We start from the raw sequence: 264,034 nt of genomic DNA, 5'->3' as shown, positions 1-264,034 counted from the left end.
ACTTGTCTTGATGCTAACTGGTACCAATAAGAACGTTCTCACTCCAAAATGATAACTAGTAAAGTGAATTTCCTCTTTATCAAATTTTGAGCATTTGTATTCTACAAACGAACCACTTGGGTGTTGACTAATTTGGCCTTTGAGGCATCCTGATTTGTTTAGATTATACAAATCTTCAATTCTTTATCACAATATTGACCACCCGCAAGTTTATTAATATCAATTTCACAATTTGGCTAGTAAGACATCTCGATTCATTTTGATTGTGGGAATCTTCAATACGAGATCGCAATTTACGTTACCCATGAGTTGATCAAGGCAAGTATTCAATATGGAGAACATCCCTAGCATCTCTTTAAGCATGCGTTGTTGCCAAAATCTAACACAAACTTTTGAAGTCCAAAGAAAAACACATATTTTGTAAATTTAGACTTGGAATGTCAATTCAAAGACAACTTCTGAACCCTGAAAGCTAGCAATAAATTTAATAGTAATTAACTGTCAAAAGAGAACACTCAGAAGCTAAAAAACAAAGCCAACACAACTTAATAGTTACATCCAGTCCCACGAGTATCTTCACCTACGAGTACGACCCATAATTTTGAAGCCTGCATTGCATTCTCTGCTTTTTCTCTCATTTGCGTGCGGGTGTTTTCATTCAAGTCCTTACGCAGAACTTTTTCATTCAGAGAGAGACACAGAAGTTGCTCTTGCTCTTCTACTTAGACATTTATACTAGTTTCTCTCACCCATGTACGTTACTTTCACTATGCTTTTTTATGTTATATACATATGGACATGTAGGTATGATCATAAAGTGGACTAACAAACTTTGTACCACCATATGAAGATACTGTTAGTTTCGTATTTACAGACTTTTGGCTTATAGATATATAAAAATTCGACACAAGCAAATATAAAGATATAATTAATATTGAGTAGTTATACATTCAGTTTGTTTATTTTAATATTGGGTAAAATATTATTGGGTAGATATATAAAATATTATTTTGGTTCCTAAACTTTACCAAAAGTTTGTTTTTTATTCTTAAACTTTAAGAAGTTCATATTTTGTTCCTAAATTATTGAAAAGTTCATATTTCGTCCCTAAACTATTAAAAAGTTCATATTTCGTCTCCAAACTATTGAACATGTTTTATTTATGTCCTTAAACTTTACTAAAAGCTTGTTTTTTATCCCTAAACTATTGAAAAAGTTCTTTTTTTTTTATCATTATTTTAGTCTTTATCCTATTTCATTGGGAAATTTAGACTCCGGTTGATAAAATTAACAAGTTTTAAACCCAAGTTATTAATTAGATTTATTGTGAATAAACCTTGTTAAAACAAACTAACATCAATATCATGTCAAAATTATGCACAGCGAAAAAGTAAATAAGACAAGATATGATGATCCAGGAAAACCAATGAAACAAACTAGTTTCACAGTAAAAAACCTAGGGGGAAATCTTCCCGAAAAGCAATTCACTATAGTAAAGAGAAGTTTCAGATCTAGTACAAAACCTTGGTTCCTAGACTCTACAATCCCCGTAGATGAACTTACAGGAGAAACTTCTACCGCTTTAGAACCTTTGAACTCTTCAATATATGAATGCCACTCTTTTGCACGAATCTTAGTACGTGACTAACCAATGATGCACGGCTCCCAGTACGTGACTAACTCCAGCAACTTGAAGATGTTGTTGGCTGCAAAGTTCTTCACTTCATCAACAATGAAGATCAAGAAGCACTTGGTTACAAAACCCTAAGGTACAAAGACGCAGTAGCTTCTTTCAGAGAGAATAAGGCACTAGATCACTTTTTGCATGTGTTCTCCATGTATAATCACTCAATAAATATGTGACAGCTTTTAAAATAAGCCTTATATATGTCTAGGGTTGTAAGAAAAAGAAACCCTACACATACACATTAGCTTGGCCTGAAAATCAGATTTAGAAATTTTAATTTCGTAAATCTTGACAGATTTGCTGTTGAGCTATCTGTCGAGCTTTCTTCATTAAACCTCGATAAATATTATATGTTGAGCTATCTGTCAACGTTGTTGGCTGCAAAGTTCTTCACTTCATCAACAATGAAAATCAAGAAGCACTTGGTTACAAAACCCTAAGGTACAAAGACGCAGTAGTTTCTTTCAGAGAAAATAACGCACTAGGTCACTTTTTGCATGTGTTCTCCATGTATAGTCACTCAATAAATATGTGATGGCCTTTAAAATAAGCCTTATATATGTCTAGGGTCGTGAGAAAAGAAACCCTACACATACACATTAGCTTGGGCCGAAAATTAGATCTAGAAATTCTAATTTCGTAGATCTTGACAGATTTTCTGTCGAGCTATCTATCGAGCTTTCCTCATTAAACCTCAATAGATATTATCTATCGAGCTATCTGTTGAGTTTTAATGAACAATACTTCTTCACTTGTTTCTTGGATAGATTTGCATGGTTTCAATACTAGACTTGAACTCTTGTTCCTTAAAGTACTAAACCCATCCTAGATCTACCTAGTTACAAGTAAAGTGCGTTTTGCCAAAGGATTAGCCAATTTATATAACATATGTTCTAACAAGTTCCACATATGTCCTAACATATTCAAACAACTCTTTACAAAGTTTAGGGATGAAAAAAGAACTTTTTAAAGTTTAGGGACGAAAAACAAATTTTTAGTAAAGTTTAGGGACCAAAATAGTATTTTACCCAAACCCGACTTGAAACTTTAACCCATGGATACTCGGATTCTATTACCCAATAAGTTTTCATACCCGATTATTACACATATTTATCCATGGATGCCAGACCCGATAAGAATACTATTTTTTTTTTCTTTTTTAAAAAAAATGTTGAAGACGTGTTTTTCCATTGAAACCTTTTTTTAAACTAAAAATCAATCTTTCTTAATGTATGTATGAAAAGTAGATTTTTTTCACCATGGAATGTGAATGCTTGCTTGACCATGAAATCAATGCTTAACTCCATGTCAAATGCGAGCATTCATAGTAAAGTTCTTAAAAGCTTAAAAAAAATAAAAAATAAAAAATAAAACTATTTTTAGCAACTCATTCCACAAAAACATACTATAACAATTGTGCTATTCTTAAAAATTTTGGCAAATGAGTTACAGTAAACTGCCATCTATAGTAGTCTACTGTAGCTCAAAACTTATAAAAAATAATATTTTTATATTTCTTACTTCTTTTTTCAATTAAAATAACCTTATAAAAAATAATATTTTTATATTTCATACTTCTTTTTTCAATTAAAATAACCTTTCTCTCTCTCCCTCACTATTTTCTCTCTTTTCTTCTTTCTTTCTCCGGTTCTCTCTCTTTCTTCCTTTGTATTTTCTTTCTTCTCACCAGTCCTTTCTCTTTCTTCCTCTCTCCCCTTTCTACCTTGAGTAGTGTGGTTAATTAAATAGTGAAATCACACATTAGATATTAATGAAAAGAATGAGTGGTTAATATATTATAGTTAAGCTCATACTTATAGGGTTTAAGCCTTTTGAGTTAAGTGATGTCTCTATATATTATTTAACTATTTAAGGAGTCTTCTTAAGATGTTTCTCTCCACAACAAGTGGTATCAAAACTCATGGTTTAAGGGCAAGTGTTCGTTAGTGGGTCCCATTAATCGAAGTGTCACAAATGATTTGTTGGAGTATAGTTAATTAATATAGCACAGTTTGTTGCCATATGGACAAGCATTCCTTATTGAAACAACCCAAAGAATTTTGAACCCTGAGAATTTACTTGCCATGGCAGGCAAATTATTTGACTTTCACCAAAGTAACAAGGAGAAGCACTATAATGAGTCCAAATCTTCTGTCCCACTTTTCCTGCTCCACTATACTCTACCAATAAAAACTTGCCACTCTATACTCCACTCTAAACCCTAAGTGTTTAGAGCAGCAAATGGAGAAACATTCCTTATAACCCTAAAAAGTAAGCCTATCCTTATCAGAATCTTTCCAACCCTAACTATTAAACACCAAGTTCTTGGGACCCCTCTTATAGGCAGGGACCTTTTCATAGGATTTGACCTCCTTCATCAAATACCAAGCCTTAGATGGTCTTCAAAAGGACTCATGCACAAACAACATCTTCTCACTTGGACCCAAGTACCCCATCTATTTACTGTTGACCCTTTGATCCTTTGAAATTCTAGATTATCAAAGACTGTTGTGCAAACAAGCATTCTGAATTCCTCCTTAAAAACCCAAATCCTTTGTGGAAAAATCCAAAATTTTTCATATACCTCCCATTCAAGAAAAATGAAGATGTCAACCCCACAAAAGCCAGTCATAGAGGAATGAACCCAGAACATTTAGCCCTGGCCACTCGAGAATTATCTACTCTCCTTTCCGAAGGCCTCATTGAACCTACAACTTCTCCCTGGGCATGTGAAGCTTTCTATGTCAATAAGCATGATGAGCAAGTTTGAGGCAAACTCAGATTGGTAATCAATTACCAGGATCTTAATCACTTTCTTGCAGATGACAAGTTTCCTTTGCCAAACAAGAATGCTCTTTTCCAACATCTTTCAAATGCAAAAGTATTTTCAAAGTTTGACCTTAAAGCAGGATTTTGGCAATTAGGAATCCATCCAGAAGAAATATACAAGACGGCTTTTTGCATCCCAGAACACCACTACCAATGGACGGTCATGCCTTTTGGTCTCAAAAATGCTCCATCCCAATTCCAAAAAGCAATGGTAATGTTGTCCCAGCCACTTTTGGCCAATGCATTAATCTATGTGGATGATATCCTTTTGTTCTCAAAAGATGAAGAATCCCATGCCAACTTGCTTACTGAATTTTATAATTTAGTAAAATCTCAAGGAATAATGCTTTCAAAAAAGAAAATGGTCATAGGACAGTTTTCTATAGACTTTTTGGGAGAAAATATCTCAGATGGAAAGTATACCTTGCAGCCTCACATAGCTACTTCTTTGAGTGAATTTCCAGACAAGCTCACAAGTGCCAAGCAGATACAACAGTTCTTTGGAATTGTAAATTACATGTCAGACTTCATTCCAAAAGTCTCCAAATACAGGAATTGTTTGGCCTAGTTGTTGAAGAAATCTCCTCCAGAATGGAACTCTGCTCACACAGAAGCGGTCCAACAATTGAAAAGGTTATCAGAAAAGCTTCCTCCTTTACAGATTCCAGGACCAGGTAAACGGATATTACAGACAGATGCAAGTGATGAATATTGGGCAGCAGCTCTTTTTGAAGAGATTGATGGCAAAAGGAGTATTTGTGGCTATAAAAGTGGTGCATTCAAGCCTTCAGAACTTCACTACCACTCTACTTTCAAAGAAATTCTTGTAGTCAAACATGGAATTGAAAAATTTCAGTTCCATCTCCTTGAACATAATTTTTTGGTAGAAATGGACATGTCTTCCTTTCCTAAGATGCTCCAGTTCAAAAGGAAAATGCTCCCACATCCCCAGTCACTTAGATGGTCAAATTGGTTTTCACAATGGTCTTTTCAAGTCAAGCACATTAAAGGTAAAGATAACCTTATCACTGATTACCTTTCTAGGAACCTCCAGTCCTTAATATCACTATTATTCCTCCACCCTTGTGTGTATGTCCTATTACAGATCCATCCTCGTCCTCAGGCTCCTCCTCTGCAAATCTTGATGATATCCTTAGCCTGATACAGAATCTTCCCTTAGAAATAAAAGACCAAATCAAGACCTTGACCCTTGAAGCCAGATCCAAAAGAATCATTAAAATCCTCCATGATTACCTTAAAAAGCACCAGTCCCATTTCCTTGCTATTTTCCCTGATATAGACTAACCATGGAAAACCCCTTTTGCATTCTGGATAACCAATTGGACGGTTGCACATTATCTCTATATGTGGTATTTACTCAATGATTACTACCTGTGTCTCCATTTTGAACCAGAGTTTTACAAATATATTTTCCCTCAGGGAAATAAATATTTTTATAAATTCTAGTTTGAAATTTTGAAAAATGATGCTCATGATGGTGAATGGATAAAGTATCCCAAAACAGAACACCCCAAATTTGGCCACAAAATCACTTCAGCCTATTTAGTTGCCAAGCTTAATTCCAAGAATAATATTCAAGCACAAGGAATTTTCCATCTTGCTGAGATGTATTGGGTTACTAATTCAGATGGTTCTCTCCATACACATTTGGATGTTTTTTGGGTATCCTGTTATCATGCTCTTACAATGGCAGAATCCCTTAATAAGGGTATTTTTCCTGAAATAATACCAACTGGTCCAGATGTTTGTAGGCAACAATGGCCACATGAAGAGCATTGGGAAATGCCAAATCCCCTTATGGGATATGATGACCCACACTATCATAATCATGATCCTGATGATGACGTTGATGAAGAATGGTTCCAAGGAAGAGATGGATGGGACTAGACATCTTTAAAAAAAAAAAAAAAAAAAAAAGGAGTTAAAAGTCCTAGAAGCGTCTTCAGACGTACCGCTCCCAACAGTGCCATATCTCCTCCCTGTCAGAAAAATGCCTGAATAAGCTCATCAATGCATATATGTCCCCCACCTTGCCTGACACCTGTTTGCCAGCCCCAGCATCCAAGATCTCTATTATTGATCTTATCCTACCACCCATTGCAAACTTATCCGGAAGGAGATGAATATCCAGCCACGCCACTATGCTTTGGACACTTGTAAATCCATAAAGCCGGCCCCTACTTTCCTTGATATGTATATTGTACATTATCTTCAAGCTCTGAGGTCTATAAATAGAGTTCTTGTAATTCTAAAGTGGCAAGAGAGAGTGAAGTAAGAGAAAGAAAGCCCTTGTTGTAAAATGTCTCTCAGTGTTGCTTATGTCTAATGTAAAAAAGTTGTTGAATCTAATAATATCCTTTAGCTTATTGTATCTTGTGTTGTGTTCTATTCCATATGTCCATATTGTCTTTTATATGTTCCTAGTAATATACGTAATTAACCAGTTTTCATAATCTTCTTACACCCTCCATTTCTGTTATCTTTATCCTTACTCCTGATTAGTTGCTCCCCCTCTCTACATTAGTGGACAAAAGTACACATGGGTGTCATTCCCGGATCAACTTGAATTAGCAACGCATCATTGGATTGGGCTATGTTTGGAACCGCCATGTCAAAAGCATTATTCTGAAGTCTATAAGCCAGCTGGTAGTGAAGTGTGGCAGCAAATGTATCCTGCACTTGAGAAGCTCCTGTAATTTGGACTTGTACTATAAGAGCATCACAAAGATGAGGGTCCTTAAGGGACATATTGAAGTTAGGAAAAAGGATAACAAAAATTGTTCCCACATTTAAAGTGGTCTGGACCGTTCCTATGACAGCATTTTGATATTCCAAAAATCTGGAATCAAGAAGTGAAATTCTAGAGACTACAGGGAGCCCCTTTCTTCCATGGAATGTTAGCGCCAACCTTACTGCTCTTGAAGGTGTGTGTATCCCTGTTTCTGCCATGGGATTACAAATTCTCTAGGAAGGGCAAGGGTAATGAAATTTTCTGTTTCACTTGCTGGAATATTATACTGGTCAAACTTAGAGGCTTGGACATACTCCTTTACAGTAGAAGACTGAGAGGGACCTACAAATTTTTTTATGGATTTTTTGAAAGAAACTTGAGGTTTATTAAACACAATATAAGGATTTACTATAGGAAAATCAGTAATAGGGATTTTACTATCTTCAGGTACATGGGAAATTTCATACAAGTAGTCTAGCCTATTTGCAGTAGACTTTCGAAGAGAAAGGTCAAAAACAGATTTAGTGGTATCAATTACTTCCAAAGATGGACTTACCATGATAGTTTCTGATAGTAAGAACTATTTACCAAAGACCTATCAGGACTAAAACACCAACTCCAGGCTTAGACGTCCACAAGGAGACTATGGCAAATAAGACTCTCTAAGGACTTTTGAGAGCAAACTCCTTAGTGTTCTACTTGATTATCAAATCCAGTATTCTAATATGATTAATACAGAGGATCCACGTAATGTGGCAACAAAAACCACAGAGCATACTAATCAGGACAATAATCAAAGTATACTAATCAAAGGAGAGAGAAACTAATCACAGGGCTCTGATACCAACTAATGTAGGGAGGGGGAGCAACTAATCAGGAGTAAGGGTAAAGATAACAGAAATGGAGGGTGTAAGAAGATTATAGAAACTGGTTAATTACGTATATTACTAGGAACATATAAAAGACAATATGGACATGTGGAATATAGAGTAGAGTAGGAAAAATGGGACAGAAGATTTGGACTCCACTATATATGGTTGGTGGTGTACTAGTATTACAAAAAGGACTCTTAAAACCTCTTGAAACAACGCTTCTGGATACAGCTCTAACGAATAGAACAACTTCTCAAATATGATTCCAACCTTTTCTTTTATCCCCACTACTCCGACTAGTTATTCTTTAATGCATTTACTCTTGACTTTGCTTTTTTGGTTTTCTTCTTTAACGTGTCACACGGGATGAACTTACTTAGTGGCTTAGTGCTATATGCAAATAATTTACTCCTCTGTTATGAAAATAGAAGAGAAGAAAGTGTAAATTCATGGTAACCAGTATAAAGTTTTGTTTTTCACATTATTTAGCTATTTTTAGACCTTCTTTACTTTTTTTTTTTTTTTTTGAGAGTCAAAACTAGGTAATATTATTAAGTTGTTGGAAAATCAGAAATAACAAAGTGACTAATGTCTGGTGGAACATGCTTCATCTAGACTAGTAAAGGAAAAGAAAAAATTGCTTTCTTGGCCAAAACATGGGCTGCACAATTGTCCTACCGCCTAGTATGAGAGAAAGAAAATGTTCTAAGCGAACCTACAATAGACACCATGTCTTTGACAATCTCACCAATGGAGGAGTGACCCCAATTCGCAGCCCTCAAAGCCTTGCACACCACCTCGGAATGACCTTCTAGTTCAAAATAAGATAAGCCCAACTCCATGACAAATTTTGCTGCTCTTCTTGCAACTAAGGCCTCCAGCACTTCCACTGCTCTTCTTTACTTGTTTTAGAGGAAATTTTTTATTTTTTTTGGGATAAGTACATTAGTGGAATTTTTTTATGTTGCTTCTTTTGGTGTGGAGGCTTCAGAGCTTTATCCAGAGGTGAAATAAACCACTGTGGATGAATACTTGGATCAGTTTGTCTTAAAAAAAAAACTTGGATCATGTAATGTGATGATTATATTCCAGTGTACAATAAAAACAAAAACTTCTGTTGTCTATGAGGCATTTGTTATTTGTTAGCTATGCCCTTCTTTGTGTCATGTAAAAACCTTGGATTGTGACCTTAATTTGTAACTTCGTTTCATGTCAATATCTTAGTCAAATTGTGCTTCCAGTAATGAAAATTTAAAAAATCAATCCTCATTATGAGGTTCTTGTTATCTTATAGTTGCCTATTTAGTGATAGAACATGTTAATTTCTCAGTGCTTCAAATCAGATTTTCTTTTGCTTTTGTTGGAGGGCAATGAAAAAAAATCCTTTGAACTCAATTTTAGCTAATTATTTGTGCATCGAGGTGACTTTTGATTATGAGCTATGCATCAATTATAAGTAAATATTTAGAACTAAGTATTGCAAAAATAGGTCTTCTGATAGGCTAGCGGTTTGCTAACTTGACAAACTATAAGGTTCTATTCATAATGCTTTTTCTCTTTCTATTCAAAATCAATATGCCATCATGATGTGTCACACATAAACGCTTAAGTACTGGAATCTATAAACTTTATGACTAATAATACACCCACTAGTTAATTTAATATAAGCAATGTGTAAAGTAGCTGAAGAAAGGGTACAAGCACAGCTAATTATGCACTTCAGATCCATGAAAGAGTTTTGTGTTGCCAGGAACAATAGAACTGAAACTACAGAACTCTTCTAGAGAGAGAGAGAGAGAGAGAGAGATAATGTGCCCCTTTCATTCTCATCTCCGGTGACTTTCAATGACATCTTGTAACTACTAAGTGTGTGTTTGGCAAAAACTAAAAAGACAACTTATTTTACTATTCAGCTTATTTTTGCTACTATTTATGGACCCTATTGCACTTTTTGGTATTATTCATAGGTCTCACTGTACTATTTCAGTTAACTTTTACCTTTATCTACAGTATTTTCAACAAAAAGTTTTTAGTTTCAGCAAAATAAGCGGATCCCAAATAGACCATAAGTAGTTGCTTCTTTGTTCTTCCTATTTTTATTTTTATTTTTTCATTTATGATTTAGATATGAATATATTGTTCCTCTTTCCATTGTTGGGTTCAGATCTTCCTTTCACATCCATTGCTGCTAATCTACCGATTGAGGTCTAGTTCTTTTTCTTTCTCTTATTCTTCCCAACGTTCACTGCATCTACCTATCTGCAAGCTATTTAAGTAAGTTCTCTTTTTCTTTTTTCTTTTTTGATTGAGGAAAAAATAGTTTATTAACACAACCAAAGGAGATAGCGTGAAATATTATTGCATTTATTAGGTTCAAAGTTCAAACCACAACCAAAACAGAGAATTAAAAAGTGAAATTAACAACACAAATTTTACAAGTTTTAAAACAAGTACAATACAAATGAACCCTCATTTGAAGGAATCTTTTCTCAGTCGCACAACCCTATCTTTAGAGCACCCACAGCAGATGTGGGATATGTGCCAAATGCTAAATATTTGGCACATATCCCACACCTAACACCATTTAACCCCATTTATCAGATGTGCCATATCTCATATTTTTTGCAACATGCTACAGTAAAATCACAAATTTGCCACGGTACGAAACGTGTGTGGCAACCTGCTTTATTCTTTTTTTATTCCTCTTTCTCTCTCATCTCTCCATCATCCTCTCCTCTCTCTCTCTCACCCCAATTCTCTCCTCTCAAACCCCAACCCTCACTGCTCTTCCACGCCCACGCCAATGCCAACACCGATGATCACTTCCACACCGACGTTGACGCCGATCTCTCTCTAGCAATGGTTTTTTTTTTTTTTTTTTTTTTTTTTTTTTTTTTTTTTTTGGCTGTGGTTTGATGGGTTCAGTTCTGACGGAGGTGGGTGGGTTCAGATGGGCTAGGCTATGGGTCGGTGTGGCTCTGTTGTGTGGGTCGGCAATGATGATGACGGCGATGAAGATGGTGGGTTTGGAGTCTGGGTTGACTTGGATTATGAAGGTTTTGGGTTTGGAAGTGGGTGTGGGTGAGGGTGTGGAGGCGGTGGGTTTGTCGGGCCCAAGGATCTTGGGCCAAATAGTTGTAGTTTGGTGGACTGGGTTTTGATTCACCGCAACTAAAGAACTGTTTAAGAATCAAGTGGTGCATAGGGCATACTTCCTACAATACACATAAACTAGCAAACAAGGATATTTGTATTGAACAACAATCAAAACAGTAAAAGTAATGCAAAAAACAAACAGTAAATGTACAAAGTAATGGTTAGGGATCCTCAAATCAATAAGAAATGCTTCATTGAATTTTCTTTATTATGATTACAGTGTGCTCACTAATACATGATACAAGGTTCAAGTAAGCTCAAAAATTACAATCTTAGATGGCTATTCAAGCCTCTAAGACTTGCAAAGTTTGATTCTTTTTGAATCCGAGTATATGCTATAGTGGCTGTTTCTGGGATACCGGGAAATAATTTACTAATTTCTCTGAGTTTTCTTCTCGACAAAACTTTCTCAATGATTCTGTTGTATATTTTTTCCTTTTTTTTTTCTTCACAATCCTTCCCCCCCTTTTTTATAGTGTTATTTTGGAGTCCTGGGGAACTATTGATTCCCTTGTTTTGCCCCCTGGGTACCAAAGCCTATGTTGTGCCCATCGCCCAGAAGGTTCAGTTTTCCTTGTTCTTCATTCTTTTCTTCCTTTTACTGTTGTTTCTTCGAAAGTCCATGGTTGACTACCTATTTTAGAGTGCGTTGAGGTCATGTTCTTCACGGTTCAGTTTTTGGCCGTCCTTCTTCTTTATCTTTTCTCTCAAATGGGTGGAATCCCACTCTGCCGGTTCGAAAGTCCTTTGCTGCTACTCCCTTTTTTATACCCCTTCATTCTGGTTCCTCGAGGTACTGTCCACTTGCGCTATAAGAAGTCACTCCAAGTTTTCTTCTTTTCTTGCTGGATCTCTAGTACCTGAGAAGGACATGCCCATCCTCTGTTTCATGTGTTCTTTTGGCTTTTCCTTTGAGTTGTCTTAATCCTTTTTGTGCTACACGCCTCGGGGATCCCGAGCCTTTTGGCAGCCTCCAAGGATCCCGACTCACCTTTCTTTTTACGTTGGTAATTCTCCAATCTTCTGATCTGGGCTTCTTTTCTTTTTCTTTCTTCTTTTCTCATAAACTTTCGGGCTTGTCTTTTTTCTTTATGTTTTTGGGCTTCAAGCCTTTTGGGCTTACCATTTCTTTTCATTTTCCATGGCCCCTTGTGCTTATTTCTTTGGGCTTGGGTGTTGTGATTTTTTGGACCTCAACATCGAGGTTTGTGGTCGAGGTGGTGGTGGTAGTGGGGCTTCCGATTTGGTGTTAGTGGGCTCTGGGTTGTGGGTCAAGGTTTTGGGTTGGCAGCATTGTGGGTCGAGGTTAGTTGCGGCAGCATTGTGGGTTTTGGTCCGGTGGTTACTTGAGTTTGTTTGTTGATGGGTTGGTTGGGTTGGGGTTTTGGGTCAGTGATTGGTTGAGGTAGCTGATGGGTGGCGGAGGATTTGGTTGGGGTTTGGCTGGATTTGTTTGGGTTGGGGTTTGGCCTGGGATTTGTTTGGGTCGTGAAGGATTTGGCTGGGATTTGATGGGTTGTTTGGATTGGGGTTATGGTTGTTTGTTGTGGAATTTGGCTGGATTTTCTTGGGTTTGTTTTGAGTTGTGTTTTTGGTTGTAGAGGATGTGGTGGTTGTGTAGTGATGGCTGTTGGTTGTTGGCAACAGTGTGATGGCTGTTGATTGTGTTGATGAGTTGTAAATATTATTTTAATGTATAGTAAATATTATTTTAATGTATAGAATTGAATGATAAAACATCTGATAAATTGGATATTGTAAAATGATGTGGTAAAATAATAAAGTAAGCCTTTGGTGTGGTAAAATAGCATAATTTTTGCAACATCTACTACAGATGCTCTTAGATTGGTAGTGAGAGTCAAGAGAGGAGTGACGTATTTATGGGTGGGTTTGGAAAAATTCTTCCATTTGAAAGATTCGAATTCCTCCAAGAGTATCACAAGTTCATTACTTGTTTGCCAACAATTATCAAGTTCCAGAAGAGGTGAAGTGGGACAAAAATCGTTACTATTTTTTTCCAATAATTATCAATTTCAAATGGTGTTATTTTTTCTTTTGTTTATTTTAAAATCTAGAGAATAGATTATACTATATGGAAATCAAATCTAATAATTCAAATTATAGACAAATATCTACCAAATTAATTATAGTTGGAACTCTTCTAAAATTTTCAACGTAGGAATGAATATAACCTATAGAATCCAAAAATGATAGGCGTGTAACATGCTAGCCTCAATGACTATGGCATTCACTAAGTTTTGATGTCCAGTTGTCCACATTCAAGCCTGGAATCCTATATGTTTAGGTTGTATTTGCAATGTAAACACTCAAAAAGTAGCAAATGTACATTTGCAAAAAGTGTACAATATTTACCATATTCTGTAAATATGTATAACATTTACCACTTTTGTGTGTTTACAATATGAATTTACATTATATTGTACTACCGTATAATGTAAAAAAAGAAAATTTCAGTGAAGTTTCACACTCATTAGCCATTATAGAGAGAGAGAATGAAGGAAATTAAAAGACATGGATAGACCATTGGAAACTTCCATTTTCACATGAATAATTCTACAGAAAACACTGGTTAACTCAAATAAATATATGTAATGTAATTTACCGCTGTTATTTAATTAATTTAAAGAGTCAAACCAGTCAAGCCATCAAATTTGAATGCAACTTATACATACATACATACATATATATATATATATATATATTACTGTGTGAGCTGAGTTTACAAATTAACAATGGTTGAGCATCTGATTTGGTCACTGCCTCAGTCTTGTACCGTATGGTACTACAAAAAATAACAAGATTTTACTTTTCTTTTTCTTGAATAAATAAACTCCTTCTGGTGTACCAACTATTGAAATCCAATAAATATTTTCTGGGAAAGCTGAAATGATCCAAAAACTACTGCAAAAAGATAATAATGCTGTACCAAGATGAAAGGAGGCTGTCTTTAGGTGGTTTTGATATACCATGGATGAGGTTTTTGGTGAAAATTTTGTGTTTTAGCCATTTATGTTATTTGCATTATTATGATAAGCATGAAAAATATATTGCATTACCTTTAGTTTGCATCTTTTAAATTATTTAATAGGATGATTTCTATGTATTTGTAACGTGAAATATACACAATCAAGTACATAAGTATGCGGAAGCATAGATGCAAACAGACACGTGTATGGGTAGCTATCAATCTATAGGCCTTTTTTTTTTGTTGTGTTTGTCAATGTGTAGCCATTTTGATGTATTTTTTTTTTTATCCGTTCACTCTTTTCAACTCATCTAAAATTTTCAATTGCCCTTGAAATTCAATTTCTATTTTAAACTAGTCGCAGACCCACGCGTTGCACGTGATAATGTTTTACATAAAATACTATTCTAGTCCCTAGATTTTATAAAGAGTTTTTTCTTTTTTTGATAGTTTTATCATATTTTTCGTAATCTTATCTATAACATTTTTTACCATTATCATATATTTATTGGTTGATGATTTGTATAAAATAGACATTAAATGAGAGGTAGAGCTATTCAATAATTTTTTTTTAAGTCATGGTGTATGAAGATTATGATTATATATATATATATATATATATAATTTCCCTAGTAGAGTTTGATTAGTTTTAAGTTTAAATTTTTTATTATTGTATTTAATTATTGATTTTATTGCACTATAAAGTTTTTAATGTCCTTTGTATAGCCATCTCTATTTTATTTCTTACTCCTCTTTACCATCTTTTTATTTTCCAAATAATAGTTATTAATTGACGTTTGATTTCATTTCTTTTTTTTCTTCCTTCATTTATTCTTTATTATTTTGTATGTTCCTTGCTAGTTGTAAATTTTATGGTTATTAATAAGAAATAGATATCATGGATGGCTTAAATAGTCATAAATGTAGTTATGTTAGTGGTATGTCAAAGGTTTTTATTTTTATTTTTTATGGGGGATGTGGCTAAATTTAAATGTTAATAAAATGATATGAGAAAAAAATAAAAATGAAATACATAACAATAAACACTAACTTATCCAAATAATTCTATGTAATATAATAATAGTACATTCTTATATACTATTTTTAATTATTTATAATGCAATATGATTATATTTAACAATCAAAGTCATGAAAAATAAAAATAAATAAAAACTTAAAACACAAAACTAAATCCCATCAACCAAAATAGAATACAAAACTTTATCAAGCTAAAATAGATATGCAAGAAAAATAAAAATAAAAATCCACCAAAAAATTGAGGGAGAAAGAGTTGGAATTAGCCACTTTTTTGTGAGAGAAAATTATATAAAGAATGGAAGAGTGAATGACAAATTTATACTAAGAGGATAATAATAAAAAGAAACAAAATAAAGGAAGATGAAAGGAAAGAAGAAGAGTGATATCAATATAGAATGTTTGGGAAGATGAAAAGGTAAAGAGAAGGAGAAAGGTTGGAGAAAGTGTAAATGTTAAAAAAAATTAGTACAATTTGATGAGCACAATAAAAAATTACATTTTTTTTAAACAAAAAGAAAGAAAATATAAATAATTTAATGATAAGGAGGATGTGGTTGAATTTCAATATTGAGTAAAATAAAATAAAAGAAAAAAAGAAGAAAAATTAAAAGATATAACAATAAATACTAAATTATCCAAATTATGGTATGTAATGAAATACTATTTTATTGTTATATACTATCTTTAACTTTTTATAATGTAATCGGATAAAATTTAACAATCATAGAGCAAAATAATAATAATAATAACTTAAAACACAAAACTAAATTATATCAACCTAAATTAAAGTTCTTAAAAACATAAAAATTTACAAACCTAAAATGGAGATGTAAGAAAAAAATAAAAATCCACCGAAACATTGGGGGAGAGAGAGAGAGTGAGAGAGAGAGAGAGAGAGAGAGAGAGAGAGAGAGAGAGAGAGAACCTTTTTGTGAGAAAAAACTATGCAAAGAATGAAAAAGAGTAACAAATTTATAGTAAGAGGGAAGGGATATGAAAAGACAAATAAAGGAAGATAAAGGGAAAGATGAATGACAATATTAAAGTAGATGGTAGTGGAGAGATGAAAAGGTAAGGGAAGAAGAAAGGTTGAAGAAAGTGTAAATATTTTTTTTTTAAAAAGTGAATGTAAAAAAAAATTATAGGAAAATTGGAAATAAAAAAGAAATATATATAAATGTTAAAACCGACAAACATGAATATATAAAGTCAATAATCTATTTATATATATATATATATTGTAAATAATAATAAATAATAATTATGTGGCGAATGACGTGGCGATGAGGTGGTGCAACAGGAGCTCAGCAGCAATAAATGCCACGTTTCAGCTTTTAGTAATATATAGATGAGGCACATAACATTCCCTCATTGTTTTTTTACCACCTTCAAACTTGTCTTGATGCTAATTTCCGGATCCTCGTCTAGCTACCACCTTCCTTCTTCTTGAATAACTGGTACCATAAGAACCTTCCTACTCCAAAATGATAACTAGTAAAGTGAATTTCTTCTTTATCTAACTTTGAGCATTTGTGTCCAACGAGACGAACCACTTGGGTGGTGACTAGTTTGGCCTTTGAGGCATCTTGATTTGTTTAGATTATACAAATATTCAACTTTTGATCACAATCTTGACCGCTCACAAGTTAATTAATATCTATTTCACAATTTGGCTAGTGAGACATCTTGATTCATTTTTATTGTGGGAATCTTCAACATGAGATCACAATTTACGTCAACCACGAGTTGATCAAGGCAAGTATTCAATAGAATTGAGAATAGCATTAAAATCTCTAATACAAACCCAAGGACCATGCACAAAGGACTTAATATGGTTTAACAACACCCAAGAATTCTGAGACGCTTCAAACTAACCATAAAAACCTGTTAAGAACCATTCAGACCCATCCTCTTCAACAACCTTTGCCAAAATATGGTTATCCGAACCATTAATGACCCTAACATCAGCACCCTCCTTCCAAAGAAGAGCCAACCCACTGCCCAAACCCAGCCTTTTCACAATGAACCAGTGAGGTAGATTCATATCCTTACAAAACTTTTTAAAATCCTCCTTAAATATTCGAGTATCCGTAAGAAAACACACCATAAGATCTTGTTCCCTCACTATCTTGTGAAGGCCACGAAACGTCCAAGGATTCCCAAGCCCTTGGTAGTTTCAACTTAAAAGCCTCATTGGTCCCAGCAAGGGTGGTCCACCACCCCCACCGATCCATTATTCAAAGAAGTGCCATTCACAAATTTCTTCCTGCGCTTTGGTGAGATAGTCTACAAAATTTCTAGTTCTAATTGAGATATAGACCATTTTTTTTTAATTGGCTGAATAAATAGTTCAATTAATCATTAATCATTTCAATCCATATATTAAAAAAAATCAAGACTACTTTATTTAAATTATTTAAACAAGAAGTTTGAACTCCGAAATCCAAATCTTTATTTTTTGGGTAAATTGCAAATATCACTCTTACAATATGGATTTTTTTTTTTAAAGAAATATATGGAACAATTTTGTGGGTTTTTTTTTTGGTGTTTGCGTTAACTTGGTTTATTTACTTACCGACTTATCTATTTTGCGACTTGTTTGATGACATGTAGTCATATATAGTGATACACGGACCTTTTTAGAGCTTTATCCAAGTCATATTTTTTCTTATAAATGCTTAAATCTAAATGCTCTTGATTCTTGAATATATCAACTTTGTTCAATCTAAACTATGCTGTCGCTCTTCTTTTCCTTGGCTGAATAAATATTTTAATTAATCATTAATAATTTCAAATCCATATAATAAACCAAAAAAAAAAAAAAAATCAAGTCTACTTTATTCAAGTAATTTAAACTGGAAGTTGAACTTCTAATCTTTATTCAAAAAAAAAAAAAAAACTCCTAATCTTTATTCAAGGATTATATATTGAACAAATCCAAATCATAAGGTCGAAATTTTTAAATTTAAGAAATCATTTGAACTCCAAAATTTTTAAATTTAAGTTGTGATGATGCCAAGATCGTCAGTCACATAAGTTCGTCCAGATGGATCAGCACGAGCTTAGTCTCTATTCCTACAAGGTTGAGAATGGAATCCTCTCTGAGTGGTCACTGGTGTGGTACCCGCCACAAAATCTCTAATGGTAAAGTCAGAGAATGGAATCAGAGAAAAATTATGAGAGCTAGAATGAACACAAGAAATTATCAGTGCTTCAACGTGTGTGCGTATGTAGGTGCCTTGTTTAGTTCTAAAAGGCATATATATATATATATATATATATATATATATCCCTTTCTCTTCTAGCCATTGTACCTTATTTATGATGGCTTTAGTGCCCCTTCTATAACGCCTTTGGGCTCATTAATGTGAGTTTTGATGGGCTCACAACGGTCTCCTAGATAGTTTGTAACTGTCTGAGATATTGAATGTTCTTTTATGGCTTCCTTTACTCCGTCCAGGCTGGTTCGGGCAGACGAAGATACCTGAAGGGTTCGTCTATATAATGGTATTTACTGGGCCTATCAAGTTGAACTTCAAATATTTTTTTTAACTGGAACAAAATAAAAAATTGTTTGCGATGTTGTTTAACATTTACGCCTTGATGTAAAATATTTTCTGTTAAATATTTAAAAATAAAAGCAAATTTAAATTGTGAGTCAATAAGAAATAAAAAATAGAAGCACAAAACTAAGGACTTGCTTTTGATGAAAAAAACTCAGGACTTGTTGTTTTATCATGTTTTCGGAGTACACGTTAGTACGTTACGGACACGTTGAATCCACAACCCATCTTCTTTCGGCAAGTGATGGGTCCTACTTCTAATAATTGTGCCTTTTCTTTCTTTCGGCCAGTGGTGGTGGGTTGAAATTTTACTTGCTCTCAGCTTTTTAGCCTATATATTTGACCTTTTAAAAGACTTGGATCACCTTCTCAAAAAAAAAAAATAATAAAAGACTTGGATCGGCACTCAAAATTACCCCGACTAAATGCATTTATCATAGTTATCAGTATTATACGATACGCAATACGTATTGTACAATAGGTATCCTATTATGTGTAAAATGTTCTGTATCGTATCAGCATATCGTAAGTGTTTATAAATCGTACGATACAGTGTATGTATCATATGAACGTATCGTATCATAAAATCGTGCGTATCGTACAATACATAGACAAATGTTTTAAAATGAGATTTTTTGTTAAAATTTGTACTTTTAATTGCATTTAACAAGTTGTTAGACTTGTTTTTAACACAATTTTTTTTTTTTTTTTGAGAAACAACATAAGTTTTTTTTATAAGTTGTTATTAATAAAATAACATATTCATAAGTTTTTTTCTCTTCTCTTTCTCCTATAAAATTTGGACTACACAGAACACACTTACACTTCACTTTAATATTTGCAAATTTATTTTCTATACTATGAATAAGATATTAATTGACAATATAATTATTTTTAATTTTTGTCATTATTGTTATAAGTCCAAGAAGCTAGAATGCCAAGAAGAAATATATACTTTTTAATTATTAAAATAAAAAGAACAAGAAGAGATAGTGAATGTTAATGAAAATGAAGAAAATTTTAATGAAGAAATAAGTTTGCAAAATGATAAACATAAATAATAGCATTGAGTTAGATTGGGTTTATTAGGCAATATGATGGGGAAAAAAAAAAAAAAAACTATTTTTGGGTCATTTGTAATATATTCTCGCTTTTGAATTTAAGCAGTTTGAATGTGTAAGTTATAAACACATGCTAGTTTGATTTATTTAGTTAGTTTGTTAAATATTATTACATAAGTGATGAATAAATTAGCCATTAGTTGAATATATTTAAAATTAATAATGAATATACCATTTATCTATGTATATCTATAATTTTTTATAAATTTTATTAAGTGTTTGTGTATCTTACGATACATGATATGATACGATACATAATTCGAAAAAATAAAAAAATCGATTCATGATAAGATTCACGTTTTGACAACTATGACATTTACTCTTGACTTTGCTTTTTTGGTTTCTTCTTTAATGTGTCACATGGGATGAACTTAATTAGTGCTATATGCAAGTAATTTACTCCTCCGTTATGAGAATAGAAGGGAAGAAAGTGTAATTTCGTGGTAACCAGTATAAAGTTTTGTTTACACTTTATTTAGCTTTTTTTAGAATTTTTTTTTAAGAGTAAACAATAATACTTATTAAAACACACACAAAAATAATAATATTAGTGTTTTAAATTGAGTTTATAATACATTATTTAACGTTTAAAGCATGATCATCTTGGATTAATCCATTAGGTCCAATGCTCTAGCTAGCCTGTGAAACAACCAAAAGAGCAACCTTTTATTTTTTATTTTATTATTTTATTATACATTCTCAAATCTAGTCATTACAACATGAAGGAATGAAGAATAGTAACAATTGTTGAGCTTCTTCAGAACTGATGCGAAGACTAGGCAATTATAATAACTATGTACTATCATATCATCCAGTGAATATAATATTTGATAAATTGTTTTAATTTTTTGAGTTAGTTTTATTATCCAAAATTGAATCCCATGGAGTTTACGCTCAATTTACTATAATATGCCCTAGTTTAATTAATCACTTCAATCCATATATTAAATAGGAAAAAAGTCAAGTCTACTTTATTCAAGTAATTTAAACAAGAAGTTTGAACTCCAAAATCCAAATCTTTATTTTTGGGGGTAAATTGCAAATATCACCCTTACAATATGGAACTTATTTTTTTTGAGGAAAAATATGGAGCAATTTTGTGGTTTATTTACTTACCGACTTATCTATTTTGCGACTTGTTTCATGACATGTACGCTCTGTTTGTTTCGCTGGAAAACCTTCTGTAAAGATAGTTTTCCACATTTTCCAGTGTTTGGTAGCACAAAAAAAACCTGGTCAATGGAAAACTATCTTTGGTCAACGGAAAACTCTAATAAAAATAAGGCTTAATTTCTATAAGCTGTTTTCCAAATTTTTTTTTTGGAAAACAATCTTTCTCTCATGTATTGCATCTCCTATAAATATTATTTTCATCTATAGCCATGGGAAACATAATTTTTTGGCGCCTTCTCTCTCTCATGGTAAGTTTTCTCACTTTTTCTCTCTTCTCTTTGCTTTTTCTCTCCTCACACCCTCACCGTCACTAACTCTGGTCTCTCCTCTTCCCATAGATCTCTCTCTTTAACTGTCTCTCTTATCTCTTTTCTCCATGTTTCTCTTCCCCTCTGTAACACAATTCTCTGATTAGATTTTTCTTTACTTCACTGATCAATCAATAGCTCGGACTTGCAAAGGAGAACAAATTTTCAGCTGTAATTATTTCATTCCTCTCTACCAAAATCCCAATTCTTTGCTTTGAATTTCAAGCTTGATTTTCTTTTTTCTAAAAAATTTTCGATTTGATGGATTCCAGGCAAAAGTTACTTCTTTTTCGTACATAAAGTGCAAATAAATAATAATAATAACAATAGAAGAAGAAGAAGAAAGAATGAAAGAAGTAAAAGTTGAAAATTTTAAACATAGTACCTATATTGCTCTAAATTGCTTTTACATGGGACAATCTTTACCGTGAACTAATAATATTGTTATATAATAAATGATAATTGTTTAGGAGAATTGCATTTTTTGGCAAATACATTTTTTGTTGGTAGATACTATATAGTGATGATATATTATGCAGTATATTATGTAAATACATAATTTAGAGTAATATTGAAGACTTGTAGTTAACCATAGTAGACAAAAGGTTGATATGTGTGTGTGTGTGTATGTACGTTACTGTATATATATATATACGAGCAAGATGAGTGGTAGAGATCATGAAATTTGACAACTAATTAATTTTGATTGTATCTATTGTCAAAATTTTAGATTAATTAGTATGAAAACCAAATTCATTCTTGGTTTTTTATTTATAATGATTACATTAGTTAGTTTACATAATATACATGTTTTAAATTATACAAGAAATATTTTTAAAAAAAAATTGCATACCAAACACCAGAGAACATTCTTAAGCGCATTTTCAAGGTCTTACCAAATACTGAAAAATAAGACAGTTTTCTAGAAAATGCTCTTTGAAAAATGAACCATTTTCCAGAAAACGTTAATGTTGAAACAAACAGAGCGGTAGTCATATATAGTAATATACAGACCCTTTTAGAGCTTTATCCAAGTCAAGTATTTTCTTATACCTTCTCAAAAAAAAAGTATTTTCTTATAAATGCCTGATTCTAAACTTGCTCTGGTACCCCCCAAAAAAAAGGGGTACAGTAGAATTACCCGCTCTTGATTCTTGAATATATCAACCCTGTTCAATCTAAACTATGTTGTCGGTCTTTTTTTCTTTGGCTGAATAAACATTTTAATTAATCATTAATAATTTCAAATCCATATAATAAACAAAAAAAAAAAAGTCAAGTCTACTTTATTCAAGTAATTTAAACTGGAAGTTGAAACTCCAAATCTTTATTCAAGGATCATATATTGAACAAATCCAAATCATAAGGTAGAAAATTTTAAATTTAAGAAATCATTTGAATTCCAAATTTTTTAAATTTAAGTTGAACTCCAACTTTTTTTTTGACTGGAACAAAATAAAAAATTGTTTGCGATGTTGTTTAACATTTACGCCTTGATGTAAAATATTTTCTGTTAAATATTTAAAAATAATAACAAATTTAAATTGTGAGTCAATGAGAAATATAAAAAAAAAAAAAAAATAGAAGCACAAAACTAAGGACTTGTTTTTTTATGGAAAAAAACTAAAAGTACTTGTTGTTTTCTCATGTTTTCAGAATACACATTACGGACACGTTGAATCCACAACCCATCTTCTTCGGCAAGTGATGGGTCCTACTTCTTCTAATAATTGTGCCTTTTCTTTCTTTCGGCCAGTGATGGTGGGTTGAAATTGTAGCATATTAATTTACATGCTCTCAGCTTTTTAGCCTAAATATTTGACCTTTTAAAAGACTTTGATTACCTTCTCAAAAAAATAAAAGACTGGATCGGCACTCGAAACTACCCCGACTAAATGGAATTTTTTTTATGTTGTTTTTGACAAACTATAAATTTCTATTCATAACGCTTTTTTCTTTCTATTCAAAATCAATATGTCATCGTGATGTGTCACACATAAACACTTTATAACCGGAATCTATAAACTTTATAACTAATAATACACCCACTAATTAATTTAATATAAGCAATGTTTAAAGTAGCTGAAGAAAGGGTACAAGCACAACTAATTATGCACTTCAGAATTCAGATCCATGAAAGAGTTTTGCATTGCCAGGAGAACTGAAAATACAGAATTCTTCGAGAGAGAGAGAGAGAGAACGTGCCCCTTTCATTCTCATTTCCGGTGAGCTTCAATGACATCCTGTAACTGGTTGCTTCTTTGTTCTTCCTATTTTATTATTTATGATTTAGATATGAATATATTGTTCCTCTTTTCATTGCTGGGTTCAGATCTTCCTTTCACATCCATTGTTGGTAATCTACTGTACATCACACCACTAAGGCATGGGAGAATGCATATGTGATTGAATCTGGACCCTACACATGGAGTGGTTGTGAGCAAAAGAAGAGGAAGCGTTGGCTAAAAAATCCTATTCTTGGTCTGTGCTAAAGGCGTAACTGCATTGGGAAGGAAGTAAGATATGCATCTGACATGGTACTTAAGCACTCACAAAAAGGGGAAATTTGACATGGTACTCAAGCACTCACAAAAAGGGGAAATAGTGACTTTCTAAGGTCAGCAATTTTGAGGACACCCTTTATTGGTTGAATGCATGTTGGACCACTTCAGAGACACGTGTATCATTCGCAGTACTCCTGATGTCCTTCTCAATGTCTAGGGGTTGTTTCCTAAGCAGTGGTGTTGAGGTCCAAAAAATCACAGCATCTAGGCCCAAAGAAATAAACACAAAGGGTCATGGAAAATGAAAAGAGATGGTAAGCCCAAAAGGCTTGAAGCCTAAAAAACATAAAGAAAAAGACAAGCTCAGAAGCTTATGATAAAAGAAAGAAGAAAAAGAAAAGAAGCCCAGATCAGAAGATTGGAAAATTACCAACGTAAAAAGAAAGCTGAGTCAGGATCCTCAGAGGCTACCAAAGGCTCGGGATCCTCGCGGCGTGTTGCACAGTCAAGAGAAGATTAAGATAGCTCAAAGGAAAAGCCAAAAGAACACAAGAAACAGAGAACGGATATGTCCTTCTCAGGTACCAGAGATCCAGCAAGAAAAGAAGAAAACCTAGAGTGACCTCTCACAGCGCAAGTGGACGGTACCTCGGGGAATCAGAATGAAGGGCTATAAAAAGGGGAGTAGCAGCAAAGGACTTTCGAACCGGTAAAGTAGGATTTCGCCAATTTGAGAAAAAAGGTAAAGAAGAAGGATGGCCAAAAGCTGAACCGTGAGGACCGTGACATCAGTGCACTCCGAAATAGATAGTCTACCATGGACTTTCGAGGAAACAACACTAAAAGGAAGAAAAGAATGAGGAACAGGGAAAACTGAACCTCTTAGGCGATGGGCACCAAAACAAGCTCTGGTACCCAGGGGGTAAAACAGGGGAATCAATAGTTCCCGGGGACTCCAAAATAACACTATAAATAGGGAGGAAGGATCGTGAAGAAGGAGAGAAAAATTACAGCAGAATCATTGAGAAATTTCTGTCGAGAAGAAAACTCAGAGAAATTAGTAAATTATCTCCCGGTATCCCAGAAACAGCCACTATAGCACATACTCGGATTCAAAAAGAATCAAATTTTGCAAGTCTTAGAGGCTTGAATAGCCATCTAAGACTGTAATTTTTGAGCTCACTTGAACCTTGTATCACGTCTTTGTGAGCACACTGTAATCATAATAAAGAACATTCAATGAAGTATTTCTTATTGATTTGAGGATCCCTAACCATTACATTTATTATTTGCTTTGCATTACTTTTGCTGTTTTGATTGTTGTTCAATACAAATATCCTCGTTTGCTAGTTTATGTGTATTGTAGGAAGTATGCCCTGTACACCACTTGATTCTTAAATAGCCCTTTAGCTGCAGTGAATCAAAGCCCAATCCACCAAATTACAATCATTTGGCCCAGGATCCTTGGGCCTATGTGCTAAAGAAAAAAAAAGCACTTTCACAAGTGGCAAAGTCACCTACCCACACGCCCCAATGCCACGTTCGAGCAATCTCTATCCTCTAGTCAGCAGATAATATCACAGCTGTGAAAAGGTCAAAAATAAGGAAGTGATGACTTGACACCTGTCCTTGTACTCAGCCATGTTCCTCAGATTATAAGAGGAACATGCAGCCATATTTTAGGGTAAGAACCCAAGTAGATATTGGGAGATGAGAGTAGAAAGTTGATAAGATAGGAAGGTAGAAAACAAGACATCTCTTTTAAGGAAGAACATCCTTATTGTACGAGAGTGACCTCTTTTCCTCACATAATACAAATCTGAGTAGAGCAAGAACATTTCATTCTTACTCAAGCCGTGGTTTTTCATCCATTTCCTAGGGTTTTCCACGTACATCTTGTGTCTCTTTTTACATTCTTACTATCATTTTCTTCTTCTCTAATGTTTGTCATGTTAAAGCTAGAATCTTTGTCACTTAGAATCTTTTTCATGTCGATGTATTGTTAGATAACTTATTTTGTTCCCCTATATAAGCTCAAAACTAACTTGCACGTACATCTACCGATTGAGGTCTGGTTCTTTTTCTTTCTCTTATTCTTCCCAACGTTCACTACATCTACCTATCTGCAAGCTATTTAAGTAAGTTCTCTTTGCCTCTTTGACATGTCTCTATGCTTTTTACTTCTTTTCTTTTTATTTTTTTGGTTAAGGAAAAAATAGTTTATTAACACAACCAAAGGAGATGGCACGGAATATTATTGCATTTATCAGGTTCCAAGTTCAAACAACAGCCAAAACAGAAAATTAAAAATGAAATTAACAACACAAAATTTTCAAGTTTTAAAACAAGTACAATACAAAATGAACACTCATTTGAAGGAATCTTTTCTTAGTCGCACAACCCCATCTTCAGATTGGTAGTGAGAGTCAAGAGAAGAGTGAAGTATTTATGGGTGGGTTTGGAAAAATTCTTCCATTTGAAAGATTCGAATTCCTCCGAGAGTATCACAAGTTCATCACTTGTTTGCCAACAATTATCAAGTTCCAGAAGAGATGGGGTGGGACAAAAATCGTTACTGTTTTTTTTCCAATAATTATCAATTTCAAATGATGTTATTTTTTCTATTGTTTATTTTAAATCTAGTAAATATATTATACTATATGGAAATCAAATCTAATAATTCAAGACAAATATCTACCAAATTAATTATATTTGGTAGGGCTGTCCATAGGTCGAGCGGGTCGAGTTTTTGCCCAACCCGCAACCTACCCGTATAAGATCAGGAGGGTGGTTTCCAACGCACAACTGACCTGTAACAATAACGGGTTCGTCATTTTGGGTTACCGGCAGGTGATTGTCAATTTCGGGTGAAACTGATAATCACCGAAATTCGTTGAAACACAGTGAGATCTCGCTAGATTGGCGAGATCTTGCTAGATCCATTCAAGATTTGGTGAGATCTCGTCAGATCTGGCAAGATTTTTCTAAATCGTGCAAAGAAATCACTGGTTCGGCTAGATCCAGTGTTTATTGTGCCAGAAATCTACTGATTTAAGTGAAAAAGTGGCTGGAAAGCTAGAAAAAATGGCCGGGGTTAATGGTCTTCAGGCAAGTTGAGTTTTACGGGTTTTAGATGAAGAGATCCGAAACCAACCCGTCGGCGTCGGGTTTTTGTCGTCAAGACCTAAGTCCGACCACCAGAGTTGTCAGATCGGGTGGATCCGAGTCAGGTTTAGGTAGGTTGGGCGGTTGATTTGGACAATCCTAATAGTTGGAACTCTTCTAAAATTTTCAACATAGGAACAAATATAACCTATAGAATCCAAAAAATGATAGGCGTGTAACATGCTAGCCTCAACAGTTTTCAGTGTTTAAACACTGAAAACTGTGGTTCTAAAAAAAAACTTGTTTGGTAAGGGTATTTTTTTAGGAGTGTTTGAGTTACGTTGCTCATTTTAGGGTGTTTAAACACTAAATTTAGAAAACTCCTCTTACCAATTTTCTGTTTTCAAACAACATTGCTCAATGGCACTTTTGTAAATATGTTAAAAACCATAGGGCCCACTTAATTAGACAACACATAAAACTTTCTTCTTTAATTCTAACCAGGGGGCCCACTTGTCAGCTTTTTTTTAAAAAAAAAGCACACATACCAAATACACAATTATATTTTTTCACACACTAAAATATGTTATTTGAAACTCAACACCAAACACATTTTTTGCTTTATGAATAATGTAAACCCGTGTTTTCACAACTCATTTTAAACCACAGTTTTCACATTATTTTAAACAACAATACTAGAAATTTCCAACCAAATGGGCGTTTAGGTTGTATTTACAATGTAAACACTCAAAAAGTAGCAAATGTACATTTGCAAAATAGTGTACAATATTTACCATATTTTGTAAATGTGTATGATATTTACCACTTTTTGTGTGTTTACAATATAAATTTACAGTACAATGTAAAAGAAGAAAATTTCAATGAAGTTTCACACTCTTTAGCCATTATAAAGAGAAAATGAAGGAAATTAAAAGACATGGATCGACCATTGGAAACTTCTGTTTTTACATGAATAATTCTATGGAAAACATTAGTTAAGTCAAATACATATATGTAAAATTTACCGCCGTTATTTAATCTCTCTCTCTCTCTCTCTCTCTCTCTCTCTCTATATATATATATATATATAAACGAATCATTTATTTTTACTATGCTCCAGTTGAGTCACATCAGCAGTTATGTCATTATCTTTTTTTTTCCCAATCTTTCCTATATATTTTTTTAAACATTTACTCCTTTAAGGTCACTTAAAAAGTTCATTATTTAAAAATTAAAATATCTTGTAACTGTTATTTTTATTATTAATCTATATCTATAAATATCTATATATATATATATATATATATATTTAGAATACTAAGTATTTTTAACACACACACACGGGGAGAAAGGAGAAGGTTTTTTTAAAGAAACTTACAGTGGTGTATATCCAAAAGGGCCTAACTCTTGGATACACAGCATGGGCTTTATATCTATATATATGTAAAAGCTAAAGCGTAATATTTATTATTGCTATACTCCAGTTGAGCCACATCTGCAGCCACATCATTATCTTTTTTGTTTCCAAATTTTCCTATATATTTTTTTGAACATTTTCTCATTTAAGGTCACTTAAGAAGTCCATTATTTAAAAATTAAAATATATTTTAACCATTATTTTTATTATTAATTTTCCAAAACTCTCCTCCCCTTTACCTCTTCATCTCCCCATTAATTTACCTTAATATCTTTCTCTCTATCAAGTGAGTTGATTTCGTATTGTACCGGCCGGTATAGCCAATATTTACCATTCTGATACCTCTATAGGTACAGAAACATGGTTGTTTCGTTCTAGTTTAAATATCGGCCCATACCAGATCGTTTTGGCCAAACTGGATAAAATACCGTATTTCAGCAGGTAAATGCAAATCGAACCCAAAAAAAAAAGGTGCTCTCACTCTCTCGATCTCTCCACTCACTGGCGTCACTCGCAATGTCTTAGCCTCATACCGCATGGTCTCTCCTCCCTCAAATTCCAGATCTTCTTGACAAAACAATATCCAAAACCAACATTTCTCTCTCTCTTTCCTCTTTCTCCGTTACGTACAACTTTAGCTGGATTTCAACTTCTTTAAGCACCCAATAAATTTGACAGCTTGCAAAAGTTATGTTTAAAGTCAAAAGAAACTTTCATATGTCAGTTTTTTTTTTCTTTTTTTCATTTTTTTTTTAAATTTTCTAGCCCCTAAAAACTATCAAAAGTCCTCTCAAATGTCAGTTATTCTACTTTTTTTTTTTTTTTTATAAGCCCTCAAGTAGTTCGCGTGTGAAAGGTAAGCTTGTATTTTAAATTTAAATAGGATTAAGATTACATATTAGTCTAATCTAAGAATTTATATATATGGGCTTTAAACACTATTTATATATGAAGATGATAAAACATAGAGCCTGATGGGCCCACCTTAATGGGCCTGACGGATTGGAACTGTTGGGCCTGTGTAAAGATGGTCCCACGCGCTTTGAAGGCCCATCGCTGACAGACATAGTGAGGGCCCATGATCCGAAATCTCTATCGCCTAAAAAAGCCCTAAGATCAAAAAAGGGAAATCCTTGCTCACCACGCTTTGGAGAATTTGCATTAGAGTCCCACATTGGAAAGATTTGGAGATCAAGAAGAAAAGCCAACTCTCCACCACTATAAAAGGACTAACACTTTCGCAAATCGAGGTACGATTAATTGACCCTCTCTAGCGCTCTAAGAGTGAAAAGACAAATTCTGACTTAACCTTCGGAGAGTGTTTGGCCGGCACCACACCGGTGCTCTCTAAAGGTTTTCTTTCGATCGTACTTGTTGTGCAGGTTCGCTTTGAGTCGCGAGTACGGTGTAACCTATTGGTGACAATTTTCAACGTCATCAGTTGGCGCCGTCTGTGGGAAACGTGTAGCACTTCATCGCTTCCTAGACAAAAGAGTTACATGGTACTCACTCGCTCAATGGCAACCACGAATGACGTTCAAGAAGAAGAAGCCCCTACGACTGCCCTTGAGAAACAGGTCAGGACGCTCGCGACAGCCGTGGAGCGCCTCACCAAACAAAACCACGACCTAGAAGAGCAGCTGAACCAAAAGAATGTGGCGGTCAATAACCAAGGAGCGGATCAAGAAGGGACCAGCGCTGAAAGGAGAAATCAGGACGGACCACAGGAGAGTAACGCCCCGAGCAGACCAATGCGACGGGACATTAACATCCCTTCCCTGACGGATACGGCTCCACAATCCATCATCGCGGACATGCAGGCGATTAAGGAACAGATGGAAGTAATGATGAACGCTCTCAAGGGGCGAGTGTCAAGTGATCTTGACGACCTTGTCAACCGGACGGACTCGCCATTCACCACAACCGTCAACTCCTTCCCCCTGCCGAATAAGTTCCGCATGCCAAATATGGATAGTTATGACGGAGTCAAGGACCCTCTAGATCACCTAGAGACCTTCAAGACCCTGATGCACCTTCAGGGAGTGGCAGACGCGATTATGTGCAGGGCCTTTCCTACAACCCTAAAGGGCGCAGCAAGGATTTGGTTCAGCCGGTTAACACCCAACTCCATCAGCACCTTCAAGGAACTAAGTGCTCAATTTACTACGCACTTCATCGGAGGACATTGGTATAGAAAATCCACGGCCTGTTTAATGAATATCAAGCAGCGAAAGGAGGAGACGTTGCGGGCCTACATATCACGCTTCAATAAGGAAGCGCTCTCGATCGACGAAGCCGACGACAAGATATTGGTAGCAGCATTCACGAATGGGCTGAAGGGGGGTAAGTTTTTGTTCTCTTTGTACAAAAACGACCCCAAGACCATGTCGGAGGTGCTTTACAGGGCCACCAAATATATGAACGCTGAAGACGCGCTATTAGCCCGAGAAGATAGACCCAAGAAAAGAGACAGACAAGAGGATCCCCGACAGGACCAGGGGCGGAAGAAAGGAAGGATGGGAGACCGAAGGGAGGACAGACGTCCAAAACCCACGGGCGGAAGGTTCACAAGTTTCACCCTGTTAACCGCGCCGATAGACCAAGTGCTAATGCAGATTAAGAACGAAGGGTCCCTGACGTTCCCAGGAAAGCTGAAGAGTGACCCCAGCAAAAGGTCCAGAGACAAATATTGCCGCTTCCATCGTGGCCACGGCCACGACACAGCCGATTGCTACGACTTGAAGCAGCAAATCGAAGCTCTTATCCGACAAGGGAAGCTGCAGAAGTTCGTCAACAAGGGGAGAACGGATCAACCCCCACAAGAATAACACCCCCGTCGAGAAAACGAGCGACCAAGACCCCCATTAGGAGACATAAGAATGATTATCAGAGGAACTGCTGCGGCCGGATCGTCAAAAAAGGCTCGCAAAACATACCTTCGGATGGTACAGAATGTCCAGTTGGCGGGCACAGTGCCAAAGATGGCAAAAAGAGAAAGCCCTGTTGTTGGGTTCTCGGAAGAGGATGCACGGCGCCTACACCATCCACACGACGATGCCCTCGTCGTCAGCATGCGGACAGGAGACTACAACATGCATCGAGTGTTGGTCGACAACGGCAGTTCGGCCGATATCTTGTACTATCCGGCATTCCAGCAAATGAGGATTGACAGGGAGCAGCTAATACCGACAAACGCCCCGCTCGTTGGTTTCGGAGGGAGTAGGGTATTCCCTTTAGGCGCAGTAACGTTGCCGGTGACAGTAGGGAATTACCCCCAACAAATAACCAGGAACGTGACGTTCTTGGTGGTCGATTGCTCGTCCGCCTACAATGCTATTCTTGGACAACCTACGCTCAACTCGTGGAAGGCTGTAACATCAACTTACCACCTAATGATCAAGTTCCCAACGGAGTATGGGGTAGGAGAGCTACGCGGAAGTCAAGTTGCCGCACGAGAATGCTACGTAGCTATGATGGAGATGCAAGACCAAATCCAGGCCTTGAACATAGAAGAGCACCGAACGATGGCAGAACCCACAGAGAAGCTGGAAGAGATAACTCTTGACAGTTCCAATCCGGATAGAACAACCAAGATCGGAATGCTTGCCAAACCCGCAATCCGTCAAGAACTCGTAGCTTTCTTGAGGAGCAATAAGGATGTGTTCGCCTGGAGCCATGACGATATGCCGGGAATCGATCCCTCGATCATGGTACACAAATTGAATGTATTGCCCTCATTTCCACCCGTCCGACAAAAGAAGAGAGTGTTCGCACCGGAACGAGACCAAGCAATAGCGGAAGAGGTCCGCAAACTCCAAGAGGCAAGCTTCATCAGGGAAGTCTACTATCCCGATTGGCTGGCGAATGTGGTAATGGTGAAGAAAGCGAGCGGCAAGTGGCGGATGTGCGTGGATTTCACCGATCTTAACAAAGCGTGCCCTAAAGATAGCTATCCCCTTCCAAGGGTTGACGTCTTAGTAGACTCGACGGCTCAACACCAATTACTAAGCTTCATGGACGCTTTCTCGGGTTATAACCAGATCCGCATGCACGAGGCCGATCAGGAGAAGACTTCGTTCGTAACTAGCCAAGGACTATTCTGTTACAAAGTAATGCCATTCGGCCTGAAGAATGCGGGGGCAACATACCAAAGGCTAATGAACAAGATGTTCGCGCAGCAAATCGGGAGGAATGTCCAAGTCTATGTCGACGACATGCTGGTGAAGAGCCGGAAGGAGGAAGACCACCTGGAAGATCTAAAGGAAACATTCAGTACACTTCGATCCTACAACATGAAGCTCAATCCGGGAAAGTGCGCATTCGGCGTAACGGCAGGCAAATTCCTAGGGTTCATGGTTTCCCAGAGGGGGATTGAGGCTAATCCGGACAAAATCCGAGCCATAGTAGAGATGGCCCCCCCACGAAATGTGAAGGAGGTACAAAGCCTTAACGGCAAGATAGCGGCATTAAATAGATTTGTGTCGAGAGCCACGGACAAATGCTTGCCCTTCTTTCGCACATTAAAGAAATCCTTCGAGTGGACGGACGAGTGTCAGCGAGCGTTCGAGGAATTAAAGGCGTACCTATCTTCACCACCCCTATTGAGTCCCTCGCAACCTGGTGAAGAACTTTTCCTCTACTTGGTTGTCTCCTCTGTCGCCGTCAGCGCGGCCTTAATTAGAGAAGAGGATAATGCACAGAAGCCTGTATACTACGCCAGCCGGGCGCTCCGCGGTGCCGAAGAAAGATACCAACCTATGGAGAAACTCGCTTTTGCGTTGGTCACGGCGGCTCGCAAGCTCAAACCCTACTTTCAAGCCCATACCGTGAACGTAATGACCGACAAGCCTTTGCGAAGGGCACTGAGTAATCCTGAAGCCGCAGGTCGACTGACGCTGTGGGCAATAGAATTGAGTGAGTTTGATATCAAGTACCGTTCACGTGTGGCCATTAAAGGATAAGCTGTAGCCGACTTCATAGCAGAGTTTACGCGTGACGAGGACAAGGGGGCAGAAGAACCCCCCCAGTGGAGCATCTACACCGACGGATCATCCAATCGGCGAATTGGAGGGGCCGGCATAGTATTGCTGTCACTTGAAGGAGACAAGATCGAATGTATGGTCCGTCTCGACTTCCCCATCACCAACAATGAAGCAGAATACGAAGCGGTGGCGGCAGGACTCGACCTAGCCAAAGCCGCCGGAGCTGAAAGTGTGGTCGTTTATTGCGACTCTCAAGTCGTGACCAATCAAGTAAACGGAGATTATGAATGCAAGGGGGAAAGGTTGAAGAGATATCTTGATCAAGGGCGAGAGCCAACGGGCTAAAAGCGACGGTCGTCCAAATCCCCAGGGGAGAAAATGAGCTCGCCGATCGGCTAGCCAAAGCCGCTTCAGCAGAACATATGATGACACCGGGTAATGTACTTTCCTTTGTTCAACTCTTTCCACTAATAGACCCCGACAACATGCAGGAGATACGCTCCGAAAGAAACTGGACTACACAGATAACTTCATACTTAAAGGACGGGTTACTGCCAGAAGAGAAGGAGGCAGCGAGAAAGCTAAAAGTCCAAGCAGCAAGGTTCGTCTTGATAAAAGACATTCTTTACAAGAGAGGTTTCTCCCGCCCTTATCTAAGATGCCTCGGGGTCGAAGAGGCAGACTACGTAATGAGGGAGGTACACGAAGGGATATGCGGGAACCATTCTGGATCGCGGTCGTTGGTGCACAAACTGGTACGAGCTGGATATTACTGGCCAACCATGCAGAAGGATGCCGAGTCTTACGTTAAAAGCTGCGACAAATGCCAGAGGTTCAGCAATTTTATCGGACAGCCAGCTGAGGAGCTGACCCCTATAACGGCTCCATGGCCGTTCGCTCAGTGGGGACTAGATATCATGGGACCTTTCCCAACGGCAGTAAGGCAGCTAAAGTTCTTGGTAGTAGGTATTGACTACTTCACAAAATGGGTGGAAGCGGAAGCCTTGGCCACCATTACAGAAAAGAACATTAGAAGTTTTGTCTGGCGGTGCATCGTATGCAGGTTTAGTATTCCTAGAGTCCTTGTCTCAGATAACGGGGGGCAGTTCGACAACGGCCATTTCCGGGATTTCTGCACACAGCTAGGGATAAAAAACCACTACTCATCACCCGCCCATCCTTAGGCTAATGGCCAGGTTGAAGTCACGAACCGATCCCTGTTAAAGATTATCGAGACTCGGCTCGAGGGGGCAAAGAGCATATGGCCCGAAGAATTGCCGACCATACTGTGGGCATACAGGACAACGGCGAGGACTCCAACAGGAGAGACGCCATTCCGACTGACGTACGGGAGTAAGGCGGTCATCCCAGCAGAAGTCGGGCTCACAAGTTACAGGGTTCACAACCATGACGAATGCAGGAACGACGAATCTATGAGGCTACAGCTGGACCTGATAGATGAGGTCAGGTCGGCGGCGGAGCAAAGGATCGCTAGATACCAGGATCGCATGGCCAGACATTATAACTCCCGGGTCCGACACAGAAACTTCCAAGTAGGAGACCTCGTACTCAGAAGGGTCATAGGTGCAACTAGAGACCCTACACAGGGAAAACTCGGCTCCAACTGGGAAGGACCTTATAGAGTCACGGCATGGAAAAGGAAAGGAACATACCACCTGGAGACAACAGATGGAGAGAAGCTACCGCATCCATGGAATGCCGAGCATTTGAGAAAATACTACCAGTGATAGTAACACGACGAACGGAAACCAATTTTCTTTTTGGCTTTTTAAGCTTTTTATAAGTTTTTTTTTTAACTGTTTTTCTTTTGCTACAATCTTGTCGTGTTTTTTTTAAGCCCAAGGGGGCTGGCACTTTTCCCTTACGCATCTCTATAATTAGATACAATTATGATCTTCTACTTGGATGTCATTACAATTGTCCACAAAGTTAACGAAAGCTAGTTAAAAGTCCACGAGACGGACGAATACAAAATGAAGTCCACAAGATGGACGGGGCATCCTAAAGGGATGATAACATCCTACAGGGATGACAACATAAAATCCACAAGGTAGACGGATCACCCAAAGGGTGACGGCTTAAAGTCCTCGAGGTGGACGGTTATCCTACAAGGATGTTCACTTTAAAGTCCACAAGATGGGCGAATACAAAATAAAGTCCACAAGGTGGACGGATCACCCAAAGGGTGACGGCTTAAAGTCCTCGAGGTGGACGGTTATCCTACAAGGATGTTCACTTTAAAGTCTACAAGGTGGACGGATCACCCAAAGGGTGACGACTTAAAGTCCGCTAGGTGGACGGTTATCCTACGAGGCTGACCACTCGAAGTCCCACGGGACAAACAAAAGTCCACGAAGTGGACAGCTCGCCCTACAAAGGTGACGAATGCAGTCCAAAACGGACGGATGAAATAAGTCCGAAGGTTGGACGAATCGCCCCCCCAGGGGTGACGAATATAGTCTGATCAGACGAGCCATCCCACACGGATGACAAAAAGAACTGTCCGCAAAGTGGACGGATCACCTGAAAGGTGAAAATATTTTGCAAAGTCCGTAAACTAGACGGTATACCGCCACAAAAATGGACGGATAAATACGACGGTAAAAGAGACTCCACAAAGTGGACGGATCATCCAAAACGGTGAATAATTTTACAAGTCCATAAAGTGGACGGTATAGCCGCAACAAAGTGGACGGATCACCCAAAACGATGAGTAATTTTATAAGTCCATAAATTGGACGGTATAACCACCACAAGGTGAACGGTTCATCGACTCGATAAAAAGCTGCCCACAAAAGTGGACGGACCATAAAAACGGCTGAAATAATTATGCTCCCAAAACGGACGGTTCTAAAACGCCCACGAAGTGGACGAACAACAAGACGATAAAGGTCAGCCACCACAAAGTGGATGGATAGTATATCCTATCCGCAATAGACGGGTCCGATCAAAGGTGAGCAAAGCTTTTTAAAGTGGACGGATAAACAGACCAGTTTGTCCAAATTAACACTTAACATACAAGAAGACGGAAAAAAAAAAAAAAATCCTTAACGGATACAAATACTTAACCAGCAACAAAAATATGCGTAAACATAAAATGAAAGAAAAACATTGTTCGGTACAAAAGGTAACTTAAAACAAACCGTCTTCAAAGTACTTAAAACATATAAAAAAGGGGACGGATCTTCCTCAACATTTACAAGATATTAATCTACTTTCTTCGGCCCAGCAACTTGGACATCCTTCGACGGAGCAGACTCTCCGTCTCCCTGAACAGCATCTTCACCGAAAAGGTCATCCGTATTTTCCGAAGCGACGGGCAAAGCAGACGTCTGATCTTGATCACTAACGGTTATCATGGACACGTCCAGATTTGGGTAGGCCTTTTTTATCTAACGGAGTGCATCGTCAAAGCCTTGAAGGAACGATCCTCCCAGCTCCTTCAACAAAGCCTCAGAGTCGCGATACTCATTGACGGCATCCTCCCTGGCCTGACGGAGTTTCTTCTTCAAATCCTTCACCTCATCTTCTTTACCCTTCAAGGCCTTCCCAGCTTCCTCCGTCATCTGTTCAAACTCTTTCCTGGTCTTCTCAGACAGTTCGAACTTCTTCTCCATTGTGGACTTCCACTTATGCAGTTGGCTAAGCTCCTCCTCCGTCTGGTCAGCTTTTGACCGTACACGTTCCAGAGCCGCTTCACGATTGAGGCAGCGGTCCATCAAGCCCTTCATCATAACCAAGGACTGAAATAAACAAAATTAAAAGTGTTAAATAGAAAACTAAGAAGAGTGGACGGACATACAATGACGGATAAAAAAGGTTACCTGTGCAACGGCGAATAACCCTGTCTCCCCCATTACCTCCGTCGAATGATTCCCCAGATCCTCATAATCCTCTGCGGAAATTATCGACGAAAACTTCTCCAAAGCGAACTTCGAGTCGTCACGGAGAAGGGGAGGGGGCTTCTCCTCGCTGACGGGTGGGGCATGCATTAAGCCCTTACCGGATCCATGTTTAGCTGGGGTGACGGTCTTAGCACCCTCAGCCATCAAGCCCACAACGGGTTCCAATGAAACCTTCGGCTGCTTGTGTGGACGGTCAGATTTTAGCGGCTGCTTCCTCTTAGCCGATGACCCCGGCACATTGGGAACCACAATCTCACCCGTCTTCTTTTGCTCGACGGCTAGCGATTTCATCATTGCCCTTCTCTTTGCGTCGTCCATTTCTGCAATACAGGACGGATGAAGATGTTTTCTCAAATTGAAGGCCAATTTCAAGAGTAAAAGTTGACGGACTCACGTTTGTGTATTCTTTCGTCGTATACAATGGCCTCGCGGGTAGGTTCTGGACCGTCACAATACCAGTGTATTGTTCTTGGATTCACTAACTTGGCCCAGGTCCTTTCTTCCGGCTTAGTTTTTCTGCAAATCTTTTCAAGGAAACTGAATTCCTCAAGGCTAACTTGCGGGCGCCGTCTACCTACAGAGAAAGACGATCAAAATATGCACATAAAAGTGGACGGGTATGAAAAAGTATTAAAAAAAAAAAAAAAGGGGGACGGGTGCATACACGATTGGTTTATTACTCCCCAGGTTGTATCAACAGGCATGTACGCCGTCTCTCCTGGACGGTTCATCCATCTGTCACCCTCCAGGAAGAAGTAGCGACTCTTCCAGTCTCTATTTGAGTCTGGGGTCTCAAAGATAATCTTCAACAAGGGACTTCGACTAGCAAAACGATACATCCCCCTTGATTTATCAATCTCGTCAGGACGGTAACAGTGAAGAAACTCACGGACCGTCAATCTCCTTTCTCCATTTGACATTGCACCATAAAGAATCTCCATTGCTATGAAGACCCTCCAGGCGTTCGGAGAAATCTGGGTGACGGACAGTCCCAGATAATGCAAGAGTTCCCTATGAAGTGTAGAGAGCGGGAACCGAAGTCCTGCCTTCAACACCTGCTCGTACACTCCAACACCGTCTACCCCATCATAATAACATTTCTCCGACACGTAGGGTAGACGGATGGGAATGTAATCTGGAATCTGAAAGTTTGTTCTAAAGGTACTGAAATGTCTTTCCCTGATGACGGAGGTGAACCTATGCACGGTCCACTCTGGTAACATGATGAACTGCCTTAGTCCATCAGCACCTACAACGGGCTCCAGTGTTTGATTCCCGTCATCAGCAGGACCCTCTATCTCAATTATCTCCACATCCTCACTTGTTGAGGACGAAGACGATGCAGACGGACTCCTATCTTCGCCAGGACTATCTTGGTCTTTATGACCGGACGGGTATACATTCTCGTCTTCCGTCCCGTCACGAACCACCGACTGGTTACTTGACGCACTAGACATTTCCTACAATTGATGATGAAACCTAAGACTTGACGGGTTTGAAAGCAGTGACGGGTATAGTAAGCCTAACAACAATGCAGGGACGGAAATGTAACTTGATTATGGTATTAAAGTAAATACTTACCACACTTGGCGGATGATGGGTGACGGTTGTTGTAATTGGTAGTTACTCGTCCTCGACGGAGTGCTCTGACAAGGTTGACGGCTTCGCTCTGACAGACGATTTCTGGTTGAAAATTGTGAAAATGGGAGATTGAGGCGCCTTATATATATAGGAGATGCACGAAAGACGAAGCGACGCTTCGATCCTATACAACGACCATTCAGAGATTGACACGTGGCATGCTCAATAAATGTTGACAACCTGTCAGTACGCATCAACAGATTGTGCCCTTCATGTAACCGTCAACTTGATTAATCTTCTTCTGACGGTTGATCCATCTGAAACCGTCATCCTATCTTTCATGAATCCGTCAATCAGTTTAAACCTTCTTTTTGTCTCACGGATCCCATTCCGTCATAAAAATACCCGTCATACCACACGTCAGGATCGTCACCCCATTGATCCTTTGACCTAAAAGCGGACGGACCATTGGGGTGAAGGGGGCAACTGAAGATGATAAAACATAGAGCCTGATGGGCTCACCTTAATGGGCCTGACGGATTGGAACTGTTGGGCCTATGTAAAGATGGTCCCACTCGCTTTGAAGGCCCATCGCTGACAGACATAGTGAGGGCCCATGATCCGAAATCTCTATCGCCTAAAAAAGCCCTAAGATCAAAAAAGGGAAATCCTTGCTCACCACGCTTTGGAGAATTTGCATTAGAGTCCCACATTGGAAAGATTTGGAGATCAAGAAGAAAAGCCAACTCTCCACCACTATAAAAGGACTAACACTTTCGCAAATCGAGGTACGATTAATTGACCCTCTCTAGCGCTCTAAGAGTGAAAAGACAAATTCTGACTTAACCTTCGGAGAGTGTTTGGCCGGCACCACACCGGTGCTCTCTAAAGGTTTTCTTTCGATCGTTCTTGTTGTGCAGGTTCGCTTTGAGTCGCGAGTACGGTGTGACCTATTGGTGACAATTTTCAACGTCATCAATATATATATATATATATTTATTTAGCGATAATTCTAAAACAGTACATCGGTATTGACCCTAATACTAATGCTCTAAAATAATCAACAAAAAATAACTAACTGCTTAGGGACTAACTAACTATTTTAAGGACTAAATTGACAAGTTTTGAAAAGTCTTAGATCTAATTGACATTAGTCAAAACTCGGGTATGTTAGTAGAATTTACCCAACTAGAAAAAAAGAAACTGACACATGGTAAAAAAGCAGCAAAATTTGTCTTTGAGTTATTGACACATAACATCACTTTTTGCTTTTATCCTATTCAGTGGTGAAAAATATTGTGATATGCAGAGTAACGTAAATTCACAACAATTTTATAATATTTTCAATTTTTAAATTTTGATATCACATATGCTCCACCTTAATTTGTAATTAAAGTTTTTTTAATAGCCATGTTACCAAGTATGATACTGTGAGCTATATTTGTAAATTAAAGGCAGTCTCCTTTGCGCGGGATCTAGGTCTGGAGAAGGTGGTCTTTGAAGGCGACTCAAAAACAATTATCAGAACCATCAACTCTCTGACTTTACGTGTCTTGCTTCCTCTGGCCATATTGTTGATGATGTCAGAACCTTGGCTTTATTTTTTAATTCCTTTTCTTTTATACATGTTAAAAGGAGTGGTAATGCTGTGGCCGACAAATTGGCAAAGCTAGCCAAGTACACCCACAGTAAGGTATGGTATGATGACACACCCTATGATGTGAAACAACTTGTACTGTTGGAAAAAAGTTTCTGTCAAGTTTGAATAAAGTGTTGACTTGTTTCTCAAAAAAAAAAAAAAAAAAGGTTGTGAAATCGTTGTGATTATTTGTTATGTCCTAAATTACGCACATAACATTAATGTATCTTGTGATTCTTGTCCCACTTTTTCACTATTCTCTCATAGACTCATTCACGGCAACTCATTCTTATTCTTTTTTCTTCTTTTTTTTTTTTGGTCTCACCTCCCATATTTACACAAAATAATAATTAAAAAAAAAAAACTAAATGCTGGGTTTTGGCTATAAATTGATGCATATTCTGTTTTGCAAGTATATTACCATATTCTTAAAAGTTAAACTTTTAGATTGATTTAGTTTTCCAATATATTTTAAGGAACAAATTAGATGTTTAAAATTTATATATTTAGATTAATTTTTTACTTTGATTATTAGTAACTATTAAACTGTGTTTGTTTCTTTATTTGGATGATATAAAATAGATACTTGTACATTTTACATTTATATTAGATTTTGTATGATAATTATATTAGTTTACATTTTTTTTTATTGATCAATTAATATTTTTTGAAATTAATTTTGCTTTTGATCTTGTCCTTCCTAAACTCTAAACTGAAATCTTAGCTCTGCCACGGCTTGTTTGTCAACAATTATCAAGTTCTAGAAGAGGTGGGGTGGGACAAAAATCATTACTATTTTTTTATTAATAATTATCAATTTCAAATTATGTTATTTTTTTGTTTATTTTAAATCTAGTAAATAGATTATGTATGGAAATAAAATCTAATGATTCAAATTATAGACAAATATCTACGAAATTAATTATAGTTGGAACTCTTCTAAAATTTTGAACATAGGAACGAATATAACTTTATAGAATCCAAAAATGATAGGTGTGTAACATGCTACTATGCTAGGCTCAATGACTGTGGCATTCGCTAAGTTCTGATGCCCAGTTGTACACATATCACAATTTTCAAGCTTGGACGCTGGAACCCATTTTTAGAAATACAAAAAAATAAATAAATAAAAGACTATGTTTATATTGTTTTTACAAAGCAAACACGCAAAAAGTGGCAAATATTCTGCACATTAAAAAAAAAATGTTTAGGGAGTGTTTGATTTGTGTTTTCAAACAACTATTTTTAGTTTTTAAACAATATTTTACCTATTTTTATACACTTTTTCACCTACACGTATTTTTATAAATATTTTTAAACAACAATTTTCAATTTTTAAACACATATATTAAACGGGCCCTTAACATACGCCACTTTATGTGTTTACAGTGTAAATTCACAATGTACGGTAAAGAATTTCCCAAAAAAAAAAAACCATCTTTTTTCTTGCTAAGTGTAAAATTTGGTGGCTGCTTGTTTTAATAATTGAGAGAGGGAAGGAAATTTCAGCGAAGTTTCGTTGTTGGCATTTAGCCATTAGAGAGAGAGAGAGAATGAAGAAAAAGACAGGGATCGACGACCATTAGAAACTTTCAATTTTACATTAATAATTCTACGAAAAACACTAGTCAAGTTAACCCATATGTGTAATATAAAAACTCCTTGTAAATTGCTTGACCACTCTTCTTCTCGTCTATTCTCTTCCTCCTATTCTTCACAAGCTATTACCTTTTTTTCTCACTCTTGCTCTTCAGATTCTATTATTACCTTCTCTCTCTCTCCCTCTTGCTCTTGCTGACCTCCACTATTGACCGCATCTACCTATTTCCAAGCTTGAAGCTACTACAGTAAGTGCACTCTCACATGCCTTCTATGCTGTTATTATTATTATTAGTATTATTATTTGCTTTTTTCTTTTATATCTTGGCTGAATTAATATTTTAATTAACACAGCGAAAGACAATAACCTCTTCCATTTTCTGTCTCCTTAGAGGGTAAAGTGGCCATTTTACACTAACTCTAGGCTCAGTCAAATCTTCTCTGTTGGGGCTTGGGACATGAGAGACGTGTGTTGTGCAAAACCAATAACCCATGGAGAACCTAGACAATTTGCTAAACCAGAACAAGCACCTGACAATTAATAACTTAGCATTTAATGCTAGTTGTTTTAGATCCTTCAAATTTAGGCTGTGTTTGGTTGCTGTAAAACGTTTTCCGAAAAATACATATTTTCCGGAAATGCTAATTTCCGGAAAAGGAAAATGTTTCCATGTGTTTGGTTGCATTTCAAAAAATTTTCCGGAAAATATTTTCTGGTGTTTGGAAAAGAAGAAGAAAAACACAAATCCAGAAAAAATCATCAACGATCGCGATCTCGCCGGCGCGATCTCGCGATCAACGGCGACGGCGCGATCTCGCGATCGACGCTTCGCGAGATCGCGCCGTCGATCGCGATCTCGGTCGAAGGTGAGATCGCGATCAACTGCGCGATCTCGCGACGGCGCGATCTCGCGAAGGTGAGATCGCGCCGTCGATCGCGATCTTCGCAGCGTCGGACTGGAGCTCGCGAGATCGGCGCCGCCTGGAGCTCGAAGTCCGCCGGCGATCATCGGACTGACTGGAATGTTCTTCTCCTCTCTCGCGCTCTCTCTCTCTCTCTCTCTCTCTCTCTCTCTTTCCGGAAATGCTTTGAAGTGAAAATGAAGGCAGAAATTCATTTCCGTGGTCAAGGCTGAAAATTTCGGTCAACAGGAAATCAATTTCCGGAAAATAATGTTTTCCGTGACAGCCAAACGCAGAATTTTCCGGAAATTGATTTCCGAAATTCGTTTGAAGTCGATTCAAACGCACCCTTAGCTAATTAGTCAAACCATTAACTTGATAGGGAAGCATTTTTCATGGTCTTTAGCCAACGAGCTGCTCAAGAACTTTAGGGCTTGTTTGGTAGAGGAGTTTGAGTAATATTATTTGTAATTTTTTGAAATACGTGTTGATGAAAAGTGTGTGAAAATGTGTGTAATATTATTTTAAAACTGAAAATATGTTGTGTAGATAGTCTACCAAATAGGGCCTTAAATTCTTGTCATGATATAAAGTCATTCTAGCTGATGAGTTGGTTAGGGAAAAACTAAGAATTTCATGAAGTTTCAGTGGCAGCTAGGGGTGTCCACCCACGATCCGGAATCAACTAGAACCGATTCATTTGCAATCGATCCGCCAATCAGTGGTTGGTAGTGGGTTACGAATCCTATAAATCGATTCTGGTGGGTTAATTGGTGGGTTCTCTCCTCTAAAACCCGCTTCAATTTACCCGAACATCAAACTTACCAAAATCTAATAGTCCAAGATTTTTCCAACAAGTGTTTTGTCAAAATACTTTTGATCCAACGAGATTTATGCTGTATTTAGGGAGATCTCACCGAATCTAGTGAGATCTCAGCCAAATTTGATGGAAATCTCACTGGATCTAGCAAGATCTCACCAGATCCAGCAAGATCTCCACCAGATCTGGTAAGATTTTACCTGAAATGCACTGTTTTGGTTGGATTCCTCCACCGTGGACGGTTTTGACCAAACTGACCACTTTCTGATGTGAAATCCGACCACTCCGATCTGACTCCCTCGCTAGTCAACGGCAGGTCTAAACTTCCTCCCCCTGATTCTATCGGGTCGGTTGTGGGTTGGGCACAAACCCAACCACGACCCACGACCCATGACCAACACGTGGACACCCCTAGTGGTAGCTCCAAGAATTTTTTTTAGGGTAGTTAATGAGTACTAAAATTACAGGTTTGTCATATAGTTGACGAACCTTCAATCCACGAGCTCGTCCATGCAGGTGATGAGCATATAGTCCACAAGGTCGTCGTATGAAAAGAAGACCATTAAGCATTAATGGCGCAGCCATTAATAGTTTTGTAACCAACGAACTTCAACGTACAAAAAGGCCAATCATGAGTTGGTCAAACCTCCATTTAAATTTAGACAGACGTTACTCAAACAGCCAAAAGAGCCATTATGAGGTCAATGACAATTAAACTAATAATGAGTCTCCCAACGGCTATATCAAGACTATAAATAAGCCACCAAACACAGGAAACAAGGTACACAATTCAAACACGCAGAATCACATTCTTATTCTCTAAGAGATATTGAGAACTATACTGACTTAATCATCAGATAATTGTTGGCTAACGCCACTTTAGTGTCTTTCTCTCTCATCTTTGCGAGGAATGTGACCTCGTCATAAGTTCTGACGAGGCTATCAACTGATGACCATTTTTTACTTCATTAGTAGTTATTAAAAAATTTAAATTATACAAAATCTATATATTGACAACAAAAAAAGAAAAAAAATGAAAAACACCCAAATACATAAAGTTTGATGTCCACATTCAAGCCTAGAACTCTATTTTAGAAATATAAATAAAAAAAGAACAAAGCTTAGCTACAAATCCAAAAAAAAAAAAAAAAAAATTTGAGCTGAATTTTGTCAAATCTATCATTAGATTATATTTTCTTCTTATATCCTTCGTGCTTGTAAGATTTTTAAAAAATTAAAGATTAATAGTTATGTCATCAATAAATTGTTTAAATTGTAAATTTTTGTAATTTAAAATTATGCATAAAATATAATGTTTTAAATCATATAATAAATAATATCCAATTAACACAAAATTTGACTTATGTATTAAAAGCGTAAAGAACATATAATCCAATGATTAGATTTTTGAAATATGTAGTAATGTTAGTGATATTGAATAAGATTGTAGTCTTAGGTTATAACCAATTTTGTAACTAAACTTTGTCCATAAAAAAAATAAAGACTTTTATATTTAAATATTTATTGGTAGAAAGAGAGAAGCCTGGTTGGTAGAGAAAAAAATAGCAAAAGAGACAGAAATAAAAGAGATTCAATCAAATGCAAAGCGGGCGAGGATTTGAAAAAGAAAGAGTAAAATGAGGCAAATCTATATTAGAATATATATTTTTTTGGCCGACAAACATCAACACAACAAAAAAATAGATTTAGAATTATTAGAAATAAAATCAGTGAGAAGTACTTTTTGAATAACAAATGCTTTTCTTCTTAGTTTTTTTTTTTTTTTTCATAAATTGTATTCGCTTATTTTCTTAATTTTGTCTTCTTCTTTCAGTTATGGGACACATGGCAGATAAAAGTGTCCAATGGTAACTTTAACTTCTTTTTTTTGTTAAAGTTAAAGTATTTTTGTCAAAATGAAAACTTTAAAGTTAAAAGTATTTTTCTTTCAGTTTTGGGCCAAAGGAAAGTTGTTACAGTAATTTTGATATTATAACGTAAATTTAGTTTCAAGAGGGCAGTAGAGAGTGGGAGAAAGAGAAATAACAAAACTCTTCTAGAGTGAGAGAGAGAGAGAGAACGTGCCCCTTTCTTCGTTCCTATTGTATGTAATTTGTTATTATTATTTTTTTTCATTTATGATTAATTAAGATATGAATATATTGTTCCTCTTTTCATTGTTGGGTTCAGATCTTCCTTTCACATCCATTGCTGCTAATCTACCGATCGAGGTCTAGTTCTTTTTCTTTCTCTTATTCTTCCCAAAGTTCACTGCATCTACCTATCTGCAAAGCTATTTTAGTAAGTTCTCTTTGCCTCTTTGACATGTCTCTACGCTATTGACTTCTTTTTCTTTTCTTTTTTTTATTGGTTGAGGAAAAAATAGTTTATTAACACAACCAGAGGAGATAGCATGGAATATTATTGCATTTATCAGGTTCAAAGTTCAAAGTTCAAAATATTTGGAAATAGCTGAATCCTTTTTTTTCTCCTGTCCTAGGGTTGAGCGGCGCTCTCTCTAGAACTTGTAGAACAGTGTCCCCATCTCTGTATGGGTGTGTGTATCCTCTGCTCAGCTCCTTAGTAGGAAAGCAGTAGGGTTTTGGTTTGTTTTTTTTCTTATCTTTTCTCGTTTTCATTTTTCTCTCCTTTCCTCTGTTATCTCCTCTTTACCCTCTGTTTTTCTCTCCTTTTTACATCACAGTCAAGATTCTCTGGTCCTAGTATGGAGGAAGTTGAAAACCTTTGGAAAAAACTCTCCCTTTCTGAGGAAGAAGAAGCCGGTTTTGAGCTGCCGAAAATATCTGGAACCCAAAAAGCATTGTTGGCTGGTAAGTTCCTAACTCATCGTTCGGTTAACAGGGAGGCAGTGTACAGAACTTTCAAACCATTGTGGCGAACTCGGAAACCTTTCTGTATACATGATGTGTATGAGAATAAACTGGTCTTTGAGTTTGAGAATGAGATGGATTTAGAAAGGGTATTGGAGTCGGAACCATGGACCTATGATAAACACTTGATTCTCTTCCAACGCATTGACAATACCACTACTATCTCTTCCCTTTCGTTTTCGAAATGTTCTTTTTGGGTCCAGATCCACAATCTCCCCATTAAGAGTATGACACCAGAGTTGGGTTTATCCATTGGCAGTTCTATAGGTAAGGTAGTGCGTGTGGTAGACTCGGATGAGAAGGGAAGCATTGGTCGTTCTCTTAGAGTCCGGGTGTCTATTGATGTGAACAAACCTTTGAGTAGAGGTAGGAAAATCTGGGAGAAAGGAGTGGTGACTGGTTGGGCCTCCTTTCGATACGAAAGACTCCCAAATTTCTGCTACTGGTGCGGTAGTCTAATGCATGAGGACAGAGATTGTGATATCTGGCTTGGCATGAAAGATAAGGTGTCTTTTGATAAGAAGCAATTCGGTCCTTGGATGAGAGCTGAAATGGACCTCCCATCTCGTAAACCATGGCGGGCCGGTGTGGGGTCTGAGCAGGCAGAACACACCCAGCCTCGCTCACCAAAACCACCGACGGTTTTGAATGACACCATGAGTGTTGTGTCAGGCGAGGAAGCTGGTATTCCTCTTTTCGAGACAGTCCAGCCAGAGAAGGCAATCCGGGTTGGTGAATCTGAAAGTGTACTACACGCAAAGTCCTTGTTTGATAATTCAAAAAATTTTGATGAGACCCTACAGATGATTGACAGCGAATTGGGTTTGACAGAAGACCTTGTGGCTCCACCAAAAGCAGTCTCTCTGGAGGGAGCATTTAATGAAGAGTCAAGTCTCCCAAAGAAATCTCCTACTGAAAAAGATCCGGGTGCAGCAACTTCAGCACCTATCTCCCAGTATGATGTTAGTGGGCTCCAAATAGCAAATGGGCCGAGTCTTGTAGTGACACACGGGGCTGAGAGTGAAAGGCCTCCCTTAGTGGACATCTCCAACTCTTGTGGGCCAAAAAGTAAACCTCAAGCAAAAAATAAAGGTACGTGGACTAGACTTGATAGAAAGCCCACCACCTCTTCTTCTGATGCTAACATGAATGATTTAAATGAGTTAAATAGGAAGAGACCTGCATGCATTGAGATAGAGCCCAGAACAAACAAACGTAGGTCTCCTTCCTCTCATGGCTGTACCCCATTGGAACCCATATCGGCAGTGGCTGTCTCTCAGCCACGCCGGTCTCCATGAATTGTCTAAGCTGGAACTGCCGCGGGCTTGGGAACCAGCGGCGAGTTCGTGAGCTCTCTGAGTTAGTGAAATCAAAAGGTCCCAGTTTAGTTTTTCTTATGGAAACCAAAAAAAAAAACTCCTATATGGAGAAAATTCGTTGCCGTCTGAAGTTTGATAATATGTTTCTCGTCCCTAGGAGACATTTTAGTGGTGGCCTTGCCTTGTTCTGGTCTAATGATCTTGACCTCCATATTCGTACTTTCTCTCCCCACCACATAGATGCAGTGGTAAACCCAAGGATTGATGACGCTTGGCGCTTTACGGGGTTCTACGGAGCTCCGGAATTAGCTAACCGGGAAGATTCTTGGTCCCTGCTCCGCCATCTTAGCACTCAATTTGATTTGCCGTGGGTGTGCATGGGTGATTTTAATGAAATCACAAGTTTGGATGAAAAGTTGGGAGGTGCTTTAAGGTCGGATAGGCAGATGCAAATGTTTAGAGATTGCCTTGACTTCTGTGGATTTAAGGATATTGGCTTTACTGGCTTGCCTTTTACGTGGTGCAATAATAGATTCGATGGTCCTTTAGTGTGGGTTAGGCTGGATAGAGCTTTAGCTTCGGCTGAATGGATGCTCAAATTCCCATCTGTGCGTCTTCACCATCTGGCTGGTTTTTCCTCTGATCATAAGCCAATTTGGCTATGCTCTGATGATGTGCATAGACGTTTCTACCGTCCCCAGAAACCTTTCCGTTTCGAAGAGATGTGGTTAAAAGATGAAGGCTGTGAAGGGGTGGTTAATGCAGCCTGGGATGTATCTGTGGAAGCTAACCCGATGCTGAAGGTTTTGCACAAGGTAAATAATTGCCAATCTCACTTGAAATCCTGGAACAAGAATGTTTTCGGTAACATCAGAGGCACTCTGGTTCAGAAAAGGAAATTATTGGCAAAGGCAGAGATAGGGGCTGTTGCTGGGCAGAATTGTGGGCAAGTAAAAGATCTTAAAGAAGAAATAAACAAGTTGTTAGACTTAGAGGAGTGTATGTGGAGTCAAAGAGCAAAAACGGACTGGCTGCGTTACGGTGATCGGAATTCAAAATACTTTCATTGTCGCGCCTCTGATAGAAACAAAAGAAATTTTATTTCAGGTCTTGAAGATGACCGTGGCTTATGGGTGGATGAGGAGGAAAGGATCGGTGAGTTACTGAATGAATATTACTCCTCTTTGTTTTCCTCTTCCAATCCAACGGAATTTGATGCTGCCCTTGTTGGTGTTGGACCTCGGGTAACCCGGGAAATGAATGACTCTCTGACCCGGCCTTTTGAAGCTACTGAAGTTGAGACAGCTCTTGCCCAAATGAAAGCTAACACATCTCCCGGGCCGGATGGTTTTCCTCCCCTGTTTTACAAACAATATTGGCCAAAAATTGGAGCGGAGGTCTCAGACGCAGTTATTGGGGTTCTTAATACAGGTATTCTCCCTCATGAGCTTAACCATACTTTCCTGACTCTAATTCCTAAGATAAAAAGTCCGAGAAGGGTTAGTGATTTTAGGCCTATTAGTTTGACTAATGTGCTTTATAAACTGATTGCAAAGGTCCTTGCTAACCGCCTGAAAAAATTTCTGCCTGAGTTGATTTCAGAAACCCAGAGTGCTTTCGTGCCTGGTCGCCTTATAACTGATAACATTTTGATTGCTCATGAAACTCTTCACTATATGAAGTCCAAGCGATCGGGGAAGGTGGGGCTGATGGCCTTAAAGCTCGATATGAGCAAAGCTTACGACCGTGTCGAATGGTCTTTCTTGGAAAAAATCATGGAAACATTGGGATTCAGCCAACGATGGATCTCTCTAATATCCATGTGCATTAGATCTGTCACCTACTCCATCCTCCTCAACGGGCAGCCACATGGTCTCATTTCCCCTCACAGAGGTCTTCGTCAAGGTGACCCACTGTCACCGTATCTGTTCTTACTCATCACAGAAGGGCTGCATGGGCTTCTTAAGAGTGCTGAAATGAGTGGCAGCCTGAGAGGGGTGTCTCTTTGTCCGGCTGGCCCACGCATTTCTCACTTACTCTTCGCCGACGATAGTCTTATCTTCTGTCGAGCCTCATTGTCAGACTGCCAAACAATCCAGTCCATCCTTCAGATTTACGAAAACGCTTCGGGCCAAAATATTAACCGAGGTAAGACAAATTTGTTCTTTAGCTCTAATACTCCTGCCCAAACTCAAGAAGATATTAAAAATCTTTTGGCTGTTCCAGTTATCCAAAGGTTTGAACAATATCTGGGTCTCCCCTCCTTCGTTGGTAGAGCAAAGAAACGGTCTTTCAGTTTAATAAAGGAGAGGATTTGGAAAAAACTAAAGGGGTGGAAGGAAAAGTTATTATCTCAAGCCGGGAGAGAAATTCTGATTAAGGCGGTGGTCCAGGCGATCCCCACCTATACCATGTCGTGCTTCAAACTCCCGAAAGGGCTTATTAATGAAATTGAAGGCTTGATCAGAAAATTTTGGTGGGGTTACCGTGGGGAGCAGAAGCGTATCCATTGGGTCAGTTGGGAGAAGCTTTGTCTTCCAAAAAGTGATGGAGGGATGGGTTTTAGGGAGCTCAGCTGCTTCAATGACTCGCTCCTAGCTAAACAAGTGTGGAGGTTAAAGAACAACGAGTCTTCTCTATTTTACAGTGTGTTTAAGGCTAAATTTTTTCCATTTTGCTCTATAACTGAGGCTTCTTGTTCTTGTAAGGGTTCATTTGCTTGGAAAAGCATTCTTCAAGCCTCTCGGGTTGTTGAGTTGGGCTCGGTGTGGCAAGTGGGTGATGGGAAGTCAATCAAGATAAGAGGGGAAAAGTGGCTACCTCCCACTCATGGCAGTTGTATTGTCTCGCCTCTTTCTTTGCTAAGCCCGGACTCAATGGTGAGTGCCTTGATTGATGTTGATTCCCACTCTTGGAATTCGGATCTGATTCAGCGTGAATTCCTATCTCATGAAGCTAAAATTATATTGGGTATCCCCTTGAGCATCCATAACCCCCCGGACAGGCAGGTGTGGTTCCCTTCCAACAAAGGTGCTTATACTACTAGAAGTGCCTATAGATTATTATCCTCTTCGAACAGAGGGTCTCTCCCTAATTGTTCGGATCCAAGCAAACGTAAACACATGTGGAAAGGCATTTGGTCCTTACAGGTTCCTCAGAAAATCAAACATATGTTGTGGAAGGCAGCAAACAATGCGATTCCTACATTATTCAACCTCTGGAAAAGGAATGTGGTCAAGACTGTGGTTTGTCCTAGCTGTGACTCTGAATGTGAAGATACTATCCACGCCCTTTGGAGCTGCCCTGTTCTTAGGCCGGTATGGGAAACAGGGGAATTAACAAGAAAATTTTTGAAATATAACTTTTCCTCTTTTGCGGACTTGCTGGACTTGTCTTTCAGGTTTAAAGAAGAAACGGATTTGAATCTCCTTGCAGTGCTGTTTTGGTCGATATGGGAAAAGAGAAACACAGATCGGGAGAGGGGCTGTGTGTCAAGTCTTCATGACATACGGTCAAGGGCTGTGCATTTTCTACAGGAGTTTGCTTCTGCCCATTTAGCTACTCGTCATCTGCATGTCTCTGGTCCAGCTCAAAGGGTCAGGTGGATCCCGCCAATCTCTCCCCATTACAAAGTGAATTACGATGGGGCTTTATTCAACGATTTAGGTGCTGCTGGTCTGGGTGTTATAATTCGGGACTCTGATGGCTGTGTGATAGGTGCTCTTGCGGAAAGGATCTCTCTCCCTTCCTCAGTTGCTACGGTGGAAGCTCTGGCTTGTAGGCGTGCTGTTCAATTTGCTTTGGAACTTAGTGTCTTTGATGCAATTTTTGAAGGTGACGCTGAGATTGTTACAAAAGCTCTGCATGAAGGTGTTTCAAACCATCCGGACTTTGGTTTGGTTGTAACTGATTCCCTTAGGCTAGCTACTGCTTTTCGCTTTTGTCATTTTTCGCATGTAAAACGACTGGGTAATACAGTCGCCCATTTACTGGCCAGAAGCTCCAAGTCTGGCAACGAGCTCCAGGTGTGGATGGAATCCGTGCCTGAGGACATAGCTCCTTTTGTTTTTAATGATGCTTTGTAATCGTTTCTTTTATTATAGCAGGCCTCTGGGTCTGGTTTCTCAAAAAAAAAAAAAAAAAAGTTCAAACCACAGCCAAAACAGAAAATTAAAAAGTGAAATTAACAACACAAATTTTACAAGTTTTAAAACAAGTACAATACAAATGAACACTCATTGGAAGGAATTTTTTCTCAGTCACACAACCCAATCTTCAGATTGATAGTGAGAGTCAAGAGAGGAGTGAGGTACGTATTTATGGGTGGGTTTGGAAAAATTCTTCCATTTGAAAGATTCGAATTCCTCCAAGAGTTTCACAAGTTCATTACTTGTTTGCCAAGAAGCCTAGGGTTTCCGCAGCTCACCCCCCCCCTCCCCCCCGGCCCCCCAAATTACTTGTTTGCCAACAATTATAAGTTCCAAAAGAGGTGGGGTGGGACAAAAATCGTTACTATTTTTTTCCAATAATTATCAATTTCAAATGATGTTATTTTTTTTCTTTTGTTTATTTTAAATCTAGTAAATAGATTATACTATATGGAAATCAAATCTAATAATTCAAATTATAGACAAATATCTAGCTACCAAATTAATTATAGTTGGAACTCTTCTAAAATTTTCAACATAGGAACGAATATAACCTATAGAATCCAAAAATGATAGGCGTGTAACATGCTAGCCTCAATGACTATGGCATTCACTAAGTTTTGATGTCCAGTTGTCCACATTTAAGCTTGGAACCCTACATGTTTATGTTGTATTTGCAATGTAAACACTCAAAAAGTAGCAAATGTACATTTGCAAAAAGTGTACAATATTTACCATATTTTGTAAATGTGTATAATATTTACTGCTTTTTGTGTATTTACAATATAAATTTACATTATACTATACTACCGTACAATGTAAAAAAAGAAAATTTCAGTGAAGTTTCACACTCGTTAGCCATTATAGAGAGAGAGAGAATGAAGGAAATTAAAAGACATGGATCGACCATTGGAAACTTCCGTTTTCACATGAATAATTCTACGGAAAACATTGGTTAAGTCAAATACATATATGTAATGTAATTTACCGCTGTTATTTAATTAATTTAAAGAGTCAAACCAGTCCAACCATCAAATTTGAATGCAACTTATATATATATATATATATATATATATATATATATATTTATATAAATGTGTGAACTGGGTTTACAAATAAACAATGGTCGAGCATCTGATTTGGTCACTGCCTCAGTCTTGATGTTGTATGGTACTACAGAAAATAACAAGATTGTACTTTTCAATAGAACTGAGAATAGCATTAAAATCTCTAATGCAAACCCAAGGACCATACACAAAAGGACTTAATATGGTTTAACAACACCCAAGAATTCAGCTTCTGAGACGCTTCAAGTTGTTTGAAGTATTGATTAAATGATTAAATTTACTATATCCCAATAGCTTAAGCTTTTGAGACAATCGATAATTTAAAACAGGTCAATCACAAAAACTTGTTAAGAACCATTTAGATCCATCTTCTTCAACAACCTTTGCCAAAATATAGTTATCTGAACCATTAATGACCCTAACATCAACACCCCCCTTCCAAAGAAGAGCCAATCCACCACCCAAACCTGGCTTTTTCACAATGAATCAGTGAGGTAGATTTGTATCCTTACAAAGCTTTTTAAAATCCTCCCAACATTCAAGTATCCATAAGAAAACACACCGTAGGATCTTGTTTCTTCACTATCTTGTGAAGGCCACCAACTGTCCAAGAGTTCCCAAACCCTTGATAGTTCCAACTTAAAAGCCTCATTGGTCCCGGTAAGGGTGGTCCACCACTCCCACCGATCCATTATTCAAAGAAGTGTCATTCACAAATTGCTTGCCATGCTTTGGTGAGATAGTCTACAAAGTTTCCAGTCCTAATTGGGATATAGACCATTTCCCCTTTCTTTTTTAATTAGCTGAATAAATAGTTTAATTAATCATTAATCATTTCAATCCATATATTAAATAGAAAAAAAAAAATCAAGTCTACTTTATTCAAGTTATTTATACAAGAAGTTTGAACTCCAAAATCCAAATCTTTATTTTTTGGGTAAATTGCAAATATCACCCTATGTGGTAAACCCTTAAAATATGGAACAATTTTGTGGTTTATTTATTATTATTATTTTTGTTAACTTGGTTTATTTAGTTAACAGACTTATCTCTTTTGCAACTTGTTTCGTGACATGTAGTCATATGGTGATATACAAACCTTTTTAGAGCTTTATCCAAGTCATGTTTTTTCTTATAATTGAAATTAGAAAACCTCGAATCTAAACTTGCTCTTGATTCTTGAATATATCAACCTTGTTCAATCTAAATTATGCTGTCGCTTTTTTTTTCCTTGACTGAATAAATATTTTAATTAATCATTAATAATTTCAAATAAGTGGCAACTCCGGGAATTTTGTTTAGGGCGGTCATTAAAAAACTTAAATGAAAAAAAAAAATTTAATAAAAAGAGAAATTGAATATATCAAGTTATTGACAAAAAAAAAAAAAAAAAAAATTTTACAATTTCCTTCAAGTTTTCAAATTTTGAATTGTTATATGATAGTTCATTATGAGTATTTTTTGTCATTGTGGGTAGCTATGACCATTTTATTTTGTTAACTTTGTCTAGCATTTTTATTTTGAGCAAGATATAGGTACAGTACTTGAGTGCAATTCCTTAGGTTTCCCTTTTAAGATTTTGTCATGTGGATTTTTTCTTATGGAATGGAAATGTATTTTTTAATTAAATAACCACATGGTTGAATCTTAAGAGAGAAACCTAAGAAACAGCACTTAAAATACTATACTTAAGTTTTGCCCTTTTATTTTTATGCAATTGTTATTATCTATTTGTCTTTATTTTTATAAAAATATTTTAAACTAAATGAATAAACTCAACTCATTGGTTTTGTATTAATTATTGACGAACATAATCACACTCATTCATACATAAATAATACACTACGTGTCTACTTAACCAATCAAATACTTGAACAATCACTAACTTTACAATTTTTTTTTTTTAAATTTCTGACTTTATAACAAAAAGTTATTATAACATGATAACAATACACACACATGCAACAAATTGTCTCTATTTCCTAATTACTAAATTATATAAAGTTATATTATATTTAGAGTCATGTTAACGGATGTCTTTAGGCCAATTGTTATATTTCCCATGAAAGTGGTATCAAAACATTTTCCTTATATTTATACTATACACACAAACTTCCACACACTTCATTATTTACACAAATACCATTATAACAAAAAGTAATGCACACAATCAATATTAGATACACTCATACACATGTAATATAAAGAATAGTGCTAGAGATATAAACTATTTTACAAAAAAATTTACAAACTACTGATGTGATGAGTGATTATTGGTAAATGAAAAAGTGATAATAATGGTGGGTCTAGATGAAAAATAATTAGAGATTGACCACATCAATATTTTGTAAAAATGTTGTGAAGTAGTTTGTGATTGTAGTATTATTCTAATATAAATTTATGATAAAGAGTGATATTTACAATTCACAAACACTTATTCTTATTCTTAGAATTGGAAATATTTGTAATAAGGGTGTATAAAATTTAAGTCAGGGTGTGCAAAAGTAATATTTTTAAGAATAAATTAAAGTATTAAACTAAAAAATATATATTATTTATAAAAATTAAAAAAAAAAAAATTTGAAGCCCTGAACAAAGTGTAGCGTGGCCCCTGTTTCAAATCCATATATTAAACATAAAAAAAGTAATAATAATAAATAATCAAGCCTACTTTATTCAAGTAATTTAAACTGGAAGTTGAACTCCAAAACTTTATTCAAGGATCATATATTGAACAAATCCAAACCATAAGGTAGAAATTTTTAAATTTAAGAAATCATTTGAACTCCAACTTTAAAAAAAAAAAAATGGAACAAAATTAAAAAGACTAAAGTTTAGTTATAAAATTGATTATAGCATTAGGATACAACCTTATTCAATATTTTTTTTATTGAAGTTTTCATTTTGACAAATTTACCATTAGATTTCATTTTCTTCTTATATCCCTCATACTTGCAAAATTTCTATAAAATTAAAAATTAATAACTATGTCAACAATAAATTGTTTTAATTGCAAGTTTTTGTAATTTAAAATTATGCATAAAATATAAGTTTTATAGATCACATAGTAAATAATATCTAATTGGCACAAAAATTGACATACGTATTAAAAGCGTAAAAAACATGCAATCCAATTGTTAGACATACAGTTTAATAAAAAATTATTTGCGATGTTGTTTAACATTTGCTTTGATGTAAAATATTTTCTGTTAAATATTTAAAAATGATAACAAAATTATATTGTGTCTCTCTCTTCAGTCTTTTCGCTCTCGCTCTCTCTATCTCTCTTGCTCTTTCTGACGTACATTGACTGCATATCTAATCTACCTATTTGCTTGCAAGCTAATACTGAAGTAAGTGCACCCTAACATGTCTCTCATGCTGTATTATTATTGTGTTTTTTTTTTTAGTTTCGTTTTGCTTTTTTTTTTGGCTGAATAAATAGTCTAATTAACACAACGAAAGGGAAGAACCTCCTCCATCTTCTGTCTCCTCCTCAATTAGCGCACACTGTGCTAATAAGGGAGGGAGGGGATGACTAGATTCCTACCTGATTCAAACCAAAAAGCCATACAAGCTCAATAGTCACTATAACATGAAGGAAGGAATACTAACAATTGTTGAGAACTTATACCGAAACAGATCTAATTGTCAAATACAATTACTATATCATCATACCATTAAGTGAATATTATATTGATAAATTGGTTTTAACATTTTATATGATGTGAACTCTCTTTCTTTTTAAAATTTTTTTTTTTAACAAATAGAATAATTTTTTTTTTATCTTTTATAAATATATTTTAATTATATTAATTTATAAATTATGGGGTTTTTCTTAATCCAATTATGTTTTAACAAAGAATAAAATTTTAAAAATAAATAAAAGTAATTACATGTTGGGAAACAAAGAATAAAATCAAGGACTTAATTTTGTTATGTTTGCAATAAATAAAAAACAAAAAATTTGGAATAAAAAGAAAATCAACAAAATGAGAGTTGGGAAACAAAGAATAAAATCAAGGACTTAATTTTGTTATGTTTGCAATAAATAAAAAACAAAAAATTTGGAATAAAAAGAAAATCAACAAAATGAGATTTCTTTAATGTTTTTATTTTTTCTTAAACTGGAGCAAAATAAAAAATAAAAAATCAGTTCTGACGTTGAGTACCACTTGCTCTGAGTTTGAGATTGATTTATTTAGGCTTTAAACATTTGCGATGTTGTTTAACATATATGATAGTGACCTCTTCTCCTCCTCTTATATTCACAGCCTATCACCTCTCTCTCTCTCTCTCTCTCTCTCTCTCTCGCTCTTCACAGTAAGTGCACTCTGACATGTCTTTCACGCTGTTGTTATTTATTTTTTCTTTTCTTTTTCGATTTTCTAATTTATTTCTTGGCCAAATTAATAGTTTGATTAACACAACGAAAGGATTAATATATTAGGTCCAATTCTGTAGCCTGTGATACAGCCACCTTTGTTTATCGATTGTACATGCTCACTTCATGAAGGAACGGATAGTAACAATTGTTGAGAACTAATACTGATGCTGATACAGATAGTTTGCAAATAGAGTTACTATATTATATCACTAATTTTTATCTGAATTAATTTATATCTGATTTTGATATTGTGTTATTTATTTATTGCAAGGAAAAAGAGATATGGGTAGACAGAGAGATCAATTTTGGGATTATGCTGAGAAATTAAATGACCGTTTCAAATGTAATTATTGTGGACGAGATTTTCCCGGAGGTGCATCAAGGATTAAAGCACACTTGGCCGGAGTTCCAGGTCATGACATTGTGGCATGTAATGCTGTGCCTCAAGATGTTCAAGAAAAAGCTCAAGCAACTCGAAAAAAAAGAGAAGCTCAAGTAACTCAAGGGACCAACAAAAAACTTAAAAGTGTACCAAACTCAACTCCAAAATCAAAAACTAAGGTGATTCAAATAGTCCCAACTCTATACATAGTTATTTATTTCTAACAGTTCCAATACTTTTTAGGATAAATATTAGTACACACTGGTGGTAGCACACAACCCTGCACACACACTTTTTGCACGAAATCTGATTTCGTGCAAAAAGTGTGTGTGCAGGGTTGTGTGCTACAACAGGTGTGAAATAAACATTGCTCTACTTTTTAACCATTTGCAAATATTTTAATACAATTTTCTCTTTGTAGGTTGAGGAAGAATATAGGGCTGAAATTATCCTCAATGATGTTGTGGACAGAATAATAGCCAATGTGTCTTCACTTGCCACTGAGCATATCGATTTTGACTTGAGTTTCAAGGTGGAGTTGATAAATCTTCTTGAAACATTATTCAAGATTAAATTTGTGTTAGGTGATGCTCAAAAGAGGCAATCAAGTGATGAGTCTATGAGGATATGGTTAACGAACCTTAGAGATGAAGCTTATGATGCCGATAATGTGCTAGACAAATTTAGCTATGAGAGTTTTTTGCAAAAGGTACAGATTCAAAATCAAATGATGGATCAGGTATGTAACTTTTCATTATGCAATCTTGATAAAGTTAAGAAAATCAAACCATTGTTGGATAAAATTTTGAATGATGTAGCTGACTCTGGTCTTAGAATGGAGTTGGCGAATTCAATCCCCAAAATTAGCTTGGGCATGAATATAGACCCCCTCCTCAATGATTCAGAATTTGTTGGAAGAAAACAAGATATCAAAAAAATAGTAAACTTACTTATTAGTTCAAGCAATCAACATGTTATCTCTGTTTTCCCTATAGTGGGTATGGCAGGTATTGGAAAGACAACTTTAGCAGAACTTGTGTATAACAATGAACTGATAAAGAAACATTTTGATGTACTAGCATGGGTAAATGTCGGTAAAAATTTTGATGTTGAAGGGATTTTAAGAGATATTCTTAAATCTCTTGGAGAAGAAGAATTGGATGATTTAGAATATGATGAAGTACGTGAAAGATGTGCAGAAATTTTGGGGGGGGGAAAATATCTTCTCATACTTGATGATGTGCAGAATGAAGATCCTAAGAAATGGGATACTTTAAAGGGTAACTTATTAGAGTTTAATTCCAATACAGGAAATAATATTGTTATTACAACTCGTAGTGATAATGTGGGGCAAATCATGAAGATACATCCCCCACATCACTTAGAGAAGTTATCAAAAGATGATTGTTGGTCTATAATGAAAAAAAGAACATTCATAGATGGAAGAATTCCATTAACTTTAGATTTGGAGGTTATTGGCAGGGAAATTGCTAAAAGATGTGGAGGGGTTCCATTGGCTGCAAGAATTTTAGGGGGAACAATGTGCTTTCAATTTGAGAAAAACAAATGGCTGGAGATTCAAAATAATAAAATTTGGGATTTGTTGGAAGAAGATAATAGTGATATGTTTCCTGTGCTTAAGTTATGCCTTGATCTTCTTCCAACACCATCTTTAAAACGATGTTTTGCATATTGTGCAATATTCCCTAAAGATTATGACATGAAAAAGGATGAAGTAATTCAGTGTTGGATGGCTGAAGGGTTCCTACTAACTAAAGAAGCTAATATGGAGACGGAAGATATTGGTAACATGTATTTCAATATTTTGTTGGCCACTTCCTTTTTCCAAAATGCTAGAAAGGATGCCTACTGTAATATTATTAGCTGCAAAATGCATGATTTGGTGCATGACTTTGCACTCTCAATTTCAAAATTTGAAACTCTAATCTTGGAGGAAGATTCAGTGGATGATGGTAGTAGCATACAACATTTATTTGCCCGACTTGATGGTAAAACAACACTAGGAAGTTCATTTAGTGAAGTTGATCTTACAAAATTGCGTACGTTAATTTCAAAAAATTTCAACTTTGACATCATGTTATCAAATTTTAAATGCTTACGCGTTTTAAAATTATTCGGGGATAGTATAATAGAGTTGCCAGATTCAATTGAGCAATTAATACATTTGAGACTTCTTCACATCTCATACTCTAAGATTGAAGTATTATTACCAAAATCCATCACCAAACTTTACAATTTGCAAACTTTAAGAATTGAAGGCTTTTTACACGGGCTTCCGGAAGACCTAAGCAATTTGATTAACTTAAGACATATTCATATTTATTGGGATTGTGATTATGATATAAAAACACCCAAAAATATGAGTATGTTGACTTGCCTTCAAACATTGCTATTTTTTGGTGTGGGTTCAGAGGATGGCTATCGGATTACAGAATTGGGAGCTTTAAAGAATCTCAAAGGAGAAATAGAAATAAAGAATCTAGAGTACGTGAAAGATGAGGAAGAAGCCAAAAGTGCAAAATTAAAAGAAAAGGAAATATTCAAGTTGGGATTATACTGGAGTTTTGACAGAGAAGAGGAGGACGACATGTATGATGATGAAAAGGTGTTGGAAGGCCTCCAGCCTCACCCAAATTTGAAAAGCTTAACAATTTATGAGTATAGAGGAAAGAAATTCCCATCATGGGTTGGTTTGTCTTCGCTATATCACAATTTGATTGAGATCAGTTTGCGATCTTGTAGGGAATGTGAAGAAGTTCCCACTCTGGGGCAATTACCCTGTCTTAGGGTTCTTGAAATATACGGAATGGGGAAGGTAAGATGTATAGGAAGTGAGTTTTACTTTTACAGTGATGGGAGTTACAGAAATACTACTACATTATTATTTCCGGCATTGAGAAGACTCAAATTGGGTTGGATGGTTAGCTTAGAAGAGTGGAAGGATGCAAAGGAGTTGACAACCGTAGATGAGGTGTTCTTTGTGTTTCCTTGCCTTGAGGAGTTGACCCTTAGAAGTTGTTATAAACTGAGAGATTTGCCAGAGTCACTGCACACCTGCGTTTCCCTTCAGAAGTTGGTAGTGCTGGATTGTCCTAAGCTGAGGTCATTGCCAGGTGTCCCGTCCATAATAAGGTGGGGTATTGAAGACCTACCCAGTGGGTTACAGTGTATTGAATATCGTCTGCCTTCAACCTCCTCTATTCACCCTCCCTCCCTCCAAAAGCTAAAGCTAGCACGCTGTGACTATCTCCTGCTGGACCAAATTCAATACTTCATTGCCCTTAAAATTCTGTGGATACAGGGATTTCATGAAATCGGAGCTTTGCCAGAGTGGTTGGGCAATCTTTCCTCTCTTCAACGGCTGTATATTGTGAATTGCCAAGATCTGGTGCATCTGCCCACGGAGGAAGCCATGCGACGCCTCACCCAATTGAAAACGCTGATCATTTATTGTTGCCCCAGATTTGAAGAGCGGATCAAGATTAGCCACGTTCCATGGGTTGAAATCAATGCTGAGTAAGTCTACTCATACTATCCTACTATTTCCTCTTCTTTTATTCTCTTATATTCGTAATGGGTGAGAGTATTCCGGTATAATTGGACCCGATTAAGAAAATATATATAAGTACTTCAATTTGGGTTAATGTTTCTTCAAATAAATAGTACAAATTAATCTCACCTAACCCTTCTGCTTACACTTAATAAATCCAATTCTTTTTTTTCTTTTTTTTTTCACTTTATGAAATTATTTGCAATCATTTGAGAAAAGCTTTTAAACAAGAGTTTAATTAGAAATTTTGTGATGGCTACTATTCAAATTGGCTTTGCCGCTATTCAAATTTTTGTTGTTGCAAATTACCAAAATAATTAGAAGCATAGTCTATTTAATAATATTTGCTACTATCGAATTTCTGTTTGCTAGCCTATTATCTTTCTGCAATTTTTTCAAAATTGAATTTTTCTAGACATTGGGAAATTTGGAATACAATCAATCACTGTTAGAGCTGTCCACGTACTCATTATTTCGATCAGTATTTTGATACTGTAATAGTTCATGGATCAATTCTTTTACTTACAGCTATCTAAAACTTGACAGTAGATTTTATTGATTTGCACTGGGTCATAATTGCTCTGTTTATGAGGGTGGATTTATTGTGGAAAATGGAGCTTAGTTGCATAAGAATGAGAAATTGGGTTGGTGAAGGTCTTGCTGAATTTTCATTTCTTGTTTGGGTTGGGGGTCAGTTTTACAGGGGACCATGAAATTATGTGATCCCCAGTCCTACTAGTGCAAGTAAATTTAAATTAAAATTTCAGGCAGCACAAGGTGTTGATGGTTCTAATATATCTATATATGGTTTTCACCTTTTGAAGGTACCTGCCACGTTGCAAAGATTTTGAAGACTAACTCAGAAAGATAGCAAGAAGTTTGCATTTGGAAAAATAATTAACTTGATGACAACTGATGCCCAGGCACTTCAGGTTTTCTCTCTTACCATTTGCATTATGTGTACATAATTTACTTCATAATTGGTCATTTACAAAACCTAATTCAGTTCAATGCTGAGTAAGTCTATTCATACTACCCAATATCCTCTTCTATTCTCTTATACTCAAAAACTTGAATGCTTTCTCGATTCTGCGTTATCCTTCCTTTCAATACTCGTACGCATCCCTCAAAAAGCTATTATTGCATGGGAGTCCTGCACTCAACTCTCTCCCGAATGAAATTCAACCCTTCTCTGCCCTTGAAGAGCTGAAGATACAGAACTTTAACGGAATGGAAGCTTTGCCTAATTGGTTGGGCAATCTTTCTTGTCTTCAAAAGCTGTCTCTTTACTACTGCAAAAAGCTGATGTATCTTCCCATTCTACACCTCACCGATTTAAAACATCTGCACATTGCTCGATGTCCCAATTTAGAGAAAAGATGTGTAGAAGAGAGCAGAGCAGAGTGGTTACAGATGCCCCATATTCGAAACATCAAAATCAATGAAAAATACATCAAAGGGAAGGATTCTGAGGACTCTGAAGACTTTGACGACTCTGAGTATGAAGAAGTTGAATATGACGACTCTGAGTATGAAGAATCTGATGACTCTGAAGATGATAGAGACGATTAGTAAGTGTACTTATTCCTGGACTACAAGTATATTCCATTTCCTACTCTTAAATGTCACATCTTAATAGTTTAGGTTAATTATAAAAAAAATATATTTTAGATTAATGTTTCTTGAATTAATTAATAGAAATTTATCTCACCAGCCACTCTGATTACTGGAATGTTGCAAAAAATCTTCAACTTTGCACTTCAAAAGTGCATGTCGTCCTGGCAATTATCAGATCCTGCTTTTTGTCCATTTTAGATAACATACATACTCGTACTTTTTCTCAGCATTTCTTGTAACCTTCACTTCTTGGTGTCAAATTGATTATGTCCATTGATGAAAACATACTCATTCTTTTCAATTTCATGAGCTGGAATTCTAATATAATATACGGACCAGTTCTTGTTTCTAGGGCTTTGTAAAAGGTGGAAAATAGATTTTGTTAATTTGGGCTTGGTCATAATTCCTATGTTTATTTGAGTGAATTTATTGTGGTAAAGTGGAGTTGGGTTGCATAAGAATGAGATTAGACATTGGGTGGGAGAAGGTCTTGCAGATTTAAGTTTTCATGTTTGGGTTGGAAGGTCAGTTCTACTGGTCCATGAAGTTATGTGATCCCCAGTTTAGCTTTTGAAGGTTTCTAACACATTTAAATTTTTTTGGCTAACTCATGAAGCTTGCAAGAAGATTACATCTGGGGAAATGATCAAGTTGATGATAACTGATTCCGAGGTACTCGAGGTCTGCTTTCTCTTTACCATTTCAGATGCGTGCCTATAACTGACTTCTTAATTGGTGCTTTGCTAGATCCAATTCAGTTTATATATACTTGTACAGTGACTGGGTTCTATACCCATTGTGCACATATATATATATATATATTTGATAGGTAATAAAATTTTTATTGATAAGAAAAGTACAATGAGTTTACAATAGTAAACTCACTGCAAAAAAAGGGATACAAACAAATCAATGGGAAAAGCTAACAGAATTAAGAAAATCAGACAAAGCAGTACAATGCGTAAATTTCCAAATACAAGACCACTCAAAAAAAGTACTAGTTAGCAAAGACTTCAACAGGTCCACAGTTCTTTCAATGTCCTCAAATGTTTAGGCATTGTGTTCCGTTCAGGTTAACCACATAAGACACGCCGGAACCATATTCCAAAGATTTAAAGATTGAATCCCCAACCAATTCCAGCATGTAGAAAGGAGAGAGACTACTGTCTTCAGCATCACCCACTAAATCCCAAACAAGGAGAAGACTTCACTTGACAAGGTATGGACAAACTTGCAATGGAGCAATAAATGATCCATGGTTTCCTCATCACACTGACATCAGCAACACCAATTAACAAGAGGCAAGTTCTTCTTAACAAGGTTATCTATTGTGAGAATTCCACCCATTGTGCATATCTATGTAAAGGTGTGTAGGTCAACTCCAAGTGTTCATATGTCACCAAATCAATATATAGAGTTAGATTGAGTAGTCAGATCATTGAGTTATGGTTTGACACTCTTTGACTTGAAAGTCATTCTGTGCGTCTGGTATTGTTCTAGCTTAACCTGAACAAATGTCCTTTGCTTTCTCTCTTTTAATTGCTGACATATATATATATATTAAACTAATTGCTAGGAGCATGGGATGTTAAAAAACTAACAAAACTAACATGTGGACACTAGGGACAGCATATCTATTGTGTAAATAGAGTACTAATTAAATCTGATAAGTATATCATTCATGCCAATTACCCCCTCTTCACTCTCACTTTTCCTACAACATTTTATAACTTGTTACTTAGCATCTATTCATCTTGATATTCTGATATATATATATATATATATATATATATATGTAGTTTTCACATGTTGATGTCATTGTATCAGTGTTATAAGCCACATGTAGCACTCAACAATTCTTCCAATGTAAAAGCCACCAAAAAATTTCTCATTTATCAGAGGATATTTTTCACAATGTCAAGGATACTTCACATAGCACCCATTTTGGAGCCTAATTTTCCTTTTGTTACCTGAGCTGTTCCGCCAGCTTTGACACATATATGTCCTTAGTTGGAGACATTAAATTTGATGATGTTGGAGCCTAATATTCTTTTTGTAACCTGAGCTGTTTGTCTAGTTTGACACCTATTTCTCCTTATTTGGAGGCATTAAATTTTGATGATGTTGGAGCATTTGCAGAGGAGCTGTGGTAACTTTTCATCGTCTTAAGAACTGAAATTCTTGAACAAGAACTGCTACTACTTATCTGCAATAATGGAGGTGCTCCCTTTCTGTGGAAAGCTAGATGGAAGTATCCTGGAATGGTTGTTGAAGCCGGATGTTTTGTTTCTTACTGGTCGCTTTGCAAGGGATATGGGATCAGCAAGAGTGGTCATTGGTAGAAGATTACTCATAGTCCAAGAATCAAAATGGAGGGAATTTAAAATTGATTCCAATGAAATTGTTTCATCAAAATTAGTGAGTTCTCTCATTCTTGTGTTTATTTCTTTTAATTTATCTCTTCCAAGAAAACCTATTATGAATCCTTTCCTTTTGGTTCTAACATTTAAGTTCGCATACTCTTTACTAAATTTGTTGTTCATATACTATTTACATATTTTGGTTATTCTTCAGTAAGCAGTCACGTACTTCAACACAGAATGGTCCAAAAATTTCCCTGTTCCAAATATCCAGATTAACTTTTGATTCCTATTCTATGCTAAAAATAATCTAAAATTGGTATTTTTCTCAAATGTCCTTTTCTCCAACATTTCAATTTGGAATAAAGTTTTTTTTTTTTTTTTTTTTTTTTTTTTCCACTTACCTTATTTCTTATTCACTTATTTTAGAGTGAGAACCCTTCAATTTTAGTTTCAAATTTGTATTGCCATTTAGAGCAACATGTTTTACTGCATAGCATATGTAGACTTTGAAATTTTTGACTTGTCAGTTTTCTAATAAATTAGGGCTTGTTATTTGTACATTGTTCAAAAAGATAATATCGCCTTTGCGGTTGGGTGTATCTGAATCTTAAGAGAAAAAATGTTGAATTTATGACTATGAATTCTGTAAGCCATATTTAGCAGCACTTGACAATTCTTTTGATGTAACTGCCACCAGTAATTTCTTTTTTATCAACGAATATTTTTCCAATGTCAAGGATGCTTCACGATTATTTGGGGCTGGGGTAGCTTTTTATCTCTTCAAGAACAGAAGTTCAGGAGCAGGAGTGCTACTACTTACCAGCAAAGCAGGTGGCACATTCACTTTCCATGGAAAGCTAAATGAAGAACTGAAGCTTGAATTGGTTCCAAATTTCCAATCTAATTGTTTCATTGAAATTTATGAGTTGGCACATTCGCTTACTACAAACAGCTTGATTTTTTTCAACATATTTTTATCCACAATTACTCAAAATTGTTGATAGAAGCTTTAATTTTCTACAATTATGCACAACTGTGGAGGCGTGGAGTAAATTTGAAGAAATTAGCATACGTATTTCAACAGTTATGCACAACTGTTTGAGGTAAGTGTTAAAAATAAAGGGGCTCCCTTTCCCAGTGTTTTCTTTCCCTCTAAAACTTCACTTTCATCACCGCAAAAAGAGTCTAAAAAATACTTAAATTGGGAAAATTTTTATCAACGAGTTGATGATGGATGTAGAAAAAATAATTAAATATTTTATGAACAGTTTTGTAAACTTAGAAAATCAGTAACACCAGGAAGCTACAAGCCAAAGGTTTCTCACTTTCTATCTCTCTCTAAAACTCTCTCTGATTCTCACTCACACACGTACAAATGCAAAGGTTTTTCTTTTTTTCTTTTTTCACAGTGGCATTTGTTTCTCTCTCTCTCTCTCTCTCTCTCTCACAGAAAAACCTAATTCCATTTTTCCCGTTTGGTAGATCAATTTCCTTCGATTTCGGCTGTTCGGATGGAAAATTTCTTGAATTTCAAGGCTTCGGTAAGTGATTATGAATTTAACAATTTTTATTTATTTATTTTGAATGATTGTTTTAATTTTAGCCTATCATGATGCTCTTACTCAGCTCATTCTAATGATTTTTGGAAATGTACTTTGTTACAAATCAACTTGTTCTTTAAGTTTCAAATCTTTGTTGTTGGATTTCTCATTGGTCACATAATATAGATTTAAGATATCAGCATCATGTTCAAGAAAAAAGACAAGAAGTTTCTTTAAATCCAATATTTAAGAAGGGGTGCACTTTGACCTGTATAAAAATAAAAAAGATGAGGTGCAATTTGTCCAGTATGTCATCCTTAGAAACTACTAGTTGTATATATCTGTCAAAATTCAAATGCTTGAATAAGTATAAATTATAAAATGGCTTGAATGAGTACAAAATTGCTGGTATGTAGATCTGGAACTCTGGTGAATGTACAAAATTCAAGTTCAAGGCTTTAGAAGTTGATCTTGAAGCTTAAGGATGATGAGTGCTTGAGTTCATCCTTAGTAAATTGAGGTTCTTAGAAGACCCTTTTTCTGTATATCAATTTTTACACTGCCTGCATTTCGCTTATTTAGTAGTGAAGGCTCTAATTGTTGCATGGTAACATTATAATCATATCAGAAATGAAAGGTTTTTTTTTTGGATTAGTGAAGAAAGAAAATATTTTGGTTTTAATTTTAGCTTGATCACCATTACATGGATCAAAAGTTTGATGGGTCAAGGCCTTAGTGTTGGAATTGATGATTTGGCTAATCAATGCCTCTGTAAGGTTGATATAAAACCATGGTTGTTCTTTAAAAAAAAAAAAGTGCCTCATAATTTAGAAGTGGATTCTAGTAAAATTGAGATTTACTGGGACTTAAATAATGCTAAATTTGGTTATGGGCCAGAGCCAGTGGAGGGATTTTATTAACTTGGTCTTACTCTCAGCAATTTAGAGATTCCCAATCACAAGGTCTTGCTTTCTCACTTATTTTGTATGCTCAGTTTAAATTCACTTCATTAAAATTTTGTAGAAGCCACGAAGTTTGCAAATGATCGGAAATCAAGATTGAAAAAGAAGAGAGATGATCCTTCGGAGGTCCTGGCCTTTCTGCAATTTTTATCTTTTTAAAAAGGTCTTAACTTTCTTGAGATTCTCCTGTGGGATTTCTTTTTTTATTGTTGTCCTTTTCCAGTCTGCCCTTACAGGAGAGTCACTCCCGGTAACCAAAAATCTTGGTGATGGAGTATACTCTGTTCCAACATGTAAACAAGGTGCAATTGAAGGAGTTGTTATTGCAACTGGAGTACATACCTTATTTGGAAAGGCAATTCATCTTGTGGAAACTACTACAATCATTGGACATTTTCAGCAGATAATTTCAGTATTCTATTTTGGATGAAATCTTCACTTAGAATCTCAAAGGCTGGAAGAATGTTTAGAGCTGTAATATTTCTAAACAGTTTCATCTTTTCTGCTTGGAGGTAATGGGGCAATGATTGGTAACAATGTGAAAGAGTTTTGCACTACTAGTTTGGGTTGGGGGTCAGTTTTACAGGGGACCATGAAATTATGTGATCCCCAGTCCTACTAGTGCAAGTAAATTTAAATTAAAATTTCAGGCAGCACAAGGTGTTGATGGTTCTAATATATCTATATATGGTTTTCACCTTTTGAAGGTACCTGCCACGTTGCAAAGATTTTGAAGACTAACTCAGAAAGATAGCAAGAAGTTTGCATTTGGAAAAATAATTAACTTGATGACAACTGATGCCCAGGCACTTCAGGTTTTCTCTCTTACCATTTGCATTATGTGTACATAATTTACTTCATAATTGGTCATTTACAAAACCTAATTCAGTTCAATGCTGAGTAAGTCTATTCATACTACCCAATATCCTCTTCTATTCTCTTATACTCAAAAACTTGAATGCTTTCTCGATTCTGCGTTATCCTTCCTTTCAATACTCGTACGCGTCCCTCAAAAAGCTATTATTGCATGGGAGTCCTGCACTCAACTCTCTCCCGAATGAAATTCAACCCTTCTCTGCCCTTGAAGAGCTGAAGATACAGAACTTTAACGGAATGGAAGCTTTGCCTAATTGGTTGGGCAATCTTTCTTGTCTTCAAAAGCTGTCTCTTTACTACTGCAAAAAGCTGATGTATCTTCCCATTCTACACCTCACCGATTTAAAACATCTGCACATTGCTCGATGTCCCAATTTAGAGAAAAGATGTGTAGAAGAGAGCAGCGCAGAGTGGTTACAGATGCCCCATATTCGAAACATCAAAATCAATGAAAAATACATCAAAGGGAAGGATTCTGAGGACTCTGAAGACTTTGACGACTATGACGACTCTGAGTATGAAGAAGTTGAATATGATGACTCTGAGTATGAAGAATCTGATGACTCTGAAGATGATAGAGACGATTAGTAAGTGTACTTATTCCTGGACTACAAGTATATTCCATTTCCTACTCTTAAATGTCACATCTTAATAGTTTAGGTTAATTATAAAAAAAATATATTTTAGATTAATGTTTCTTGAATTAATTAATAGAAATTTATCTCACCAACCACTCTGATTACTGGAATGTTGCAAAAAATCTTCAACTTTGCACTTCAAAAGTGCATGTCATCCTGGCAATTATCAGATCCTGCTTTTTGTCCATTTAAGATAGCATACATACTCGTACTTTTTCTCAGCATTTCTTGTAACCTTCACTTCTTGGTGTCAAATTGATTATGTCCATTGATGAAAACACACTCATTCTTTTCAATTTCATGAGCTGGAATTCTAATAATACATGTAGCAGTTCTTGTTTTTAGGTCTTTGTAAAAGTTGGAAATAGATTTTGTTAATTTAGGCTGCTGGGTCATATTTCCTATGTTTATTTGGGTGAATTTATTGTGAGAAAGTGGAGTTGGGTTGCATAAGAATGAGATTCTTATGAAGTTTTAGACAGCACTGAAGGTGTTGATGGTTCTAATATATTTATATATCGGTTTTAGTTTTTGAAGGTTTCTAACACATTTTAATTTTTTTGGCTAAATCATGAAGCTTGCAAGAAGATTCCATCTTGGAAAATAACCAACTCGATGACAACTAGTGCCAAGGTACTTCAGGTTTGGAAAATAACCAACTTGATGACAACTGATGCCAATGTACTTCAGGTCTGCTTTCACTTTACCATTTCAGATACGTGCATATAACTTAATTCTTAATTAATTGGTGCTTTATGAGAACCAATTCAGTTAATATTTATTTGTACAGTGGCTGGGTTCTGTACCCATTTTGCCTATCTGCATAAACAAGATTGTTAAAAAAACTAATTGCTAGGAGCATGGGTTGTTAAAAAACTAACATGTGGACACTAGGGACAGCATATTTATTGTGTTCAACCAGAGGAAAAATTAATTTACTTATGGAGTTTTAATCTAGCCGCAAGCTAATGGAAGCTTATAAGATTTGGTAAGTTTTCTCAAATCATCGCTTATGTTTGCATAATTAGAGTACTAATTCAATGTGATAAGTATATCATTCATGCCAAAAAAGTTTAACAATTTTCAGATCTTAATGGTCAAAAGTTTAGAATAATCTCTACTGTTTTGTGTGGTGGGTGAAGATGACACACCATTAGCACCAGCTGCAGTGGTTGAAGTTGCCTGCTGCCTTTTCTATGATTTTCATGTCCTTTTACTGGTTGATTTACACCCGGGTATCACCTGTGAGGTTTCTCTGTTAATTATTTAGAATCTATAAGCAAATAATTAAAGATAACAACAAATTATAAAAAAATAAAATAAAAAATTGAGAGAAGAGAGAATGAGAGAGTGAATACAATATTTGCAACACTTTGAAACCTTGAGTAGAAGACCATGAAGCCTTTTCTTAAGTCCATTAACTCTCATAAAATTAGATTCAATTAAGGTTTTCCATCTATTTTGGTGTTTTCTTCCTGTAAGCTTTACATTAATTTCATACCCAACAGGTGACCATTCTGATTGATCTAGATCATGCAGTTGTTTGCAGGATAGATCCCACTCACTTGCATATATGGTGATGGACCAGTATCTATAAACTGACCACGTTGTTGAAACATTCTGGCAACTTCCATAGCACTTTAGAAAAGGCAAGATGCAATAAATGTTAATATCTCACTGAAGTGCCTGGTTATGCATAACTTTTCTAGTTTCTTAATTATTTTATATTTATTTTATTTTAACAAATGGGTAAGTTGTGATTCTTGTGAATGAGTTGGATGTTATTGGTTATTGAGGATGCTAACCAAAAACAGATCATATAGATTCAGGTTCTACTTGGTTTAATATTTATTTTTTGAAACTATAGACAATTAATGACCACTTAAGTCCTGTGATGAAACCTTTGGTGCCATTCATCACAGATGAAACCTTTTGTCAGTTGTAGTTAGTCCCCACAAGAGATGAAAGGAGCTTTAGAGATCGAGGACTCTATTTGGATCTTCCATGATTGTTTTGAGCATACTTTTGAAATAGGCAATCATACTTCTAGTTGACTCTTATTTCTTCATTCCTCTATTCTGTTTTCCCAAGACTCTTTAATTCATGATATAATTGTATTGATGTCATGTGTAGGCAAATGCAATTGAGACAGTATGCCTATTGTTTCCAGCTGGCAGAACAATTGATTATAATTGCTAGCTGATGAACAGAGGAGGAATGTATATACTTAATATTGAGAGAGCAATCTTCAAGGACAAGGAGGAAGCTGGGGTTGGGCTGATAATCAGAGTTGCACAGGGACTACTTATAGCTGTGATGAGTAAGAGAAGTTTGTTTATGAATCCAACGAAATTGAGGTGATTGTTGCTGACTGCTGATAGAGTGCTGAGTTTTGCAAACTATCAAATATATGAAGGTACATATGATCTGCTTGCGTCTGGGAAAATAATCAACTCAATTCAACTGATGCCAAGGTACATATGATCTGTTTTTTCTTTACCTCCAAAAGCTACAGCTCAGATGGTGTTGGTCTTGGTCTCCTCTGCTGGACCAAATTCAATACTTCATTGCCCTTAAAATTCTGTGGATACAGGAATTTCATGAAATCGGAACTTTGCCAGAGTGGTTGGGCAATCTTTCCTCTCTAAAAAAGCTGTATATTGTGGATTGCAATCGCTTGGTGCATCTGCCCACCGAGGAAACCATGCGACGCCTCACCCAATTGAAAATGCTGGAGATTTATCGTTGCCCCAATTTGGAAGACAATGAGCGGTCCAAGATTGACCACATTCCATTTGTCAACATCAAGGATAGTGGGTAAGTTTATTCATACAATTTATTAGGTTAATCGATCTTGGCATTAAATTAATCTCACCAACCACGCTAGTAACACTTGAAAAATCCAACAACTCTTCTTTTTCTATTTATGAAATCATTTGAGAAAAGAAGAGTCTAATTAAAATTTTTGTAATGGCTACCAGTTGGCTTGCTGCTATTCAAATTTTTTTCTTATTTTTACCTATTGTATTGCTGCTATCGAATTTCTGTTTGCTAGCCTATTTCTTTCTGTAAAATTTTCAAATCTGAATTTTTTTGGACATTGGGAAATTTTGAATATTGAATTCATCACTATTAGAGCCTTCTTTATGTCCACATAATCATTATTTTGCTCAGTATTTTGATACTGTGAGAGTTCATGGATCAGTTCTTTTACTTAGGGCTGTCTAAAACTTGACAGTAGATTTTGTTGATTTGCACTGGGTTGTAATTGCTCTGTTTATGAGGGTGAATTTATTGTGGGAAAATGGAGTTTAGTTGCATAAGAATGAGAAATTGGGCAGGTGAAGGTCTTGCTGATTTTTCATTTTCTGTTTGGGTTGGGGGGTTTAGTTTAACTGGAGGGACCTTGAAATTATGTGCTCCCCAGTCCTACTAGTGTAAGCAAAATTTAAATTAAAATTTCAAACAGCACTGAAGGTGTTGATGGTTCTAATATATGGGTTTTACCTTTTGAAGGTGGCCAGATTACTCTGATTTCTATGGTTAACTCAGGAAGCTGGCAAGACATTTGCATCTAATTTACTTGATGACAATTGATGCCAAGGCACTTCAGGTTTTCTTTCTCTTACCATTTGAATTATATGTATATAATTTACTTCATAATTGGTCATTTACCAAACCCAATTCAGTTCAATGCTCAGTAAGTCTACTCATACTACCCTATATCCTCTTCTATTCTCTTATATCTGTAATGGGTGAGTTCAATGATTCATAATTGTTCCTGGTATGAATACTTAATTCGATGCCATTGATGAAATATATAATTGTTGCAATTTGGTTTAATGTCTTTTGAAATAAATAGTTGACAAGCAACACTTGAAAAATTCTACTCTTCTTCAAAATTCGAAATCATCTGCAATCATTTGCGAAAAGTCACTAAAAGCATAATGTAATTAAAATTTTTGTGATTGCTGCCATTTGGCTTGGGTTTACTTAAATTTTTGTCTCTACAAATTATCACAAACACTTAAAAAGTTGCCAAAAGTATAGTAATTATTATTATTATTTTTTTTTTCTGAGTTTTAGCAATGGTCTTGCTTCTTTTCAAATTTATGTTTACTAGCCTATTTTTCTTTCATCAAATTATTACCTATTAATTTTTCAAAATTGAAAATTTCTGGAAATTTGGAAATTATAACTATTGGATTCAATTCATGACTATTAGAGCCTGAAGTCCACATGATCATTCTGGTCTCGGCATTACCTGGTTTCTTGAACTGATACTGTAATAGTTCATGGATCAGTTCTTGGCAATAGCTTTTGTTGATTTGGGCTGGGTAATAATTACTATATTTATAAGTGCGAATTTATTGTTGGAAAATAGAGTTGAGTTTTACACTTTTACTGGTCCGTGAAGTTATGCGATTTCCTGTTCTACTAGTGCAAGCAAAGTTTAACTCACTTTCATATAAAGTTTCAGACAAAACTGAAGGTGTTTTATCATTCTAATATATTTCTATATATGTTTTTTTTTTTCTTACCTTTTGAAAGGCACTGCCAGAATTAGAATTTGAAGGCTAACTCATGAAGCTCAGAAGATGTTTGTGTCTGGGAAATAACCAACTTGATTAGAACTGATGCCAAGGTACTTAAGTATGTTTTCTCTTTACCATATGGGATTTGAATATATAATTTAATTTGAACTGGTGTTTTACTAGTTACCTTTGAATAAGCATAGATTGTCTTTAGAGCGTTGTCTTTACCTCTTGATACCAACGTGAACGTAAATTAAGATTTAAGGAGGAGGTTTTATTTGCTAATTTCTAAATTTCTCAGTCGTGCTGGCAATTAAGACTAAAATGAATATTTGTCTCAAAAAAAATAAAGACTAAAACGAATAGTTACTGTTAAGAAATTGTGGATTTGTTGGATGAATTAAGAAATAAGAATTGTAGTTTGCCCATCCGTCATGAGTCATGAACCATGAAAGAATTTTGTGCTGCCAGGAACAACAGAACTGAAAATACAGAGCTCTTCTAGAGAGAGAGAGAGAGAGATAACGTGCCCCTTTCATTCTCATCTCTGGTGAGTTTCAATTACATCCTGAGACTGGTTGCTTCTTTGTTCCTATTTTATAATTTATTTTTATCTTTTTCATTTTTGATTTAGATATGAATATATTGTTCCTCTTTTCATTGTTGGTTTTAGATCCACTGCTGTTAATCTACCGATCGCGGACTAGTACTTTTTCAATTCTCTTTCTCTTATTCTTCCCAACATTGACTGCATCTACCTAGCTGCAAGCTACTCCTAATTTAGTAAGTTCTCTTTGCCTCTTTGACACGTCTCTATGCTATTGACTTTCTTTTTCTTTTTCTTTTTTTTTTTAATTTTTTTTTTATGGTTGAAAAAATAGTTTATTAACTCAACCAGAGGAGATAGCATTGAATATTGCATTTATCAGGTTCAAACCACTGCCAAAACAGAAAATTAAAAAGTGAAATTAACAACACAAACTTTGTTCTTAAAAAAGTAAGAGGTTTTAAAACAAGGACAATACAAATGAACACTCATGTGAAGGAATCTTTTCTCAATTGCACAACCCTATCTTTAGCTTCGTAGGTGAGAGTCGAGAGAGGAGTGAAGTATTTATGGGTGGGTTTGGAAACTTTCTTCCATTTGAAACATTCGAATTCCTTTGAGAGTATCACAAGTTCATTACTTGTTTGCCAACAACTATCAAGTTCCAGAAGAGGTGGGGTGGGACAAAAATCGTTATTTTTTTCCCTACAATTATCAATTTCAAATGATGTTATTTTTTGTTTATTATATGGAAATAAAATCTAATAATTCAAATTATAGACAAATATCAACATTTCTATTGGCAAATAGGAGGTTATGCCATGGTTCCTTACTTCGACTGGATACAAATATTAGATAAAAAAAATTTCAAGATTATAATATAAGGTAAGTGTTTAATATGTTTAATTTCAAGATTTTTGTACAAATATGATACAGAAAACATTTAGTACGTGCTCAATATGTTTAAGTATAAAAAACTTGTATTTTTCAGAGTATTTTTTATTTTTATGGCAAATGGGAGTTTTATTTAAAATATATATATATATATATATATACACACACGTACGATATGTGACATAGTATGCGTTCTTTACTAACTATGGTTTCCAGTGTTTTGACCCACAGTTTAAATCTGTTATGTTTGTACAGGAATTCCTTTTTGGCTGGCAAATGGGAAGATCATACTGGTAGATGTTTATGGTAACAGAGTCCTTGCAGGCTGCCATATTAATTATAGTTGGAAATCTTCTAAAATTTTCAAGATAGGAATGAATATAACCTTATAGAATCCAAAAATGATAGGCTTGTAACATGTTAGGCTCAACGACTATGGCATTCACTAAGTTCTGATGTCCAGTTGTCCACACATCATAATTTTCAACTTTCAAGTCTGGAACCCAATTTTAGAAATACAAATAAAAAATAAAGGACCTTTATATTCTTACATTATATTTGCAATGTGTAACACACAAAAAGTAGCAAATGTTATACACATTTGCAAAAAAGTGTACAATATTTAGTATTTACCACCTTTTGCAAATGTGTACAACATTTGTCACTATTTATGTGTTTACAATGTAAATTTATAATGTACCGCACAATGTAAAAGAAGAATTTTCCAAAAATAAATAATCATCTTCTTTCTGCAAAGTGGTAAATTGTAGTATACTAGTATATGTTTGAAGGGTTGGATGGATAGCTTAGAAGAGTGGAAGGATGCAAAGGAGTTGACAACCGCAGATGAGGTGTTGTTTGTGTTTCCTTGCCTTGAGGAGCTTACATTATATAGATGTGGGAAACTGAGAGATTTGCCAGAGTCACTGCACACCTGCGTTTCCCTTCAGAAGTTGGTAGTATATAATTGTTATGAACTGAGGTCATTGCTAGGTGTCCGGTCCATAATAAAGTGTGGTATTGAAGACCCACCCAGTGGGTTACAATATTTGGAGAATGGGGATTGTCGTCCTTCTACTTCCTCCATTCACCCCTCCCTCCAAAAGCTCAAATTGCATGAGTCACACCTGGACCAAATTCAATACTTCATTGCCCTTAAAATTCTGTGGATACAGAGTTTTCATGGAATCAAATCGTTGCCAGAGGGGTTGGGCAATCTTTCCTCTCTTCAACAGCTTTATATTATGAATTGCCGGAACTTGGTGCATCTGCCCACCGAGGAAGCCATGCGACGCCTCACCCAATTGAAAAAGCTGATCATTTTTAATTGCCCCGAATTTGAAGACAATGAGCGGATCAAGATTAGCCACGTTCCATGGGTTAAAATCAATGATCAGTGAGTCTACTCATACTACCCTACTATTTCCTCTTCTTTTATTCTCTTATATTCGTAATGGGTGAGAGTATTCCGGTATAAATACTTAATTGGACCCGATTAAGAAAATGTATATAAATACTACAATTTGGGTTAATGGTTCTTCAATTAAATAGTACAAATTAATCTCGCTAACCCTTCTGCTTACACTTAATAAATCCAATTCTTTTTTTTTCTTTTTTTTCCTATTTATGAAAATATTTTCAATCATTTGAGAAAAGCTTTTAAAACAAGAGTTTAATTAGAAATTTTGTGATGGCTACTATTCAAATTGGCTTGCTGCTATTCAAATTTTTGTTGCTGCAAATTACCAAAATAATTAGAAGCATAGTCTATTGAACAATTTTTTGATTGTTGCCTATTATCTTGCTACTATCGAATTTCTGATTGCTAGCTTATTTTCTTTCTACAAATTTTTCAATACTGAATTTTTTTGGACATTGGGAAATTTGGAATATTGAATCAATCACTTTTAGAGCTGTCCACACATACTCATTATTTCGATCAGCATTTTGATACTGTAAGAGTTCATGGATCAATTCTTTTACTTACAGCTATCTAAAAGTTGACAGTAGATTTTATTGATTTGCACTGGGTCATAATTGCTCTGTTTATGAAGGTCTTGCTGATTTTTCATTTCATGTTTGGGTTGGGGGGTCAGTTTTATAGGGGGACCATGAAATTATGTGATCCCCAGTCCTACTACTGCAAGTAAAATTAAAATTAAAATTTCAGGCAGCACTGAAGGTTGATGGTTCTAATATATCTGTATATGGTTTTTACCTTTTGAAGGTACCCAGATTGCAAAGATTTTGAAGACTAACACAGAAAGATGGCAAGAAGTTTGCATCTGGAAAAATAATTAACTTAATGACAACTGATGCCCAGGCACTTCAGGTTTTCTCTCTTACCATTTGCATTATGTGTACATAATTTACTTCATAATTGGTCATTTACAAAACCTAATTCAGTTCAATGCTGAGTAAGTCTATTCATACTACACTATATCCTCTTCTATTCTCTTATATTTGTAATGGTTGGTAGTATTCCTAGTATGAAAACTTAATTGGATGCCATTGAAGAAATATATAAATGCTGCAATTTGGTTTAATAGCTTTTGAAATTAATAGTAGAAATCAATCTCACAAATCACCGTGGCCACACTTGAAAAACTCTACTCTTCTTCTTTAATCTTTGAAATTTTCTGCAATCATTTGCAAAAAGTCACTAAAAGCATATTGTAATTAAAATTTTTGTGATTGCTGTCATTTGGCTTGGTTCTACTTAAATTTTTGTCTCTGCAAATTATCACAAACACTTAAAAAGTTGTTAAAAGTTTTTTTTTTTTTTTTTTTTTTTTTTTTTTTTTTTTTTCTGATTGTTAGCAATTGTCTTGCTTCTTTTCAAAAGTTCATGAATCAGTTCTTGGCGAATTTATTGTTGGAAATTAGAGTTGAGTTGTATAAGAATGAGAAATTAAGTGGGTGAATGTCTTATTGATTTTTGTTTTCATGTTTGGATTGGGAGGTCAGTTTTACTGGTCCATGAAGTTATGTGATTCCCTGTTCTACTAGTGTAAGCAAAGTTTAACTCACTTTCTTATAAAGTTTCAGACAGCACTGAAGGTGTTTTATTATTCTAATATATTTCTATTTACGTTCTTTTTACCTTTTGAAGGGACCTGCCAAAATTAGAATTTTAAGGCAAACTCATGAAGCTCAGAAATGTTTGTGTCTGGGAAAAAAAACCAACTTGATTAGAACTAATGCCAGGTACTTAAATATGTTTTCTCTTTTACCATTTGGGATTTGTTATATAATTTAATTCAAACTGGTATGCGTGTGCACGCGCGCGCACGTGCGTGTGTTAATAGTCACTGCATTTTGTAGCCAATGTGCATATCTATATAAGCAAAACTTTTAGTCTATGTAAAGGCATGCAATGTCAACTCGAAATGTGTGTCCTCCGCAAGCTCCGCCATTCCAAAATCCCTTTGGTATTTCTCTCTCTCTCTCTCTCTTTTCTTCAACTTCATTGTTCTTTGCCCAATATATTATTATAACCGTTCTGGGTTTTCATTGAATTGAGGTGTACAAACTTTTTTTAAGGTCAATTACTCAATTTTTATGTATTTATAACTATAAATTGTGTTCTGGGTATCTTTTATTTTGTCAATGAAATGGTTCTGATTATCCTAATGAATTAATTATCAGTGTTTTATTGCTTGCATGCTTACAATAACAACAACCACCACCACCACCCACACCCAGACTTAGTTCCAAAATTTGGGGTTGGCCATGGATCCTTTGTAGTTGATCCATTCATAATAATGTGTCTAAATTTTCTTCTGGCTGTCAATCTCTCTCATTTTGTTGAATAATATACTCTTTTGATAAATTTGTTCAAATTCTATTGATGAGTTTTTTTTTTTCTTTGATTTTGTATTAATAAATATTTAGTATAAACATTTTTTTATTCTTAAAAGAAAAGTAGTAGTTTAATAAAGGGGAAAGTCTAAATCTTGTCATGTGTTTTTCCTGCCGTTAATGCAACTTAAACTGTGTTCTTTTTCTCATAAGATTTTGTTTTGAATCCTTGACTTTTAGAGAGGATAACATAGAAAATTTACTCTCTAAGAAATGGATGTCTTCCATGCCTTGCATTTCTAAAAGTATTAAATCCTATTGACCAACATGCTTCGCCTTATTTTTGTAGGGGATTTCTTATGAATTGGGGCTCTCAGATGATAAGGCAGTTTTTCTTGTGGTACTCATATAACATTGATTTCTTTTTTTTCTTTTTCTTTTTTTTGACAGATATAAATATATCAATATGATGTAAATTTATTGTCATTCTCATTTGTTTGAGATCCATAACACTCTCAAAAGCGAGTTTCTAATCTTATCATTGTTCAAAAAAATTTTAAAATTTTTATTTGGAATCACATGTTGAACACTGTTCCTGATTTCATTAGTATCGTTATTTAAAATTTTTATTTGGAATCACATGTTGAACACTGTTCCTGATTTCATTAGTATCGTTATTTATTTGGTTACAAATTTTATTCCATTTTGTTAGCGTTAAGTATCAAGCTGCTAATTACTTGTAATGTCCTTTTACTGGTTCAAGACACTACTGAAATTTGGACAGAAATTTCTTTAATCCTGATCAAAAAGCTGTTAACGTATTTGTATTTTCTTGTTATAGGTGAGTCTTTTTAAAATTCTGGCAATGCTTTACTCGTTTGATTGTTTTATCTTGAATGCATCTTCTGTAGATGATGCTAAAAATGAGATTATGCTAGCTTGGGGGGACACTGGAGGCAGTATTTTGTACGTAGTTTCTGACAAGAAGAAGGAATTCTTTCCTAAACTAAGCAATTGCGGTTAGCCGATCGTTGTTCTCAGTGAGTACCACAAAACCTATTTTTCCCCAATGATGAGCCTCAGAGTTTTGTTTGGCTTGGGATATATAAGAGTATAAGACTGGATTTTCTGGAAAATATTATCTTTTTATACTACTTTAGGTGTCTCAAACTGAATATTGAGCTGAGCTCTCTTTGGAATGTGTCTAGAGCTTTGTCTAACATAAAAGAATCTATACAACCATCTAGTTAATTCTGATTACCTTGGTGTGAGATCTTTAGGATCTTATTAAGAAAAAATATGCAATTTAGGAGAAGTTTTTGGTTTTATGATGGATGCATAAATTGGGTTAGAGACTGCAGTGTCCTATTCCTGAAATCATTTATCTTGATGGGATGACAGTGACCTATAAATTTTTTAACTTCTTTGGACCTTGTAATCTGTTTTTCTTGTGTCTACCAGAAAGAAAACTGAAAACATCTAATTGGCTTGATGTTCTGTTGCAGGATCTCTTGGGCAAGAATCAGCAGATGGTACACTCTTCCCTCTTCTGTGTTCACACTGCATAGGGTGCTATTTTTAGGCATAATTATATTTTGAGCCTAGTCATTTTCTGTCTTTCATATTCATCTTTCTATTTATATGTGCTTTTTACTTGGCCAGAATTTGATAGTCTCTCTTGACTGCATAACCAATTAAAGTTAAACTCGTTGCTTAGTCTATTTGGTCATTTGCTTACAGTTACTGAAGGTGGCAGTGCATGTGAGAACTCAAGCATGATTTTTATCAACAAGCTAGTAGAGTTGCCTTCAACCATATGCTACATAAATAGAAAGGTTTCAAAAGTAACTTTTGTCCCTATATCACTGTTCCAATTGTGGAAGATCTTTTTATTATTATTAATTTTTAGTTTTAATGTTTAAAAATAACTTGGAGAAACAGATAAGTCTAGATTTTTTAAGAATAGGTTTTTATATCATTGTTCTTGAAGGGTGTAGGTTTTTGTTATTATAAATGTCTTGGGGCTACCTTAGCTTTATATTATTGTTATAAGATACTTCTTGTAGGGAGAGATGGGTGATAAGTCTAAGTTTTAGTAGATTGGGTAAAAAAATGCTCTTCAATAAAGGAGGGAGGTTTGGGAATTCATAAATTGAGTACTTTTAATAAAGCCTTATTGGACCATGGAGTTGGTCAGTGGTGAGCTTGTGGGAGAGAATTAGAGCAGGGCAGAACTCCTTTTTAATCATCTAAATTTTCTTGGGGGGATGGTTCTCATGTTCATTTTGGTATGACCTATGGTGTGGAGATTCTCCTTTTAAAAAGACCTCTTATCAGATTTGTTTGTTGAGATTGGCAGTGGATAAGAAGCTTCAATGGCTTCTTATTGGTCAATGAAGATGACAGAAGTATTCAGTGTTGGAATCCTCAGTTTTCTAATTAGTTGTTCTAGGACTGGGAACTAGAGTCTGTGGACATTTAATTTGTTGTATTCTATTTTTTGTCTAGTCAAGAATAGGAACAGTTAGTATGGAGGTTAATTTAATATGGAACTTTTAAAATTCATTCGAATTATGATACTCTAAAAGAGTCTATCTAAGTGCAATTCCCGTGGAGAAGCATATGGGTGCTATGGTGCCTTGGGTAAAGTTGCTTACCTTCGGTAAAATTTAGATTTTGGATATGAAGATTTATGCTTGTTAATTGGTGTTGTGTATGTGCAAGAATAGTGGGGAGTCAATTGAACATCTTTTACTCCATTATTCTTGGCATGAGATATTTGATCTTTTATGTTTGCATTATTTGGAGTAATTTGTGGTTTGCCTAAAACTTTGCAACAGATTTTGAAATGCTGGCAAGGAAGATGCATCACTGTAACGGACCTAATATACAAAAGCAATTCTACTTATCAATAAAAAGATACAAAAGAAATTCTGCTATGTGTTTGGTGGCCACTTTGGAAAAAAAGGAATTAAAAGCTTTTGCTAGTGTCAAGCACCCTAATCATGTTATTGAACAATTTTTTTTAAAACCCTTGTATGATTGGATGACTAACCTAGGTAGCATCCCTTCATCCTCTTTTCTAGACCTTATAGATCTTTTGAATCTTAGATCCTAATTTTTTTTAGGAGTGTTTCATTGCACACATTGTATTTGAACATTCTCCTCTCTTGAATATAATTGTTTTACCTATAAAAAAAATAACTTCAGAATTTGATTGCTACAAGTCGCATTAATAAGTACACCTTTGGGTACCTTCTTTTGTTGCAAATATTCATGACTCTTTTTTTTATATGTTTTGCATTGCAAGCAGGCAACTGGTAACAATGTCGTGACTGTTGGATATGTTATGAAACCTTCTTGTGAAGAAGATTTTGCTAAGGTGAGCCCTATATGAATATATGTAGGCATTTTTAGTGGGGAAAAAAGACAAGAAGTAAAACTTTGTGAGTTTTTTCCCCCTCATATGATACCATATACATACATGAAGTTAACACAAAATTGCAAATGTCCCTAATCAATGTGTCATGTTAAGGTGATATTGTAAACAAACAGAATTTGGTATGTGGAATTGTATACTTCAAAGTGGTTTTGACTCCATTTCATTGCCTTTTGTTTTTCCTTGGAAGAAAACTATTGGATTCAGTAATTATAAGAAGTATGATGGATCAGAATGTATTATCATCTGATCACATGGCTTTTGGTTGGTCGTGTATGCAGTTATGCTCATGATAAATTTTAGTTTTCTAGTTGTACTATTTGGATTCATGCAATATGAAACTTATAAGTTGTCCTGGTTTTTGCAGAGGGGTGCATTTCCTTTGTTTCCTACTCAAAATGGGTTGATATTCATGCCCCCCTCACCTTTGAGCTTCCTTTATCACCTCAATTGCAAGAGGTTGACATAGTTCTCCATAAAGCAACTGATGAAATTATATCCATTGAAGAGTCGTGCAAACTTCTCTAACAGAATAGTTTACACCAGCGGCATGCAGGACTTACGAAGGTGACTTTTCAGGTCCATAAAACCATATGTTTCACGATCTGGTCTGAACTTGGTAATCAGGGAAAAAATGAACATGCCAATGCTGGTTATTATATATAGCCTCACATGAAGCTCTTATCATTTATTTTTTTGGTGGAATTGTTTTGTGATTATGCCAACATGAATCTTGTCAAGCTTTGGTCTTGGTCAAAGTCAAATGCTCGCCTTGTTAATGAATACAGTGATAATTTGTAAGTCCATATATTCATCAGACTCATCGGAATGCATTCCAAATGCGTGGAAACCTCACTTATTTTTTGAACTATAAATATTCGAAACATTTTTCACTGTAATTTGTTATAATAAAAATTCTCATCCTACAAATTGAATCAATATAGTTAATTTTAGTGTTAAAAACTAAAAATTCCTACACATAGATATGCATGTAAATTTATAGTATACGTATGTAAGCAGGTATGGACAAGTGATAATCTTGTAATGATTTGTAGATCCATAGGTTAATTTTGAGTTTTTATTTTTATTTTTATGCTGCAGTGTATCTGTAGCCAATTAGACATGAGCTCATGTGATAAGAGATTGGGTGGGGTTGGAGGAATTTAGTTTTAAATCTTTCTAAGCAGAAAACAAAACAAACACTAAAAAGAAAAGGCTAGGCTGATCAATTAGACCTTGCATAGGCAATAAGCCCTTGATCAATTTTATTGAATCAAGCAATCCGAACCGTCTAATCCTGTGCAATAGGTTGAGGAAGTACTGTTTATGTGAATTACCAATCCATGATACCATGATTGCTCCCACCCTCCCCCCTCCGCCCCACCACTCCTCTAGTCAACAACAACTTCCTCCACCTCCACCCCTAATACATACACAAGCCAATCCACCTTTTGTTAACTTCCCTAACCTTCCCTTTTTCTTCCCTCCTTCTCAAATCCCTTTCCCACAGCCTTGTTTTTGGCCTAGTCAGTTTGGTCAATACTTACCACACCACACGCCGACCCAACCATCCTTACCCCTTCTGAACCCTAATCCTCCTAAGCCGCCACCTTCTTCACAATCCAAGCCTTCACCTTCACATGGGAAAAGGGGAAATTCTGCTTTTTTTCGCATTGACACAAAGGCCTTCTTCTTGGCTTTTGATGGAGGACGTATGGATTCTTACTCCATTACAGAAAGACGGGGAAGGTACCATGGTTCTATCCGGGTAGGTAGATCAGGATTGGACTGGATCATTGCATGCTTGGCTGAGTTACGCAGTTGGGATTTTAGCAAGCAACATTTTTTCAAACGGTTTCATGAGAATTATAAAATTTTGGAGTGCTCTAGTAGGTTGAATAAGGGTGGCTGTTTTGTGGAAATCTCTGAGTATCACAATGGGGCTCGACGTGGCTGCTTGCGTGTTCCAGAAGGTTTTCATAAGGGTGACTGGGCTTTTCTTGAAAGGAAGTTATGTGAATTTTTCCTTGGTAAACTTGTTTCTAGGCCAGGGAAGGAGGTGGTTGCCGGCGGTGGTAGGTTTGCAAAACCTACCGGTAATCCAAGAAACCAAGTTTGGAAGGACTTTAATGATCACGTGAAATTAGGAAGTGATTTGGATTTGGAGAAGCAGTTTCCTAAACTAGCTGGTACGTTAAACCAGAAGGAGGGATTTGGGGGATTTGATTTTATCCCAAAAACAAATATCTCAACTCACCTTGTTTCTGGAAGGCCAACACGTGTGTCTACTTTGAAGTGGACTAGAGCCCATTTTTCTCTACACATATCAGTGGATCTTGATGGAAGGGGTCATCGTGAGGTGAAGTGGGCCAATTTTGTTCAGCCCAAGTCTGGTTTAAATGATAAAACATCTACTGAACTTGGGCCTGTTAAGCAAGCAGATGGTGGCTCATTTAAACAGGCCCAAGAGGCCCATTTTGGTGACTTAACCCAGCAGAAACCACAAGGATTGTCACGACACTGTGAGGGTGGAGAGGTATCGGGCTTACCAGTCAGCATCGAGAAGTCAAACTTAGGTTCCGGCGAGATGGGAGAGGAGTTTTCAACCTCCGATGGAGGTTCCGACACGGTGGTGCAGTTGGGTTTTGTTCAGAGGGGTGTTTCCGGCGAGATGGGAGGGGCTTCATTAATTCCCGGCAAACCCGATAGGGCAGTGCAGAAGCTGGTTGCTCCAATGGGCTGTTCAGGTAGTGGCGCCGAGGTGGGAGAGGAGTTTTCAACCTCCGATGAAGGTTTCGACACGGTGGTGCAGTTGGGTTTTGTTCAAAGGGGTGTTTCCGGCGAGATGGGAGGGGCTTCATTAATTCCCGGCGAACCCAATAGGGAAGTGCAGAAGGTGGGTGCTCCAACGGGATGTTCAGGTAGTGGCGCCGAGATGGGGGCTACTTCTGGTGTATCAGTTGCCGGCGATCTAGAGACAGGGGGACCGATATGTGGGGCTGTGGAGGTTTCGCCTGTTTTGAGCTCCGGTGATCATCCCAGATTAACTGAGGCTGTGTCGGAGTGTTTGACGATACCAGAACAGAGGACTGAGGTGTCTTGCCATCAGCCTTTACTAGAACATAACAGGTTTTCTCCTATTTCTGAGATAGTTTCGGGTTCTTTTGATGAAGAGACGCTGGTGTTGAATTGGGTCAATCCTACGGAGTCGGATAGGGATGAGGAGGAGCTACAGTTGATGGAATATGTACCGTTGGTTCAATGGGATCCTAATGGGGGTTTAGCGTTAATGACTGAGGAAGTTGTCCCAGTTGATATCTCTGTGGAGGATGATTTGGAACCTTCGGCTTGGGTAAGTAAGAAGGTCAAGGGCTTCGGTAAGTGGGTGGGCTTCCCTATAGATTCCTGTGAGAGGCAGTGTGTTGAATTTTTTCAACGACTTGAGAAAGTATGGGAGAAACAAGCTGAGGCAGGCAGTCTTCGTCGTACTGCTTCTTCCTCTACAAAAGGTATGAGGGAATTACGGAATTTAATTTCAACAGTTAATTATGATGGTCAAGCTGGTAAACGAAACAGGGAGATTGTGAAATTCAGTGGGTTGGGCTCTGTTGGTTGTCCATGAATCTAAGACTTCTATCTTGGAATGTGAGAGGATTTAACAATCCTCATAAGAGGGATACTGTGAAGAACTTACTAAAAGAATGGAAGTGTGAGGTTGTGTGTTTTTAGGAAACCAAACTGGACTGTACTAATTCTGCTGCTGTGAAAAGTCTTTGGGGCAGCTCTTTTGTGGACTGGGTGGCTTTAGATGCCATTCACACAGCGGGAGGTATTCTTGTGGTCTGGGACACAAGGGTGTATGAAAAAATTGATTGTGTGGTGGGTAGCTTTTCTGTTTCGGTCTTGTTGAAAGGGGTGGTAGATGGTTTTGTTTGGATTTGCACGGGTGTTTATGGCCCAAATGATGCCGGTTTGAGGGATGCTTTTTGGGCAGAACTTGATAGTGTGAGAGGGAGGTGGAGTTCAGCGTGGTGTGTTTTGGGTGATTTCAATATTATTAGATACCCAGCAGAGCGTCTTGGGTGTAATTCGTTTAGTCCAGCCATGTTCAATTTTTCGGACTTTATTGAGAGGAATTTTTTGGTTGATCTTCCTTTGGTTGGGGGTGAGTATACGTGGTTTAGAGATTTAGCGAACCCTGCTATGTCTCGCATAGATAGAGTTTTAGTTTCAGCTGATTGGGAGGAACACTTCTTGGATGTAATTCAAAGGCCTCTTCCTCGGGTGGTTTCCGATCATTGTCCTATTCTGGTGGAGGCAGGAGGCTTGGTGAGGGGGAAAAGTCCCTTTAAATTTGAGAATATGTGGCTAAAAGTGGAGGGTTTTGTGGATCGAGTTAGGGGCTGGTGGAACAGTTATCATTTTGTGGGATCTCATAGTTACGTTCTCGCCTGTAAATTCAAGGCTCTTAAAAAAGACTTGAAGCATTGCAATAAAAATATTTTTGGGGATGTGCATTTTAGAAAAAAATGTTTGTTGTCTGAGCTGTTGAATCTGGATTTGAGAGAAGGAATGCAAGTGCTGACTATGGCAGATAAAGCAAGAAAAAGTGAGATTAAGGCGGAGATCGAATCTTTAGCTTCTTTGGAGGAGATTTCTTGGAGGCAAAAATCAAGGGCTTTGTTCTTAAAGGAGGGGGACAATAACACTAGGTTTTTCCACAGGCTTGCTAATTCACATAGACGAGCCAATACCATGAGGGGTGTGGAGGTTGATGGCATTATGTATGAAGATGACTCAGATATTCAGGATCAGGTGGTGGGGTTTTATAAGAGTCTTTATCAGGAACCTGAGGATTGGAGACCCACTGTTGATGGGTTAGATTTTGCTAGCTTGAATGAGTTTGATAGGCTTTCTCTTGAAAGGGAGTTTGATAGGGAGGAGATCATTGCTGCTCTTCAGGAGGCCGAGGGTGATAAGGCTCCTGGTCCTGATGGCTTTACCATAGCTTTCTTCCAAAAGTGTTGGGGTGTGATAGAAGAGGATGTTATGGCTTTTTTTGCAAACTTTCATAGCCAATGCATTTTTGAAAAATCTTTGAATGCTACTTTTCTTTGTTTGATACCTAAGAAGTTTAAAGCTGTCAATATTAAAGATTTTCGGCCCATTAGCCTTGTGGGAAGTTTGTACAAACTTCTGTCTAAAGTTTTGGCGTCTAGGCTTCGAAGAGTTTTGGACAAACTTATTTCCAACTCCCAGAATGCATTTGTAGGGGGAAGACAGATTTTGGATTCTGTTTTTATAGCAAATGAATGTTTGGATAGTAGATTGAAGAGTGGTGTTCCGGGTGTGATCATTAAGTTGGATATAGAGAAGGCTTATGATCATGTAAATTGGAATTCTTTGTTTTACATAATGGAGAGGATGGGTTTTGGGGAGAAATGGGGGAGGTGGATGAAGGCTTGTATCACTTCAGTTCGTTTCTCAGTGCTTATTAATGGGTCCCCGGCTGGCTTTTTTGGTAGCTCTCATGGTCTTCGTCAAGGAGATCCTTTATCTCCTCTTTTGTTCTTGTTGGTGATGGAAGTGTTGAGCAGGTTATTGAGGAGGACAGAAGAGGGTGACTTTCTTAGGGGGTTTCAGGCAAGCCCCAATGCAAGAGGAGGTTTGCATATCTCTCATCTATTGTTTGCTGATGATACTATTATTTTCTGTGACGCGTCAAGGGAACAATTATTATATATAAGGATGGTGTTGATCTTTTTTGAAGCTATTACAGGCTTAAAAGTAAATGTTGGCAAGAGTGAAGTTGTGCCAGTTGGTGAGGTTGGAAATTTGGGTGCTTTGGCTCGCATTCTATGTTGTAAGGTTGGGCGTCTGCCTATGTCTTATTTGGGTATGCCTCTTGGGGCTCATTTTAAGGATGCTTCGATCTGGAATCCTATTTTAGAGAGGGTGGAGAAAAAGCTTGCTGGTTGGAAGAGGTTGTATTTGTCAAAAGGAGGTAGGCTTACTTTATTGAAGAGTACTTTGTCGAGTCTCCCAAATCTATCGCTGTTTACAATTCCGCAACACATAGCAAATAGATTGGAGAGGATTCAGAGGAATTTCCTGTGGGGGAGTTCTGATGATGTTTTCAGATATCCGCTTGTTGCTTGGGATAAGGTTGTTTGGCCGGTGGAGATAGGGGGTTTGGGGATTCGGAAGATTGGGCTTTTCAATCAAGCTCTACTTGGGAAATGGCTTTGGCGATTTGGGAAGGAAGTTACTCATTTATGGCGTCAGGTAATAGCCACCAAATATGGAGAGGATAGTGGAGGTTGGTGCACTAGACTTGTGAGAGGGACTCATGGTTGTGGGTTATGGAAGAATATCAGGAAAGGTGCAGGCAATTTTTTTAGTCATGTGGTGTATGAAGCAGGAGAGGGCAATCGTATTCGGTTTTGGCACGACCCTTGGAGCGGTCCTACTCCTTTGAAGGAATTATACCCGGAATTGTTTGCATGTGCTGTGGTTAAGGAAGCTCTGATTTCTGACATGTTAATCTTTGCACCAGACGGCGGAGGTAGGAGTTGGAACTTCCGTTTCCGTCGGAATTTTAATGAAGGGGAGTTGAGGAGGTTTTATTCTTTCTATGGGCATGTTTCTGCCAGGATTCCTAGTGGGGAGGGGGAGGACATTTTGATCTGGCAATTGAATCGTAATGGTGTTTTTGATGTGCGATCCTTTTATATTGCTTTATTGAAAGCCCCTTCTGTTTCTTTCCCTTGGCAGAGCATTTGGTGTGTAAAGGTACCTAAAAGGGTCTCTTTCTTTTTATGGACTGCTGCTAGGGGTGGGATTCTTACTATTGATAATCTGGTTAAGAAGACCTTGCCCCTTGTCAACTGGTGTTGTTTATGTAGGTGTGATGAGGAGACTGTGGATCACCTTTTGATCCATTGTAAGTTTGCATCTGCTTTGTGGAGTGAGGTCCTTAGTATGTTTGGGGTTCAGTGGGTGATGCCGGACACTATTGTTTCTCTTCTTTTTGCTTGGAGGAATTGGTTGGGAACTTACTCTTCAAAGGTTTGGAATTTGGTACCAGCTTGCCTTATGTGGTTAGTATGGAAGGAACGCAATACCCGAACTTTTGAGGACGTTGAGAGTTCTATAGATAAGTTGAAGACCTTGCTTGTTAGGACTTTGTTTGAGTGGTCTCGTGTTTGGGGGCTTACGCATTGTAGTGCCTTGTCTGATTTTCGTAACTCTATTAGTCTTTCCTTATGATTTGACTGTATTTGTTTCAAGGGCAGTGTGTTTACAATCGTAAACACATTGTTCTTTTTCATCAATAAAACTCTTATTATCTATCAAAAAAAAAAAGAAAAGGCTAGAATCCCTGAAATGGAGTTGACAACTTGTCCAATGTCATAGCTTAAGTACTTGAAGTTTAGCCAAAAAGCAATCATATTAATTGTCTCATGAGCTTGTAAGAAGAGGGTTCTGAGAAGAAGATGGGATCTTTGGAGAGTTCACGTGTTTATTTTGGTATCAAATGGAAGGGGCATTTTATTAGAAATTCTGATAATTGAGGAAATCTTTGATATTTGATAAAAATAAATTTGAGGAAATTTTTGTTCTGATTTTAGCTGATAACATAATCAGTAATTTGTTTTTACATGTCTCTTTGTTTTCATTTATTCTATCCGGAAGTCACAACAAAAATAATGAACATTCTTTAAGTTTTCTTTAATTAAAACTTGTTCTTGCACAGATATTTGGAGGATCACCTGGATTGCTGTGTGATTGATTCATTTAACAACATCTCCCCTGTGCTAGATCAGCTATATGCAAAGATAAATCTCAATTATTTAATCCTTGGGTGATTTGAATGTTTGAAGTAATTCTGATCATGTTTAACAACATTCGACTTAAGGTTTAAGTTGGAATAGTGATCCATTTTAAAATTGATCAAATTTCTCCCCAAATTTAGTAAGTCTGGATCTTTTATGTGCAGGTTGATAGTTTCAAAGTAGCTGATTAGTTGCAAAGGCTGTCTGAAGCTAAATTATCTCTTCCAAGTATAGTGAAGCCTCAAGTTGCATGTGGTGTAGCTAATGCTCACAAGATGGTACTGACTTTATCTAGTTTCATTCTGGATCTATGTATTATTAATTAAAATTTCAAACTCTCTCCTTTTATCACTTATGTGAAGAGGAAGAAGAAGAAGCCACCGTTTGTCGAGGCCAATTACCTTGGACTTTCATATTTCTAGAAGGTACAAATGACTGAAATTGATAGACATACTAAGGACAGATGATGAGGTAAAGCCAAAGTAAAGCAGTATGGACTGGCTAGAGACGAGTCCATACCATTCTATATGGTATTACAGAGCATCATGTATGCTTCAGTAAAGCAGTATAGTATTACCCGGCAACTGGTTATGGTGGGTGCAGTTAGTTGCCCGTAGGTTTTACTAGTTAGAGACAATTCCAAAGGGCTCTTCTTTAGAAAGGTTCCTTGCATTATCAAAAAAGAATGAAATAAGTAAGCAGTATAGTATTACAAAACGTCATGTATTTGCTGTACATTATCTATTAATTTTCTGAATTTTTGAACAAATTGACATTTCTTAAAAAATATATTTGGCTAGGGCACAAATATGGGCATTGATGTTTAATGCAGATATAATGTCACCATTTGATTTTTATTCTTTTTTGGGTTTCATCTTTACCATGAAAATATATGCTTCTTCCTTTTGATAGTGGTTTTTTGGACCAATTGGAATTTCCTGTAGATAATGGGTGAGGGTGGGGTGGTGGTTTTACTCACGTGGGTGTGTGAGGGTGTTTTATTTATTTATTTAAGATTAATTATTTATTGGTAAGTTTCGAACGCACCCTGTGGGTCTTAAACCCATGACTTCACCCTCGAACCAATTATTATGGGAGATGTAAGTGCCAATTGAGCTATGTGGGTGTATGAGTTGGCCTACCTATAAAAAACCCCTTTTCTTTTGGTCTTTGCTTTGATGATATATGTTCAAGAGCATATATTTGATAACCCATGATTTGATCGTTTCTCTATGCAGCTTAAAATCTCTTCCCACTGCCAAAGAAGACCAGAATTATGGCGATGGTAATTGTTCCAAGGCCACTAATAGTTGTGTTGATCTTGATCTGGTTACAGACGCAGCAAATTGGCTTAGGGGAGTGCTTGATCTTACCATCTTTGGCTTCGATGTTGTTGTAAGTAGCCAAGTCGAGTTTTCTTGAATACATATTCTACAGTAGTTTGCACTCATTTCTCCTTATGATGATTGAATTTTCCATGAGTATGTTATAATTGATTTTCTTTATTGCTGAACCATGTAGATTAACACACAACTTAAAAACTAAATGTTTCCATAATTAGTAATGATGACCAATCCTGCACAATACAATCCAAAACTGGAATCCCTAGATTTTCTTATCTTCCTCAAAAACGTCCTAGTTGAATGCAGCTCATCTCAGACGCTATTTTCCATCTAGATTGACTTGCCTTTGAGTTTTCTTGTATTCATTCTTGTATATTGATTAATTTAGCAGGAGTTATCATGTGTAGTTTAAAAGTTGTCTATATTTATATAATTTGAGTGAAACTGAAATTGCCTTAGCTTATGTTTGAACAATCCATGAAATCTTGAAAAGCTGGTCAAAAGCTAATCAATATATATATATATATATATATATATATCTAAAAGAAAAAACAAGAAAAAGGAAAAAGTAGTGGATAAGAAGGTGGCTTACAATCTATGGAGAAGCTTTAGATGTGATTGTTGTGAATACCTTGGCCTTTCAAATAGGTGAGTTTGGCTTCCTAGACTTAGCTCTCTGATGGCCGATGGGTCTCTTTCCTTCATATTTTTTGCACCTACCAAATTACTATCTAAAGGAAAGAAAAAAAAACCTGCATCAACCAGATGATCTAGTTGGAACAAACAAAAGTGAATTATGTATTATTTTAGATGTATGTTTGATAGGTTAACCATTCTAGTTGAGATTTCACTTAATAATGATATATAAGTATGATAATTTAACCAGTATTCCATTCTTAAGATATGTTCCAAGCATGTGATTGATATATATATATATATATATATATATCTTGCTACTTAAGGCAAACTTGTCCGTTGCTTACCATAAAAGTAATCTTCTTTGTTGTGTGGAAATTTCAGATTCAGGAAGGCACTTGTGATCATGTCATTGTGGATGTAAATTATCTCCCGCCTTTTAAGGAAGTTCCTAATGATATTGCAATACCTGCCTTTTGGGAGGCTATTAAGAAGAAATTTGAATTGAAAAGGTCAAAATAAGCAACAAAAGCTCCTCTTTGACAAGATGATCAGTGAAGACGGGGTTGATCAACGCATCTGTGTTAAAGAGACCAACCATGGTCTGTTCATTTTGGAAGTGAGATATAAGATGCATATTCCTATGATTATATGTCATAGCGCTTTGGGAGGAAATCTGAGCTACAAAAATATCATGTAACCCTTCTCTTAGCACAAGTCCTTTCACTGCACTTCATGTCTAGAATCTTGTGTTATTATCAACGGTCCACAATTGGTTTGCAATTTGAACTTGCCATGCATGATCCTTTTTTCTTTCTTTCCTTTTTTTCCCTGTAATATTCCTTTTGGATATGAAGTACCTTTTTTTTTTGTTTGTTTGGGGGAGGGAACATATATTTAGCTTTCTTCACTTTACCCCCCTTATGCGATGTTCATAACTATGATTTTATTAATGGAACATATTGTGTAAAGATTGGACTTTTTTAATGTAGTTGATCATGATTTTTAACATTTGTTCCTATATGTCTTATCACTTATGTAAATTTGGAAGGAATTGACAATAGATAGATGTCAAAGTTTTGGAAATGCATTGCATATTTTATACTTATTTACAATTGCCTACTGCTATGCCAACATGTGCCTGAGCACACCTCTTTGGAGCCATTGGTGGTATGATTTTTGTAGCACGAGGTAACACATACCTTAGTTTTCTACTCCTTGTTGATTCATTGAATGGGGGCAAATTATTGGATTGGTTAGGTCATCAATCATTGTCACTTTTATTTTTTTTGGTTTTTGTTTTTGAGGTACAAGCCACAAGGTGAAAAGCAAGCTAAAAAACCAAACTAGTAACCTGCGATAATCCATGTTTGAAGTGCTTGAATGAGCTCCTGCAATAGAATGGTTTATATAATGGTGTCTGTATTTTACCAACCCTGTTATGTTTGAAGTGCTTGAATGAGCTCCTGCAGTAGAATGGTTTATATAATGGTGTCTATAACCAACCCTGTTATGTATAACCTCTCTTGAGGTTTACCCTCACTTTTGCAATAAACAAAATCTGAGAGACTTATGGCTCTCATGGGATCTCCAATAAGATGTGGTTTAGATTGGGACAACTTTTCTCCAATAAGCTTTTATTCATAATTTTTTTTTCATTGAAAACTTAATCTATGAATGAAAGATGGCCTTCAACTAGTGTATTAGATTTCGTCATTTCCCAATTTTCTTAATAATTACATTATCATTATCTTAATAATTGATATGGTTGAATGAAAGAGAGTTGGTTCCCAAAAAAAATGTCAGTGTGAAGTTCATGAATTCATAGACATTAGACGAAAAAATGGGCCCTACATTATAATTTGGGCGTATGCCATATGAACAAGTAAGCCCATGAATTCAATGAAAAAAAAAAAATTTCAAAAGGTAGGCGTTTGCTAAAAAAAATGTACTTGAAGATTGTTTCTAGTAAAAAAGAAAAGATATTGAGCTCCATTTCCTCAGACTGGGACTGATAATGCAGGCATTGGGCTTAAAAAATTCCACCACCTTCCCATGACCAAAAACTGCATCATATAAATCCTCAATGGAGGGAAAAAAAAAAGGTGATGAGAGAGATGGGCAAAACCATCACAAGGTGGGTTTGGAGGGTAAAATGCGACCTTTCAATTTAAAATTATTGGTTCATATGATATAAAAATTATTATTTGTTTATTCATAATATAAATAATTCATTTGTAGACAAAATTTATAGATTTGTGAAGAGTTATAACGTTTTAGTCATGATTTTACTATATGTAGGGAAATAATAAGTTGATCAAGTAGTTCATGAACTATCTTGAGCTTGCTCAATAAGTAAACGAACCAAGATTGAACATGTAATCTTGTTTGGTGATGAGCTCAAGATAAAATTAAATAAATACGCTTGAACTTTTGATACTCAACTTGGCTTGTTTATAATCCTAGTAATGGGCTATTATGATGAGAGTCAGAAGATACATGTCTCATCAGGTATCTCTTCCCCTCATTTAAATGTAGTTTGTGTCAGGTGGGAACACCTAATTAATACAGAGGTAACAGTTGTCTAATTTAGGAGCTACCTATCGTGGTTCCTCGGATACTTCTTATGGGTTTGGGTTTCTCCTCAATTCCTTCATTTGCTTGACACCCTTGGTCGACATTGTTCGATGGGTTATCTTTCATCGACTCCCATTAGGGGACAATGGGTAGCTTTGCTTGGTTCAAACCTCTTCTTTCAATGGATATGGGCTGGGCATAGTCCATTACCTTTCATCGAATCCCATTAGGGGACAATGGGTTGCTTTGCTTGGTTCAAACCTCTTCTTCCAATGGATATAGGCTGGGCCTCGTCCATCAAATCATCTTATTCCTAATGAGAAGAGAAACACAGTAGGAAGGTGGGATAGTAGGCAATGGAGCATAGACAAAATAAGGGACTAAAAATAAATAGGGAGTTTTGTGATTTAAATAACAATTCAAATCACTAGGGACAACATGTCTACCATGTTCAGTCTAAGGAAAGATTTAATTAATTTAGGGAGTTTTAATCTAGTCCCAAGATAACGGAAATTTATAAGATTGCTAAGTTTTCTCAAATCCTCTCTTCTCTTCTAATATATGAAGTACTAATTCAATCCAATAAATATATATCATTCACGCCAATTATCCACTATTCCCTCTCATTTTTCCTATGAAATTTTCTGACTTTTTACTTAGCATATATTCCATCTTGATATTCTAATATATCTAGTTTCATGAGTTGATATCATTGCATCAATGTTTTAAGCCACAGGTAGCACTTGGTTCCAATGCAATTGTTTCGTTGAACTTTGTGAGTTCTTTCAATCTCATCTTCTTTTCACTTGATTTCTTTCTTGCACAAACCTATTATGAATCCTTTCATTTTTACTTTCAATTTCGTTTGCTATTTACTAAATTTGTTGTTCATATGCTTTTTAGATTTTGGTTATCATTTCCAAAATAGTGGTCATGTACTTCAACAAAGAGTGGTCCAAGATTCACCCTATTCCCCATATCCAGAAAAACTTTTGGTACCTATTCTAAGTTAGCTCAAAATAATCTAAAATTGGTATTTTCTCTCAAATGTCCTTTTTTTCCTATCTTTTCACTTTGGAATAAACTAGGTTTTTTTTTTTTTTTTTTTTTTTCACTTACCATATTTCTTGTTCACTTTTTTTATTGTGATATCACTTCTATTTTGTTTTAAACTTGTATTTTGATGTTGTGCAAGTGTGCAATATATTTTGCTGTAAAGTGTATGTTGACCTTCAAATTTTTGTTTCGTTCAATGCCTTCAGGTTGTTTTTGTTTTTTTATTAGTTTTATGTATAAAATTATCTTCTACTTGTTATCATTTCATTGACTTATCTATAATGTTTTGACTTGTCCATTCTCTTATAAGAAGGGTGGCCCAACAAATTTAGAGACCTAAGGCAATATATTTAAATGGAGCTTTTTTATTATCACTTAAATAATATTTAACTAGCGTTTAATATCATAATTTTTTTTTATAACAAAAATCTTTTTTTTTTTTAATTTTGTAATATGCATTTTTTTTTTTTTGGAAAAATGCTAAAGTTATAACAAATTTTACTACAAAAAAACTTACAAATGATATAACAATGAATGTAATTATTGACGCTTCAAGAAGATAATAAACAAGTATTTAAATGAATGATGTTAGAGATATTATAAATTTTACAATATAAAGTTTACAAAGATGTATAACTAATCACAAAAAGTAATTAAAAAATGCATTTAATAAGTTGTTGACATCCACAAATCATATTACTTGTCACATTAATTTGTAAAGATTTTGAAGTAAAATTTATAGTATTTCTAGCATTTTACTATTTGAATTATTTCTTGTGATTAGTGACACATATACTTGTAAGACTCATGTATTTAAAGTTGTATTGTCTCTAGCATTACTCAATTCTTTAGGACTTCCTAAAAGTTAAAAAAAATGTAAAACTAATTTTTTTTTCCCTATATCTCCAAAAAAAAATAATAATAATAATTTTTGCCCCAAAATTTGGGAGCCTTTCTCTAGTAGAGAGCCCAAGGCGATGGCCTAAGTGGCCTAGGCCATAGGCCAGCCCTGCTAATAAGTAGGCCTTTTATTTTACAAAATTTAAAGGTCAGTATTATGTTCACCCATATGAGAGAAAATGTTGAACATATGACTATGGCCTTTGACAGTGTTTTTAAGTGAACCTCGAATTTTAAACTCCATCATAGTTTGTTAACGTCATGAATTATTTTGATGCTATTTTCAAACTTGGGAAGTAATTGATGACATAAATTATTTTAATGTTGTTTCTTATGGTTTCCTACCTTAAAGCTTCCATGCCGGTGACTACAACAACTTACTGGATTATAAGGTAGACACCTATAGTTAGTCTTTTTACTTGTTGGTTTTCATCAAAAAGTATTTAACTAAAAATCATTTGCACACCTCTCTATTAGAAAATTTAAAAATACTAGCTTTGATTGAGGTTTTCCTTTTTTTTTTTTTTGGGGGGGGGGGGGGGGGGGGGTTCTTTACATTATTGTCTTTCTCAACAGGTGACATTCCGATGGTTTCTCTAAATCAGGCAAATGGTTAGAGGATAGTTCCCAATATCTTAAGCATAAGGTGATGGATCCTTTTGTATAAACTAACAAAGATGGTATATTATTCACTATTTTTAATACAATTTGGTTTTGTGACTTATAAGATGGAGTGATAAATTAAAGTACTCTATGTTTTAGCTACTTATGGTGAATACTGATATAAGTAGTTTAAGCTACCACGGCAACGCACCTGCACCCGCACCCGCACCCGCACCCGAATCCAGAAATGCACCCGTGCTTCATAGGTTATCAGTCTCCACAAACTAGAAAAGAGAGTAAAAATAGACTATGTAGGTACCACTCCCAATTCTGTAACTGGCAGATTACATGCAAACCATTCAATATTTTCTCACCATAGATTATATGCGTGAATCCAAGGTGCAGTTAATCATCTTGATGTTTTTCAGAAATTGTCAAAACTAGGAATACCGGGTGACTCTTGCTGTATACTTCTTGTATACTTAGGTACTCCTTTTTAGGATTTTGAATAAAATTTTCTTTAATTATCATGTTAGGACATATGTGAATCATGTTAGGAACATATGTCAATATAGAATTGGCTAATCCTTTGACAAAACACACTTTACATGTAATTGGGTAGATCAATGATATGTTTAATGCTTCAAGGAACAAGATTTCAAGTTCAAGTGTTAAAACCATACAAGTCTGTCTAAGAATCAAATAAAGAAGTGCTGGATTTTAAAGCTCGACAGCTAGTATCTATCGAGGTTTAAAAAGCTGTTTCAGCCCGATACTTGACAGCTGCTCGACAGATAGGGTATCTATCGAGATTTATGAAAATCAGTTTTTTAGATCTAATTTCACTCCAATTTGTGAATACATGTTTGGACTTTCTTTTCTCACAACCCTAAACATATATAAAGATTGTTTTAAGGGTCGTCACAGTTGATGCAACTCAATACAAAAGTTTTTTACAAGCATATTGTGAACTGGAGACATATGCCCTAGTTCATTTTTCTATTCAAGAAGTTGTTGTGTTTGTACACAGTAGGGTTTTGTAACCAAGGAGTTTCGTGATCTTTATCATGTGATGAGCTGAAGAACTTTGCAGCCAACAACTTTCTCAAGTTGGTGAGTAAGCTACGTACTGGCATCTGCACATTGAATTGGTTAGTCACGTACTGGGAACCGAGCATTAAAAGGAGAGATTGTCACTATAGAACAAGTCCAATTGGATATTGGGATAAGGGTTCAACTATAGGTTGTTATAAGGTACTAGGATTCCTTTACTTGTAATCGCTTGTTGTGATAATAGTGAATTTTCGGGAGTGGTGACCTTAAAATCACCCTGTGGGGTTTTTACTGTGTAGGTTTTTCCCATTTGTAAACAAATTACTGTGTTAATTTATTTTTTGCTGCATATTTAGTTTAATTGGTGATTTGTTTGTGCTACCACACTTATTGCTTGCTAATTAAATTAATTAATTAACTTTGCTAATTAATTAGTTAATTCATCACAAGGAGTACTACATTTTTGGCCTATCATATCAAAAAAAAAAAAAAAAAAATCACAGCAGGTTCATAATCGAATCACTACTCAACAAGTACCTCTCTTATACTATAATAAACCACAACAGATCGTGATTACAAACACTACCTACGAAAAGATAGACTCCTTTTGAAACCACAAATTAAATTTTCTAATAAGTATTTGGATCATCTGAACACTGCTCAGTGTAGACTTCATAATAAATTAGCATTTATACTGACTACATCAGAACAAGATGCTAACGATGCAGCTAAAACACCATGCAAAACACGATAAATGCAGGTGTCTAACCAAGACCAATGAGACAGTTGGTCTACATAAAAAAAGGGTATCAATCACAATCACATGTATAGAACTTAGAAGATTGATTTCTGTGTTATTGCAAACTAACTTGGCCAGATCCACACTAGATTTTGCATATGTGAATGCCTTGACACCAGTTTAGACACTCTACCATTTTGCCATTGCATTTAATGAAAGTAATTACCATTTAGTGGCAACAAGGGAAATGATTGACTTCAAACCATAAAATTATGTAAAATACATAGTGATACTAAGTCAAGTTATGAATGTTGTTAAAGGATTTGAAGCAAATTGTAAAACTTTCATACATATAACCACAAAACTTTTGAGATACAAATGAACCTTGTGATAGTAATAGATAAAATCTTAGAAGGAAATTACAATTAACAGCTTATGTTAAGTAAATACTAAATACCCAAAATGCCAAAATGGAAAAAATCCTCAATTTTTTTTTCACTTACTAATAATACAAAGCCCAATAAACAAGCCAGATTATAGAAAAGAAAAATAAATGAATGACTATATACCTAAGTTAGGAAGCTTAAGTTATGTTTAACTGAGTCATCATAAAACCCTTGTGCCTGCCAAGCCAAAGATGCAGAGGGGGCATAGTATCTATTCATACAATCATACACAACTTCTTCAATGTTGTCATTTGCTGACAAAAGAATGCGCTTTTTCAAGCTGCCTTATCTTGTCATGCAACACTTCAATGGTAGAATTTGCATCCTACACAGACAACATTGCTCTACACATAAGTAATCCTCTCAAGAAATAAAATGGACTATTGTAAAAAAAAAAAAAAAAAAAAAAAAAAAAAAAAACACACACACAAATATGCGTGTATTAGGGTTTGTGAACTTTAGACCCACCTTGTTTACTTGTATAGCACACTTACTTGTACTGCACACTCTCCCTTCTATATAAAGGTACTCATGTATATTCTATTATTTGTGAAATACAATACTATTCATTCAGTATTTCTAACATGGTATCAGAGCCACTGCTCTAATCCTCTGGTGTGCCGCTCTTAAGCAGTCTTGTCTTCTTGGGTGTCATCCACTGTAGCTATCGTTGTGAGCAGCACCATTGCCTCCACTGCGACTCCAGTACATCAAAGACCATTGCCTTGCTGCCACCACTGGTTTTGCTTCTCCGATCAGACCACAGATTGCACCATCAAAAATTACTCTTTTGTGAAAAATCATCTTCATCAGACCATTCACGCGCCTCCACGCACCGCTAAAAGTCTTGGCGGTAAAATTACGTGCCTCCACATGCTGCCTATCTTATTCACGAGCCTCCACGAGTCATCACGCGCTTCCTTACACCTACACGCACCAGAACCCCGTCCGCTGACGTCATCAATTACGCTACGTCAGCCCTAATGACGTCATCAAGCCACGTCATCACTTGCTTATGTCAGCTTGCTTACGTCAACGATTTCACCCAGTCGGCTTGTGTACATCACCACTCAATTAGTGCTTATGTCATCCCACTGACGTCATCACCGTTGACTTTGACTGCATCAGTTGACCTTTGACCGCCGCCTTTGATCGTTGACTTTGACTGTTGACTTTTTTGCCCCAAGTGCTGAAGAGCTGTAATTGCATGTGAACAAGGGATCTTTCGATTTTGCCACTTTCCACAACGACATGTTCTGTCCATTATGTTTATTTCATGACTATGGTGTCCCCTCCAAAGCTATGGATATTGTATGCGGTAATTACTTGATATATACCATTCAAATTATTATACGCATGTATTCTCAAAAAAAAATTTATTATTATACGCATGTACTTGGTGTGTTGTAGATTTTTGTAGGTTTTGTCCAAAGATTTTTAAGGCGTATTTACTACACATCTTGCCCTTTGAGAGATCATGAGTAATTTCTTTGTGTCGATCATGGAAATACGCGACAAGTTTGCTCCAAGTGAATTCAACCATTGCAGAAATGGGCAGGCCATGGGCACCTTTGAGTACTCCATTGAAGGACTCCGAGACATTAGTTGTCATAACCCCATAACGGTATCCACCATCATGTAGCTGGGTCCACATGTCTAGATCCTCTTTCATTAGATATGTGTATGGCATGATGGATGAGTCAGGTTCACTTTCCTGCCGCTCAGTTTTCAGTTTCTTCCTAAGGGCCTCAATCTCTGCTTCCTTGATAGATTGCATGTACAACTCAAATTTAGCTTCCTGAGTAACGTGCCCCGCTTTCAAGGCCAATAACTTTAAAGTGGCGTCTTGAAAATGTGTGTTGAAATTGCTAGCAACATGTCGAAGGCAATATCTGTGAAATACTAGTACTCGTCCATCATCATCTCTAGGCTAGTTTGCAATTGCGTTTTGAATACCCTTATGTCGGTCAGAAATTATGTAGATGTCCTTATTTGCTATCACATCCCCCAGTGAAATCTTCAAGCATTCTAAAAACCACCCCCAACTAGGCCCTGACTCTTTGTCCACAACAGCAAAGGCGAGAGGCAAAACCTTGTTGTTGGCATCGGTGGCCATTGCAATCAACAACACCCCTCAATATTTACCATACAAATGGGTCTCATCAATACTGATACTGGCTTACAATGTCTGAATCCTTCAATGCATGGAGCAAAAGTCCAAAATACATAACGCAATATTGAATCACCGAACTCATCCCTAGATATGGTGTGATACCAGTACCAGGTGCTAGTTTCTTGATCGAAGTATGCCAACAACAATTTTTTTAACCTTTGGTAAGACTCTTCCCAATTCCCGAATATCTTTGCAATAGCCTTTTGTTTCACATCCCATATCTTATAGTAAGAAAACTTATGTCCATAGTACTTCGCTTTAATGAAGTCTCTGAGGTGATCAATTGTGGCCGTGTGATTTTTTTGCAACGTTGGCACAAATTCTGCTACAAGAAAATTACAATCCATCATTCTACCATCAAGGGCCGTGCTAAGGGGCATACAACTGTGAGGACCCCCATAAGATGTGACCATCCATAGGCCGAGTTTAGGCTTCACGACTGCCCCAGCGTACCACTTGCATGACTCATCCACGCATTTCACAGACAATCTATTTCTAGTCGACCTACTAGTCATACAATTTCTGTTATGCTTTACGGCGTAAATTGTTAGTGCATGTTTCACTGCATCTTTATTCGCAAAAATCAACCCTGTACTAAAAGGCATGTCCTCTTTCCAAGAAGAAGCAAATGCTTGCTGAACAACTTCAGGATCAACCATATTTTGCCAAGTATTTGCAGAAAATGATGAGGTAGGAGGTTCATAAACAAAGGGAGTATTTGTAACATGCTGAACTCTAATAGTAGCGTTCGCATCATCTTCATCACATTCAACCATATCATCAACATAAGGATTGGGAGTAATTTCATGGTCATCAACACACCTGTCAAAGTCGTCTCGCTTAATCCTTTCTTCATACTCATCTCTATCATCAAGATCTTCACCATTAATGGTAGCATAATCAACATAGTCTTCATCTTCATCTTCAACTACTAGAAGTGTAGAGGATTCACCTCGATGTGTACAAAATTGATCTTCATATCTATTGCCAAGTTCGCTCTCAACTGTTTTTGGTGTCTCTTGAAAAGGGGGTGTATAGCCTCCCAATGTGATGCATTGATCATTTAGGACTGCAAACTGTAGAGATGTAGTTGTTTGTACAATTTCCTCTACATCGACTTCTGCACGCAGCTCCAAAGTGACGTATAACTCAAAATCTGCTACTTGTTCCCATTTCTGCATCTTGCTAAACATGATCTTCGCATGTTTGTCTTCTGTTATCGCCATATATCTGTAATTAATGCATTGATTGAGGACTTTATGTGGAGAATGGAAAGTAATATGTATGTCATGCAAAGCAAGGTTCACTTGTAGTTCTTCCATAATTTTTACTTTCAAATCATTTAGGGTCTTTAGCTTACGGCATATCATCATATAGTAGCACTGGATACCCGGACCTTGAGATGGGAATCCGTCATAAGGGTTGGCATTGTTAAGGGGTCCACCGTAGTATATATTTATATGGATCATTGTCAACCTATAGATCATCAAGTGCAATTGTGTTAGTGACAAATTTATAACTCTCAATCAACATCAATCACAAAACTTTGCGTATGAAATGCCAACAATACTAACCTCAACCAAATTTGCATATACTCACCTCAGGTCAAATACAAAAATAGTCATTACCAATTTCATATTCTTTTAAAATTCCAAATTATTCTAGGGGCATGACTTTCAAAACTCATTCAAATAAGTTACGAGGAACAAAAATATTATTCCAACCAGTTATCCATTGAAATCTCTATTACAAATCTTAAACAAATATATCTTAAAATAATTTATGCTAAAAAGACTACAAATACTATTTTAAGTATCAAACTCATAATCCATTTCATACCCATGATAAAGACCTAAAAGTACCAAATATTCCTAACAATTAATCACAATATTTAGTACTAAATAATCCCAATAATTAATCACAATATTAAAAAATTTTTTTAAAACCTAGCAAATAATTTAATCACAATATTTATACTAACAAAAAATAAACAAATATTCCCAATATATTGTAATAACATAATTAATCACAATATTAATTTTTTTTAAAAAAAACTTAGAAAATGATTTAATCACAATATACACTTACCAAAAAAAAAAAATTCTCAATATATTGTTGTACGGCACCTAAACGCCCAAGTTCATATTGGGCCTTGGACCATGAATCAATGATATGTGCCAAGGATCTAGTCTTCACATCGACAAAGGCCTCGGCCCAGACCCATGAATAGCCACCAACGTGGACTAAGTATTGTCAGGACACTTGGAAAGCGGATCGCATACGTCCTGCTCACAGGATGCTCGGGAAACCATTCCCGGTAACTATGCACTGCTCGGTCACATCGCCCGGACACATCACCGTTTACGTGCCCGACAGAATCTTAGGAAACTCCGCTGCTGAACATATTAACTGAAGTGGGAACCATTTCCAAGGCCACTCGTACCTAAAAACCCACTTAAGCCCATTGACACTAGACCTTTCTTTGCACTAAGGGAGAAGATAATGATGATCACCCCATTAACGAAGGCTATAAATAGGAGAAATGAATGGATAGTTAGGGGATGCAATTCTGAGGGAAAGCAGAGAGTAAGAAAGAGAAAGAGAGAGAAAGGAGTTAACGTTGAGAAAAAGGGAGAAAAGTGTTTGCATTGGGTCCCTTAGCCTAGGACAACCAAAGGTAGGATACTCAGACCCACCAAATAAATAGATTGTGAGCCCAAATAGTAGTTTGGCCCATCAAGTCCGTCCTTGGAGCTTACAATTGGCGCCCACCGTAGGGCTCTCCTACGATGCTGTAGTTTTAGAGGGACTCAAACTCGGAGACAATGTCTGAGAGGCGTTCGGGGGACCGCGCGGGAATCAGATCCGAAGGGTCTTCCCTGGGGTCAAGTTGGCAAGAGCGCAGACAGAAAGAACGAGAAGATAGGAGGCATGACCAACTAGAAGTGATGTCCGGCACGGGAGATGGTTTTTGGCTCCACGGGACGTAGGTGGAGGGAGGAACGGGACAAAAAAGTCGAACGGCTCCGTAGATTAGTCAGGAGTTTGGAGCTAGAGGTGAGAGGTAGGCACTGGGGAGGAGACAGAAATGACCAGCAGCAGTAGGACGGGATTGGGGGAAACAGATATGAAGAGGGATCCAATCAGTCTGGACCTCGACTACAACAGAGTCGTTCACATTCCCGGGAATCATATCGGTACCGAGACCGTTCGCATTCGAGAGGGTTTCGACGAAATAGGAACTGGTCTCACTCCCGGGAAACGGGGCAATGCCGAGGCCGTTCACATTCTTAGGAAAATCAAGTAAGGGATTCGCTCTCCCCAAAAGAGGGGCGACCCTAGAATGCTGCCATGGACGCCATGAGCCGCGCTTTGCGAAAAGCACCTCGGTCCCCGTTTTCGAGCGAAATTGAGTGAGCCGAAATGCCGGACAGGTTTGCCCGCCCACCGTTCAACTGCTATGACGGGAAGACTGATCTGGTAGAACACATCAGCCATTATATTCAGATGATGTCTTTGCATACTCATAACGATGCGCTCATGTGCAAGGTATTTCCCACGAGTTTGGGACCGACTGCATTGAGATGGTTTAATGGGTTACAGAAACATACGAAGTTTCTCCGAACTGATTCAAGAGTTCGGAGTCCAGTTTGTGACGTGCAGCCGAGTACCTCAGCCAGTAGATGCGCTCCTGTCAATGAAAATGAGGGGCGAGAGACACCCTCTGTAGTTACGCCAGCCGGTATTAGGACCTATACAACGAGATCGGTGGGGATAACGAAAGGGTGGCGACAAGCACATTTAGAATGGGGTTGCCCGAGGATTCAGGGCTGCAAGAGTCATTGGCCAAAAAGCCGCCCGAAGGCATGCGGCAGCTTATAAGACGCATCGAGGAATACAAACGATTAGAAGATAACTGGCTACAGAGCAAAGGCAAAGCAACGATGTTGACTCGTCCCCGGCAGGCAGGTTTCTCGTTCAGGCCCCGTGGGGGTTCGGCGATTTAAGAACCGGCCACACAAATGGGAGAAGTGAACGTGACGTTTAAGGAACCGGTACACAGGATTCTTGACCGGATCAAACATGAGTTGTATTTTCGGTGGTCGAACAAGATGGGCAAGGATCCATCTAGAAGGAATCAAAGACTATACTGCACTTACCACCGAGATAGGGGTCACACCACCGAACAATGTCGGGTATTAAAAGACCACCTCGGGTAGCTAGTCAAGGCCAGACACTTAAAGGATTTCGTGCTAGACTCGGGGGATAGAATAGCAGGGTAAGATATCCGGCAAAGGGGAAACCCTCTCCCACCCTCTGTGGGGATAATTGAAGTAATCCATGTTGCGTCGGAGAAGCTCATTGTAGGAAGAAGGAAAGGAGTGTTGACAGTAGTGCCAGTAAAAGGTAACCCGGGTCTACAATCGTTGGGTAAGAAGATGAAGTTTGCACGGGAGCCTGTCTCGTTTGATGATGGTGATCTAGAGGGGACAATTTAGCCACATGATGACGCGTTAGTGGTCACGGCCTGGATAAACGGCTTCTTAGTAAAAAGGGTGATGATAAACCAGAGAAGCGGGGCCGATGTGATGTACCCCGATCTGTTCAAAGGACTTAGGCTGAAGAAGGAGGACCTCATGAAGCACACTTCACCTTTGGTTGGATTTGATGGCAAAGTAGTGATTCCTGAAGGGCAAATCTCCCTCCCCGTGATTATAGGAGGGAAAGAGGTATCTATAATAGTAAGCTCATTTTCCCCGTATACTGCCATCTTGGGAAGACCATAGATCCACTCAATGAGGGCTATCCCATCAACATTGCATGTAAAGATCAAATTCTCAACCAAGCGGGGAGTTATTATAATAAAAGGAGACCAGCAAGTGGCCAGACAGTGCCTTACTGCCGTAATGAACTGGAAGCAAGGGAATCAAATCAGTCAGGGAGAAATCACCGGGCAATTGGATGGAGACATGGAGGCTAGGCGGCCCGAACAGGGGCGCATTGAATAGGAAGATGTGTCTCGGAAAAACCTGTTATTGCAATTAAAGGATCCCCGGGAAAGAATGGGGGCGGGTGTGCTGAGGAGTTAGTAAAGGGAAAAATATTACCGAACACTAATAAACATTTTCAGGTCGGAGTAAGCATGAGTCACAAGGAAAGAGTCCAAGTATTACTATTTCTGGTTCAAAACTTAGATGTTTTCGCTTGGGATCCCTATGAAATTCCCAGGGTTGATCCTGGGTTTATCGTCCACAAACTCAATGTAGATCCCTCACATCCCCCGAAGAAGCAGAAGCCGAGAAGGTCGGCTAAAGACCACGTTGAGGCGGTGAGACAGGAGGTGGAGAAGCTGAAGGAGGCAAGGGCTATAAGAGAAACCTTTTTTCGGGAATGGCTGGCAAATACCGTTGTTGTTCGGAAGAAGAACGACAAATGGAGGGTTTGTGTGGATTTCATAGATCTGAACCGGGCATGCCCAAAGGACCCGTTCCCCATGCCAAAGATTGACCAATTAGTGGACGCCACTTGCGGGCACCCGAGGATGAGCTTCCTGGATGCCTTCCAAGGGCACCATCAGATTGCCCTGGCTAATGAAGACCAGGAGAAAGCGGCGTTCATATCCCCCGATGCCAATTACCATTACGTGATGCCTATTGGGCTAAAGAATGCCAAGGCGACATACCAACGGATGATGACGAGAATGTTTCGGGATAAAATTGGGTATACGATTAAAGTGTATATCGACGATATGGTGGTAAAAAGCAAGCAAGAGGCTCGGTATGTAGAGGATCTCCGGGGAGTGTTCGAGGTGCTGCAAAAGCACAGATTTCGTCTTAACGCAGAAAAATGCACCTTTGAAGTAGGGGCTGGCAAATTTTTGGGGTACTTGATCACCAACAGGGGGATAGAAGTAAATCCCGACCAAATTGAAGCCATGAAGCGACTCCAGTTGCCGAGCAACCCGAAAGAAGTACAGGTATTGACCGGGTTGTTGGTCGTTCTCAACCGTTTCATCTCAAAATTTTCGGATCGCTGCCGACCTTTTTATCAGCTTTTAAAGAAGTGGAAGGGGTTTTGGTGGGATGGTGAATGTGAAAAAGCTTTCCAGGACCTTAAGGAGTACTTAGTGCGAGCACCAATGTTGAATGCACTAGAGCCCGGAGAGGAATTATTCATGTACCTCTCGGTATCCGAACATGCTGTAAGTGCTGTGCTTTTAAGGGACCAAGGAGTACAACAGCCAGTGTATTATATCAGCAAAACTCTAGTTGACGTCAAGACCAGGTACTTGCCCTTGGAGAAGTTAGTGTTGGCCCTAATACATGCTACCAGGAAATTGCCTCAGTACTTCTAAGCTCATACCGTATATGTGCTGACCGAACATCCTTTACAGTCATTATTGAAAAGATCTGATCTTACGGGGCGAATAGCTAAATGGGGGACACGGCTCGGGGCATTCGACGTGAGGTATAAGCCGAGAAGTGCAGTAAAGGGACAGGTGTTAGCAGATTTTGTAGTAGAATTCTTTTCCAAGGGGGAAATGGTCTGTCAGGTGGAGCATCGCCCGTGGAAGGTACATGTGGATGGGGCTTCCAGCACTAAAGGGGCCGAAGCTGGGATTGTCATAATCACTCCGGAAGGAATTCTCTTGGAACATTCGTTCAGGCTGGGGTTTAATGCCTCCAACAATGAGGTAGAGTATAAAGCATTGCTTGCCGGACTGAGGGCTATTTCACGGTTAGAGGCCCGGGACGTGGAGATCTATTCGGATTCAAGACTCATTGTCAACTAGGTACAGGGGAATTTTGAGGCTTGAGATCCTCGGATGAAAGCCTACTTGGACTTGGTGAAACAGGTCATGGACGGCTTTTGTACGGTGAAGGTGATTCAAGTGGCCCGAGCGCAGAATAAACATGCCGACTCTCTCGCCACTCTGGCATCGTCAATTGCCAAGGATATTCCCCGGCTTATCAGAGTGGAACTCATCCCCTAGCCCAACATTAAGGTGGCAGGAAGTGAGGGGCTGCGAGAGTCGAAGTCACGGCAGTCGCAACACTTGGTCCGAGTTGGATAGACCCCATCATGGATTTCTTGGCCTATGACCGGATTCTGGATGATGAGAGAAAGGCTAACAAAGTCCGTAGGGTGGCAGCCCAGTATTGGTTGTCCGGAGATCGGAAACTCTATCGTAGGTCATTCGGAAGGCCATATATGTCATGCTTGCACCTGGAGAAAGTAGGCCAGCTCCTGGCCGAGTTGCACGAAGGGATATGTGGCAGCCATGTAAGGGGATGATCACTGGCACATCGGGCAATGACTCAGGGATTCTGGTGGCCCCAGATGCAAAAGGACGCCACGGAATACATTTAGAAGTGTGAATAGTGTCAGAAGCACGCCTCTCAGATACACCAACCAGCCAGGCATTTGAACCCGATTAGCAGTCCTTGGCCCTTTGCGCAATGGGGGCTGGACATACTCGGGCTATTTCCTCGAGCAACAGGCAATCGAAGATTCGTGTTGGTGGCCGTTGATTACTTCACCAAATGGGCGGAGGCAGAAACTTCGGCCAATATCCGGGATGTAGATGTGAAGAAGTTCGTATGGAAGAACATAATCACCAGGTTTGGAGTCCCGGACTCCCTTATATCGGACAACGGGCTGTAGTTTGACAGTCAAAGTTTTCGCGAATTTTGCAGCAATCTCTGGATCAGGAATAGGTACTCTACCCCGGCGTATCCTCAGGGCAATGGCCAGGCTGAGGCCGTGAACAAGGTGATCGTGAACAGCTTGAAGCGAAGGTTGGAAGGAGTGAAGGGTAACTGGGCTGAAGAACTACTAAGTGTTTTGTGGGCATACTGGACAACTCCTCGAAGATCCACGGGCAGAACCCCATTCTCTCTCACTTACGGAGCTGAAGCCGTGATACCGGCCGAGATCAACTTATGCAGCGCACGGATCTCAGAATTCGATACGAAACAGAATGAAGGTCAGCTGACGGGATGCCTAGATTTACTTGAAGAACACCAAGAAGCAGCAACCATAAGGCTAGCAGAGTATCAACAAAAGCTTGCCCGGGGCTACGATCAAGGAGTAAGGGTGAGAGAATTTAGCGCCGGAGACCTGGTACTAAGAAAGGCAGTAGGAAGCATGCGAGATACAAATGCCGAGAAGCTTGACCAAACTTGGGAAGGACCATACAGGGTTACAACTATTGCAGGCGTGGGGGCGTATTATCTTGAAGACTTGAATGAAGTATCATTGCCCCGACCTTGGAATGCTTATAATCTAAAGAAGTTTTATCATTGACCGGTCATGCTTAGAAAAAAAAATATATATATATATATATATGTTGTACTGACTCATGGTAGAAATGCAACTAACTCGTTCTTGTCGGGCAGATTATCTTTGTTAACTGTGTCTGGTTGATGGATAAGTAGGAAGCTAAAGAGATTCAAGCAGTCCCAAAATATTTCCAAGGATAGAAGCCTGCTTCTCGGTTCGATTCCTATCACTGAGCAGGTGGAAACCTTACTAAAATATTTCTAAGGACAGAAGCCTGCTTCTTGGTTCGATCCCTATCACCGAGCAAGTGGAAACCTTGCTAAAATATTTCTAAGGACAGAAGCCTGCTTCTCGATTCGATTCCTATCACCGAGCACGTGGAAACCTTGCTAAAATATTTCTAAGGACAGAAGCCTACTTCTCGGTTCGATTCCTATCACCAAGCAGGTGGAAACCTTACTAAAATATGTCTAAGGACAGAAGCCTGCTTCTCGGTTGAAGTCCTATCACCGAGCAGGTGGAAACCTTACTCAGAACTTCGAAAAGCATAACCTGACTTCCTGGTTCAAACCCAACCAACTAACAAGGGAAAGCCGCGCAAACATTTGCGGGAACTTTAAAACAAACACAAGAGATAGAAAATATACATGCATCATCACAATTGAACAACAAATAACACAATTTGAAATCAAGCATGATAAATAAATTTTGTAATCACCAAAACCCGGTGATATCAAGAATCAAAGACCAAGCAAACTGTTTAAAACGGGAAATAATTGTCTGGTCGCCACAGCCCAGCGATTTGGGCAAACAAACTCGAAATCAAATAATAAAAGCAAGTGAAAGAAATATAAAGCAGGTTCGGCAATTAGGAAGAAAGCTCCACAGGCTGTGTCTTGGAGGCAATCTCGGCGGTGTGGCGCTCGGGCACGGGGGGCTGGGAATGGGCATCTTCACCTTGAGGGCCTTCAGTGGGAGGGTTGCTGGTTATTTCTACCCTGATCATCTCTATGTGGGCATCAATTTGCTCCACCAGCTCCCTCAGGCTATCTGTCTCCTCTTCTTCGTTTGGACCAGCTGGGTTTTGGGCAGCTGGGACAGAGACTGGAATGGGGATCTGATCAGGGTCCCTAAGAGAGGAGTCCTCGGGCACCCCTAAGGCCTGTAGAGCAGCCATCCAGCCCTCCTAGAAAGATAGCTGTCGAGCTTGCATAACCACCGACTCCACGCTCTTCTTGGCGTCGGCAAACCCTTCATCGTACCACTTATTCTCACATGCTTCAAGGGCCGCCCGCAGATCAGCAACCTCTTCAAATAGAGTGGAGTTTAGGTTTGTTGTTTCGGCCAACTTCATCTCTGTCTCATTCTGCTGCACCTCCAGTTCCGTCGATTTTTTCTTTGCCGAAGCCCGAGATTTCTCCTCTATAGCAGCCCTCTTCTCGGCAAATTAGGCAATTTTCATTTTCTCCTTTGCCGCTTCCACAGCCTTTTCCTTATCGACTCTCTTGTGACCAACCTCTTCGGAAAGATCCTTCACCCTTTCATTTAGTATATGGGCTAGCTGAGCAGCCTGTTAAAGACAATGTTATTAACGCACGACAATTCAAAGTTACACTAAATACAAAAAAAATATATATATATAAGGACGTGCTCAGAAGGAAAATGATAATAATGAGAGTGCAAAGGAAGAGGACTAACCGCGATGGTGTGCCGTTGGAGCCTTCTCCCCATGGACTCATCGGTCGCATCTGCAAATGTGATTACGTCCGCGGGCAGGAGGAAGCCGTGAGCTAAGCTTTGGGCAACCCGGCCCCCTTCACCCTTCTCCTAGCCCCGAACGCTTGCGTTAGCCAGAAGGGGTGTGTCGTCCAGCTCGTACGTTGGATGCCATAGAGACGCCGATCTGGAGGATGAGGCCACATTTGTTCCGACCTGGGCCGGCGGCTCCCGGATGGTGATACCCCGAGAAGGTAGAAGTGGAGATTGGACTTGGCCCTCTCCCCTGCCGGTGAAGGATTGATCGGCAAGCCTTTGCCTCCTGTGTTGCCGCCTGGGAGCAGAGGGAGGCGGGGGATGAGCGGGAGGAGTCGGGACGCGCCCCTGAGGTGGAGGCTGCTGCTGCTGAATGGCCTGGCTTGCCCCAAGGATGAAATGGCTGACAATCAAAGTCCTTCTGGTCACTATGTCTTCAGGAGCAGAATGGGTCCTAAAAGAGTCACTAGACTCCGCGGCTTCTTGTGCGGCTACTTGAACCGGATTCGCAGGTTCGGCTTGTATGGCTTCACGCTGAACGGCCTCGTGAGCGCGTTCCCGGAGATGCCTGGATGCTACTTCGGCCGATTCATCCCTTATGGATGCAAGTTCATCCGAACAGGTATACCGTGGGCCGAGGTCACAGGCTTCCCCTACAGTGATGTTGGGGGGGAGGAAGTTCGCGTGCCGAACATCTATGTAAGAGAGGGTGGGCTATCTACAAGGAAGGCTTGGCTAAAACGTTGCCAAGTGGAGTATACTGGGTCTACACCGAGAATGAGGTGGGAAGCACGAAGTTGCTCGTCCCGGTGAACGAAGATTTCAGACCTTAACACAAAATTTAGGTCTCGGACATGGACTGTTCTGACTTCTTGAGTGAACACTGAACCGTTTACAGCAAAAAAAAAAAAAAAAAAAAACGAATCAAAGTTAGAGTAAATAATGTATTTACAATTTTGGGAAACATGAGAAATTAAAGGTTAGGACGAACCAACTTCACGCCGTGACAAAGGGGGAGGGATGTCACCGGCAAACCAATTGCCGCGCACCCGGACATATTCCCCGGCGGAGTTCCTATTAGAGTCTGGCAAACAAGAAATCAGTCGTACCCTGTTATCTCTAGTCTTTAAGTAATAGTTTGATTTCTTCTTTCCACAGAGGCTGTACATGTGGTTTATGTCGTGGTGGTTTAACTGCAAGTCGAACGTTTAGTTCAGCTTGGCCACACAACTCACTACCCGGTAAAAGTTAGGGGGAAGTTGGTCGGCACTCAACCCGTAGTATCTAAGGGTGTTAAGTAAGGTGGGTCTATGAGAAACCTGACCCCGCCTTCTAAGACGGACATCAATGGGAAAAAGGCAGTGCCTGCCCCTCTATGGAGAGCTATTTCACTTTCGTGACAATAAGTCAACTCCACATCATCAGGGATGCTAAAGGCTTGCCTAAAAGCGGCTAAGGGAGCTCCAGCGTTCAAAAGTGAGCAAAACCCATTCTATGACTAGAAATTAAAAAGGGGCTCTAGGGAAGGAAATGAAAATAGAGGAAAGGGGAAGAAAACTTACTTCTGGCTCTAAGAGAGAGGAGGATTCTGGGTTTGTGGACTGGAGCGCAGGGGGATGCTCGGCAGAGAGATGTTTCGAAGTGACAGAGAGTGAAAAGTGGGAAACTGAATTAGGATGGGTTATTTATAAGAGCCAGGGAAAGCATCAGTTGGTGTGCAATGAGTGACATTAATTAGCAATGATGAAGTAGAAAAGGGGTGACCTTAGAAATGCCCAGAGCAGTCCACACGCGTGCCTCGGTTTGTGAACTGTCATGTAATAATGACTGCAGAGCCGCAAGATATGAAACGCCGCGTTTTTTGAGAAGCGCATTTATGGGCTGCTGTAACCCCCAAGCACGTCTGTTAGGCTTCTCGGGCAAAACACTGCCTCTCTGACTCCTTGATTCGTCCTCGGGGCCCGAGGACGAATCAAGAAGGGGCTATTGTACGGCACCTAAACGCCCAAGTTCATATTGGGCCTTGGACCATGAATCAATGATATGGGCCAAGGATCTAGTCTTCACATCGACAAAGGCCTCGGCCCAAACCCACGAATAGCCACCAACGTGGACTGAGTATTGTTAGGACACTCAGAAAGCGGATCGCATACGCCCTACTCACAGGATGCTCGGGAAACCATTCCCAGTAACTATGCACATGCTTGGTCACATCGCCCGAACACATCACCATTTACGTGCCCGGCAGAACCTTAGGAAACTTCGCTGCCGAACACATTAACTGAAGTGGGAACCATTTCCAAGGCCACTAGTACCTAAAAACCCACTTAAGCCCCTTGACATTGGACCCTTCTTTGCTCTAAGGGAGAAGATAATGATGATCACCCCATTAACGAAGGCTATAAATAGGAGAAATGAATGGATAGTTAGGGGATGCAATTCTGAGGGAAAGAAGAGAGTAAGAAAGAGAGAGAGAGAGAGAGAGAGAGGAGTTAACGTTGAGAAAAAGGGAGAAAAGTGTTTGCATTGGGTCCCTTTGCCTAGGACAACCCAAGGTAAGATACTCAGACCCACCAAATAAATAGATCGTGAGCCCAAATAGTGGTTTGGCCCATCAAGTCCGTCCTTAGAGCTTACAATTGTAATAACATTAATCAGAATATTTAGTACTAAATATTCCCAATAATTACTCATAATATATATATATTTTTTAAAAAACTAGCAAATAATCACAATATACTAACAAATAAACTAATCACAATATACTAACAAATAAATTAATCACAATATTTACACTAAAAAATAAAACAAAAATTTTCCTAATATGTTCTAATTTTTTCTTTAAAAAAAAAATAGCAAATAACCACAATATTAACTAACAAAAAATATTCCCAATATTGTAAAAACATTACCTGTGAGATAGTGTTGTGTTAAGATTATTGTGTGAGAGCTGAGGAAAGTTGTGAGTGAGAGTGAAGAGGGGTGTGAGTTGCAGAGAGGGTATGAGAGCTGAGCTGAAGAGACTGAGTGAGACGGAAAAGGGGCAAAAAAGGTCCCAATTGGGACCCACATGCGACACGTGGAGGGGTGGTGGCCATTAATAGAAAATTGACTCCAGTAGAGTCGATTTCCTTTAGTAGAAATCGAGTCTAATTTACTCGGTTTACATCCACGTGCTGCAATGTTGTGGTTGAACCACACAGGAAATCGAGTCCACTGGACTCGATTTCTATAAGCACAACTCGAGTCCACTGGACTCGATTTTCATAAGCGGAACTCGAGTCCAGTAGACTCGATTTTCATACCCGTACACGTGGATAGTCCACGTCAGCTACTGGCGCAACAAGTTGACCCTAACATGCTCGAATTGTTAGATAGCAAAATTGTTTTAAAGGTCTGCTAACTAACAAAATAGTTTGATTTTTATGGTTATTTTTGAAAAAAAATGCCTTGGCGAACTAATAAAATAATTTGGCTTTTATAGTTATTTAAAAAAAAAAAAATCCAATGTGCAAAGGTTTCAACTTTAAACTTAAAAAAAAGCTTCCAGAAAAGAGAAACCTGCGGTTGATTCTCTCTTTAGCATTACCTTTTCCTTTTTGTTTGATCGTTTCTCTTTCTCTGCAACAAAACCAATACACAAGCACATACACAGAGATAGATGGGCGTTGTAGGAGGAGTGATATTGGACAAGTCAGTAGTGTTAGCATCTAACTCTTCTCAACATGAAAACCCATCCTTGCAACCCGGTGCTGACTCTCTCCTCCGCATGCTCCGCCATTCCAAAATCCCTACGGTGTTTCTCTCTTTCTCTCTCTCTTCTTCAACTTCATTGTTCTTTGCCCAATATATTATTACAACCCCGTTCTGGGTTTTCTTTGATTTGAGGTGTACAGACTTTTTTTATGGTCAATTACTCAATCTTTATGTATTTATAACTACAAATTGTGTTCTGGGTATCTTTTATTTTTTCAATCAAATGGTTCTGATTATCCTCATGAATTAATTATAAGTGTTTTATTGCTTGCATGCTTACAATAACAACCACCACCACCACCCAGACTTAGTTCCAAAATTTGGGGTTGGCCATGGATCCTTTGTAGTTGATCCATTCATAATAAAATGTCTAAATTTTCTGCTGGCTTTCAATCTCTCTCATTTTCTTGAATATTATACTCTTTTGATAAATTTGTCTAAATTCTATTGATGAGTTTTTTTTTTTTTTTTCCTTTGATTTCGTATTAATAAAAATTTAGTATAAACATTATTTTATTCTTAAAAGAAAAATAGTAGATCAATAAAGGGGAAAGTCTAAATCTTTTCATGTGTTTTTCCTGCCATTAATGCAACTTAAACTGTGTTCTTTTCCTCATAAGAGTTTGTTTTGAATCCTTGACTTAGAGGGGATAACATAGAAAATTTACTCTCTAAGAAATGGATGTCTTATATGCCATGCATTTCTAAAAGTATTAAGTCCTATTGACCAGCATGCTTTGCCTTATTTTTGCAGGGGATTTCCTATGACGTGGGGCTCTCAGATGATAAGGTAGTTTTTCTTGTGCTACTCATATAACATCGAACTTTTTTTTTGATAGATATAAATATATAAATATAATTTAAATTTATTGTCATTCTCATTTATTTGAGATCCATAACACACTCAAAAGTGAGTTTCTAATCTTATCATTGTTCAAGATTTAAATAAAAAAAAATTTATTTTGAATCACATGTTGAACTCTGTTCCTGATTTTATAAGTCTCGTTATTTATTTGGTTACAAATTTTATACCATTTTGTTAGCCGTAGGTATTAAGCTGCTAATTACTTGGGATGTCCTTGTACTGGTTCAAGACACTACTGAAATTCGGAGTGGTCTTTACAGCTTTTCTTTAATCCTCATGGAAAAGCTGTTAACATATTTGTCTTTTCTTGTTATAGGTGAGTCTTCTGAAAAGGCTGGCAACCCTTTACTCGTTTGATTGTTTTATCTTGAATGCATCTTCTATAGATGATGCTAAAAATGAGATTATGCTAGCTTGGGGGGACACTGGAGGCAGTATTTTGCACGTAGTTTCTGACAAGAAGAAGGAATTCTTTCCGAAACTAAGCAATTGCAGTTGGCTGATCATTGTTCTTAGTGAGTACCACAAAACCTATGTTTCCCCAATGATGAAAGCCTCATAGTTTTGTTTGACTTGGGATATATAAGAGTATAAGACTGGGTTTTCTGGAAAGTATTATCTTTTTATACTACTTTAGGTGTCTCAAACTGAACATTGAGCTGAGCTCTCTTTGGAATGTGTCTAGAGCTTTGTCTAACATAAAAGAATCTATACAACCATCTAGTTAATTCTGATTACCTTGGTGTGAGATCTTTGGGATCTTATTTAGAACAAAAATATGCTATTTAGGAGAAGTTTTTGGTTTTATGATGGATGCATAAATTGTGTTAGGGACTGCAGTGGCCTTGATAGCTCCGAATGACAATGGTACAGTGGTGTCCTATTCTGGAAATCAGTTGTCTTGATGGGATGACAGTGGCCTATAAATTTTTTAACTTCTTTGGACCTTGTAATTTGGTTTTCTTGTGTCTACTATAAAGAAAACTGCAAACATCTAATTGGCTTGACGTTCTGTTGCAGGATCTCTTGGGCAAGAATCAGCAGATGGTGTGCACTTCCCTCTTCTTTTATGTGTTCATACTGCATAGGGTGCTATTTTTAGGCATAATTATATTTTGAGCCTAGACATTTTCTGTCTTTCATATTCATCTTGCTATTTATATGTGCTTTTTACTTGGCCAGAATTTGATATGCTCTCTTGACTTCATAACCAATTAAAGTTAAACTAGTTGCTTAGTCTATTTGGTCATTTGCTTACAGTTATTGAAGGCGGCAGTTCATGTGAGAACTCAAGCATGATTTTTATCAACAAGCTAGAAGAGTTGCCTTCAACTGTATGCCACATAAATAGAAAGGTTTCAAAAGTAACTTTTGTCCCTATATCACAGTTCCAATTGTGGAAGATCTAATTTGTGTATTTATTAATTTTTAGTTTTAATGTTTAAAAATAATTGGAGAAACAGGTAAGTCTAGATTTTTTAAGAGTAGGTTTTTATATCATTGTTCTTGAAGTGTGTAGGTTTTTGTTATTATAAATGTCTTGGGGCTACCTTAGCTTTATATTATTGTCCAAAGATACTTCTTGTATGGAGAGATGGGTGATAAGTCTAAGTTTTATTTAGTAGTTTGGGTAAAAAAATGTTCTTCAATAAAGGAGGGAGGTTTGGGGATCCGTAAATTGAGTACTTTTAATAAAGCCTTATTGGACCATGGAGGTGGTCAGTGGTGAGCTTGTGGGAGAGTTTTAGAGCAGGGCAGAACTCCTTTTCAATCATCTGAATTTTCTTGGGGGGTGGTTCTCATGTTCATTTTGGTATGACCTATGGTGTGGAGATTTTCCTTTTAAAAAGACCTCCTTCCAGATTTGTTTGTTGAGATTGGCAGTGGATAAGAAGCTTCAATGGCTTCTTATTGGTCAATGAAGATGACAGAAGTATTCGGTGTTGGAATCCTCAGTTTTCTAAGTAGTTGTTCTAGGACTGGGAACTAGAGTCTATGGACGTTTAATTTTTGTATTCTATTTTTTGTCTAGTCAAGAATACGAACAGTTAGTACGGAGGTTGATTTAATATGGAACTTTTAAAATTCATTTGAATTATGATACTCTGAGAGGGCCTATCTAAGCGCGATTCCTGTGGAGAAGCATATGGGTGCTAAGGTGCCTCAGGGAAAGTTGCTTACCTTGGGTAAAATTTAGATTTTGGACAATCTTCAGAATGAAGTATTATGCTTGTTAATTGGTGTTGTATGTGCAAGAATAGTGGGGAGTCAATTGAACATCTTTTACTCTATTATTCTTGGCATGAGATATTTGATCTTTTGTGTTTGCATTATTTGGAGTAATTTGTGTTTTGCTAAAAACTGTGCAACAGATTTTGAAATGCTGGCAAGGAAGATGCATCACTGTAACGGACCTAAGATACAAAAGAAATTCTACTTATTAAAAAAAAGATACAAAAGAAATTCTGCCATGTGTTTGGTGGCCACACTGGAAAAAAAAGAATAAAAACTTATGATGGTGTCAGGCACCCTAATCATGTTATTGAACAATTTTTTTTAAACCCTTGTATGATTGGATGACTAACCTAGGTAGCATCATTTCATCCTCTTTTCTAGACCTTATAGATCTTTTGAATCTTAGATCCTAATTATTTTAGGAGCATTTCATTGCACACATTGTATTCGAACATTCTCCTCTCTTGAATAGAATTGTTTTACTTATAAAAAAAATAACTTCAGAATTTGATTGCTACAAGTCGCATTACTATGCAGCTTATGAATGTACCTTATCATTCACGTATGACTACCCTTTTTTTTTTAATAAGTACACCTTTGGGTACCTTCTTTTGTTGCAAATATTCATGAATCTTTTTTTATATGTTTTGCATTGCAAGCAGGCAACTGGTAACAGTGTCGTGACTGTTGGATATGTTATGAAACCTTCACGTGAAGAAGATTTTGCTAAGGTGAGCCCTATATGAATAAATGTAAGTATTTTTAGTGGGGAAAAAAGACAAGTAAAACTTTGTGAGTTTTTTTCCCCTTCATATGATACCATATACATACATGAAGTTAACACAAAATTGCAAATGTCCCTCAAGGTGTCATGTTAAGGTAATATTGTAAACAAACAGAATTTGGTATGTGGAATTGTATGCTTCAAAGTGGTTTTGACTCCATTCCATTGCTTTTTTTTTTCCCTTGAAAGAAAAGTATTGGATTCAGTAGTTATAAGAAATATGATGGATCAGAATGTTTTATCATCTGATCACATGGCTTTTGAAGGGATCTTGTTCGATTTGATTTAATGAATGTTTCTGGCACTTTTGGTGGTCGTGTATGCAGTTATGCTCGTTATAAATTTTAGTTTTCTTGTTGTACTATTTGGATTCATGCAATTAGTTATAAGTTGTCCTCGTTTTTGCAGAGGGGTGCATTTCCTTTGTATCCTACTCAAAATGGGTTGATATTCATGCCCCTCACCTTTGAGCTTCCTTTATCACCTCAATTACAAGAGGTTGACATAGTTCTCCATAAAGCAACTGATGGAATTAAATCCATTGAATTGAAGAGCCGTACAAACTTCTCTAACAGAATAGTTTACACCAGTGGCATGCAGGACTTACAAAGGTGACTTTTTAGGTCCATAAAACCTTATATTTCACGATCTGGTATAAACTGGGTAATCAGGGAAAAAATGAACATGCCAATGCCAGTTTTTATATTTAGCCTCACATGAAGCTCTATTATTTATTTTTTTGGTGGAATTTTTTGAGATTATGCCAACATGAATCTTGTCAAGCTTTGGTCTTGGCCAAAGTCAAATGCTCGCCTTGTTAATGAACCGAATAAAAATACATTGATAATTTGTAAGTCCATATATTCATCAGACTCATCGAAATGCATCCAAAATGCATGGATACCTCACTTATTTTTCGCTGTAATTTGTTATAATAAAAATTCTCATACTATAAATTGAATCAATATAGTTAATTTTTGTGTTAAAAACTAAAAATTCCTTCACATAGATATGCATGTAAATTTACAGTATACGTATGTAAGCAGGTATTGACAAGTGATAATCTTGTAATGATTTGTAGATCCATAGGTTAATTTTGAGTTTTTATTTTTATTTTTTATGCTGCAGTGTATATGTAGCCAATTATACATGAGCTCATGTGGTAAGCGATTGGGTGGGGTTGGAGTAAGTCATATTTTTAAATCTTTCTAAGCGAAAAACAAAACAAACACCAAAAAGAAAAGGCAAAAAAAGGTTTAGCATTGCTTTAGTCTTCTGATTCTAGAATGCTTGAAATGGAGTTGACAACTTGTCCAATGTCAATGTCATAGCTTAATTACTTGAAGTTTAGCCAAAAAGAAATCATATTAATTGTCTCATGAGCCTGTAAGAAGAGGGTTCTGAGGTGAAGATGGGATCTTTGGAGAGTTCACGTGTTTATTTTGGTATCAAATGGAAGGGGCATTTTATTAGAAATTCTGATAATTGAGGAAATCTTTGATATTTGATAAAAATAAAATTGAGGAAATTTTTATTCTGATTTTAGCTGATAACATAATCAGTAGTTTGTTTTTACTTGTCTCTTTGTATTCATTTATTCTATCCGGAAGTCATAACAAAAATAATGAACAGTCCTTAAGTTTTCTTTAATAAAAGACTTGTTCTTGCGCAGATATTTGGAGGATCACCCAGATTGTTGTGTGATTGATTCATTTAACAACATCTACCCTGTGTTAGATCGGCTGGAAATTCAAGAAATTCTACTTTGCTTGGAGGATCTCAAAACTGAAGGCCGCTCTACAATCAGGGGCCCCCGTTTCTTGAAGGTCTTATGTCTTGATGTTTTTTTGTTATGGTATTGCTGTATCAAGTTTTTTTTTTTCCTTTCAATTCAACCATGGTATTCTTTTGAGTGAATGACTAATTGGGATTTATCAGTGTTTGTTGCTATGCACAAAGATAAATCTCAATTATTCAATCCTTGGGTCATTTGAATGTTTGAAGTGATTCTGATCATGTTTAATGACACTCAACTTAAGGTTTAAGTTGGAATAGTGATCCATTTTTAAATTGATCAAATTTCTCCCCAAATTTAGTAAGTCTGGATCTTCTATGTGCAGGTTGATAGTTTCAAAGAACCTGATTTGCTGCAAAGGCTGTCTGAAGCTAAATTATCTCTTCCAAGTATAGTGAAGCCTCAAGTTGCATGTGGTGTAGCTAATGCTCACAATATGGTACTGACTTTGTCTAGTTTCATTCTGGATTTATGTATTATTAATTAAAATTTCAAATTCTCTCCCTTTGTCACTTATATGAAGAGGAAGAAGGAGAAGCCACCATTTATCTAGGCCAATTACCATGGACTTTCATATTTCTAGAAGATACAAATGACTGAAATTGTAGACATATTAAGGACAGATGAGATAAAGCTAAAGAAAAGTAGTATGGACTGGATAGAGACAAGTCCATACCATTCTGTATGGTATTACAAAGCATCATGTATGCTTCAGTAAAGCAGTATAGTATTACCCGGCAACTGGTTATGGTGGGTGCGGTTAGTTGCCCGTAGGTTTTACTAGCTAGAGACGATTCCAAAGGGCTCTTCTTTAGAAAGGTTCCTTGCATTATCAAAAAGGAAAGACAGAAGTAAAGCAGTATAGTATTACAAAACTTCATGTATTAGCTGCACATCTTCTAGTAATTTTCTGAATTTTGAACAAATTGGCATTTCTTAAAAAATATATTTGGCTAGGGCACAAATATGGGCATTGATGTTTAATGCAGATATAGCGTCACCATTTATTTTTTATTCTTTTTTGGGTTTCATCTTTACCATGAAAGTATACGGTGGCAATATGAAAACAATTTTTTAGAAATTTTCCTTGGTCTATTATGTTAAGCTATAATCATCTGAATTCCTTTTTTTTTTCTTTTTCTTTTTTTCATTTATTTGAATTAAATAGCTTATGTTTTATATAAACAGGCAATCATATTCAGAAATGAAGATTTTAAGGACTTGAGTGTTCCTCTTCCAGCTGTTGTGCAGGTGAGCAAGAAACAACTTTCATTATGAAGACTTTGGAGAACTTCTGTTATCCTTATTGTGGAATTAGTACTCTCGAATTTCTCTCTTTAAAATATTTCAATATGGAAAGTTGGAAACTGGATTAACTCCAACTATATGTGACATAGTTATGGAAGTGAGTGTCTGTCAAGTACTTGCATGTGTGGGTTAATATCTTATATGGCAGGGTTATGTTGATTCTCGGGTATAATGGATTACTCCTTGGGAATGAGACTTTGAAGTTATTGGAACTGCAGGAATATGTGGATCATTCATCTACTTTGTACAAATTTTATGTCTTGGGTGAAAAAGTTTTCTATGCAGTTAAAAAGTCTACACCAAATGCTGATATCTTGATGAAATTATCTGAAAGTAATGGACTCAAACCTCTAGTCTTTGACAGGTATGTGTTTATTGCTTCTGTTTTGCTTCTTCCTTTTTGATAATGGTTTTTTGGACCAATTGGCATTTCCTGTAGATAATGGATGAGGGTGGGGTGGTGGTTTTACTCACATGTGGGTGTGTAAGGGTTTTTTCTTTTAAGATTAATTATTTATAGGTAAGTTTCAAACGCACCCTGTGGGTGTATGAGTTTTATCTACCTTTAAAAACCCCTCTTCTTTTGGTTTTTTCTTTGATGATATATGTTCCAGAGCATATATTTGATAACCCATAATTTGATCATTTCGCTCTGCAGCTTAAAATCTCTTCCCACTGCCAAAGAAGACCAGCATTATGGTGATGGTAATTGTTCCAAGGCCACTAATAGTTGTGTTGATCTTGATCTGGTTACAGACGCAGCAAATTGGCTTAGGGGAGTGCTTGATCTTACCATCTTTGGCTTTGATGTTGTTGTAAGTAGCCAAGTCGAGTTTTCTTGAACACACATTCTACCGTAGTTTGCACTCATTTCTCCTTATGATGATGTATTTTCCATGAATATGTTATAATTGATTTTCTTTATTGCTGAACCATGTAGATTAACACAAAATATAAAACTAAATGTTTCCATAATTAGTAATGATGACCAATCCTGCACAATATAATCCAAAACTGGAATCCCTAGATTTTCTTATATTTCTCAAAAACCTCCTAGTTGAAAGCAGGTCATCTCAGACACTATATTCCATCTTGACTGACTTGCCTTTGAGTTTTCTTGTATCCATTCTAGTATATTGGTTAATTTAGCAGGAGATATCACTTAAAAGTTGTCTATAATCAATTTATATACATTGAGTGAAACTGAAATTGCCTTAACTTATGTTTGAACAATCCATGAAATCTTGAAAAGCTGGATCAATAAATATATATTTTTAAAAAAGAAAAAACAAGGAAAAAGAAAAAGTAGTGGATAAGAAGGTGGCTTACAATCTATGGAGAAGCTTTACATGTGATTGTTGTGAATACCTTGGCCTTCCAAATAGGTGGGTTTGGCTTCCTAGACTTAGCTCTCTGATGGCCGATGGGTCTCTTTCCTTCATATTTTTTGCACCAACCAAATTACTAATTAAAAAATTAAAAATTAAAAAAAAAATAAAAACCAACCTGCATCGACCAGATCTAGTTGGAACAAACAAAAGGGAATTATGTATTATTTTAGATGTACGTTTAATAGGTTAACTATTCACTTGAGATTTCACTTAATAATGAAGTATGATATGTTAACCAGTATTCCATTCTTAAGATTTATTCCAAGCATGTGATTGATATATATATATATATATATATATATCTTGCTACTTAAGGCAAACTTGTCCGTTGCTTAGCATAAAAGTAATCTTCTTTGTTGTGTGGAAATTTCAGATTCAGGAAGGCACTTGTGATCATGTCATTGTGGATGTAAATTATCTCCCATCTTTTAAGGAAGTTCCTGATGATATTGCAATACCTGCCTTTTGGGAGGCTATTAAGAAGAAATTTGAATTGAAAAGGTCAAAATAAGCAACAAAAGCTCCTCTTTGACAAGACGATCAGTGAAGACGGGGTTGATCATCACATCTGTGTTAAAGAGACCAACCATGATCTGTTCATTTTGGAAGTGAGATATAAGATGTATATTCCTGTGATTATATGTCATAGCACCTTGGGAAGAAATCTGAGCAAGAAAAATATCATGTAATCTTTCTCTTAGCACAAGTCCTTTTACTGCACCTTATGTCTAGAATCTTGTGTTATTATCAACAGTCCACGCTTCGCAATTTGAACTTGCCATGCATGATCTTTCTTTCTTTTTTTTCCCTGTAATATTCCTTTTGGATATGAAGTGCCTTTTTTTTGTTTGTTTGGGGGAGGGAACCTATATTTAGCTTCCTTCACTTTACCCACCTTATGTGATGTTCATAACTATGATTTTATTAATGGAACATCTTGTGTAAAGATTGGACATTTTTTATGTAGTTGATCATGATTTTTAACGTTTGTTCCTATATGTCTTATCACTTAAGTAAATTTGGAAAGGATTGACAATAGATAGATGTCAAAGTTTTGGAAATGCATTGCATATTATATACTTATTTACAATTGCCTACTGCTATGCCAACATGTGCCCGAGCACACCTCTTTGGAGAGCCATTGGTTGTATGATTTTTGTAGCACGAGGTAACACATACCTTAGTTTTCTACTCCTTGTTGATTCATTGAATGGGAGCAAATTATTGGATTGGTTAGGTCATCAATCATCATCACTTTTATTTTTTTGGTTTTTGTTTTCAAGGTACAAACTACAAAGTGAAAAAGCAAGCTAAAAACCAAACTAGGTAACACCTGCGATCATCCATGTTTGAAGTGCTTGTCTGCCTGTCGGGCCCCTGCTTGTATGAGCTCCTGCAGTAGAATGGTTTATATAATTATAATGGTGTCTGTATTTTACCAACCTTGTTATGAATTGTTAACCTCTCTTGAGGTTTACCCTCACTTTTGCAATAAATAACATCAGAGAGACTTATGGCTCTCATTGGATCTCCAATAAGATGTGATTTAGACTGACAACTTTTCTCCAATAAGCTTTTATTCATATTGTTTTTTTTCAATTGAAAAACTTAATCTATGAAGAAAATATATTTTTGTCTCCCAAGTTAAAGGATGGCCTTCAACTAGTGTATTAGATAACATCCTTTCCCATTTTTCTTAACAATTACATAATCATTATCTTAATAATTCATATGGGTGAACGAAAGAGAGCTGGTTCCCCAAAAAAATAAAAATGTCAGTGTGAAGTCCATGAATTCATAGACATTAGACGAACAAGTAAGCCCATGAATTCAATGAATTTTTTTTTTTTCAAAAAGTAGGCATTTGCTAAAAAAAAGTGTCCTCGAAAATTGTTTCTAATAAAAAAGAAAAGATATTGTGCTTCGTTTTCTCAAACTAGGATTGATAATGCAGGCATTGGGCTTAAGAAAAATCCATCACCTTCCCTCATAGAATTGCCATGACCAAACCCACATCATATAAATCCTTAATAGAGGGAGAAAAAAACCAAACCGAAAGTGATGAGAGAGAGAGAAAGGCAAATCCATCACAAGGTGGGTTTGGAGGGTAAAATGTGAGCTTCAATTTTAAATTATTGGTTCATAAGATATAAAATTATTATTTGTAGTTTATTAATTCATAATATAAATAATTCATTTGTAGTAAAAATTCATAGATTTGTGAAGAATATAACGTTTTAGTCATGATTTTATTATATGTAGAAAAATAATAAGTTAATCAAGTAACTCATAAACAATCTTGAGCTTGCTTGATAAGTAAACGAACCAAGATTGAACATGTAATCTTATTTGGTGATGATTTCAAGATAAAATTAAATGAATATGCTTGAACTTTTAATACTCAACTTGGCTTGTTTATAGTCCTAGTAAAAGACTATTATGATGAGAGTCAGAAGATACTTGTCTTATCATGTGTCTCTTCCCCTCATTTAAATGTGGCTCGTGTCAAGTGGAAACACCTAATTAATGTGGAGGTGACAATTGTCTAATTTATGAGCTACCTCGCTCGTGGTTTCTCGTATACTTCTCATGGGTTTGCTAGACGCCTTTGGTCGACATTGTCTGGTAGGTTATCTTTCATAGGCTCTCCTGTTCTTTTAGAAGATATGGGCTGGGCCTGGTCCATCAATTCATCTCATTCTTGACGAGAAGAGAAACACAGTAGGAAGGTGGGATAGCAGGCAGTGGAGTACAGACAAAATAAATAGTAGCTCCACTTGGAGAGTAGTACAAGTAGAAAGTGTAAGTAATAAATGGGGGCCCACATAACATTACAAAAAAAAGAAAAGAAAAGAAAAGAAAAAAGAGATGATATGAGTGGGCGTTTGTATGAAGTATGAATGTATGATCTATCTATGATGTCTATAAATAGTTGAGTCCCAACCCATCCCTGAAATCCCGAGAACCCCTTCTCCACTGTCTTCCCCCAGACTCTCTCTTCCGCCCTTTTTACAGGGCCAAAAATAACACCCCCACCCCACATCTATCTATCTATATATATCTAAACCCCTCAATCTTTTTTTTACCCAAATGGCCCAAGAAGATTCCTCTCCAGATCCATCTCCTTCTCCCCCAAACCTCTCGGATCCTTCCAAACCCGATCCACCTCCTCCATCTTCATCGTCTTCGTTATCGCGAAACGTTTCGTTTAGCAGGCTCAACGCGCAGGCTCCCGAGTTCGTTCCGACTCAGCAGCAAGCACCGCGACTCGCTGCTGCTTCTGCTTCTTCTGCTGTTGTTCCTCCTCCTCCGCCTCCGCCGCCGCCTATGCACTCGTTTCCTCCTCCTCCGCCGCCGCCTCCGTTCCACGTTGCGGCGGCGATCCAGGGTCACGTGGCGGTTCCTCCTCACGTGATCCCCGTTCAACATCCTCATCATGTTCCGGTTCAGTACCATCCTCATCACCCGCATCATCCGCATCCGCATCCTCATCATCATCATCAGCAGTACTACGGCGGCGGAGGCGGTGGTGGTGGTGGAGGGTTTAGAGAGCAAGAGGTTGGGGCGCAAGTGCAAAATCAAGCTCCGGTGGAGTCTGATCATGTTGTTGCTGCCGCTTCTTCTTCCTCGGCGAAAAACAAGATCTCCGAGGAGGCTACTCAGAAAATTTTGAATCAGGTGTGAAGCCTATTGCTCACTATTCAAACACTTGCTCATTTTTTTTTATATTTATTTTCAATTTCGTTCTTAATTAATTAATTTATTTATTTCATTTCATTTCGATTTGTATTGATTAATGTACATACTATAAGAATGGGTTCAAATTTGGTTGAATTTTGATTCTAGTGTATTTTCATGAGTTCAGATACTATGTAGTTGTTAAATAGTGGTGAAATGTGCTTCTACCAGCTACTCAACACTGGTATTTGTTGATGGCGAGACTCTAAAAGATGAAGGGGATTTGGGGTATTTCCACAGCATTCTCAGGTTCCAATTGGATTTTTTATTTTGTCGAATAGTTAAATCTTAAGCGAGGAATGAAGCATGTGCGATAACTTGGTTTAGCTACAAGATGTGAGGCGATTCAGCATTTATTTATTAAGTGACTGTTTGGATAGAACTTATTTTACTATAACTGAAAACTAAAAAAACTAAAAATACTGTAGCAAAATAATTTTTAAATGTGTAAATAGTATCGTGGGACCTATTTTTAATGAAAAAGTTGTTGAAAAGTATAATTTGTAGGTCCGTGATCAGTGTACATATATACTGTTCACGGTCAAAAGTTGCGGTTACTGTTCATAACAGTGATGAACAGTAGCATTTTAGCTAAAAAAAAAAAAAAAACTAAAACGTAAACGTAAACGCAGCAACTTCTCAGTGGATCCAAATACACACTAAGTTTTTGAACACAGAATCCCGACCGGAAAGATTTTATGGTGCAAGATTTAAGGTGGTTCATGATGTACATAGAAAGTTTTAAGATATGGGATCACCAACTTTAGACCCCACTGGATTTGGCATAGTCAAATTAAAATGCGGAATGAAGCTCGTATGCTAACTTGGTTTGGCTACAAGATTTTAAGGTGATTCAGCATATATATACAAAGTTTTGCCACACCTTCTTCGTATCAAAGCGTGTGTGCAAACTTGGTTTGTCCACTAGATTTAATGTGGAGAAAGCTTTACAAAATGGGATAGGGGAATTCAGACCCCTTTGGATTTTGTTGTATAGTCAATTTTAAAATGATTAACAAAGCACATGTGAAAACTTGGTTTAGGTACAAGATTTAAGGTGATACAGCATATACGTAGAATGTTTTACAATATAGGATAACAGAATTCATAAGTCATTGGATTTTGTTGTATCGTCACATTTAAAATGAGGAATACAGTGCGTGTGCAAACTTGGTTTAACTACAAGATTTAAGTCAATAATGCACATATATAGTCTTACAAAATGGTGTATTATGTGAGGTAGCTCAGTGATACTCTACCATTAATCTTGGATATCAGTTCCCTTATTCTTGAATTTTGTAAATAGCGAGGATTCTTCTGGCACCTAAAACTGTCCACAATGGACAATCAAATTGTATTGTTTACTGGCTTTGTAATGTCGACATCAATCAATATCTAACATACATGTATGTCATGAACTGTAAAGAAAATGGTGTTGAGACTTGATTTCTATGTACAGGGTGTCAAAGTCGATTAATGTTTGGTGCCAAGAGCCTTGTTGCTCAATTGATAGGCACTTCTTGGTGTTTCCAAAGGAGACATCTAAAGTTCAAATCCCCCTTCCCCAAAAAAAAAAAAAAAAAACTATCAATTTATCCTCCCAAAAAAAAAAATAACTTTATTATCAAGTCAAGACCCATAATAGTTAGTTTTCTGTAAATACTGTTTTGGAACCCCACTTAGCTAGTATGGTAGACCCTGCCGGCCTCTCAGCTCCGCATGACATATTTTCAGAATTCTCCCTCTGATCCTCATCCTCCTCATTACATGGAGATAAAAGCCAATGCACTGAAGCCTCAGCAGGTTCAGGGATCACGAGTGACTCATCACCAACCCCTACAACATTTTCTTCATCATTATCATCATCAAAACTATCAAAAGGCTTAACTTTACCAAAGTCATCATTTTCTCCAATAGCTAGAATCCCTCTAGGCCTACATTTCCTCTTGTCAGTGACCCCAGAAACCATGGGGCCAGCAGCATAACAAGAAGGCGTTATCGTTGTAGACACCACAGATGATCCACATTGTATCTCAGGCGACACCGAGGGCAGAACCGGAGGTGTCTTACTATTGCTCCTGTTTGAGTTCTCCTCCACAACCTTACCAACTTCACTATCGAAACCTGACCCACTTGCTATCTTACTCAAAGGAGTACAAGTTGCATCAGCAGCACCCCATGGTTTGAGCTCAGTGGCCTCACCTAAATGACTAACCACCCTCACAAGTCCTTCTACTTCAGACCCAGATGCCAACTTATTCACAGAATCATCACTATTGTTTAGAACAGAAGAAAGTTTCAATCTTTGCCCGGTTTTGGAACTGGGTTTCTCCCCAGATTGCCATTGGTACAAGCAAGGTGGGTTTTTCTTAATTTTCTGTGCTTTCTGTGATATGGGTCTATCTGGGTTTTCTTCAATGTTTGATTTTGACAGTTTGCTCTCCCTTGAGGGCTTAGATTTGGATAGCTTTGAAACCATCACATTAGGGGCTGATCTGGGTGTTTTGGACACAGTTTTGTATCTATCAAAAGGGCTTTTCGAATTTGAAGTAGAATTAGAAGTAGAATAAGAAGAAGAATGGTGAGAGAGAAAGAACCTGAGGCAGCCTCTGGGAGCTTCAATGGACACAGAAGAAGACTCACTGCCATGGCTACTGCTGGAGATGGTGGAAATGGCATTGAAATCTTGTAAAGGGTTTCGAGTGGGACTCTGCTTCTTCTTCTTCTTTTTCTTGGTCTTGTCAGTGCTTCCATCGACCTTTGGCGGTGCTGGAGAAGGTTTCTTTGGGATCTTAGAAGAGAAAGTTCGGTTCATTCTGAGCAAATGAGAGTGATTAGATCTACTACTACTACTACTACTGTAGTGCAATGTACTGTGTGTGCTGCTTTTGCCTAATGCCTAATGAATATATATATATATATATATATATTTTTTTTGAGAAAATGCCTAATGAATATTTGAAACTGAATGGAGGGGGGGAAAAGACTAAAGAGGCTACTTTTTGCTTTGCCCAACTTACCCTTTTTTTTTATTCCAAATTTGTTGCAGTGTCCTTCGTCTTGGGCTGATAAGTGAGGGTATAAGAGTCATTTAGTACGAGCTCAGCCCATTGCCCAAAACCCACAAAAAAATGTCACTTTTTTTTTTTTTTTGAGAAAAAAAGAAAAAATAAGGGACACTTTGTTTGTCTGACTCTGAAGAAAAGAATTAACCAGAATAAATAATTCAACCCAACCACTTAAAAATATTGAACTTTTACTCTCAACATTCAATTCACAACGGCTACAAAACTCAACCCAAACCCTTTTTCTCTCTCAAACGTCTCTAATAAACTCTAAAGGATACACAATCAAAACACAAACACAACATAATCTTAAAACCAGTCAAATTCTAACCCATCTGGGTAGCATGTCCTTAGAGAAAGGGAGGAGCTAGCGCTGTCTGTGTCATTTTCTCTCTCATGCAAATGAAATGTGTGGCCTTTGGTGTTTTTAGAGTGAAAATGAGTGGTGGCGTCAAGTGTGGGTTACTCGTACATAGTGGGGTGGGTTTGTCTTTTGAGTGAATATTTTTTTCTATTCGTACGTATTTATATAATGAGTTTTATTTTTTTTTAAAGGAGAGGTATATAATAAAGGTTGATTTTAATGATGAATTGATAGATCCATACAAATGATATTGCACTATTGAAGACTACTGAATTAAGGAACGAGGGAGGTGTTTAACAAAGGATTAAAATGGCCTATTTCTAATGGGGAAGTTGTGAGTGTATAGGGTGACTTTTGGTTGGCCTCAAGCCCTCTTAGGAAACAAATTCAAGGCCCTCTAATGGAGGGGGAAGGGAACATCTCTATTAAAGACTTTCTATCTAATGATGTTGGGATTTTCTTTGTTTTGTCAGAGTATATCATGCAAGAAATTAAAGGGATCCCTCTTGCTTCAAACCCTTTGCAGGAAGATATACTCATATGGGCTTTTAAGGATGAGAATTTCACTCTTAAATCGGCTTTTCTAATTGCTAGAGGTTTGAATCCTTTGAACCTGGATACTTCTAACTTGTGGGTCTGAAATGCCAAAACTACGTCAAAAATATAATTCTTCCTTTGGCAATGCTCTCACTTTAGCATCCGTACTAAAGAAGTTTTAGGTTCAAGAGGTTTTAATCTTGATACTTTCTGTGATTTATGTGGTATGTTTGCTAAGTCAATTACCCATGTTCTACGAGACTATAGTGTGGCGAAGGATGTTTAGAGGAACTTGGGAGTCAGTGATGCAAGGCAAGATTTCTTCGGGAACCCCCCCCACCCCTCTCGGTTGAATTGGTTAAAAAGGAACTGTGAATCTTATGAGTTTCTCTTGTAGTCTTGTATACCTTGGAAGATTGTTTTTTCCCCAAGCTATATGGATGATTTGGCTCCATTGAAATAGGTTTATCTTTCAATTTGGGAGAACCGACCCAAACATACACTCTCATTGTATCAAGAAGGGAGCTGGATTCTTTGTTATTACTTGATAACTCCAGCAAACCAAGTAGAATCCAAGCCCAAGTTAGCTGGAAAAAGCCCATTCCAAGGTTGGGTGAACCTCAATACAGACGGATCTATTATTGGAATCCTAAGAAGGTTGGGGGAGGTGGGGTGCTGTGCTGTAGTGATGGGGACTGGATCGCTAGTTTTGCAAGGAATCTTGGGAGTATTTCCAGCAATATGGCTAAGCTTTGGGCCCTTAAGGATGGCCTTTCTCTGGCTCGACAATTGAACTTAGACAATATCAATACAAAATTAGATGCAAAAGTGATTGTTTAATTTTTTTGCTTTCCAATCTATCCACTATAAATCTCATGTTAGAACCTCTTTTGATTGTTTGTAGGAACTTGATCAGACCATTCCCTAATTGCACAGTGACACATACATAAAGTGAAGCAAATAGACATGCTGATAGGCTAGCTAAAATGGGAGCTATTCAATTAATTGAATTCTTATTTTGTATGACCCACCATCTATGGTGGATAGTTTACTGGCTTTTGATAAAGCTGAACTCTTTTATAACAAACTGTTTGTTGCTAATATTATTAGCATGTTTAACAAAAAAAAGAAGAAGATTACTAATTAGTATTTATGATCTAAGATGTTTTCTAATAAATAATAATAATAATAACCATTTAAACTAAAATTTGATAGGTTTTTTAGGAGAAAAAATAAAAAGGGATAATGATAAGTTAATGAATAATAACCATAAACTAAAATTAAAAACTAGGAAAAGTTTGATGAATTTCAAAGGGAAAAATAATTGAATTTTTTTTTTCAAATTACATAGATTTGATAAATTACAAGACTAACATAGATTTAATAAATTTCAAATTAAAATGTTACCAAAAATGTTAACTTTGGGAGATTAAAAAAATATAGCAATTGAAAATTTGAAAAATATAGTTGTTGGGAATGGATAAATAAAGAATATAGAAAGATTTAAAAATAATAAAGGAAGATTAAAAAAAGAATATAGAAATAATGAAGAAATTATATTTAAATGAGATAAAAAAAACTGATAGAGAGTCGGTTGGAAAATATATTTGAAAATATACAAAGTCAAAGATAAAAGTTACTGTATACTCTTCAAATAGAAAAAAATATAAAGAGACTATTGTAAATACTTTAAAAATTGGATGGAAAAAAGAAAAAGAGGATGGGGTTAGCAAAGATCCAAAAGACCCAATTGATGAGTCTGATCTAATGGGTTGTGAGTAGCTTTGACCAGATGAACGGTCAAAAATAGTGTTTTTAGTCAAAAATATTACTTGAAAATTTAAATAAACCATCTCATAAACCATATACAAAGACACACATTGTATTTTTATGAAAAATAAATATTTCATAATTCATACTCCACCTCTTATATTCCGTCACTCAAAAAAAAAAAAAAAAAACTCTCATATTCCATTTTCCCTTTAATTTTGTCTCTCTCACTAAACACAGCTTCATCATCCATTAAACCTTTCGCCCTTCAAAGTCACTTAGTGTGCGTTTGGGAAGCGCGTTTTGCGCATCCCATGTCTGCGTCTATGTTTTTTTTTTTTTTTTTTGAAGCGCGTTTCTATGTGGTTACGGTGTTTCCAATGGGTCTCGTGCACTGTTCACGGGACCCATAATCCTCTTTTTTAAACAACTTTTTCATTAAAAATGGGTTCTACGGTACTATTCACACATTTAAAAATTATTTTGTTATAGTGTTTTCAGTTTTCAATTTTCAGCGGTATCCAAACGGACCCATACACATATAGTTATGGGGTTGATGGATTTTCTTTACTATGGCTTCCATAATAATAAACCAAGATTTGGCTTCTACTCCAAGAATTAGGTTTCACTCAAATTTCCCACCTCAGTACTAGCATGATATATCAAGGAGAACAAAAAGTCATGAATTTATCAGGAAATTGGGAAGGGAAGCTAAATCATCACAATCATGGTGCACACGCAAACAATGCGATAGACTATAGGGTTTGTTTAGGATCTGTTTATTTTGCTGAAACTAAAAACTTTTTACTGAAAATACTGTAGATAAAGGTAAAAGTTAGTTGAAATAGTACAGTGTGATTCATGAATAGTATCAAAAAGTGCAGTGGGACCCTTGAATAATAGAAAAAAAAATAAGCTAAATAGAAAAATAATTTGGCAAAAATAATTTTTATCAAGCACACACTAATAAGGGTCTGTTTGGATACCGCTTATTTTGCTGAAACTGAAAACTTATTGCTGAAAATAATGTAGATAAAGGTAAAAGTTAGTTGAAATAGTACAATGAGACCCATGAATAGTATCAAAAAGTGCAGTGGAGTCCATAAATAGTAGCAAAAATATGCTGAATAGTGAAATAATTTTCATTTTTAAATGATATCCAAACGAAGGCTTGGTCACCTTCGACTTCATGACACCAATTTAAACCCTTTGGACCAGAGATCGAACACATTTATTTTCTAGTTCTCATTTGTCCATTTTGAGGCTTCATCCACATGATTCCATCTATTTCATTATCGTTGGTTTTGTAATGTACTATTTCAATGTGTTGGTTTTTGTGACTCTCCTTTGACTTTTGAGATGTTTAGAATTTTTTTTTTTTTTTTTTTTTTTTTTCGTTCATAGATCTTTTAATTTTTTTGGTTCATTTTTGGGACATTTATGTTGAAAGCATCATCCGTCTGAAATTCGACTGACCATCAAAAGTTAAGGGCTCGTTTAGTAATGTTGTTTTGATAACGTTGTTTGTATTTTTTAGAAATATGTGTGGATGAAAAAGTGTGTGGAAATATATGTAATGTTATTTAAAAGCTGAAAACATGTGTTTAAACACATGTACCAAACGAGCCCTAAGGTTTTTAGAGTTTGACCATTTCAAGGTTGATAACAAAAGTTTTGTCAATTGACATGATCGACTCAAGAGATGGTTCACTTCAAACCCAATGACTATGGCTAAGCTCATCTAAGAAAACGCTTGCCACTTCTATCCCTATTTTAAGTCCCCCAAACATTTGTTTCTCATCTAATATAGAAGCTATTATGGCCATGCATTGGCAGGGTAGCATGGTTGATCACCCCATCCCCATTTTATTCAATACAAAAAAAAAACATGTGGAAATACGTGTAATGTTGTTTAAAAACTGAAAACATGTGTTTAAACACATGTACCAAACGAGCCCTAAGGTTTTTAGAGTTTGACCATTTCATGGTTGATAACAAAAGTTTTGTCAATTGACATTATCGACTCGGGAGATGGTTCACTTCAAACCCAATGACTATGGCTAAGCTCATCTAAGAAAACGCTTGCCACTTCTATCCCTATTTTAAGTCCCTCAGACATTTGTTTCTCATCTAATGTAGAAGCTATTATGGCCATGCATTGGTAGGGTAGCACGGTTGATCACCCCATCCCCATTTTATTCAATACAAAAAATAAATAAAAAATAAAAATCAACCAAAAGTGCAACCTCATCCATAATATTACTAGTAGGCTACTAATTGTCAAGAGTTTAAACACACAAGAGTTATGATGTTTTATTGATATAATCATGGTAAAATCAATGTACGTTTGATCCAAGTTTTATTTTAGTCCCTTTTTTCTTAAAGTTCATTTTTAGTCCCCAAAAGTTTTAGATCACAACAATTTTGTCCTTCCATTATTTTTGTTCATTTTTAGTCCTAAAAGTTGGGATTGGTCAATTAGAAAAGTACTATTATTAACAAAAGCACTAAATTGTGATTTACACAACATCACTCACACGAAATCACCTATAACACCAATGAAAGACATACCACTTAAGAACTGCGGAAAAAATTGTAAAATATTTTATATCACCTATTGTAAAAAAAATTGGGTGTATCCAAAGTCCCAAACCAAATGAAAAATACATCATAGCTCTAGTCAATTCAATAAGGCAATCTCTTGTGGTCAAATAAAATACTTAGGCTTAGAATCTCGTCTATGCACCCATAATAAAAACTATTTGAAGTTTTTTTTCTTTTTTGTTGAGAATCAAACTATTTGAAGTTTTATAAGTTGAATCCTAATTATCCTATCATATATTATGTGAAATAAATAAAATAAAATAAAAATAAAAAAACAAAAGAAGGTTCATAAATATATGTTGTTTATTTTTTCTCTTATCTTTTCCTTTCACAGCAACAGGCCAACAGCACAACCAAAAGTCTTCAATGCTCAAACATAAAAATAAACATGGGGCTTGAAGCAGTAAAGTGAGGTGAGAGTTGAGACTTGAGAATGAGACCACTCTGAGTCTGAAGCTCCAGCTATTATCTTCCTTAATATAATTGACTTCTTTATCCCTTTACATAAATCGACACACTCACAACCTGTTGTGAATTGAGAAATAAAATATCGTGTAGTTAATTCGAGATGACTAATCTCCTGAACTTGAGAGAGGAAATATACATTTTTTAATTAATTTTCTGCTTGCTTCATTTGTAATTCCTACGTACATAAATACTAGTAAGGAGGTAAGCTTCATCACAACCAAATCCTAAAACACAGGATCCAACTCCTACTTAAATGTAAATACAAATTGAAATTAAATCCTAATCCTCATCCTAATCTATTGCATAATTTTATTAGAATTCTATTCAAATTCAAACTTCTTCAACTACTTCAGAATTATTTGCCATTTGGCCTTGGGACACAACACAACCCACCTCACTTTTTTGTTTTTTCCATGTACTCCATAATATTTTAATAAATCACCATCAATCCTTGTCAATACTCGATACCATTATTAATAACAACCTATCGATCAATTTGTGTACTAGTTCTATTTCATTCTCAGACGCCATGGCAGCTCAGCCAAAGAAGATCATCATTGATACTGACCCTGGTATTGGTAAGTAACCTTATCTCTTTTCATTCAATCCCGTTTTCTTCAAAGTTTGTTTCTTTGGACCTTATTGTATCTGGGTATCCGAGATTTCTACATTTCATTGTGTTTATCTGCATATTTTAGATTTAAAAAAAGAAGAAGAAGTCAATGATTCCATGTATATTTAACAATTTCATATCAAAGAAGTCATGCTCTGCTCTGTTTGGTTGCTGAGAAAATGGAGCAGCCGAGTATGAATTGGAATTCTAATCAATTCACAGACCTTTTCATCATATGGGAACCCGGGAAACCACATAGAATTTCAGGGGTTCGTTTACTTTTATCAATTCACTCTGTATTCCACTGGAGAGTCTCAAGAGTAAAAAAATTGTCTGCAAATTCTAATAAAAATCTTGGGACTTTTATACTAAAAAGCACAGACACAACACGGGACACTGTAATTCTGGACAAATTAGGACACTACATAGTAATTCAGTCAATGATTATCTGCATATTTTAAACCGTAGATCAGTCAATGATTCCATGAAATTCAGCAATTTCATATCAAAGAAGTCATGCCTGATGCTCTGTTTGGTTGTTGAGTGCAGCAGCAGAGTATGACTTGGAATTTAAATAAAATCAGTGACTTTTCATCATATGGGAACCACATAGATTCATTCAGTTCTGCAACTGGCTTAATGCGTTCAGTTCCATTTTTTTTTTTTTTTTTTAACGATTCATTCCGTACCAATGTAGGGTGGTTCTGATTTCTTGTAATCTTATTTCTGAGAGTGAAATTGTCTGAAAATTTTAATAAATCTTTGGACTTTTATGCTAAAAAGCACGGACATGGACACAAGGGACACTGCAATTCTTGAAAAATTAGGTAGGGATACAACAATTAATTGATTAATATATGTATGTCTGTGTGTATATATATCTCTTTTTTTTTAGGCATATTCTATGTTTTCAAAATAAATAACAACTATCAAAATCTTCTGAAACTTATATGAAATCAAAGGAATTTTTTTAATAAGAAAATATATATTCTCCTCCCCACACATTGAGGACATGCATGAGAGTGTCTCCATCATGTCCACTGTCCACACGCTGTGCTTCCATACGGGAACTCAGAAAACAAAATTGCTCTACCAGAATTTGCAACTGTCTTAATGGCTTTCATTCACATATATATTATTTTATTTATCATCTTTCCGACATTATGTGAGTTGATGATGAATACAGATGATGCCATGGCAATTTTTGTAGCATTACGGTCACCAGAGGTGGAGGTGATTGGACTTACAACTATATATGGGAATGTTTATACAACCCTGGCCACAAGAAATGCTTTGCATTTGGTATAGCTAATGAGGTTCATTTTATTTATGGTGTTTTGAATCTATATGAGTTATTCTTTGTATTATTCATTAGCTGAATTGGGGTTTGTTTTTAGTGTATTATTAGAATTACCTTCTCCTCCTCCCCCCCTCCTCTTTCTTTCCTTTGAGGCTAATTGTAGTAACTCTTCCAATATGTTTGTGATATAGCTTGAAGTTGCAGGAAGGACTGATATCCCAGTGGCTGAAGGATCTCATGTCTCAATCACTGTATGTACAGACAAAAAACCATGATCCTATGTTATAGTGGCTCTTTAGATTTGTATCTTTGAGCATTTTTTGTCTTTATTTCTTTTTTTGACTTTGTTTGTTTATGTTAACATTCAAAAAGAGCAAGGATGTGCAAAATTATACATTGATAGGACTTTCATTAAATTATTTTAATAAAAGATAATAGTTTTGGTAGTTAGAAGACAGACTTATTCTTGCATCAGGAAAAAATATGGGGAAATCTATTGGGGAATGCATGTGTGATCCTCTTATATTTTTTTATAAAAAAAAGGGTTTGATCCTATCATACTTTTGCTTATGTGCCTGATGATGATTGAAAGGCTGAACTCATACTGCTCTATGATATGTGTTTAGTGTCTAGATAGTATCATAAATGAGTAAAACTAATGAAAGGACAACCTGAGATTTCCCTTTGTTAATTTTGTAAATAGAGCAAAAAACAGGTTTTGTTCTTTATTTCATTTTTCTTTGAACGATTTGTTAAAGCTTCATTTGCTGCAATAAATATGATTTTTCTTTGGAAACATCATTTAAAGCTGGTTATCTCACAGAAGAAGCTGACTTCAAGTTTTCACGATAACAGCTAAACGTGTTCCAGGAGAAATTGTATTGTAGATTATGTAGTTTCACTCACATAATTTCAACTCTGAATTTGAAGCACCATCACATTTTTATTTACATATCATTCATTTACAAGTAGACATTGATGTATGATTTGAATTTTCTTGTTCTTCTTTATTCATTTTACAGAATGGCACAAAACTGCGCATTGCTGGTTTCGTCCATGGTGCAGATGGACTTGGCAACCAAAATTTCCCTCCACCAAAAGGGAAGCCAATTGAACAGTCAGCAGCTGATTTTCTCATTGAGCAAGCAAAAATTTATCCAGGAAAAGTCACAGTTGTGGCACTAGGCCCACTTACAAATATTGCACTGGTTAGAGTTCCTGATCATCTGGCATGGTCTCTAATATTGAATATTATCCATTATATTTTGAATTACGTTATCCATTGGTGTAGGCTATCCAACGAGATCCTGCATTTTCAAAGAACATTGGGCAGATTGTTCTTCTTGGTGGTGCCTTTTTAGTAAATGGGAATGTGAATCCCGCATCAGAAGCCAATGTAAGTTGCTCAGAATTTATGTATTCAGACTGTGATTTCCAACTCATAAACTCAAAATGTACATTGCTCAGTGATCTGTTACATGCAAGCCTACCAAACCCGCAAATGAGGTGCCTTTTGTATAGCTCAATTTTTTTTCTGCCCTACTTAGTAAGAGCTGGAGATAGAGAGTGTGGGTGCCTTTGTCCTCAGAATTTTAGAAATCCTTTTCTGATAACTTGATCTCTTCTTGAACTTATAGTTAAATTACTGATTTTCCCCAAAGTTTAAGCTATTGGGATATGGACCACATACTTCTAACACTTATCAACTATAAAGAAGCCTGGGAAACAAAGTTTATGGAGCGATCTGTATAATTTTTCCTTGAGCAGATCTTTGATGTCTTTCACTGGTCCATTTTCACTTTACCCAACATGCTCCCCGCCCTGTGGTGGTTTCCAACTCTCTCCCACTCTCCCTCTCTAACCTTAGATTGGATGACCAGATTTTTGGCGATCCAGATGCTGCAGATATTGTATTCACAAGTGGGGCAGATGTAGTGGCTGTGGGCATAAATGTTACTCATCAAGTTGTCTTCACAGGTACTTTTTGGCAAATTGGTATTATGCACTGTTAATCATATTTTATTGTAAGAATTAAGAAATCTTCCATCTTTTTTTTTGTAAGATGTTACCCTTTATGTTTAAAAAATATACTCATGACTTTTTTATCCAGGTAATATGTTTGTTCTGCACACCTTATAACAATGTTGTAGCTTTGTATGTAGAGTTGCTAATCAAAATATGAAATGAAAAATTCAAAATTGTAATTTGATTATATTTGTTTTCCTCTTTCACTTTGATCTTTCGTTTTTGTTATTTGGATTTGCTTTGAATTTGATTCATCAATTTTGATACATTATAGATGCTGATAGAGAGAAGTTGTCAAGGTCTGATGGAAAATTTGCTCAGTATTTGTGCAAAATCTTAGACGTGTATTTTTCATATCACCACGATGCATACAACATAAAAGGTTGGTTTATTTTTGAAAGAGTTGATGAGACTGAGTGTTGATAGGTAATTGTTTAATTTACTGATGCTAGTTTTTTTCTTGATGTAGGAGTTTATCTTCATGATCCAGCAACCATGCTTGCAGCTGTTGATCCTTCACTTATGACTTACACGGAGGGTGTGGTTAGAGTCCAGACAAGTGGCATCACTAAGGGACTAACAATATTATACAACAAACAGAAGAGGTAGTACTTTTTGGACAACTAAAATCAGCAGATGCAGCTGCTTGATTTTTGGTTCCTTACTTCCTTTGCAGACCACATAAGCTGAAATGAGTTAGTTTTTTTATTTGTGTTGCATTAGGATCCCATTCCTGTATCAGATAATGGGGTTCTGACCACAATCGTGAATTTTATGATTAAAACAGTGTAGAGTTAAAGGGTGTTTCTAGTATTCTGAAATTTTTGTATAGAAAGATTGACTTTAAAAAAATGGTTATATTAGTCATTACAGAGAAAAAGGAAAAAGAGAGACAAAGCTATTGTGCTCCGACTGACTCATTTGTACTTTCTTTGAAATGAACCAGGTTTGGCGAAGTCACTGAATGGACTGATAAACCCACAGTGAAGGTTGCAGTCACTGCTGATGCTCCCGCTCTGGTCAAATTGGTCATGGAACGCCTTATGGACTCTTGAAGTATTTAACCTATTGATTGATAATTCAGGAGACTTCATCTTGTGGTTAGAAATAGAATTAGCGGTTCTCAAAGATGTTCATAGCTGTTGTGATGCAACTACTTGCCTATGATTTCAATTCAGATATATCCCACATAACAATGGTCGAGCATCTGATTTGATCACTGCCTCAGTCTTGATGCTGTATGGTACTATAGAAAATAACAAGATTGTACTTTTCTTTTTCTTGAATAAATAAATTCCTTCTGGTGTAACAACAATTGAAATCCAATAAATATTTTCTGGGAAAGCTGAAATGATCCAAAACTACTGCAAAAAGATAATAATGCTGTACCAAGTTGAAAGGAGCCTGTCTTTAGGTGGTTTTGATATACCGTGGATGAGGTTTTAGGTGAAAATTTTGTGTTTTAGCCATTTATGTTATTTGCATTATTATGATAAACATGAAAAATATTTTGCATTACCTTTAGTTTGCATCTTTTAATTATTTAATAGGATGATTTCTATGTATTTGTTACGTGCAAATGTACACAATCAAAAACATACGAATGCGGAAGCATAGATGCAGACAAGACACATGTACGGGTAGCTATCAACCTATAGGCTTTTTTTTGGTTGTAATGTGTAGCCATTTTGATGTATTTTTCTTATATGTTCACTCTTTTCAACTCATCTACAATTTTCATTTGCCCTTGAAATTCAATTTTTATTTTAAATGAGGCACATAAAATTCCCTCCTTTTTTTTTTTTTTTTTTACAACCTTCAAACTTGTCTTGATGCTAATTTTTGGATCCTCGTCTAGCTACCACCTTCCTTCTTCTTGAATAACTAGTACCATAAGAACCTTCCTACTCCAAAATGATAACTAGTAATGTGAATTTCTTCTTTATCTAACTTTGAGCATTTGTGTCCAACGAAACGAACCACTTGGGTGTTGACTAGTTTGGCCTTTGAGGCATCTTGATTTGTTTAGATTATACAAGTATTCAACTTTTGAACACAATCTTGACCGCCAGCAAGTTGATTAATATCAATTTCCCAATTTGACTAGTGAGGCATCTTGATTCATTTTGATTGTGGGAATCTTCAACATGAGATCACAATTTACATTTACCATGAGTTGATCGAGGCAAGTATTCAATAGAACTAAGAATAACATTAAAATCTCTAATACAAACCGAAGGACTATGCACAAAGGACTTAATATGGTTTAACAACACCCAAGAATTCTGCTTCTGAGATGCTTCAGACTAACCATAAAAACCTATTAAGAACCATTCAGGCTCATCCTCTTCAACAACCTTTGCCAAAATATGGTTATCTGAAGATTTAATGACCCTAACATCAACACCCGCCTTCCAAAGAAGAGCCAACCCACCACCCAAACCGCCTTTTTCACAATGAGCTTTTTCACAATGAACTGGTGAGGTAGATTCGTATCCTTACAAAACTTTTTAAAATCCTCCTTAAACATTTAAGTATCCATAAGAAAACATACCATAGAATCTTGTTCCCTCACTATCTTGTGAAAGCCATGAACTGTTCAAGGGTTCCTAAGCCCTCGGCAATTCCAACCTAAAAGTCTCATTGGTCCCAACAAGGGTGGTCCACCACCCCCACCGATCCATTATTCAAAGAAGTGTCATCCACAAATTGCTTCCTACGCTTTGGTGAGATAGTCTACAGTGTTTCTAGTTCTAATTGAAATATAGACCATTTCCTTTCTTTTTTTTTTTTTTTGAATTGGTTGAATAAATAGTTTAATTAATCATTAATCATTTCAATCCATATATTAAATAGAAAAAAAAAATCAAGTCTACTTTTTAAAAATTATTTAAACAAGAAGTTTGAACTCCGAAATCCAAATCTTTATTTTTTGGGTAAATTGCAAATATCACCTTTACAATATGGAACTTTTTTTTTTGAAGAAAAATATGGAACAATTTTGTGGGTTTTTTTTTTTTTTTTTTCTCTTTTTTTTGGGTTAACTTGGTTTATTTACTTACTGACTTATCTATTTTGCAACTTGCTTCATGACATGTAGTCATATATAGTGATATACAGACCTTTTTAGAGCTTTATCCAAGTCATGTTTTTTCTTATAAATGCTTGATTCTAAACTTGCTCTGGTACCCCCCAGAAAAAAGGGGGTACAGTAGAATTATCCGCTCTTGATTCTTGAATATATCAACCTTGTTCAATCTAAACTATGTTGTTGCTCCTTTTTTCCTTGGCTGAATAAATATTTTAATTAATCATTAATAATTTCAAATCCATATTGTAAGGACACGATTCCACTGCGGCCCAATAATGATGTTGGGCTCGCATATGAAAGATCTCTCACAATATGATTTGTAGAGAGTGGGCTTGAAAAGCTAGCCGCTGGTCAAGGGGCGACGCCCGGTCATGGTTTTAGAGGAATTCATGTAAAAAGAGAGTTGGGCTTGAACATTTAAGCCCTAAGACGTCGCGCCCTATGGGATGGGTCTCCTCGGAGTTGATCCGAGGACCATTGAGGCCTTATCTCGTTTACCCGACGACGGGCTTTCTTCAGTGAAGTCCGGTGTTGTTGAGAGGTTCTCCCTCATGTAGTTTTTCTTTTTTGGAGGTGGGCTGGGATCTCCTTCAGATTTACTTACTTCTTTATTTTATACTAGCTTGCATTCGCTGTCCTTCGTCCACGTGTAGGGTCAATCTTTACGAACACTGACATTTGTCCCATCAGTCCAATCCCGGAATTGTTGGGGATGGTTTGATAAAGCTGCAGAGTACGGCTCTGTCAGGCGCTGGGTCTTATCTGGAAGGGTAGTAAGGATAACTTCCCCAAGATATTTTGGATCTCCTTACAAATTCGTCCCTATACCAGTTTTACCCCTTTATTCCGGTGGGATTCTGGATCTGCCGAGGACTAAACTGTTCTCGGCTGCCTCCCAAAATTGTTTTGTGCTCTTTATTGTAGAGCTTGGGCCACGGCTCTCCTCGGATTGGGCCTTCGGATTTTTCAGGAGCAACTGGGCCTGGTCCATGAATTATTGGGCCCCACACATATAATAAACAAAAAAAAAAAAAAATCAGGTCTTCTTTATTCAAGTAATTTAAACTGGAAGTTGAACTCCAAATTTTTATTCAAGGATCATATATTGAACAAATCCAAATCATAAGGTAGAAAATTTTTAAATCTAAGAAATCATTTGAACTCCAAAATTTTTAAATTTAAGTTGAACTCCAAAATTTTTTTTTTTTGAAACTGGAACAAAATAAAAAATTATTTGCGATTTTGTTTAACATTTTCGCCTTGATGTAAAATATTTTCTGTTAAATATTTAAAAATGAAAAAAAAATTTTAATTGTGAGTCAATAAGAAATAAAAAAATAGAAGCACAAAACAAAGGACTTGTTCAAGCCTGGACCCCCCAATCTTGAATTATTTACGGACACGTTGAATCCACAACCCATCTTCTTTCGGCAACTGATGGGTCCTGCTTCCTCTAATAATTGTGCCATTTCTTTCTTTCGGCCAGTTGTGGTGGGTTGAAATTTTAGCCTAAATATTTGACCTTTTAAAAGACTTGGATCACCACTCGAAACTACCCCGACTAGATGCATTTACTCTTGACTTTGCTTTTTTTGGTTTTCTTCTTTAACGTGTCACATAGGATGAACTTACTTAGTGCTATATGCAAGTAATTTCCTCCTCCGTTATGAATATGGAAGAGAAGAAAGTGTAAATTCGTAAAGTTTTTTTTTTTTTGAACTGAAATTCACATAAAGTTTTGTTTACACTTTATTTAGCTTTCTTTAGAATTTTTTTGAGTAAACATTGATATTTATTAGAACACACACAAGACCGGCCTTTCTACTAGGCCAATTAGACAATTGCCTAACAGCCCCAAAATTTAAAAAAAGAAGGGGCAATAGGAAAAAATATATATATAGTTTCAGATGAATCTAAAAATATCTGGCACATCCTTTTGACCAAAAAACAAAAATTTTAGTATATTCGTTAAACATTGGTGGTACAAAAAAATTCTTTGGTCTAAACAAAATCAATTGTCTCAAAAATAACATCATTATCATCTAGACAAACCAAAATTTAACAAAATAAACTACAAATCCGGTCTAAGAGATTAATCACAAATCAAAACAAATAAAAAACTTCAAATCCCTAAAATTTTTACCATTTTTCTTTCTCATTCTTGCTCTGTTTCTTTCCTTCAACTCTTGCTCTCCAGCTCTCTCATTCTTTCTCTCCACTATTGTTGGCTGCCTGGCTCAAGCTTCCTCTAATCTAAATCATCCGATCACATCTGATCTTAAAACTCTGAACTGAGACTGAAGAGTGAGGATTGCCGATTGCCTTTTCTTTTTTTTTTGCATTGCAAATGCATTTTGATTCTGCAAGTTTTGATTTTTGAAGTAAAAGGCTTGGCTTTCTCTACTTTTTATTTGTTAAGACTGGGCTGTTTATATTGAGTTATGGTTGGATGTTTGGGCCTTTAGCTTTTTTTTTTTTTTTTTTTTTTTTTTTTTTTGTGGGTGGGTCTTATTAATAAGCCTTGTGTGGCCATCTTGCTAGGCTTGTACTTGTGTTTATATATATATATATATATATATATATATATTAGTTATTGGTAATATAATGAATAAGTTTTTATTTATGCAGGTTGATATTGCTAAAAACTTGTTTTTGTTCGGTGAAATTACAACCATACTTTTTCTATAAATCAGGTTCTATTTCTCATTATTTTTTTATTTTAGTCTTCATAAATATATTGTTTGATTGGAAATGTCTACTAGAAAATATGCATCTGGATATGAAAAACTTAAAAAAAGAAAAAAAAAAATTAATTGAGTCTAAAAAAGGATCAATGGATAATTCATAGAACCTATATTTCGTGAGAAACGTATAATTCATAAAAAGAAACAATTTGATGAAAATGTTCATAATGAGACAATACGTTCTACTGAAGAATCTTTTAGAATCGATTATTTCTTATATATAGTAGATAAAGCAATTAGTTCAATTGAGAATAGATTTGAACAATTTCAAATATATGAAGATTTTTTGGTTTTCTATTTAACTTCACAAAATTGAAATCACTAGATAGTGATAGTTTACAAAAATACTGTTTTAAACTTGAATTTTTTCTAAAACATGATATTTATTATGATATTGATGGTTTAGATTTATTTTCAGATTAAACGTTTTAAAAGAAATTTTACAAATAAAATATTATACTCCAGTTGACATACTAAATTATATAAAAAGATTAGATTCATTTTCAAATACATGCATTGCTTATAGGATTTTACTAATAATGCCTATTATAGTAGCTTCTACAGAAAGAAGTTTTTCAAAATTAAAATTAGAGATAATTACAGCAAACTCACCTGAGGTTTGGCCCGTTTGCGCTTTACCTACCCGTGGTTCAAAACTTATCATTTTACCCACCTGTACTTCAATTCGTTACCCATCCGTTACCCATCTTTGGCTTTTCCGTTAGAAAACAACTTTTACAACCAAAACACAACATAACATGAATCAAAGAGTTAGGGTTTGAATTTTTTCTAAAGAGCTTGGAATATGGGGTTTTGTGTCTCTATGCAACAACAACCGTGTCATCTCTCTCTCTCTCATCTCTTAACCTCCGTGGACCTCCAGCTACTCAAAGTTACATGCCTCGGCTTATGTACCTTGAGTCCCAGCACAGCTCGAGCCAAACCGTTCAACCCAGCGTTCTTCAAATCCCTGTTCCCCAACCAGTCCACAGCGAGTCCACAAAGGTCAACCACATTCCCAACTTTCAAATCATAATCATCCAACAGTTTCTCCACATCACTCTCAATCCCGACTCTAACAAAAGTGAAATCCTCGTCGCTGAGAAACTCGATGAGCGAGTTGGGGAAGTGAGTGGCGTAGATGAGTTGGAAGATGAGGCAGCGTCGACCCACGCAAGGTTGGAGAGTGGCAACTGGGTTTTCGATGTTGTGGTTGAAACTGGGTCGCCACTCGACGTCGAGGCCGACGATGAGGCGGTGGATGCGGTAGATGTCGGAGAGCCAGGAGTCGACCATTTGGGGAGTATGGGTGACGAGGGTCTAGATATGGTTGGACTCGAGAGTGACTTCGAAGAGGTCATGGGTGTCTTGGTTCACTTCATCTCCAGCGACTGCATCGGCTCAGACGGTTCCATCTCCAGCGACTGTGACTTCAATTCGCCTCTCTCTCTCTGCTATCTTATTTTCTTTGCTGTGGGTGTAGTGGGTCTGGGTTTTGAAGAGGGGTTTGCTTTGGTTTTGGTTTGAGATTTGAGAGAGAACGAAGTTGTGTATGATTTTTGTGAATGACTGAAAGGATTTTTGTGAAATTAGAGTACAACACTTTCAAGTGTAGGATTTTTGTAAATATTTTTTAAGATTTGTGCGAATATGAAAATTTTATTCGGATTGATTGGCTCAAGACTGTTCATACCAAGAGCAAGTGTGTTCTTGAACCCAAGCTACAAAACCCCCTCTTTGATCTTGTTTGTTTGATTTTTCTCTGTTATTTTTTGTTTTTAGAGGAGAGATGAACAATGGTGCTGTTTTTCTCTCTTTGGTTTGTTTCTATTTTCTGTTTAATCTATGATTGGGTTCTAAAACTTTTTTTTATTACAGTTTGGGTTTGAAAAATGTGAGGGATTTTGGTATGGATTCAGAGGATTTAATTGGTTTTGGATGTGTGTAACTGAAAATTTTGAACTATATTTACAAATGTTGTGTTCTTGTGTTTGTGAGGAAAAGATTTGATGGTTCGTGTTTGATCCGTGTTATGTTCTATTTTTAATAAAAGGGTGTTTTTCTAACGGCAAATGGAGAGGTGGGTTATGGAAGGCTAACAGAACTAACTTCAGGTGGGCAAAGTGATAAGTTTTGAACCACGGGTAGGTAACGTGTAAACGGGCCAAATCTCAGGTGGGTTTGCTGTAATTATCCCTTAAAATTAATAAAATCATATCTAAGATCAACAATGTATCAAAAAATATTAAGTGGATTAGCTATATTATCAATTGAAAATGAGATGTTAGAAGAACTTGAATACAAAAATTTCATTAGTCAATATTTTGCATCTCAAAAGGCAAGAAAAATATATTTTAAATGAAATATATTATAATATAAAAATATTAAATAAACTTTAATTTAATTAATATATAAGTATAAAAAATGCCCCATTTTAGTTCTCGCCTTAGGCTCCAAAATGTCTAGGGCCGGCCCTGAATATATTGTTCCTCTTTTCATTGTTGGGTTCAGATCTTCCTTTCACATCCATTGCTAGTAATCTACCGATTGAGGTCTGGTTCTTTTTCTTTCTCTTATTCTTCCCAACGTTCAATGCGTATTCATTTGGATACAGCAGCCATGTCCCCGTCCAGCGTTTCACGTTTTTTTTTTTTTTTTTTTTGAGAAGAGTGATTCATGCTTTTCCAATGGTCACGGGACCCACAAACATCTTTTTTTAGCAAAAATTTCATTAAAAATGGGTCCCACAGCACTATTCATATATTTAAAAATTATTTTGTTATAGTATTTTCAGTTTTCAATTTTCAGCGGCATCCAAACGGACCCTACATCCACCTATCTGCAAGCTATTGAAGTAAGTTCTCTTTGCCTCTTTGACATGTCTCTATGCTACTTACTTCTTTTCTTTTTCTTTTTTGGTTGAGGAAAAAATAGTTTATTAACACAACCAAAGGAGATGGCATGGAATATTATTACATTTATCAGGTTCCAAGTTCAAACCACAGCCAAAACAGAAAATTAAAAAGTGAAATTAACAACACAAATTTTGCAAGTTTTAAAACAAGTACAATACAAATGAACACTCATTTGAAGGAATTTTTTCTCAGTTGCACAACCCAATCTTTAGATTGGTAGTGAGAGTCAAGAGAGGAGTGCAGTATTTATGGGTGGGTTTGGAAAAATTCTTCCATTTGAAAGATTCTAATTCCTCCGAGAGTATCACAATTTCATTACTTGTTTGCCAACAATTATAAAGTTCCACAAGAGGTGGGTGGGACAAAATTCGATACTATTTTTTCTCCAATAATTATCAATTTCAAATGATGTTATTTTTTCGTTTGTTTATTTTAAATCTAGTAAATAGATTATACTATATGGAAATCAAATCTAATAATTTAAATTATAAACAAATATTTACCAAATTAATTATAGTTGGAACTCTTCTAAAATTTTCAAAATAGGAACGAACATAACCTATAGAATCTAAAAATGATAGGCGTGTAACATGCTAGCCACAACGACTATGGCATTCACTAAGTTCTAATGTCTAGTTGTCCATGTTCAAGCCTGGAACCCTACATGTTTAGGTTGTATTTGCAATGTAAGCACTCAAAAAGTAACAAATGTATATTTGCAAAAAGTGTATAATATTTATCATATATTTGTAAATGTGTATAACATTTACCATTTTTTGTGTGTTTACAATATAAGTTTACATTATACTGTACTACCGTACAATTTAAAAAAAGAAAATTTCAACGAAGTTTCACACTCATTAGCCATTATAGAGAGAGAGAATGGAGGAATTAAAAGACATGGATTGACGATTGGAAACTTCCGTTTTCACATGAATAATTCTACGGAAAACACTGGTCAAGTCAAATACATATATGTAATGTAATTTACCGCTATTATTTAATTAATTTAAAGAGTCAAACCAGTCAAGCCATCAAATTTGAATGCAACTTATATCTCTTATATATAAAAAGCGGATATGCCACTACAGTGATTCGGTACTGTTCATTCAATGTATTTGCACTATTTATCCCACTGTTCATCTATAGTGGAATTTGGTGAGGCATTTTTTTTTTTTTTTTTAGTTTCGAACAGTAGCTACAGTCCCAGCTACAGTAGTTCTAGCTACAATAGTTACAGTTTTTTTTTGGCCTTCCATTTGTAGTTTTTTTTTCTTTTATATATATTGTTTTATTGACACAATAAATTTCACAATATTTTCACAATTATTGAAATGTCAATTTCTTATAAGTCAAAATAAAATAATAAAATATGAAACAGTGACCAACCACAACTGAAAATAAATGTTTTGTGAAAATATTGTGACATTTGTTAGATAAATGTGTGCTACAGTACTTTTGGTTTGTTCAAGTGGCACTGTAGTTACAGTAGCTACAGAGTTTTTTTTTTTTTTTTTTTCCTTCAGTCTTCCATTTATACTTTTTTTTAAAATATTTATAAGAACCCGCATATATATTGTTATATTGACAACAAATTTCACAATATTTTCACAATTAGTGAGGTGTTAATTTCTTATAAATCAAAATAAAATAATAAAATATGAAATTGTGGCCAACTACAACTGAAAATAAATATTTTGTGAAAATGTTGTGACACTTGTTGGGTGAATGTGTAAAAATTACAATACTTTTGGTTTGTTTAATATGTAATGTTCATCACCTTTTTTTTTTCCCAGTCATCAATTTGTGCTCTTTTTTCTACAATATTTTTGCACTGTTCATACAGCGTTTTTCACTGTTCATCTACGGTTCTATTTTGGTTAGTCACTTTGTCTTTTTTTTTTTAAGCTTTGAACAGTAGCTACAATACAAAGCGGCATTGTAGCTATAGTAGCTTTTTTTTTTTTTTTTTTTTTTTTTTTGTCTTCTGCTTATACTTTTTTTTTTTCCTTTTATATATATCACTGTACATCCAGTGTTTTTGCACTGTACATCTAAAGTGCCATTTTGTTGAGCCACTTTATCTTTTTTTTTTCTTTTTTTTTAAGTTTTGAACAGTAGCTACAGTACCAAGTTGGTCTACTCAACTTTGTTAAGTCAAAATTCACTATTTCACATACAATTTTTTTGGGTTGCCTTTTTGTATATATTTTTTCTTTACACGCTATTTTAAGTAAAAACACATAATTTTGCACACAAAAACAAAAACAAAAACTTAGGAAAAAAACATTTTTCATCCTTTATGTTTGGGACAGTTTACAATTCTTTTTTAAACTTTAAAATCATGCAATTTTTCCCTTAATTTTTTGGAAAAGAGAAAATATATCATATTGTTATTCTCTCAGTTAAACCCTAATGAAAACTTATGATTCTTAAAATATTTTATTGTATAATGTCTAAATTACTCATGCTAAATTTTAACATCCTAAAAATTTTCTTTATATATTTTGAGTTTTAAATGATAAAAATTCTTAAAAAGATAGAATGATGATATTCAATGACACAAGCCTTTTGTTATCTTCTTTTTTTTGTTTTTTTTATTTTATTTTTTTTTATTTTTAATTTCTTAGCAAAACTCAGTTGTTTATTATTGGAAGATGATGAAATTCGTTATCATTCTTAGAAGTTTTTAGAGAATAGATATATTGTCTTTAGCAAGTAGGTACTAAAAAACTATTATAGTTAAATAAATATTTATATGTTAAATAACTACCATAACTTTGTGGTTGATCAAAATTCTTAAACGAATGAAATTAACTTTTTTCGACATAATTATCAAAATTCTTAATATTAATGTCTCTTTTGATTAATGTAAATCTCTATATATTTTAAAAACCAAATGATTCATATCTTTATTTTATAATACAAATAAAATCTAGAATTGACCTTAATTACTGCAGTACTTTTTTTTCACGGCAAGCACGTGCCTTGCACGTTCTGCCCTAACTAGTATATATATATATATATATATATATATATATTATTGTGTGAACTGAGTTTACAAATTAACAATGGTCGAGCATTTGATTTGGTCACTGCCTCAGTCTTGATGCTATATGGTACTACAGAAAATAACAAGATTGTACTTTTCTTTTTCTTGAATAAATGAACTCCTTCTGTTGTACCAACTATTGAAATCTAATAAATATTTTTTGGGAAAGCTGAAATGATCCAAAACTGCAAAAAGATAATAATGCTGTACCAAGATGAAAGGAGGTTGTCGGTTTTGATATACCATGGATGAGGTTTTAGGTGAAAATCTTTTGTTTAGCCATTTATGTTGTTTGCATTATTATGATAAACATGAAAAATATATTGCATTACCTTTATTTTGCATCTTTTAAATTATTTAATAGGATCATTTCTATGTATTTGTTACATGCAAATATACACAATCAAAAGCATGCGGAAGCATAGATGTAGACACATGTACGGGTAGCTATCAACCTAGCTTTTTTGGGTTGTTCACTCTTTTCAAGAATTTTTTTTCCAAATAACTTTAAATATAAAAAAATTTAGTTGGTCGTCATGTTTCAAAATAATGTGGAAAAATAGCATCTTGAGTGTCTAAAACTCGAGTTCCCTATGGAACTCGAGTTTTTAAGAATCGAGTTTCACCATTTTTCTATTTCTGTAGAACTCGAGTTTTTAACACCCGAGTTCCACCATCTTTTAGTTCACTCTATTCATCAGTCTGCCTCAAACAACAAACATACTCAAAACATTTTTTTCCATTCTACTTCAAGCAACCATTTTTTTTCTATTCTAATAGCCTTTTAAACCATCCAAAAAGTCTATGTATGAACAAAGCCACTGGTTATGTTTGTGATTGTCAAGGCAATGATAAATTCAACTCTGTTACACATTTCATCAAACAAGTGGAGAACGCAACAAATATAGGCTGATATAATAAGAGAAAGCAATTGGGGGATTCAAGTTTAAAAGGAAGAGTAGATAGCTAAAGCCAAAATTAGCTCATCGTATTTTTGGCCAGGCTATTTACAACATTAGGGACAAGGAAACGTGAATTGGGTCAATGAGAACACTGGGTCACCATATATTCCACTCTTCCTCTACTTCTCCATATCTCTATTTTGCTTCTCCAGATTCTTCTTTCGGATTTCTATGGAACTCGAGTTTGAGAAACTCGAGTTCCACGTGGATTTATTGCTCCAGTTCAGCACCAGAACTCGAGTCTTTGAAGCTTGAATTTGTCGCCGAACTCGAGCTTCAAAGACTCAAGATGCTATTTTTCAGTTTTCTTTCCGCCGCGTGCTAACTTATTGTTGGTGCAAACACAATAATAATGGAAATAATACACAAAGAGAAATTGAATAGTACTTCTAAATATTATTAATATAAAGAAAGGAAATACACAACACTATTTGTACTGAGGCGCGGCACTCGCTCTCTTTAAGGAGATTCAAGCCCTTGGTTGGCTAACTCTTGTAATCGGTGCAGACCTTCTCTGACTTGTCTCCCCCAGGATACAACAGCCCAACAAGTGTCGTATGGCTAGAACAACCTCTGCACAAAGTGTTTAAGCCCAAAGCTCCACCAGAAAGAACACCCTTCCTTGCCAATAATCTCTCTATTTTTTTTTTTTTTTTTTAGTGTGTATTGTAAGTTGCAGTAACCTGGATTGGGTCTGAATGAGTCTATTTATAGGCTCAATGGGCCTTACGAAATTACTACCCAATTTATTCTGATTAATTAGGTCCAATTATTCTGATGTAGTGGGTGTTATAAGATTAATTGTTGGATATTAATCTGGTGGGCTGGAGTTACACAATTAATGGTGAGATAAGGAGTTTCTGAAGAATGAATAGGCCCAAACGGATAGTCCATTAAGTGGGTTAATGGCTCTTCATTGTCCATAATAAAAAATGGAGTATTAATTCGGTCATTTACTCACTAACGGATATGGTAATTACTCTGAATGGGCTGTCAAGTAGGGGGATCCAAGGGGCTAATTCATTTCCATTTTTGATACCTCTACTCTTCACCTCCCCCTTGTGCACGTATCTAGTCCAATATCTGAGACAATTCATGTTAGCCCATTAATCACTACAATTAAAAAGAATAAAATAGTATCTCTCATTTTCAATGTGGGATTAAACATTCTCACAACTCTTCATCTTTTATATTCACTCCCACATCTTTACATTTATATTATAACATTTACTCATTTTAATTATTTAATATTAAAATGTTCCAACAATCCCCCACTCATTTTAATATTAAATTTTAGTTAAAGAGAGATTACCAGGCAAAGATGGGTCACTATGCATCATGAAGGTGTGCTCTGCATTGAACCTTTACTTAGTAAAACCGCGATCTCAACTCCAGAGCCGTAGTGGTCTCCGACTTGAACTAGGACTGCTTTAGGGAAATAAAGCATCACTGCTTACACATAACAACCCAGGTGTTGACATGAGCTTTTATAGCTAGCACTTTACGGCCATGTGTTGATCCCAGTTTCATGAGTGTATTTGAGATTAAGTCCAAATCTCATAGGGAGCGGCCCCACCCGCACACTCACATAGGTGAAATTTGTCAAGGGTGCTCCTGTAATTCTGACACCCCACTCATACGAGCTACAAATTTCATTAAGAGTTTTTTACTCAACCTTTCCACATTACAAGATAAATGCACTCACATCATAGGGATGAACAATTAAAAAATTATTTACAGAATAAATAATTTAAAAAATAAATAGTGCATTTCTTACGACCATCATATGATTCGTTTTTCCCATTGAACCAAATTCTCAGGATCTCTGGTCCTTGGGTTGGGTATCCTCATACATGGCTCATGATTCTATGGACTTTAGTCCCATCCCCCTCGATGTATTCCAGACTCTATCTTTTGCCAAGGCCTTGGTAAATAGATCTGCAAGATTATCATTAGATTTAATATAATCCACAGTTATGATGCCACTACTCAAATAAGATCGCACGGTACTGTGTTTTCTTCTTATAGGTCTGGATTTACTGTTGTAGTAACGGTTTTTAACTCTACCAATTGCGACAATGCTATCACAATGAATTAATATAGGTGGAACTGGCTTTTCCTAAAGTGGAATTTCATATAACAAATCTCTAAGCCAATTTGCCTCTTCACTAGCTGAAGCTAATGCTATTAATTCAGCTTCCATTGTTGAATTAGCAATTATCGTTTGCTTTTTAGATTTCCAACAAATAGCACCACTACCTAAGGTAAAAATATAACCAGTGGTAGAGAGAGAATCACGTGACAAAGTATTCTAATTGGCATCACTAAAAGCTTTAATCACAGCAGGATACTTTTTATAAAATAAGCCATAGTTTTTGGTACCAATTAAATATCTTATAACTCGCTCAATAGCTAGCCAATGATCTTTACTAGGCTTGCTAGTAAATCTGCTTAGCACTCCTACTGCATATGCAATGTCAGGTCTAGTACAATCAGTAGCATAACGCAAACTACCAATGATACTAGCATAATCCTTTTGATTAAAAATCTCATCATCATTATTCACAGGAAATAAATGAACACTAGAATCAAAAGGAGTAGCTACACTTTTGTGATCATGAAAATTATATTTTCTCAACGTAATATGATTGATCAAGATATATTCCATCACATGTTTTTGTAATTTTCATGCCCAAAATAAAATTAGCCTCACCAAGATCTTTCATATCAAAATGGCTTTTAAGTATATTTTTTGTTTCATTTATAACATGCATATTTGAGCCAAAAATCAACATATCATCCACATAGAGGCTAATAATAACATGTAAATTATTCCATGATTTAGAATAAATACATTTATCACATTCATTTGATTTATAATCATTCTCAATCATGCAGGAATCAAACTTTTCATGCCACTGCTTAGGTGTAATACCCCGCATATTTTTTATTTGAGGTTATTATCAGTTTTCTTTTAAATATAATTGTTGGGCCATAGGTTTTCTTTTTATTAGTAACTGCAGCCCACTAACCCACTAAGCCCACATCTCTAATACAAACTACAGGGTAGAGGAAGAGATAATCAGGGTTTTCATAGGAAGGGTTTTATCAAAGAGGCTAAGAGGTATTTTTTTTCCTTGGAGTTAATTGAAGAGGCAGCTGATTGTTTCAGGTATGATTTTTCATCCATTAGAAACAAAGAATTAAAGGATTAAAATTTTATCTTAGAAACATTGGCGATATGTAGAATTGTTTCTAAGAGATATCTTTTCCTAAAAGTTGGTCCTTGAATCCTAGATTGAGCCACGGAATTTCTAGAATCTGTAATTTTGGCTAAGCCCTCTTCGGTTTTGCATGTGCAAATTATATATATTGCCATCAAGTCTTCTATTAGATTTGTGTATATTAGGTCCTACTAGATTTTCCACGTTTTCCTTGATTATATCACTAGTTTAGGATTGACCCTAAAGAGAAGGTGGCGGTCAATCATAACACGAAGTCTTGTAGTTGGTTAAATTTGATATTTGATATACTGGATGATTGTTTTAGAATAAACTAATAGATATATTCAGATTTGATGTTTCTACGTGTGGGAACTAGTTTTGCCTATATTATGACTCTAGGAAAAAAATAAATAAAATAGAAAGAGAAGGTTGTGGAGTATTATAGTGTTTTAGGAAGTAGTTTATGATCATGAAATTTCTTGCTTATTGATTAAAGTAATTTTCTGTTTAGAGCTTACGGAAGACTAAAAGTGCTCGGCTGTGTTCGAATATATTAGCAAGAGAGGTAAGTAATTATGCAAAATATGCACAAGTTTTGTCGTTTAGGTTCTTAGATGTCAAGGTTTTTCAAAAGTCATATTTTTAAGTTAAAGTTTCCTAAAGTTTATCGAAAGCATTTTTATATCGTTAAAAGAGAAATTTCGAATTTTAATTAATGTTTTGAATGTCCGAATCTCCTTGAAAAGATGATTTCTAAACTAAATTATTTTCTAAAAATAATTGAGTTTCAAAGTAAATTTTCGAAAAAGGTTCTTGTTCTTTAAGTTGTTTAAAACCAAGTGATTTTAAAGTCATATTCTTATTTTTCAAATGGTATTTACAACGTTTCCTTTAGCAAATTGGGTTTTCAAACTTACTCAAGAATTGTAATATATTTATGTAAACTCTTCAGTTCTTATTCATTCTCTAAGAGAGTCAAGCATCCTTTGATTTATGTTCTATTCAATTTTGTGATCTCTGATATGCCTCTGTATTTGAAAAGAAATTGTTAATATCAAGTAAATTAGTATATTTTGTATAAACTTTGCTTTGTGATATGTGACTCAAAGGAAGTGTTTTTTTAGAATTGATCAGATATATCAGATATATGTGTAAATCCGCTCACAGGATTGTATGTGAGAATATGTGTTGATCCCTCACCAGCAGGGGTTAGATGTTGGTATCCGCTCACAGGATTGTATGTGAGAATATGTGATGTGTATATGTGAAACTGTGCTCTGATCAATTTTATGTATGTGATTTCAAATGATTTTAAGATGTGATTATATATGTATTAAGTGATTCATTATATGCTTTGTGGAATAATTATTTTTAATATCATTGATTGAGTTTGTGAAAAAGTAAAATACTCGTGCTTTGCTTGACTCCATTCCGTTGTGTATTCTGTATAATTACTTACTAGATGTGTGGCTCACCCCATCAATTACTATTTTTTTTTCCAGATTAAAGTATAGTTGGAAACATAGAACCGTTGGGTCGCTTTGTAAGATGCAAGGTAGAGCATGGAAGTTGTAGGCGACTTCAGTATGCATTGAGGACTTATAGAATTTTAGCTACCTTATTTTGTAATTCATGTTTTTACGGAGATTATTTCCCATTTGCGGAGTTTAGACCTTTTTTTTTTGTAAGGGGTTTTTAAGAGTATTATTCCTTTGGAGTATTGATTTATTTTGGATTAATTATGTTTATGGATTTGTATAAGTTTAGCAGATTAGTCATGCATCTAAATTCATTTTCTATGGATTTGGGTCGTGACATTAGGTGCTTGTTTTAAGCCATATAGGGATTTAGTTAGCTTACATACCTTGCTTTCTTGGCCAGGCTCTACAAAGCCTTCGGGTTGGTCCATATAAATATCTTCCTCTAGGTCCCCATTTAGAAAAGCAGTTTTTACATCCATTTGATGAATTTTCAAATCAAAAATTGCAGCAATGGCAATTAACAATCTAATAGATGTAATTTTTGTTACCGGAGAAAATGTATCAAAGAAATCAAGATCAGCTTTTTGTTTAAAGCTTTTTGCAACAAGTCTAGGTTTAAACTTATCTATTGACCCATCCGGTTTCAACTTTTTTTTAAGGACCCATTTACAACCTATGGTTTTACAACCCAGTGGAAGATCTACTAATTCCCAAGTTCTATTAGAAATTAGAGATTCCATCTCATCATTTACAGCCTCTTTCCAAAATATAGCATCAGGTGATGTTAAAGCCTCTTTTAAATTTTGGGGATTTTCCTCAATGTTAAAAACATAATAATCAGGACCAAAATCCTTTTCAACTCTAGCTCTTTTACTCCTTCTAGGTTCCATTTCAAAATTTTCTTGATTTTGTAAATGTGAAGTAGAAGAACTAGGTTGTGACAAAATATTTTCTTCAACCCCACTATTTTTCAATTTAAAAGGAAATTTTTCTTCATGAAAAATTGCATCACCAGATTCAAAAATTATTTTGTTTTCAAGATCAAAAAATCTATAGGTTGTACTATTAATCGCATAACCAAGAAAAGCACAGGTAGTAGCTCTTATACCTAATTTAGGCATTTTAGGGTCAGTAAGTCTTACATAAGCAAGACAACCCCATACTCTCAAATATCCCAAATTTGGCTTATATCCTTTCCACATCTCAAAAGGTGTGGTATGTGACTTTTTATGTGGCACCCTATTCAAAACATGACATGTAGTTAAAATAGCTTCACCCCAAAAATGTAAAGGTGCACCAGATTCAATTAACATGGCATTTGTTAACTCAATTAAAGTTCTATTTTTTCTTTCAGCCACACCATTAGAAGCAGGTGAATATGGTGCAGTAGTTTCATGGATAATTCCCAAAGACTGAGCAAATGAGTTGAATGCATTTGATTCATACTCACGGCCTCTATCACTTCTTATTCTTTTTATTTTTCTACCAAATTGATTTTCAACTTCTTTTAAAAAATCTTGAAATTTTTCAAAAGCATCACTTTTATTTTTCAACAAATAAATAGTTGTATATTTTGAGAAATCATCAATAAAAGTGATAATATATCTATTTCCTCCACGAGTGAAAATTCCCTCAAATTCACATAAATCGGAATGAATTAACTCAAGCAATTCGGTATTTCTTACAACATTTTTATGAGGCCTTTTTGTAATCTTAGCTTGACTACAAGTTTCACATTTTTCAAAATCTTTTGACAATCTTGGAATTAATCCTAAACTACTCATGATTCCCACATATCTACTATTTATATGACACAAACGAGCATGCCAAAAATTAATAGAAGAAAGCATATAAACTGAACTGGTAGATGCTTTATTATTCTCAATATTCAATTTAAACATTCCATCACAAGCATAACCCTTGCCCACAAATAATCCCTTTTTTGTGATTACATAATGATCAGATTCCATAGTTTGCTTGAAGCCAGCCTTGTTAAGCAAAAAACTTGACATCAAATTCTTCCTCATGGACGGAGTGTAAAGTACATCTTTCAATGTTAGCACACGTCCAGAAGTGAATTTCAATTCAACCTCACCACTTCCAAGAACCTTGGTTTTACTAGAGTCACCAAGCATAACAGTTTTTTCTTCTTCAAAAGGAGTGTACAATTTGAACCAATTCTTGTCATAGCAGACGTGCCTATTAGCACCGGAATCTGCCTACCACCCTTCAACATATTGCACTATATTGATGTCTGTAATCATAGCCACTAAAGGCTCTTCGGTTACGTTAGCCTGCGGGACAGATTCACGTTTCCGAAATTTGCAAAATCGAGCAATATGCCCACTCTTGCCACAGACAAAACAGGATCTATTAAATTGATCTTGTGAAGGGGGTCCTTGGTTCTTATTATAATTTTTAATTGGGTTTCCCCTTCCTTGAGGTCTATTATTATTTTTAAAGGCTCTCTTTTTAGGCTTCAATTGAACATTTCTAGGAAAATGATTTTTGGGCATATTATTATTGGATGAAATAAGGTTTACCTTTGTGGTGGAATTACCATTGCTCTCTTGTGTCATGAGTGCATCTTGTCCTCTAGCCTCCTCCTTCACACGGATGTGTGTGATCAAAATCTCCAAGGATGTCTCCTTTTGTTTGTGCCGCAAAGTCTTTTGGAACTCCCTCCAAGATTGTGGTAGTTTATCAATTATGCCAGCTACCACCAAATTGTCTCCAATCTTTATGCCTTCGGATCTCAATTCTGCCACAATCATTTGGAAGTCTTGTACTTAATCCACCACCGATTTTCCATCCACCATTTGGTAACGGAAAAATCTACTAGCAGCATACTTCTTTGCACCTGCCTCCTCGGTATCATACTTGTTTTGTAAAGCTTTCCAAATTTTCTTAGCAGAATTGTAAGTTGTATCATAATAATCATAGAAATAATCGGCAAGACAATTCAATAGATAAGAGCGACAATTATATTCATCTTTTGTATACTTATCTATTTTTTCTTGATGGAGAATATATTCTTCCTCACTCATCTCATCGGTAGGAACTTTTGACGGATTCTTGTCAGTGAGGATGTAGGAGACTTTGAGAAGACTCAAGTAGAAGATGACCTTTCCTTTCCACCTCTTGAAATGGGCTCCCTTAAAGCGAAAGGGCTTGTTGAGATCTCCAACAGGCTCATTTGGTTTCTCTTGTGTAGACTCCATGTGTTTGAATCTCCTTAAAATTGTTGGTGCAAACACAATAATAATGGAAATAATACACAAAGAGAAACTGAATAGTACTTCTGAATATTATTAATATAAAGAAAGGAAATACACAATACTATTTGGACTGAGGCGCGGCATTCGCTCTCTTTAAAGAGATTCAAGCCCTTAGTTGGCTAACTCTTGTAACCGGTGCAGACCTTCTCTAACTTGTCTCCCCCAGGATACAACAGTCCAACAAGTGTCGTATGGCTAGAACAACCTCTGCACAAAGTGTTCAAGCCCAAAACTCCACCAGAAAGAACACTCTTCCTTGCCAATAATCTCTCTATTTTTTTTTTTTTTAAAATGGAGTATTAATTCGGGCTATTTACTCACTAACGGATATGGTAATTACTCTGAATGGGCTGTCAAGTAGGAGGATCCAAGGGGCTGATTCATTTCCATTTTTGATACCTCCACTCTTCACCTCCCCCTTGCGCACGTATCTAGACCAATATCTGAGACAATTCATGTTAGCCCATTAATCACTACAATTAAAAAGAATAAAATAGTATCTCTCATTTTCAATGTGGGATTAAACATTCTCACAACTCTTCATCTTCCATATTCACTCTCACATCTTTACATTTATGTTATAACATTTACTCATTTTAATTATTTAATATTAAAATGTTCCAACACTTATTATATTGTTTCCTCTCACTATGCTAGTTGGAAAATTACCTCCTCTTTTCAACTCATCTACAATTTTCACCCACCCTTGAAATTCAATTTTTATTTTAAATGAGGCACATAACATTCCCTCCTTTTTTCCTTTTTTCTTTTTTTACCACCTTCAAACTTGTCATGAAATTCTTGGATCCTCGTCTAGCTACCACCTTCCTTCTTCTTGAATAACTGGTACCATAAGAACCTTCCTACTCCGATATGATAAATGGTAAAGTGAATTTCTTCCTTATCTAATTTTGAGCATTTGTGTCCAACGAAATGAACCACTTGTGGGTTGACTAGTTTGGCCTTTTGAGGCATCTTGATTTGTTTAGATTATACAAATCTTCAACTTTTGATCACAATCTTGACCACCCACAAGTTGATTAATATCAATTTCACAATATGGTTAGTGAGACATCTCGATTCATTTTGATTGTGGAAATCTTCAACATGAGATCACAATTTATGTTAACCATGAGTTGATCAAGGCAAGTATTCAATAGAATTGAGAATAGCATTAAAATCTCTAATACAAACCCAAGGTCTATGCACAAAGGACTTAATATGGTTTAACAAAGCCCAAGAATTCGGCTTCTAAGACGTTTCAAATCAACCATAAAAACCTGTTAAGAACCATTTAAACCCATCATCTTTAACAACCTTTGCCAAAGTATGGTTATTTGAACCATTAATGACCCTAAAATCAACACCCTTCTTTCAAAGAAGAGCCAATCCGCCACCCAAACATGGCTTTTTCACAATGAACCAGTGAGGTAGATTTGTATCCTTACAAAGCTTTTTAAAATCCTCCTTAAACATTCGAGTTTCGATAAGAAAACACACTATAGGATCTTATTCTCTCATTATCTTGTGAAGGCCAAAAACTATCTAAGGGTTCTCAAACCCTTGGCAGTTCAAACTTAAAAGCCTCATTGGTCTCGACAGGGGTGGTCCACTACTCCCATTGATCTATTATTCAGAGAAGTGTCATCCACAAATTGCTTGCTATGCTTTGGTGAGATAGTCTATAGAGTTTTCCGTCCTAATTGGTATATAGGTCGTTTCCCTTTTCTTTTAATTGGCTGAATAAATAGTTTAATTAATCATTTCAATCCACATATTAAATAGAAAAAAAAAAATTCAAGTCTACTTTATTCAAGTTTTTATTTTTATTTTTTTATTATGAGATTATTCAAGTTATTTAAACAAGAAGTTTGAACTCCAAAATCCAAATCTTTATTTTTTGGGGGTTAATTGCAAATATCACCTTATGTGGTATACCCTCAAAATATGGAACAGTTCTTTATTTTATTTTATTTTTTTGAAGAAAAATATGGAGCAGTTTTGTGGTTTATTTATTTATTTTTTTTTGTTAACTTGGTTTATTTACTTACAGACTTATCTCTTTTGCAACTTGTTTCATGACATGTAGTCATATAGTGATATATATACAGACCTTTTTAGAGCTTTATCCAAGTCATGTTTTTTCTTATAATTGAAATTAAAAAACCTTGAATCTAAACTTGCTCATGATTCTTGAATATATCAACCTTGTTCTCTCTAAACTATGCTGTCGATTTTTTTTTCCTTGGCTGAATAAATATTTTAATTAATCATTAACAATTTCAAATCCATATATTAAACATAAAAAAAAAAAAAAAAACCAAGTCTACTTTATTCAAGTAATTTAAATTAGAAGTTGAACGCCAAATATTTATTCAATGATCTTATATTGAACAAATCCAAACCATAAGGTAGAAATTTTTAAATTTAAGAAATCATTTGAACTCCAAAATTTTAAATTTAAGCTGAACTCCAATTTTTTTTTTTTTACTGGAGCAAAATAAAAAATTATTTGCGATGTTGTTTAACATTTGCGCCTCAACATAAAATATTTTCTGGCAAGTATTTAGAAATGATAACAAATTTAAATTGTGAGTCAATAAGAAATAAAAAACCACAAGCTATTATGGTTTCTGAATACAGTTTCTAAAAAACCTGTATTCTATTACTGCTAGTCCTGCTTGCTCAAGCCTGGACCCATCCTTGAGCAATTTACGGACAACACATCTTCTTTCCACAAGTGATGGGTCCTACTTCTAATAAATTGTGCCTTTTCTTTCTTTCGGCCAGTGGTGGTTGGTTGAAATTTGAAAAAGACTTGGATCGGCACTCGAAACTTCCCTTTTCACACGAAGATTTGACCGGTGGAAAGAAATACGTTAAGAAAGAGATGAATTTTTTTAAAAAAATATAGCTGTTAGAGAAAGGATTCTGAAAATATGACCGTTCAAAACAAATAATGATTAAAATATTAGAGTAAAAAGGCAATGTAAATTGCTAGACCACTCCTCTTCGGCTCTTCTCTTCTCTCTATTTTATTCTTCACAGGCTATTACCTTCTCTCTCTCTCACTCTTCACTGTCTCTTCGCTCTCTCTCTCTTGCTCTTCCTGACGTCCATTGACTGCACATCTAATCTACCTATTTGCTTGCAAGCTAATACTGAAGTAAGTGCACTCTAACATGTCTCTCATGCTGTATTGTTGTTTTTTTTTTTTTTCGTTTTCGTTTTGTTTTGCTTTGTTTTCTTGGCTGAATAGATAGTTAAATTAACACAACTAAAGGGAAGAACCTCCTCCATCTTCTGTCTCCTCAATTAGCACACACTGTGCTAATAAGGGATGGAGGAGATGACTAGATTCCTACCTTATTCAAACCAAAAAGCCATACAAGCTCAATGGTCACTATAACATGAAGGGAGGAATACTTACAATTGTTGAGAACTGATACTGATACAGATCTGAGTTGTATATCATCATATCATTAAGTGAATATTATATTGATAAATTGGTTTTAACGTTTTATACGATGTGAACTCTCTTTAAAAAAAAAAAAAAAAATTTAAACAAATAGAATAAAAATATTTTTATTTTTTATAAAAATATTTTAATTATATTAATTTAAAAATTATGGGTTTTTTCTTAATCCAAATGTGTGTTAACAAGAAATAAAATTTTAAAAATAAATAAAAGTAATTACAAGTTGGGAAACAAAGAATAAAATCAAGGACTTAATTTTATTATGTTTGCAATAAAATAAAAAATTAAAAACTTGGAATAAAAAGAAAATTAACAAAATGAGATTTCTTCAATGTTTTTATTTTTTCTTAAACTGGAGCAAAATAAAAAATAAAAAATCAGTTCTGACGTTGACTACCACTTGCTCTGAGTTTGAGATTGATTTATTTAGGGTTTAAACGACTGCGATGTTGTTTAACATATATAGTGACAGTGTCAGTACTAACGACCAAATTGAACTAACTCCTAAACAAGAAGATCGAAATTTGGCTAAATTTAAACTATAAAGATCAAATTGATAACAAATATAATTTGGAGGAAACAATTGTGAATTAATAAGAAATATAGGGTGTGTTTGTATTCGCGTTTGCTGTGTTGCGTTTCACTTTCTACGTTTTCTTCTTTTTCATTTTTTTTTTTTTTTTTTTTTTTCACGCGTTTTCCCCTCACAAGCGGCTACTGTTCATATACTGTACATGAACAGTAGCCGCAATATTGACCAGTATTACGTGAACAGTGCATTCGTGCACTGTTTACGAACCCACAAATTTAATTTTTTATCAATTTTTTCATTAAAAATGGGTCTCACGATACTATTCACACATTTAAAAATTATTTTGCTACAGTATTTTCAATTTTCAGTTTTCAGTTTCAACAAAATAAGTTATATCCAAACACACACATAAATTACAACTTAATGAGAGAGGAAGCACAAAACTAAGGACTTTTTCAGAAAATAATTTCTAGAAACCTGTATTGTTATTTATTTTTTCTTTTCTTTTTCGCTTTTCTATTTTATTTCATGGCTGAATTAATATTTTGATTAACACAACAAAAGGCAACAGAACCCCTTCCATCTAATTCTATCTCCTCAACTAACAAAGACTGAGGAGGGCTATACTAGTTGTTAACATGATCGAACATGAGACAGACTTAAAAAATATATGGATAAATTTAGTTTGATATCAAGAGGATAGTCAATTTCGGAGAAGCTGCTAAATAGAAGGAACTCGCTTTTCTAGGATTAATATATGGACAAAGTTTAGTTACAAAATTAGTTGTAGCCTTAGGCTACAAACTTACTTAATATCTTTTTATTGGATGTGAATTTTAACAAATCCACCATTGGATTACATCTTCTTCTTATATCCTCCATGCTTGCAAAATTTCAAGAAAATTAAAGATCAATAGCTATGTCATCAATAAATTTTTTAAATTGCAAGTTTTTGTAATTTAAAATTATGCACAAAATATAAACTTATAAATCATATAGTAAATGATATCCGATTGACACAAAATTTAACATGTGTATTAAGGGTGTAAAGAACATGCAATTCAACGGTTAGATTTTCAAAATATATTGTAGTATTTATTTTATTAAGTGAGTTTGTAACCTTAAGTTACAACCAATTTTGTAGCTAAACTTTGTCCTATATATATTAGGTCCAATTCTGTAGCCTGTGATACAGAATTGTTGAGAACTGATACTTGATACAGAGTTTGCAAATAGGATTACTATATTATATCACTAATTTTTATCTGAATTAATTTATATCTGATTTTGATATTGTGTTATTTATTTATTGCAAGGGAAAAGAAATATGGGTAGACAAAGAGATGAATTTTGGGATCATGCTAAGAATGAAAATGGCCGTTTCGAATGTAATTATTGTAAACAAGATTTTTCTGGAGGTGCATCAAGGATTAAAGCACACTTGGCTGGAATACCAGGTCATGACATTAAGGCATGTAATGCCGTGCCTCAAGATGTTCAAGAAAAAGCTCAAGCAACCCAAAAAAAAAGAGAAGCTCAAGTAACTCAAGGGACGAACAAAAAACTTAAAAGTGTATCAACCTCGGCTTCAAAATCAAAAACTAAGACAATTAAAATTGTCACACAGGTGATTCTCTAGTCCCAACTCTATACATAGTTGTTTATTTCTAACAGTTCCAATACTTTTTAGGATAAATATTAGTACACACTGGTGGTTGCACACAACCCTGCACACACTTTTTGCACTGAAATTGTGACTTCAGATTTCAGTGCAAAAAGTGTGCAACAACAGGTTTGAAATAAACATTGCCCTACTTTTTTAACCCTTTGCAAATATTTCCATTCTCTTTGTAGGGTAAGGAAGAATATAGGGCTGAAATTATCCTCAATGATGTTATGGACAGACTAATAGCCAATGTGTCTTCACTTGCCACTAAACATATCAATTTTGAGTTGAGTTTCAAGGTGGATCTTCTTGAAACATTATTCAAGATTAAATTTGTGTTAGGTGATGCTCAAAAGAGGCAATTGAGTGATGAGTCTATGGGGATTTGGTTAACTGAGCTTAGAAATGTAGCTTATGATGCCGATAATGTGGTCGACAAGTTTAGCTATGAGAGTTTTTGGCAAAAGGTACGGATTCAAAATCAAATGATGGATCAGGTATGCAACTTTTCATTATGCAATTTTGGTGAAGTTAAGGCCATCAAACAATCGTTGGATAAAATTGTGAATGATGTAGCTGACTTTGGTCTTAGAATGGAGTTGGTGAATTCAATCCCCAAAATCAGCTTGGACATGAATACAGACTCCCTCCTTGATGATTTAGAAGTTGTAGGAAGAAAACACGATATCAAAAAAATAGTAAACTTACTTATCAATTCAAACAATCAACAGGTTATCTCGGTTCTCCCTATAGTGGGTATGGCAGGTCTTGGAAAGACAACTTTAGCAAAACTTGTGTATAACCATGAACTGATAAAAAAACATTTTGATGTACTAGTATGGGTATATGTTGGCAAAATTTTTGATGTTGAAGAGATATTAAGAAAGATTCTTAAATCACTTAGCGAAAGCTTGACTTATGATTTTGATAAAGTACATCAAATTTGTGCAAAAATTTTAGGGGGGGAGAAATATCTTCTCATACTTGATGATGTGCATAATGAAGATCCTAAGAAATGGGATACTTTAAAAGGTTACTTATTAGAGTTTAATTCTAATATAGGAAATAATATTGTTGTTACAACCTGTAGTGATAATGTGGGGCAAATCATGAAGATACATCATCCCCCACATCACTTAGAGAAGTTATCAAAAAATGATTGTTGGTCTATAATGAAAAAAAGAACATTCATAGATGGAAGAACTCCATTAACTTTAGATTTGGAGGTTATTGGTAGGGAAATTGCAAAAAAATGTGGAGGGATTCCATTGGCTGCAAGAGTTTTAGGGGGAACAATGTGCTTTCAATTTGATAAAAACAAATGGCAGGAGATTCAAAATAATAAAATTTGGGATTTGTTGGATGAAGATAATAGTGATATGTTTCCTGTGCTTAAGTTATGCTTTGATCATCTTCCAACACCATCTTTAAAACGATGTTTTGCATATTGTGCAATATTCCCTAAAGACTATGACATGAAAAAGGATGAAGTAATTCAGTATTGGATGGTTGAAGGGTTCCTACTAGCTAAAGAAGCTAATATGGAGATGGAAGATATTGGTAACATGTATTTCAATATTTTGTTGGCCACTTCCTTTTTCCAAAATGCTAGAAAGGATGCCTACGGTAATATTATTAGCTGCAAAATGTATGATTTGGTGCATGACTTTGCACTCTCAATTTCAAAATTTGAAACTTTAATCTTGGAGGGAGATTCAGTGGATGATGGTAGTAGCATACAACATTTATTTGCCCGACATGATGGTAAAACAACACTAAGTTCATTTACAAAATTGCGCACGTTAATTTCAGAAAATTTCAACTTTGACATCATGTCATCAAATTTTAAATGCTTACGCGTTTTAAAATTATTCGGGGATAGTATAAAGGAGTTGCCAGATTCAATTGAGCAATTAATACATTTGAGGCTTCTTCAAATCTCAGACTCCATAATTGAAAAATTACCAAAATCCATCACCAAACTATACAATTTGCAAACTTTAAGAATTGAAGGCGGCCGCCATGTAAGAGAGCTTCCGGAAGACCTATGCAATTTGATTAACTTGAGACATATTCATATTAATTGGGGTTGTTTTATAAAAACACCTAAAAATATGAGTATGTTGACTTGCCTTCAAACATTGCCATTTTTTGGTGTGGGTTCAGAGGATGGTTATCGGATTACAGAATTGGGAGCTTTAAAGAATCTCAAAGGAGAAATAGTAATAAAGAATCTAGAGTACGTGAAAGATGAGGAAGAAGCCAAAAGTGCAAAATTAAAAGAAAAGGAAATATTCAAGTTGGGATTACGCTGGGTTATTTTTCTTAGTAAAGGGGATAAAGATGAAAAGGTGTTGGAAGGCCTCCAGCCTCACCCTAATTTGAAAAGCTTAACAATCGAATCGTACGGAGGAAAGAAATTCCCATCCTGGGTTGGTTTGTCTTCGCTATATCACAATTTGATTGAGATCAATTTAAGAGATTGTTTGGAATGTGAAGAAGTTCCCACTCTGGGGCAATTACCCTGTCTTAGGGTTCTTGAAATAATAGGAATGTGGAAGGTAAGATGTATAGGAAGTGAGTTTTACTTTTACAGTGATGGGAGTTACAGAAATACTACTACAATATTATTTCCGGCATTGAGAATACTCAAATTGGAGAAATTGTATAAGCTAGAAGAGTGGAAGGATGCAAAGGAGTTGACAACCGCAGATGAGGTGTTGTTTGTGTTTCCTTGCCTTGACGAGTTGACCTTACGAGAATGTAAGAAACTGAGAGATTTGCCAGACTCACTGCACACCTGCGTTTCCCTTCAGAAGTTGGTAGTACAGAGTTGTCCTATGCTGAGGTCATTGCCAGGTGTCCCGTCCATAATAAGGAGTGGTATTGAAGACCCACCCAGTAGTGGGTTACAATATTTGGAGAATGGGGATTGTCGTCGTCTGCCTTCTTCTTCTACTTCCTCCATTCACCCCTCCCAGCGGGTTGTTGGTTTGTCTTCGCTATATCACAATTTGATTGAGATCAGATTGATATGGTGTACGGAATGTGAAGAAGTTCCCACTCTGGGGCAATTACCCTGTCTTCGGGTTCTTGAAATGGGAGGAATGGGGAAGGTAAGATGTATAGGAAGTGAGTTTTACTTTTACATTGATGGGAGTTACAGAAATACTACTACAAAATTATTTCCGGCATTGAGAATACTCAAATTGGTGCGTATGGATTCCCTAGAAGAGTGGAAGGATGCAAAGGAGTTGACAACCGCAGATGAGGTGTTGTTTGTGTTTCCTTGCCTTCAGGAGCTTACATTATATACATGTGGGAAACTGAGAGATTTGCCAGACTCACTGCACACCTGCGTTTCCCTTCAGAAGTTGGTAGTTGACAGATGTCCTAAGCTGAGGTCATTGCCAGGTGTCCGGTCCAGTGGGTTACAATATTTGGAGAATGGGGATTGTCGTCGTCTGCCTTCTTCTTCTACTTCCTCCATTCACCCCTCCCTCCAAAAGCTCAAATTGTATGGGTCTGTCCTGTTCCTGGACCAAATTCAATACTTCATTGCCCTTAAAATTCTGTGGATAGAGGAATTTCATGAGATGGTAGCTTTGCCAGAGTGGTTGGGCAATCTTTCCTCTCTTCAACGTCTGTATATTGTGCATTGCTGGTATCTGGCGCATCTGCCCACCGAGGAAGCCATGCGACGCCTCACCCAATTGAAAACGCTGATCATTTATCGTTGCAACTACTTTGATGAAGACAATGAGCGGATCAAGATTAGCCACGTTCCATGGGTTAAAATCAATAATCCTCAGTAAGTCTACTCATACTACCCTATTATTTCCTCTTCTTTTATTCTCTTATATTCGTAATGGGTGAGAGTATTCCGGTATAAATACTTAATTGGACCCGATTAAGAAAATATATATAAATACTACAATTTGGGTTAATGGTTCTTCAAATAAATAGTACAAATTAATCTCACTAACCAGTCTGCTTACACTTAATAAATCCAATTCTGTTTTTTTTTTTTTTTTTTTTTTTTTCAATTTATGAAATTATTTGCAATCATTTGAGAAAAGCTTTTAAAACAAGAGTTTAATTAGAAATTTTGTGATGGCTTCTATTCAAATTGGCTTGCCGCTATTCAAATTTTTGTTGCTGCAAATTACCAAAATAATTAGAAGCATAGTCTATTGAACAATTTTTTGATTGTTACCTATTGTCTTGCTACAATCGAATTTCTGTTTGCTAGCCTATTTTCTTTCTACAAATTTTTCAATACTGAATTTTTCTGGACATTGGGAAATTTGGAATATTGAATCAATCACTGTTAGAGCTGTCCACATACTCATTATTTCGATCAGCATTTTGATACTGTAAGAGTTCATGGATCAATTCTTTTACTTACAGCTATCTAAAACTTGACAGTAGATTTTATTGATTTGCACTGGGTCATAATTGCTCTGTTTATGAGGGTGGATTTATTGTGGAAAATGGAGCTTAGTTGCATAAGAATGAGAAATTGGGTTGGTGAAGGTCTTGCTGAATTTTCATTTCTTGTTTGGGTTGGGGGGTCAGTTTTACAGGGGACCATGAAATTATGTGATCCCCAGTCCTACTAGTGCAAGTAAATTAAAATTAAAATTTCAGGCAGCACAAGGTGTTGATGGTTCTAATATATCTATATATGGTTTTCACCTTTTGAAGGTACCCGCTGTGTTGCGAAGATTTTGAAGACTAACTCAGAAAGATAGCAAGAAGTTTGCCTTTGGAAAAATAATTAACTTGATGACAACTGATGCCCAGGCACTTCAGGTTTTCTCTCTTACCATTTGCATTATGTGTACATAATTTACTTCATAATTGGTCATTTACAAAACCTAATTCAGTTCAATGCTGAGTAAGTCTATTCATACTACCCTATATCCTCTTCTATTCTCTTATATTTGTAATGGGTGGTAGTATTCCTAGTATGAAAACTTAATTGGATGCCATTGAAGAAATATATAAATGCTACAATTTGGTTTTATAGCTTTTGAAATTAATAGTAGAAATCAATCTCACAAACCACCGTGGCCACACTCGAAAAACTCTACTAAAAGCATAATATAATTAAAAAATTTGTGCTAGCTGTCATTTGGCTTGGTTCTACTTAAATTTTTGTCTCTGCAAATTATCACAAACACTGAAAAAGTTGTTAAAAGTATAGTAATTAATTTTTTTTTTCTGATTGTTAGCAATTGTCTTGTTTCTTTTCAAATTTCTATTTAGTAGCCTATTTTCTTTCATCAAATTATTACCTTATTATTTTTCAAAATTGAAAATTTCTGTAAATTTGGAAATTTTAAATATTGGATTCATCACTATTAGAGCCTGAAGTCCACATGCTAATTCTTGGCCTCTGTGTTTCTTGAAACCTTCACTTATTGTTGTCAAATAGCTACACCTGGTTTCTTGAACTGATACTGTGATAGTTCATGAATCAGTCCTTGGCGAATTTATTGATTTTTGTTTTCATGTTTGGATTGGGAGGTCAGTTTTATTGGTTCATGAAGTTATGTGATTCCCTGTTCTACTAGTGTAAGCAAAGTTTAACTCACTTTCTTATAAAGTTTCAGACAGCACTGAAGTTGTTTTATTATTCTAATAAATTTCTATTTACGTTCTTTTTACCTTTTAAAGGGACCTGCCAAAATTAGAATTTTAAGGCGAACTCATGAAGCTCAGAAATGTTTGTGTCTGGGAAAAACAGCCAACTTGATTAGAACTAATGCCAAGGTACTTAAATATGTTTTCTCTTTTACCATTTGGGATTTGTATATATAATTTAATTCAAACTGGTGTGTGTGTGAGCGCGTGCGCGTGTGTTATATAGAGTCATTTTGTTTTGTAGCCAATGTGCATATCTATATAAGCAAAACTTTTAGTCTATGTAAAGGCATGCAATGTCAACTCAAAATGTGTGTCCTCCGCAAGCTTCGCCATTCCAAAATCCCTTCAGTATTTCTCTCTCTCTCTTCTTCAACTTCATTGTTCTTTGCCCAATATATTATTACAACCGTTCTGGGTTTTCATTGATTTGAGGTGTACAAACTTTTTTTAAGGTCAATTACTTAATCTTTATGTATTTATAACTATAAATTGTGTTCTGGGTATCTTTTATTTTGTCAATGAAATGGTTCTGATTATCCTAATGAATTAATTATCAGTGTTTTATAGCTTGCATGCTTACAATAACAATGACCACCACCACCCACACCTAGACGTAGTTCCAAAATTTGGGGTTGGCCATGGATCCTTTTCTGCTGGCTGTCAATCTCTCTCATTTTGTTGAATAATATACTCTTTTGATAAATTTGTTCAAATTCTATTGATGAGTTTTTTTTTTCTTTGATTTCATATTAATAAATATTTAGTATAAACATTTTTTTATTCTTAAAAGAAAAGTAGTAGTTTAATAAAGGGGAAAGTCTAAATCTTTTCATGCGTTTTTCCTGCCATTAATGCAACTTAAACTGTGTTCTTTTTCTCATAAGATTTTGTTTTGAATCCTTGACTTAGTGAGGATAACATAGAAAATTTACTATCTAAGAAATGGATGTCTTATATGCCATGCATTTCTAAAAGTATTAAATCCTATTGACCAACGTGCTTTGCCTTATTTTTGCAGGGGATTTCTTATGACTTGGGGCTCTCAGATGATAAGGTAATTTTTCTTGTGCTACTCATATAACATTGATTTCTTTTTCTTTCTTTTTATGACAGATATAAATATATCAATATGATGTAAATTTATTGTCATTCTCATTTATTTGAGATCCATAACACTCTCAAAAGTGAGTTTCTAATCTTATTATTGTTCAAAAATTTTTAAAATTTTTATTTGGAATCACATGTTGAACTCTGTCCCCGATTTTATTAGTATCGTTATTTATTTGGTTACAAATTTTATTCCATTTTGTTAGCGTTAAGTATTAAGCTGCTAATTACTTGTAATGTCCTTTTACTGGTTCAAGACACTACTGAAATTTGGACAGAATTTCTTTAATCCTGATCAAAAAGCTGTTAACGTATTTTGTATTTTCTTGTTATTGAGTCTTTTTAAAAGTATGGCAATGCTTTACTCAGTTGATTGTTTTATCTTGAACGCATCTTCTGTAGATGATGCTAAAAATGAGAATATATAGCTTGTGGGGACACTGGAGGCAGTATTTTGTACGTAGTTTCTGACAAGAAGACGGAATTCTTTCCTAAACTAAGCAATTGCGGTTGGCTGATCGTTGTTTTCAGTGACTACCACAAAACCTATTTTTCCCCAATGATGAAAGCCTCAGAGTTTTGTTTGGCTTGGGATATATGAGAGTATAAGACTGGATTTTCTGGAAAGTATTATCTTTTTATACTACTTTGGGTGTCTCAAACTGAATATTGAGCTGAGCTCTCTTTGGAATGTGTCTAGAGCTTTGTCTAACATAAAAGAATCTATACAACCATCTAGTTAATTCTGATTACCTTGGTGTGAGATCTTTAGGATCTTATGTAGAAAAAATATGCGATTTAGGAGAAGTTTTTGGTTTTATGATGGATGCATAAATTGGGTTAGAGACTGCAGTGGCCTTGATAGCTACAAATGACAATGGTACAGGAGTGTCCTATTCTGGAAATCAGTTATCTTGATGGGATGTCAGTGACCTATAAATTTTTTAACTTCTTTGGACCTTGTAATCTGTTTTTCTTGTGTCTACCAGAAAGAAAACTGCAAACATCTAATTGGCTTGATGTTCTGTTGCAGGATCTCTTGGGCAAGAACCAGCAGATGGTGCGCACTTCCCTCTTCTGTGTTCATACTGCATAGGCTGTTATTTTTAGGCATAATTATATTTTGAGCCTAGTCATTTTCTGTCTTTCATATTCATCTTTCTATTTATATGTGCTTTTTACTTGGCCAGAATTTGATAGTCTCTCTTGACTGCATAACCAATTAAAGTTAAACTCGTTGCTTAGTCTATTTGGTCATTTGCTTACAGCTACTGAAGGTGGCAGTGCATGTGAGAACTCAAGCATGATTTTTATCAACAATCTAGTAGAGTTGCCTTCAACCATGTGCTACATAAATAGAAAGGTTTCAACGGTAACTTTTGTCCCTATATCACTGTTCCAATTGTGGAAGATCTTTTTTATTATTATTAATTTTTAGTTTTAATGTTTATAAATAACTTGGAGAAACAGATAAGTCTAGATTTTTCAAGAATAGGTTTTTATATCATTGTTCTTGAAGGGTGTAGGTTTTTGTTATTATAAATGTCTTGGGGCTACCTTAGCTTTATATTATTGTTAAAAGATACTTCTTGTAGGGAGAGATGGGTGATAAGTCTAAGTTTTAGTAGATTGGGCAAAAAAATGTTCTTCAATAAAGGAGGGAGGTTTGGGAATTCATAAATTGAGTATTTTTAAATAAAGCCTTATTGGACCATGGAGTTGGTCAGTGATGAGCTTGTGGGAGAGTATTAGAGTAGGGCAGAACTCCTTTTTAATAATCTGAATTTTCTTGGGGGATGGTAGAATGTTCATTTTGGTATGACCTATGGTGTGGAGATTCTCCTTTTAAAAAGACCTCTTTCCAGATTTGTTTGTTGAGATTGGCAGTGGATAAGAAGCTTCAATGGCTTCTTATTGGTCAATGAAGATGACAGAAGTATTCAATGTTGGAATCCTCAGTTAGAAATTAGTTGTTCTAGGACTAGGAACTGGAGTCTGTGGACATTTAATTTGTTGTATTCTATTTTTTGTCTAGTCAAGAATAGGAACAATTAGTATGGAGGTTAATTTGATATGGAACTTTTAAAATTCATTCGAATTATGATACTTTGAGAGAGTCTATCTAAGTGCAATTCCAGTGGAGAAGCATATGGGTGCTAAGGTGCCTTGGGTAAAGTTGCTTACCTTGGGTAAAATTTAGATTTTGGATATGAAGTATTATGCTTGTTAATTGGTGTTGTATGTGCAAGAATAGTGGGGAGTTAATTGAACATCTTTTACTCCATTATTCTTGGCATGAGATATTTGATCTTTTGTGTTTGCATTATTTGGAGTAATTTGTGGTTTGCCAAAAAATTTGCAACAAATTTTGAAATGCTGGCAAGGAAGATGCATCACTATAATGGACCTTATATACAAAAGCAATTCTACTTATCAAAAAAAAAGATACAAAAGAAATTTTGCTATGTGTTTGGTGGCCACTTTGGAAAAAAAGGAATTAAAAGCTTTTGCTAGTGTCAAGCACCCTAATCATGTTATTGAACAATTTTTTTAAAACCCTTGTATGATTGGATGACTAACCTAGGTAGCATCCCTTCATCCTCTTTTCTAGACCTTATAGGTCTTTTGAATCTTAGATCCTAATTTTTTATAGGAGTGTTTCATTGCACACATTGTATTTGAACATTCTCCTCTCTTGAATATAATTGTTTTACTTATAAAAAAAATAACTTCAGAATTTGATTGCTACAAGTTGCATTACTATGCAGCTTATGAATGTACCTTATCATTCACGTATGATTACCTTTTTTTTTTTTTTAATAAGTACACCTTTGGGTACCTTCTTTTGTTGCAAATATTCATGACTCTCTTTTTTATATGTTTTGCATTGCAAGCAGGCAACTGGTAACAGTGTTGTGACTGTTGGATACGTTATGAAACCTTCTCATGAAGAAGATTTTGCTAAGGTGAGCCCGATATGAATAAATGTATTCATTTTTAGTGGGGCAAAAAGACAAGAAGTAAAACTTTGTGAGTTTACTTCCCCCTCATATACATGAAGTTAACACAAAGTTGCAAATGTCCGTGATCAAGGTGTCATGTTAAGGTGATATTGTGAACTAACAGAATTTGGTATGTGGAATTGTATGCTTCAAAGTGGTTTTGACTCCATTTCATTGCCTTTTGTTTTTCCTTGAAAGAAAAGTATTGGATTCAGTAATTATAAGAAATATGATGGATTAGAATGTATTATCATCTGATCACATGGCTTTTGGCCCAAGGGATCTTGTTGGATTTGATTTTGATGAATGTTACTGGCACTTTGGTTGGTCGTGTATGCAGTTATGCTCATGATAAATTTTAGTTTTCTAGTTGTACTATTTGGATTCATGCAATATGAAAGTTGTCCTGGTTTTTGCAGAGGGGTGCATTTCCTTTGTTTCCTACTCAGAATGGGTTGATATTCATGCCCCTACCTTTGAGCTCCCTTTATCACCTCAATTACAAGAGGTTGACATAGTTCTCCATAAGCAACTGATGAAATTATATCCATTGAATTGAAGAGTCATACAAACTTCTCTAACAAAATAGTTTACACCAGCGGCATGCAGGACTTACAAAGGTGACTTTTCAGATCCATAAAACCATATGTTTCATGATCTGGTCTGAACTTGGTAATCATGGAAAAAATGAACATGCCAATGCTGGTTATTATATATAGCCTCACATGAAGCTCTTATCATTTATTTTTTTGGTGGAATTGTTTTGTGATTATGCCAATATGAATCTTGTCAAGCTTTGGTCTTGGCCAAAGTCAAATGCTCACCTTGTTAACGAACCCAATAAAAATACAGTGATAATTTGTAAGTCCATATATTCATCAGACTCATCGAAATTCATTCAAAATGCGTGGAAACCGCACTTATTTTTTGAACTATAAATTTTCAAAACATTTTTCCCTGTAATTTGTTATAATAAAAGTTCTCATCCTACAAATTGAATCAATATAGTTAATTTTAGTGTTAAAAACTAAAAATTCCTACACATAGATATGCATGTAATTTACAATATATGTATGTAAGCAGGTATTGACAAGTGTAATCTTGTAATGATTTGTAGATCCATAGGTTAATTTTGAGTTTTTTATTTATTTTTATGCTGCAGTGTCTCTGTAGCCAATTAGACATGAGCTCATGTGCTAAGAGATTGGGTGGGGTTGGAGGAATTTAGTTTTAAATCTTTCTAAGCAGAAAACAAAACAAACACTAAAAAGAAAAGGCTAAAAAAGGTTTAGCACTGCATTAGTCTTCTTATTCTAGAATCTCTTAAATGGAGTTGACAACTTCTCCAATGTCATAGCTTAATTACTTGAAGTTTAGCCAAAAAGCAATCATGTTAATTGTCTCATGAGCTTGTAAGAAGAGGGTTATGAGAAGAAGATGGGATCTTTGGAGAGTTCACGTGCTTATTTTGGTATCAAATGGAAGGGGCATTTTATTAGAAGTTCTGATAATTGAGGAAATCTTTGATATTTGATAAAAATAAATTTGAGGAAATTTTTGTTCTGATTTTAGCTGATAACATAATCAGTAGTTTGTTTTTACATGTCTCTTTGTTTTCATTTATTCTATCCGGAAGTCACAACAAAAATAATGATCATTCTTTAAGTTTTCTTTAATAAAAAACTTGTTCTTGCACAGATATTTGGAGGATCACCCGGATTGCTGTGTGATTGATTCATTCAACAACATCTACCCTGTGCTAGATCGGCTGGAAATTCAAGAAATTCTACTTCGCTTGGAGGATCTCAAAACTGAAGGCCGCTCTACAATCAGGGGCCCCCATTTTCTGAAGGAGTTATGTCTTGATGGTTTTTTGGTTAGGGTATTGCCATATCAAGTTTTTTTTCCCCTTTCAATTCAACCATGGTATTCTTTTAAGTGAAAGATTAATTGGGATTTATCTGTGTTTGTTGCTATATGCAAAGATAAATCTCAATTATTTAATCCTTGGGTGATTTGAATGTTTGAAGTAATTCTGATCATGTTTGAACAACATTCGACTTAAGGTTTAAGTTGGAATAGTGACCCATTTTAAAATTGATCAAATTTCTCCCCAAATTGTAAGTCTTGATCTTTTACGTGCAGATTGATAGTTTCAAAGAACCTGATTTGTTGCGAAGGCTGTCTGAAAGCTAAATTATCTCTTCCAAGTATAATGAAGCCTCAAGTTGCATGTGGTGTAGCTAATGCTCACAAGATGGTACTGAGTTTATCTAGTTTCATTCTGGATTTATGTATTATTAATTAAAATTTCAAATTCTCTCCCTTTATCACTTATATGAAGAGGAAGAAGAAGAAGCCACCATTTATCTAGGCCATTCTAGAAGGTACAAATGACTGAAATTGATAGACATATTAAGGACAGATGGGGTACAGCCAAATTAAAGCAGTATGGACTGGCTAGAGATGAGTCCATACCATTTTGTATGGTATTACAAAGCATCATGTATGCTTCAGTAAAGCAGTATGGTACTATTACCTGGCAGCTGGTTAGAAAATTTAAAAATACTAGCTTTGATTGAGGTTTTCCATCTATTCTGGGTTTTTTTTTCCCCATTAACCGTTACATTATTGTCTTTCTCAACAGGTGACATTCTGGTGGTTTCTCTAGATCAAGCAAATGGTCTGAGGATAGTTCTCAATATCTTAAGCATAAGGTGATGGATCTTTCTATATTAACTAACACAAACTGGATATTATTCACTAGTTTTAATACAATATGGTTTTGTGACTGTACGAAGGAGTGATAAATTAAAGTACTCTATGTTTAGCTACTTATGGTGAATATGGATATAAGTAGTTTAAGCTACCACAGTGTTGATACATTCTGATGACTTCCATTAACGGTTTAGAAAAGGCACCAATATCATTGTTTCTGGTTTCTTTTAACACAATAGTTTAGTGAGAAACTTTCTCCTGAAACTAGATAAATGCATGACTCTACTGGTTTCTTAATATATATTAGATTTTAACAAATAGGTAAGTTGTAAACTCTTGTGAATGAGCCTTGGAAATTAAGGCCTCTATTTGGATCTTCTCAAGCTTGCTTTGAGCATACTTTTTTTCTCCTTATAATTATATTGTTGTCATGCGTTGGCTTTTGAGACAATATCTATTGTTTCCAACTGTAGGAACAATATATTATAATTGCAAGCCAACAAAAGTTTATTAAAGTTGCAATTTCTCTCAAATTTTCCCCTGTTTTCCTCTTTTATTGAATTCACTCTTTTTTTACCTTTTTTTTTTTTAACATAGGATACCTTTCTAAAGAAGAGCACTTAGGACTCCCCTCTAGCCAATAAAGCACACAGGCAACTAAACTCACCTACCAAATTCAATTTTTGGGAAATCCAGGGGCATTCACCCCTGATGGGCTAAATAGTTTATACTCAAATGCATCTTCAACAATTCAACCTTTTCATCACACTTGAGTTTCTTACCAACAACACCCAATTAAAATCTCTCACTTGGGATTCTTTTGTAATATAAAAGGAAAAGTAAAAGAAACAGTCTTCTCTCTAGTCAATTACATGTCAATAATGAAAAATAGGCTATTATATATGTGGATGGCCTAATCTTTTGTCTCCTCTTCATCTATTTGAACACACCAATTAACATATTTGAAAATCATAGAACCAAATAGTTAGAATATCTTCTATGGTAACTAGAGAACTTATCGTTTATACATGAGCTATACATTTGCAAGAAGCCACAATATCTACTTATGGTGTAACAAGCTCCATTGCGTGAAAAAATTCCAGTGATCTTTCATTGTCCCAATCCAGAGGTCATGTAGTTTAGTTCAAAAGGGTCTAATTTCCATGTTCCTTTGATTAAGATAAACCTTTGATACATCTTGTTCTAAGGTTAAAATCATTTAAAACCGGTATGCTCTCTCAAACCTTTTGTTTGCTGTTTCACCTTGAAATTGACTAACTATTCATGATTTGTTCTCTACTCTGCTTATTCTTGGGTTAATGATATCCAAAGAGTTTTATGTCAAACCATTAATTCATATTTATTTAACACATTTTGCTGCATAGCTTTTGTGTATCTTCAAATGTTAGCTCTATTTTATTGTGGTTCTTCCATTATGGTTGGATTTCTTTTTGCATACCAAATATCTCTCAGAAACTAAGTTTTTAGGATTTCATTTGAATTATTGCATTTACTTATGTTTTCATATTCTTTGTTAATATTCAACTCTGATCTGTATGTTACAGTTTTTAGGATTTCATTTGAATTATTGCATTTACTTATGTTTTCATATTCTTTGTTAATATTCAACTCTGATCTGTATGTTACAGTTGCACTGCCATCATTGAAAATTTTGCAATACTAAAGTTGCTGTGTATGGGAGAGGAGGATTCTAGAAAAAATTTCTACAAAACCAGATACGTTCAAGCCAAAATTGGAAGGTTGTTTCAACTCCAATTTTGATGAAATTTCCTAATGAAGAGAGCTTCATGTTGACTGGTGACTGGTGTTGTTACTTGAAATTCCTCTCCATTTGCTCAAATGCTAAAGCCCACTTGGTGGGATCTTTTCTTCTTTTTATTGTCGGTATCTTAGTGTGATGAATATTTGTTGTAATCCAAGAATGACATGTTTTTGTTGTCTTTGTAGCTGATAGCGTTTGTTTTAGAGAAGATTGTTGTAAACTCATATTCTATAGTGAAAGATTTTACTGGACTAGGTCCCGTGGTTTTTTCCTTCTCATTGAAGGGTTTTCCACGTAAAATTTGGTGTCTTGATTATGGATTGTTGCTGAATTTTTTATTTATATTTGTTATTGTGCTTTGCTAATTTATTTGAAATATCCATTAAATTTTCCCAAAGAAAGAAAAAGGAAATAATTCTGTGTTGAATTAATTGAATATCAGTAGTATAGGAAATATTTTTCAACCAAATGCAAGAGGAAATTTTTTTAAAAAAATTTCTTGCTGCCATCACTTCAATGTCAGCCCTCCATGCCTTCATTTGGATTTTGAGTTACCAATTTTTTTGCATTTGAAAGATAAACTTATAATAGAACCTAGTGGGAATCATCATAGTTTGTGACTTTGTTCCATTTCCATCTGAATAAGGACACAAACTTTGCCCTCGTTTCATTCTTTCTTTCTTTATCAGTTCAACGTCGCCAAACTGATGGCAATCAAGGCAGAGAGGTTTGCTGGGGGGTGTTTTATTTTTTTGCTGTATAAAATTTAAAACGGGCCAAAGCCCACCAGCCCATTCTCATTGAGAAATTCAGGCTTGATAGAAGATCAATCCATTGAAGCTCTTGAAGTGGATCTTGAAAACAAGTTTATTGGAGGTGGTCCTTAGATAGAGGCTGTGTCAGTTGGAACTTGGAAGACAATAGTGCTGAGGTTGTCAACACAATAACTTAACTTGCATCAAAGTTGGCTATCCAGGATGTTAATACTTCTTTGAAATGAAGAAGGAAAAAAAAAAGTAGGACTAGCTAGGAAGTCTAGAGGTTGTGTATGAGATGTGTTTGTCAATTCCACAGTTCCTTTTCATCATAGATGAGTAGAGGAGAAGGGTGGCAATCTTAATCCTGAATATTTCTTATCCCTTCATGCTATCAATTTCATTGCACTGCACTGCACTTATAGAGTTGCACATTAGAAACTTTTGAAAAAGAGTACAAGGGTTTTTTTTTTTCTTTAAAATTTTTTGGGTCATGCAAAATGTCCTATGCAATGTACATATAATATTTAAGTTACTTCATATTTCGTACTTCTATAAACCTCTCTAGCTATCTTGTACATTAATGTATGGTTTTCCCTTTGAATTTTGGTTGTAGAGATTATATATTTTCCACTGTTGGTTTAACGCAGTTGCAAATATAATTTTGTCATATGCACTGCAGTAATTGATTTTCATAATGCAGTGATCTGCAGTTGATTGAATGGTTTTAGTCGTATTAGAGGTGACTAACCTCCTAGAATTAAAGGAAGAAGGAGTATTTGGGTTAAATTCTGCCTGCTTTCTTTATTCATCTTAACGCTTAAATACAATTAATCAAGATAACTCCTAGTCTTATGGTTCTATCACAAGATAGACCTCATCCTAATAACAACTTAATCAAATTTAAATAATTATCCTATCTTGATAACAATTATCCTAACACGATAATAACTACTCCGTAAGGCAACATCACAAGTCCAATAACTTAGCCACTGTCTGACTCAGCGGCTGCTTCCAATTCCACGTGTCCATCTTCTAGCTCCTTATGCCCGTGGGTCATAACATTCCCACCCTCTGGAAGACGAATCTTGTCCTCAAGATTCAAGTGAGGGAACTGTTGCTGTAACTCCGGAAATGGCTCCCACGTAGCATCTTCGCAAGCTGTACCCGTCCAGTGCACCAAGGCTTCCTGAAGCACTTTCTTTCCTGCCTTGCTCCAGCGAAAATCCAGTATAGCAGCGGGTTCAAACAGCAGCTTGCCGTCGTCTTGCACTTGGGGCAGCTCTTGCGTTGCATGGTCGGAGCGGCCCAACTGTTTTTTCAATTGCGAGACGTGGAAGACCGGGTGAATCCGTGAATCGGCGGGAAGTGCAAGCCGATAGGCTACCGTCCCTAAGCGTTCCACCACCTAGTATGGCCCGTAAAAACGGGGAGATAGCTTCTGGTTTCCTCTGGTTCGAACCGACAGTTGTCGAAAAGGCTGCAACCGAAGATAGACGAAGTCACCAGGCGCAAACTCCAGCTCACGGCGGTGACGATCGGCATTAATTTTCATCCTCTGTTGAGCTGTGACCAAACTTTCCTTCAGGAGTCGAAGAATTTCATCTCGGCTGCGCAAGGATTGCTCAACGTCTGCCACTAATGTCTCTCCACGCACATACGAGTGAATGGTTGCCGGAGACCGCCCATAAACAGCTTCGAAGGGGGTCATGCGAGTGGCTGTATGGTAGCTTGTGTTGTACCAGTATTCTGCCCAAGGCAGCCATTTGAGCCACTGTTTTTGCTTGGAGCTTACAAAGCAACGTAGGTAAGTTTCTAAGCAACGATTGAGGACTTCCGTTTGACCATCCGTTTGAGGGTGGTAAGCAGAGCTCATGCGCAACTCAGAGCCTTGCAAGCGAAAGAATTCCGACCAAAACCGGCTAGTGAAAACAGGGTCCCGATCAGAAACGATGGAACGTGGCATGCCGTGAAGCCGCACCACTTCTTTGACAAAGGTCTCCGCCACCCCTTTTGCTGAATAAGGATGCTTAAGAGCTATGAAATGGCCATACTTGGATAGGCGATCCACCACAACCAAGATGACAGAGAAGCCATTCGACGCCGGCAGCCCGTCAATGAAATCCATTGACACATCTTCCCAAACTCGGTCCGGAATGGGCAGCGGTTGTAATAGCCCAGCCGGTGTCATCGTATCGTGCTTGTTACGTTGACAAACATCACATCGCTGGATGTAATGTTGAACATCTCGCTTCATGCCGACCCAATGGAAGTTGGCAGCCAATCTTTTTAAGGTGCGAAAAATTCCGGAATGTCCCCCAACGGGTGTATCGTGGAACTCACGAATGATGGCTTCCTTGTACAGAGAGTTTGAAGACAAAACCAGCCTGCCTTTGTACCACAGTTGTCCACCCTTTGCTTCATAGCCACGCATGCTCTTGGCGCCGGTTTGCAAGTCATTCCTCATAGTGATCAAGAGCGGATCGTTATAGGCTTCTCGGCGAACCATGGCTAACCAAGTGGGCTGTGGGCAAGATATAGCCGTTAACTCCCCATGTAACCGTGACAGGGCGTCAGCTGCCACGTTCTCACGACCCGGTCGGTACTCGATCTCGTAGTCGTATCCCATCAACTTCACAAGCCATTTTTGTTGGTCCAAGGTTGAGATGCGCTGTTCTAGCAGGTATTTCAGACTTTTATGATCCGTTCGAATGCGGAACCGCCATCCCAACAGATAGTTGCGCCATTGGTGGACCGATAATACGATGGCCATCAATTCCTTCTCGTAGGTGGAACGCACCAAGGCTCGGCCCGAGAGCGCCTTGCTGTAGTAGGCTATGGGCCGTCCATCTTGCATTAGGACTGCACCTAGCCCAGTCCCGGATGCATCAGACTCAACCACAAACTGTTTGGCGAAGTCCGGTAATGCAAGAACAGGTGCTTGGATCATTGCTCGCTTGAGCGTGAGGAACGCTTTCTCGGCTGTTTCGGACCAGCGGAACCCATCTTTCCTTAATAACTGGGTGAGTGGTGCTGCGATGGTGCCGTAATTTTTGATGAACTTCCGGTAGTAACCGGTTAACCCCAAGAATCCGCGAAGAGCGGTGGTAGTTGTTGGAGTCGGCCAGGTTTCCATGCTCCGGATTTTTGCCGAATCAGCAGCCACACCTGTAACGCTAATGACATGGCCGAGGTACTCCACCTCCTTCCGAGCAATTAAACACTTAGAATGGTTTACATATAACTGATTGTCCATCAAGGTGTGCAGCACCGTCTCTAAATGAAGTAAATGCTCATCCTAAGTTTTGCTATAAACCAATATGTCATCAAAAAAAACAAGAACGTACCTTCGCAAGAGTGCTCGGAAAATATCGTTCATCAAGGATTGGAATGTCGCCGGAGCATTGGTGAGTCCAAACGGCATGACCAAGAATTCGTAGTGGCCATCATGGGTGCGAAAAGCGGTCTTATGGATGTCGTCGGTTTGCACTCGGATTTGATGATATCCGGACTTAAGATCCAGCTTAGTGAAGAATGTCGCACCATGGAGTTCGTCAAGCAACTCATCGATGGCTGGGATTGGGTATCGGTCCTTGACAGTGACGCGATTGAGTGCTCGATAGTCCACGCAAAAGCGCCAAGAACCGTCTTTTTTTTTAACCAAGAGTACCGGTGATGAAAAAGGACTGAAACTCGGACGTATAATCCCAGTGGCGAGCATCTCCTTGACAGCCCGCTCGATTTCGTTCTTTTGGATGTGGGGGTACCGGTAAGGGCGAACACTCACAGGCCCGCTCCCTGGTTCTAAGAGAATACGGTGATCATGGGTACGGAGAGGTGGCAACGTTTTTGGTGTATCAAACACCTGCTGGTACTGCTTCAACAGTGCGTCGAGTTCGCTGCATTGGTCTGACTTTGCCTCTGATGCGAGTGCGTTGGTGGTTTCTCCCGACATGGCCATAATGCAGAATCTCATACCAGTCGATGCGAGCCGAGCAATGGAGTGGGCAGATTCTGGAATTACCTTTCCCGTCTCGTCCCCATGTATCACAAACGTACGGCCGTCAACCAAAAATTCCATGGAAAGCTTACTCCAATCATGCAGCACACGGCCAAGGTTCTGTAGCCATTGTATACCCAAAACCACATCCGAGCCTTGTAAATCAATAGGATACATGTTGGTCCTGAATTTGTAGCCTTGTATTTCCATGGGCACTGCCAAATAGAATTCATCGCATTGTAGCCTTTCACCGTTGGCTACCATCACTTGGAAGGCCGGCGTCGGAGTTGTTGGACAGCCCAAGCGCTTGGCAAACTTCAGGCTAACGAAGTTATGCGTGCTACCGCTGTCGATAAGAATGTGCAACTGCCTTCCACGGACTAAGCCAGTAACTCGCATGGTTCGGGGCGTGGACACACCAGACAATGCATGGAGCGATATTTCCGGTACCGCTTGTGGTGGTTCGCCTTCAGGATCAAGCTCAACCGCCCCTGAATTTTCTTCCGTCTCCTCCATTAATTCTAAGACGAATAATTGCTGCTTCTTGCATCGGTGTCCTGGTCCGAACCTCTCGTCGCAGTTGTAGCATAAGCCTTTTTCCCGTCGCGCTTGCATCTCAGTCCAGGACAATTTGCGGAATGTTGGATTGGTGGAAGGTCTGTTGCTGGGATTAATGGTTGTGGAGGTCTTGATGGGTGTGGGGGTAGGTAGGAGTGAAGGTTTGTATGGTGGGTTTTGTAGCAGCGAAGGTTTGGATGTCGTAAACAATGGCCGTCGTATTTTGGAGAGTTTTTCTTCTAGCAACCGAGCCAAGCTTGCTGCGTGAAGCAGAGTGGTAGGCCGAAAGAGTTTTACCTTGGCGCGTATCTCTTCTTTCAGTCCGCCAACATAGCTTCCGACCAACGCACGTTGTGGCCATTGGCGTACTCGTGCTGCTAAGCGCTCAAACTGCGTTTGGTATTCTCGCACGGTGCCCGTTTGCTGTAGTTTCACGAGGGCCTCGTCGAAATCTTCGTAGTCCGAAGGGCCAAAACGAATGCATAAGGCCTGAGTGAACTCTTCCCATGTCACGTTTGGTTGGGATTGTTCATACCATTGATACCATTCTAAGGCATCATCCTGCAAGTGAAAAGAAGCCAGCAGCACCTTTTCATTGTCATCGGTTCTTTGGTAATGAAAAAATTGCTCTGCTTTGTAGATCCAACCCGTTGGGTTGTCCCCATCGAAACGAGGAAAGTCCAGACGTGCAAATCTGGTCTGCAGTCCGCCTTGGTGAATTCCTCGGCTTCCTTCTCTAGTTTCACGGTTCCGGTTGATGGAACCATGGTCTCGGTTATCATCGCTATGGTTCTCATCTACCCGAATTCCCCTGCTCTCCATAGCTCGACTCATCTTGGCCACGGCATCAGTGAGAGCCTCTATGGCTCCCTTCATGCCGGCAAACTCTTCCCTATGAGAATCGGTTTGCTGTTTGAGGGAATGGGTGCTAATCTCCAAGGCAGCCAGGCGGTCATCATTGGTGGTTGAACGTGTGTTTGGCGGAATGGTGGTCATGGCTCTGATACCAATTGCAGTGATCTGCAGTTGATTGAATGGTTTTAGTCGTATTAGAGGTGACTAACCTCCTAGAATTAAAGGAAGAAGGAGTATTTGGGTTAAATTCTGCCTGCTTTCTTTATTCATCTTAACGCTTAAATACAATTAATCAAGATAACTCCTAGTCTTATGGTTCTATCACAAGATAGACCTCATCCTAATAACAACTTAATCAAATTTAAATAATTATCCTATCTTGATAACAATTATCCTAACACAATAATAACTACTCCGTAAGGCAACATCACAAGTCCAATAACTTAGCCACTGTCTGACTCAGCGGCTGCTTCCAATTCCACGTGTCCATCTTCTAGCTCCTTATGCCCGTGGGTCATAACACATAACTTGTGAATCAGGTCCTGCACATGGATAGGCATGAGTATATGTTGTTCAGTTCCTATTTCTGCGGCCATTTGAGATTTGTTGAAGTCTGCAATTGTGTGTAGCTTCTTTATTTGTTAAAATCCATCTATATCTTCACTCCTTTAATTATTTTTATTTCAAGCTCTGGAAGAGGTTCATAGGAAATGATAAACCTCAAGCACATTTGGGCTCTAGTAATAATAACGTGGACATAATACCTAAATTGTGTGTTCACTTTCTTTTGTCTTTTCTTTCTCTCATATTGTTTAGTACACCACCAGTGGCCATAATTCTTCTCTGTTTCAACTTTCAATTCTTCTAATATATTGACTAATTCTCATTTGGCTAGTTTATGATGGCAAATGGCACTCTTGTTCATGTCATTATTCATACAGATTACAGATGTTACTAAGTATTTTTGCTTCAAAGCTGTTGATGGCAGTGTAGTTAGATGTGGCAAAACGGGCAAGGCAAGGTGATCAATCAGGTTGGGTAAGGTCGACCCATATTTTTCACATGATTCTTTTTTAAAACATGTTTTTACCATTTAATAAGTCATGTAGTAAATTATTTACTCTGAAATGTATTTCTTTAAATTCATCACCCATATTAAGAAAGAGCTCAACTCAACATATTGATATTTGTTTAGTAATTTTAAAAATCCTAACCTTGCTAATCAAAATAAAATAGCACAAATACAAAGAAATCTAGTCTACCCTTTGAAAACTACTTAAAACAAACATACAAGTTTCAATTTTACATAATATCAACATCTCAAAGTATAAAAAACAATATATTACAAATGCCCTATTGGATAGCTAATTTGTGACAAAGAATAAAAGCATATAAGAAATTTATAATCTTGAAAACTAATTTCATAATCTAATATTTTGTAAAATAATTTAATAGTTGTGTTTAATTTTAAATGCATTGTGGTTCACAGTTTGTTTCAATTTGAGAATATATATCAAAGTTTGATTATTTACTTATTTTATATATGGTTTTTTTTTAATAATTTTTTTATGAATATCATATCATTGTTAAGCAATACAAACTCTAGAAAATCATCTTTTATTTTCAAGAGCCTTTTATTTTGACTATGGACTATTAAAAATAGTTTTTTTTTTAATAGAAATAAAAAAGGAACTTTCGAGTTAGGAACTATTATTTTTTAATTTAAAAAAAATATTTTTTTAATTAGCTCACGTGGCATACATGTAATATGAAAAATAATATTTTAATATCACCAATAACTACAATAACTACATTAGGGATTAAATTGACATATAATGTAAACTTATGGATCAAGTATGTAGTTTATCTTTCTCAAAAAAAAAAAAGTATGTAATTTATCCAAAAATATTCTAATAACCCAAATTTGGATCTCTAAAAATAGGAATTTTAATCAGAGCTGTAAACCTTGCAGATTACTAGGCATACATTTCAGTGATTTCACACAGCAGAATGAGAGTGAAAGAAAAACAAAGAGAGGAAAAATAAAAAAATAAAAAAAATAGAGAGAAGGAAAAGACAATCTTATATATACAATGGACAGACACTGTACACACGCTTGTTAATGTTCTTTGATTGAGCGTGTAAAGGTTTCAACTTTAAACTTTAATGTGGCGTTTGGTACTAAATAATGTTTTAGGATTCCTAAAAATATTTAAAGATTCCCATGTTTGGTTTCAAATTACGCCAGGGAATCAGATACTAGGGGAATCTGGATTTCCCCCTTAAACCCCTCTCAGTAGGAATGTGATTCCCTTTAAAACAGGTGGATATCTATATTTCCAAGCTTAAAGGAAATTGTATTTTTTATAAATTGATAATTTTAACCATTTTTTCCTTATCACTTAAGCAATTAAGATAAAATATAAAACAAATCATCAATATTTTTTCTCTTATCTTTATCTTTTCCCGCCAAAACAACATAAACAGGATAAACAACTCTGTTAATATATATTTTTAACAAAGTTCTATTTAGATTTTATGTGTGGAAAAAAAAAAAAGTTTGAAGAAGACCTTTCATTATTGCCAGGTATTCACTTTTACTCTCAGTTTTGTTTAGTTGCTAGAAATATAGATCTGAATTGGTGGCTTCATTTGGATTTTTTTTTTTTTAAATTATAGATTATTGGCTTTGTTTCTAGATTCATATGTTATAGTACATGTCAATAATTTGTATCCTATCTAGTGCATTTGTTATACAATGATACAAAATGTGTATAGATTTTTAATTTTTAACAACCCATTATATTTGTATGCAATAATGGTGCCATAGTTAAAAATCTCTAGCTTCTTGCAATGGTTGTGCACGGTGGCTCAAAGCTAAATTCAAAAATTTTTTTTTTTATTCTCACTCTCATTAAAATAATATTTATTTATTTATTTTTCTATTTTTTTTTTACTCAACCGTATCTGTTTGACACTCATTCTCTCTTTCTCAAAGCTCTTAGACTCTCATCTCTCTCTCATCCTCAAACTCTCACTGATTCATCCATCATCCTTACCCATCTACAGTTTTAATGAATGTGTTGCTAATTAATAGTTTATATTTTGTTTTTCATAATTTATTTAGAGGAAGATATTTTTTTAAAGGACTAATTAATAGTTTATATTTTTTTTATTATTTATTTAGAGGAAGATTTTTTTTAAAGGACTTGTTAGTTCACATTCAAATCTAAGGATAGAATGGAAAAAATAAATAGTTTATTTAAGATTTTTGAGAATAAATCAAATATTATCATCTCACATTCCTAGAAATCTTAAAGAAATTTCCAATGAAACCAAATATAAAAATAGCTACATTCCTAAGAATGTATTCCGAAGAATCTAGACGAGAGAGTAATGTGGATCCCCCTAACCAAACGCCACATTATAAAAGGCTTCTAGAAAGGTGAAAGCTGCGGTTGATTCCCTCTTTAGCATTACCTTTTCCTTTTGTTTTTTCATTTCTCTTTCTCTGCAACGAAACCAAAACACAAACACATACAGAGAGAGAGAGAGAGAGATGGGTGTTGTAGTGGGGGGAGTGATATTGGACGAGTCAGTGGTGTTAGCATCTGACTCTCCTCAACATGAAAACCCATCCTTGCAACCCGTTGCTGACTCTCTCCTCCGCAGGCTCCGCCATTCCAAAATCCCTACGGTATTTTTCTCTCTCTCTTCTTCAACTTCATTGTTCTTTGCCCAATATATTATTACAACCGTTCTGGGTTTTCTTTGATTTGAGGTGTGCAAACTTTTTTTTATGGTCAATTACTCAATCTTTATATATTTAAAACTATAAATTGTGTTCTGGGTATCTTTTATTTTGTCAATGAAATGGTTCTGGTTATCCTAATGAATTAATTATCAGTGTTTTATTGCTTGCATGCTTACAATAACAACAACCACCACCACCCAGACTTAGTTCCAAAATTTGGGGTTGGCCATGGATCCTTTGTAGTTGATCCATTCATAATAAAGTGTCTAAATTTTCTGCTGGCTGTCAATCTCTCTCATTTTGTTGAATAATATACTCTTTTGATAAATTTGTTTAAATTCTATTGATGAGTTTTTTTTTTTCCCCTTTGATTTCGTATTAATAAAAATTTAGTATAAACATTTTTTTATTCTTAAAAGAAAAATAGTAGATCAATAAAGGGGAAAGTCTAAATCTTTTCATGTGTTTTTCCTGCCATTAATGCAGCTTAAACTGTGTTCTTTTCCTCATAAGAGTTTCTTTTGAATCCTTGACTTAGAGAGGATAACATAGAAAATTTACTCTCTAAGAAATGGATGTCTTATATGCCATGCATTTCTAAAAGTATTAAGTCCTATTGACCAGCATGCTTTGCCTTATTTTTGCAGGGGATTTCCTATGACGTGGGGCTCTCAGATGATAAGGTAGTTTTTCTTGTGCTACTCATATAACATCGAACTTTTTTTTTATAGATATAAATATATCAATATAATTTAAATTTATTGTTATTCTCATTTATTTGAGATCCATAACACACTCAAAAGTGAGTTTCTAATCTTATCATTGTTCAAGATTTTTTTAAAAAATTTTATTTTGAATCACATGTTGAACTCTGTTCCTGATTTCATAAGTCTCGTTATTTATTTGGTTACAAATTTTATACCATTTTGTTAGCCATAAGTATTAAGCTGCTAATTACTTGGGATGTCCTTGTACTGGTTCAAGACACTACTGAAATTCGGAGTGGTCTTTACAGCGTTTCTTTAATCCTGATGGAAAAGCTGTTAACATATTTGTCTTTTCTTGTTATAGGTGAGTCTTCTGAAAAGGCTGGCAACCCTTTACTCGTTTGATTGTTTTATCTTGAATGCATCTTCCATAGATGATGCTAAAAATGAGATTATGCTAGCTTGGGGGGACACTGGAGGCAGTATTTTGTACGTAGTTTCTGACAAGAAGAAGGAATTCTTTCCAAAACTAAGCAATTGCAGTTGGCTGATCGTTGTTCTTAGTGAGTACCACAAATCCTATGTTTCCCCAATGATGAAAGCCTCATAGTTTTGTTTGACTTGGGATATATAAGAGTATAAGACTGGGTTTTCTGGAAAGTATTATCATTTTATACTACTTTAGGTGTCTCAAACTGAACATTGAGCTGAGCTCTCTTTGGAATGTGTCTAGAGCTTTGTCTAACATAAAAGAATCTATACAACCATCTAGTTAATTCTGATTACCTTGGTTTGAGATCTTTGGGATCTTATTTAGAACAAAAATATGCTATTTAGGAGAAGTTTTTGGTTTTATGATGGATGCATAAATTGGGTTAGGGACTGCAGTGGCCTTGATAGCTCCGAACGACAATGGTACAGGGGTGTCCTATTCTGGAAATCAGTTGTCTTGATGGGATGACAGTGGCCTATAAATTTTTTAACTTCTTTGGACCTTGTAATTTGGTTTTCTTGTGTCTACCAGAAAGAAAACTGCAAACATCTAATTGGCTTGACGTTCTGTTGCAGGATCTCTTGGGCAAGAATCAGCAGATGGTGTGCACTTCCCTCTTCTTTTATGTGTTCATACTGCATAGGGTGCTATTTTTAGGCATAATTATATTTTGAGCCTAGTCATTTTCTGTCTTTAATATTGATCTTGCTATTTATATGTGCTTTTTACTTGGCCAGAGTTTGATATGCTCTCTTGACTGCATAACCAATTAAAGTTAAACTAGTTGCTTAGTCTATTTGGTCATTTGCTTACAGTTACTGAAGGCGGCAGTTCATGTGAGAACTCAAGCATGATTTTTATCAACAAGCTAGAAGAGTTGCCTTCAACTGTATGCCACATAAATAGAAAGGTTTCAAAAGTAACTTTTGTCCCTATATCACTGTTCCAATTGTGGAAGATCTAATTTGTGTATTTATTAATTTTTAGTTTTAATGTTTAAAAATAATTGGAGAAACAGATAAGTCTAGATTTTTTAAGAGTAGGTTTTTATATCATTGTTCTTGAAGTGTGTAGGTTTTTGTTATTATAAATGTCTTGGGGCTACCTTAGCTTTATATTATTGTCCAAAGATACTTCTTGTAGGAAGAGATGGGTGATAAGTAAGTTTTATTTAGTAGTTTGGGTAAAAAAATGTTCTTCAATAAAGGAGGGAGGTTTGGGGATCCGTAAATTGAGTACTTTTAATAAAGCCTTATTGGACCATGGAGGTGGTCAGTGGTGAGCTTGTGGGAGAGTTTTAGAGCAGGGCAGAACTCCTTTTCAATCATCTGAATTTTCTTGGGGGGTGGTTCTCATGTTCATTTTGGTATGACCTATGGTGTGGAGATTCTCCTTTTAAAAAGACCTCTTTCCAGATTTGTTTGTTGACATTGGCAGTGGATAAGAAGCTTCAATGGCTTCTTATTGGTCAATGAAGACGATAGAAGTATTCGGTGTTGGAATCCTCAGTTTTCTAAGTAGTTGTTCTAGGACTGGGAACTAGAGTCTATTGACGTTTAATTTGTTGTATTCTATTTTTTGTCTAGTCAAGAATACGAACAGTTAGTACGGAGGTTGATTTAATATGGAACTTTTAAACTTCATTCGAATTATGATACTCTGAGAGGGTCTATCTAAGCGCGATTCCCGTGGAGAAGTATATGGGTGCTAAGGTGCCTCAGGGAAAGTTGCTTACCTTGGGTAAAATTTAGATTTTGGACAATCTTCAGAATGAAGTATTATGCTTGTTAATTGGTGTTGTATGTGCAAGAATAGTGGGGAGTAAATTGAACATCTTTTACTCCATTATTCTTGGCATGAGATATTTGATCTTTTGTGTTTGCATTATTTGGAGTAATTTGTGTTTTGCCAAAAACTGTGCAACAGATTTTGAAATGCTGGCAAGGAAGATGCATCACTGTAATGGACCTAAGATACAAAAGAAATTCTACTTATTAAAAAAAAGATACAAAAGAAATTCTGCTATGTGTTTGGTGGCCACTTTGGAAAAAAAGGAATAAAAACTTTTGATAGTGTCAGGCACCCTAATCATGTTATTGAACAATTTTTTTTAAACCCTTGTATGATTGGATGACTAACCTAGGTAGCGTCATTTCATCCTCTTTTCTAGACCTTATAGATCTTTTGAATCTTAGATCCTAATTTTTTTAGCATCGTTTCATTGCACACATTGTATTCGAACATTCTCCTCTCTTGAATAGAATTGTTTTACTTATAAAAAAAAAATAACTTCAGAATTTGATTGCTACAAGTTGCATTACTATGCAGCTTATGAATGTACCTTATCATTCACGTATGACTACCTTTTTTTTTTAATAAGTACACCTTTGGGTACCTTCTTTTGTTGCAAATATTCATGAATCTTTTTTTATATGTTTTGCATTGCAAGCAGGCAACTGGTAACAGTGTTGTGACTGTTGGATATGTTATGAAACCTTCACGTGAAGAAGATTTTGCTAAGGTGAGCCCTATATGAATAAATGTAAGTATTTTTAGTGGGGGAAAAAAGACAAGTAAAACTTTGTGAGTTTTTTTCCCCTTCATATGATACCATATACATACATGAAGTTAACACAAAATTGCAAATGTCCCTCAAGGTGTCATGTTAAGGTAATATTGTAAACAAACAGAATTTGGTATGTGGAATTGTATGCTTCAAAGTGGTTTTGACTCCATTCCATTGCTTTTTTTTTTCCCTTGAAAGAAAAGTATTGGATTCAGTAGTTATAAGAAATATGATGGATCAGAATGTTTTATCATCTGATCACATGGCTTTTGAAGGGATCTTGTTCGATTTGATTTAATGAATGTTTCTGGCACTTTTGGTGGTCGTGTATGCAGTTATGCTCGTTATAAATTTTAGTTTTCTTGTTGTACTATTTGGATTCATGCAATTAGTTATAAGTTGTCCTCGTTTTTGCAGAGGGGTGCATTTCCTTTGTATCCTACTCAAAATGGGTTGATATTCATGCCCCTCACCTTTGAGCTTCCTTTATCACCTCAATTACAAGAGGTTGACATAGTTCTCCATAAAGCAACTGATGGAATTAAATCCATTGAATTGAAGAGCCGTACAAACTTCTCTAACAGAATAGTTTACACCAGTGGCATGCAGGACTTACAAAGGTGACTTTTTAGGTCCATAAAACCTTATATTTCACGATCTGGTATAAACTGGGTAATCAGGGAAAAAATGAACATGCCAATGCCAGTTTTTATATTTAGCCTCACATGAAGCTCTATTATTTATTTTTTTGGTGGAATTTTTTGAGATTATGCCAACATGAATCTTGTCAAGCTTTGGTCTTGGCCAAAGTCAAATGCTCGCCTTGTTAATGAACCGAATAAAAATACATTGATAATTTGTAAGTCCATATATTCATCAGACTCATCGAAATGCATCCAAAATGCATGGATACCTCACTTATTTTTCGCTGTAATTTGTTATAATAAAAATTCTCATACTATAAATTGAATCAATATAGTTAATTTTTGTGTTAAAAACTAAAAATTCCTTCACATAGATATGCATGTAAATTTACAGTATACGTATGTAAGCAGGTATTGACAAGTGATAATCTTGTAATGATTTGTAGATCCATAGGTTAATTTTGAGTTTTTATTTTTATTTTTTATGCTGCAGTGTATATGTAGCCAATTATACATGAGCTCATGTGGTAAGCGATTGGGTGGGGTTGGAGTAAGTCATATTTTTAAATCTTTCTAAGCGAAAAACAAAACAAACACCAAAAAGAAAAGGCAAAAAAAGGTTTAGCATTGCTTTAGTCTTCTGATTCTAGAATGCTTGAAATGGAGTTGACAACTTGTCCAATGTCAATGTCATAGCTTAATTACTTGAAGTTTAGCCAAAAAGAAATCATATTAATTGTCTCATGAGCCTGTAAGAAGAGGGTTCTGAGGTGAAGATGGGATCTTTGGAGAGTTCACGTGTTTATTTTGGTATCAAATGGAAGGGGCATTTTATTAGAAATTCTGATAATTGAGGAAATCTTTGATATTTGATAAAAATAAAATTGAGGAAATTTTTATTCTGATTTTAGCTGATAACATAATCAGTAGTTTGTTTTTACTTGTCTCTTTGTATTCATTTATTCTATCCGGAAGTCATAACAAAAATAATGAACAGTCCTTAAGTTTTCTTTAATAAAAGACTTGTTCTTGCGCAGATATTTGGAGGATCACCCAGATTGTTGTGTGATTGATTCATTTAACAACATCTACCCTGTGTTAGATCGGCTGGAAATTCAAGAAATTCTACTTTGCTTGGAGGATCTCAAAACTGAAGGCCGCTCTACAATCAGGGGCCCCCGTTTCTTGAAGGTCTTATGTCTTGATGTTTTTTTGTTATGGTATTGCTGTATCAAGTTTTTTTTTTTCCTTTCAATTCAACCATGGTATTCTTTTGAGTGAATGACTAATTGGGATTTATCAGTGTTTGTTGCTATGCACAAAGATAAATCTCAATTATTCAATCCTTGGGTCATTTGAATGTTTGAAGTGATTCTGATCATGTTTAATGACACTCAACTTAAGGTTTAAGTTGGAATAGTGATCCATTTTTAAATTGATCAAATTTCTCCCCAAATTTAGTAAGTCTGGATCTTCTATGTGCAGGTTGATAGTTTCAAAGAACCTGATTTGCTGCAAAGGCTGTCTGAAGCTAAATTATCTCTTCCAAGTATAGTGAAGCCTCAAGTTGCATGTGGTGTAGCTAATGCTCACAATATGGTACTGACTTTGTCTAGTTTCATTCTGGATTTATGTATTATTAATTAAAATTTCAAATTCTCTCCCTTTGTCACTTATATGAAGAGGAAGAAGGAGAAGCCACCATTTATCTAGGCCAATTACCATGGACTTTCATATTTCTAGAAGATACAAATGACTGAAATTGTAGACATATTAAGGACAGATGAGATAAAGCTAAAGAAAAGTAGTATGGACTGGATAGAGACAAGTCCATACCATTCTGTATGGTATTACAAAGCATCATGTATGCTTCAGTAAAGCAGTATAGTATTACCCGGCAACTGGTTATGGTGGGTGCGGTTAGTTGCCCGTAGGTTTTACTAGCTAGAGACGATTCCAAAGGGCTCTTCTTTAGAAAGGTTCCTTGCATTATCAAAAAGGAAAGACAGAAGTAAAGCAGTATAGTATTACAAAACTTCATGTATTAGCTGCACATCTTCTAGTAATTTTCTGAATTTTGAACAAATTGGCATTTCTTAAAAAATATATTTGGCTAGGGCACAAATATGGGCATTGATGTTTAATGCAGATATAGCGTCACCATTTATTTTTTATTCTTTTTTGGGTTTCATCTTTACCATGAAAGTATACGGTGGCAATATGAAAACAATTTTTTAGAAATTTTCCTTGGTCTATTATGTTAAGCTATAATCATCTGAATTCCTTTTTTTTTTCTTTTTCTTTTTTTCATTTATTTGAATTAAATAGCTTATGTTTTATATAAACAGGCAATCATATTCAGAAATGAAGATTTTAAGGACTTGAGTGTTCCTCTTCCAGCTGTTGTGCAGGTGAGCAAGAAACAACTTTCATTATGAAGACTTTGGAGAACTTCTGTTATCCTTATTGTGGAATTAGTACTCTCGAATTTCTCTCTTTAAAATATTTCAATATGGAAAGTTGGAAACTGGATTAACTCCAACTATATGTGACATAGTTATGGAAGTGAGTGTCTGTCAAGTACTTGCATGTGTGGGTTAATATCTTATATGGCAGGGTTATGTTGATTCTCGGGTATAATGGATTACTCCTTGGGAATGAGACTTTGAAGTTATTGGAACTGCAGGAATATGTGGATCATTCATCTACTTTGTACAAATTTTATGTCTTGGGTGAAAAAGTTTTCTATGCAGTTAAAAAGTCTACACCAAATGCTGATATCTTGATGAAATTATCTGAAAGTAATGGACTCAAACCTCTAGTCTTTGACAGGTATGTGTTTATTGCTTCTGTTTTGCTTCTTCCTTTTTGATAATGGTTTTTTGGACCAATTGGCATTTCCTGTAGATAATGGATGAGGGTGGGGTGGTGGTTTTACTCACATGTGGGTGTGTAAGGGTTTTTTCTTTTAAGATTAATTATTTATAGGTAAGTTTCAAACGCACCCTGTGGGTGTATGAGTTTTATCTACCTTTAAAAACCCCTCTTCTTTTGGTTTTTTCTTTGATGATATATGTTCCAGAGCATATATTTGATAACCCATAATTTGATCATTTCGCTCTGCAGCTTAAAATCTCTTCCCACTGCCAAAGAAGACCAGCATTATGGTGATGGTAATTGTTCCAAGGCCACTAATAGTTGTGTTGATCTTGATCTGGTTACAGACGCAGCAAATTGGCTTAGGGGAGTGCTTGATCTTACCATCTTTGGCTTTGATGTTGTTGTAAGTAGCCAAGTCGAGTTTTCTTGAACACACATTCTACCGTAGTTTGCACTCATTTCTCCTTATGATGATGTATTTTCCATGAATATGTTATAATTGATTTTCTTTATTGCTGAACCATGTAGATTAACACAAAATATAAAACTAAATGTTTCCATAATTAGTAATGATGACCAATCCTGCACAATATAATCCAAAACTGGAATCCCTAGATTTTCTTATATTTCTCAAAAACCTCCTAGTTGAAAGCAGGTCATCTCAGACACTATATTCCATCTTGACTGACTTGCCTTTGAGTTTTCTTGTATCCATTCTAGTATATTGGTTAATTTAGCAGGAGATATCACTTAAAAGTTGTCTATAATCAATTTATATACATTGAGTGAAACTGAAATTGCCTTAACTTATGTTTGAACAATCCATGAAATCTTGAAAAGCTGGATCAATAAATATATATTTTTAAAAAAGAAAAAACAAGGAAAAAGAAAAAGTAGTGGATAAGAAGGTGGCTTACAATCTATGGAGAAGCTTTACATGTGATTGTTGTGAATACCTTGGCCTTCCAAATAGGTGGGTTTGGCTTCCTAGACTTAGCTCTCTGATGGCCGATGGGTCTCTTTCCTTCATATTTTTTGCACCAACCAAATTACTAATTAAAAAATTAAAAATTAAAAAAAAAATAAAAACCAACCTGCATCGACCAGATCTAGTTGGAACAAACAAAAGGGAATTATGTATTATTTTAGATGTACGTTTAATAGGTTAACTATTCACTTGAGATTTCACTTAATAATGAAGTATGATATGTTAACCAGTATTCCATTCTTAAGATTTATTCCAAGCATGTGATTGATATATATATATATATATATATATATCTTGCTACTTAAGGCAAACTTGTCCGTTGCTTAGCATAAAAGTAATCTTCTTTGTTGTGTGGAAATTTCAGATTCAGGAAGGCACTTGTGATCATGTCATTGTGGATGTAAATTATCTCCCATCTTTTAAGGAAGTTCCTGATGATATTGCAATACCTGCCTTTTGGGAGGCTATTAAGAAGAAATTTGAATTGAAAAGGTCAAAATAAGCAACAAAAGCTCCTCTTTGACAAGACGATCAGTGAAGACGGGGTTGATCATCACATCTGTGTTAAAGAGACCAACCATGATCTGTTCATTTTGGAAGTGAGATATAAGATGTATATTCCTGTGATTATATGTCATAGCACCTTGGGAAGAAATCTGAGCAAGAAAAATATCATGTAATCTTTCTCTTAGCACAAGTCCTTTTACTGCACCTTATGTCTAGAATCTTGTGTTATTATCAACAGTCCACGCTTCGCAATTTGAACTTGCCATGCATGATCTTTCTTTCTTTTTTTTCCCTGTAATATTCCTTTTGGATATGAAGTGCCTTTTTTTTGTTTGTTTGGGGGAGGGAACCTATATTTAGCTTCCTTCACTTTACCCACCTTATGTGATGTTCATAACTATGATTTTATTAATGGAACATCTTGTGTAAAGATTGGACATTTTTTATGTAGTTGATCATGATTTTTAACGTTTGTTCCTATATGTCTTATCACTTAAGTAAATTTGGAAAGGATTGACAATAGATAGATGTCAAAGTTTTGGAAATGCATTGCATATTATATACTTATTTACAATTGCCTACTGCTATGCCAACATGTGCCCGAGCACACCTCTTTGGAGAGCCATTGGTTGTATGATTTTTGTAGCACGAGGTAACACATACCTTAGTTTTCTACTCCTTGTTGATTCATTGAATGGGAGCAAATTATTGGATTGGTTAGGTCATCAATCATCATCACTTTTATTTTTTTGGTTTTTGTTTTCAAGGTACAAACTACAAAGTGAAAAAGCAAGCTAAAAACCAAACTAGGTAACACCTGCGATCATCCATGTTTGAAGTGCTTGTCTGCCTGTCGGGCCCCTGCTTGTATGAGCTCCTGCAGTAGAATGGTTTATATAATTATAATGGTGTCTGTATTTTACCAACCTTGTTATGAATTGTTAACCTCTCTTGAGGTTTACCCTCACTTTTGCAATAAATAACATCAGAGAGACTTATGGCTCTCATTGGATCTCCAATAAGATGTGATTTAGACTGACAACTTTTCTCCAATAAGCTTTTATTCATATTGTTTTTTTTCAATTGAAAAACTTAATCTATGAAGAAAATATATTTTTGTCTCCCAAGTTAAAGGATGGCCTTCAACTAGTGTATTAGATAACATCCTTTCCCATTTTTCTTAACAATTACATAATCATTATCTTAATAATTCATATGGGTGAACGAAAGAGAGCTGGTTCCCCAAAAAAATAAAAATGTCAGTGTGAAGTCCATGAATTCATAGACATTAGACGAACAAGTAAGCCCATGAATTCAATGAATTTTTTTTTTTTCAAAAAGTAGGCATTTGCTAAAAAAAAGTGTCCTCGAAAATTGTTTCTAATAAAAAAGAAAAGATATTGTGCTTCGTTTTCTCAAACTAGGATTGATAATGCAGGCATTGGGCTTAAGAAAAATCCATCACCTTCCCTCATAGAATTGCCATGACCAAACCCACATCATATAAATCCTTAATAGAGGGAGAAAAAAACCAAACCGAAAGTGATGAGAGAGAGAGAAAGGCAAATCCATCACAAGGTGGGTTTGGAGGGTAAAATGTGAGCTTCAATTTTAAATTATTGGTTCATAAGATATAAAATTATTATTTGTAGTTTATTAATTCATAATATAAATAATTCATTTGTAGTAAAAATTCATAGATTTGTGAAGAATATAACGTTTTAGTCATGATTTTATTATATGTAGAAAAATAATAAGTTAATCAAGTAACTCATAAACAATCTTGAGCTTGCTTGATAAGTAAACGAACCAAGATTGAACATGTAATCTTATTTGGTGATGATTTCAAGATAAAATTAAATGAATATGCTTGAACTTTTAATACTCAACTTGGCTTGTTTATAGTCCTAGTAAAAGACTATTATGATGAGAGTCAGAAGATACTTGTCTTATCATGTGTCTCTTCCCCTCATTTAAATGTGGCTCGTGTCAAGTGGAAACACCTAATTAATGTGGAGGTGACAATTGTCTAATTTATGAGCTACCTCGCTCGTGGTTTCTCGTATACTTCTCATGGGTTTGCTAGACGCCTTTGGTCGACATTGTCTGGTAGGTTATCTTTCATAGGCTCTCCTGTTCTTTTAGAAGATATGGGCTGGGCCTGGTCCATCAATTCATCTCATTCTTGACGAGAAGAGAAACACAGTAGGAAGGTGGGATAGCAGGCAGTGGAGTACAGACAAAATAAATAGTAGCTCCACTTGGAGAGTAGTACAAGTAGAAAGTGTAAGTAATAAATGGGGGCCCACATAACATTACAAAAAAAAGAAAAGAAAAGAAAAGAAAAAAGAGATGATATGAGTGGGCGTTTGTATGAAGTATGAATGTATGATCTATCTATGATGTCTATAAATAGTTGAGTCCCAACCCATCCCTGAAATCCCGAGAACCCCTTCTCCACTGTCTTCCCCCAGACTCTCTCTTCCGCCCTTTTTACAGGGCCAAAAATAACACCCCCACCCCACATCTATCTATCTATATATATCTAAACCCCTCAATCTTTTTTTTACCCAAATGGCCCAAGAAGATTCCTCTCCAGATCCATCTCCTTCTCCCCCAAACCTCTCGGATCCTTCCAAACCCGATCCACCTCCTCCATCTTCATCGTCGTCTTCGTCTTCGTCTTCGTTATCGCGAAACGTTTCGTTTAGCAGGCTCAACGCGCAGGCTCCCGAGTTCGTTCCGACTCAGCAGCAAGCACCGCGACTCGCTGCTGCTTCTGCTTCTGCTGCTGTTGTTCCTCCTCCTCCGCCTCCGCCGCCGCCTATGCACTCGTTTCCTCCTCCTCCGCCACCGCCTCCGTTCCACGTTGCGGCGGCGATCCAGGGTCACGTGGCGGTTCCTCCTCACGTGATCCCCGTTCAGCATCCTCATCATGTTCCGGTTCAGTACCATCCTCATCACCCGCATCATCCGCATCCGCATCCTCATCATCATCATCAGCAGTACTACGGCGGCGGAGGCGGTGGTGGTGGGGGAGGGTTTAGAGAGCAAGAGGTTGGGACGCAAGTGCAAAATCAAGCTCCGGTGGAGTCTGATCATGTTGTTGCTGCTGCTTCTTCGTCCTCGGCGAAAAACAAAATCTCCGAGGAGGCTACTCAGAAAATTTTGAATCAGGTATGAAGCTTATTGCTCACTATTCAAACACTTGCTCATTTTTTTTTATATATTTATTTTCAATTTCGTTCTTAATTAATTAATTTATTTCATTTCGATTTGTATTGATTAATGTACATACCATAAGCATGGGTTCAAATTTGGTTGAATTTTGATTCCAGTGTATTTTCATGAGTTCAGATACTATGTAGTTGTTAAATAGTGGTGAAATGTGCTTCTACCAGCTACTCAACACTGGTATTTGTTGATGGAGAGACTCTAAAAGATGAAGGGGATTTGGGGTATTTCCACAGCATTCAGGTTCCAATTGGATTTTTTATTTTGTCGAATAGTTAAATTTTAAGCGAGGAATGAAGCATGTGTGATAACTTGGTTTAGCTACAAGATGAGAGGCGATTCAGCATTTATGTTTAAAATTTTCCAACATGGGATAACAGAATCCTGACCGGAAAGATTTTATGGTGCAAGATTTAAGGTGGTACATGATGTACATAGAAAGTTTTAAGATATGGGATCACCAACTTTAGACCCCACTGGATTTGGCATAGTCAAGTTAAAATGCGTAATGAAGCTCATATGCTAACTTGGTTTAGCTACAAGATTTTAAGGTGATTTAGCATATATATACAAAGTTTTGCCACACCTTCTTCACATCAAAGTGTGTGTGCAAACTTGCTTTGGCTAGTAGATTTAATGTGGAGAAAGCTTTACAAAATGGGATAGGGGAATTCAGACCCCTTTGGATTTTGTTGTATAGTCAATTTTAAAATGATTAACAAAGCACATGTGAAAACTTGGTTTAGGTACAAGATTTTAGGTGATACAGCACATATGTAGAATGTTTTACAATATAGGATAACAGAATTCATAAGTCATTGGATTTTGTTGTATCGTCACATTTAAAATGAGGAATACAGTGCGTGCGCAAACTTGGTTTAGCTACAAGATAGCTACAAGATTTAAGGCAATGATGCACATATATAGTCTTACAAAATGGTGTATTATGGGAGGTAGCTCAGTGATACTCTGCCATTAATCTTGGATATCAGTTCCCTTATTCTTGAATTTTGTAAATAGCGAGGATTCTTCTGGCACCTAAAACTGTCCACAATGGACAATCAAATTGTATTGTTTACTGGCTTTGTAATGTCGACATCAATCAATATCTAACATACATGTATGTCATGAACTGTAAAGAAAATGGTGTTGAGACGTGATTTCTATGTACAGAGTGTCAGAGTCGATTAATATTTGGTGCCAAGAGCCTTGTTGCTCAATTGATAGGCACTTCTTGGTGTTTCCAAAGGAGACATCTAGAGTTCAAATCCCCCCATTCCCCCCCACCCCCAAAAAAAAAAAACTATCAAATTATCCTCCCCCAAAAAAAAAAATTAGTATCAAGTCAAGACCAATAATAGTTAGTTTTCTGTAAATACTGTTTTGGAATCCCACTTAGCCAGGATGTGTCTTTTCGTAGGCAGCAAGTTGTTAGTGTCATCTTCATGACATTTAAGAAAATTTTTTTAGATCAACAATTTGCTTGGATTTAGAGGGAAATTAGGGTACATGTGTGAGGTTTGGTATCTGTTACAAGATAAGGCAAGAGGCACATATTAATTGATTGAATGTACTATGATGGTTTACAAAGGTCACCTGCATAGATAAATACAACCTCTTCCAACCAGCTAGCCTTCGCTCCATCTTCTCCAAAATAGGATTTCAAATCGTCTTAGTTTTAAAAGAAGCACCCAATGGAAGACCTAAATATCTCAGCGGAAGAGCCGACTCCCCACAGCCCAAAATCTCCACTAGCTCATGAAGATTAGGCACATCCCCAACTGGAACCAATTCAGACTTTCCTAAATTAATTTTTAGCCCTGACATCTCCTCAAATCTAGAGAGAATCCCACGCAAGGCTATTATATGATTGCTATCAGTATCACAAAAAACAAGTGTATCATCCGCGAACAAAAGGTGAGACACCGTGGGATAGGCATTAGGTGCTTGAGAAGGTTTAACTCTGCCTTATTAGCCAAATGGTTGTGGCGCTATGGTTTGGAGAATGATGCCCTTTGGAGAAGGGTCATTGGGGCGAAGTATGGGAATGAGTGGGGTGGTTGGTGCAAAAAATCTGTGTCTGGGGCATATGGTGTTTGTTTGTGGAAGTTCATTCGGAGTGGCTGGGGGAATTTCTCCAAATTCATTCGGTATGAAGTGGGTGATGGAACTCGTGTGAAGTTTTGAGATGATGTGTGATGTAGGGATTGTCCTCTTAAGGAGGCGTTTCCAGATTTTTATAATATTAGTAGGACAAGGAATGCTTTGGTCTCTGAGGTTATGTGCTTTGTAAATGGGAGAGTTTCTTGGGACATTCAGTTTTGTCGTTTAGTGAATGATCAAGAGTCACAATCGTTGGATTCGTTTATGGTTTTGATCTATTCTACAAAGGTGCGGGGTGTTGGTTCTGACAATCTTTGTTGGAAGCCAGCCAACAATCAAGGTTTCAAGGTGAGTGGGTATTATCATTCTATTTCCCCTTCTACTGGCATTTCTTTCCCTTGGAAAATGGTGTGGCAATTGAAAGTTCCTCCTCGGGTAGCTTTTTTCTCTTGGACTGCGGCTTTAGGCAAGATTCTAACTATAGACAACCTTCGGAAGAGGCATTTTGTTGTCCTTGAGTGGTGTTTTATGTGCAAAAGGTGTGGGGAATTTGTAGATCATCTCCTCCTTCACTGTCCTATAGCCTTTGTGATGTGGAGTATGATCTTTTGCTTGCTTGGTATTTGTTGGGTGATGCCTCAAAGGGTAGTGGATTTGTTGGATTGTTGGACATGCAAATCCAGGCGTCATCGTAATATAGTTATTTGGAGGCTTGTGCCACACTGTTTGATGTGGTGTATCTGTCGGGAACGGAATTCTAGAAGTTTTGAGGGTCGTGAACGGTCCATGATTGAGTTTAAGTCTTTCTTCTTTTTTACTCTTCTCGAATGGTGTCTTGTTCTACCATCTTTTTCTTGTATTTCCCTTCCTGTGTTGCTAGATCATTGTAATTTGGTTTCTTGATGTTTTTGCCTTTTTGTACATTTTTTATCTAAAAAAGAAAAACAAAGGTCACCTGAGGGTGTACAGTTGGCATTCAGTTAATGAATGTAGGTTTGAGTAAGATAACTGGGAGAATAACTAGCACCTCTTGGTGTTTCCAATGGAGACATTCGGGGTTCAAATCCCCCCCAACCCCATTGTAACTATCGGATTATCAAAAAAGATAATTGGCAGATATGTTGATATCTCATCCGTAGGCATTTAGTATGTGCTGATTGAAGTCGTTACATAATGTGAAAATTAAAGGGAAAAAGAAGGAAAAACTCAGAAATTGTTAATGAAACTTTTTAAAAATTTGATAGCAAATTAGTTCACTGGAGTTATAAATTATGAAAAATGGATTTGAATCATAGCGGGCTGCTCACACTTTAACTTCATCAATTCTACAATTGTGATTGGTGAATGTATATCCACAAATGAAATTTGTTATTATAATTTTTTTTTTTTTTTTGGCCCATGTTATTATAACTACTTTCAGATTAGTGCCTCACATACTATTGCAATTCAATGACAGTTGGTGGAGGAGTCATCTAAAACAAAATAATATTTTGCTTTTCTGTAGGTTGTGATATAATTCATTTTTCTTGCAAGTCTTTACTCTGTATATATATTTGATAGGTAGATAGTGGGGTAGGGGGGTTGTGGGGTTAAAACCAGAGACATAGAGCACCGCAAAGTATTACCATTGGGCTAATCATTGAACCCCTACCTTCTTTTTTTTTTTTTTTCTTCTTTCTTTTTTTTTATAATTAAATATTGCATTTATTAAAAAGAGAAAGAGCCGTAACCCATGCACATAGGATGAATACATATATGGGCTTAAGAAAAGTGAGAAAATTTGTCAGAATAGTGTTTTTTTTTTTATTATTTATTTATTTATTTTTATACAAATAGAGCTATGCCTCTTGCCTCCATAACATTATTGTTTATAGTTTTTTCTATATTTCCATAATAAAGCAGGGCTCTCAAGCTGAAATATATATATTTTTATTTATCATTATTCTAATCAATAGGAAAATTTTATTTTCTTTAAGTGGTTGTTGGGCATGGAAAGAAATATCACCAAAATTGATAACAGAATGGAATTTGTTCTCTTTGTCTCTCTTTTTTCCCCTCCATTTAAAAAGAGGGGGGGGGGGACCTCATAATTTTTAAAACCAAAGAAGCCCAACAGGTTTCCACCCACATGCAAGCACTGCAAGAGTGACCACTGCTGTCACTCTTGCAGTGGTTTTTACTTTCTGAGGAATTCAGGGGTATGTACTCTCATCTGATGGCAGATATCAGAAGTTCCTTCAAACCAATGTTTTGTGCATTTGTTGTCTTCGATCCTGTTGATAAAGAGCATTTTAGGTTTAATGCTAATATCGATGCGCCTTTGATATAAGGTTGTTTGGTAATGTTATGTTGGTCCTATAATGAGAGAGATTTATTTTTGCTTCATTGTTTCATTGTTTGCTTGTATTTTTCTTTTCAACCTGTTGGGAGAGAAGACAGTGGTGTAATAGATAATACTTTTGGACTTGCATTGGTGTCTTTTGCAAGTAATGTAGAGGGGTTCTGTGTTTTGACATGGAAGGTAACCCGGCTAGAGATATTGTGTAAGAGAGGGATTTAATGATAATAATTTTATACTTAAATGTATTTGGTCTGAGTCTCAGGTTATGAAAATTTATATTAGTAAAACTAAACTTGTCTCCATTGGCTTGATTATATAAGAATCGTTATTGAGATTCCAAAGGGCCTTGCCTTGATGAGGTTCCACGTTATCAAAAAATAAAAATGCTTATTGAGCTGATGCTTCTATTTTCTTACAAATGGCCATTTTTCCCTTGGTTTTTTTTTTCGTTATTTTCCTATTTATGGCTGTGTTATTTCGAATTATAAATTTTATGCTATTAACTTTTCCTACTATCTAAACGTCTCTTTGATTGGATGTTGCCTTTTAATATTTCTGTATGGCATATATTTTTTTACTGTTTTCTCCCTGTATACGCTTTCTAGTTTTATTACTTATCAAAAAAAAATTTCTGTATGGCATATTGATATGTAGGTGGAGTATTATTTCAGTGATTTGAACCTGGCTACTACCGATCATCTAATGAGGTTCATCAGCAAAGATTCTGAAGGATTTGGTAATATCATTTGCTACCTTATTTTAGTTTAAGATGTCTATGACATGGTTAGAATTATTTGTTCGAAAGCGCTGACATGCTTGATCTGCTCTCTTTCATAATATTTGTTCATAGAAATTTTTGCATCTTTATGCACCTGCAAACGCTCCTAGACACTCAAACATATACACATTTCTTCTTTCCTTTCTCTTTTGGTGAAGCATTTGATTACAGAGTAATAATGTGTAGATATGATATTCTCTTTCATGAATTATTTGAATCCAACTTTTGGAGTCACATTTTAAATTCCTTCTAATACTTCTATTGTTTTATAGTGCCTATATCTGTTGTTGCATCTTTCAAGAAGATTAAGGCTCTTATAAGTAGTCATTCCCAGCTGGCAGCTGTTTTGCGAAACTCATCAAAGCTTGTGAGTGTCTTCATACAGTCTTGCTTCAAATAATCTTCTTTGTTAACCATGTACATCTGTTTTTTGACCTTTGTAATAAAAAAAATTTGTTGATGCTCTACAGGTAGTTAGTGAAGATGGAAAGAAAGTTAGACGCCAGCGTATCTTAACTGAGTCAGAAATGGAGGAGTTGCAAGTAGGTTTATCCACTAGTTTGTTGGTTGGTTCTGATTTTACTGTTTGTTATGAGAGATGATTGGCTGACCTGTTTATTATGTTATTCTATTCCTTCTAAGTCAAGCATTTCAGAATGATTGTTTAGAAAACTGGTATGTTATGCATAATGGTGTGTATTTCGATGCAAAGTTATCATCTATCTTGAAAATGTCTTGTAAGATTCAAGCTAGATCTTTGTTGTTTGAAATGATAATTCTTAATGTTCCCAACAACTGAACTATTGTAATTACATCTTATTTTCTAATTCTCATTGTGATTCACAGTCGCGAATTGTTGTTGCTGAAAACTTGCCTGAGGATCATTGCCACCAAAACCTTATGAAAGTTTTTTCTGCTGTGGGAAGGTACCAAGATATTTTCTAATAGAAAATTTTCAAACTCAATGCCTTGCTTGTATAGGAAAAATAATCATGTTGAGTGGTCCTTTGGCAGTGTGAAGACAATCCGTACTTGTCAGCCTCAACCCTCCAATGGTGGGGCTTCTTCAGCATCTAGATCAGGAAAAGCTGATGGTGTGCTCTATAGTAACAAGGTAAGTAGGGAAGTTGACATACTGCCTTGGTGCAGTTTTTTTTTTTTAAGTTTTAAATCATGCTTCATCAACTTTAAGGTGGTAATAATTCTTTATGTCAGAAATTATATCTGTTTTTGGCTTTGACTACAACTAATCACCACTCTTGCTTCATCTTACACCCACTTTTCCTTTCTTAGCTTTATGGATTTCCTAGATGATTTCTTTTTCAGATGTTATTTTCTTTTGTACATCTTCTCTTTCCATTTTACTTTTCTTTTTTGTTCTCCTTGGTATACGTTGTACCCCATTTGGTAGGATTACGCCCTTTCTCTTTGCACTTAAAAAAAAAGTTATGTTAATGCATATCGCTACAAGTTCCATGAAAATAAAAGGAAAGAACAAAAGTTCAAGGGCACAGTACAACAGTATGGCAATATGTCTAGTAGCGCTCCTGCCATGGGAAGGGCTTGCTGTGTGTTCTGTTTGGTGTCATGAGGTGCAGGCTTGTCTGGTGATTAGTTGTGTGGTGTCTTGTCTCTGTATGGCTCTGCAGACTTGGAGTTAGTTTTGAGTGGCAGTTTTGTTAAGGTCCTTCTGGCTAAGAGATGCAGTGATTTAGCTTGGGTGTACTGCTCATCATGATAGCTTGGTGTATATCTTCTGTAAGGCATCTGGTGTAGCTTCTGTGGTGTGGCATTGACTGAGTTAAGTTTGGTGAGCTGCTGGTGTGCTCTATGCCAAGTCTTGGTGTCTATAGCATGAGGTGTTGGTGGCTGCTGCATAAGCTGAGCTAGGACAAGCTAAGTAGTTGATGATTACTGCATTGCTTTATATAATCCAGGCTCCAGCTCACCTTGACTGTTGTATCGACTTGATAAGTGATAGGAATTAATCATAGTTGTAACCAGTTACTGATTAGCCATGTGCATTGAATAAAGCCATTTGCTTAATTGAGTAAATCTGTTAGTTAGTTAGGAGTAAAGGGAGAGTTAGTGAGTGATTCTTGGAATGTAATATTGAGGAAGCATTCATAGCTGCATAAGCAATTGTAATAGGCAAGAAGCAGGTTCTTTTTCAATTTTCAAATTCACTGGTTTGAATTATATATTTTTTAGGAGCAAATTTTTGGTGCTGTCCTTTCACTAAATATGCGTGTCCAAATGATTCTGATTTTAGGCATATGTTTGATTTGACAGTTTAATGCATTTGGCAGATGATGTAATCATCTGCAGGTTCATTGGGCTTTTAAAGAACCTTCTCCATGCACCTATGACCTCATGTAAACATGCCTCCACTAACCATTCATGGTTGCCATTGCTGAACGAATGCAGCTATTTAGAGGAAGCTATGCCAGTTTATAGTAGACTTTTTGAACTTTAGATTATGAGGAAACATATGACATTGATGCAATTGGATATGAAAGCCTTAACATCTGAATCCTTTGTTTCATATGTAGTGGCATGCTTTTGTGGAGTATGAATCTGTTGAGCTGGCTGAGAAAGCAGTAAGTACTTTAATTTTCTGTTACATGACACAATTTCTCTTCCTTGCTCATTCTAGCATATATTTATATGTAAATTCTATTATTGCAGGTTGCAGAGCTAAATGAGGAGGGGAATTGGAGGCGCGGCCTTAGGGTCCGCTTAATGCTTAGACGCACGGTATTGGCCAAATATTGAGCTTTTTTCCTTCTTCATGATTTGTTTGCAATTCAGCAATAGTGTGTTCAGTAAATTCACTTACTGAAAAAGTAAGAAACAAATACAAAAAATTGGAGGGCAGTGTCAAAATTCATTTCCTTCTCAACATAAATACTTCCAGACTAAATGTATAATTTAGTGCAAATAATAGGAATGGGGAAGTGAACACTGAGAGTGAGTATGTGTGCACACGTGTTCTTTTTTAAAAAAATTAAGTACATTAGATGTGCAATCTGGTTGGTCCTAAAACCAGGACAGTTCCTGTAGTTTCTCTGCAGTTGCCATTTTAGCTGAATGCAATACTAAGTCAAGGTTGATAGAGAGCCAGTTTGACGTCTATGCTAATTTTAGTCCATCCAATGACTGCATTAGTCCATTGATGTGTCTTTGCAAATTTTCTCTTCTCAGTCAAAACCTTCTTCAGCGCGAGGAAAAAAGGGACATGATGGGGAAGTGATTGAGGAAGATGATACTTCTACATCTGATCAGCAGCAAAGTGAGAAACAGTTGGAGGATCCCCCCCAACAGTCTGATGCCCAACCACATGAACAAACAGTAAGTGCCAGTGTATCGGCAGAAAGCTGTTTAGAAATTATAAATTATGAAAGCATCATGAATAGAGATGGTTATTTGTTTTTAGCTTTGGGGGAATATATCTTTCAGAAAGGAGCTAGAGCTTTACGGGAATGCAGTCTATTTTGTTTAGTGCATTAGTCACTAGTTTCCTTTCTTTTTCAGTTTCTTCTGTTAGTTAATAGTAATACAGATGTGGGTTTTATTATGTTTATTTTTTTTTTTTTTCCCAGAACTAGTACTTGCCTACCATAATTTGTTAGAGGATGTGAAATACAGGGATTTTAGTAGCCTCACATGGTACCCTACCTTAACAAAAAGGGTCGGATGCAGTCTATTTTCTTATTATCTGACTGCCATTTAGGAATGGGCATATTTTCATGTCCTGACAGGCAAATATATCAATCATCATTATACATACAACAGTAACACATTGTCCAACCTATCTCTTGTCCTCCTTTCCAAGGGCTTTACATCACTGACACAGATGCAGATGTTATATAAGTAGTGAAGTGACTTGTTTATAATATACATTTGGAAAGTAATGTGATACTTATATTTTATATTAATCTGTGGTTCTTTTTTCTTTTGACACAATAATTTTTTGTTATAACATTCTCATTTTTAATTCTTTGGATTAGGGAGAGGAGCAGCAGCATGTCAACGAGAAAGATGCCGGGCAGAGGAGAGGTCGTAACCGTGGCCGGGGCAAGGGACGTGGAAGGGGTCAATACCACCACAACAATCACCACAATAACCGTGGAAATCATGTGGGAACTCCCCCTTCAAACAATGCAGTTAATAATGAGCAGCCAGCTATAGCCAAGCAGCCTCCTGGACCACGAATGCCAGATGGCACAAGAGGATTTGCAATGGGTCGGGGGAAGCCACTTGCTGTGAATATTGCATAATAACTGGGCATTCTACATAATACTAATTACGGGGGTTTTCTTGTGCCTGCGAAGTGTATGTTTGGGTGGGAAACTGTCTTTTCGTGTGGTGTTGATGGCATGGTTTTACAAGGGCTGTCAATCCAGGGTAGTTTGGGTCAAATTAGCAGTATAAGTTGAGTACTTTCTTCTGTTTGTTTATGTAATTCAGTAAGGATGATGCAGAGACAATTGATTTTTACTTTTTGTTTTTTCAAATTTAAATGTAGAAAGGGAAAGGGAAAAAAAAATAGTGGGGAGTCTCCAATACCTATAGGTAAATGTGAGTGAAGAAATGACATTGCAATATAACACTGTTCAATATATTTCTTGCTCTCTCTCTCTCTCTCCTTGGATTATGAATACCATGTTTCACATGATCCCAAATTGTAAAAGTGAACTAAACTGAAGTGGCAGGAACATATCTTTTAGTTAGCAGAGCAAAGCAGGGGGGAAAATATCTGGATGTGAACAATTTGTTTTGGACCAAAAGCTGAAGTGATGCCAAAATAGTTGGAATTAAGGCTTCTCTTGATTTGAGTTGGAGGATAAGGGTAGAAGCAATAATTCCTCAAACTAGAGTTGGAAAATAGAAATGGGTGCCCTTTATAGTTATACTCGTTTTAGTTGGTTCCACATTTGTTTTAAGTGATGTCCCTTCTAATTGTTGGTTGGCCCCCGTGACAGTGTGACTTACGTTTCTTTCCTCCGCTTTCACTTTCGACTCTCTTCTTCTGCTTGTAAGCCATATGTTTCTCTGTCGTTTTTGATTTTATAGGCACAATTTCTCTCTTTATCATAAGCTTAGAGAGGCTTGTTGAATAGGTGACTTGAAGATAAGGTGGTCCAGATGTCATTATAGCAATAATTCTGAGAGATGCTACGAACAAGTCCAGTTTTTTAACACACAACAATTTTTATGTGGCACTTCTAATTATAAGTACTGGAAGGTGGCAGTAATTTATGTGAGGCATGGACAAAGTCTTTCGCTTATTGAGGAAAACAAATTCCATATTTTGAAACACTTCCTTGATGCCTGAATTATATATTAACACTTCCTTGATACTTGAACGGTTATATATTAATCAAACGCAACTCGTCTCAACTGGCCTATTAGCTCAGCTGGTTAGAGCGTCGTGCTAATAACGCGAAGGTCGCAGGTTCGAGACCTGCATGGGCCACTTTTCCTTCTTATTTTTTACATTAACTACACTAAATATTTCCTATTCTTTTTTGACATATTCTCCCTCTTTTTTTAACATTAACCATTTCATATTTGTATGATTTCAAATTATGTTCAAAAGTCAACCTAAAAATTTTCATATTTGTTTGATTTCAAAATTTTGAAACTCTCATATACCAAATCAACAGATAATTATATACATTCCAAATATTTGCTAGATTCGAATTTTACATTCCAAATATTTGCTATTTGCTAGATTCGAATTTTAAAATCCTTGCCATAAATAATAATAATATCAAAATAGCAGCAATAATCAATTTTTAATTCAAAATTTTAGGTCACTATAAATTCTCAAGATTTGGCTACATAAAGGATTGAAAAAAAAAGTCCTACTCTAACTTGCGGTGATTATGCATATTTTATTTAATATTTATTTATTTAAATTATCTATACATATATTTAATATTTTCTATGCATATCCTAATTATAATTTATTTTTAATAAACATATTCTTTTACATTTTTAAAATACTTTTATCTCTTCCAATTTCTTAATATTCTCACAATCGCTCTCTCTTTATGTTTCATCAATGTCTTATCACTCTCATTAGCATTAGTAAAATATTTCCAACCTGCACCAAATCCCAATTTACTCTGCTTCGACCTCGTCCCATTGCCATCCCTAGCCACATTTTTTTTGTCATTCTAGTTTATTTAAACCACACATACAAAATTTAAGTACATTGTAACATGTCGTTAATAGGAAATGTCTCACTCTATATCCCTAATAAATCCATTTAGATAACTGATTTTACATTTGTTATCTCTAATAAAAAAAATATTTCACTACGCACAAATACATGTGCTTAGGTTCAACTTCAAGCGATATTCCAATGATAACAATATTCTTTTTGATGTTTCATACATGTGGTTTAAAGCTCTAATCTCCCCTCCCCACTACCTAATTAATTTAATTTTTCTTTAAAAAAAAAAAGTAAATGTGAAATTAAGAAAAAATTAAATGAAAAAAAATAAAGAGAAATCATTCCTCCTCATCTACATTTCCGCCCAAAAACCACAACCCCATAAAATACCCAAAAAAAAAAAAAACACTATTATTGCTAGTCTCTACTGACTAACCGATATTCCAAAATCCATTAGTCACTCACACATTCACCCACCTTTCATGACATAATTCAAATTCACTCCAAACCAGACTCTCTCTCTCTCTCTCTCATACACCAAACCAAACCCAATGGTGGATTCAACATCAGACCCACCTCCCCCGTACCCCAACCAGCTGGTCCCACGAATATCTCCTCCTCCTCCATCACTACCACCACCACCACCGCCACCACAACCACAAGCACAGCCCTGCAAGTTCACGTTCCCTCCTCTAACGAGGCCCCCCATAAGAGTAACCACCGAGTTCGACAGTGACAGCTTCCTCTTCTTCCACAAAATCTCTTGCAAGTTCCTTGACAACTTGGCCAAGCTCAAGCTCTCTTTCCAAAACGATAGCCAGGGCGAGATTATCCAACCCCAACTCAGCTTCATCACCAAACACCTCTCTGTTCACTACGATTTTGAGGAATTCAATGCTCTCCTCAAATCCTCTCTCCAGCTCGGTTCTAGGTTGCAGCTTCGTGCTCTCCATGATGTCAAGGTCCTTCCTTTCTATCTCCCTCTTGCTTAACATGTCTAAATTTATGGTTTTTTTTGGGTATATTGGGTGCTCTGGTGAAATGGGTATTCTTTATTTTTCGAATGGCTCTCTCTCTACATGTCTAAATTTATGGTTTTTTGGTATATTGGGTGCTTTGGGGAAATGGGTTTTCCTTGTTTTCTTAGTGGCTTTATCTACATGCATCATATTTTTCTTTCACTCCTACATGTCTAAAGGTATGGTTTTTTTGCTGTATTGGGTGCTTTTGGGAGACGGGGTTTCTTTGTTTTGGAGAGTTTCAGATGCAAATGTTCAGAGTGTTTGTTGATGCTTGGTTATGAAATATGAATTCTGTTTGTTTGGGGTGAAATTCATCTTGGGATTGAAGTGAAGAAGGCTTTGAATGCCACTTTGATCTTTCAAATGTTTCGGAACTCCTAATGACCGAATTTACTTCTTTAATAATGTTGTAATGCGCTAGGATGTGGTTCTGATTTGTATGACATTGGTGCTTCATTTTCAAGAGCTTTTCATATTCAAAATTCAATGTATTGTCGTGGATGTTTGATGTTTGAAGCTTGATTTTTTTCCTGTCTTATAAGGAGCTATGATTTCAGGAAAACATAGGTGTTGTACTTCATATTGCTGTTTTATGTTATGTTCCTAGTTTCATTTTGCAAGGATGCCTGTAATTTATATATTTATTTATTTAATCTATTTATGCTCTTCTACCATCTCTTTAACATGTCATTAACTTTTAGGCACATCAAGGAGAGCTGTCAATGGTTGCAAACATTGCTGATCCTGGCTATGCGTTTGAATTGACATCTCCAGTCCCGTCTAGTGTGGTGAGTGTTATCTTTCGCATTAAGAGTTAAAAGTTGTGTCATTTTCTTATTTGAGCCAAGTTTTGGAGTTTTGGTTTTGTGGGGCATTATAATGTGACATAGAATTTCAACTCTATTTGGCTGTTCCATGTATAGCTGCTAACCAATTACTTTCTTCAATTTTCCCTTTTGTATACCAACCCCCTCTCCCCCTTTTATATATATAGACACACAAAACTTATCAAATATTGTATATTTGCTGAGTATAAAGTATAAACCTTAACACCATTTCAGTCAGTATCAAGTGCAATGCCTCTTCTGCTTATATTTCCAAACGAAGTCCTAATAATCTTTAGGAGTTATGACCTTGGTTACCTTCCTAATATTGCAGCCCAGAGCAACCCTTAAATTTCCCCTTGGTGAAGTATCATTAGAAGAAAGAGAAGAGGAGGAAGTCAAAAGAACATTGTCTGTGAATGGGATTTTTAAAGGCCATATTTTGAATGGAGTCTGCACTGCTCAATACAAGGATGAAGATTTGAATCTAAGATATGCCTACAAGGTTTGCACTTTGCATTTTATCTTTCACTTGACTTTTTTCGCCTAATTCCATGTGATAGATGACTAAACTTTTGCTTTTCTATAGTTCCTTAATGCTGGGATTGTTTGAATTTAGCTCTTTTTTTGTTTCTTGATCTTTTAAATGTTTCATTTCTCAGACTATGTTGATGAAAGTTTGAATTTACTGCAGGACGAGCAATTGTCATTCATCCCAAGTGTTTCTTTACCTTCAAATGTATTTTCATTTGCATTCAAGCGCCGGTTTGGTCCTTCAGATAAATTGAGGTTAGGAAGACTCTCTCTCTCTACACTTGAAATATTTTGTTCTGTGGTCCATGATTGATTGGTTTGGTCTAATTTAGAACTAGATATATACTATTTTAGTTTGGTTTTAATTTATTGTATTGGAACTCTTACCTAGGTGTTTTTTTTTTTTGGTTTACTCACACACACAACAACAACAACAACAACAACAAAAAAACATCGCCTTAGTCCCAAATTTTTGGGGTCGACTATGGATCCTTAACAAATTAGTCAGGTTTGACCACATGGATTTTTTTTCTTCTATTCTATTCTATCAAAAGTCATACTTTCTTTTCTTAATTGACATATCCTTTTTTAAGTTTACTAATGCTATTTTTGGTCTTCCTCTACCCTTTTTCATTCTCTCAACTTAAATCAACTTACTTTTACCGGTACATCAATCACTCTTCTCTGAACATGACCAAACCATCTCAAGCGACTCTGTCTTTTTTTCATCAATAAATAGATGAGTAATATAATTTTATTAAAAAAAGAAGAAGAATAAAGCTTGAATAGACAAAGTGTGTGAAAAGTGTAGATCACAGTCCATGGCAGCAGTCATCCAATAATATAATGATTAAAAAAAAAAAAAAAAAAAAGATCTGGTAACATACTGCAGAAGTTCAATACCATCAAAAGACCTACTACTCAACTCTCTCTAAATCATTTTCATTACTTAGAAGGAAAAAAAAACTCCAAATCTTTATGCTGCTATGGGCACCAAACCACCTTTGCCAACACAAGCACATCATGCTTCCTAAGAGACAATGAAGAAGGAAAACAAAAATGATCAAGTTTCTCTTGCAAATCAAACAATTGAGTAAAAGGTGACGAACTAATTCCCCACTACCTCTGTTTATAGAATTCCAATATATAACATTCTTCTTTTGGAGATAAGGGTATTTCTAAAATCTTTCACAATGTGGCTGTCCAAATTAAAAAAGAAACTTTCCAAGGCATCTTGACACCCAGATACTCTTTCAAGGGAATTTCATGGCCTCAGGCTCTCTCAAAGCATCATAATAGGACCCATCCTCAAATTTTCTAGACCATGTTAACCTCCAAGACATTTTATCCTTACTCCTCACCTCTACTAGAAGGGAAGTTAGAATACAAGATGTCAAAAATATTAGCTTTGGATTGTAATTCTCAATCTTGATAAGCACAGGCAAACTGAATATTGTAATGGTGGACTCCCTTTTTTCTCTGTTGAAACATCTTGTATCGAACTAAAATGGTAAAAAATATAATGGGGGCAGCATGGGGTATAATAAATTGTCATTTAACTATTATTTAGCAATCCCCTTTATGTGTGTGCCCAAACTACCCCTTAATGCCAAAAAATGGACCCGTTAGACGCAAATTACCCACCTTAGTGCCCTGCACTTAGGCTAGTTCTGTTACTCCCTCAATATTGCCTAGTGGTACCAAACTACCAATTCACTTATATTTGTAGTATCCCCTAAGCTTCAAATATACCCATGTTGTTCAGAATCTGCCCGCAAAATAAAATCATATCATCTACTATTTAACAAATAGCATATGGAATATCTCCATAACCCCACTATTTCCTCTACTATTTATCATCCTACTACGTATAAACAAGAGTAGTGATAAGGGATTTTTTTATTTATTTCAACTCTCTAGAACTAAAAAAAAAAAAAAAAAGGATCAGCTGGGTTGCCAGTAACCAAGTTAGAAAACCACACCCATTTTGTCCATTTTTCACCAAAACCAAATCTGCCCAATCAATAAATCAAGCAATTCCAGGTGACATGGTTACCTTATAATATCCAGCTTACTAATACCCTCATAGTCAAGCTTACAAGATGATGCTTATGTTAGGATTCTCTCAAAACCCTTGCCATACCAATTTTAGCTCCGGGTATTTCTCTCATGAAGGGGCTGGTGACACTTGAAAAGCATCACATGGTCCTTATCCTTGAGTGCCCTTCAATGGAATTAATATTCCATGGAAACCATCCACTGTTTATAAATTGCAACGACAAGATGTGTGAAACAATTAGTGAAACATGTTGGCTAGAAGCCTAGAAGTACCAGAATTGTGTGTTTTTGTGGCAATGCCAAACACATCTGACTTACATGCCCATCTGTTATTGTTGACATGGCCAGAGATTATATTCACCTCTCAAATTGTGGATTGCTAAATTGTGTGTATAATGGCTTTTATTTGCTATTTTCTATTTTATTTATTTCATGTGGATAATTGGTGTGAATATTTATTATAAAGACTATCAAATGGTGAATGCAAATTATGCCTCTAGATATAAAGAGTGATGGATGCGTTTTGTCATTCTTATTCCCCTTTTTGTGTTATGTTTGCCTATAAAAACTCATTTGAAAAAAAAAAAAAAAAATTAACAATTCAGTAAAGCAGAAAAAAGGTGCCCCGGGGGGGGGGGGGGGTGGGGTGTTGTTGGGGGATATTGTTTCAACTTTTAGAACCATGTTAAAGTTGCACACAAGTTAGGAATACAAAACCTTTTAGGGCATGGGAGAATGCATACAGGTTTTTATTCTTTGCTGGGCTTCCTTTCATCCATTCATCTGTTTCCAGCTTATTTTGCAACTTATGATTTGGTCTGATCATTCAATGGCCAGCTACTGGTACAATTTTGATTCCAAATACTGGAGTGCTGTGTACAAGCACGTACATGGCAAAGACTTCAAGTTTAAAGCTGGTTATGATTCAGAGGTGCGCCTTGGCTGGGCCTCTCTTTGGGTAAGTACTCCTATTTGCTTCATTGCTTCTGTTATTAAATAATTCTTTTCTTTATCTTTAATTAGTTGGGTGGTATAAAGATTTCACAGCTGATAATTTTCTCATCATAGGCATGCTTGTTATGAGCTATCTGGTGCAGGAATGTCAGGTCTTTTGAAGGATTATTTTCTGGTGTCTTTTGATCTTTGGCTTATTTTTATGAGCACCCAAAGAACAGTGAGCTTAATGGATGGTTGAGATTGTTTTGCTCATATACTTCTAAATCACTAGCTTAAGTTGAAATTAGAGAGTAGGATAGCTTTGACCATGTGTTTATTTCTTCATCACTTCACTGTATACATTGATAAGACATTCTCCAAAATAGCAAAAAGAGTTTATCAATTCTGCAATTTTGTCTGGAACATTGAGCTAAGTTTTGCTTGGCTTTATAATGATCTGGTTTCAGGTTGGAGATGAAGGTGGCAAAGCAAAGACGGCGCCAATGAAGATGAAAGTTCAATTCATGCTCCAAGTGCCACAAGACAACATTGGCTCTTCAGCCTTGATGTTCCGGGTCAAAAAAAGATGGGACATATGATCTAATTCTGGACAGCCTGTTCTCCTTTCTTATACATTAAATATTGGTTCTATATGGAAGCGCAGTCTGTTACATCACGGCCCGTTGTACTGATGCTTGTTGCTACATAATGAACATCATTTGGTTATTCTCTTTGAAATTAGAGCTTTAGTGGCCATCATGTGACAGGAAGATCGTATAGAATTTTAAGAGAATTCCGAACTTCCAACTACATAAAGCTATCTCCTGTTGCAATGACGTTCATTGCTAATTTTTTATGCATAGAATTTTCTATTTGATAACTTCTTTTCCAAAATAATTTATTTGCTGCATTGGGTGATAGGGATGTATGGAACTACCCCCGTATACTCTGAACTGTTCCATCCTCATCTAACCTTCAAAGAAGTACTATAAGACGATTAGATATAACATTTTTTTTGTTATGCATTTTTGTCTGCTAATGTCGAGCCACTTGGATATTCAAGAATGTGATGACTTCATATTCTCTGAATTCAAATCCCCAAATCACATTAGGTATTACCGGAATTGGTCCAGTGTCGGATTCATCGTTCATGGGTTTTTAATGTGTCAATTCAATTTTGTAATTTTTTAATGGAAGAAAATGTCACATCACTTAAAAGAAAAATGCCTCATCATTTTTGATAGCCATGTAAGCATTGCACTACGGCTAACAAAATGACTAATAATGTTTATTTTTTAAAATAAGGGATCAATATTAATTGTGCTCACTAAGTAAATTTTAAGAACTAATAATGTGTTTTGGCCTATGTTTAATTTTAAAAAACATGTATTTTCAACGTATATCTATTTCACATGGTAAATGGAGTCTTGTTCCCAACCAAAAAAAAAACCCTCCTCAACTTTGGGTCAAAATCAAACTAAGCTCTACTCTTCTAATTAGGATCGACTCAAAGCCTAGGTCCAAAAAACTGTGGTGAAAATTAATCTATTAAAAAAGAGAGAGTAATACTAGAGATATAAATTATATTATATATATTTTTATAATTATTGGCCTAATAAGTTTTGCTTCTGATTCACATCGAAGCAATATTACATTCAAATGCTCTTACTACTGCTACCAATTATAGCATTTCATCTCGGTAGTGAAAAAATGTGAAAATTTTTGTGTCTTGAATAATTGAAAATGAAAAAAAGTGGGCTGTTTACTCTCTATCTAACTTTAAGAAGATCTTCAAAATATTGGGTTAATAAAAATTGGACCCAATTTAAACCCTTTAACTATTTTATTATTATGAGAAATGCTAACGGATGCTCTTAGGAGTTAGGACAATGGTTAACAATCCATTTAAAGAAAATTTTTTTGGGAAAAGAAAAAGAATAAATTAATGTTTTGACAACTTTTTTCATTTTTCATAAAAGTGGTGTTAAAACTTTCCTAAAATGGATTGTTAACCATTACCCTAAGGGCACTTGTTAGCATGACCCATTATATTACTACCCTCATCACACGGGCTTTGCCCGTGCGATGCCTTTTTTTTTTTTTTTTGAAGAACTAGGCAATTTTTATTTTGTTATGTATTAGGAGTTTGGATTATTTTATTGTGTCATACTATGAGATTTTTGTTGTGATATTATCTTGTTAAATATTTAGATAATATTATTTAGTATTTGCTAAAAATTAGTTTGATTCGATAGAATAAATTTATTTATAATTTCAAGTATATTTTTATCATTGAAACATGTCATTTTATTTGAAAAAATGGTAATAGTTGTAGGGAAAATTAACAAGAAATAGAGTTTTACAGTGTAGGGCGGGGCTTCGCGGGTCTTCGTGGGGCCTTAAGGGGCGGGGATGGGGCAAGAAATTTTCCCCGTCATGCGGGGCGGGGCGGAGATGGGGCAAGAAAAATCCATGCGGGGCGGGGGCGAAGATCCCATCCTTCGGCCCCGCCCCGCCCCATTGCCATCCCTACCTAAGGGCACTTGTTAGCATGACCCATTATATTACTACCCTCATCACACGGGCTTTGCCCGTGCGATGCCTTTTTTTTTTTTTTTTTTTTTTTTTTTTTGTTTTAGTGGCATAATTTCTTTTAAAAAAAAAGTTTTGGATAAAGTTTGTTTTAAAGACATAGATTAATAGGAGAATACCTTATTTTGTAGGCATTTTAAGTGAAGTTGGAGATATATTTTGATCGGATTGTCTTCAAGTTTTTTCTCGGTTAAACGTAAGGTTTATGAGTATTTCTGAATCACATAAAAGTTTAGTTCAAAAAAGAAAAATCATAACAATATAGATTATTATTTGGGTAAATTGCAAATTATACATCCTAAATTTTGGGGGTGATTGGATTTTACCCCTAAAGTTTGGGGTATTTGGATTTTACACCCTCATATTCTGAAACTTTAAGGTGTAAAATTCAAACACCTCAAAACTCTAGAGAATAAAATCCAAACACTCCTAAAATATAGGGGGTAAAATTCAAATTTTAAAACGTCGGAATGTAAAATCCAAACATCACCAAACTTTAAGGGGTAAATACCAAATTCTGAAACTTTAGGATGTAAAATCCAATCACTCCCAAACTTTAGGGGTGTAATTTGCAATTTACCCTTATTATTTTAAAAGTATGTTATGACTTGTGAACTCTTTCATTTAACAGCTTGAGACACTTTTTTTTTTTTTTTTTTTAATTTACTTTAGATAAAAAATTTTCTCTTGTATAATCAAAGTTCCTATAATATCAACCACAAGTCCCTGCACATGAGTGGACATCCTCTTCAAACAATGCTTCTCGCAAATACTAAGGTAAAACATGAAACAACTAACACTATATATAGTTACATAGAAAGCCGGAGAAAAGTAGAACAAAATTTATCTATATCTATACTATTATTTAAGTGGCTTCCCTTATTTGGATTCCTCATTTTTTAGTTCAAAAATGCTTCTACACCCCTATGTTTAAGTAGAGACAAAACTAAAAGACAATTCGGTAAAAATCCAACTTTAACTCCCACTAAAACATTCCCTAAAAAATAGGACCACTCTTCTGTTAATTTTTAAATTGTTTTATCCATTATAAATTAGATTTTCAAAATAAAAATTAGGGATAATTACAGTAAACCCACCTGAGGTTTGGCCCATTTGCATGTTGCCTACCTGTGGTTCAAAACTTATCACTTTGCCCACCTGTACATCAATTTGTTACCCCTCCCCTCCGTTACCCATCTCACCCTCAGACGTTAGAAAAACACCATTTTATGCCAAATTAGAACATTACGCGGATCAAACAACACGAACTCACTCTCTTTTCCTCACGAGCCCTACAAACGCGAAAATCCCTGTAACGCTGGGGTTTTGATTTTTCTGATCGTGCTTTCGTGTGAGGGTGAGGTTCTGACTTTGGGTTATCTTGAGTCGTTGAATATTCGAAGATAGATCATCACCAGGTACGACAATTCTGCTTTATGCTGGGTTTCAAGTTTTGATGATAGCGTTGATTCACAGGAAGTTGATAATCGATGTCTTTTTCGAGTGGAAATTACTCAGGTTCATGTGGGCATTTGTGTACATATGAGACTTGTGTGCTGAGAACAAGTCTGACAGTGGATAAGGTAAGTATACTTAATCTAGCTGATTCACATAAGATTGGAATGTGATGTGTTCAATTCAATTTATGAACAGATTGGTCCCAAGTTCCCTTTCTTTAGATGGATTGATAATCCTACTTGTATGCGTGGGAATGAAGCTGCTCATTTGGTGCAACAAAAGCTGGATTTACTGCGGAGTGAGCTGCAACTTGCACATGAAAGGGAAAGAGAAGCTACCCAGGCAGCAGCAAAAGCTACCCAGGCAGCAGCAGAAGCTACCCAAATGGCAGAAATTGCTCAAGACAGGGCAGCAAAAGCCATTGAGAGGGAGAGAAAGTTTCGAACTTCCTTTGTTCAAGCCAATGAGATAGCAGTGAGAGCTTTAAAGCAAGAGAGAAAGTGCAGAATTGCACTAATTCTGTCATGGTTTTTTTTTTTTGTTTTGGTTATGTTGTTTTCATGTTTTGGCTCAAGTGAAAATGTTGGAATGATCAGATTGAGTCTGCCTGATGGGTTGTAGTATAAACTGGTCCTCAATTGTATTGTAATAGAACTATGAAAGAATTTTTTGAGAATGAGAACTATGTAAGGTGGTAGATGCTATTGGCTTGAAGCCACTTAATAATATAAGCCTTTTTAAGATAAAGTGTTATTTACATTAGATGCTGTTGGTATTTTTGTTTAAAGTAAATTGGCTACTTGTGAGCTGTGAGCTGTTGGTGTTGGTGTTTTGTTGGATGTTGTGAGCTGTGTTGGTTTGTGCATAAAGTGCATTGTGTGAAGACAATTGTGTTGAAAGTGAATTTAAAGTGCATGACAATATGTCAACTTGCAAGAAAAGACAACAAATTCAACACATACACCTGCTATTCAACACATACACCCTGCACACATAAACAAACTCATATAATAATAACTCATATGACAAACTGCAATAATCAGAACAATAATTCTAAACACCTGTCATTAAGTTGGGAAATTGTATACATATTTTAAGGTGGCATTGAATAGTCTTTCATCAACCACCAGTAAATATAAAGGCATTTGGTACAACAACCAAAACAGTTGCAACTGCCCAATGTTTACAAAACTTACAAAAATACAAAAAGTGTTTGAACAGCTATATAAAAAAGTGTCTTGCCATTGTCTGCCCTGCCATTGTCTACAAACTACATAAAACCCTAACACTACATAACCCTAATACATTATACATAGTAACAAAAGTGTCTTGACTTAGTCTTCATTTACTACTCCTGCCCCTGCCTCTCCCACCACAGCTGGCCTCTCCACCTCTTGTTCTACATTTCTGAGCTCTAGCTGCATCACCCCTTCCTCTCAAAGCAACTCCTCTGGTAGCAGGTGGTCTTGTAGGCTACAAAGTACAAGAATTCACATGTTAGCTATCAGTATCATAATTTTATGAATAAAACATCAAACCTAACACTACAGTACCTGTGATGATAGTGCTCTACTATCCCATGTTTCTGCAGGGGTGTGTGGTGTTGGCTGGCTTGAAGAGAACCAAGGAGCTTCTCTAACTGTGTACGTGAAGTCTGAAGAGTACCATTGACTTGGGTTCTGTGACCATGGAGCTGGTGGCCCTAACCATGGAGCTTGTGGCTGTGGAGTTGAAGCTTGTGGCTGTGACCCTGCTACCTGGTTGGATGAGGCCATAGTGTAAGGCTGATGTGTTGGTGGGGGCTGAGCTGAGGATTGGGTCTGTGATGAAGATGGGGCCTGGGATCCTTGTCTGTGTGTAGAAGGCCTTCCACTTCCCTGCAACCAAATATGAGCATGTTTTTACAGTGTCAGTTATTGGAATTTTGCATTTGAATAAAATTTTTTTGTAAAAACTTACAAATTTCCCTTTTTGCAATCTCTGCCTCCTCTCCCATGCTATCTCACCAGTGACATTGGCCTTGCATCCCCTTGCATTGTGCCCTTCCTGTTGACACATTCCACACCTCACTAGCCTGTTTCCTCTAGACACCTTATAAGGGTTCGACTCATCAGCATCTCTCTTCCTCTTCATGGGTAGCCTACCTAGTGGCTTATAGACAGTAGGTACAACAGGCTTGGGTTGGCCACTTGACATCCACTCAGACTGGCCAGGCATAGGAGGTATGGGTGTTTTGTATGTCTTCACATAAGCATCTTTGTAGTAGCATGGATGGGTGTAGTCTTCTGGTTTCTCACGATTCACAAAAATGGTTGCAACTCCATGCTTGCAAGGGATTCCTGTCAAGTCCCATACTTTACAACTGCATGTCCTATTTACCAAGTCCACCACATGCCTTTCCCTCTCATTGTCAACCTCATACACAAACCTCCCAGAAGGAACTGCACAGAAACCCTTACACTCTAATTTTAACTGCTCCAACTTTTTTTGTATGCTTGGACACAAATTGCTACCATACTTTTCTATGCCAGTCTTTTTTATATACAGCCTGCTCATAAGCCTAACTCTGATCCACTCTAACATTGATAAGATGGGCTTGTCTCTAGCCTTCACAATCATAGAGTTAAAACTCTCACTCAGATTGTTTACCTTACAATCTGTCAAAGCTCTTGAAGAAAGTGGGATCTGGTCCATTGTGCAGGCTCTATATCAGCCAGGTACTTCCAAGCTTCTTCATCCAAACTCTTAAGATGGTCCATCCCTCTCTCAAATTCCCTGGCTGATGTTATGCCAGCACACCTCCACAGTACACTCTTCAACTCCATGCCCTTGTGGTTAATCTTGAAGTTGTTGTATATGTGCTTCACATAATACCTGTACTCCACAGTTGGGAATAGAGTCTCCATTGCAGGTAAAAGGCCCTGCAATCAAGTAAGCATTCAATGTTAGAAAGTAAGCATGTAAAAAGGTAAGCATGTAATGAAGTCATGAACATGAGCTAGATGATAATACCTTCTGCCTGTCACTGATGAATACCAGATTGAGCTCATCTGGCCTACCAATGTCATCAGCAAATTGCTCCAAGAACCAGGTCCAGCTATCCTTGTTCTCTTGCTCAACCACAGCCATTGCCACTGGGAATATATTGTCATTTCCATCCTTGGTAATGGCAGACAATAATTGCCCACCAAACCTACCCTTCAAGTGGCATCCATCTAGCCCAACAAAGGATCTACAACCACCTAGAAAGTCAACCTTCTGAGCATTGTACCTAATGTACATCCTTTTAAACTTGGGCTCTGCATTCTCATTTTCCATCTCTGTTTGCAGAATCACCCTACTTCCTACATCTATCCTTAATATCATTTCTGCATAATCTCTAAGTAGGCCATATTGAGCCTCTTTATTCCTAGTAATTAACCCCCTAGCTGCCTTCCTTGATCTATACACCTGACTAAGACTTAAATTAATTGAAATCTTCTGCATCACATGGTGCTTAACACCTGAGACCTCCCAATTAGGATTCTTACCAAAATCCTCCAAATACCTTTTTGCCACATAGGCTGATGTAACTTGCCCATTTTTAAATGATAAGGGGCAGGTACACTCAGGATAAAGTGTCTTGATCTCAAATGTGCACTCTCCAGTCACCATTGAGGCATAACACCTCCATCCATAATTGTTCTTACAATGTACAGAAATCTTCTTCTTCTCATTCAACTTCCACTTGACATCAATGTGATTCTGAATCACATACTCTCTCAAAGCCTTCCTAAACACCTGGGAGTTTGGGAACTTCATCCCTTTTGCCAACCTAACATTTTCCGTATCAGTCCTTTCATTGAACTCCAAATTGCCAGGCCCCTGCTCATCATCAGAACTATCCACACTTGCAATATCATCCTCTAAAGCTGGTTCAGCCCACTCTTCATCTAAATCTATGTTTGGAGGAGGAAAATTGCTTGGGCCAGGTGCATCTGTGTTTGGCTGAGGTGTATCAGTGTTTGGATGAGGTGTATCAGTGTTTGGAACAGTGTTAGGCTCATGTGACACTGTGTGAGGTGGAGAAGACTCACCAAAAATGTCATCAGCAAAGTCTTCTCCTTCCAGGCCTTCATTCAACCAATCAAACTCCTCCTCCACACCATCACCCCCTGTAGCAGGTCCTGCACCACCCCCTCCACTAGCCCCTGCACCCCTTATAGCAGCCCCTACACCAGCTCCTACACCAACCCCTGCACCATCAGGAACTTCAACTGCAAGTGGAGCATTACCACTCTCCACATACAGTATGATGGTGTCTCTTGGCCCTCCCTCATTAGGCTTCCACATGGGTTCCACATCTTGTTCATCTTCTATGAGCCTTAAGTCTTGCTCCAAGTTGCCCCTAGGACCTAAATAATGAACCCTACACGGTTCATCAATCCCCAATTCCTCACATATACCTTTTATTTCAAAATAACTAAGCAAATCAGGATCCCTATACACTATTTCAACTTTCCCACCAAAGTACTCTAAACTAGGGTTCCACAGAAAAGCACCCCCATAATGTACCTCTAATTTCACTTCATCATCCATCTGCAATAACAAATTACCAGTTGACACGTATACAATTAACAATTAAAGAATTGTAAACAATAAAAGAGGCAAAAGAGTAAACAGTTGCATGTTTCAGTTTTGCTTTTGGGATGCAACGCACACAGAGGGACCACATTTTCTGCTTTTCTTTTGATTTTGATTCTGTTTTACTAAATAACACATGCAAACACTAAAAATTTCAACCCAATAGAAACTTGGGTCCACTGTGAGACACAATGACCACGACAGACAAAATGCCCATAAACAAACACAAATCCAAAGAACAGGTGGTCATATTTTTCATAAATATCAACAAACACAACCAATATTTTCATTCCATTACATGTAACATTGACCATTGATTGATTACTAAAAAAAAAAAATAAAACAACCACAAGCCCAAAGTAAAGACCCAAACAGTGACTGATTTCTTACCAGGATTTTAGTCACTCGAACAACCCGTTGCTCGTCTAGGTTTACACGTACAACAGTACGTCAATATCAAATGCAGAATGGATTTTTCGCGTTTGTAGGGCTCGTGAGGAAAAGAGAGTGAGTTCGTGTTGTTTGATCCGTGTAATGTTCTAATTTGGCATAAAAGGGTGTTTTCTAACGTCTGAGGTTGAGGTGGGTAACCGGGGGGGGGGGGGGTAACAGATTGATGTACAGGTGGGCAAAGTGATAAGTTTTGAACCACAGGTAGGCAACATGCAAACGGGCCAAACCTCAGGTGGGTTTACTGTAATTATCCCTAAAATTATATATATATATATATATAGAATAAAAAAAAAAAAAAAAACTCTACAAAATAGGATCACTAACCAAAAAAAAAAAAGCCTCATCGCATGTGCGAAGTGCATGTGATAAGGCTAGTTACTATTTAAAGGGCTTCCCCTATTTGGATTCCCTAATTTTTATGTTTAAAATATCCTCATCATCTCCACTTACAAGTTTTCAACAAATAAGGATAAATATGTAAACTAAAACTCTTACACTTTAAGACCCACAAACTCACATACGCTTTGCAGTTTCTATCTCACTTTCTTCTTCAGATTGAAGACATTTAGTTTAGCTCTACATCCTTCTTTCTTTTTCTTCAGATTAAAGACATTTATTGTCAGAGGTTCCAACAAATTTTCAGGTTCTATCTTTTGCAATTTCCTCTTTGTTTTCTTCTCTTTTATTTAGGATTGACTTTCTTTGAGTTCTTATTTATTTATTTTTTTTTAATGTATCACGTTAACTCTCTTTCTGATTTTTTTTTTTTAATGCAATTCTGAAATGAATTGTTCCTTCATATACTCTACCACTGTACTTTTTAATGAATTGTCATTTCATGTTGTAGGTATCGTAATCCAAAGATAGGGCTGCCTTATACTACAAAAGAAGTATTCAAAATCATTTCTGAACAGTTAAACAGTATGGCTTCCCTTACCTCTTTTAGTAGCCTTTGTTTACACTTTATTTAAAAAATTTAAATTGAAATAAAAATAGTTACCGTCCGTACTGCATCAAATGTGAAGGAAGCAATTCAATAAAAAAAAATATTAAAAAAAAAATCCAAGAAACTATGAAAGAAATTGTTGGGGGCGTTTTTTGTGCGCATAGCCACGTGCCTTTGGAAGTGTGGCTTTACTAAGCCCGGATTTGTTTTGGGGAGGTCAACCCGGAACTCGACATTGGGCCGCATAGACCAATGGCTACCGGTATATTTTTAAGCCTACAAAATAGATAAAACCCAAAGTCTTAGAATCATGATAATAGTTGAAATAAATAAGTAATATGCTTAGAATGATAGCTTTGATTAAATGGTGAGTTGATATGTTATTATTATGTTTATTAAGTTATGTTCAATATTAGAAAGTGTTTAATTAAATGTCCAATGTCCAACAATGGGATGAGTCCAATAGTCCATGTTTAGTTGCGGTTCATGATTCATGTTCAATATAATAAGGTATGTCTAGCAATGGTCCATGTCCAAATAATATATGTCCAGCAATGGTTTATGTCCAAGTAATATATGTCCATTGGTGGTATATCAATTTATTAATATGTAGGTTTATTATTAGTGAGACCATGTTTATTAAATGGTGAGATAATGGTAAAATGATAATGAGTTAACATATACTCAATAATGTAATTTCAAAGATGGAGAAAACATTGACTTATTTTTTATGTTTCTGACTCCAGCCGTGTAGCATCACTTTGTTCTTCATGTGATTTGTGGCTCCAGCCGTATAATGTTGCAAGCTTCATAGTTTATGGCTCTAACATTATAGTGTTAATGAGCTAATAAGATTTCAGCAGTATAATGACATTAGTTGAGTGGTATAATAATAATGAACAAAATATACTTGATAGTAAAAGTTTCAAGGTAAAATATAATGACTTATTTTCATAGTTTGGGGCTCCCGCCGTAGGACAGCAGTGGACTTAGACATTTCAGCAGCGTGATAGAATAAGTCTAGCAGTACAATATGATATTATGAGTCCTTTCATGGCGACTTCATGATTGAAGGGGAAAAATGGATGCAACTGGAGGGAGAGAGAGTATGTCCAGCTGTGTGCATAGGCTGGTTAAGTTTATCTCCTTTCATCACACACTTAAATGATTTTCCCCATGTAATACTCTTTTAGTTTTTAGTCAAATATGAGTGATATTGCCTTCCGTAAGAAGGGCTTTTGATTTTATAAGTTTTTGCCTTTCATAAGAAAGGGTTTTTAGTAATAAGTTCTTGGAAGAGTGTTTGATATATATATATATATGTGTGTGTGTGTGTGTGGAGATGGTAAGGAATATGTATATATTGTGAGATATGGTATTTGTAATATGTATGAGAATTATATGTAGATACTTTGTTGGACATGGATCTTGTATATGTATACTTTGTGAGACATGGAGCTTAGAGATACATGAGAAGTATGTATGAGTATTTTGTGATGAATGTGTTTTGTAAAATAAATGGAAGTATGAGATAGATAAACGAAGGTTAAATGTAGTAAAGGCTGCTGCTGGGATTGTTTTTTATTATTATAACATTGGTTATGTTGCTTTCTAAGAATGAAGATTTTGTATGAGAAATAAAGAACGAGATAGAAATGTGTTTTGGGCCGCAAAAATGATGAAGTTTCAGAATAATGGAGTGTGGGAAAGATGGGTAATGGATAATGGTTTGTTGTAACATGTGTGTTGTGTTGTTATCTATGAAGAGAGACTTTGTAAGAGAGATGGGGAAGTGTGAAAATGTGTATTTTGCAGCAAAATGAGTAAAGTTTCTGCATAAGAAGGTGAGAGAGGGATGAATCTGAGAGAGAGGATCAGAGAGAGAGATCAAAGAGAAGAGCACAGAGAGAGGGGCCTCTTAGTGTGTAGCTTGGTCCTCTTTATATAGAGTCAAGCTATGTTACTAGATCAGAAGTAGTTGAAGGGAAACTTAGTAAATCAGGAAAAATCTTTGACAAAGTAAGTGGTCTTTTGTTTTTTGCCCAAAAAAAGAAAGCTTGAGACTTTAAGGCTGAAGTTATGACAGTTGTTATAGCTGGATGATGTCATCCGAATGACATCATTTGCTTAAAGGAAAGTATATGGCATTAAATTCATGATTTGACTAAAGATGGTGAGATAAGTTTTATGAGATTTTTCTGGTACCACAGCTAGAGCTACTGCAGAATGTGCTGGAACTGTTTCATCTTCTGCAGAAGGTGTTTTTGCTTCTGCTGGAGCTGTCTGCAGCTTAGCTGGAGCTGTTACAGCTTCTGCAAAAGTCATTGTAGCTTTTGTTGGAGCCGTTTTTGGTGTTTTCAGCTAAGTTTTCTCTTTTGGAAAATATATTTGATGAAGTTTTAGAGATGTAATCATGGTCTTTTTGTATCTTAACCAAATCTTGGAGAATAAGGAGAGCATTTTAATGCTAGATATGAGATATTAATATATATTTAGCCATGTGCTTGAAATTGATTTAGATGATAATAATATAATTGATATGAAATACTACAATTACATCTTTAAACTTATATCATATGATGAACATTAATTTTTATATAAAGAGCATGGGGAGTTTTATCATTTTAAGTGTTATGTGATATGAGAGGCTTACCCAAATGTTATCTATTGCACACTGACCCGTTAGAGTTTAGGGAATTGGGGAAGACACGCCAAGCAACATGCTTTCCTTTATCAACTTTGAACCACTGGAACTTTACTGAACATACTTCTTGGCCATCCAAACCACGACTCCCAAAATTCCCCCGATGAGACTCATGAGCTCGGATCATGAGCCAAACATGAGATGTTGTGCCATGAGCTCGAACTATGGGCCTTGATGAGATTATATCGCCATGAGTTTTGGACCATGGGTTTCGGCATCATTTTTGTGAATAAGGACTCTTTTGGGCTTTAAAATAGATTCTTCCAAAATCTATGATAATATTAATGTGGTGCGGGTCACTAATGATATGAAGCCATGTAGTGTGAAAAATTTGTCCTCAACAGAAATTTTACCGCTAATGGGTTTTTGCATTACTGGAAGTTTAAGGTTTTCTTCTTTTTTCATTTAATTCAATTACTATTTCCTTCCTTCATCACTTTTGTTTTCCCCTTCTTTGTATTTTTTTTTCTTTTTAAGCAAGTTTTTTTTTTTTTACCATCATTGTTTATGTTTTTGGCGTTAAATTTTTTTAGTCTTTTTATTTAGGTATGTTTCTTGAAACATTTCACGTCAATAGTTTGTAAAAAGTTGATAAAATTGTTTGTAACCGTAACATTACAAAGAAAGGAAATTGTAATGTTACAGCTAAGATTATATCTGGAGTCTGCCTGGCATTCCACTCAGAAATACTTGTATTAATAATATACGTGGAAAAATCTTGATACACGTTACACACTTAGCAATGTACACTCAGTACACGTTATATCCAAAAATTGCGTGTATGATATCCATGATAAAATGTGAACAGTAACAATGCACAATAGCAGTGTATGATAATCACTGCTCTTAACATCTTTCCCTGGTCTTTTTTTGTTGTTCAGGCCGAGCAAGCCTCTTAATTCTGACTGTAACTCATTGAGAGTGACAAGGATCTCCTTTTATCTTGTTCAAATGAAGGCCGCAAAATGGAACACAAAGTAAAGGTGACTTATTGTACGACCATAGAAGAATTTGAATTTAGTTGCGATTTTCACTGCTGGGTTGAAACCCAATATCACTCTTCTGGACGCAAGAATTACTGAGTGAAAGTAGAAGTGTGTTTACAAAGGGAAACTAAAAATCCAAAGTGACTACTATGTGGATCATAGAAGAGCTGTATACAGTGTGGATGATGGGGTTTTGAGTATTCGGGTACCTACAGGCTACAAGAGAGCTCCTGAGACTTGTGGAGTTGGCGTACCAGAGATTCCTAATCCATAGTTTTTGAAGTATTTTGTTTAAAATTTTACGAAGTTGATATCTTGTGTTACATGGGTTTTGACTGTATTTGATACATTTACTTCATGTTTTGTTGCCTCAAACTCTCAGTTTAAATGCTGGGTTTCAGCTTTTATTTTGAACTGGTTATAAAAATTACTATGTAAATATACCATTTCTTCCCCATGTTTGGAACTAAGGCTCCCTTATTTCCCCCATACACTTTAAGGCATTGGGAGGTACCATCTGGCTTAACTCGATCACCACCTGCTCCGTGTTTCAAAGCATTATCTAATGGCAGGTCTGCTCTTCTTCTGCTATTTAATGATGTGCTAGTTCATTCATTATAATGTTAGGGGTTATTTGGAGTTTTAGGGAGCCATTATTTAGTTGTTGGTTTTTATTTTATTTATTTCATGTGGATAGTTGGTGTGAATATTTTTTATAAAGATTATCAAATGGTGAATGCAAATTATGCCTCTAGATATAAAGAGTGATGGATGCGTTTTGTCATTCTTATTTCCCTTTTTACAATATTTACATGCTGACACAATTCTGCACCAATGGTCTTTAGACCAAATCACCAAATGTCCTATCCACACCCCCCCCCCCCTCCCCCATCCCCCATAAAATAAGGGGTGGAGGATGAGGTTATGGATTCAATCCTGTTTGGAATTTTGTGTTATGTTTGTCTATAAAAATTCATTTGAAAAAAAAAAAATTTAACAAGTCAGTAAAGCAGAAAAAGGGGGGGGGGGGTGGTTGGGGGATATTGTTTCAACATTTAGAACCATGTTAAAGTTGCACGCAAGTTAGGAATACAAAACCTTTTAGGGCATGGGAGAATGCATACAGGTTTTCATTCTTTGCTGGGCTTCATTTCGTCCATTCATCTATTTCCAGCTTATTTTCCAACTTATGATTTGTTCTGATTTCAATGGCCAGCTACTGGTACAATTTTGATTCCAAATACTGGAGTGCTGTGTACAAGCACGTACATGGCAAAGACTTCAAGTTTAAAGCTGGTTATGATTCAGAGGTGCGCCTTGGCTGGGCCTCTCTTTGGGTAAGTACTCCTATTTGCTTCATTGCTTCTGCTATTAAACAAATTTTTTTTTCTTATCTTTAATTAGTTGGGTGGTATAAAGATTTCACAGCTGATAATTTTCTCAACATAGGCATGCTTGTTATGAGCTATCTGGTGCAGGAATGTCAGGTCTTTTGAAGGATTATTTTCTGGCGTCTTTTGGTCATTGGCTTATTTTTATGAGCACCCAAAGAACAGTGAGCTTAATGGATGGTTGAGATTGTTTTGCTCATATACTTCTAAATCACTAGCTTAACTTGAAATTAGAGAGCAGGATAGCTTTGACCATGTGTTTATTTCTTCATCACTTCACTGTATACTTTGATAAGACATTCTCCAAAATAGCAAAAAGAGTTTATCAATTCTGCGATTATAGATTAGTTAAATTTATTGCAAGAGAGTTGTTTTTGTCTGGAACATTGAGCTAAATTTTGCTTGGCTTTATAATGATCTGGTTTCAGGTTGGAGATGAAGGTGGCAAAGCAAAGACGGCTCCAATGAAGATGAAAGTTCAGTTCATGCTCCAAGTGCCACAAGACAACATTGGCTCTTCAGCCTTGATGTTCCGGGTCAAAAAAAGATGGGACATATGATCTAATTCTGGACAGCTGGTTCTCCTTTCTTATACATTAAATATTGGTTCTATATGGTAGCGCAGTTTGTTACATCACGGCCGTTGTACTGATTCTTGTTGCTACATAATGAACACCATTTGGTTGTTATTCTCTTTGAAATTAGAGCTTTAGTGGCCATCATGTGACAGGAAGATCGTATAGAATTTTAAGAGAATTCCAAATTTCCAACTACATAAAGCTATCTCCTGTTGCAATGACGTTCATTGCTAATTTTTTATGCATAGAATTTTCTATTTAATGACTTCTTTTCCAAAATAATTTATTTGCTGCATTGGGTGATAGGGATGTATGGAACTACCCCCCATACTCTGAACTGTTCCGTCTTCATCTAACCTTCAAAAAAGTACTATAAGACGATTAGATAAGACATTTTTTTTTGGTATGCATTTTTATCTGCTAATGTCGAGCCACTTGGATATTCAAGAATGTGATGACTTCATATTCTCTGAATTCAAATCCCCACATCACATTAGGTATTACCGGAATTGGTCCAGTGTGGGATTCATCGTTAATGGGTTTTTAATGGAAGATAATGTCAGATCACTTAAAAAGATGCCACGTTATTTTTTGATAGCCATGTAGGCATTTCATTATCGACAGCTAACAAAAAGACTAATAATGTTTACTTTTTAAACTAAAGGAGCAATATTAATTGTGTTCACTAATTAAATTTCAAGGACCAATAATGTATTTTTGGCCTATGTTATTTTTAAAAAACATGTATTTTCAAGGTATTTCTATTTCACATGGTAATTGGAGTCTTGTTCAAAAAAAAAAAAAAACCTCCTCAACTTTGGGTCAAAATCAAACTAAGCCCTACTCTTCTAATGAGGATTGACTCAAAGCCTAGGCCTAAAAAATTGTGGTGAAAATTGATCTTTTAAAAAAAAAAGAGTAATACTATAAATACAAATTATAATATTTTTTCATAATTATTGGCCTAAGAAGTTTTGCTTGTAATTAGTTCACTAAAGCAATATTACATTCAAATGCTCTTACTACTGCTACCAATTATAGCATTTCATCTTGGTAGAAAAAAAATGTGAAATTTTTTGTGTCTTGAATTATTGAAAAAAGAAAAAAAGTGGGTTGTTTACTCTCTATCTACCTTTAAGAAGTTCTTCAAAATATTGGGTTAATAAAATAGTACCCAATCAAAACCCTTTAACTATTTTTTTTATTATTACTAGCCTCATCACATGCTTTTGAACATTCAATGCAGTTTTCTTTTTTTTTTGGGGGGGGGGGGTTGTCTAGTGTTATAAATTTTGGATTAGTTTGTTTTGAAAACATGGATTAATAAACGAGTGTTTTATTTTGTAGGTATTTTTGTTGGGCTTTGTGAAGCCTAGTTATGTTTGATACGGTTGACGACTTGACCTGACCCGACCCGAATAATGTTGTATGGTTTTTAATGGGAGATTTTCTGAGACTTAGTCCATGGAGTAGAGGCTTGGGCCGACAGGCTTCGGAAAATTTTTTGGCCCGTTTTGTAGCCCATTGTGAATTTTGTGCGCAGGATGTAGAAAACGCAACTTTGGTGATTAGGGTTTGTTGTTGTAATTTTTGAGAGAGAGAAAAAAACTGTACTACCGCACTTTGTATTTTTCCTTGATAATAGTGAAATCTCTGCAACTCAATAGACATAAGCAAATTACCGAACCACGTAAATACTGTCTTGTGTGTGTGATTATTTTTCTTTGGCGTGTATTTTCTCTATTTTTTTGTTTCTCACAGGTTTGGAATTTCGTGATAATTCTCTACAATTTTAAGTGGAATTTCATGATAATTCTCTATTAATTTCTTTGGCGTGTGTTTCTCAAGTCTTTTTTTTTTTTTGTTAAACGTAAGGTTTATAAATATTTCTGAACTACATAAAAGTCTAATATATCTAAAAAAAAGAATCCTCTTATAAACAGTATAGATTATTATTTTAAAAGTGTGTTATGGCTTGTGAACTCTTTCATTTAACAGCTTGAGACACTCTTTTATTTTTATTTTTAATGTACTTACTTGATACAAATTTTTCTCTAGTATAATCTAAGTTCATATAATATCGACCACAAGTCCCTGCACATGAGTCATGAGTGGACAGGAATCCTCTTCAAACAATGCTTCTCAGTACACGTTACACACTTAGCAATGTACACTCAGTACATGTTATATCCAAAATTGCGTGTATGACATCCATGATGAAATGTGAACAGTAACAGTGTACATGCAGTTGCGAGTGTGTGATAATCACTGCTCTTAACATCTTTCTCTGGTCTTGTTTTGTTGTTCAGGCCGAGCAAGCCTCTTAATTCTGACTGTAAGCCTCATTGAGAGTGACAAGGATCTCATTTTATTTTGTTCAAATGAAGGCCGCAAAAATGGAACACAAAGTAAAGGTGACTTATTGTACGACCACAAAAGAATTTGAATTTAGTTGCGATTTTCACTGCTGGGTTGAAACCCAATATCACTCTTCTGGACGCAAGAATTACAGAGTGAAAGTAGAAGTGTGTTTACAAAGGGAAACTAAAAATCCCAAGTGACTACTATGTGGATCATAGAAGAGCTGTATACAGTGTGGACGATGGGGTTTTGAGTATTTGGGTACCTACAGGCTACAAGAGAGCTCCTGAGACTTGTGGAGTTGGCGTACCAGAGATTCCTAATCCATAGTTTTTGAAGTATTTTGTTTAAAATTTTACTAAAGTTGATATCTTGTGTTACATGGGTTTTGACTGTATTTGATACGTTTACTATATGTTTTGTTGCCTCAAACTCTCAGTTTAAATGCTAGGTTTCAGCTTTTATTTTGAACTCGTTATAAATATTACTACGTAAATATTCCATTCCTTCCCCATGTTTGGAACTAAGGCTCCTGTATTTCTCCCATACACTTTTAAGGCATGGGGAGGTATTATCTGGCTCAACTCACCACGTGTGCTCCGTGTTTCAAAGCATTATCTAATGGCAGGTCTGCTCTTCTTCTGCTATTTAATGATGTGCTAGTTTATACATTATAATGTTAGGGGTTATTTGGAGCCATTATTTAGTTGTTGGTTTTTATTTTATTTATATTGTGTTATGAACTGGAAAACTGAAATGATAGTTTGGTCGTCGAGATGGCTAATCTCCTGAATGGGGGTGAGAGAATGGAAATTTGGGGTAAACTCTGCTTGATCATTTATTATTTGCTTATGCTCTTAAATAGTCTCAAGCAGAATGCTCAACTAGGAAATTCAAATTACACTTGATAGTTCTGTAGCAAATTCAAATAATGAACTAATCCTAATAACAACTTGAAATTGAGATAAATCCTAATCAACAACTTGAAATAACAAGGGAATAACAATCGGATAGCAATAAATTTGGATGGAACTTATTGATAACTCCTTATCTGGTGCATGCAGCATGCTTATCTCCTCCCACAAGTTCAGGTGCTTTACGCAGAATGATCCTAGTCTGAATCAGAACATATTTTTATAATTATTATTTTTTTTTTTTTGGATTGGTGGAGGGCAGTTTATGTTAATGCATGTCTGATGGTGCATAGATCAAGAAACGATAAAAATATTCTTATTTTTTATAAAGAAACTTGAAGGTTCCGCAAGATCATTGGCATTACTCAAAGCAGGCCAAAACAAATGCTTTAGATAAATATGCACAAGGTGCTTATCTGCTTTCTAAACTTCATATAAAAAAGGGGTTGTTTATTTGGAAAAAGTATTTTGTATCAAATGATACCATGTTATCCGCATCAAAATCTAATAAATAAGAGATATATGTGTAAAAATAACTACCTACTAGTACAAGTCTTTTATTTGTTAGCTGGGTAGTTATTTTTTATTGACATGTCTCACACTTATTGATATCATTTGATACCAAATATCTTCTTGTTTATCTGCATATGATTTATTATTCATTGCAATGCAGTGCGTATAAATTGCTTTTTAACTTTTTTTTTTTCAAAATTTTTTAAAAATTGGGTGCTATGCTGGACATGTTCTATCTGATACTCTGATAATGCCATCAAAATAATTTAAAATTAGAAACTGGGGCCTAAATACCTGAAATCTTCTATCCAATTCTTTTTAATCCCATTTTATGTTCCACAAATTAGAACTTTTTAATTAATTCCTTATTGCCTTTTTCTTATATCACACACCTAATCTGGTTGTTCAAAAAGCCATGGCCATCATGGAGAGATGCATGTTACACTATGATTTGAGCTCAATTTATCCATGTGCCTACCTTGCATTGTGGATCTTGGAAGTGGTGAATTTCAAGCACTAAAAAAACTGACGTCATCTGTTTGATTAAAGATGTTACTCTTTTGGTTTTATGTGACATCCTGAACATTTTATATATGTGGATCTCTGTTTTCAGGGAACTTGTTATTTGTTACTTCCAGATCAGGATAGCTGGTATTGTATTTTTGAGTTGTAACATGTAATTTAATGATATCCTAGCTGTGCCTGTGTATGTTTGAGCAGTATACATATAAATATACTAATTTGGTGTCCACCACCACCACCACCAAATGTTAGCTAATGGAAATATATGTAGATAATGTCGAATCTATTTAAAAGTCAATCAACTGTTGTGGGTGAGAAGCCGTACTAAGAACCTTGGACCTAAACACCAAAGCAAAGGCAATGAAGCATCCTAAATGATCAGGCTGTTATGGCGTCTTAACAGCACATATCTTATCTCATGAGTCATGAATCATGAGTCCTTAAATATTCTAACTTTATTTTAAATAATAATTATCAAAAAAAGTTTTAGTTTGAAATAACACAGAGACAGAATAGTTGTCCTCTTTTAGTTTTAGATAGCAGAAGAAATAAATAATTAGTGCAGTGCAGTGCAGTGATACAAATTTTTTTCACAATGGATGCTATGATTATGATTGACACATATAATAATATGAGCAATAAGTGTGCTATGTGTACGGTTGTATATAAGAGACATTAACCTAATAATATTAGCATTAGTAGTAGGTCCATGTAAAATGATGTTGTCCTGTTATCACTTTTGTAGAAAAAGATATGAAAAGAAAATTATGACCCTAGGATTGCTCTTAAAAGAAAACCAACAAAAATAAAATATGCTCATGATTTGAAGTTCTTTAGAATACTTTTTTTTTATTTATTTATTGCAAAAGGTATGATTAGAACATGGAATTTTATTTTCTAAGACTTCAAACAGCACTTTGTTGGACTCTTTTAACAAAAAAAGGCAATTCACAAACAAATATGCAATGTAAGATCATTGCAATACTTTTGTTGTTGTTGTTGTTGTTGCTGCTGCTGCTGCAAATGGTGTGATTAGAACATGGAATTTTCTTTTCTAAAAAAACTAAAACGCCACTTTGTTGAACTCTTGTTACCCAAGAAAAAAAGGCAATTGGCAAACAAATATATGTAAGATCATAGCAATACTTTTTTCTGTTGCCAACAGCATGACTAGAACATGGAATTCTTTTTTTTTTTTTTCCTAAAAAATTTGAAACAACAATTTGTTGGACTCTTTTGCCCAAGGAGAAAAAGACATTAGCAAACAAATATGTAAGATCATTGCTAATTTGCCATGACAAATTGTAAAGCCACATGCTTTCTGTGGTGACCTTGCACTCTGCAAAAAGTTAAAAAGAACACATAATAATAAAAGGACAACTTCTATCTAGCATTGCTCTACGTTCAACAAAAGGTTGCTCGCTATTAATTATAAAAAAAAGAAAAAAGAAAAAAAAGGTAAGCCTTGTATCTAGTGAGAAACCAAATTTTATAAAGTTTCACTTTTTAATTATGAACCTACTAGGACTGAGGTTCCTTCAACAATAAAGTCTCAAGCAATGGAATATAATATAATTATATTATTAACTTGTCAAATGGTAAAAATGCTTTCGTTCGTGTTTGTATTTTGTATTTTATTTATTTATTAAAACAGTGGTATGCCAATTTCAGGTTTTTGTTATTTTAACTAAATATAATTTTATGATTATAAAAAAAAACTAAATATAATTTTATTAAAAGTACTCTATTAAACCCTATAATTTAAAAGTATAACAAATTATATTCTATAAAAAATATTAAATTAAACTCTGAAGTTTTTAAAATTAATAAATTAAACTATATAATTTAAAAAATAATACATTAAATCCTAAAATTAAAAAAATACTAATAAATTAAAATCTTGATTTTTTTAAAAATAACAAATTGTTGTCAAGTGTCTTGTAACCCGCTGACACTTTTGGGCGTCTCCAACAAAGGCGCTTAAGTTCAAATCTCACTTTTCTTATTGTAACTATGAAGTTATTAAAAAACAAAATTGTTCTAATAAAAATAACAAATTAAACCTTTGTTGATTTACTTTCTAGTAATTAACTTATTACTTTTAAAATTGTATAAGATTTTACATCCCTACATTTTTTTTTTGGTAGAAACATCCCTACATTAAAAGTTTGGAAAGATAAGCTTCTGGTATTTTTTTCATATTTATCTTGATTTATCATGTGGTCAAAATTCTTAATTTCAAAATATTTTTATTCCCTTCTTTTGTGCTGATTTTGATAGGTAAAAAGATTCAAAGCTGACCATCCTAACTCACTTTTTTACCAGTCAAAAAAACAGTGAACAAAAAGGTTACATGAAAAGGGAACCCGTTTTCTTAATTATCTCCAAAAAAATATATATATATATATATTTATATTAATCCATTTGCTCCAATAAAAAAACATCCTTATTTCTTTGTTCCTCACTCTCTCTCTCCTTGTGTGTGTGTGTGGATTCTCTCTCTTTTTTTTTTTCTTCTCTGGAAAAGGGATTAGAAAGAAAGGAAGAAAGAAAAGCTTTTATTTTATTTTTGGTGATAATCCCAAAAGAAAGGAAAGAAAATTCAGAGTTCCTCTCTGCTGTGAAGTGAGAGAGTGAGAGAGAGCAAAGAAAGAATGACTGTACCTTTATCTTCAAGGCTGTGTTTGCCTCTGACCACTACTACTACTTCTCTCTCTTCTTCTTCTTCTTCTTGTTCTTCATCAGACTTTCCTTCCAAATCCCTGAAAACCCTTCACACTGCAAGCCCCAATTTCAGTCTCCACTCTCCCTCTTCCCCTTCATCTTCTTCATTCCCTCATTCTCAACACACATGTACTCGAAAACACAAACGATCTCTCTCCACACCAACGGTATTTAATCTTACTCTGTGTGTGTAGGTGAATTTTAAGTGTTTGGTTTTGTTAATTTTGATGTTTTGGATGCAAAAGTTAGTAAATTTTTATGAGCTTGGGAGGTTTTTTATTCTTTGCTTTTGTTTGGAATGCTTAGGCTATAATGGGTTCTGTTCATTCATTGCATTCTTTCTGTGTGTAGGTGAATTTAGGAGTTGGGCTTTGGTAATTGAGATGTTTTGGATGCAAAAGTTTGTAACTTTATTTTTATTTTTATTGAGCTTGGGGATTTCTTATTCTTAGCTTTTGTTTGGAATGCATAGTCAATAATGGGTTCTGTTCATTCATTGCATTCTGTCTGTGTGTAGGTGAATTCAGGTGTTAGGATTTGTAAATTTAGATGTTTTAGATGCAAAAGTTAGTAAATTCTTATTAGCTTGGGGCCTGGGGGCCTTTCTTGTTCGTAGCTTTTGTTTGGAATTCATGGGCCATAATGGGTTCTGTTCACTCGTTGTATTTTTTGTGTGTGCAGGTGAATTTAGGAGTTGGGTTTTGTTGATTTAGATGTTTAGGATGCAAAAGTTAGTAACTTTTTTATTAGTTTGGGGGCTTCTTATCCTTAGCTTTTGTTTGGAAGGCATAGGCTATAATGGATTTATGTTCATTCATTGCATTTTGTAATTTTTGGACTTCTCCCTTTATGTCAAATGAACCGGACCTTTTCTATTTATTAGATTGGTGAGAGTTGTATTTCCTATGATTGTAGGTGGAACCTATATTTGAGATTTGTTGTTGATTGGTAATAGTGTATGGTAGCTTGCATTGGAGAACTGGGGCTATGTGCTTAATTATGAGATTTTAAATGTGAATATGTAGGTAAGAGAATCACATACAAAAGATTGGTAATTTTGTTTATTCAATACTTGATGGACTGAGTTATTAGAAAGATAGGGATTTTTCTTTTGGAAGGGGGGAAGGGGGATGGGAGTGTAGAAAGCATTGCTATAAAAATACATACAGTGATACAGATGAAACTTTTATAGTTTATACATTGAGTATTTTGTGGAAAGACTAAAATACTTTTATGGGGTGAGTGGCCATTTATCAATTACTACCCTCCATATTTGGTGTTGAACATGTTACCATTGTAAACCTTTTACAGTAAATTTGTTGTAGCGTTATCATTTTCCTTTTCTAATATGCTTTAGAATCAGTTTTTATATTTGCTTTGAATCTATCCTTTTTGCATATTAAAAGGAGAAGAATCCCATGAAAACATTACCAATGTGATATATTCCACCAAAGTTGTCCCCATAAATGCTAGTTGGGTTTGCTGGAATGTAAAATTATTGATTTGAGTCACTCCCAAAGGAGACTTGCCCTCCCACCAGTTTAAATTAATTGTTAGAATATCATAACTTTATTCAATCAAGGACAACCAGCTGGTAGATTTGTTTACATGGTGGCACCTGTCAATTTGGCCTTAATGTATCCGCTTGCATGTTGCGTCAATAATCCTTTATGTCTGGAGTTTGAGCACCTATAAATTATTTTTTGATTTCATATGTAGTCAATCTAAACAATTGGGTAAGGCTTTGCTTAGTTTACCATATATCAGATGTAATTATCTCTCTGTTACAATGCATAAGCACTTACAGGGAAGTATCAAGCTTCCTGTAAACCTGCTTGGCCTTGAAATGAACAGGGTTGATACATGTAATTTGCACTGTATGACCATCTTTCCACCACCAACATGAATCAAAGCTCATGTTAGTTTGAACTTGTAGATCACCACTCTTGTGGGCAGTTGGTTTTCACTAATGATTTACTACCAGGGGCTCTGTTTTTATTTGCTGGTATAGTGGCTTTGTGGACATATGAGAAGAGATCAAGATATGGATAATTGGAACTATGAAGAGGAGAAGGTGTTTAGCAAGTTTGGTTCAGATGAAGAGACTGGCAATCAAATTCCAACTCAAGCCCAAACTATTGTAGAAGGATCAGGGGCAGTTCTGATGTCAGAGTTTAAACCTGTTCCAGATGTAGATTATCTACAGGTATGTAATTATTGTGTTTCAAAATGGTTCTGCAGTTGAGCAATTAAGTTCTTTATTTTCATTTTAATTTAATTTTACTTAGGGGGTGGTTATTTGAATATGAAAGGGTCCCATCTAATGTCTCTGATGAATTTGACCATATAAGTTTTTATTTTTTAATTTTTTTTTTATAAGTAGTAAACTTTATTGATAGAGGAAAAAGTACAAAAGAAGAACAAAACAACCAAAGCACACAGGGCATGTACTAAGGTAAGCAAAGAACAGACCGAACCTAAGAAGACGAAAACTACATCTATCAAGCAAATCAGACAACGAATTATAAACAAAAGTTTGAAATATAAGTTTGACATATTATTGCAAATGGAGGCTTACTTTTGTGCAACTTTTTACAAAAACTTTTTGATTGGCTTAGTTTATCTTTACCATAATGATAACTAGGCATTTACAACTTTCAAGACAGAACGAGCATTTTGGCAGTTTCTTGAACTGTCTTAAGTTGTACTACTGGATATGTTCTTCAGTTTGTTTTTTAGTTTCCACTAGGGATGCTATTTAAAATTTATCTCATTGGAAAAAAAGAAAAAAGAAAAAAAAAGGTTGGTTAGACTATGATTGGAGGCGGGTACGGAGTTTTGAATGTGACTTGGGTTTAGGGCTATAAACGAGCCAAGCTTTGTTGAGTAATGCATGTTCAAGCTTGGCTTATTAGGAAAAATCAAAAGCTCGAGCTTGGCTTGAGCTTGTGACAAGCCTAAAAATAGTGTTTGAGCTTGAGCTTGAGCTTGGCTTGATTAATTAGTCAAGCCAAACTTAAGCTTAATATCAAGCTCAAACTTGAGCTCAGGTCAAGTTTTTGAGCTTGAGATCTAAAAAAATTACATGACTAAATTCTTAAATCTCTAAAATTAAGAAAAATGAAAAAAAAATAGTATACTCATTTTATCATGCATTTAGTCTTACTTATGATTAGCTATTATTCAAATTAATAATTTACATAATTAAATTCATTCACTCATCATTCCTTATCTACAGCTTTAGCAATTGTTCAAAATATAATTTTTACATTCACGTTAGATGGTGAAGGACTAGAAAAATACTTGTTTGTAACTATTATGAATGAGAAAATTCTAACATGTTTCATAATTTTACTTTAGATGATTGATAGGGAAGGATCATATGTGACCTACTTAATTATTTATTTATTTTTAAATGTAACTATAGTCTAAAGTGGTTCTTGGTCAGTTTAAAGGAAAGGAAAAAATTAAGGTAATATAGGTAGTGGTCTCATGTTGGCTATGTCATTATTAAGATATGTGTAATGGGTATATTTAGCTAACACATATAAACTTATAAATGAGTCTGTGCTTGAATTGTTGTGTATTATGCCTAATAGCTCACGAGCTTGTTCGTGAACAAATTTTTTTGCTTGGGCTTGGCTTGATTATTAAACAAGCCTAAAACTAAGGCTCAAGCTTGGCTTATTTACAAACAAACAAACATGAACAAGCCTTTTATCGAGCCGAGCCCAAGTTGTTCATGATCAGCTTGGTTCATTTACAGCCCTACTTGGGTTCAGAGTGGAGGTAAAGAGCTGTCCAAGTCTTGCCCTTCATATACATTTGTTATTATTATTATTATTATTATTTTTTAAAAGCTCGTACCTTACACGTGTCTGTATGTGCATATTTGGTTTAGGTGTTAGTTTTTACCTGCTAGCTGCCTCTCAATGTCACACACCACTGGCAATGCTGCAATTCTCTCTCTCTCTCTCTCTCTCTCTCATGTGCATGTCTGTGTAAACATGCATGTCCACTTTGACTTGACTTTGAACTCAATTATACCTATCAAAAAACTGTCCATCTAAGTCCACAGATTTTCCCATGGCGTGAAAGGAAATTAGTGCAATTAAATGCTGCAAAGAGAGGAAATAAAGGGTTTGTGAATGACTGTGTTTTCAATAGGGAAGTAGACATCCTACTGTTCCTAAGTTTGCAACCACGCCAAGTTTTCTCATTTCAGCTAATTTCACATGTACCTAGAATATGTTTTCAACATAAAGTTCTATGTTTATTCTTTTTTCTGCTTTTTTGTGCAGGAGCTATTGGCCATTCAACAACAAGGGCCAAGATCTATTGGTTTTTTTGGGACAAGGAATATGGGTTTCATGCATCAAGAACTTATTGAGATTCTTAGCTATGCGATGGTTATAACTGTAAGATGCTATAATTGAATTCTTGTGTGTGGCATTGTGCGTACACATTGAGCATTTCAAAATTTTCTATACTGTATGTTCCTGATTTGCTGCATAACTTCTTGCAGAAAAATCACATTTATACATCAGGAGCATCTGGAACTAATGCAGCTGTCATCAGAGGTGCTTTAAGAGCTGAGAGGCCAGAGCTGCTTACAGTGATTTTGCCTCAAAGTTTGAAAAAGCAACCTCCTGAGAGCCAGGAGTTATTATCAAAAGTAAGAGTTTGGTTTTACATATTCATTATGTTCATCCTTCATCTTTTGTAAACTTTTGATTTTTACTTTAGTTTTTCTCATATTTTACACCATCAGATAAACCCAAATATAGTTTGTTTCTCAGTTTATAGCATTACTTCATACTTGATGTGCCTGATTTTTCTCATGAATAAAATTATTTATTAAAATAAAGAACAAGTTGTGTACCAATGAGCCTAACCAATTACAATATTAAATTAAAAAATCTTGAAAATCTAAAAAATATACTATAGGATGTTTCCTGGTGCATTCATTTAATCATACAAAGATAATATAATTGATGTGCTTGATCAATATATTTCATAATTTCTGAAAAGGAATCCTACTAAAGGTTTATTATTGTATGTAAATATTTATGTTTTTATTTATATGCTTATAGGACAATGTTTGGCTACAAAGGCTACAACCAACAATAGGAAGATGGCATGTGTCCATGTCATGTGCAATACACATGACTCATTTAAAATGGTTGTATACAATCACTTAAGTGTGGTTTAGTAAATTGTTGGTTGTAGCCTAAAGCTACAGCCAAACTTTGTCCAATATATTAAGCCCAAATAGCATTTTTTTGTAATCCCTTATCATTTTTTTAATGTACTGGCTGAGACCTCAATACTGGCTGAAACACCTGAAAAGCCCCCTGAGCAGGCTGGTATTTTATCCAATATGTTTCAGTGTTGTGCTGGCTTAATGTTTTGTACTGTACGGTATTGACAACTTTGGTTTTAGCATCAAGTATGTAGTACAGTATAATATAAAAGGATTATGTTGTACAGTACGGAAACTTACCAATGCATGTCCCCTTCTTGGAGATCGTTAATTCTAATGATAAACATGAATACATGATATTGTATTTCTGATTTCATGGCTTGAAATGTTTCTGAACAATAATTGTGGAGAATTTTACTGATATCTTATGGTCTTCTGTTTTATCCAAACACTATACTCTCTAGATCTTTAGTTAAGATTATTAATTGTTTCTCAGTATATATGCTTGCTAGTAAAAAATTCTGTGAAACAGGGTGCTTCTAGTAGTCAAACGGTAGATTTTCCTCTTGTATTGGTTGATTTTTATGGTTTCAGAAATTTTGAAGTGATCCAGGTGGTTTGATCCTTCCAGAGTTTTGGTTACTATATAGTATATATTCTATACCAATTGTCTTTCTCAAAAATAAAAATAAGTATGAATAAATGGAAGATAGAGAAGTTTAATATTCTTCATTGCATTTAATAATGCATCTTCTTGAGGTGCAGACTTGTTTTGAATTTAGATATTATAATCTTTGGGTGATGGTGATAAAATATTTGTAGATATGGTGTATAAAACATTTGATATGCCCCCATAAGAATGCTTCTCGTGTTATGAAGTAAGGAAAAATTATTCGTTGGTCATTGGCTGCTAAATGAATATAAATTAGCTTGCCTTGAATTAAGTGACCAAATGAAGTCAGATAAAGGGCACGGAGGCATAGTATTTCTTAGGAAGTTCAATTGCAGTTCATATATGTTCTAGTTATTAAATCTTTTCTTGTTCTGACCCAAAAGGGAAGGGATAAAGGAAGAACAGTTATTGTTGTGATAATTTAAGTTTTTTTGTTGGATTTGCAGGTGAAGAATGTGATAGAGAAGCCTCACAATGATCATCTACCCCTATTAGAAGCCAGCAGGTTTGTAATTTATTTTCTCCAGTTACTCGTGTAGTCTTCTGATGCTTTATAAATGAGCAAGGAATGAAACTCATCTTACCGATGGCCTCTTATCTTGGTTGATACCATATTCATCCTTGGTGTGAAGTGAAACCTGTCATAGCTACATGTAAAATATCAATTTATAGTAGGTGGCTGATATTGGACACCTGTTCGGAAAAAGGCTGAAGTTGCTTGTTAGTGCTGGACAGGGTGAGTTCTATCGGGAAAAGTGTCTTCCTGCTAGATGGAAATTGTTGCAATTGTTGAAACAAATGCTGTCTTTGCATAGCTAAACTCACTGGCTCCAATTGTCAATGAGACAAGCTGACTCTACTCTGGTCAATGCTCTGTTCACCTGTGGGTGAGCTAGATTTTTTTAATAAATCTTGGGTAAATTGTTGAGGTTTAGATTTCTAGGTGACCAAGCATGAGCAATAATTATGAGCTTGACAAACTTGCGTGACAAGCCTAGCTAAAGTTTACCTGCCAATTTGTTCAGACAAAAACCACTTTGAGAATTGGGAATTAAATTCTTGCTTATCTAGCACGTTTCTCATTGCAATATAGTGATAGCCAACTTGTTTTGGTCTAGACTAGTAAATAACCTATCTTATAAGCTGACAAGCCCTAACATAACCTGAATTTAGTTTTACATCATGGGCAAGTGCCTTGCATAGGTGCAGCCATTTCTCAAGGCAGACAGCCAAATCTTTTATGAATTTCATATATGGTTCCGAGAGGAATTTATAGCTTTGATGGTGATCGTGCAGGTTGTGCAACATGGATATCATTTCACATGTACAACAAGTCATTTGCTTTGCATTCCATGACAGTAAGTTGCTTATGGAAACCTGTCTAGAGGCCAAAAATATGCGCAAGATTGTGACCCTCTTCTACTTGGACTAGAGCAGATTGCTCACTTCTGTCCATACATTGCAGAAAGATTCTTATTTTTGTTTGTAAATTAGGGGTTTAAATGAGACATTATTTTTCTTTGTAGATTGTAACAGTGAGAAAGGGGGCCAATTTTCTCCATTATTTCTTATTGTTAATAGGAAAGAAACTATTACAGATGTACCAATTCAAATGAATGCTCATGCATGTTGCATGCTTGCAATATATCTGATTCGTTTAGATTCGGTGAAATTAGAATTGTTGATGCAGTTCGAATGAGAATGTCGTTAGCTTGCATGACAGTGCTGCTAATATGCAAGCACTAAATATTTTTTGTTAATTAGTTTAATCTTTATAGTCTGATGGGTTGGACTTTTATAAAATGTGGGGTGGATCACATTCGATGAGCCTTGTATAAAAAAATATAATATATATATATATATATATATTATATACTGTTCAGTCGATTTTGGTTTGGTTCGGTCTGCTTGTGATTGAAACCGGGATTTAACCGAAAAATTCAGTTTTTAAAAAATAAAACTGAAAAAATTAGCTCAGTTCGGGCAGTCCATTCATTTATTTTCAGCCATAGTAAACATTCTAGTCTAGTACAGGTAAAAATGACATTTAAAAAGATCCCAAATATTGCATTCTTTGTTCTTTTTATTGTTTTAATTGGGAAAAAAGAGCCGTTGATGTGGCTCAATAGAAGCGAAATAATAATAAATGTTACGCTTCAATTGTTAGATATTATATAGATATTGATATTGATTTGGAACATAGTTCCATTATGTTTGATGTGCACGATATCAAGGGAACTAACTCATACAATTGAGCATGCAAGGAAGTGTAGGGACTCAATTGGTAGTCATGTTTATTAGTTCAAAATTTGAGACTATGTTTAGGAGTTCAAAATTTGATCGGTCTCTTGCATTGGGTTTCACCATTAGTAACTAGTAAGTTCAAAATTTGTGACTATGTTCACTAGTTCAAAATTTGATAGACTATGTTTACTAGTTCAAAATTTGATTGGTCTTGTGCATTGGGTTACACTAGTAGCAACTAGTAAGTACAAAGTTTGAGACCATGTTTACTACAAAATTTGATTGGATTCATGCATTGCGTTTCATTAGTAGTAACTAGTAAGTCCATTCTGGAGTTGTTGCCTTTTGTATTATTTATTATTCTTAGACTCTTTTGTGTCCATTGTACATGAAGTAGTCTTTTTGCAATAAAATATTTCTTAACTTTAAAAAAAAAAAATATATATATATATATATATATATATTGACCTCCCATAGGGATTGTTGAAGATACAAACACCTTTCTAGGTTCTTTTGAAATAACACTGACCTTTCCTTGGGTGCAAAAGATGATCTAATTTTAAAGGTGGGGGTTCAGTTCAGATTGGTGTCTGGAACTAGTATAACATTGAAGGTGCTGTTTTAGTTTTGAAGAAGTCAGATTTGGATAGTGATGTTGATGGTAATGGTTTTGATTGCTCTATTAGGATTTTATAGTTTAGTGAAAGGAGGGGAGAAATGAGCATAAAGATGACAAGGATGTGAATTATTCTCTCTCATTGTGGAGTCGATGTTATTTTAGATAACAAGTCATAGTTTTGCCTATTTGGATTATCAGATCTCAATGTAATTTACCCAATCAAATAATAAGAACATGAATGATCAATGGAAGTATCCAGTCCTTCATGTGAACTTTTTATTGAATATGCAATTTCCTTACAAAGGAAGGAAACCACCCAAGGAGGGCTCATGTCAATGTAGAGGAATTGGTCTCCTTTTGACATAGAAGAGTGCATCAGTCAAATACTGAGATCATTGGAGCGATCTCTCTCTCTCTCTCTCTCTCTTTTCCTTATTGAGCTTTACTTGAGGAAGCATCAAATATCTTTGAGCTGCTCTTTTGGTTTGAAATGGTTAATTTGAATAAAATGTCAAATGAGGCTTTGGATGAAATGCCAAACGAAATTTGGAGAAACCACCCTTCTTACACTTTGTACACTGGCGTTAAGTTTGTTTTTTAACTTGAACAAAAATTCAAAGTTCAGGGTGCAAAGTGTAATTACCCTTTCTAGTCTACCTACATATTACTTTTCCTTATTTACCATCCTTGTAGTAGTGGCTAATAGGTTGGAACGTATTCAAAGAAACTTTTTATGGAGGTCTTTAGAGGAGTGTTTCAAACATTCTTTGGTGGCTTGAGAGAAGGTGTGCACACCTTTGGAGATGGGTGGTTTGGGGATTAGGAAGATAGTGCTTTTTAATCAAACCCTATTAGGGAAGTGGTTATGGAGGTTTGGACATGAAGGAACCCATCTTTGGAGGAGGGTTGTTGCCACTAAATATGGAGAGGGTCAAGGGGGGTGGAATACTAAAGTATGTAGAAAGGCCCACGAGTGTGGTCTTTGGCGTGGTATTAATGAAGGTTGGGAGAGATTCTCCAAACATTTGGCCCTAGTGGTGGGCAATGGCTCTCGTATTCTTTTTTGGCATGATAGGTGGGTTGGGGATACTTCACTTAAAATGCTCTACCCTCAACTATATGCGTGTTCAAATGACAAGAAAGCTTGCATTTCTGATGTAATGTGTCAGCAAGAGGGTGGAAATGATAGTTATTGGAATTTGAGATTTTATAGGGACTTTCACGAGAGGGAATTAGAAGCTACCTTCTCTTTCCTCGATTTCATTCAAACTCGGATTCCTAGGGGTGCTGGGTGTGACAGTTCTCATTGGTGTCTTAATGGGAATGACAAGTTTGATATTAGGTCCTATTACAATAAGATCCGAATTGGTTTTATCCCTATCCCTTGGAAGGGTATTTGGAAGGTTAAGATTCCTAAAAGGGTGGCTTTTTCATATGGACAGCAGCACCTGGTCGGATACTTACCTTGGATAATCTGATGCTCCAGGGTGTCCCTTTGGCAAATTGGTGTTGTATATGCTGCTATAATGAGGAAACTGTGGATCATATTCTCCTATACTGTCCTGTAGCTCACTCGTTGTCGCTCTCTCCCTCCAACGTGAAAACTACTTTCCTCTGTTGAACTCACTCTTTCACTATGTCAATTGTTGTGGATCATGGTCGATGACAATCATGAAAATAATTTTAGTTTGCTGTGGGTTTTTTAGATCAACGTTGGTTGTGTGTTGTTGGTTATGGTGGTTATTTTGGTAGTGGGCTGGGTTGTTGGTTGTGGCGATGGTTTTTGAGTTGTGGGTTTGGCAATAATGTTTGATATGGTTGTGGGTTTGTGGTGCACAAGCTTCTCTCTCTCTCTCTCTCTCTCTCTCTCTCTCTCTCTCATTTTTTCTCTTTTTCCTCTAATCTCACTTGTCTTTGACTCTCTTTCTATTTTCTTTTTCCTTTTCTTGTTCTATTTTCCTTTTCCTTTGCTTGGCCGAATTTAGCCTTCGATGGGACTTCTTTCTCCTATCCGTTCCTTTCTCATTTTCTCTATACAGGTTAATGGCTAGATTTGGGTTTGGCCAACATTTTGTTGTGGATCCACTGCGGTTGAGTTAAGGCCATTAGGTTTTTTGGGTTTCTTTATGAAGGAAAAGAAGTTTTTCCTTTTGGTTTTCTTGGCTACCAAGCACTAAATAGATGAGACTTTGACGGGCTTTTTCTTTCGATTTCCTTGGCTATCAAACACGGAATAGAGAAGATTCATGTGGCTTTTCCTTCAGATTTTCTCGACTAACCAAACACAATCATTAATAATTTTCTTCTCTTTTTTATTTATTTATTTATTTATTATTTTAAGAAAAAAAATCCTAAGAAAATCATTATGTTGTTGAAAATTCAAAGAAAAAGGAAAAAAAAAAAAATCATTGTGAAAAAAGGAAGGAGCATCAAGTTTTTGTGGGTTATCTATCTTTTATCTCAAAAAAAGTGTTTGTGGTAGGGGTGTGCAAAATATCCGCTTGACTTATCAACCCATCCAAACCGCAATCGACTTGCCCACCTTGGGCGAGTCATTAAGTTAGACGGTTTGAGTTGGGCAGGTTAGACCCCCAAAATAATGGATTGGGTTGAGTAACGGATTGAAAATTTGTCTACCTGCTACAACCCAACCTGCCCGCTTAATTAATCATAAATAAAATTATATATATATAATAGCTCAAATTGTTCAATTGTATATTTTGTATTTAAATTTAATCAATTCACTTAATCAATATTTACAGCTAATCAGTAATCAATTCCTTAAACAAAATATAAAAAGTTAATATTGAAACCCTAAACTCACTTCAGCCATATACTACACTCTGTATTTAGCCTTCACCTTCAACCGCTTCCCCTCCCCCCCCTCCCCCCCTTCCTTCTCTTTCTTGTTGTTTTGTCTTTTTCTTCCTTAACCTTTTTGAAAAACTTAGTTTCTAATAATAGAGTTAGTTATAATGTTATGCATGTGTAAGACTCTTAGTGGTTCTTATAGTTTGTAATATGGTTAGTTTATGCACCAAAGTTGGTTATCCTTGTATGTAAGTATATATATATATATATATATATATATACTCTGTATTTAGTAACTAACTATAATTTGTGATAATTGTTTTTAAGAACATGCATACCATATATATATATATATATATATATATATATATATATATACTCTGTATTTAGTAACTAACTATAATTTGTGATAATTGTTTTTAAGAACATGCATACCATTTTGAAGTTTATCTGTTATGTTGGTATATTATTATTTCGAATCATTGATGTGACTTTGGGAATGTTAAGATTTTAAGTTTATTGATTTAATTTTCCTATGTTATTATTTTGAATCATTGAAGTTTATTGATTTAATTTTCCTATGTTATTATTTTGAATCATTGAAGATTTTAAGTTTATTGATTTAATTGTGGAAAGAAGGTCTGTTAGAGATGATATATCTATTTTTCATTGACCCTATGTTTATGTTGGAATTGAGACTATTCAATGAAATCTACCTTTAATTTTTTGTATACATTAGTTATATTTTGAAATTATTCAATAAGAAATTGTATTTTGTGATTTTTTTTAAAAGAACATTGTTAATGTCAACCCGTCTAACCCGCCAAATTGAAACCGCCAACATTTGTAACCAATATGCCGGGATTAGACTTTGGTGGGTCGGTGGCGGATTTCAATTTTCCCAACCCGCTAGTGGCAGATTGGATAGAAATATTGGTCTTTACCTGCCTAATCCGATCCACGCACACCTCTAGTTTGTGGGTTGGAGAGAGAGTGTGTGAGGAAATAGTGTGTAACACCACTAGTGTTTAGGGATTAAGTTGAATAGTTTTGAAATGTCTTGGACCTACTTGGAATTAGCCCCAACCTCCTTAATAGTGTATTTTACCTTTTTATTTTTTTTGAATATAACTTGGTCCAATTTGGGGTGTGGTTGTGAATGTTTCAGGTTTTAAGCTTAAAACGTGTGGATAATTGTAGATAGCAGTTGCTTCATGCGGAAATGGATAAACAAAGATGAAACCTAGGCAGTTGAGGCCCGTTCGGATTGAGAGGGGAAAGAAGGCAGAGTGGAGGGGAGTAAAGTAAAATTGATTAAAAATAGGCTAATTTTAAGTCAATTCCACTCTACTCTACTTTACTCCTCTCTCTCTCTCTCAATCCAAACAAGCCACTAGTTGGGCCAATTGGATTAAGATTATCATTAGACCCCCAGTTCCCCCATTATGTTTATGTTATGATTATTTGTGAATATTGCAATACTTGAGGTAAGAAATATAGTCTACAGTAGTTGAAAGATGCATTGAAGAAGAATGCCATACGAACAAACCTCTGTACATAACTTCTAAAACTAGGAACATTAGCAGTCATCGTCATCAGAGTAGTTGCCATCACTATCAGGTTCATATATCTGATATTCTTCATCACTTGAATTAGCGTCATTTATATTATTATCACCTGCTTCTGTGGATGGAAAACTATCAAAAAGCTCCTGCAAATGGGTTCTCGATATGTTCTCCATGTTTAGATCTAGGCAATGTATAGGAAAGCCAATGGTGACAACAAATCTAAACAAATTTCCACAACAGTTAGCACCGATTGGTCTCAATAATTTTTCTTGACAAGGTAGGGCAACGTTATCTTCATGGATTCTTTATAAATGAGAAAATTCTTCTTGCATCTCCACTGTTGCATTGCAATAGAATTGCCTTTTGGCATAGTACTACTACTCTGTCAAACTGAAATTTTGTTTAGTTGATTTTATTTTATTTTTTATTTTTCATTTTTTTCCAAGGTACGTAAAACATGACTGAGGGCTGAATTATTAATTCTTGTGCTAAAAATAGAGGCTTAAACAAAAGAACGTTATCGAAATGGTAAAAAAGGATACATGATTGTGTCTGCAGAGATATTTCACCGTCCTTTTCAGCCTAGAAACAAGAAAGCATTGATTAACACAATAATAAAGAATTAATAATTCAGTTAAATGTAAAGAATTAATAAACACAAAAAAAAGGCACGTAAGAAATTAAGACAACATTGATTATATATGTACAGAAAATCCAGCAAAATGTAAATTCAGTTAATAGAGAAGTCAGTACCAGATCAAGTGCGTCATATCCATCCAATTCATCTTCAGCATTGTCAACTTCATCCTCCTCATCATCTTCAACATTATTGGGTTCCACGTTATCTTCATCGCCCGTAGGTTCTACATCATTAAATTTAATTAGTACTCTTTCAAATTACAAAATTAAATGAGTGTGCAAGAAAATATAGATTCTTGCAATCTCTCTCTCTCATACGTTCAAAATTGGAGAGTTACAAAAACCACAGGAACCACAGTAAACTAATAGGAGTGTAAAAAGTATTGACAACCATTTGGAATATGAGAATTATGTGGAAAATACTATGATAGGAATTTAGGGAATGAACCCTAATATTAGTTCAGCAAGTTTCAGTGTAAGAGAATAAGATCATAAGTAGATATGAGGTGACAAAGAAGACAGAAGAGAAGGTAGGGTAAAGAGGTGAAGTAATATACATGCTATGGAAAGAAGCACATATAGTCTATATGGAATAACAAAGAAAGCATCACTATTCAACTGATATTTCAACACAACAATTCCACGCAGACAGAAACATGGGATAATTTTCCACCATCATTTGCCTATAATAAAGCAATGATCCATGCGTACAGGACTTATGCTTGTAAGGATTATTATTATTGATTTTAAATTGGTAAAAAAATAGTTTATAATAAAAGTAATAATTTAAAAAAATTCTCATAATATTGACAAGATTTCAACAAAATTTACCAAGGAGGATGGGACTAAATAAAAGATAAACTAATAGATATCTGTGCTTTAGATGTCAGACTGACAGGACTGTTTATTTGTTATTGTAGTTCATTGATTTGATGACTTTTCCAGCCATTTGTGAACAGTATAGAGAGTGGAATGATGGAAAAGGACATCGACAATTTAAAAATAGTTTCTCCGATTTTCAGGTGATAAACCTTCTCACCATAATAATTTTGCTTTATATCCTGTTGATCAAACTGATACTACAATGTTCACATTTAGAGTTCAGAAACCTACTTTTTAACTCATTTGCCGTCTATCTGGAGGTGTCCATGGGTAATCTGAATTTTTGGTATTTCTTACCCAACAATCATAAAGTGTGGATTGAAGTCAAATGAGTTATAGATGTCTTTTTAACGTGATCTGGCTTCCTGCAAATTTGGGATTTCTTTTTCTTTATTTATTTATTTTTTTTTTTTTTTGGGGGGGTGGTGTTGTTCGGGGCAGGATTGCATGCCTTGCTTTGGGATCTTTTCTCATCCTTTTTAGCACTCTTTCCGAACTCATAGTTTATGATAGTAGACTTGAGTTTGAGATGGACATTAGACAAATTAATATAGGGTACGCTTAAATTTTGTGGGGTTTACCCTATTCCCTGTTGAGCTCATAGTATTGCTCTTGTAAAATGGGCTTTTGCCCTTATGCCTAATAAGGATGACTTCACATTATAATCATTATAACCAAACAAAAATTAAATAGTTGAGGAGTCCTTGAGTTTAGTCAGCAAGTGGTACCTGTATTGGCTTGTTGGTGCTCTTCATGAAGCTTTAAGGCGTCTTTGTTGCATTCCTTCTTTAACTTTTCAAACTTTTCAGAAGCAGCTTTAAGTAAGTTTTCTGCACCAGCTTGGGGGAAGACTGATAAAAACCTCACCTTAACACGTTGTCTTAAGCAATCAAGCATGTGCTCTGAGAACCATCCTGCTCCAAACTGCAGATGTAAATAATAACTAATAAGTTAAACATGATCCAACTAAAACTGAGTATATAGCTTGCACATTCAAATACTACACTATATGTAGATTGTAGGCATACATTAAAACAAAAAGATACCAGGATTACCATCACTAAATTAACTGTATGGAAGTAAGAAGAAATTGTATTATTCAATTTGATAATTTTTCACCAAAATATTTAGGACTTGTGCTAATAAAAGGTCAGTATCTCTAACCAACTTATTCCATGACAGAAACACAGAATTTCTTACTGGAAAGACTGTTACTAGATACACTAAGTTATGTCCATGGCATTTTAAATGAAAAATCCAGCAACTTGCTTTAAAAAACCCTGGTAGCAACAGAAACAGCTAATGATTCTTGCCACTATAGGCTTTAGGTCAAATTAAACCTTGCAAAATCAGGCATCATATTTATAATATACTCAGCCTATCTGTCTCATATTTAAAATATATACAAATCCACAGAACCAAGCCAGCAGCCTCTACCTCTATCCAAATTCCCACCTTCAAAAACAGTTTTGTAATTCCCTGTAACTTAGGCATCTTATTAAGTTTGAGGGAAAGATATGGATTATGATTATAAGAATTATTATTAAGGGGTTTTACAATTAGCATTGGCCAGACATGATGTGTCACAATGATGTTAAAAGCACCAAGCACACTTTAGCACTAAGACCTCTTTAGAACCTAAGCACAAAGCATAAAGCAGAAGAGCACATCTAATTGAAGTAAAGCGCACATTGTTAAATATAAAGTAGAATGAAGTCTCATAAAAGATTATTAAATCAAAAAATTTTAAATAATTAAAATAGTAACATATATAGCTTATTAGCTCAAACAGTTGGAGAATTTCAGAATTGTGCAATTGCACAAAGCTTGTAGGCTTTAAATAATATATAGTGGTGGATCTGTTGACTTGTTGGCAAGGAAAGTTGGGGAGGCATCGGAATTTGGCTATTTGGATGGCTGTGCCCCATTGTTTGATGTGGTGCATTTGGAGGGAGAGGAATAACCGGCATTTTGAGGACTTAGAGAGATCAGTTGCAGATCTTAAACTATTCTTCCTTAAGACTCTTCTGGATTGGGTTACAGTGTTTGGTTTTCGTTCTTTTTCTTCAATCCATGGTTTCATGGACTTTTGTACTTTATGCACTTCATTTGTATTTGTCCTTGATGTATACTTCCTGTATACTCAGGTGACACCCCTCTTCTTTTTAATATATTCTTATTACTTATCAAAAAAATAATAATAAATAGGCTATTTCAAATTCTTAAAAGTTCTGCACAGTAAATTTGGAAAGAATTATTAATGCAGAGTATGATAATCAAATAATTATATTAAATTTAAACAAGACACTGATACAATTCTCATGAACTTCGCAAAATAAAATAGGCAGTCCATAGGCAGGGTAGCAATGATCAAACAAAGTATATATTTTAATGAAAATACACCCAGCAAAGATCAATGAACACTAAAACAGGCAAAGTAGTGACTTTTATTTATCAAGCATAGTATTTTCGGTGTTTGAGTGTGTTGACTAATTTTTGACACCAATCTGGCCCTTTTTTTTTGCTTAATTTTGTTGCCCATGGTTATGTGTTTATAGAATTTTTTTTAATTGGATTGAGTTGCTTTTATAATTAATGTAATCCTAGTGCAACCAAAATGTAGTTTTTTGATTGATTGAAACAAAGCGTTGTCCCAGTAACTAGTAAAAGTTATAGTAGCATGATGAAGATAATGAAAGAATCTCAGCCTGATAACCTTGTCAAAAAACATGCTTTCCATTTCTTTGGACCTATAAATGGAGCCAAAGTATCAACCCTGCTTAAGCCAACATGGGTAGCAGTTAGCAAAAGCATAATGAATTTCCTTGAGCAATAAGTCAGTAACCACCACTCCCTAGTCCAAAATACACTAGACAGGGTGTAGTTGTCACCTTAAGTGGTTGCTAAATGAACCCACAAGACTAAAATTCTCTGGCTAAATATATCAGAACTTTTATCCATCAACTTCTAGTCTTAGGGCAAATAATAAAGGTTTCATTGTATGGATGAAAAGTGACCACATAATCCTATGGTTGATTTCAGAAAAATAAGGATCATGATATTTAAAGTTTTAGTACCCTTCAACAATCAATTTTAAAGTTGCAGTAACCTGAAATAACGTTAATTTATTACTTATCAAAAAAAGAAATAATGTTAATTTATTTATCCATAAGCATCAACACAAACCTTTTTTATTTATTTATAGAAGTAAAATTTATTAAAAAAGCAAAAAGGGTGTCATCCATGTACACATGAAGTGTACAACAGATAAACCAAAATTAAAGGCTAAACGAAGCCTCAACACTAAGCAAAATGGAGTGGATACCAAATTAGACTCATTAATGCTAATTGATTTTGTTGGACCTGATCAGTCATGATTAATGCTGATTGACACAGATTGATGTTATTAGCAAGATTTGATTTTTACTTGAATTTTATCTAAATTTATGATGTAATCTCATTTGGACTTGAATTTCTTTCCATATTTGATGCAATTTTGGAGACTCTTTAAAGGGCCTAGAGTTCCTTATTGTAAGCAATTGATCATGAATTCATAAAATTGGGTTGGGAGATTTCTTCCTGTGCTTAGTTCAGATTCCAAGCAAGCCCAGGTGCTGATTCTTGGGTTCATATCATGCTTAGTGCTAATTTCAAACCCCTCCCAGATTAGATAGAAGATATGGATTTGATGAAACCAGCAGAGTTCAGGGAAAAACATGACTAAAAAATATTCAAAATTTGGCTTATTTTTTATGTGGGGCCTTCTTGGCACCTTTCATGAAACTCACTGTGCAAGTTGTCTGTGTTGAAGGCTTCCTTATCTCTTGTTGAATGTAATCATCAGCAAGTTCAAAAAACTGCAATGATGTATGGAGCTTGTAAGGAAAAACTCGAAACGCACATACGTCCTCCCATCTATGCTTCAACCTAGTAAAATGAATAACAACAAAAACAATCAGAGTAATTACTTTGTACAGTCACCCAACCTGCATAAAGTACGTTCTGTAATTCAATAAATATTTTATCACTTATCAAGAAAAAAAAGACGAAGGAATCAGAATCAATAAATATGCTCTATTGTACTCCACAGCTGTTACAGTTCAATTTATGAGAAACTGGATAATCTGGTTCATTGAAGGCAAGGTTGCCAAGTTCTTTTTGCAATTTTCTTATTTTTATTCTTCTTCATCTCCTTTCATATCTGCATTTGTTCTCCATTTCAATGGTTTAAGCATATGGATACCTAGTTTTACTTCTAAACTTCTATTTTACCATCTCAACCACCCATTGTTTGCTAAACAACCCTAAAATTAAGATCACCGAGTGAACCTTACATGAGTCTAAATTTACATCAAGCGTGTATAAACAGAGTCCTAGATATCTATAATGAAGCATACAAAATCAACAAAATTAAAAAAGCATAACCCACTAACTCTTCATAAATAATTCTCATAAATTCATGCATAAGAGTCATGAAAGTAAACTCTCCTTTGTCCCTAATAAGATGGATTTCTTACTCTGCTACTTACTCTTAGTCAAATAATTTTCTTCGATAAGTAATAAATTTTTATTAAAAGAAGACTACATGTACATAATAACACACACAAAGAAGCCTAAAGAATTACAATGATTCTCTTACTTAAATAATTTGATACTCTATTACCTTCACTGTAGATATGCAAAATATTAACCTCCAAGATATTATCACAAAATATTCTTTTACAATCCTGAATGATAATTATGATTTTACAAAGCTCCCTTGGTGTACCTAAAATGCTTTCAATAACAATTTTTGCACCACCTTCAATAAAGAAGCTTCTTATTTAGCCCTCCAACTAGCTACGATTTATATATTTCTTAAATCCATACGCTCTAAAAGCAGAACCAGGAGATCTCTAACCCAATTGATTTATGCACATATAGGACGACTAGAAGAATCTATTAAAATTTTGATGCATAGATGCTAAATCACTCTCTTTGACCATCAAAATTTAGGTTTAGCCAACCCTCTATAAAAGAATGCCCTTAATATAATAACATTCCTTTTTGCTCTCATAGCTCCATTAAAATTAGCACATGTTTCTAGACATTTCCTCAAGGCTTTGTTTGAGTGGATAAATGCTTTGGCTTTGTTTTCATTTAGCTCTTTGTATTTTCACTGCTTGATGTTGGTGTACCTGTTGTATACATCCTGTGTACATGGGTTATGCCTATTTTCTTTAAATTAATGAAATATTCACTTGTGAAAAAAAAATAAAAAATAAAAGTTATACCATATGGACCAGGGTTGATCCTACTAAAAGTTAAAACAATAAAATAAATCATATTGGCAACTGTTTAGTGTCATTCAGATGTTATCTTTTAGACAAGAATTTCTTTACCAACTTCAACCAGTTAATAACACTATAAACTTGATGCAACTATTAACAATTAGGTCACCAACATGCTCAACTATAGGACGCCTAAGGAAAACAGGATCTTGGTTTTCAATATTTCCCCAAGTATGTATAATACATATTGTCTGTGTTCTTCCTCTTTATTTTAACAAAAGTTTAGTAGGGAGTTTGGCTTTATAAGCAGTTTCTTTTCAGAGTTGTTGATGATTGACAGCATACTATAAAGTATCACACTGTGCAGGCCAATACACTATGAGAATGCAGCTTCAAAAAAGGATCAATTATTATATATCTTAATCATAGAATTTTACACGAGTAATTATTAAATCCCCTCTCTCTCTCTGTCTTGCATCCCACAAAGGTAATCTGCAACATGGTAGATTTGGGTTTGTGGTATATATCAGGACAGTACACTTTTGTGCCCAATACACAAAGCAGTGGGGATCGGCTTGGTTTGCTACTTGGGGTCGCATGCTGTTGTGGTGAGCATTGGGGTGCTAATTTGGATTGCTTTAGGAATAACATATAATATAAAATTAAATTAAAATTAGATTAGGTTTTGAAAAGAACTTACCCTTTGTCTGTAATAGCATCACAATAACTCCGTAATGGTTGTGGTACTCGAAAATCAATTCTTTGATATCTGCATAAAAAAATACTAGGAAGATAAGCATCAAAGTAGTAAAGGTTCAAAATCATTCTAATTCTAATAAGGGTTTTGTTTAAAAACATGTATAGGTATATGTATGTACATATGCATGATATTTATGTTACTAGAATGAGAACAAGTGAAGGCATCACAAGTGAGTTTCTTATTATAATAAGTTTACATCAAGAATTAGCACTAAGTCTATATCTCTTCACTGGATATGAAT

The 264,034-nt window shown here is 35.8% G+C and overlaps 17 protein-coding genes, 1 long non-coding RNA gene, 1 other non-coding gene and 1 pseudogene across 37 annotated transcripts in view; 15 read left to right on the top strand and 5 right to left on the bottom strand.

The window, feature by feature from the left end:
- Positions 1–48,275: 48,275 nt before the first annotated feature.
- Positions 48,276–52,256, top strand: LOC115965235. Its single transcript, XM_031084408.1, has one exon. The coding sequence runs from the start codon at positions 48,276–48,278 to the stop codon at positions 52,254–52,256; it is 3,981 nt and encodes a 1,326-aa protein (XP_030940268.1).
- A 4,391-nt stretch (positions 52,257–56,647) lies between these two features.
- Positions 56,648–78,871, top strand: LOC115963528 (putative disease resistance protein RGA3). Its single transcript, XM_031082554.1, has 6 exons — positions 56,648–56,739; positions 58,045–58,334; positions 58,577–61,289; positions 76,693–77,095; positions 77,927–78,031; positions 78,812–78,871. The coding sequence occupies exons 2-5, from the start codon at positions 58,056–58,058 to the stop codon at positions 77,955–77,957; spliced, it is 3,426 nt and encodes a 1,141-aa protein (XP_030938414.1). The 5' UTR covers positions 56,648–56,739; positions 58,045–58,055; the 3' UTR covers positions 77,958–78,031; positions 78,812–78,871.
- Positions 67,258–71,370, top strand: LOC115963536. 3 transcript variants are annotated; one of them, XR_004085854.1, is made up of 5 exons: positions 67,258–68,721; positions 68,917–69,024; positions 69,227–69,672; positions 70,301–70,356; positions 71,263–71,370. It is a non-coding gene; the product is annotated as an uncharacterized LOC115963536 (long non-coding RNA). The 3 variants fall into 3 exon arrangements; XR_004085853.1 differs by having other exon boundaries at positions 71,232–71,370; XR_004085852.1 differs by having other exon boundaries at positions 70,301–70,413.
- A 217-nt stretch (positions 78,872–79,088) lies between the features above and the next one.
- Positions 79,089–93,762, top strand: LOC115965234 (annotated as a pseudogene). The gene is made up of 11 exons (XR_004086017.1): positions 79,089–79,130; positions 79,850–79,900; positions 80,342–80,540; positions 81,006–81,032; positions 81,241–81,335; positions 82,814–82,882; positions 83,307–83,506; positions 90,696–90,857; positions 90,939–91,052; positions 92,013–92,169; positions 93,138–93,762. The product of XR_004086017.1 is annotated as an inositol 1,3,4-trisphosphate 5/6-kinase 4-like (transcript).
- LOC115965233 (inositol 1,3,4-trisphosphate 5/6-kinase 4-like) lies at positions 91,302–93,275 on the top strand. The gene is made up of 3 exons (XM_031084407.1): positions 91,302–91,387; positions 92,013–92,169; positions 93,138–93,275. Exons 1-3 carry the CDS (start codon positions 91,302–91,304, stop codon positions 93,273–93,275), a joined length of 381 nt encoding a protein of 126 aa, XP_030940267.1.
- Positions 93,763–101,208: 7,446 nt separating the features above from the next.
- Positions 101,209–102,243, bottom strand: LOC115965232. The gene is made up of 3 exons (XM_031084406.1): positions 102,084–102,243; positions 101,583–101,972; positions 101,209–101,324 (listed from the first exon to the last, which is right to left on the bottom strand). Exons 1-3 carry the CDS (start codon positions 102,241–102,243, stop codon positions 101,209–101,211), a joined length of 666 nt encoding a protein of 221 aa, XP_030940266.1.
- A 13,716-nt stretch (positions 102,244–115,959) lies between these two features.
- Positions 115,960–125,467, top strand: LOC115963532 (inositol 1,3,4-trisphosphate 5/6-kinase 4-like). Of its 4 annotated transcripts, none has more exons than XM_031082569.1 (13): positions 115,960–116,131; positions 116,846–116,881; positions 117,273–117,471; positions 117,977–118,003; positions 118,217–118,320; positions 119,854–119,922; positions 120,384–120,586; positions 121,648–121,801; positions 122,096–122,209; positions 122,959–123,021; positions 123,297–123,442; positions 123,835–123,893; positions 124,843–124,932. In XM_031082569.1, the coding sequence occupies exons 1-12, from the start codon at positions 115,997–115,999 to the stop codon at positions 123,851–123,853; spliced, it is 1,269 nt and encodes a 422-aa protein (XP_030938429.1). In that variant the 5' UTR covers positions 115,960–115,996; the 3' UTR covers positions 123,854–123,893; positions 124,843–124,932. The 4 variants fall into 4 exon arrangements, with proteins under 4 accessions (XP_030938429.1, XP_030938428.1, XP_030938427.1 ...); XM_031082568.1 differs by having other exon boundaries at positions 115,975–116,131; positions 118,217–118,311; positions 123,737–123,893; positions 124,843–125,467; XM_031082567.1 differs by having other exon boundaries at positions 115,975–116,131; positions 123,737–123,893; positions 124,843–125,467.
- A 1,887-nt stretch (positions 125,468–127,354) lies between these two features.
- Positions 127,355–128,439, top strand: LOC115963534 (la-related protein 6B-like). The gene is made up of 2 exons (XM_031082572.1): positions 127,355–128,147; positions 128,335–128,439. Exons 1-2 carry the CDS (start codon positions 127,560–127,562, stop codon positions 128,350–128,352), a joined length of 606 nt encoding a protein of 201 aa, XP_030938432.1. The 5' UTR covers positions 127,355–127,559; the 3' UTR covers positions 128,353–128,439.
- Positions 128,440–129,852: 1,413 nt separating this feature from the next.
- On the bottom strand, positions 129,853–131,091 carry LOC115965231. Its single transcript, XM_031084405.1, has one exon. The coding sequence runs from the start codon at positions 131,020–131,022 to the stop codon at positions 129,853–129,855; it is 1,170 nt and encodes a 389-aa protein (XP_030940265.1). The 5' UTR covers positions 131,023–131,091.
- Positions 131,092–137,371: 6,280 nt separating this feature from the next.
- LOC115963533 (probable uridine nucleosidase 2) lies at positions 137,372–142,376 on the top strand. Its single transcript, XM_031082571.1, has 9 exons — positions 137,372–137,593; positions 138,815–138,930; positions 139,120–139,179; positions 139,951–140,136; positions 140,220–140,324; positions 140,809–140,905; positions 141,228–141,335; positions 141,423–141,558; positions 141,900–142,376. Exons 1-9 carry the CDS (start codon positions 137,545–137,547, stop codon positions 142,006–142,008), a joined length of 966 nt encoding a protein of 321 aa, XP_030938431.1. The 5' UTR covers positions 137,372–137,544; the 3' UTR covers positions 142,009–142,376.
- Positions 142,377–146,886: 4,510 nt separating this feature from the next.
- LOC115965230 (Werner Syndrome-like exonuclease) lies at positions 146,887–148,084 on the bottom strand. Its single transcript, XM_031084404.1, has 2 exons — positions 147,704–148,084; positions 146,887–146,895 (listed from the first exon to the last, which is right to left on the bottom strand). Exons 1-2 carry the CDS (start codon positions 148,082–148,084, stop codon positions 146,887–146,889), a joined length of 390 nt encoding a protein of 129 aa, XP_030940264.1.
- A 16,605-nt stretch (positions 148,085–164,689) lies between these two features.
- LOC115965229 (putative disease resistance protein RGA3) lies at positions 164,690–168,420 on the top strand. The gene is made up of 4 exons (XM_031084403.1): positions 164,690–164,866; positions 167,034–167,337; positions 167,565–168,308; positions 168,409–168,420. Exons 2-4 carry the CDS (start codon positions 167,038–167,040, stop codon positions 168,418–168,420), a joined length of 1,056 nt encoding a protein of 351 aa, XP_030940263.1. The 5' UTR covers positions 164,690–164,866; positions 167,034–167,037.
- Positions 168,329–200,827, top strand: LOC115963529 (inositol 1,3,4-trisphosphate 5/6-kinase 4-like). Of its 13 annotated transcripts, XM_031082557.1 has the most exons (14): positions 172,101–172,191; positions 173,059–173,154; positions 174,047–174,082; positions 192,632–192,830; positions 193,336–193,362; positions 193,576–193,679; positions 195,213–195,281; positions 195,744–195,946; positions 197,008–197,161; positions 197,456–197,569; positions 198,319–198,381; positions 198,657–198,802; positions 199,097–199,253; positions 200,203–200,827. In XM_031082557.1, exons 1-14 carry the CDS (start codon positions 172,165–172,167, stop codon positions 200,338–200,340), a joined length of 1,533 nt encoding a protein of 510 aa, XP_030938417.1. In that variant the 5' UTR covers positions 172,101–172,164; the 3' UTR covers positions 200,341–200,827. The 13 variants fall into 13 exon arrangements, 10 of the variants coding, with proteins under 10 accessions (XP_030938418.1, XP_030938425.1, XP_030938417.1 ...); XM_031082558.1 differs by lacking the exon at positions 173,059–173,154 and having other exon boundaries at positions 172,090–172,191; XM_031082559.1 differs by lacking the exon at positions 173,059–173,154 and having other exon boundaries at positions 172,124–172,176; positions 174,044–174,082.
- A 1,911-nt stretch (positions 200,828–202,738) lies between these two features.
- Positions 202,739–213,438, top strand: LOC115963531 (la-related protein 6B). Its single transcript, XM_031082566.1, has 10 exons — positions 202,739–203,522; positions 208,678–208,759; positions 209,074–209,168; positions 209,272–209,343; positions 209,648–209,727; positions 209,816–209,915; positions 211,354–211,401; positions 211,490–211,558; positions 212,006–212,152; positions 212,812–213,438. Exons 1-10 carry the CDS (start codon positions 202,920–202,922, stop codon positions 213,079–213,081), a joined length of 1,566 nt encoding a protein of 521 aa, XP_030938426.1. The 5' UTR covers positions 202,739–202,919; the 3' UTR covers positions 213,082–213,438.
- A 768-nt stretch (positions 213,439–214,206) lies between these two features.
- Positions 214,207–214,280, top strand: TRNAI-AAU. Its single transcript has one exon. It is a non-coding gene; the product is annotated as a tRNA-Ile (tRNA).
- Positions 214,281–215,439: 1,159 nt separating this feature from the next.
- Positions 215,440–221,239, top strand: LOC115963409 (outer envelope pore protein 37, chloroplastic-like). The gene is made up of 6 exons (XM_031082404.1): positions 215,440–215,947; positions 216,709–216,795; positions 217,166–217,336; positions 217,526–217,620; positions 220,261–220,381; positions 220,827–221,239. The coding sequence occupies exons 1-6, from the start codon at positions 215,537–215,539 to the stop codon at positions 220,956–220,958; spliced, it is 1,017 nt and encodes a 338-aa protein (XP_030938264.1). The 5' UTR covers positions 215,440–215,536; the 3' UTR covers positions 220,959–221,239.
- Positions 221,240–227,455: 6,216 nt separating this feature from the next.
- On the bottom strand, positions 227,456–228,210 carry LOC115965228. Its single transcript, XM_031084402.1, has 2 exons — positions 227,530–228,210; positions 227,456–227,464 (listed from the first exon to the last, which is right to left on the bottom strand). Exons 1-2 carry the CDS (start codon positions 228,208–228,210, stop codon positions 227,456–227,458), a joined length of 690 nt encoding a protein of 229 aa, XP_030940262.1.
- Positions 228,211–235,310: 7,100 nt separating this feature from the next.
- On the top strand, positions 235,311–236,353 carry LOC115963410 (outer envelope pore protein 37, chloroplastic-like). Its single transcript, XM_031082405.1, has 2 exons — positions 235,311–235,458; positions 235,941–236,353. The coding sequence occupies exons 1-2, from the start codon at positions 235,330–235,332 to the stop codon at positions 236,070–236,072; spliced, it is 261 nt and encodes an 86-aa protein (XP_030938265.1). The 5' UTR covers positions 235,311–235,329; the 3' UTR covers positions 236,073–236,353.
- A 6,507-nt stretch (positions 236,354–242,860) lies between these two features.
- Positions 242,861–250,672, top strand: LOC115963606. Its single transcript, XM_031082674.1, has 6 exons — positions 242,861–243,291; positions 245,136–245,330; positions 247,426–247,542; positions 247,650–247,799; positions 249,447–249,505; positions 250,297–250,672. Exons 1-6 carry the CDS (start codon positions 243,055–243,057, stop codon positions 250,430–250,432), a joined length of 894 nt encoding a protein of 297 aa, XP_030938534.1. The 5' UTR covers positions 242,861–243,054; the 3' UTR covers positions 250,433–250,672.
- Positions 250,673–256,109: 5,437 nt separating this feature from the next.
- LOC115964706 (general transcription factor 3C polypeptide 5-like) overlaps positions 256,110–264,034 on the bottom strand; it is a 13,745-nt gene continuing 5,820 nt past the window's right edge. The window contains exons 8-13 of the mRNA XM_031083967.1: positions 263,734–263,802; positions 261,552–261,690; positions 258,492–258,687; positions 256,996–257,105; positions 256,785–256,824; positions 256,110–256,423 (exon numbers count right to left, since the gene is read on the bottom strand). Coding sequence (XP_030939827.1) covers positions 256,254–256,423; positions 256,785–256,824; positions 256,996–257,105; positions 258,492–258,687; positions 261,552–261,690; positions 263,734–263,802 — 724 coding nt within the window. The 3' untranslated portion in view covers positions 256,110–256,253. The remainder of the gene's footprint in view (positions 256,424–256,784; positions 256,825–256,995; positions 257,106–258,491; positions 258,688–261,551; positions 261,691–263,733; positions 263,803–264,034) is intronic.

The sequence above is a fragment of the Quercus lobata genome, chromosome 10 (genome assembly GCF_001633185.2).
Source record: "Quercus lobata isolate SW786 chromosome 10, ValleyOak3.0 Primary Assembly, whole genome shotgun sequence".
Lineage (NCBI taxonomy): Eukaryota > Viridiplantae > Streptophyta > Magnoliopsida > Fagales > Fagaceae > Quercus > Quercus lobata.
This window is presented reverse-complemented; position numbering and strand designations above follow the sequence as displayed.

Coding starts and splice junctions, on each gene's coding strand:
- LOC115965235 (XM_031084408.1), top strand. CDS start 48,276: ATGGAGAAAATTCGTTGCCGTCTGAAGTTTGATAATATGTTTCTCGTC.
- LOC115963528 (XM_031082554.1), top strand. CDS start 58,056: ATGGGTAGACAGAGAGATCAATTTTGGGATTATGCTGAGAAATTAAAT. Junction 61,290..76,692: donor TAAGCTGAGGTCATTGCCAG/GTGTCCCGTCCA, acceptor GGTCATTGCTAG/GTGTCCGGTCCATAATAAAG. Junction 77,096..77,926: donor TGGGTTAAAATCAATGATCA/GTGAGTCTACTC, acceptor TACCTTTTGAAG/GTACCCAGATTGCAAAGATT.
- LOC115965233 (XM_031084407.1), top strand. CDS start 91,302: ATGGTATTACAGAGCATCATGTATGCTTCAGTAAAGCAGTATAGTATT. Junction 91,388..92,012: donor GTGGGTGCAGTTAGTTGCCC/GTAGGTTTTACT, acceptor TTCTCTATGCAG/CTTAAAATCTCTTCCCACTG. Junction 92,170..93,137: donor TCTTTGGCTTCGATGTTGTT/GTAAGTAGCCAA, acceptor TGGAAATTTCAG/ATTCAGGAAGGCACTTGTGA.
- LOC115965232 (XM_031084406.1), bottom strand. CDS start 102,243: ATGGCCACCGATGCCAACAACAAGGTTTTGCCTCTCGCCTTTGCTGTT. Junction 101,973..102,083: donor AATTTCTGACCGACATAAGG/GTATTCAAAACG, acceptor CACATTTTCAAG/ACGCCACTTTAAAGTTATTG. Junction 101,325..101,582: donor TCTCTCAAAGGGCAAGATGT/GTAGTAAATACG, acceptor ATGCAATTACAG/CTCTTCAGCACTTGGGGCAA.
- LOC115963532 (XM_031082567.1), top strand. CDS start 115,997: ATGGGCGTTGTAGGAGGAGTGATATTGGACAAGTCAGTAGTGTTAGCA. Junction 116,882..117,272: donor TGGGGCTCTCAGATGATAAG/GTAGTTTTTCTT, acceptor TTCTTGTTATAG/GTGAGTCTTCTGAAAAGGCT. Junction 121,802..122,095: donor GGGGCCCCCGTTTCTTGAAG/GTCTTATGTCTT, acceptor TTCTATGTGCAG/GTTGATAGTTTCAAAGAACC.
- LOC115963534 (XM_031082572.1), top strand. CDS start 127,560: ATGGCCCAAGAAGATTCCTCTCCAGATCCATCTCCTTCTCCCCCAAAC.
- LOC115965231 (XM_031084405.1), bottom strand. CDS start 131,022: ATGAACCGAACTTTCTCTTCTAAGATCCCAAAGAAACCTTCTCCAGCA.
- LOC115963533 (XM_031082571.1), top strand. CDS start 137,545: ATGGCAGCTCAGCCAAAGAAGATCATCATTGATACTGACCCTGGTATT. Junction 140,325..140,808: donor ATCCCGCATCAGAAGCCAAT/GTAAGTTGCTCA, acceptor TTGGATGACCAG/ATTTTTGGCGATCCAGATGC. Junction 141,559..141,899: donor TTATACAACAAACAGAAGAG/GTAGTACTTTTT, acceptor GAAATGAACCAG/GTTTGGCGAAGTCACTGAAT.
- LOC115965230 (XM_031084404.1), bottom strand. CDS start 148,084: ATGGTCGACTCCTGGCTCTCCGACATCTACCGCATCCACCGCCTCATC.
- LOC115965229 (XM_031084403.1), top strand. CDS start 167,038: ATGGGTAGACAAAGAGATGAATTTTGGGATCATGCTAAGAATGAAAAT. Junction 167,338..167,564: donor CAATTAAAATTGTCACACAG/GTGATTCTCTAG, acceptor TTCTCTTTGTAG/GGTAAGGAAGAATATAGGGC.
- LOC115963529 (XM_031082555.1), top strand. CDS start 191,366: ATGGGTGTTGTAGTGGGGGGAGTGATATTGGACGAGTCAGTGGTGTTA. Junction 195,282..195,743: donor GTGAAGAAGATTTTGCTAAG/GTGAGCCCTATA, acceptor TCGTTTTTGCAG/AGGGGTGCATTTCCTTTGTA. Junction 199,254..200,202: donor TCTTTGGCTTTGATGTTGTT/GTAAGTAGCCAA, acceptor TGGAAATTTCAG/ATTCAGGAAGGCACTTGTGA.
- LOC115963531 (XM_031082566.1), top strand. CDS start 202,920: ATGGCCCAAGAAGATTCCTCTCCAGATCCATCTCCTTCTCCCCCAAAC. Junction 208,760..209,073: donor CAAAGATTCTGAAGGATTTG/GTAATATCATTT, acceptor ATTGTTTTATAG/TGCCTATATCTGTTGTTGCA. Junction 209,169..209,271: donor TGCGAAACTCATCAAAGCTT/GTGAGTGTCTTC, acceptor GATGCTCTACAG/GTAGTTAGTGAAGATGGAAA.
- LOC115963409 (XM_031082404.1), top strand. CDS start 215,537: ATGGTGGATTCAACATCAGACCCACCTCCCCCGTACCCCAACCAGCTG. Junction 215,948..216,708: donor GTGCTCTCCATGATGTCAAG/GTCCTTCCTTTC, acceptor ATTAACTTTTAG/GCACATCAAGGAGAGCTGTC. Junction 217,621..220,260: donor GGTCCTTCAGATAAATTGAG/GTTAGGAAGACT, acceptor TTCAATGGCCAG/CTACTGGTACAATTTTGATT.
- LOC115965228 (XM_031084402.1), bottom strand. CDS start 228,210: ATGAAGTTCCCAAACTCCCAGGTGTTTAGGAAGGCTTTGAGAGAGTAT.
- LOC115963410 (XM_031082405.1), top strand. CDS start 235,330: ATGGCCAGCTACTGGTACAATTTTGATTCCAAATACTGGAGTGCTGTG. Junction 235,459..235,940: donor TTGGCTGGGCCTCTCTTTGG/GTAAGTACTCCT, acceptor ATCTGGTTTCAG/GTTGGAGATGAAGGTGGCAA.
- LOC115963606 (XM_031082674.1), top strand. CDS start 243,055: ATGACTGTACCTTTATCTTCAAGGCTGTGTTTGCCTCTGACCACTACT. Junction 245,331..247,425: donor CAGATGTAGATTATCTACAG/GTATGTAATTAT, acceptor TTTTTTGTGCAG/GAGCTATTGGCCATTCAACA. Junction 247,543..247,649: donor GCTATGCGATGGTTATAACT/GTAAGATGCTAT, acceptor AACTTCTTGCAG/AAAAATCACATTTATACATC.